Raw genomic sequence first — 229,338 nt, 5'->3', positions numbered from 1 at the left:
ATCAAGGCTCCAAGAGGCGCAGTCTGAGAGGGTGTGGCAGTCAGCTACTATTCAGTCCCAAAGTGTGGGGCTGAAAGGACTCTCCTTCTTAAAATATAATAATATTTTTCATTTTTTAAATTAAAATAGCTACTTTAACTTTTACCCATTCAACAGACATTATTGGAATATTGGTTCTAATTTCAGAAAAATGAGTGATTGCATTTAAAAGCATGCATTCACAAGACCAAATGTGAGAGCAACATGGCATAAAGTATAGAGCCCTGCTCCTAAAGGAGAATCCATTGTCTTGTCTTTGCTCCAGCTTTCTCAGCTGTAAAACAGGAATAATTCAAAGGACTGTTGGGGATTAAATAAGGTAATTGGTATAATATGCCCCTGATGACTAGGGTGGGAGAGAAGAGGGTTCTCAAGTCTTCTAACAAACATTTAACTTTTATAGAATTGAGTCATTTGGAAGCATAACATACAAAGCAGAAGCTTTCTAGCAGGGTGTTGTTCATGAATTTTGCAGAGTATCTGGTAAGTTGTGTCAGTTGGAGGCAAGGGGAGGAAATATATGGGCACCTACTATGTGTCTGGTACCATACAAGTCACGGCTAATCCTCACAGCCCTTCAAGGTGTCGTCACCCTCATTTTGCAGCTGAGGAAGCAGTTCAACTTGCCCAAGATCCTGTCACTAGTAAGCGATAGAGCAGAGTTTTCAACATAAATTCGTCTCCAAAAGCTTTGCTTTTTCTACTGTATACACCATGTTACCCAGTGTTCTCAGAGAAAGCTCAGTATCTAATAGGAAAGACAAACTTACAGTTTTGATACTGTGATAAATGGAGTTTATTTGTTCACACACTATTTTTTTTGGAGCACCCACTATCTGCCAGACACAAGGCGTAATCAGATGTTGCTTTGACATAGGCAGTGAAGACCTAGGAGCTGGGAGTGGGAGGTGGCAAGATCAGAGATGGTTTTATTCAGAAGAGCCTTGAATGGGGACTTCTGGCAGGATGGGTGAGGTACAAGCTGTCCAGGCAGGGGCTTAGAAGCTGGGGACAACAGTGCTCATTCAGGACCTGCGAGGGACCCTTTGGTTCAAGTAATGATCCCCCCAGCCTACTCACGAGAGGCTTTGGATGCCCAGGTGAAGACACTGAGTGTCTGGACAGCAGGGAGCCATTGAAGAGGGTTATAAGAGGAGAGATGTGTTTGGAGTTCGAGAGAAATAATGGGAACAGTGCAGGTAGGGGTGGGGAGGGAGCAGCAAGAGAGATGAAGATTTGAACTAAGGATGTGGCAGCAGATGCAAAAGCTATATAGGAAGCAGAATAGCAGGATTGTCTCACAGACGTACGCACACACACACACCGTTGTCACCTCCAAAGCTAAAAACTGGAGAAATAGGCAATTTTGCCATACTTGGCAATAATCTTGAGAGAACTAGAGAGTTCATTACTGCTTTATATTATGAATTAAAATATACTCTGCATGAATACTTTGAAAATTGGCACAATGGCTTCAACTACTCTAGTCTCCAGCAGTGTTTCTCAACCCTGGCTGCACATTAGAATGACCTAGAGAAAAATGCCTGGGGCCCAGACCAGAGCTGCTGATCTATTTTGTCTGCAGTGGCCATGGTGCCAGTAAAAGTTCTGCAAGTGATGCTTACGTGCATCAGGGTTATAACCTAGTGGTCTATAGGTGAGCCCAAGCAATATGGACCATATCTGCTCCTGAGCTAGAGTGATCCACACATGGGATGGGTTGGGTCTCCAGAGTGTCTAGGTGCATTGCTTTGTGAGAGTGGCATTGTTTTCTTTTCGCCAACATAGCTGTCAGAGAGTGAGGCACTGAACTCACTGTTTCAGAAAGTCTGAATGCACCCACATACTAGAGACCTGGGTGTTACATAAATATGACCAAGCCTGGCTAAGTATGAGGGTGGAGGTTATGTGAGTACCAGTAAAATATTTTAAAATCTCCTCCCTGTCACTGTTTGATTTGCCTCAGCCTCATCATTTCTCTGATGCTTCATACAAGTTGATCCCTACACAGAGGTGTAATGAAAATAGTAAGCTAAATTCCACCCAACCCTTTGATTCTTAAGACACATTTTGACTTAATGGAGGAGCCTGAGCTCTGAAAAGTCCTGCTTAGATGGTATGAGCCATTGTAGGTGATGGAGTCATATACTCTCAAGAGATTAATTGAAGATCTAGGGCTTCCCTGGTGGCGCAGTGGTTGAGAGTCCTGCCGATGCAGGGGACACGGGTTCGTGCCCCAGTCCAGGAGGATCCCACATGCCGCGGAGCGGCTGAGCCCGTGAGCCATGGCCGCTGGGCCTGCGTGTCCGGAGCTTGTGCTCCGCAACGGGAGAGGCCACAACAGTGAGAGGCCTGCGTACCGAAAAAAAAATAATAATAATAATTGAAGGTCTATAAACATGGCACTGGTATAATTAACCAACTCATTACTTAGGATGGGTGTTTACCCATCTGGTGTCAATTGTAGTCAGTTAAGGTCTCTTCAATTTATTACTGTCATTATGGCAAGAGGTGGAATTCTGCCAGCTTAGGAAGGAATTATGTTCCAAGTTTGCTCCTAAATTGGTTGTTTAATATTTAAAATACACATCCCAAACTTCCCTAACTAGCCCACAAATGCCTGTTTATCCCATAGAGATTATTAGAGATGATTTTTTTCTGTGCATTAGTAATTATCTATCAAGGAAGAGGCCCAGTGTATAAATAAGGTAGATGGAGTGACCCCACAAACACATGGAGATGATAGCGCCCCCCAGTAGACCAATAGTTCAGTCTTCAGGTTCTTCTCAGAGTACATTCATGCCCAGCTATACATAAACGTGGAAACAAAGCTTCAGGCAAACCATGCCAAAATGAAGCAGCTCTAAGCCAGTTTCTACCTTGAGGTTCCACGAAGGGTGCTTTTAGTGTTTTCTCAGGCACACCCCAGGCCCTAGTTCAGAGCTGCTCAACCCGCTCTGCCATCATGAAAGAGTCAGCTGGAATGAAGCCAACACCTAAGATCAAGTCAGAGGCCCTCTCCTGATCTACAGGGATGGGAGGAAGTGGATCGGTGTAAGAGCTTCCCGGCAAACAGAAGCCCCAGGGTCTTAGATTCTATCCCTGATTTGCTACAGGGTATAAATAAGGTGCTATAAGAGAGAATATAAGGAACCTATACTGGGGCCTTTAAATGCAACATCAATATAAATGTGGAAGACCATAAAATCCACTGGAGAAATTAAATAGCCTAAATAAATATACCATGTTCCTAAAAGGAAAGACTCAATAATGTGTCAATTTTTCCCATTAGTTCCAATCAAAATCCCAAATGAAACATTTTAACCATGAGGGGGTAATCAGAACCAGTTTTACCCTCTCACCTTAAACAGCTAAAAACCCAAAAATATGCATGAAAATGTTTCTTATACATTCAACAACAGGTAATGCAGTAGTGTAAGCCCCAAAAGGAGAGAAATAGATGAGACTTATCACTGCCCCAGCTTACTGCCTGGAGAGTGTTTCCAGGCCCAAAGGAGGGGGGAATGGTCTCCCTGAGAAGGCAGAGTGGAGAATTTGGGGATGCCAAGGTAACTAGAGTTCAAGGGACAGAGTACCAGAGAAGAGAGAGCTGCACAGAGCAGGGGGCGGGGAGGAGAGAGCGTTCTCTGGAGATCTGCAGAAGGTTCCCCACAGGTTTTCAGCTGAGCACTTAATCAGCATGTACATCTGAGGAAAGCCCCTGGGGTTGGGAAGAGAACCACGAGAAAGGGGCAAAACCATCCCCGGAGCTTATGTAGGGCCAGAAATAGTTTGTGTTCCCACCAGTGAGAGTGAAAAAACCTTGTGATACATGGGGCATCTCGTAAAGTACTCAGAAGGGTATTTTCCAAGACTAAAGTTTGTTCTAGTCCTGCCTAACAAAGTGTAAAAAGTAAGCCTTTTTCAATTTTGAAAGAAAAGTGTGGTCAAGTTAGAATTCTGTACCCAGCAAAAGTCTCTTTCAAAAACAAAGATGAAATTAAAATTTTTTCAGGCTTACAGAAGCTGAAAGAATTCAACACCAGCAGATCTGCATAAGAAATGTTATCAGAAGTCTTTCAGGCACTGAAGAGCCCCAGAAAAGTATATGGGTAAATATTAAACACAATTTTTTTTCATATTTTAGACCTAAAAAGATAATTGAAAATAATTGCTAATTGAAAATTTTGAAAATAATTGACCATTTGAGGCAAAGTTAAAAACAATGTGTTATGGGGTTTATAACATATGTAAAAGGTAAATTGTATGACCATAATAGCAAAAAGACCAGGAAAGAAGAATGAAAGTATACTGTTGTAAGTTTCTTATACTATATTTGAAGTGGTATAATATTATTTAAAGATGGATTATGGTAGCCTAAAGGCATATCCTATAAACTCTAAAGCAACCACTAAAATAAAAGCATGAGAGGTAAAATAGAATAATAAAAATTACTAAACCCAAAAGAAGGCAGATAAATAGGAAAAAAGAGACAAAGAAGTACTAGGACAAGTAAAAAACAAATAGAAAGCTGGTACATTTCAACCCAACCATATCAACAATCAATTAAATGTAAAATTCACCCAAAGACATTTACAAGGAATAGTGAAGAATTTTTTGAAATATAGACCCAGCAAGAACATATTTACTTTTCCAGCTGCAAAACACACTATTGATAATGCTGATGCAAGGATTGGCAACTTTTTTCTGTAAGGAGCCAAATAAATACTTTAGGCTTTGTGGGCCATATGGTCTGTGTTGCAACTTCTCAACTCTGCCATTGTAGTGTGAAAGCAGCCACGGACAATATGTAACAAATGAACATGGCTGAGTTCCAGTAAAACTTCATTTACAAAACAGGCAGCAGGCTGGATTTAGCCCACAGGCTGTGGTTTGCCAGTCCTGATCTAGAACAGTGTAATAGACAAAGAGGCTAGAAGTGGACCAACATGTAAAAAGGAACATAGTATATGAAATAGGTGGCATTTCAAATCATAGGGGGAAGAGTGGATTATTCAGCAGTTAGTGCAAGAAAAATTAGCTTGTTTCTTTTGAAAAATAAAATTAGAATCAACTTTGTATCATTCACAAAAATAAGTTAAAGAGCTAAACATTAAAAAATGTAACTATAAAAGTAGAGGGCAGTGGAGAAAAATGTATTTATAAACTTGGGGTGGGGGGAAGCATTTCCTAAAGTAAACACTATAGTCGCAAGTCACAAAAAAAAAGTTGATAAATTTGAGTACAAAAAATTTTTTTAAACTTTCCTGTATACTGTCTAAAAGTAGATGTCACCTAAAGGTAGGAGACACACAGGGAGAAAATATCTGAAACTTCTAAAACAAACAAATAATTGGTATCTATAGTATATAAGAGCTTCTATAAATCAATAAGAAAACAACAACACAGTAGAAATATGGGGGAAAATATTATTGGGCAATTCACAGAAGGAGAAATTTTAAAAAATAGCTAATAAATACATGAAAAGCTGTTCAACTTCACCAGTAACAAAGTAAACCAACATTAATATACCATTAAAATTTTTTTTTGCCTATTGGCAAATTGGCCAACCAAATCAAAAAATAAAACAATTGATAATATCCAGTGTTTGTACAACTGTGAAGAAATAGATTTTCATAATTTTTTACAGGAGTATAAACTAGCATTATAGGACAATTTTGAATAAACTGACTTACAACCCAGCCATTTATTTCTAGATGCTTATCCTACAGAAATAAAAACATATTTTAAAATAAGACTTAAGTATTGATTTGAAAAGAGAAGTATGTAATATGATCTAAATGTCAAGTAAATACTGGCACAGTCTTATTTTGGCATAGTATGCAGCAGGTTAAAATAATAAGTAGTTTAGATGTACTGACATTAAAAGATCTTCAGCATATGCTGTTAAGTATGAAAACAAAGGCACAATGCAGCACATTAGTGTAGCACCAAAAAAACAAGGTATGTAATTATATGTGTACGTTTAAATGTAAGTAAGTGCATGAAAAATGACCTTGAAGGACATCCAACAAACTAAACTATGGGTAACTCTGAAGAGGAGAGTGATTAAAGGCAAGGTAGGAAAGGGGACTTACCTTCTTTTGTTTGTTTTAAGTCCATATTCTTCTTAGAAAAAACAAACAGACATATCGCAGGGAGTAAAAAAAAAACTTTGGAAAAAACAACCTATTGTTAATATTCTCAGAGAGATAGAAAATAGTGCACTCAGACAATTGGAGAAGACTGCTATATGGATAGAGATGTAGAGAATTACAAGAGCTCTTCAAAATATGATAGCCAAAATAAATGTTCCAGTGGGGAAGTTGGAAGATAAAGTAAATTTCTCAGAATGCAGAACGAAAACAGCAATGGTAGATGTTAACATACATGCATACATACCAATAGATAGCTTATGTACATACATGAAATGAAGGGAAAATCTTACAAGAAAAATTTTCAGAACTGAAAGATATGCATTTCCAAACTGGAAAAAATGCAAAGAATGCCCATAAAATAAGTAATAAAGACCAATCCAGGAACATATCATCATAACATTTTAAAAACTAGGGATAAAGAAAAGATCCTAAAAGCGTCCATATATTCCCTCCCTAACCCCTGGTTGAATTTTTTTTAAGACTTTATTTGGGGAGTGGGGAGGGGCAGTTTTAGGTTAACAGAAAAATTACGGGGAAGGTACAGAGATTTCCCATATACCCTCTGCCCCCACACATTATAGATTTTTTTAGAAAAAGGATGGAAAGAAAGATGGATGGAAGGAAGGAAGGGAGGGAGGGAGAAAGGGGGAAGGAGAGAACAAGAGAGAGAAAAAGAAAATAGTCATATATAAGAAGCAGGGCACAGAATGGAATTAGTGTTTTCAACAGTAACACAGGAAACTGGAAGACAATGAACAATACTTTAAAAATTGAGGGAAATGTTTTTCAACCTAGGATTGTAGAATAAATTAATCAAGTATGAAAGTACAATAAAGACATTAAAGTCTTTTAAAGATTATCTCCCATATCTTCATACTCGGAAAGCTACTGAAGGATGTGCTCCCACAGGATGGGGTAGTGAGTCAATTAAGAGGAAGATAGATGTGAGATCCAGGAAACATGGGACCCATCACAGGAGAGAAGCAAAGGGAAGGCATAGGTTGTCAGCCATACAGCAGACTCAGGGAGCAGCCAGTCCATGTAGAAACAGGAAAATGGAGGGTTCTAGGAGAGGCGTCTCCAGAGGGAAAATAAAACTGACAGCTCACTCAATGTATTTGACCAAGTAGAACAGGATATTGAGAGGGGCTTCATAGTTCTGTGAGGAATGTGGGAAAATTTGATACACATATAGAATAACTGAGCAAACAAAAAGAGGAAATTAACTCTGAGAAAAAAATATTGAAGAAAAATATATCATCATAATATTCTACAACTGGCTTAACAATGAACCCTTGCATAAGCATAAAGTAAACATTGTATAATACTGATTTAACCAAAAATGTGACATAACTATTGGGAGGAGAGGGAGATTCTAGGTGGGGTGGTGGGACAGAGTGAATGTGTATAAAAGTGCTTTCTCCTATCTTCCATGATAGGAAGTTGACAGATAATATTCCAAATTGGAAAAGCAGCATACATGTATTATAAGAATGTTACTTAGAAATATGAAGGTAAATATTTTTCTTCTAAAACCACCTCAAGAGTTGGAAGTATTAGCATTTAGGGAGCGAAGGAGGGGCTATTTATTTATTTATTTATTTTTTTTTTTAGGGAGGCTGCAAATTTTAATTTATTATTTATTTATGGCTGTGTTGGGTCTTCGTTTCTGTGCGAGGGTTTTCTCTAGTTGTGGCAAGCAGGAGCCACTCTTCATCGCGGTGCGCGGGCCTCTCACTATTGCAGCCTCTCTTGTTGCGGAGCACAGGCTCTAGATGCGCAGGCTCAGTAGTTGTGGCTCATGTGCCTAGTTGCTCTGAGACATGTGGGATCCTCCCAGACCAGGGCTCGAACCCATGTCCCCTGCATTGGCAGGTGGATTCTCAACCACTGCGCCACCAGGGAAGCCCAGGGGCTATTTTTTGTTAGAGGCTTTATAGTACATTAGACTGTCAAATTATGTAAATGTATTATTTTAAAATTCCTTTTTAATTCTTTTTAAGGAGATAAAACTAATTTCAGTCACTAGCATAGAACCCTGGGTTCCCAGAGACCCTAAAGAGTACAGGACTGGCAAATGGACTCCAGTGGCGTGGAGGTCAATCTTTGTTTTGAGGACTGGGCTATGAGTTTGTCTCGAATGAACAGAGACCTGAGTGCCAAGCCCAGGAGGTGGAATGGGAGAGGGGACCGTTGTTCTCAGACACGGGCTCTTCCTGATAATGCATGCAGGCTATTCTGGGAGGTGTTGAGATGTAAATGAAAATGGTTTGGGGGAGTCACATGGGAGCTGAGCCGTTTGTAGTGAAGACACCAGAAGGCGGGTGGGTCTCCCTTCCTCCCTGCAGACTGGGAGGCGTGGGGTTGATGCCCAGTGAAAGTGATCTGGCTCCCATTTCCTTAGTGAGAACAGCCAGCAGATGGGTGTCTGGTAACCCAAAGCCTCTACTGAACAGGCCCAAGTCAATTGCTCCCCCTGGCCGGGGGCTGGGGCTGACTCAGGTTTCAGCCACAGGCCCCTGGGGGCTAATGTCCGAAAGCGGGGCAGAAGATTGAACCCGAGGCCTGGTTTTGAGGGAGGGGGGGAGACACAGAGTATATGAGGATGGGAGGAGAGCTAACGAGGAGACTGTTGATCCATCTGTTCCCTAGTTCAAGGGTTCACGAACCTCAGTGATACTCAGAAAGACTCAAAGAGACATTTTTGAAAGATAGATATATTTCCAGGCCTCACATCACACCTGCTCATCAGAACCTCCAGGGGTAAGGCCCAGGATTTTTATGCACACGTGCATTCTTCTCACCACCCCTGGGAGCCCACGTGCAAGCTGGTTCCAGACCACTCCTGCCCATGACTCCAAGGCAGTCCTCGCTCTATTTGAGCTGTTTCTCTTCTTTCTTCTTTACTAGCTGTTCAGATGCAAAAGAAACTCTCCGAAACCCAGGGGGGCAGTGGGGGGGAATCTGCTTTTTGCAGGGGTTTGACAGCATCTGTCAGTTATGAATTTGTGCTCTAGGAGAAGCAGGTGCTTCCTGGGAGACACAGGAGCAAAGCTCTCCTTTAGACTGTTGCCATTTTTATTCCCATCCTTCATCTTCAGTGAGAACCTCTGAAAGGCAACTGAGAGGTTCAAAGACAAGTATTTCTTTCCCCTTTGACAGCCTCCAAGGTCTGAGTAGTGCTCGGCACCAAGTAGTGCTCGGGAAACAAAGATGGTACAGGAATGGGCTAACTTCAGTTCTGGAAGATGTGAGCTCTGCTTTTGGAACCCGTGTCTTCTCACCCAGATCACACAGTCCTGGGATAATATGAGGAGAACACTGAGAGCAAAGCGCCAAAACTGGGAATGGTGGCTGGATTTATTTTTTTATCTGAGCCACCAGATGCTGTGTTCAGGCTCTTGATGGTTTCCCCATTGGATTTTAGTGTTTGTGGTCACAAAGCCCTCCCCATCAAGGCCATCCTAATCCCAAATCTAAAACAGATTTTCTATGATGAAGAAGATAAATGGTAAATGTAGAAATTCAGGGTCAGCTGAACCTTATCTTTATAAACTGCACCAAGTTATAAACTTCTTGAGAGTGGAAACCACGTCTTTCTTGCTCACAACTGCAGCCTGAAGGACCAGCATCACCTGGCCTAGAAAAGGTGCTTGATAAATGCCAAGTTCAGCAATGAGTGGAAGGTCTGCAGCCACAGGCCAGAGTGCCAGGTGGGCTTGGCAGAACCACATGAAATTCTGGTCTTTCCTCTCCACCTGGAAAGGTCTTCCTCTGGTCTTTCTCTTCATTCCAACCTCAGCTCCATGACCCCTCCTCAGAAATGGTCCCTGAACACCCTGTCTGAAGTTGGCCTTTCCATCACATCTCTACCCCGTGACCCTATTTAGTTCTCTAATAACAAACGTCACGATCTCCAACTCTCTGATTCCCTAACTCGTTTATTATTCTTATTTGATTACCTGCTTCCTACACCATAATATCAGCACGGCTGAACTCTCCACCCACAGCACCTGGAACAGGTTCTTGGCCCAGTAGGCAGGCACTCCATGAATTCGAGTCGAATGAACAAAGCAGTATTACATTATGAGAACAAGAGAGACACTTTTCTCCGTTCTACGACACACGTTTTATTGATTCTGGACCTGTGCTGCATCTTACAACCGATGTACGTATGTGATGTTTCCGTTTACTCCCATCCTTCCTGAAAAGCTGTTAGCACATCAGGGTGCTCATGTTATAAACCATGTCTTAGCATCAGTGAAGGACACCAAGCATTATCCTGAGCTCTCTAGCTTAGCTGCCTCTAAATCTAGCATGCTTTTGCTGAGCAATGAGGAGGAGGGAGGCACATCAAAGGGCATAAAATAAGGAAACCAGTGCTGAGAAATAGCTGGAAGGAATGAAGAGCACAAAGGGCATCAGGAGAGGGCAGGGTGGGCTGGCAGTGGTCTTCCTCAGGTGCTGGGCAGTATGAACTGTCCTTCCTCTCCTGCCGCCTTCATCCCACCTTAGGTGTTTATTAATGTGCCAGGAGTAGCTGTGTCGCCTCAGGTGTGCCAGAGACCATACATGTGATGGCCTACAGCACTGGGGTGGCAGGGCACGTGGGCAGTCCTCTGCCTGCTGGAGTCCTGGGCATGGCACAAAGGTGAAGGCTCCGCTTAGGGACTTCTTGGCTTGGAACAACGGCTTCAAGCATCCTGCCAAAGTGTGGTTCTGCAGCGTCTGTGTCAGAACCAATCAAAGAGTTTGCATAATAGGCAGATGCTCGGGAGGCAACCCCTCCACCCCAGAATGGGCCTCCAGAAGCAGGCCCCAGAATCCGCTTTTTCATAAGCTCCCCCCGACCCTCCGACTGTCCCCCACCCCCCAACATGATTCTTTAGGTGAGTGGCTCTCAAACTTAACAAATGCAAATGAGGGAATGATCTGATTCACCTGGGGACCTATCCCAACTCCAGGCAGCTTCGATTACAAATGGGAACGGAATCCCACAGGCCACTGTTGGATGCGTCTGGTGAGCTCCTAGGCGGGCAGGCAGGGCAGGGCCTGGGGGGAACTGAATGGAGCTCGGCTCTGGGGTGTTCGCTGTGTGTTCCTGGCTGCAGCCTGACCCCTGGTGGTCAGAGCTAGAGGTTTGGTAGGAGGGACCCGGAGCATTTGGCTATTTGCAATGCCAGGAAAAGTTATAACAAACTCCACCTCTGCTTGCAAGAGGTGGGATTGCCAAGACTGGGATGATTTGAGGAGGGGTGATGCGCAAGTTATGGATTTTCTAAATTCCTTGTTTTGCCTCCATCGTTGACTCATCTTGTCGGCGTCCCTCCCCAGACATCTCTAGGCGGCATTTTAGCTGCATTTCTGCATCTCCTTGGAGGGAGGAGAGGGGGAGAGAAAAGGACAAGAAGTTGGGTGTTTTCACAATACATTCTTCTTTTTAAGGTTGGGGGCGTGGCCAAGGTTAGCAAACTGACAACCAGACACAGGTGTGCCTGTGGCTGCGGTTATGCGTGCCGCTGCCTTTTCCTCATTAGCCCAGGCCCCACTCTGCCTCTCACCTGGCAGGCGCACCTGAACCCACTGAGGACGGAGCAAGACGGCAAAATGGCTGCACCGCTGCGGCAGCCCTTCCTCTGTCCCTCGGGGTCTAGGAGTGGCTCGCTCAGCGTCCGGACACTGATCCCGTCAACTTGCTGAAGCTCAGGCCCAGGATGCAAGTGGTCATAAAAAGAGGTAATTTAAAGAAGTCTCTCCAGTGATATATTGCCCTCTCCTTTTCCTTTTTAATTCTTGGGCATTTATAACCAACAGAAAGAGATCACCTGACTTTAGTGATAAATAATAACGTGCTTTGCGTTACCAGAACGGAAATATAGAGCCCAAATCAGGGAGCTATGATTCTTTCGGCCAGTGACCTCAAAGCAAGATGAGTGAGTGTAACAAGGGGAGCAAACGCAGAGAGGAGAAATTTCAACCGAGAGAGTCAGTGGAAGGAAAGTGGCCTGAGAGGCAGCACCCTGAGCTGCTGCGGGGTTGACCGCGTGCCGTCGGGTTATTCAGGGGTTTAATACACATGACTGAGAGCCCCTATGAGGAAAGCACTGAGCTGGATGCTAGGAAGACAGAAAAAAGTAAGGCATCTGGCTCCTACCCTCAAGTTATTTTCAGTCTTGCAGAAGGCAGTGGAAAGACGCATAAGCCAAAACTGATCAAACTATTTGGACTATGAATGTATCTGGCATGTTTAGCTCTTTGATTCGCTACGTGATCATCATTGCTGTCACTCATTCACCGAGCGCATAGAATTTTATTTAATTCTCACCATAATCCTACCCGTATTTATTATTATCCCCATTTTATAAATGAGGAAACTGAGTCCTTAGATTAGATAACGTGCCCAAGGTCAAATAGCTGGAAACTGTGGGAGCTGGCATCAGCCTGACTCCAGAACCCGTTGTCACCCAGCAGGTGACAGTGTCCTCCCGGGCCTCCTCCTCTAATCGTGTTTCTGCCGCTCTCTTGCTAGAGTCCACTTCTCACATCTCACTTACACTTCTCTCTCCGCACTCACCCACCCTAACATCCTTTCCTCCCGTCTCCAAGGATAAGGCACGCAGCCGTGGAAGCCCATTCACCACTCTACTCCTTCTCCTCCAGCCCTTCGGACTCTGTCCACTCACCTCCTTTCTCCTGCACCCTCAATTCATCATCTCCGCTCGTTCCTTCCCCTCAGCCCATGAACGTGTCAAAGGCTCTCCTTCACTAAACAAACCCACAAACAAATAAAACACACCACAACAAAAGCTTCCTATATCATACACCTATTAGAACAGCTCAAATAAAAAATAGTGACAGGGCCTCCCTGGTGGCGCAGTGGTTGAGAGTCCGCCTGCCGATGCAGGGGACGCGGGTTCGTGCCCCGATCCCGGAGGATCCCACATGCCGCGGAGCGGCTGGGCCCGCGAGCCATGGCCGCGGGGCCTGTGTGTCCGGAGCCTGTGCTCCGCAACGGGAGAGGCCACAGCAGTGAGAGGCCCGCGTACAGCAAAAAAAAAAAAAAAATAGTGACAATACCAAATGCTGGTGAGAATATGGAAAAACTGGATCTCTTGTAAATTGCTGTTGGAAAAGCAAAATGGTACAGTCTTCTGGAAGATAGTTTGGTAGTTTCTTATAAAATGAAACATATGCTTACCAGGTGATATAGCAGTTGCATTCCTAGGCATATATGCCAGAGAAATGTGAACTCATGTCACAAAAATGTCTACATGATGTTCATTGAAGCTTTATTTCTAATACCTCCAAACTGGGAATAACCCTAGTGTGTTTCAGGGAGTGAATGGCTAAACTAACTGTGGTATATTCATATGATGAAATATTCCTCAGTAATAAAGAGAAACAAGCTCTTGATACTTCTAGCGATGCTGATGTCGTGGGGAAAAAATGGAATGAAAAAAAGCCAGGCTTAAATGTTACACACTATATGGTACCATTTGTATAATGTTTTCAAAATAACAGAATTACAGGGATGGTGAACAGACGCATGTCGCCAAGGGTTGGGGCATGAGGGAGCTCTTTCTGGTGTTGGAACAGTTCTGTATTTAACTGTGATGGTGGTTACACAAATCCATGCAGATGATAAAGTTGTGTAGAACTATTCATACACACGTATAAGTGCATGCAAAAACTGTTGAAATTTGAATAAGGTCTGTAGCTTGTAGCAATGTCAATGTCCTGGCTTTGAAAATATATACTACAGAAATCTAAGACATTACTACTGGGGGAAGCTGAGTGATGGATACATGGGACCTCTCTGTACTTGAAAGTTTTTGCAACTTTCTTTAAATCTACAAAAACTTTTTTAAAATACATGTACTTAAAACACAAACAAACAAAATCCCAAAGCTTCCTTTACCCTATATCCAGTTCAGCCCTGCTGGGTCCCCAGCCCATGGGCCATCACCCCATCCCTCTCCTCCTCTTCTCACCCAGGACCATCCAGAAGGTAACCTGCCCTCACTGTCTCCACATCCTCACCTTCCATTCACTCTCCAGTCCTCTGCCATGTGACTTCTGCAACCTCCCCATTGCCAGATACTGTGGAGAGTTTGCAGTCTTTATGCTTGGGCCTTTCTTCTGCTTCTGAAACCATTGTATCTTCCCTCCTTGGGGGCGGGGGGTGGCCTCTAATCATTTGGTGTCTATGGCAATGCACTTTTCTGCTCGTCCTTACGCCTCTCTGACCAATATTCCTTCTCCGTCTCCTTTGTGGACTTCTCTTTCCAGTAGCTTGTCTTCTGCCCCTTATCCCTTAAATATCAATGTTAAGGGATTGACACTGACCCACTCCTTGACCCGCTGCTTTTCTTCCTCTTCACTCTATTCCAAAACAATCTCATCCACTCTCTTGGTTTTTACTGCACTTACCCGTTGCTGTCTCCCAAATCAGTATCGCTAGCCTAGGCCCTTCCTCAAGCTTTGGCTACGTCTATCCACCAGCCTGCGGTCATCTCACCCAAATGTCCTCTGAGCACTTCAGAATCAATGTGCACGAAACCTTTATCACCTTCCTTCTAGATCAACTCTTCCTCCTATAAGCTAGAAACTTAGGAATCCCCCTTGATCACACAAATTCAGTTGGTTGATGGGGTCCTCTTGAGTGGGCCTAAATGCTCATGTCTATACCTTTCACCACTGTCCTGGTTCAGGGCACCATAATCTCCACCTAAATTACTGCCATAGCATCTGAACTGGTTTCCCTCCACACAGGGAAATCCTTCCTAAATCTGTCCTCCACCTTAAGGGTGGAGCAATCTATTTAAAATATGAACTTCCTTCATCAAACTCTGTAGTGGTTCAGTCCATCACTTAGAGGCAGAACCCCAGCCTTTTAACATGGCACACAGGCCCCTCTATCTAGCAACTGCCTATTTCAGGGGCTGTTTTTCAATGCATTTCACTCTCCAGCATGACAGGACTGCCTGTGGGTGTTGCTTGTGCTTTGCTGTTCCTCCCTCCCGCCTGTCAGACAGTGCTGTCCAAGGAGAGTGTCTTTCCTCATCCCAGCCCCACTCCCCCACCCATCTAGACTTAGCTACTCCTGCTTGGTCTTTGGGAACCATCTTTCACCTACCCTCTCCACCCCTCCTGTTTACACTGCAATTATTTGTCTATGTGCCTATAGCACGTTTCCTCAAAATGTAATAGAAGGGATGATGATACCAGATTTAAGTTCAGGTCTTTGAATTACTTTAAGCAATCAAAATACTCTCTTGCTTGCTAAGTGAGATTTATGAGCTACTGAGGAGGTAGGGCAACGCTTTAGGCTCCATACATGCCTTTCACAAGCCGTGAGAGCTGGAAGGACGTGGAAAGAAGATGATCGCCCTACCAGCAGAGGGCGACATAGAGCCGTGGCTTGGAGGATAGGAGGGACCGCTGCAGCCCAGGCCAGGTGTATCCAAGGTGAGCTGGAGATTAAAATCGGCTCCCATAACCCTGTATCGGTATAACAACGACAATGCACAATGTCTGAAGTGAAAGGTATGCAGTAGCAGAGAACATGGGGGCAACTGTGAAAAACATGCCCTTGTCATTATGGGAAAAGAAATAAGAAACACACTTGCATCTTCGTATGAGTAGAAGAGGAATCCAGGATTTTTAAAGTCTAGTCAAGGCTCAAATAGACCCTCGATCAAGGATGGAGACCCCAAGTATAGCCCATTTTGGAGTTATGAGCTCGACGAGAATATGGACAAAAAGGGAGGTGACAAGACCAAGTACAGACTCCAAGAAGGCAAGTCCTTCAGCTTCTAAGCACTCCCACTGCAGTCTCCCCTTCTCCCATCATCTTTAATGCCTTATCAGAACTCCTTTCATGCTCTTTGGTTTGTCCTTACCATTTTAAGGGTGAGGGAGGCAACTTTTTTAAATGAATGCATTTTCGTCTGATTTGAAATATGCCTGGTTTCAGACTTCCACTGCTTTGCTAGCCTTTCTCTTCTGAAAGAAGAGAGTTGTGTGCCATCTTGTGGTGGAGGGCTGCCACAGCAACAACAATGCACCCACAGCATCCTGCCCAGTCCGGCACCGGGGTTACCAGATGTACAGCTCTGGAAAGGGTTCTGGGTCAGGGCCCATAGCAGTCAGAGAATGTACCCGTGGAGAGACGCTGGGGGCTGAGCTGGTCATGAATAGCATTGGAGTAGGGTCCAAAGAGATTTTTCCTGATCTGCCAACCAATATGATTTTATCTTTTGGTGCCATTTTCCCTAATTGATAAATGAATTATGATCCATGATGGTGTTCTTGCACAGTGGCAAGAACCCAGGCTGAGCTAAGCCCTCTGGTGTCTAATCGCCTCCCATCACAGACCAGCCAGGCGAGCTAGCAACAGAGAACAGTGAAAAGGGAATGGAATGAGGGCCAGGAGCTTCCTACTCAAGCGCTACCACAATCCAATGTGTTACCCTGGGGAAACTGTTGTACTGAGCACCTCCCCTGTGTCAAGTGCTGCCAAGGTGCTTTTCCTATTTCTTCCTCATGGTCATCCTGTGGGATAGTGGGTCTACACGTGAGGAAAGTGAGGCTCAGCAAGAGGGAGTCACAGACCCAGGGAGCGATGAGTCAGGTGTGAGTCCAAAGCATATGGTCTTTACATTTTAAATGTATTTTCTTTTTATAATTTTTGTTACGTGAATGTGAGGCGGGGTTGGAGGGTCACACGTAGGCCCGATAGCTTGAATATATTGTGTCCCTTGATAACAGGGCAAGCCCAGTTTCCACCTGAGTGTTCGACAAAGCTACAGATGCTGGGCTGTTACTTTTTAATCCCCCATGTATTCTCACTTCTCCCCATCTGACTTTGTTTCTAAAGGCGTTTTAAGAGATTGAGCCACCTTAGCTTCAAAAAGCATATCCTTTGATTACTGAAGATAAAAGATACAACCTCAAGAGAGAACACTGTCTGCGGGATTAATAGGAAAATGAAGTCTTCTATGGAGAGGACAAGATGCTCTCCCTGCCTGATGTACTTACTGCTTCTCTAAGGGCTGTCACTACAGGGTCTCACCTGATACAACAACTCCCTGTGCTTGCGAGGGGCTTGTCGTCAGAGTCTCCATTTGACCCCTGAGGGAATTTGGGTTCAGAGAGATTAAGAAATGTGTTTGATACTATATATAAAATAGATAAATAACAAGGACCTACTGTATAGCACAGGGAACTATAATCAATATCCTATAATCTATAATGGAAAAAAATCTGAAAAAGAGTATATATACGTATAACCGAATCACTTTGCTGTACGTCTGAAACTAACTAGTTCATTCTTTTTTTATTGTTGAAGAATAGTCCCTTATATGGATATACCACAATCTATTTATTCCCTTGGTGATGGAAATTTGGATTATTTCTATTTGGGGGCTATTATGAATAAAGCCGCTGAGAACATTGACGTGCCAGTCCTTGTAGTGGACATAGCCTTTCATTTCTTTTAGGTAAATACCCAGAAATGGAATATCTGGGTTCTGTGATAGGTGTATGTTTAAGTTTTTAAGAAGCAGGGAAACTGCTTCCCACAGTGGTTGTACATTTTACAGATCAACATCATATGAGAGTTCCAGTTTCTCCACATCCTTGACAACACTTGGTATGGTCGGTCTCTCCCATTTTATACATTCTGATAAGTATGTAGTAATATCTCATTGTGGTTTTAACTTGCATTTCCTTGATGACTAATGATGATAAATATCTTTTCATGTGCTTACTAGCCATTCATATATCTTCTTTAGTGAGGTGTCTATTCAAATCTTTTGCCCATTTTAAAAATTGGGTTGTTTGTCTCTCAAGTGTCACAGCCCTAATGCTCATATTTTGAAAACCACTGTTGTTTTTCTTTTTTTCTAGTTTTTTGGTTGCTTTAGGCAGGAATTGTAAATCTAGTCTCTGTTATTTCATCTTGACTGGAAATGGCAGATTAACTAACCAAGGTCTTTGACCCCCAAAGCTGTGCTGTTTCCTTAAGAAGCCTGATGTAAGAGAGAGTAGGTAAAATCTCCCATTAAAAAAAAAAGATTTCATGAAAAATTGTTTCAATAAATGCTTAAAACCCCGTCCCTCACTCCTTGTTGAGTGGTTCCTATACATCAAATTTTAAATTCCCAAGTTTTGATTCTCATACATCAAATCTATTACTTCGGTTCAGTTCTTTATTATGGAAAGTCACAAAAATTAATCTCATGCCAAGTTTACTCATTTGGAGGTGATGGAAAAGGTACTGTTTCCTCTGTAGTTCTGATATTTCATTGATTTCCTAATCAATGACATTAGCCATTTAGTGTGAAAAGTACAAATTTTTCTGATAAATCTTATCTTGTCCCCAAACAGAAAGTAGAATCCAGGACTGTGGGATATTGGTGGCTCTAAACAGAAATACTAATGATTTACCATATATACTTAGCTTCACTTCATTAACTTTTTGGAAATGAATGTGCTGGGAAAGCTAATCTAATGTCATCCATTAAATAAGAAAAATGGAAATTAGATCATTAAAGTGAATGTGGCTGGTGCCAAGGCGAACACAATGAAAAATGCTTTATTACTCTTCCTTATTTCAAAACAGCCCTTTAATTAAGATTTCTTACACCAGCAAAACTAATTTCACAAGTTTATACAACCAACATATTTCCATTTACACTTCTCGAAAGTGGTGCTTTTGCATTATAGGGATATTTTTTCTTTTTAAAAAATAAATGTATTTATTTGGCTGCATTGGGTCTTTGTTGCTGCGTGCTGGCAGCAACTCTCCGTTGCAGTGCACGGGCTTCTCATTGCGGTGGCTTCTCTTGTTGCAGAGCATGGGCTCTAGGTGCACGGGCTTCAGTAGTTGTGGCATGTGGGCTCAGTAGTTGTGGCTCATGGGCTTTAGAGCACAGGCTCTGTAGTTGTGGCGCACGGGCTTAGTTGCTCTGCAGCATGTGGGATCTTCCCGGACCAGGGCTCGAACCTGTGTCCCCTGCATTGGCAGGCAGATTCTTAACCACTGTACCACCAGGGAAGTCCCCATTATAGGGATTTTTTAAAAAAAAAACTTTATTGGAGTATAATTGCTTTGCAATGGTGTGTTAGTTTCTGCTTTATAACAAAGTGAATCAGCTATACATATACATATATCCCCATATCTCCTCCCTCTTGTGTCTCTCTCCCACCCTCCCTATCCCACCCCTCTAGGTGGTCACAAAGTACTGAGCTGATCTCCCTGTGCTATGTGGCTGCTTCCCACTAGCTACCTATTTTACATTTGGTAGTGTATATATGTCCATGCCACTCTCACTTCATCCCAGCTTACCCTTCCCCCTCCCCATGTCCTCAGGTCCATTCTCTGTGTCTGTGTCTTTATTCCTGCCCTGCCCCCAGGTTCTTCATAACCTTTTTTTTTTAGATTCCATATATATGTGTCAGCATACAGTATTTGTTTTTCTCTTTCTGACTTACTTCACTCTGTATGACAGACTCTAGGTCCCTTATGTGCCACATCTTCTTTATCCATTCATCTGTCGATGGACACTTAGGTTGCTTCCATGTCTTGGCTATTGTAAATAGAGCTGCAATGAACATTGTGGTACATGACTCTTTTTGAAGTATGGTTTTCTCAGGGTATATGCCCAGTAGTGGGCTTGCTGGGTCATATGGTAGTTCTATTTTTAGTTTTATTTTAATTAATTAATTATTTATTTTTGGCTGTGTTGGGTCTTCGTTTCTGTGCGAGGGCTTTCTCCAGTTGTGGCAAGCAGGGGCCACCCTTCATCGTGGTGCGCAGGCCTCTCACTATCATGGCCTCTCTTGTCGTGGAGCACAGGCTCCAGATGTGCAGGCTCAGTAGTTGTGGCTCATGGGCCTAGTTGCTCCACAGCATGTGGGATCTTCCCAGACCAGGGCTCGAACCCATGTCCCCTGCATCGGCAGGCAGATTCTCAACCAGTGTGCCACCAGGGAAGACCCTATTTTTAGCTTTTTAAGGAACCTCCATACTGTTCTCCATAGTGGCTGTATCAATTTACATTCCCACCAACAGTGCAAGAGGGTTCACTTTTCTCCACACCCTCTCCAGCATTTACTGTTTGTAGATTTTTTGATGATGGCCCTTCTGACCGGTGTGAGGTGATACCTCATTGTAGTTTGGATTTGGATTTCTCTAATGATTAGTGATGTTGAGCATTCTTTCATGCGTTTGTTGGCAATCTGTATATCTTCTTTGGAGAAATGTCTATTTAGGTCTCATTATAGGGATTTTATGTTTATTATCCAGGAAGGAAATGAGACCTAAAGGCAAGGGAGACAGCTCAGCATGGTGGGATGACAGTCGTCCTGCTCAGCTCAGGCAGACATAGTGAATGGTAAATTTTCAGTTCCTTGGACCCAATTTAGTATTATCTATTTTTCACATCAACAGCAACTCTAAGAAATATTATTGGCGGTATCAGGCTGGCTCTGGATTTTATCCCTCCTTGAATGTGTTGATGAAAGTAGAAACCTGAGTACCAGTAACATTTCCAGTTGCTGGCTTCTGTGAAGATGGGGCAGCCGAAATTCGATAACTGTTCAGAATATTAATTTAAGCTTCAACCTGACAGCCAATGATCACTAGAACATATAGTACTGACCCAGCTGCTCAGCTTTCCTAGAAATGACTTGATTACACAGAACAGCTGCTGGAGCTAGCCAAAGACACAGCGGGGGAAAAAAAAAAACAGTTAAAGGAAAAATAAGGCAGGATTAATTTGTGGTCTAACTCATTAAGACCTCCTGCTGTCATCCTTTGCCAAGCCGCTGAGGCTTCACTTTTTAGAAAATGATCACATGCCTCCAGCTACTGTTATTAGTTTCCATGATTTTGCAGAAATCATAACGCCCACCCCTAGGAATCATTAAAAGCTCTGGAGCATGTCATTTGTTCAAAGTGGGAAAAGCTTTCCCAAGCAGCCCAGGGATAGTCCACAGGGCTTTGGCCCTTCTCGCTGGTGGTGGTAAACCACTTGTACAAGTGGCTACACATGCCCAGCATACTGGTCACATTTCTGCCATCCTCCCCTCCCCCTTCTTCTTTTCTCATCTTCTTTCTTCTCTCCTCTTTCCATCTTTCCTTCTCCTTTTCCTTGTCACCCTATGGATGCTGGAGTGAGGTTGAAGATGAGGTGTCAGGGACATAGCCAGATCTGAAGCTACTGGCAATGCACTTGAGTCATCTGTATCCATCACTCATTTAATCCTTACAAGAACCTTAAGAGGAGGCATATCTCCCCATTACATAGGTAGAGGAATTGTGGCTTAAAGAGGTTATGTCATTTCTTTAAAACCATTAAACTCGTGATTATGCAATTTCTTTCTGTTTCAAAACCTCTCTTCTCTGCTCTGTTCTGTGATGCTGAGGCTAGGGCTCTGCAAATCACATTTCTGCTTTGCCTGTGGCTCTTTCTTGGCATGTGAGAAGGACAGTCTAAGGCTAGATGAGGAAGAAGGGACTTTCTTCTCCCTGCTTGCTTCCTGGTACTGTCAGCATCAGCCCAGTAATGGTTTTTCACCTCAGCAGCAGTAATTTTCCACATTCCTAGAACCAGCCCCTCAGAAATACCAACATCGGGGCTTCTCCAGTGGCACAGTGGTTGAGCGTCCGCCTGCCGATGCAGGGGACACGGGTTTGTGCCCCGGTCCGGGAGGATCCCACATGCTGTGGAGCGTCTGGGCCCATGAGCCATGGCCGCTGAGCCTGCACGTCTGGAGCCTGTGCTCCACAACGGGAGAGGCCACAACAGTGAGAGGCCTGCGTACTGCAAAAAAAAAAAAAAAAAAAAAGAAATACCAACATCAGTTAACTGGCACGCCCTTCCCAGAGGTCTGGGTTGCAGTTATAAAGGCCTCTACTCCGAGCTTCGGGGTTCTAATAACCTTATCCTCTTCTCTTTCTGCCACTAGCCTTGGGGGCAGGAACTGCTTCCTAAAGTTACTATCTTTCTGGTGCCCCAATATCTCCTTTTACCTTTTCAGGTCCCTGATACCCTTTTAACCCATTCCCACTATTAAATTCTTTTCTGTTAAAATTATTGGTTTGGTTTCTGACTACGACACATAGGAGTAATAAGATTCAGAAACAAGTATGTCTGAGTCCAAATGCAGGCCCTTGATTTTTGTTCTGTGCTATTCCCCTCCATGTCCACCCCCATTTGCAAGCTGGTGACAAATATTCTTTGCTTGATCAAACTTTATTCAAGCTCCTGAAACTTCTCCTAGGCCATCAGTGCGCTGCCTGGTTTTACCAAGAACCCTGCTGAGTTAGTTTAACCAGATTCCTCCACTCCCCTTGATATCTGATCACCCTGGATATCTGATCAGTGATGTCCCGCCAAGCGATGTCTGATCACCCTGGCTTGCTTTCAGCAAGAATCCTTTTAGGTCAGTTTAGCCAGAACCCCCTTTATCCCTAATACTTCCTCTTAGAGATAATTTTCCATCCACTGACCCCCTGCTTCCTGCTCCTTGGCTACAAATCCCGTTTGCCTTGAGCCCAGTCTCTCTCTCCCACTGTAAAATCCCATTGCCGTGGTCCCTGTACCCTCACGATGGTCCTGAATAAAGTCAACCTTACCATCTTTAACAAGTGTCATTAAATATTATTCTCATTAACATGGACACTTGAAAATCAGTTTGAATCAAGTGTCACTAGGAACTCAAGTTACAGTCTTTCGGTACATTTTTTGGGGAAAGTCCTAAACATTACTGAATTGATTATTGAAGATTCCACTCACTGTTAAGTGGTTTGGAAAGCACCTGCCCTACCATAAGTGAATATGATAGCCTCAGCTAAGTAAGATGGAGCACTGATTAATATATTCCTAAAAAGATCACAGAATTGACACATTGCAAGTCATAGCAAAATGGGAATTTACCAGCTCTGAGGGTTTTTTTTTTTTCTTTCCTTTTTTCTGCGGTACACGGGCCCCTCACTGTTGTGGCCTCTCCTGTTGCGGAGCACAGGCTCCGGACGCACAGGCTCAGCGGCCATGGCTCATGGGCCCAGCCACTCCGTGGCATGTGGGATCCTCCAGGACCAGGGCACGAACCCATGTCCCCTGCATCGGCAGGTGGACGCTCAACCACTGTGCCACCAGGGAAGCCCCCAGCTCTGAGTTTTGACTGGAAATCTCATTTCTATAAAAGCAGAACATATGATGTATTTTTGACCTTGTCTTGGTGATAATTGCATTTTGCAGAGGAAGAGGAAGAAACAAAAAGAACTTTCCTCCTAGATTTAATTCTGACCTCCCAGGAAGAACTGGTTATTGAAGCAGGAATACAGGAACCTCTAGGGCTGGGAATCAGGGAGTGTCTTTCACATGGGAGATTAAAATGCCCAAGAAAAGCGATTCTGGAGAGGCTCTGACATGAATCCTAAATGTCAGTATACAGCTCTCAGAAGCTCAGAGGAAAGTGTAGTCTAGTCCCATAACCAGACAATCAGAAAGAGAAAACTGTATAAGAGGATGACAGGATCTCAAAAATAAAATTCTAAGGATGTAAGAGTGTGGCTCTTGATGAGGAGTGAAAGGGATTGGCCTCCAAAAACACCAGTGTGCCTGCACAGAGAGCAGTTTGACGAGCTTAACATATCAAAGGGCAAAAGATGGAAGAAGTGTACAGCTGATGATCTGCGAACGCCTCTTTGTTCCAGGTACTGTCTAGAGAGGAGCAACCCAAGTCACTGCCTTCTGTATACTTACACTTCTGGGGAGGAAGTGTAATAAATAAACAAGCCAATAAATAAACAATAAACCTGTAAATATACAAAGGATGACAGGTAAGTCCAATAATGTTATATGTATGCACTAAAGCTATTGAAATTGACAATATTCTACCATTTTTGACCTACAAGAAAGGCAGTTTCATATAGTGCCATCTGCAGTACTGTTGGGAGGGTGAGATTCTATGTAAGGTTGTGAGAAAAGGCCTCTCAGAGAAGCTGACATATGAGTAGAAACCTGGACACAGTGAGGGAACAAGCCATGTAAAAACCGTGGGAAGAGTGTTCCAGAAAGTTATAAGGGGAAAGCAAGTTACAAGATTTTGAGGTTATAAGGGAAGTTATAAGGGAAAAGCAAGTTATAAGATTTTGAGGGATGCTGGGTCTGTGTCAGGAACATCCAGAGGCCCAGTGTGGATCCAATAGAGGTGTGGAGGCAAAGAACAGTAAGAGGTAAGATGTCAGAGACAGCCAGAGACAGAGACAATTCACATAGGGTCTTACATGACCTACACGTTGTGACAAAGACTTTGAGTTGTATTCTGGGAATAAAATGAGAAGCCCTTAGAAGTATGAGAGCAGAGGTGGTATGATCTGAATACTATTTTTTAAAGATCCATCTTGGGAACCCTATGGAGATTAGCCTATAGAAGGGCAAGCATGGAAGCAAAGTGACCAGTTAGAAGGCCATTGCAGGAATCCAGGAAGGAGCCGATGGCCACAGGGGAAGGTTGTGAGCAGTGAAGGTGGCGAGAAGGGGAAGTGGTAGGCTTTAGGATGTATTTTGAAAGTAAAAGTGGCAGGATTTGCAGATTGAATTCGACCTAACAGTTGAGAGTGAAAGATTACAACGAGACTTTTGGCCTGAGCGACTGGATAAAAGATGGAACCATTTACTGAACTAGAAAAGAAAGAAGGTGAACATTTACTCGAGTGGAAAAAATAAAGAGTTTGGTTTTAGGTATGTTCAGTGCAACATTCTTCTCAGACAACCAATCTGAGATGCTATATAGGCAGTTGGATAAACAAATATAGAGTTTTGGGGAAAGGGCAAGACTGGAGATATATATCTGGACGTTATTAGCCTACAGATTTATTTAATGCATGGGCCTGGTAGAAATCACCTAGGGAATGAATGTAAATGGACCGGAGAAGATGTCTAAGAGTGCCAGGGGACCCCAACCATGTAGAGGCTGTGAAGAAGGGGATCCCTCACAGAAGCCACAGTCCTATTTGGAAGAAGGTCTTATCAGAAGGTATAGGGAAGCTACAGAAACATCCACAGGAGAATCCTCAGGCTGTAACCGTTCAAAGAAATACGAGGGCTCCACTCCAAAGAACCACTCCCTCCAGTGAGATAAACCCCTGTGCTACCTGCACCTCTCCCCAACCCCAAGTGACAAAAGTCAGTTCTACACACCAAACATAAGCAAGTCTGTCAGCCCAGATATTTCAGGTATAAAAAACCCTCTTGCCGTTCCCATGGGCAAAACAATTGTAACTAACAAATACTCATCAAAATGCAGGTCACCTTCTGGAAGTTTTTCAGAAAGCAGCTTCCTGCCTAGGGTGTAAAAGGTCTGGGTACAAGGAAACCCAGTGGGCAAATTCCCAGACTAGTATTGGCAAAAATACTAAAAGACAAATGATTGAATTAATTAGAAGGCTAAACGGGGAAAAACAGGAGAATTCAACTAGATTGTCAAAGATGAAGTAAATTGCAAATAAAGAGCCATTCCCGGCAGTGCTGTTTGGAGACCACCTCTAGAATACTGTTATAAACCCATAAAAAAGCCCTCTGGGAGAGACCAGATCTCTGTCACCCAGGGCAATTAAGTGTGTCACCAGGACTTGCCCCTCTGGCTACAGAGCTGGGTAGGGGGATCTATCTGCCCATCCCAACCTCCCTCAGATACCCAGAAGAATAAGAGACCCCCAGCAAGAGAGGGCCCAGTTAGGTACACCAATCAAAACTGCTTCTTGACTCAGGGTGCTTCTACCAGTTGCAAATTAATTTTTCCATTCTAAATATCTATGTAGATAGATCTACAGACAGACAGACAACTGCTGGTCTTCGGGTCATAGGATGTGTACAAAAGCTATTCAGAGTTCATAGATTTAAAATACAAATAAAATACAGTGTTTACCTTGTGCATTACTAGTGGGAATGTAAAGTGTTTAGCCCCTGTGGAAAACACCACAGCAGTTCCTCAAAAAAATTAAACATAGTATTACTATAGGATTCAGCAATTCCACTTCTGGGATTCTTTTCACTTCTTTCAAAAGAAATGAAAGCGGGGATTCAAACATATATTTGTACATCCATGTGCATAGCAACAATATTCACAATAGCCAAAAGGTAGAGGCAATCTAAATGTCCATCAACAGATGAATGGATTAAAAAATGTGGTATAGGGCCTCCCTGGTGGCGCAGTGGTTAAGAGTCTGCCTGCCGATGCAGGGGATACGGGTTCGTGCCCCGGTCTGGGAGGATCCCATATGCCGCGGAGCGGCTGGGCCCGTGAGCCATGGCCGCTGAGCCTGCGCGTCCGGAGCCTGTGCTCCGCAACGGGAGAGGCCACAACAGTGAGAGGCCCGCATACCGCAAAAAGAAAAAAAAAAAAAAAATGTGGTATATACATCCAATGGAATATTAGCTAAAAAAGGGAAGGAAATTCTGACACACACTACAACAGGGGTGAAACTTGAAGACATTATGCTCAGTGAATTTAGCCAGCTACAAAAGGACAAATACTGTATGATTCCACTTATATGAGGTACCTAGAGTAGTCAAACACACAGAAACAGAAGTAGAATAGAATGGTGGGAGAAGGAGGTATTGGGAGGTCACTGTTTAATGGGAACAGAGTTTTAGTTTAGGAAGATGAAAGAATTCTGGAGATGGATGGTGGTAATGGTCACACAGCAGTGTGAATGTACTTAATGTCACTGAGTCGTACACTTAAAAATGGTTAAAATGGTAAAAACAAAATTACAGTATTCAAAGAGTATAAAGTTAAAAAAATGATTAGTAAAGGTTTCTCAAAAGAATTACTAAAATTGCTTAGTTGGAAACAAAAATCCCATTGTTAATATTAAAGAAGACATCTTTTAAAAATATGTAGGGGTGTGTGTGTGTAAAAGTTGGCGTGTATGTGTTGACACAATAATTTTTGTGTGCATTGCCTTTAAGATTCTATTTCTTCTCTTTGTGTATGTGAAAGCTATAAATTCATCAATGAAAAATTACAGATCTCAGTATGGTTCTGAAAGCTAGGGGACAGGTGTGCTGGAGGAATAAAACTGGACTTTAAATAATTAAGCCAAAATGATTGTGTTAATTAACTTACATCCTTATCATTAATTGTTCCCCTGACTTTTGGGGAAGGAATAGTTTTTGTCTCAAAAGCAGGCTTTAGTGACCTAACGGTGTGAAAAGCAATCAGAGATAATGAGGCAAGGAAATTTAAACGGAAACATGCCAGCAATTATTAGTTTAATTGAAAGTTTTTATGATTTTGGCCTGAACTCAGTGCTTTTTCCTGTTGGGCTATAATGTGGGCAGGGGAAGAGTAACAGTTTGTTTCTCTTTTTTTTATTTTTATTTTTTTTGTGTGTGGTTTTTTTTTTTGTTGTTTCTCTTTTTTAATGAACGTATTCACTAATTTTGAAGCTTTTATTGACTTAAAAATTAAAAGTCAGTAAAACAAGTATTCTAACAATTTAAAAATATGTCATATTTCAGTTGAGAGATTTTTCTTTTCTTTCTTTTTAAGCCGCAATGTAATTGACATGTAACATTGTGTTAGTTTATGACAGACAAGTTTAATTAACATCCATTGCTACACACAGTTACAACTTGTTTTTTTCTTGTGATGAGGACTTTTAAGATCTACTTCCTTAGCAACTTTCAAATACTGTATACAGTTCAGTGTTTTTAACTATAGTCACCATGTTTGTACTTTATTTCCCAGAAGTTATTTGGTTTTTTTTTTTTTTTTTTGCGGTACACGGCCTCTCACTGTTGTGGCCTCTCCCGTATGCGGAGCACAGGCTCCGGACGCGCAGGCTTAGCGGCCATGGCTCACGGGCCTAGCCGCTCCGCGGCACGTGGGATCTTCCTGGACCCGGGCACGAACCCGTGTCCCCTGCATAGGCAGGCAGACTTTCAACCACTGCGCCACCAGGGAAGCCCAAGTTATTTGTCTTTTAACTGGAGGTTTGTACCTTTTAACCCCTTTCATCTATTTCTCCTCCCTACCCCACACCTCTAGCACTACTAATCTGTTCTATGAGTCTATCATTCTATGTAAGCTTTCTGAGTAAGAAAGTAGCCTTGTATTCCATAATCTTGTATGCACTCACTAAAAAATCTTTATATGCATTTTATCACATTTCAAATTAATCTATCTGCCAAAAAGAAAACCTTGTGAGCAGGATTTGCTTTGCCTAGTAGGTCATACTTCTACATTTTAAGTTTCTGAAGAAAAAAAGAAGTCCTTTATCTTATATCTTTAGTGCCCTAGCAACTGATCATTAAAATAAAATACTCCTCATTAAAAAAAAAAAAGGAACCAAGGGTGAATTAGTACAGGCTCAAAAATAAAATGAAAGAATGTTACCCTAAAAATTCAGATGTTATAAAGACTCCCTAGGGGTCAGAGCAGGAAGAAAGAGGAAGTCTTTATACAGCAAGGAAAATATAAAAGAATGAAGGAGAAAACACCGTAAGATTTTTAAAATAAAAGATAGGGAATTGACGTCTTACAAAAGATGATATCTAAGTGGCCAAGCACTATATGAAAAAATGTTCAGTTGCATTCATCATAAGGAAAATACAAATCGAAACCATGGGGCAATACCATGATAACCCCACCATGATGGCTAAAAAGAAAAAGATGGAAAATATCAAGTGTTGGTGATAATAGAGAGCAAATGGAACTCTTTGACATTAATGAGGGGTGTGTAAGTTGGCACAACTGCTTTGGAAACCTGTTTGGCATTATATACTGAAGTGAAGCATATGCTTATTTATGACGCAGAAATTCCACTCCTAGGAGCCAACAGCAATGCATACATGTGTTACACATGTTCACCAAAAGACATTTACAAAAATATTTATAACAACAACCAAAAAAATGTTTATAACAGCACTATTTGAAGTAGCCCCCAAGTGGAAACTGCACAGATGTTCATTAATGGGACAGATAGTGTGGTATATTCGTACAGCACCAAGAGTGAGGGATCTATCAGCTAACAAGCAGCAATGTGAATGAATTCACAAATATAATGTTGGGTGCCAGAAACCAGACACAAAGGAGTACATCCTGTATGATTGCATTTATTGAAACTATAAAAATTGGTAAAACTTATCTATGCTGTTAGAAGTTACTAGACTCTTGCTTGGGGGTGTGGGGTAGAGACTGAAAGGGAATGCAAGGGGATTTCTGGTTGTTAGTCATGGTCTCAGTCTAGACGCTAGCTGCATAGATGTAATCAGGTTTTTAAAGTTCATCGAGTTACACACTTATGTGTACTCTCCTGTATGTATAGTATATTTCAAAAATGTTTGAAAAATAAGGAGGGAATGAAAAAATAGCACTATTAACAGGAAAGTATAAAAATGGGTTCCATAACAGGGGCTCTTCTTGTCATTCTAGGGCTGCCAGCCCTAAAGATTACCGTGGTGCCCCGGGAGGGTGGACCGTAGAGGTTGGGTTTTGTTTTCCTTTTCTGATAGCTGGTGCTACTCTTGGATAATACCAACCAGTAGGTCATAGACTCTGCACTGTTTGGATTTAATTTCTGGACATCTGAACTGAGGGTCAAGAAGGAAGGGCGAAAGAAGGAAAAAGAAAAACATGACCACCACACTTTCCCATGAAGTTTCCACTATGTATTCTGTTTGTAAATCATATTAGTCACCCTAAAACCTAAAATGAAGCCATCAGCACTGTAATTCAAATATAGGATTTGGTGTGATACCATGTAACATAAAATGTCAAATTTGATAGGAATATATACAAATCATGTATATGTACATATAAGTATATACAAAAGGGTTGGAAAGTTACCTATGTATGTAACAAAATATTATAAAAACAAAGGGAAGGAACAAGAGCAGGTACATTGAAAGCATCAACATGAGCTAATGCTCTAGGCAAAGTTTCCCAGCCTCAACGCTATTGACATTTGGAGCCAGATAATTCTCTGTGGAGGTGGCTGTTCTCTGTATTGGAGGATATTTGGTAGCAACCCTGGCCTCTATGCATTAGATGCCAGTAGTAAACACCCCCAGCGCCAGTCAAGTCATGACAAGTAAAAATGTCCCTGGATAAAAGCCTCCTGCGGGACAAATTCACCCACGTTGAGAACCATGCTCTATGGTATGTTGCTGCTTTGGTGCTGTCACTCCTGCAGCCAAAGTCAAAGTCACATCCAGAGTGCAGCACTGACTCTACCTTCTGACCCATCTCATTTTTTTCCACTAAAAGGAGCCAGAGTTCCTTGGAGGATGTTGGAACCTGTCTAAAAAGGAAAGCAAGAGAGGCTGAAAACATTTTGAAACTATCAGAAAGCAAGAATACTTTTGGAAAGCTCTAGATTAGTGTTTGAAAAGAAAAAGAAGAGGATTCCCACTGTTAAGGTAGAAAAAAACTAAACAACTTTATAATAATAGTAATAATTGTAGTGGTAGAGTCAGCTGGAATAAGTTATGTCTGTCAAAAGCATTATGATACAAAAATGGTCAGGTAATATAAAGTGTATATAAGGAAAATGGGGTATACACGAGTTTCCAATATTGTTACCACCCTCCAAAAACTGTTACTAATCCATTTAAACTAGTAAAACTTCTGCTCTAGTTTTAGACAATATCTATTTTACCAGCCACAAATGGTAAACAGAAATAGGAAGGAAACCATTTTTAGGATTGCTTATACAAATCTTCCAATTTTAGAGTTGTTCGTGAGTCTTAAGTGGGGGATTACTAGTATGTATGTTGACCATTCAGAATAGAAGTGAAGTTCTGAGGTCAAAAACTGCTGTAGCCATTTTGCTGCCATGAAGGGAATGGGCATGATGATAAAGAAAAAGCCAAAACGTGTGAAAAACCAAGACTGTGAGTTTGAGTCTCTGGATCTCACTGTACCTGAAGCCAGGGCTAAATTTGGACGATTCAGTTATACACGGCAATTCTCTCCAAGTTTTCCTTTTAAAATTTAAGCCAGTACGCAAAGAGTTTTTGACCACTTGCAACATAAATGGTCCTAAGAAATACAATATGTTCAGAAAATTTTTAGAATGATATGCACAAAACATGAAACTCAACAATACAGTTGCCTCTATGGAGAATCACTGGGAGTCTAAGTTAGGAAAGAAAGACCTACTTTCCATTGCTATATAAATGAACTGTTTTTATTTTTTGTTTGCTTTTTACTTTTTGAATTGGAAAAAATGGTTGCTAAAATTTTTACTAAACATGTCTTAAATCTTTGGTTTCCTAACTTAAGGCTAGTTGCATCCAAATCACCTCCAGGAACTAGTTAAAATCATAGGTTCTCCTCTGGAAAATCTGATTCAGTAGGTCTGGGGTAAGACCCAAGAACCTACACCTTTCCAATTTCTCTAGCTGATTCTGAAATCCAGACACCTTAGGACATCATTCTAGTGCGTGGTTCTCAGCCCTGGCTGAACATTGGAATAAGCTGGGAGAACTTCCAAAAGTACCAATGCATGAGTCCTGCCCCAGAAAAATCACACAAGGCTCTCTGGGGATGGTACCTTATAGTGCTCCCTAAGCTATAATTTTTTAAATTGGATAATACCAACTGCTGGAGAAGACATAGAGCAACTGGAACTCTCATACACTGCTGGTAGGAATATAAATTAATATAGCCATCTTGGAAAATGTTGGACAGTATCTACTAAAGCTAAATATATACTTTCCTTATGATCCAGCAATTCCACGCTTAGGTATGTGCCCAAGAGAATTTGGCACCAAAAGACATGTACGAGGTTATTCACAGAAGCTTTTTTCATAATAGGCAAAAACTGGAAGCAATCCAAGTGTTCGTCAATAGATGAATGAATTTCCAGAGTCAAGACACAAGAAACACTTAAATTTTTTTAGTTTTTTTTTTTAAAGTATACTTGACTTACAATGTGTGTTAGCTTCTCATGTACAGCAAAGTGATTCAGGTATAGACATAGATATTCTTTTTCATATTCTTTTCCATTATGGTTTATTACAGGATATTTAGTATAGTTCCCTGTGCTATACCATAGGACCTTGTTGTTTATCCATTCTATATACAATAATTTGCATCTGCTAGTCCCAAACTCCCGATCCAACCCTCCCCCACCCCCCTTCCCCCTTGGCAACCACAAATCTGTTCTCTCTGTGAGTCTGTTTCTGTTTCATAGATAAATCCATTTGTGTCATATTTTAGATTCTACATATAAGCGATATCATGTGGTGTTTGTCTTTCTCTTTCTAACTTACTTCGTTTAGTATGATAATCTCTGGGTCCTTCCATGTGGTGGCAAATGGCATTCTTTAATTCTTTTTTATGGCTGAGTAATATTCCATTGTATATATATACCACATCTTCTTTATCCATTCATCTGTCTATGGACATTTAGGTTGTTTCCATGTCTTGGCTATTGTAAGTAGTGTTGCTGTGAACATAGGGGTACGTGTATCTTTTTGAATTATAGTTTTCTCTAGATATATGCCCAGGAGTGGGATTGCTGGATCATCTGGCAACTCTATTTTTAGTTTTTTTTTTTTTTTTTCTTTTTGCGGTATGTGGGCCTCTCACTGTTGTGGCCTCTCCCGTTGCGGAGCACAGGCTCCGGATGCGCAGGCCCAGCGGCCATGGCTCACGGGCCCAGCCGCTCCGCGGCATATGGGATCCTCCCAGACCGGGGCACGAACCCGTATCCCCTGCATCGGCAGGCGGACTCTTAACCACTGCGCCACCAGGGAGGCCCTATTTTTAGTTTTTTGAGGAACCTCCATACTGTTCTTCATAGTGGCTACACCAATTTACATTCTCACCAATAGTGTAGAACACCAATAGTGTTCCTTTTTCTCCACACCTTCTCCAGCATTTGTTATTTGTAGACTTTTTAATGATGTCCATTCTGACCTGTGTGAGGTGGTACCTCATTGTAGTTTTGATTTGCATTTCTCTAATAATTTGTGACGTTGAGCATCTTTTCATTTGCCTATTGGCCATCTGTATGTCTTCTTTGGATAAATGTCTATCTAGGTCTTATGCCCAATTTTTGATTGGGTTGTTTGTTTTTTTGGGGTTTTTTGTTGTTGTTGTTATTGAGTTGTATGAGCTGTCTGTATATTTTGGAAATTAAACCCTTGTTGGTCTCATCATTTCCAAATATCTTCTCCCAGTCCATAGGTTGTCTTTTTGTCTTGTTTATGGTTTCCTTTGCTGTGCAAAAGCTTTGTAAGTTTGATTAGGTCCCATTTGTTTATTTTTGCTTTTATTTCTATTGCCTTGGTAGACTGACCTAAGAAAACATTGGTATGATTTATGTCAGAGAATGTTTTGCCTATGTTCTCTTCTAGGAGTTTTATAGTATCATGTTTTATATTTAAGTAAGAAAGACTTAATTTTATTTTACTTTTTATTGTTATTTTTAAAAAATATTTATTTAGTTAGTTATTCATTTATTTATTTATTTATTTATTTATTTTTGGCTGTGTTGGGTCTTCGTTACTACATGCAGGCTTTCTCTAGTTGGGGCGAGCGGGGGCTACTCTTCGTTGTGGTGTGCAGGCTTCTCATTATGGTGGCTTCTCTTGCTGTGGAGCATGGGTTCTAGGTGCGTGGGCTTCAGTAGTTGTGGCATGTGGGCTCAGTAGTTGTGACTCACAGCTCTAGTGCGCAGGCTCAGTAGTTGTGGCACATGGGCTTAGTTGCTCTTCAGCATGTAGGATCTTTCTGGACCAGGGCTCAAACCTGTATCCACTACATTGGCAGGTGGATTCTTAACCACTGTGCCACCAAGGAAGTCCTGAAGGGCTTAATTTTAAATAAATGTTTAATTTAGATGTATTATATATAGCAAATACATTGTACAAAATCAAGAGCTACAAGAGTTGTATGTAGACAGTGAATTTCTGTCTCATTCTTGCCCTGTAGTCACTCAGTTTCCCTTCCCAGAGGAACTGTCAAATTTTTCCAGAGATATTCCATTCATGTATAAACAGATCCATTCGCTTTACCCTGAAAAGAAGTCAAACAGTAGAATAAATAAACTGTGATATATTCATATATTAGAACACTAAAGAGCATATATAATATACATACAACATATAAGTACACATACCATTGATGAATCACATAGACATTATATTCAGTAAAAAAAAGTGCATAAGAATGTATATTGTATGATCTTATTTATATGAAGTTTGAGAATGGGCAAAATTTGTCCATGGTGATAGAAGTCAGGAGAGCGATTACTCCTAGGGAGGCTTCTAGGGTGTTAGAAATGTTCTATATCCTACCTGACAGTGTACACAGGTAGGTGCCCTTGTAAAAATTCATTAAGCTTTCCACTTAAGATTAGTACACTTCACAGAACATATTTCAATAAAAAGTAAAAATAAAAACAAACAGGAAAAAAATAATGACTCTAATGTACAGCCAGGATTGAAAACCTCCAGCCTCAAAACAGCATTTAACAAATAGGTCACACTCTGCTTTGTTGATGGTATTTACCTTGTACCTCTTATTTCTCTGAAATCCTTTCAAATGACCCCACTGAAACTTGCCTTCTCATGTATTAATCCCCACTGGCCTGGGGCTAGTGGGAAGGAGTGAATTAAATGCTGTAAATATCCAACTACTTCTCTAAACTTCTATTTTGAATTATAAGAATTTCTTATACAGTGATACCACTGGAAGAGATAGCTGAAAACCAAAATTTATCTGGATATTTTCCTCTCCTGTGATTATTTTCTAAACTACAATATGGATGATGAGTTTCCTTTTAAATATTATACAGTGAAGAGGTTTCTTAGCATCATTGGCTGAAAGTGCAATTGATCTTAAAATATCTGTTTCTGCCTTCAAATTATGCTCACAGCTATCTGACTAGGATGCAAATTTCATTCATAGCATTACAGCCCCAGCCCTGGCACATTATTGATAAAGTGCTGTACTTCAGGAGGGAACCAGCATGGTGCTGTTGTTCCATGCCCAAGGCTGGCCAAGGCTTTTCTCTCTGATGACAGTATCTGACATGAAAACAAGTGGTCACATTTTACCTTCAAATTGAAGATGCCCTCCCAGTTCCTGGAATGAACAGAAATCTTGTTCAAGATCGGGATTATGAAATTCTTAAAACCTCCACTATTTAAGGTTGGAATCTTTTTTTCAAGTAGTGGGCTTATCACACACCCTAGAAAATACCCTTTCCTTATTTCAGCAATACTTATAGCAGCTATTCTGTTTAAAGCACTGTGGTCAGAATACAAAGCAAGTAAGGCCCAGCCTGAACCCTCATGGGGTTCATCAGGGTCGTGTGACATGTGCAAAAGTAAACACACTATGGTACAGACTAGGCACGGGTTAAAACACAAAAATAGTAGTTCAGACAAAGTGCCCCAAGGGTTCAGATATGGCTGGATCACTTCAGATTAGGAGGAAATGACCAGAATCCCCTCTTGCCAGTCTCTGTCTCATGGTACATCTAAACAAAGAGCAGTCAGAGGGCAAGAGTAGCTGAAAAGCCATGCAAGCCCTATGCAACCTCTTGAAAAATGTCAAAGAGAATACACGAGATTGACTAGAGTAAATCCCGTGTCCCCTCCATTTCTATTTCCCACACTCTCTGACTCTAAGAGCCAAGCAAGCGAAAGGATGGAGAGTGAAAGAGGCCGTGCCAACACTGTGCTAACTACTCTTGTCCTATAGCAGATGGCTTATGTCATCCTCTACCATGAGACTGACATTATTGCACCTCCTTCTCCTCTGCCCATCAAAACAATTTTAAAAAATTACTAATAACCAGCACTTGGATGATACTAATGATATGGTTAGTCTCAGTATTTTATCTTCATTTAATTTTCACAACCACTTTGTGAGGTAGATGTAATTCATGTCATTTTATGGATGAAGAAACCAAAACACAGAGGAGCCAAGTAGCTTGGACTGATTCACACTGCTGGTATATGGGAAAGGCAGACCCTGAATCAGGACTCTGAGTTCATGCTCTTCAACCTCTAGATTAATAATCTAGAAATTGAAGGACATGGTGCTGCTCCTTGAGAAAGTCTCCCATTACCACAGGAGCTCACACTTACAATCCATATTCAGTTAGTCTCAAAGTATTTCTTTATGTTAATCTCTTGCCTTAAACCAAAGCAATCCTGAGCAGGAAGAACAAAGCTGGAGGCATCCTATGCCCTCGTTTCAAAACATACTACAAATCTATAGTAATCAAAAGAGTATGGTACAGGCATAACAGCAGATATTTAGACCCCTGAAACAGAATAGGGAGCACAGAAATAAAGCCATGAATATACCATTGACTGATTTTTGACAAAGGTGCCAAGAATACACAATTGGGAAAGGATGATCTCTTCAACAAATGGTGTTGGGAAAACTGGGTATCCACATAGAGAAGAATGAAACTGTACCCTTATCTTACACCATATGCAAAAGTCAACTCAAAATGGATTAAAGACCTAAACACAAGACCTAAGACTACTAGGAGAAAGCATAGGGAAAAAGCTTCTTGACATTGGTCTGACCAATTATTTTTTTGGATATTATCCCAAAAGCAAAGGCAACAAAAACAAAAATAGACAAATAGGAGTGCATCAAACTAAAAAGCTACACAACAAAGGAAATAATCAACAGAGTGAAGAGAAAACCTATGAAATGGGAGAAAATATTTGAAAACTGTACCTACTGTACCTAAGGAGTTAATATCCAAAATATATAAGGAATTCAGCTCAAAGCAAGAAAATAGATAACCTGATTTTAAAATGGTTAAACGACCTGGATAGACATTTCTCAAAAGAAGACATGCAAATGGACAACAGGTACATGAAAACTACTCAACATAGCTAATCAACAGGGATATGCAAATTAAAATTATGAGACGTCACCACACACATTAGGATAGCTATTATCAACAAGGCAAAAGATAAGTATTGAGGATGTTGTGAAAAGGGAACGTTTGTGCACTGTTGGTAGGAATATACATTGGTACAGCCATTATGGAAAACAGTGTGGAGGTTCCTCAAAAAGTTAAAAATAGGGCTTACCCTGGTGGCGCACTGGTTGAGAGTCCACCTGCCGATGCAGGGGACACGGGTTCGTGCCCCGGTCTGGGAGGATCCCACATGCCGTGGAGCAGCTGGGCCCGTGAGCCATGGCCGCTGAGCCTGCGCGTCCGGAGCCTGTGCTCCGCAATGGGAGAGGCCACAATGGTGAGAGGCCCGCGTACTGCAAAAAAAAAAAAAAAGTTAAAAATAGAACTGCCATAGATTCAGCAATTTCACTTCTGGGTATATATCCAAAGGAAATGAAATCAGTATTTTGAAGAGATATCTGCACTTCCATTTCATTGCAGCATTATTCAGTATGCCAAGATATGGGAACAACCTATGTAACTATCAACGGAAGAATGGATAAAGAAAATGTTGTGTGTGTATATATATATGCTCTACTATTATTCAGCCTTTAAAAAGAAGGAAAATGTGTCATTTGTGACAACATGGATGAACCTGGTGGACATGATGCTAAGTGAAATAGGCCAGACACAGAAAGACAAATACTGTATGATGTCACTTATATGTAGAATCTAAAGAAGTCAAACTCTTAGAAGCAGAGTAGAATGGTGGTTTCCAGGGACTGAGGGATGGAGAATATGGGAAAATGTTGGTCAAAGGATAGAAAGTTTCAGATATGCAGGATGAAAGAGTTATAGAAAGCTAATGTACAGCATCATGACTATAGTTAACAATAGTGTATTGTATACTGGAAATTTGCTGAGAGTAGATTTTAATCATTCTTACCAAAAAAAAAAAAAAACAAAACAGTAACTATGAAGTGATGGATATGTCAATTAGCTTGATTGTAGTAAACATTTTGAAATGTATACATATGTCAAAACATCATGTTGTAGACCTTAAATACATACAATTTTTCATTTCTTAATTATGTTTCTATAAAGCTGGAAAGAAATACGAGTAACATGAATATGTTACCATTCATGTGTGTGCATGCCATCTCCACTTCTACATTATAAGCTATTGAGGACAGCCTATGATTTCCAGGGCCCATTAGAAATCCAATATTGTCAGGGTGCCTGACCAGAGTTATGGACTCAATAAACATCTAATTCTCTTTTCCTGTGTCCCACCCCTCCCAGTGCCTAGCACGGTGCTATGTCCATACTTGACGCTTCAAAAATATAGCTTAAAGACAATAAGCATGCAAAATAAATTTATTTCAGAATTTTAGGCCTAAGCTCTATATATGATTTTCATCTCTCAGACTACACTTTGCATATTTTGTGCTGTAAAACAAATAATGGCAGGAAGGCTTATTACAGAACTTTCAGATGAATTACGGCAGACTAATAGCAATCTTGTCCTGAAATAACATCTGAACTAATGCATTAGTATGATTACCCTCAGCCTCTGAGTGAATTTAAATCATTTTTTCCCCTCCTCTCTCTCTTAGTAAGAGCAATGATTAACCCGTTTGCGAAAGAATGGGAATGGAAAATTAAGACTCACAGGCACAGAATACGACTGATGGTCAGAGAGAGGGGCTAGCAATGCCCACAGAGATCTGCCCTGGGCTCCCAGTTCCTTCCCCTAGCTCTGCCCCACTCCCCTCGCCACATGGTCTGTGTGCTTTGGGCTCTGTTTTCTGTCATGTTTAGTGGGAGCTGCTGGATTTCCTGCCCAGACTCTGCTGCTATAAATCATGGCTACTCAGGGCCGAGTGTGCTGTGTGCCAAGATCGGAATTGCCAGTATCCCAAATCCTGCAGACAAGCTTCTGCTGTAGGCTTCTCCTTTGGATCTGAAAAGTGCCCTTGTGAAAAACAAGTTATTTAAGTACTGGGGGTTTCCAAAGTTTGCTAGGATGAAGTTGAAGCACTATTAAACCAGGAAAGCTGAACTTTAGATGATTTTGAGGTTACTTTTTAGGGCATTAGATGTGTGATTCAGCTTTACAGACATAGGGGTTCTATCTTAGGGGAACACTTTCAGAAGCTGAGAAAGAAGCACATAGACGCCCTCCTCTGCCTAAAATACTCCTCACATAATCAACTAAGTCAAGGCATTTTGGTGCAAGGATGGTGTCTCAGGGATTGTATATATCCCTTCCTCTAGCACCCTCTGCCCTGGAGCCTAAACCCCAGGCCCAGCCTGACCCCTTTGTGTCCTGCACCAACTAAGAAAAACTACATCAACGAATTACTAGCAATAGATAACATTTATGAAGCACTTACCAAAGCCAGGCACTGTTCTAGCACTTTGCATTCACTCATTTAATTCTCACAACTGCCCTAAATGTAGGATTTATATCCACACCCAACCCTACCTCCCAAATTTATGGTTGAACAAATTGAGGCACAGAGAGGTGTGGTAACTTGCTCAAGTTCACAGAGTAGGTAGGTCGTAGAGTTGGGATTCAAACATAGGCAAGTCCAGCCCTGGGGCCCACTCCTGAAACACTGTAATGTGGCTTTGCTGAGAAGGAATATTGGGTAGAGGAGGGGAGGAGGTATGTAGAAGGAATGAGGCTGCACAGTGAATTAAAGATAGCCGCAGATTCTTTGCCACTCTTCCCTTCAGGAGATGGAGTCCATCTGGGCTGCCCCATGACTTGTTTTGACCAATAGAATGTAGCAGAAGTGACATTGTGTAGGATACAGGCCTAAGTTTGGAAAAGTCCAGTAGTTTCTGCCTTTCTCCAGTTGGAAGCCAGATATAAGGAAGTCCAGAGTATCCTGTTGTAGAGGCCACATGGAGGAGCCTGGAGGTGCCCTAGCTGACAGCACACAGCCCCTAGTCATGTGAGAGAGGCCTTAAGGAACTTCCAGTCCAACTTCCCTGCCAGCCAAATGGAATCATGTGAGTGAACACAAGTGAGACCAACAGAAAAACCACACGGTCAACTCACCGAATGGTGAGAAATAAGAAATCATTGTTTTAAGGCAGTAAGTTTTAGATTTGTTACACAGCAATAGTTAGCTGATGCAGATGGTTGTTGAATTACCTGATCTTAAAGTTCCTTCTTCCCATGAAAGTTTGTGAATTGGTAAAGTGAGATAGGCAAATGTGGCTGGAGCAGAGTGCCTATGTAGGAGGAGTATGGTTAGGACTGGATGAGGAATTTGAACTTTGGCTGGTAGTTTCTGAAGATGGAAGTAAAAGGAGGTGACATGAGAAGGTCATTTTTTAGGGAGACTAACATAGTGGCAGCATATAGAACAGACATGTGAACATATAGAACACATGTGAAAAAGAAGCAGCCAGGGGGACGGGATAGCTGAGCCAAAAATACGCAGTTAAAAATTACTGAACAAGTCACCAAATGTAGAATCAATCATTCAGTTTTTAAAGCACAGATGTTTTTTTCTTTAACTACAGACTCTATTGACTACATTTTTTCCAACTCTAAAAGTTCTTGCTTTTAGAAATCCATGGGAAAATATATGATATGGGATTGAGAGCCTGGGTTTTGTTTAACAAAAACTTGGTTTGAAGACTATTTTCTGCCACCTTCTAGCTATGTGACTATGTCTTAGCTTTCTCATATGTAAAATGGGCATAGTTATACTTGCCTCACTTGGGTATTACAAAGATAAGAAAAGATGATGTCTGATTTTGGTAAATAGCTAAAATGCCTACATAATGCAAAGACTCTGATGATTGTGCCTCTTTCACAGAACAGTCCCTGTTGGGAGTGTCAGGTGGGTGGGTGGCTCTTCCTATCTCCATGTAGGAACTCTTGGTAAGAGCCATTTTCAACACATGCCTTCCAAGGTTATTCTGGGCATGACCTTTCCAACCAGGAGTGAGGGGGATGAGTATGGAGGGGCACATATAGGAAGTTGTATGGTGCCAGCCCAGAAGTGACACATGCTTCTACTCACATTCCGTTGGCAAGAACACAGGCATGTGGCTACCCAGGCTACAAAGAGGGCTGGCAAGTCCCATCTACAATTCTATTCAATGGAAGAGAGAGGGGAGAGAGAGCTGGGTAACTAGTTAACCTGACCGAGCTACCCAACCATCCTGACAATATCTACCACCAGACTGCACCCAGGACAATTAAGTCAGCATCTTTTGGGGTGCAGCCTGGGCATCAGGACTTTTATATCTCCTCAAGTGACTCTAATGTGCAACAAAGTCTGAGAACCACTGGCTTAAGCCACCACTGCTCAGGCTTGCTATTACTTGCAGCCAAAAGCTTTTCTAAATTACAGGTTCTCTGGGGCTATGCTTCTCAACTTTGTGTGCATGCTAGACTCACCTGGGGAGCTTTAAAAATTTCAATGTCCAGGGCTTCCCTGGTGGCGCGGTGGTTGGGAGTCCACCTGCTGATGCAGGGGACACGGGTTCGTGCCCTGGTCCGGGAAGATCCCACGTGCCACAGAGCGGCTGGGCCCGTGAGCCATGGCCGCTGAGCCTGTGCGTCCGGAGCCTGTGCTCCGCAACGGGAGAGGTCTGCGTACCACAAAAAAAAAAAAAAAATGTCAATGTCCAGACTCTACTCCAGACCAATCACATCAGAATTTCTGGGAGTGGGACTCAGGCACCAGTAGTGTTTAAAGCTCTCCAGGTGATTTCAACATGCAGGAAAGTTTGAGAACCACCACACTCAGAAGAGGAAAATTATTGGGGATATATCTTCGCACACTTCTATGTCTCATGGTTTAAGACTACACTTCTCAAGCTTCCACGAGCATAGGAGTCACTTGGAGTCCTTGTTAAAATGTAGACTCTGGGACTTCTCTGGTGGTGCAGTGATTAAGAATCCGCCTGACAATGCAGAGGACATGGGTTCGAGCCCTGGTCTGGGAAGATCCCACATGCCGTGGAGCAACCAAGCCTGTGTGCCACAACTACTGAGCCTGTGCTCTAGAGCCCGCGAGCCACAACTACTGAGCCCATGTGCCACAACTACTGAAGCCCATGCACCTAGAGCCCATGCTCTGCAACAAGAGAAGCCACCAGCCCCCACTCACCGCAACTAGAGAAAGCCTGTGTGCAGCAATGAAGACCCAACGCAGCCAAAAATAAAAAGATAAATACATTTATTAAAAAAAATGCAGACTCTAATTCAGCAGGTTGGAGGTGGGGCCTGAGATTCTGTGTTTCTAACAAATTCCCAGGCAAGGCTGACCTACTGGTTCATGGACCACAATTCAAGTAGCAAGGGGTAAAGCAACCATACTAAGTTCTGCAACACTACGTTACAATTCAGTAGTTCCATGGGTAAAGATTTTTGATAATCTATACTGATATACTTTCTTGGTTTTTCCTTCAAGGGGACCATCTCCCCATAAAAACACAACCAACACTTCCATATCTTAAACTTGCTAGAGGGCTGTTTCAAATTATGCCATGAGACATCCCCCAAAGAGGAACATTTAGTTGCTATCCTCTTTTTGAGGAAAAATGATTTGACCTTTTGTCCAAGGAAGTTAGAAAACTGTGGGAAAAGAAAGTTCGTGTCATCATTTTTTATTTTAAAATAAAGTTTCTCACTTTAATAAATTTATGTCTTTAAAGTAATAGGAAAGCACAGACAATAACTTTTGGAAGAAAATGTAGGAATGCTTTCTTTAAAAGGACACAAAATAAGTACAAACCACAAAGGAAATGGGTAAGTTTGACTGAACTGGAATGAAAACTTCTGTGCATCAAAGCCCATTAAAACTGTAAAAGCACAAGCCATGTCCATTTCCTCTTCTCCCATTCTTTCTTGAACTTTATTCAGGCTTCCCCTCCTCCTATTCTTCCAAACCAACGCTTACCAATGTCTGATAACCTGCCCTTTGAGGAACCCACTGTTCAATGCTTGGGCCTCAGCTAACTTGATTTTACTATTCTCAAGAAATTTGGGGGGCTTCCCTGGTGACGCAGTGGTTAAGAGTCTGCCTGCCGATGCAGGGGACACGGGTTCGTGCCCCGGTCTGGGAAGATCCCACATGCCGCAGAGCAACTGGGCCCGTGAGCCAAAATTACTGAGCTTGCGTGTCTGGAGCCTGTGCTCCGCAACAAGAGAGGCCGCGATAGTGAGAGGCCCACGCACCGCGATGAAGAGTGGCCCCCGCTCTCCACAACTAGAGAAAGCCCTCGCACAGAAACGAAGACCCAACACAGCCAAAAATAAATAAATAAATAAATAAATAAATAAATAAATAAATAAAGCAAACTGTCAACAAGTAAAAATAAACACTATTAAAAAAAAATTTTTGTTCACTTGATCTACAGAATATTTATCTCGTTCTTTTTTAAATTAGCTTTTTAAAAGAGATAAATTAGGAGTTTGGGATTAACATATACACACTACTATATATAAAATAGATAAACAACTAGGACCTACTGTATAGCACAGGGAACCATATTCAATATCTTGTAATAACCTCTAATGGAAAAGAATCTGAAAAGGAATATAGATCTACTAATATATATATAATGTATATATATAAGCGCTTAAAGGCTTATAAATAAAACACTAAGGCCCATTGTCCCATTCTTCACCTCTCCTGATTCCTGTTTCTCAGTGGCAACCACTTTTAACTCTTTAGCTCTTTCTTCCAATATTTAAGTGAATAATATTCTTAAATTGCTATTGTTTGACTTATCAATTTTAAATTGATATTAAATTAATATTATCTCCTGACTTCTCAGCAGAATAGAGAGGATGAAAACTTGGCTCATGCCCCCGTCTCCCCTACACCAAATGCTCACGCACAAACACATACACACACGCTTTTTCACTTCCCTAATTAAATCTGATCGAGTGTATCTGATAACTGTCAATTCCATTTTCCCCTATGGAAAACAGCTTTCTCCCAGAGATTTCCATCTTCTCCCTTCACTGTTATCTTAGGAACTTCCTCTGCTTCTCTCCTGTGATGAATCTCCTTTTCCTGGGTTTCCTATTGTCCTCTTTCATGGTTAACTCCCTTGCAGATTTTCCAATAGCTTCCTGAGAAAGGGTGGAAGATAGGCAAATCTTTGAGGATTTATCTATCCTCAAATTTGATGCATCAATTAGCTAGAGGGAGAATTCCAGTTTGAAAATCATTTTCCTGAGACGTATTCAGGCACTGGTCCCTTGTCTTTTACTTCAGAATACTTCTCTTCCTTCTCTTCCTGCTTCACTGGCTTTTCTTTTCTTTTTTTTTTTTTTTTTGCCAGTTCCTCTTCTTCTTAATGACCTCTAGTGTTGGCATATCTCAGGGCTGAGTTTCTAGACATCTTTTCCTCTTTACCTTCACCCACTGCTTAGCTGATCTCAATCAGTTCCAAGGTGTTCAATACTATCACTATGTTGATAACTTGCATTCACCTCATTCTAATATTCACAAAAGTCTCAACCCATTAAATCATCAGTTCAAGACCAAAATTTCATCTAAATTGTATCAGCTCAGAAGTCCTATATCTCATCATCTAAATCATCTAAAGGGATGGGAGAGACTCTGGGACGATCATTCCTGGCCCAAAATTCCTCTCCATGTAGACTGGTGAAACAAGAATAGTTAACTGCTTCCAAAATCCAGTGGTGGGACAGGCATAGGGTAGTGGTTATAGACATTTACTACAAAACAGAGAAAACAGAAGGTAGAAAGGAATCACATGTCCTAAGCAATAATAAATCCAGGAAAGCACATTCCATTAGCTTTCAAGGCCTGGGAATAATCATCTGTGGCTCAACTTGGGCCTGTGGCTCTGGCCCTGGGGCCAAGATTATTACACCAGCCTACCTAAACTAGCACTCCTAGTCCCTTTCTGTCTTACGCTGCCTTCTCTTCCTTGGTAATACTTGTAACCACCTGACATACATATTTATTTGTTTATTGTCTGTCTTCCTCCTCCCTTAACTACCGCTATTTTTTTTTAACATTCTTATTGGAGTATAATTGCTTTACAATGGTGTGTTTCTGCTGTATAACAAAGTGAATTTTTATAAATTTCACAAAATGATTCAGCTCTATGAATACATATATCCCCATATCTCTTCCCTCTTGCGCCTCCCTCCCACCCTCCCTATCCCACCCCTCTAGGTGGTCACAAAGCACTGAGTTGATCTCCCTGTGCTATGCAGCTGCTTCCCACTAGCTATCTATTTTACATTTGGTAGTGTATATATGTCCATGTCACTCTCTCACTTCGTCACAGCTTACTGTTCCCCATCCCTGTGTCCTCAAGTCCATTCTCTATGTCTGTGTCTTTATTCCTGTCCTGCCCCTAGCTTCTTCAGAACCATTTTTTTTAAGATTCCATATATATGTGTTAGCATATGGTATTTGTTTTTCTCTTTCTGACTTAGTTCACTCTGTATGACAGACTCTAGGTCCATCCACCTCATTACAAATAACTCAATTTCGTTTCTTTTTATGGTTGAGTAATATTCCATTGTATATGTGCCACATCTTCTTTATCCATTCATCTGTCGATAGACACTTAGGCTGCTTCCCTGTCCTGGCTATTGTAAATAGTGCTGCAGTGAACATTATGGTACATGACTCCTTTTGAATTATGGTTTTCTCAGGGTATATGCCCAGTAGTGGGATTGCTGGGTCATATGGTAGTTCTATTTTTAGTTTTTTAAGGAACCTCCATACTGTCCTTCATAGTGGCTGTACCAGTTCACATTCCCACCAACAGTGCAAGAGGGTTCCCTTTTCTCCACACCCTCTCCAGCATTTATTGCTTCTAGATTTTTTGATGATGGCCATTCTGACCGGTGTGAGGTGATACCTCATTGTAGTTTTGATTTTCATTTCTCTAATGATTAGTGATGTTGAGCATCCCTTCATGTGTTTGTTGTCAATCTGTATATCTTCTTTGGAGAAATGTCTATCAGAATGGGAGAAAATATTTGCAAACAAAGCAACTGACAAAGGATTAATCTCCAAAATATACAAGCAGCTCATGCAGCTCAATATCAAAAAAACAAACAACCCAATCCAAAAATGGGCAGAAGACCTAAATGGACATTTCTCCAAAGAAGATGAACTACCACTCTTAAAACATAAGCTCATTGAAGGCTGTGTTTTGTTTGCTACTCTATCTTCAGTACCTGTGATAGTATCTGGTATATAGTAGGTACCCAATAAAAGCTTGTTGAATGAATAAATGCATGAAAGAATGAATGATGGAAAAGAAATAGGAGATGAAAATTAGCTTTCTCTAGAGAACTCTTTGGCAATATCCAGTAAGTTTGAAGATGTACATAACTTTCATCCAGCAATGCAACTCTTAGGAATATATGTTAGAGAAACTCTTACACAAATGCCTAAGAACATATGTACAAGAATTATTATTACTACCTTATTTTATAATAGTGAGAAATTGGAAACAACTGAATATCCACGAATATACTTATTGAATGCTATTTATGTACTAGGTACCATCCCAAATATTGGTAATATAGTGGTTGATATATCAAAAGTGGTTGCTGAAAAGTTAAATGTAGGAATTAAGATTATTGACCCCTCAGGAAGCTTACACTCTAATGGGAAGAGAGAGACAGTAAGCAAATAAGTATATAATATGGCAGGTGAGGTTAATGCTGTGAAGAAAAACAAAGGGTCAGATTGTGACTTGGGGCATTTATGTGATGCTTTTTAAATCTAACTGGTTAGCAATTGTACAGGTAGGAGATTTTATTGGGGAACTTAATTTAAGTACAAAGAAATTCTCAGTTTCATTCAACATTTTCATTGATTGATTTATATAGTATACTAAAATGTAACATCTGTGAAATCCCTGGGGCTACTATCAGTGTGTTTCTTCTAATTGTCCTATCTGAGCATCGAACCCTTACTAAGTGAGGAGCTCTCCTTAACTTAGAGTCACATTGAGGAACACAGTTAATGATTCTGGTAGAACTGACCCAAAAGGGACTTTACCAAAGACAAGCAGTCTTTAGTATAATATTTAAGGGGTAAATTTCAAACAAATACAAAAGTCAAAGTAATATTACATTGAGTACCTGCATATCCTTCTAGTTTCAGTAATTGTAATATTTTGCCATATTTTCTCTCTCAGCCTCCCCCGCCCTGCCCCACATACAAACACACATATATTTGTTGTAGCACTTGAAGGTAAGTGCAGACATCATGATACTTAATGTTAAATACTTCAGCAGCCTCTCCTAAGACTAAGGACATTTTTCTACCTAACCAAAACACCATGATCATGTCTGAGAAATTATTACTAATTCTCTTATATTTTCTAATATCCTGTTCATATTCAAATTCCCCAAGTTGTCCCCAGAATGTCTTTTATATCCATTTAAAAAATCATGATCAAATCTAAGTTCATGCATTACTATATTTGGTCACTTTTAAGAGTAATCCACCTTAAGTGCATATTGCTAAGTAAAATAATCAATCTGAAAAGGCTACATACTGTATGATTCCAACTCTATGACATTCTGGAAAAGGCAAAACAATGGAGACAGTAAAAAGATCAGTGGTTGCCATGGGTTTAGGGAGTGGATTGAAGGATGAATAGGTGGAACACAGAGGATTTTGGGGGGGCAGTGAAACTATTCAGTATGATTCTGTAATGGTGGATACATGATATTATACACTTGTCAAAACCCATAGAATGTACAATGCAAATATGAAAATAGTAAACCCTAATGTAAACTATAGCCTTTAGTTAATAATAATGTATGAGTATGGGTTCATCAATTGTAACAAATATAAAATTAATGCAAGATGTTAATAATAGGAGAAATTACAGGGATTGGAAGATGGTATGTGGGAATTCTGTGCTTTCTGTTCAAATTTTCTGCAAACCTAAAACTTCTCTATAAAATAAAGTATACTAAATTAAAAAAAGAATACTTCTGCTCTTTTTATTACTTTGACTTTTTAAAATTTTTATTTATTTTTTATTTTTTCTTGCGGTACACAGGCCTCTCACTGTTGTGGCCTCTCCCGTTGCGGAACACAGGCTCTGGACGCGTAGGCTCAGCGGCCATGGCTCACGGGCCCAGCCGCTCCGCAGCATGTGGGATCTTCCCAGACTGGGGCACGAACCCGTGTCCCCTGCATAGGCAGGCAGACTCTCAACCACTGCGCCACCAGGGAAGCCCTACTTTGACTTTTTGAAGAATCTGAGAAAATTAATTACCTTATAGAGTATATTGCATTCTGAATTTGTCTTATTGTTTGCTCATGATGTTATTAACTTCCCTTTCTCCTCAATTCCCTGTGATCTAGACAAAGCTAGGTCTCAAGGCTTGATTGGATTCAGGTTAAATATTTTTGACAAGAATACTTCAGAGATGTTGTGAACTTTGTGTTGCATCATATCAGGAGAACATGCTGTCAGACTGCCACACTCTTACTGATGTTAAGTTTGATTACTTGGCTAAGGTAAGGTCTGCCAAATGTCTCATTAAAGGAGCATCTTTTTTCTTTGCAATAAATACTCTGTCTGTACAATGATATTATCTAGTCTCTCAGCAACCTTTCACCTGATAGTTTTATCATCCATTGATTGTTCTTGCTTTAATCAAATATTACATTAGGAGTTGCAAAATGGTTAGTTTTCTAACTATCATTATATCAACATTTCTTATCCAGCATGTTTTCTTTCCTTTTTTCCTCTATCATAGTAATTTAGTGTGTTGCCATTAGTTACACCCATCATTATTTTTGATACTCTCATTGTTCTAAATTTAGCCAGTGGGAGCCCTCTGAGCCAGTTTCTAGAACCTTCTGACACAATCCCATTAGTCTTTGAGCGTTTCCTTACTTTCTGAAACAACAATGTGTCAAGGCTCACCTTGTACTTTTCCTGCCTTAGACATGGGCTCAGCCATTTCCCCCAAAGAACCTTAGTTCTTTTTACTGGGGAGCGATTTTTTGTTGTTTTCTGGTTATAAAAGCACTACATGCTCATTGTAGAAAAATTAGAAAATAAAAGAAAGTATAAAAAAAGAAAATGAAAACCACATATTACTCTACTATTTAGAACTAACCACTCTTAACATTTATTGTACTTATTTCCATGGTTTTTAAAATATATATCTAAAGTGGATATTTTAAATTTAAATTATGGCTTGCTACTGTATATTTTGTACTGTACTTTTTTTTAATCAACTATATCCATGTCATTAGATAGTCTTCAAAATCATGATTTTAATCTTTTTGTACCAGAAACTATGTCTTAAAGTGTTTGAATCTTTCCCAGGCATCACACCTACCTATTGTGATAAAACTAAAACCATTCCATGGCTGCTAAGCTGCATCGTAAAGCTTCACTGAGGAATTAGGGCATTAGCTGAGTATGAAAAAAGTAATAATGCCATGAAATGAAGACATCCCTTGAAAACAGAAATTTCCAAAAGACAATATATTCATGTGAGTTTTTCTGTACTAGTTACTGTGAGTGGATAAATTTCCTTGAATCTAGGTACTTTTCATGTCTTTAAGACGACCACCTGATAAATGAAACACCAAGGGATCTATTTTAAGTGCCCCCAAATTTGAATCAATTTTTTAAAAATATGATTGACCAACAAATAAAAAGAGATGACTCTTCTTCTACTTATTCCTTGTTATATGCTGGTGGGAATGTTATTTAATTGCTTTGTGACTTAGTTTTCTTGTCTATAGATTAGTAGTAGTTCCTCCTACACAGCACTATTGTGGCAATTCAGTTATAATTAAAGTGTTTAGCACAGGATCTGGAATATAGTAAGGGCTCAATAAATGCCAACTCTTAGAATTATCACTGCAAGCTAGAATGGTGAATTGGATTTGAGCTAACATTAATGGAAGAGCAGGATTTAGGCCGATGGTGGTGGGATTAAGGGACATTCTGGGAGCAAGACAAAATGCTAGCACAAAAGTTGGAACGCACAAGTTCTATTGAGCGAAGCTGCTGAGCTGTTGAGTATTTCTGTGTGAAGATTAAACAAGCTTGCTCTCATGATAGCACTGTAGTGCAGGGGAAGCAGTTACCTTCCGTCCTTCTTCTTTGTCATACACAGATCTATCATTTATGTTGACTTGGCTCAAAGCATTAGAGGTATTTTTAATAGGGAAAGAGTTGAAAACTTCTCGTTGGAAAGTGGACAAAATGTTAGCCAAACCCATGCTCATGTGGATTTCATAGTGCCTAAAGAGATTTTTACAGCTTTGAAGTCTTCTCAGCGTCTACCTGATTCCAAGTTTCCTCTACTCTTATTTCCTCTTTCAGATCTGATAAGGGTCTTAGAGTTACCCTAACAGGTGACCCCTGCTCACCCTAACAGGGTTATAAAGAAGTCAAACGCATGCATAGACCACTTCTAGCTGCATGACCAGAGGAAAATTACTTAATCCTCTGGGTCCTAAATTTCCTCATCTTTAGAACAGGAATTACAACAATAATATTTACTATATAAGGTCATTGTAAGAATGAAATGCAATGCCATATATATAGCACCTAATACCATGCCAGCAATTCAAGTACGTAGAATAAACAACAAATAGCAGTATTTATATTTATGATCATATATTGAAGATTAAACACCATCCCAGTTTCAGCTTTCAGATCCTCCCTCGCATTGCAGTTTTTTAATCAAATTTGTAAGTTAGAATCTCTGTCAGATACATTGCATTAAGTGTGAGGTAATTATATATTAGGAGTCTCCTATGTCTACTCCCACTCTAGTTATCCATGCAATTTATTCATTAATTTCACAAACATGTATTGAGCACTTTATTATGCTTCACTGTGCTGGATCCTGGGCATCCATCGAAGGTGAACATATCTGAGAAAAGGAGAAAGTATTCAAGTGATGATGTTCAGGGTTGAAAGTGGGAATACATGTCTGGAAATGCTGCTTATTAAGCAAGTGTCAAATTAGAATAAGTGAAAGATTTAAGCCCTTTAAGAGGACACATCTTGCAGAGAGCCTCAAAGGCAAGGTGGGCATTTGATAGCTTTATCTGGGACCACACTCTCCAGACTATCTCACCACGAGTAGGAGGGACATGGCTATGTCCCTGAAATGTTTCCAGGTCCTTTTGGAAGGATTTGTCAGGGCAAAGGTGAGAGACTCATGCAGTTGTCTCTGAGAGCATGACAGAATTAGAGGCTAGAGGCTAAACATTGTGTGTTTAAATTCTGGGTCCCGAAGCAATAGCTCTAGCTCACAGCTTCTAAAAATGTCCTTGGCTTCAAGTTTTGGCTCAGGGGTTGAGGCGTTATGCTGCAGAATGTTTCTGGAATAATTCAGTGACCTCAGACAGGCCACGTCAAGTCTCCCTAAACCACCTGCATTGTTCGACTATATTTAGCAATGAACATTTAAACAAAGAGAAGACAATTTATTGGATTAACAGGTGGGGGAGAGGAGGATATAGAAGTGGTACCACTTGCCTGGCCTCCCTCACTCATCCAATAAACACACAGTTTTGAGTGCCTTTTCTGTGCCAGGCACTGTGTGAAGTATATTAACCTGGCAGGTTTCAAGGCATTCCTCTCCTTGGGATGAAATGACTCTGAGATCCAGAATTAATTATTAGTATTAATTGATTAGTATTAATTGTACCAACCACAGATCATTCGCAGGGGTCCCCATGTTTATGGTCCCAGAGGGGACTGGGAGAGGATTGGGGATCAGGGAAATACCAACTGCAGCAGTTCCAGCTCCTATGAGGAACGAATCACTGTTCTGTCTTCCTCAAGTCTCAACAGAAGTGAGTATGTTATTTCTCACTGGCTCATTGTTCCCTAAGGCCCCACCAGTGAGAAGATAATCTATTATTATTGGCTCAATTTCTCTATCTTCGTTAGGGACACAAGTTTAATAAATCTGAGCATACTTCTGGCTGGGTCAGGTTGACCAGGATAAAATTAACATTTGCTTCAGGATACGTTTTGATCTAAACCATTCTCTGTATCTAAACCTTTAAGATGGAAGAAATATCATCATATTCAACATTGGAAAAATGCTCAATAAACAGGCTGATGCTTCATCTACCTTTTCTTATAAAAAGCTTGAGTTAGATAATCACAAACAAAACTTTAAAAAATACCCTCATTATCTGTAAAGATGCTTTCAGGAGAAAGTAACAAAACCCCTAATTCAAACTGCATTAAAGAATAAAGAATTACACTGTGGCAGCACAGGAAGTGCAAGGGCCAGGCAGCCTTCAAGGCCGGTTGATTCAGCAGAGCTACAATGTCTATGAGGATCCAGGTTATTTTTGTCTCTTCACTCACCATATTCTGTGTTGGCATCATCCTCAGGGGAGAGGCAAGCTGATTACAACAGTTCAGGTACAAAACCTGGACATAGCAATAGCAATATTCACAAGAAGGAGAGAGAGACAGATCTTCTTGCTGCTGTATCATGGGAACGTTTCCCCAGAAGTCCCAACAGATTTCAGCCCCTATGTCTCATTGGCTCCTTAACTCAACACTGGCAAGGGAAATGGAATTACACTTGGCCAATGAATGCCATCCTTGGAACTGGAGATGGAATCAGCATCACCTGGGGCACCTAGCTGTGTGGAGGAAGGATGGATATCTGAACAAAGTTGGGAGTCTCTGAGTGAGAAAGTGGGGGAATGGATACTGGGTAAATTACATTTAGTTTCAGAAAACCTAACTTACAAGGGACTTAGGCCAAAAAATTATTTTTCTTTCATAACTTAAAGGACTGCATTAATTGGCTGCTGGCATTGATTCAGCAGCTTGGTGATGTCATGGATAGAAACTGGGTGATGCTCTTGACCTTTTCCTCCCCCATGTTTATAACTTTTTGACCCCAAGATGGCCACTCAAGTTCCATACATCAAGTCTGGACGCAATACAGGGAGAAAGGGGGAAAGGGTATGGGCTGTAAGAAGTACTGTGTCCTGGAATTTATGAAAAAGTAGATTTAATCGCCCTGTCTTATAAGGGACTACAATTTACACATGGAGACAAAACACACCTTAGGAACCACAACACAATGTCAGTACCAAGAGAAGGTTGCAAACAACTCTTCAGGAGTAACTGAGTGGGCATCAGGGCTGCCAGCCCCACCCCCAACATCTGGTTGCCCCCACCCACCGTGTCACAGTCCTGCTGTATTACGGGCCTTGCTTCAGCTCCAGGCAAGCTTCCAGAAATCATGGCCTGCACACCTGAAGTGAGCAGATCTCTGTCTACTTGTCCTTTAAATAGACACTGCTTTTTCTGTTGGGAAGGCAGATAAATGTATCAGAGGCTCTTGGATGATAATATTGTCCTGGCAGGGGTCCAGGGTGGCTGGGAAGAGAGAGCATTTAATGGGTCTGGCAGCAGAGCAGTCGAGGTGTGGCTGAATGTAACAGGGGACGAGGACTTCTTTGGCGATGACATTATCTGAGCTTGGGTGGGCTCTCAGCTCAAGTTTCAGATGGCCAGGCACCTCTGGCTGGCAGCCAGCCAGTTGACAGATTACATTCTGTAACCATGAGGTAAGTTTGGAAGAAGGTTAAGAAAAGCAGTTATACTTTAGTCAGTCACTTGGGTGTTGCCTGTGTCCCCATAACATCTTAAATTGGGGAAGCCCAGGGAATCTATGTCTTGCTTGTCTTTATGCCATTACCCTAACAGAGGTTAGGGTAATGTGGCTTCCTCTTGCCTTTAGGAACACACTCCAGGATCTTACAATACCCTAATGTAACCACTACCCCCTCACCCTCCCCGAACTTCATCTTCTTCCCCATCTCCAGCTTCTCTTCCTGCCTTGCTTCCCCTCCATACACAGATTGGATAGAAGTTCTGACTCCTGAAGTGGCCCTTCAGATCTTATTCTCCAGCCCTTTCCACAGCACTCAGCACCATGAACTGCAGCTCTCTCTCCCTTGGCTTCTGGAACTCACTCTCTCCTGGGCTTGGTTCCTTGAGAGATTCTTCTCAGATGACTCTTTAAATGTCTGTTTCCCTCCGAGCCCTGTCCAGGGCTCTCTGCTTTATTTCTTACTCTCCATGTCCTGCCTGGATCCTTCATCCAAATTTACAACTACAACCTCTGCTTCTGTCTCCAGCCCAGCTCTCTCTCCCAAACTCCACATATTATATAACTCCACCAGCCCAGCCCACAGGTACACTGAACTCAACGGGGCCAAGACTGGGGACAAGCTCCAAATGGGATTCCTCTCTTTCTAAAGAACACCAGCATCTATAAGCCAGAAACCTGCAAGTCATCCTAGAATCCTCTGGGTATACATCTTATGTGACAGTCACCATTACTAAGATGTTGCCATCTGAATATGTGACATACTTAACCCTTTCTTCAAACCTTCCATCACAGTGTGTCATTGTTCGGTACCCCTCATGCCTCTTCCCCTCCAAGCCAGCCTGAGTGAGTTGCCCTGCCTCTGGGACCCAATAGCACCAATAGCCCTCAGCCCCTTCTTCTACTGTAGAACTTATGAATAAATATTTTAATCATGTGTTTCCTTCTTCCTCTCCTATACTAGGCTGTGATTTCCTCCAGGACGACTCTATCATAACAGTTTTGAAATCTCCAACAAACAGCATACATAGGGCCTGGCACACAGTAGTTACAAAATCAGTGTTTGTTGCATGAATTATTCAACAAAAGACTGACAAAACTATAGTATAGTTTTATACTATAAAAGTTCCCTGATACATTTTGGTCCACATAGAAAAGAAGAGAAAAAAGCCACTGACAGTCCCATCACCCAACTGAACTATAGTCACACTTGGGTGTATTTTCTTATCTTTACTTCTATGGGTAAGATTTATTTTTACCTAAGTATAATCATACTGCACTTGTAATTTTGAATCCTGCTTTTCTACTACAAATAAATATTTTTCATATTGTTAAATATTTTTTCCAGCTTTATTGAGATATAATTGACATATGACATTGTGTAAATTTAAGGTATACAACATGATGATTTAATATACATATGTATTGTGAAACGATTACCACAATAATAGTTAACACCTCTGTCATCTTATAATTATCTTTTTGTGTGTGTGGTGAGAATATTTAAGAAGCTCTTAGCAACTTCCAAGTGTACAATACAGTATTATTAACTAAAGTCTTTGTACATTAGATCTCCAGAACTTACTCATCTTCTAACTGTAAGTTTGTACCCTTTGACCAACATCTCACCACTTCCCCTACTCCCCCAGCCCCTGGTAATCACCATTCTGCTTTGTTTTTATGAGTTTGGCTCTTTCAGATTCTACATATAGATGAGATCATAATGGTATTTGTCTTTCTCTGTCTGACTTATTTCACTAAGTATAATGCCCTCAAGATCCATCTATGTTGTTGCAAATGGCAGGATTTTTCTTTTTTATGACTGAATAATATTCCATTATATATATATATATATATTGTTTACTCTTTAATTTTATTAATAATTTTACTTATATAGAGATTTTGCTGTCTATGTAGTCAATCCACTATTTTCCTTTGTGATTTCTTCAACTGATTACAACCTTAGAAAGGGCTTTCCTATCCATAATTCAGACAAATATTTAGCCATCTTTCCTCCTAGGATTTTTATGTTTTGATGGACTGTTATGTCTAATGCTTTTATCCACTTGAATTTATTTTTGCATGTCATATAAAATAAAGGTCTAACTTGTTCTTTTTCTCCTCAGAGTTAAGCAGTTGGGTAAGCATAATTTTTAATAAGATTATATTTTACATTGTATTGTATTTCAGGACAAGATTGCTAAAAGGAAGTCTGGATAATGTTTCAGATGAAATAAACCTCATCATGTAATTTGGAACATGAGTTAAGTGTATGACATTCCAGGAGGTAGAGGCAGGATAGGGCCAAGTATGAGTTAGGTCTTGGAAACAAGGAAGACTCCCATTTCTGGGGGTATCTTTTAGACTGGTGCATGTGCAAATAGAAAAAGCAAGAATATGCTTAAGGACCCCTTAACACCAGGAGCATTCACATGCACAAAGGATTGGTTTAGTAATGCCTAGGTATGATGTTGCCACTTCCATTTCTATAGAGGTCTATGAATACAATAAGATGGGAGGAAGAGAGAGCAGATGGAGAAGATATTCTTTTTAATTTGCATCACTTCATACAAACCTCAGTCCTGACCCCGTGTTAAACAATGACTCATATCTCCACACGTTGCCAAATATTTTAAAGACCATAGGAACACTATATAAGCTGAATGCAAACTGGTCTGCAGAAACCTAGGCTGCCGTCATTAATGTGTACAATTCATATATTTATTCAAAAGTCAGGGTGACTTTCCAATAAGAAACGAATCACTCATGAAGCCATTCCTTCCACCACAGTGTGGATCAAGAGGGTCAGTACACATGATGGTGGTCTGCCTTCAGTTTATAGATCCGGGTTTTGGTTAGAAACTCAAGTTCAGCACCTAGCACCAAGGGCCTCTGGTTGGTTTAGTAGGGCAAGGTAAGCTAATGTGCCCATGCACAGTACTGGGAAATTTGGCTTGTGCCCCTTTTTGTCATCATAACAGAAAGACTTTATAATATCAGCATTGTCATTTTGCAGAACTGAGTGCATCAGCAAAAAAGAGAGAGAAAGAAAATTTTGCAGCTGCACACACACACACACACACACACACATCTGGTTCAGCTTTACTGATGAGATCTTGGCTTGGAAATGAAACAATTTTGTCATTCACACAATTTAAAAACAGACCCCAAACCATCATTAAATAAGTAGTTGTCACAGAAGCACAGCAACTCCTTAAGTCACCCAGCCACAGCCTATATACCAGCTATCCAGCTTTTTCTCTAAAAAAGTGGTCGAATGTTCAAGTTGCAACAAGGAAGGAGTGCAACTTCCTTGTCTTACATTTTGAGGTTTTCAACTTGGTTTTAAAATATTCTCTTTATCATTTACTAATTGTTAACTAATAACTATTTCTTAGCTCTCTTTCCCAGCCAGCTTCCAGATTTTTTGAGTGCAGAGGCTGCACTTTGTTGTGTGGCTCGCCAGTGTCTTGTGCATGAAGGATGCTCAGGGAGCGTGGAAGATGATCCTGGTGCTTCACCTACACCTTTCGGTACAATCCCAGACAAGAAAATACCTCTGGTACATCTAGCTCATGTTGTTTGATGGCCTTTAAGGATGAACAAGACAAGCTTTAACCATAGTTAATATATGATGATGGCAAAAATAACTGGCATCTGGCAAAAAATGAGTTAGCTACCTTATTATTCAAGAATGATGATCCAAGTTGTGGATTGTCTGGGCCTCTGGCTCTCCTCTCCTTTCTAAGGATAAATGAGGATAGAGGGATGAAGACTTTTCAGTCTGGGTGTAGATGCCAGTTGCTCGTATCATTCTGGTCCAACGCAGCTCTTGGAAGCCTTTTCTCTGTGCGTAGTAAATGACAATCAAGGGTTGGGGGAAGGGGTGATTGTTTCTTATACCATCTTTGAAAGTCTTTACTCATGTTTTATTTCTAGGAATTAAAAATAAAAATTTGGTTCACTGGTAATTTAAAGAATTATATATTGTTAGCTTTTTTGAAAGTTAGCTTTATCAATGTATAATTAAAATAATCTAGTTTTTGAGCATTTCTATCACCTCAAAAAGTTTCCTCATGACCATTTACAGGCATCACAGCTCCCAACTCTAGCCCTAGGCAACCACAGAGCTGTTTCTGTTTCTATAAATTTGCCTTTTCTAAACACTTCATATAAATGGAATCAGACATATAATACACAGTCTTCTGTGCTGGTATAATATACAGTCTTCTGTGTCTGGCCTCTATCACTTAGAATAATGTTTTAGAAGTTCATCCATGTTGTAGCATGAATCAGTAGTTCTTTCATTTTAATTGTTGAATATTATTCCATTTTATGGATTTACCATATTTTGTTCGTGAATATTTACCATAGTCACCAGTTGATGGATATTTTAAGTTTCCAGTTTGGGTGGTTATGAATAATGCACCTATGAACATTCACATCTGTGTCTTTATGTGGACACATGTTTTCATTTCTCTTGTAAAGATTCCCAGGAGTGGATTGCTAGATTGTATGGCAAGTTTATGTTTAACTTTTTAAGGAACTGCCAAACTGTTTTCCAAAGTGGCTGTATCATTTTACATTCCAACCAGCAATGCATAAAAGTTTCAATTTCTCCACATCCATACTAACACATGGTATTATCTGTCTTTTTGATTCTAGTCATTCTAGTGGGTTTGTAATTGTATCTCTTTCTGGCTTAAATTTGCATTACCCTTGTGATCAATGATGGTGAACATCTTTTCATGTTCTGATTACCATTCATTCATCTTCTTTGATAAAATGTCTATTTAAATCTTTTGCCCATTAAAGAAATTGGATTTTGTTCTTTACATTGAATTATAAGAGTTCTTTACATATTCTGGTTACAAGTCCTTTACATATCTATGATTTGGTGGGGGGGTACACGGGCCTCTCACTGTTGTGGCCTCTCCTGTTGTGGAGCACAGGCTCCGGACGCGCAGGCTCAGCGGCCATGGCTCATGGGCCCAGCCGCTCCGCAGCATGTGGGATCTTCCTGGACCGGGGCACGAACCTGTGTCCCCTGCATCGGCAGGCAGACTCTCAGCCACTGTGCCACCAGGGAAGCCCTGTAAATATTTTTTCCCAGTCCATGGCCTATCTTTTCATTTTCTAAATGGTGTCTTTTGAAGTACAAAAGTATTTAATTTTGATAAGGTCTAATTTAGCAATTTTTTTCTTTAAGTATCATACTTTTGATGTCAACCATTTTTATATTATGTTAAAATTAAAATTTTTGTATAAATATATTTAACATTATATGCAAAATATGTAATTTTATGTAAATATAATGTTTAACATTATTTCAAATATATGTTAAGAGGGAAATTAGTACCAAAGATTTCTCTGTTATCCCTCCTGACCTGCTTTGTATTTAGAATAGAAGCAACAATAGTACTCTGTTATAAATTAGTGTTAAGGTTTTTCAAAGCCACAGTGAGAGATATCCACTGTGTATCACCCAGACCTGGATACCCAATCTGTCACCTGGGCCACAGTGCCAATGCAAGAACACTTCCTAAACCCAGCTTGACTTAACTGTAATAGTCGAGCAAACAAAACATACAGACACTCTTCTGTTGCCTTGTTGATTTCCTGGACTGTGCTTCCTTTGTGTGTTTTTGTCATTTTCCTTCATTTTCTGCCCCCTGCCTCTGCTGGAGTTGTCACCATGTGAATTGGATTCCCAAAGGGTTGCTGGGTTTGTTTCTTCCTTGTGCTAACAGGAGCTATGTGCCTGCCTTTTGTTGAACATTAAATACATACTGGAAGCAAAAATATCATTAATATAATGCTTTATGCTTCCGAGGCAGCCTTCTCATTAGTGTCTAGAATACTTAGCAAAGAAGTTAAGTTACAGAAATAAAGAGAAGTGTGGTCTTGACTGTGCAAGCAGATCCCCCTTTTCACATGGCAAGGCAGGAGGAAAAAAAGAAAAATAAAGAATTCTGAATACGAAATTCAAAACCCTTTACAGGAGGCATCTGGAAGAATTTACTCCTCTTCCTGAGTCAGCCATTACTGGGAAGCAAAGAGCTGATGAATGGGAGCTGGGATTGTGTATGAGAGAGCAGCAAAGAAAAGAGGGAGAGTCGGAGCCTGGGGAGAGTCAGAGTTGAAGCAGAGGGTCCAGAGCCAGCAGAGAAGGGGATGGTTGAATGTGTATGGAAAGAGCACCTTGTTAATCATGCTACATGCCAGCAAAATGTGGCGATTTGTGTGGGAGGGTGGAGGCATTGACCTTGAACTGGAGTAGGAATGCATCCTCCTCTGAGATGAAGGGATAAAAAGAAAATGGCTACAGATAAATGTGTCATTTGGGTGGAGTATACAATGGAAAGAGAGTGTGCCTGATGAAAGCAATTTTACTTGATGAAGTAGGAGATGAAGTCATCTGAAGTGTTCAAGTAGGGGCATTAGCATGTGAAATTTTGGGATTATCAGGTGAGGGAGATGGAGACTAGAGAGAACCAAGGTTAAGTTAAAAGATCAGTGAATGAGGACAGTTAGGATAAGCCAGAGAACGAGAGGGCTATGTGGTTTTCGCCAGCCACACATGATGGCTGGTATTTAGGAGGAGCGGGAAAATGGACTGACACACGTTTGAGGTTCCTTGGGGGAGAAGGCTGACACAAGGATACAGAGGGAATATCCAGGTGGGAAGTATAGTTTAGATGATTAACCATATCTTCCAGGATGGGTAGGAGTGGTAGGGAGGCTAGAAGATGTTGATACCAGTAATTTCCAAATTATCTGTACCTAGAATCACCTGAGGATCTCTTAGAAACTCCAAAGCCCAAGCCACATTCCAGGTGAATTACATCACAATCCTGGTGCGTGGGATGCAAGCACAGGCATCCATACTTTTTGAAGCTCCTCGAGGTAATTCTAACATGAAGATAATTTGGGAACCACTGGGCATATACGTTAGGACAGTGGTTCTCAAAGCGTGGTCCCCAAACCAGCAACATCGGCATCACCCTGGTACTTGTTAGAGAGGCAGATTCCTGAGCCCTCCCCCATACCCACCGAATCAGAAAATCTGGGGTTGGAGTTCAGCAGGCGGTGGCTTAACAAGCCTTCCAGGTGATTCTGATGCTTGTTAAAACTTAACAAGCACTGAATTAGCAGAAAAGAGAGGAATCTTGGTCTTGGTTTTCTCTTGAAGAGCAGGCATAGTGAGGGAGCTTGAAGGTCTGGTCTCCTTTGATGTTAAACATTTCCAGACCATAACTAGCTCAGCTTTGAGACTTGAAACGTTCAAGGAACTAAACACTACTCTGTTGGATGGTCATCCACAGATAGGTTTAAACAGCTCAGAATTATATCAGGACTTGGCATGGTGAGAAAACTTATGATCTACAACCCACGTCTGGATCTTCAGTGTTTATAGAGGAGAGAAAATGGTACCCTCAAGTGGCGTAAGCTTTGATGGGGTTTACACAGCATGGAAAAGCGGCACCAGGAAGACGGGTGAATCCTGACCCCAAGCCCTGCCTCCTGTCTCAGGGTGTGTGGGAGAAACGGCAGCCTCCACTGGAGATGGAAGCAAGGAAACGCGCACCTTTGGGAGAAGGTAGGCTTCAATTGATGATGGTGGAAAAACACTGTAGAGAAGAAAATATTGAAACACTTATTGTCTGAAATGGTGGCTTCAGAGGGCGTGATGGAAATGGGTGAAGGGTTTGGAGTGAGGGACTGAGAGTGGGAGGGGCAGAAGGGAGCATAAAGCTGCCAAAGGTAAATACAAGCTTGATGTTTGGGCATAAAACGCTGGGGAGAGGGGGCTTCCCTGGTGGCGCAGTGGTTGAGAGTCCGCCTGCAGATGCAGGGAACGCGGGTTCCTGCCCCGGTCCGGGAGGATCCTACTTGCCGCGGAGCGGCTGGGCCCGTGAGCCATGGCTGCTGAGCCTGCGCGTCCGGAGCCTGTGCTCCGCAACGGGAGAGGCCACAACAGTGAGAGGCCCGCGTACCGCAAAACAACAACAACAACAACAACAAAAAACCGCTGGGGAGGAGGGCAGGTACCACTTGCCTTTGGGGCAGTGGCCATGGATCATTGGTATGAAAGTACTTGGGAGAAATGACTGGCTTTCTCAACGTGAATTATTTGGTGCCTTTGTGGTTGATGGCCCCAGGCAGTCCTATCCCCATCTCTCAGGGAGCTCAGTCACCTTGTGAAAGCCGCAGTCTTTCACAAGGCTGCTTTGTGTCAGGCGGAGCAGCCATAGGCCTCGGGAAGCCGCCTCCAGGTGGATGGGGGTAGAGGGGCCTGGTATGGGATGAGCTCTTTCACCTGGGCAACTTTCCCCCTCCCCAGAGCTCTGGATGTTCACCCCAGCAGGATGTGCCTGCCTGAAAATGGCTCCAGGGCCCAATTGTTATCATAAAGGAAAGCAGGACGAGGAGAACCTTGAAAACTTTTAGATAGTACTTATCCTGGCTCTGACTGATAAGTGAGGCAGGAGGAGAAAGGAGGAAGGAATCAATCAAGGAGATGTTAACAAAAGCGGAAGAGAACAGGTCCTTTTTGCTGGGCTAAGTAGTTTGGCTTATGATTTCTGTCTGACTCACAGCCACACTGGGGATTCTGGAATGAATTATATCCAGGTATGAATCAGGCATTGTAATGGCCACAAGATGTAGCTTAGTTTACAGATCAATACAATTGCTTGGGCTGGTCCAAGGCTAAATTGTGAAGCTGGTGTAATTTGTTTCTGATTGTACTCCGTTTTGGGGCCTGTTTTCCTTCTCTGGAAATCCTTCTCCTCAGATTTTTCTCTCCCTGTACTCCTGTGCTCACCCTTCGGGAACATCCCCAGGGGCTCAGGGCAAGGGACAGCGTGGAGCTTCAGCCTCCTTTTTCTGCCTAATGTTTTGATGAGCAGTCATTACAGACCCTCCCTCCCCGGAGACTCATAGCCCACTGCTGCGCTCCCCAAATACCCCTGTCCGGTTCTTGGGAATATCACAGTCCCCAGGCAATTCCTTGGACACAGAACTAATACTCAAAATATGTAATGACTCACAGGGCAAAGGCACTGATTGATGAGTCGGAATAGACACCAGCTGTAAATACCTCAGTAAAGCAGCAAGGTACGTGCTGGCCCCGGAGCTGCATCCTGCCCGCCCAGCCTCTCAGCCCTGCAGTGGCCTTGGCCTCTCCCGCCTCAGCTGTCCATCCCGTGTGTATATCCTGGGCTGGTCATTACCATCAACAATGACCCCTTCTCCTCTCTGACTCAATCATTCTCTGCTAACCTTTCAGCTTAACTCCCCTAATCCAAAAACAATTTAATTCCAACAGCTCTTTGACACACCAACATGCTGTTGATCCAACCATTTTTTCTCTATCCCTCCAACCCTCTAGTCCTCCCTCCTTCTTATCTAGCTCAGATTCCATAACTCATCATTATTATTACTCCCTCACACTCTCATACCCCTTGCCTCTCTCTTATTCCAGTGTACTCATGGGGCATCCTAGTTAAATCCAGCTCGTTGCATAGTGCACACTCATGTTTGCATAGCCGCTGTTTCCTACCATCTTAAAAACAAAACCCTACCTTGATCCCACACAACCTTCTAACCGCTGACCCATTCCTCTCCTTCCCTTTATAGTAAAATCCCTTGAAAGAGCTATCTTCACTGTCTCCAATCTCTCCTCCCATTCTCTGTTAAACTCACACCTATCAGGATTTCCCCTCCACCATTCCAATAACTCTGCTCTCATCAGGACCACCAGAGACATCCACTGTAAAATCCAGTGGTCATTTCTCAACGTTCATCTTACTGGATGGATAGGTAGCATTTCATAGCTGATCACTCCCTTCTTCTTGAAGCATTTTCTTCTTTTGACTTTCAGGATTTCACACTTTCCTGGTTTCCCTCCTCTGTCATGAGCCATTCCTTCTCAGATTCCTTTGCTGGTTCTTTTTCATCTTACTGACTTCTAAGTAGTGAGATACTTCAGGGCTCAGGGGTTGGACCTCTTCTCTTCTCCATCTACGCTCACTCCCTGACTGAGCTCATCTCTTCTCATGGCTTTAAATACCACCTTTGCCTCGATGATTCCCAATTTTATATTTCTAGCAAAGACATCTCACCTGTATTCCACTCTCATATGCCAACTGCCTATTGGAAATCTCCACTTGATAGATAATAGGCATCTCATATTTAAGATGCTCATAATGGAACTCCTGTTTTTACCTTCTAGTGGTTCCTCCTACAGTTCTTCCAGCTCAGTAAATAGCAACTCTATCCTTCCATTTACTCAAGACAGAAATCATAGAGCCATCTCTATGTCTTCCTTTCACTCTCAGACCCTACGTCTAATCCATCAGCAAACTTCAATTTATATCTAGAAGCTAACCACTTCTCATCACTCCAGTTACTTCTACTATGGTACAAGCTGACAATGTTTCTTACCTGAATTATTGCAATAGCTTCTTAATTGGTTTCCCTGCTTTCATTTTTGCCCCTCCTCCAGTCGTTTCAATATAGCAGTGATTTTTTTCAAACATTAGATGGCAAAGCTCCCTTCTAAAAAACTTCCCCAAAGTATCCATTTCATTAAAAGCAAAAACTAAAAATTTTAATGCTGGCAAGGCTCCACAACACCTTCTGTTTCTCTGCCCCTTTTCTCCTCTGACCCATGTCTTACTACTCTCCCCTGTGTTCATGCCACACGGTGGCCTCCTTGCTCGTCCTCAAATGTGCCAGGCATGTTCCAGCCCCAAGGCCTTTGCACTTGCTATTTCCTCTGCCTGGAATGCTCTTCCTCTGCTTTGCTAGTTCCCCAACTCCAAAAATTGTTTCACTCCAACAGTTTTAATGTCACATTCCCAGGAACCACTGTACTTAATATCTCAACTTACCCCCTCATCCTCTTTTCTGGCACTTCCCATCCCTCTTTGCTTTAAAATTTTTTCCCCCCAGCACCTAATCACCATCCAACATACTGTATTTATTTGTTTATTTATTGCATGTGTTCCCCAGTATAATCTCCATGAGGACTAGATAGGAATTGTTACCTGTTTAGATTACTATGTTGTCCTTAGAACAGTCTCTAACACATATTATGTGCCTAATAAATATTCTCTGAGTGAATGGATGAATATGGATGATAAGGACAGCAAGGGCAGCCTTGATCCATAAAACATAGATTATCAGTATCAGAAACCACAGTCCACAGGGAGAAGTATTGCAGTAAAAATGGTCACAAAAGAGTAATATGTTGCATGAACAAATAATCCTAAGAGAAGGAAAGGAGAAACTAATTTCCTGCTAGCAGTCAGATATTACCTGGTGCTTTTTCCTTCTCATCTCATGGTCTGTAGGGAGGTGGACTTCAAACATTACCCTAAACTCAGATTTAACAAAATCTGGAGAAGCCTTAATATGATTGAATTACTTCATGGCCAAAGCCAACATAGTGCTACATACATAAGAAATCACAATCTAACATCCAAAAAGTAATTAATTTTTTCTTCCAGTTTTGTTGAGATATAATTGACATACAACACTGTGTAAGGTGTACAGCACAATGGTTTGACATATGTGTACATTGCAAAAGGATCATCACAATAAGATCAGTTAACATCCATCACCTCATATAGTTCCAAAAAATTTTTTTTCTTTGTGATGAGAACTTTTAGGATCTACTTTCTTAGTAACTTTCTAATATACCATACAGTGGTGTTAACTAGTCAGCATGTTGTACATTACATCCCCAGTATTTATTTATCTTATTACTGGAAGTGTGTCCCTTTTGACCACCTTCATACAATTCACCCTCCCCCAACCCCACTTCTGGTAACCACAAATCTGTTCTCCATGTCTATGAGTTTGTTTTTTCTTAAGATTCCACATATAAGTGAGATTATACAGTATTTGTCTTTCTCTGACATTTTACTTAGCATAATGTCCTCAAGATCTATTCATGTTGTACAAATGGCAAGATTTCCTTTTTCTCTCTCTCTCTCTGTGTGTGTGTGTGTACATACTGCATTTTCCTTATCCGTTGATGGACACTTTGGTTGTTTCCATGTCTTGGTTATTATAAATAACGCTGCTATGAACTCAGCGGTGCAGATATCTCTTTGACATAGTGATTTAGTTTCCTTCCTTGCCATCACATCAGTACTGCCACTACTTCCCCACCATTGTTTCCCTTTTTAATAATGATATTGGTGGCTGTGTGGGTAGTATGGGATACACTGTTTCAGTGGCTTACAGTAGCTGGCTTGAGTCCCACTCAACGTGAGTGTCAGAATGCCTTTAAGACCCCCTCATCATGCAATACCAACTGAGAAACATGGCCTTGCTTTCTGGACAATTATGGGAAGAGACAAAAAAAAATTGTCAGATACAAAGATCTGTAGAATGCTGACTTCATCCAGAAAGTGTATTAAATAAATAACACACTGAGGCTTTTGGAGAAGGTAGAAGAAAGGTGTTTTAAGGGCTGACAGGAGAAAGGAAAGCAGGAATTAGCTCAGAGGATTCTTGTCTTTCTATTAGCTGGAAGGATGCAAATATGTATTTTTCTATATATAGAAAATCCTCCAGAGCCTGCCCGGAATCAGCATATAGATTTTGCACAACAGTGCAGGACTGCCAGCAATGTAATGGTCTCCATCCCAGGGCTTGCCTGGCTTCTGCCTGCCCTGGGCTCCCTGCTGAGGTCACAGCCATGTGGAAGCCAGGCCTTCCCTGGTGACTGACAACAGAGCTTGTCAACCAGCTGGGAGACAAAAGTCAATTGCTGAGGAAAGGTGGCAGATGAAAGGCTGGCTTGGTGCTAATGTGACTCCCTCCAGAGGGTAGCAAGTCAGAAGAAAGCTTTCCCTGCCTTGTGCAGAAGGCTTTGTGCTCATGTGCTGTGTAGATGCCAGTGCCGCTGGGTGGTGCGTAAGGAAAAACACATGCTGCTCAACACTGATGTTGCTAAAGCCACTTTAATTTTCTGGGAGCATCCTTTTCATGGGAAAGAAGAAAAGCATAAGGGATGTCACCTAAGTGGGTTCTGGGAACACAACTAGGGCTGTAATGAATGCAGTTATTGGGTACATGGCCTGAAGTGATCATTAATAGAATGCAAATGTTCTAGAAATAGATTTTCTTTTTCATTCCCTTTAGGGCATTCCATTTTTTTCTGCTATGTCCAAAGAGAACCATTTCCCTGTATGCTCTGAGTATACAACCCTTTTATACAACTCTTTATTATATGCCTGGTTTAAAGATACCCTAAATGCCCACCCTGCTACTGTATATAAGCAGGGAAGGATACATTCCATGCTAAAAAGAGCTGGGAACTCTGATGGTCGGCAAGGTCTTCACCAAAGTAGTGGAATACAAATTAACAGAAGGTCAACTCTGTAGATTTAGGCTTTCGCTCCTGGAATTATTAGCAAGACTCAGGAGCAAAAGAGACAAGAGAAAGCTTCTAGGCTAACCTGATGTTTATTAATGGCCCTGGGGCTCAGCTGAGGGGAAGAGTTGAGGCCGAGATTCAGTAATTACTTATGGGAAGCAGGAAGGAACACTGAACTAATATATCAGATAAGAGTTGTAAAGCCCCAGAAAATATGAAGTAAAGACTAGGCATTCAGGTTTTTTATTCTCTCCAAACCTAACTTTTGACCTCATTTCTTTTATCTTGAGAAGGAGGAAAATTACTTTTATATTCAGACCTCCGTATCTCCTGGTTCTCTTTATGTGTAATATTTCAGAGGTCCAAGGCTATATAGGTAAATGAGAGGGGTTTTTATGCTGTACTCTTCACTGCCCACAGCTCTGGAGCATCACCCACCACTGGTTTGAGATAGGATGATTCAGGCATATCAACCCGGTCATCTTCCCCAGGCTCCATGCTTCTCTGCAAACACTTAAGCAGAGGTACCTAAACACAAAAACATTTTGGAGAATGGGCTGGGGTGGGGGGACTATTTTCAGGCAAACAAATAGGATTATCCACCCCTGCTCCTTACCTGCAACTTCCCAATAAGGGAAAGACCCCAATTTATGATGGTTCCAAAGTGTCTTCCTTTCAGAATTGGAAATAAATGTAAACGCTTACCAAAGTAGAAAATCTTAGCTAGAATACTGTATTTTTCTTTTTCCTACCACTTTGTAATAATTAGTCTTGCTGCTGATGGGTGCTTAAAGGAAGAATTAACGTCCAGCCTTGAAATTTTCAGGATGAGATGCTGGACCGGGAAAATCATGTTAAAATAAATTTGATAGGTAAGTCACCCAGGAACTTGGAAGGCGGTGCTGAGTCTGAGAGCATGCCACGTTGTTTTCAGCCTAACCTGACTCCAGACTTTCTTTATCTTTTATTATTTTATCATTAAGAAACTTCAAGTTCCTGCACTGTGTGTTGGCATCTTTCCACCTGTCATGTCCCCTATGACACCTATAAATGTGCCACACAAAATCTGCCTTCAACACGAAGTCCGCCTTTAACAATAAGTCTACCTTCAATGCTAAACCTACCTTCATTAGTAGCTCCTTGAGCCTGTTCAGTGGCCCCTCCTTACTGGACACAGTCTCGGTTCCCCACTCTGGATGCAGCCCCTGGAGCTGCCCAGTTCCCAATCTCTTGAGGGACTTTTCCCCTCCGTGGATGTCCCTCTTCTGTCCTCCCCCTTCCACTTGTGTCCCAATCTCTTGAAACACTCTGCATCTTTCGTTTTTCTCCTCAGCCTTGTTCCTGGGTTGTCCCATATTCCAGGAGTTTTCCTGGATCCAGTGAGTAGATGCAGAGAGAAGAAAGCCGTGTTAGCCCTTCTGCCCCAGGTCAAGCATCCAGGAGAACAGTCTGATTTTCCACACACTATAAATGACTGCCTTTTAGCACAACTCCTATGCTTATAGCTAGAAGTGAGACCTCCCTTTCTTCTATAGAAGTTACATCATATAAACAAGTCGCTGAGGATTTTCCCATGTTGCAGTATTTGGAGCCCCGAGACCAGGTTCAGTCACACACGTGTATAACTCCTAGAACATATCACCTCCCACCGCAGCAAATGTAGATTAATTGGAGCCCTCATGTATCATTTTTTTTTCCCCTAGAGGTCACAGACAGACTGGGAGGAGGGATCGCAAATGTATAATATGAAACCAGTTTAAGAAGTAGAAGATGGGTGGTTCTCTAGAGCAGCGGTCCCCAACCTTTTTGGCACCAGGGACCGGTTTTGTGGAAGACAATTTTTCCACAGACTGGGGATGGTTTCGGGATGATTCAAGCACATTACCTTTATTGTGTACTTTATTTCTATTATTCTTACATTGTAATATATAATGAACTAATTATACAACTCACCATAATGCAGAATCACTGGGAGCCCTGAGCTTGTTTTCACTTGCCACTCACTGATAGGGCTTTGATATGAGTCTGCAAACAGTTGAGTTATTGTGGTCGCTGTGCAGTCAAACCTCTCTGCTAATGATCATCTGTATTTGCAGCCGCTCCCCAGCACTAGCATCGCCACCTCAGCTCTACCTCCGATCATCAGGCATTAGATTCTCATAACGAGCGCACAACCTAGATCCCTCACATGCGCAGTTCACAGTAGGGTTCCCACTCCTATGAGAATCTAACGCCTCTGCTGATCTGACAGGACATGGAGCTCAGGCGGTAATGCCAGCGATGGGAGTGGCTGTAAATATGGATGAAGCTTCGCTCACTCACCCGCTGCTCACCTCCTGCTGTGCGGCCCGGTTCCTAACAGGCCATAGACCGGTACCGGTCCGTGGCCCAGGGGTTGGGGACCCCTGCTCTAGAGGGTCACCACTGGTGGGCAAATCAACCAAACTCTACAAACTCGGAGATTTGCTACGGGAGACAGTGTGAGATGGGGGAAGCTCAAGAGAAAAGGAGGGAAGGACCAGAACAGCACCACAGTAGCCAAAAGTGTGATTAAGTAGGTGGTTCTGAAAGGCCGGCATATGAATCAGCTGCGGCAGGACCCTCTCCAGACAGACTAAACTGGAGTCAGTGGCGGTGGGCCCAGAAATCTATACTTTAAACTATTTCCCCAGGGAAATCTGACATTTGCCCAGGTCTGGGAACCCCATGTTAAGAGACTCCACCAGGAAAGAGCCCCTCAAAGTTCCCTACGAATTCATATAAGTCTCACAAGGTTCCTATAAGGAAGGCACTATTATTATCCCTATTTTACAGATGAGAACACTGAGGCACAGCTCATAAGCAGTGGAGCCTGGATTTGAACCTGGGTAATCTGGCTTCAGAGACCATGATAATATTTCAACAGAGCTATTCAAAGGAAATACAAGGAGCAAGCAAAACATTAAGGCCCATGGAAGAAAAAGAATAGGAAGAAGTGAGAGGCAAATGAGAAAATCTTTCTATAGGAATTAGGAAATGATTGTGAAAAACAGACACACCTTCCAGCATGCAGAGCTAGGGACAAATTTGGTGAAATGCTTTTCTTCAGGGCAGTACAAGGACAACAGTGGTCTCAATGACAGCCCCCAGATCATTCAAATTCTGTCACGAAAAAAAAGAGTAGACTATTTCTAGTAGACTATACATGAAATAGTGACAAATATATTTAAGAATGATGTTGAACATGAATTAAGTCTTCACACATAGCACCCAGAAGGTCCCATCAAGGGAAACATGCTGATTTCTGAACATTCTACTTAAGGAAATTTTTATTCCACTGTATGTTATTTTCCCATTGCCTAAAAGCCCTCCTTTTTTGTCTAATCTATGATGTCATGCTTATTTGCCCTCTTCTGACCTAAACAGTAATGAAATTGAGGTCCTTGTAAAAAAAAAAAAAAAAAAAAAAAAAAAAAAAACTCTCCAGAGCCACGACACTAAAAGCTTATTCAGATATGAGACAGTTGAATTGATAATATCTAGTCTAGACATAGGGGCTCACAAAAGAAGGTACAATTACAGTTTTTAGTCTGGAGATGAAGTCTTCAGGTTTTCTAAAAATCTGATTTTAATATGCGTTAATTTTGTAGAGATGGTAAGAGAGCAAACATCTTGCTCAGTCTTCACCAGAGCAGTTAATTGTGTTTCTTCTCTCTACATCCTCTAGCGCTGTCAAAGTCAGTAACTGACCCTGTGATTGGCGGGCAGGTTTTTTTTTCTGGCAGCAACCCCTGGGGCACTGTGCACCTAAACGAAATGCTGAGAAGCCAGCCCCTCACCATCCCAGCACAGGATTGGCATTTCCTGAGTTCCCACCTGAAGAGTCATGGACCTTTTCAGGGTCCAAAATTAATTTAACAAGATGGCAGTTTGGCCTGTGCTGCCAGAGGGATGGCCCACGTGTGACCCTTTTTCACAGAGCACAGGTATTTGCCAGAATTGAAGACAGAAAAAAAAATTCCTCTTCCTCTGGAGATCTCTGCTGCTAATCTTGGTGCCACTCAAGTAGCAAACTGAGATGTTACAGTAAAAGGCCCACCCATGTTGTTATAAAGCAGAAGAGGCCAACAACCCAAGTAAGTTATAATTAGCTGAACTATATCAGGTGCTGCAATCAACACAATTCTTACCGCAAATCATAGGGAAGGTCTTCAGGGCAAAGAGAGAGGAGATGCTGCTTTTATATTCATGCAAACAAATAATTGTTGAATGGATAGACGAAGGCACATCCATCTACTCTGGTTGTTTACCCCTGAGAGTACTTGAGAGTTCTCCCCACCTCCTCTTTCTTGCCTTTCTCTCCCTCTTATCTCCTCCCAGGCTTACTAGACAGTTGACCATTTAGTGCTATGGAAACCACTCAAACGTGTTGTGTGTCTACTCTAGCCTTCCACGCTACCCCTTTTCTTTTCTTTTCTTTTCTTTTTTTTTTTTGTGGTACTTGGGCCTCTCACTGTTGTGGCCTCTCCCGTTGTGGAGCACAGGCTCCGGATGCGCAGGCTCAGTGGCCATGGCTCACGGGCCCAGCCACTCCACAGCATGTGGGATCTTCTCGGACTGGGGCACGAACCCGTGTCCCCTGCATCGGCAGGCGGACTCTCAACCACTGTGTCACCAGGGAAGCCCCTCACGCTACCCCTTTTCAAAGCCTGCCCCGCACTGTCACAGGATGGTTTTACCAAAATTCTAACCTGATCATATCAGTCCTCTGACCAGACTCTTCTATGCTTCCTCCTTTTCCCAGAGTGGTTGAAATGTCACGGGTGTACTTCCCAAACCGACCCCAGCCCACTGCTGCAATCCACAGTGGGCTTCACCAGCACACCTTGGCCATCTGCTCCCAGATACCAAACCCTCAGGGCTCGGTCCCACCCTCACGCCTCTGAACAGGCAGGTACCTCAGCCTGAAAAGTTCCCTTTCTCTTACTCAGCCCTCAGCACCGTCTCCATTGCTACATCTGTTCTAAAGACTCTCCTGGAAACCCAGACAAAATAAATCCAACTCCTCCCTACGCTTCCTCTTCTCGGGTTCCCCCATCAGTGTTCTAACAGTGTTTACAAGGCTGTCCCAGCTACTCAACCAGTCTGAAGACACTCAAATTGGTGAGGTACAAACATGGATCTGTTTTATCTTTCAGACGGCTTCTACCTACTTTGTTGCAGCCGGCTCTCCTTTCCTCTGGGCAGCAAGCTCCCTTAATGATACTTCATTCTATCCTATAATCCTTCAGTCACTTCTCCATCTCCCCTGGACAGGCTGGACCAGGGAAGGGAGCGCATCTACTCTCTGACACAGTCCCCCTTTTACATAGGGTATCAGAGTGAGGGGAAGCAGGAAAAGGTTCCCTTTGTCACTTAGCTTCAGTGGTGAGGTTGCGGGCAACTCCGTTGTTTCTCACAGCTGGTGGGTGGGAATCATTGTATAGTCAGTGTGGTCAGATGGAAGCCCAAAAATCCCACTGAAGAGGACTGAGTTCCCAAAAGTTACCCTAAACATTGGCAGTTCCTTCCCAGGTGAATCAACAGCAACTTCCAGCTGACCCTGCTCTACCCCCATCCCCCCTCCACTCCCCACCCCTAGAGGTATCACTCACGTCCCCCTGAGGTCCATTCCTCTTTGTCTTTTGACACAAATTTGCTGAAACAATTGGGAGCTCTTGTGGGGTTTATTGTTAGAGAATTTCACCTGTTAGACCTATGGAAGCTACAATAAAATCTTGAGAAGGAAAATATGTGCTCTTGTGCTCAAGTTTAAAGTAAATATTCTAAAGGTCACCTAATTTATTGTAGATCCTTTTTCAATTCTTTTTTTTTTTTCTTTTTCTTTCTCTTTGCTCTCTTAGGAATCTGGCTACAGGCTACATTAGAATCATATGGAGCCAATCACTTTTTTAAATCTTGTAATTTTAAATCCTAAAAATCCATATATCCTTAAAGTACAATTAGAGAAGGTAGGCCCAGCATTTCTCAAAGTATGCTCTGAAGAACTCAGAGATGTTCTGTGAAGACATGGCTCAGTGGTCAAATACATTTGGGAAACATCATATTCTCTAGAGCCCCCTCCTATTCTATTCTATATTCTATATTCTATTTATTTTCTCCAGAGTCACCGTCAATATTGGCATATCAAAAGCTCTGAGAAATTCTGCAATAAATGAACCTGTTTAACATTACTGAACCTAAGATTTTGCAAAATTATTTGTGCTCTGAATTTCCTGCCTCAACTTTTTAACCTGTGTGACACCTATTGACCCAGTTTGGAACATACAGGCTTTTGTGATGAGGCAGAGTTGAATGCCAGAAAGAGTATTAAGAAATGGCAGTTACTGGGCCTGGATCCATCTGCTTTGTACCCCGGAACCCCCTCGGTGTTACTTCTCTGGCATCCGTAAAACATGGCATGCTTCAGCTCATTGCAGCTCTAACCTTCGGAAAGATAGGCATTCAGAAATGATTTCATGCTTTTTTATGGCTAAAAATAGAAAAAAAAAAATGATTTCAATGGCTCAGCTGCCGAAAACTAATAGTAAAGCACCAGTAGCTCTCTGTGTGTGTTCAGCAAACCCATGAAAATTCTGCCTGATTAGGTTTTTAAAACCTTTATATGAAGCATTTATCAAAAGCAGAAAAAAAATTTTTTTAAAAAGAACAATAGATTAATTTTTAAACCATTTGAATCTAAGATGCGATAAAAGTCAAGGAAATAAGTTATCAACAATTTTAGTTTTGTAAACAATTTTAATTTTTGTATAAAATATATTTTATGTGTTTTTTAATATGCTAGTGCTCTTTTTAGATATTACTAAACACAGATAACACCCAGGCTATGAAAACCATAGAAATCTGGATTAATCAGTTTTTGGAATGTGGTTTTATCAGGGTGTTACAAATTAAAAAAGAGAGAGAAAAAATAACTGTATTTTTTATTTCTCCAAAGTTATTAGATAGAAAAAAAATTAATCCAACAAATATTATAAATTAGAGCATTTAGAATCTTAATTTTAAAATTATGAAACTATGCAAATAAGAGTGGTTCTAAAAAATGTCCATGAAACCTGTTTTTTTCTGTTTTGTTTTCAATCTAAGTTAATTCTTCCACCCCAGTTAAATATTTCAGATTTCCTCGCAGTGGGATTCAGGCTGATTACTGAGGGGTTCTAGCACCTGAGAATGGCATCTGTCTTCCTGTCACCGTGCCAACTCCTTGGGCGACAAATGAGGGATTTCCCCTTTTTTTTTCCGGTCTTCCCTCCAATGAGGGAGAGACACACTCCTACCTCAGGAAGAGCACCATTTCTCATTACAATTGGTTCCTTTCCTCTACTTTGTGTGAGAGAAAGGCTTGAGATGAAATCCTTTGTCTTTTTAGATATGATTTTTGTTTTCTCACTATTCTTACTGACGTTTTTGTGTGGTGCAGTGGCTGGGATCCCATTGCATTTACATGGCAACCAGGAAATCAGTCATTCACAGTTGCCATGGTAACCAGAGGGGGGCAGGGAGGAGAAGTGCATTTGATCACAGTCGGCTGTGTCCCTTCCTGGAAGCCTACAGAATTTTTAGACAGAGGTCATTATGAACACAACAACAACAAAAAAATACTTTTTGGCATCAAGACAGCTGTGTCCTGGCATCACAAAACATCCTGTATAGGAGGGTGTGGGTGAGCATGAGGCAGACATCACAAGGAGGCCAAGGACATTGCCTTCTCCCCTCAGAGCTCAGGGTGCTGCCCTGGTCGCCTAGTAAATCTGTAGAGGGAGGTCTGTGAGCACCAGCTCCACACTGAATTGCCCAAGCTTCTCTTTAAAGCTTCAGGTCTGCAAAGTAAACGCAGGTAACCAATGTTGTGCAGGACAGTGAGTATCTCGGTGTGGGTGGGAAACACAGCTCTGCTTTTATGGTAAAAGAAGCCCCAAACTGAGGAAGTGGGGCAGGAGGTGCTGTCCCAAGAAAAACGGAAGTGTCTGTTAAGTCGTTTCCTGCCACATCTGCTTCTGGAGCTGAAGGTCGTCATATTTCAAATTTTTAAAAAATGTCACGTGATGCTAACCAATAAGATTATCTTTTACAAGCGTGATAACTAGATCCTTAATCGATAGGCAGATTATGTTTTATAATAGACAACAGGGTCCCTGGAGTCCAGGAACAGACTTGGTTCCTATATTTATCTAGTCTGATCTTTGGGAGCCAGAAATGACCTATAACCAATCACATTTATAACTAAAGTTGAGAATGCACTACTTGATCTTAAAAGTCTTCTAAGGGCAATAACCTAATAGGCCAGGAGATAAGAAGGTTACTCTATGAATGTAGATCCTTTTCTTTGCAAAGTGAGGAAAAAAATCTCTCATCTTCCTTTTTTTTTTTTTAACAGCAGAATGTTACTATTTTCCTCTTTTGAAGATGAAATGAGCAGACTCTTGATTTCCACCCCTCCTTCCTCCAAATTGCCCCTCCCCCACTACACACACACACACACACACACACACACACACACACACACACACACTCACACTCTCACTCTCCCTTGTGTTCATCTCAATAAATAGCTCCAGCCTTCATCATTCACTTTAGAGTCTTCCTTACTCTTCCTTCTCCCACATTCAATTTAGAAGCAAATTCTTACAGGTCTGGTTTCAAAATATATCCTGAATTCAATCTCTTCTCACAACCTTTATTCATCCTACCCAAGCCTCCTTATCTTTGTAAATTCTAAAAGAGTCTCCTGACTGGTCTCTGAGTTTCTATTATATCTACTTACATCCTGGTCTCATAATGAAAGTCAGATCATGCCACGCCCCTGTTCAGACCACTCTCCATCCACCCACAGCTGTACCTAACACTCAGAACACAACCATGACCCACAGAATGCTGCCTGACATGGCCCCTGACTGCCTCTCCCCTTCACTTGTCTGTTCATGCATTCTACTCTACCCATGCTGAACTCTTTGCTGTTCTTTGAATACATCAAGCATTCCCTCATCCCAGGGTCTTTGCACTTGTGGGAATGTTCTTCCTGACATCACTTCCTTCAAGCCTCCAAATGTTGGCTCTTACAAGGAGGTCTTTGTATCAGCCAGAGTCTTGGTAGAAAATAGAAGACACACATTTCTTACAAGAATGAAGGGACTTGTTAGAGGTGTGTGCACGGTTAAGGAAACCAACAGCAAGATTTGATGCCACGTCTAGGCTTGAAGGGGCAAAAGGAAGAAATAGCGTTGCAGGAGCGCTAAGAAAGCTGCAGTCCTGGAGACCCATGGGGCTGCCCAGAGGGAACTGTGGTAGCTGCGGGGAGGAGACCAGGGCCAGAGCAGAATGTGTAGGAATAAACACACTGACTTCACTTTTGGTGTGTTGGCCAAACACAGCTGGAAACCTGAGTCCGAGGCAGTTGAGTACTGTACATGTTCTCTATTGTTGCATCACAAATTACCCCAAAACACAGCGGCTTGAAACAATAAACATTTATTATCTCTTACAGTTTCTGTGGGTCAGGAATTTGGAAGCAGCTTATCTTGAGGTTTCCGGCCCCAGGTCTCACATGAGATAGTAGTCAATATGTCATGTTTTGAAGGGGTGGAAAATTCATTTCCAAGGTGGCTCACTTAACATGGTTGGCAAGCTGTTGCTGGTTTTTGGTAGGAGGCCTAAAATCCTGCTCCCAGGTGGGCCTCCACAGGGCTACGTGAGTGTCCATACAACATGGTACCCAGCCTCCCCCCAGAGTGAGTGATCCAAGAGCCCAAGTGGAAGCTATAGGGTCTTTTATGAACCAGCCTTGGAAATCACACACTGTCACCTCGGCTGCATTCTACTAGTCATATAGATCCATCTAGGAGATGAGACCACACAAGCTGTGAATAGCAGGAGCCAAGAATAATTGGAGGCCATCTTGGAGATACCATCAGGCCCAGAGCAAACCAAAGAGGGTGGAGAATTAATTGAAAAGAGTGGGCAAAAGGTGGAAATCAGGGAGTAACCAGTAGCCTTCCTGACCATCCTACTTAAAATATTGTATGCCACTCTGTTCCACTTTATTTTTCTTCTCAAGACAATGCTACTTGACATAACAAGTATCTATTTGTTAACTATTTTATTTTTGATTCCCCTACCATCATATAAACTCCTTCAGATAAGAGACTTCAACTATTTTGTTTTCTGCTGGCACCTAATAAGCTTCCAATAAATAAGTGTGTAGCTGAATGTATAAATTATACCCAATTTTAGATGAAAAGTAAATGCTTTTAAATGACCAATCCAGTGACCATCCAGTGAAAATTTATTTTGCCCCCAAAAGAATACTACTACTCAGTGAATTAGAATTTGCCTCTGGGAGTTTTACAAGCAACACAGTTTTCTCTTGGTCTTTTCTTCCTCTTCATCTGGTGGTGGTGGTATTTTTCCCTTCATTTTAAGGTCAAGTTCTCATTTTTATCCTCTTAAAATAAAGTAAGTTACATTGCCTCTTGTTTATTTGACTCTCAGTTGAGTTCTGTTTTCAGAGGTCTTATTTATTTTTTATAAATTTATTTATTTAATTTATTTATTTTTGGCTGTGTTGGGTCTTTGTCGCTGTGCGCGGGCTTTCTCTAGTTGTGGTGAGCGGGGGCTACTCTTTGCTGCCGTGCGCAGGCTTCTCACTATGGTGGCCTCTCTTGTTGCGGAGCACAGGCTCTAGGCATGTGGGCTTCAGTAGTTGTGGCACGTGGGCTCAGTAGTTGTGGCTCACGGGTTGTAGAGCGCAGGCTCAGTAGTTCTGGCTCACGGGCTTAGTTGCTCCGCGGCATGTGGTATCTCCCCCGACCAGGGCTCGAACCTGCATTGGCAGGCAGATTCTTAACCACTGCACCACCAGGGAAGTCCCCAGAGGTCTTATTTAACAAAATGGCTCTCCTGAGAAAAATGAACCCTTCCCTCTTAATCTTCCCTCTTATTTCCCCTCTTCTATTTTTTCCTAAAACCTGCCAAGGGCAACTGTGGGGACTTCTGTGGCACCTGTGAGACTAAAGAGATTGCTGACCTCTGGTTACTGAGGGTCAGAAGAGAACAGATTGCAAGCAGAGAACATTGCTTGTGGAGCCCACGTTCACGATGTTCTCCCTATTGACTGACCATGAGAAGAAGAAGGCAGCCCCAGGAACATCTGTACCCAAATCTAGAGTGGGTGGAGGATGCTTTTTCTCCTCCAGCAGCCCTAGAGGGTGCATCATTAACACCTTTGCAGATATGAAGTGGGAGAAACTGATCCCTTATGTTATGAAGCAGCTTCCCTCGGAGTGGAGGAGACAAGCTGGTTGTCAAAGTAGTGAGACGACATGACTTGATGCCCCGTGTGCATACTTATCATTCCACACAACATCTGCACAGTAGCGTTCATTGTAACTGCTTTTTGTAATGTGGTACACCTAGTTTCACCATCTGTACCAGAGCCAGCAGCTTTTATCTTTTGTTAATACTAACCTAATCCTGGCCATCAGCTCAGTTGGTTAGAGTGTGGTGCTACTTCATAACCCTCATCATTTACATGTATTATAAATGTGAATAATGAGTAATTCTTGTAAAGTTCATTCATTTAACAAAGAGTTAGTGAGTGCTTACTATGTATCAGGAACCATCAAGACCCTGGCTAATCAAGGTGAGCACACAGTTATCTTCCTAGAAATTTAGGGGTAGAAAGGTGTTTTTATTTTCCCATCTGATGATTGTTGTAAGTGGCGGGTCTTTGAAGAATTTCCCTAGACTATTGTTCCAGAATAAAATGGGAGTCTGTCTCGCTAACGATTAAGCAAATCCAGTCATTCTGAACACTTTAGTTTCTTCCTTGAAATCTTATTTTTTCTCTAGTGGAGTCCTCTCAGTTATGGGCAAGCACAACATTTTTCCCTCTTGACTGCATTATTTGAGGTTATTGTTGCCACCTTCTTCAGGTATAAAACCATTGATGTATGTAATCCTTAAGTAAGGATTCAGGTCATGTAGTTTCCCATGCTTATATCAGAGCACCACGTGTGTTTAAAGGGATTTTTTAAAGTCATATTTATGCTGTCAGTTTTCAGCTAGTATAACTCTACTTTCTAGATGCAAAAATTTGGTGGTGGGGAGTTAGGGGGAATGTCTGTTAATATTTAATAGCAAACAAATGGCTTGGCTGTGGTCTGGGTGAATTTCAGTATTTTGAGCTGGGAAAGAATCAGTGACAATCACTGGTCTTGAGCAAGTAACCCACTCTTTTCATTTGAAAACAAAGCCATTAATGACAATGTATAAACTAATGACAGATTTGCTTCCTAACGTGATACTGTAGGATGTAATTTTTTTTAATTATAAATAAATCTACAGATGTTTGGCTTATAATCTTCCTCCTAAAATTAATCTCTGTACCTCACTTGAAATGCTTTTGCCTTCATTCATATATGCAACAAATATTTATTGCACACCTACTATGTGCTGTGCACTGCACACTGTACCAGAGATACAGCATTGAGTAGGACATGACCTATGTGTTCTAGAATTCCACAGGTGGTAGAGGATGGAGAAAGGGAAACACACAAGGACAATACAATGTGATAAGAGCTGTAATCAGGATAAGCAATAGGTGATTTGTGGAGGAGCGGGGGTAACAACTAACCCAGCCATTTCCTTTGAGAAAACTGTACAAGTAAAAGTAGTAATTTGCTAAGAAATCTTATTTATTGATGACGTTTGCCAAATCAGTCATTTGAGATTTTCACATTTACTATACACCAGCAAATCTTCTCTGCTGAAATTACCCTGTGTAATCATGCAAGTAATACTTAAAGAATGTTGAATAACTTCTTACAAAAGTAACCTGAATCATTTTTGTAACACTTCATGGGAAGTTATAGCAAATATTTCACATTACTGAAAATGCACTTTCCAAGTTTACAGATTGTGAGGAGAGCCATCAACTGACAAACCTTCACAAGAGCTTTCTACATATACTGGTCCTTCCTTACCATCTAAGTAAATAATAGATTTTGCCTCTTGGTTTAATATTCTTACTTGGTTGGCATTTCAAGGTTTTTCCTGTTTCAGCATCAATAGCACATTTTCCTTCTCTTCTCATTTTCTGATTCCTAAAACATTTTGGGTCATATTTTAAGCAGCCTTGGTGGTTTGTTTGCTCCTTCTCTTAAAATTCTGTAAAATGTATGCTCTTGTATCTTCAAAGGGTCAGTAGTACTCATAACTTTCTTCCACAGGACCTAATGGTCCAGATTCCCCTAAAGTTAACAAACATGTACTGAGCACGCACAGCATATAGAGACCAGAGATACAGCCCTGCCCTCAGACAGCACTCAGTCTAGTTAGACTCCAGCGGACTTGGGAGTAGAGACAGATTCACCACCCAACACTCAACATCACAATTCCCTCCCCAGCTCCTATGGTTCTGTTTCTGAAATTCTATCACAGGAAAATCCAAAGTGAGAAACTTAAGACTTATGAGAAAAGTAGAGCTGGGGAGATCAAGGTCATAAGCAAACCTACGAATATTCTTTACAGTAGGGAAATCACCAAAGACATGAAGACAGAAGGTCCCCAAACATCTTTTATTGCCCAGCCTTTTGCCACCCTATTTACCATCAAAATAGGTCATCCTTTCTGGCAATGTATTTGGCAGAGAAAATCAAATCTTGCCTTTCTGCCTTGCCTGCAAATTACCGGAGTTATTACCGTATAGCTTTTCTTTCAAGACACTTCAGAATGATTTACTCCTGTGATGTTAATCTCACTGATTCGTATCCTTTAATTCTGACATTCTTTTCAAAGGATTGTTTTTCCCAGGCTTTGCTTGTGTACAGTGTTCTCTAACCTCTGCCAAACTTCATTGCTGACTCCCTCTTCTTGATCTTGTTTCTTGTTTCCTGTTGTCCCTGCTTTTCTGTATGCATCTTCGGAGACTTTTTAGAGGGGACATGTTGTATTTTGCAGAATTGCTCTTTGTTTTTATGGTAAGAATGCACTTGGTTTAAACTCTTTCATTACCCAGTCCAGCCCTACCTTCCACTGGTGGAGGGTTTGAAACATTTTCTGGGAAGACCAGAACTTCAGACATGAAGCAGGCAGTGTCCACTCGGAGTGTCTGGCCTTTGTTCCTACTTAAGCTGGCCAAACCCTCCCTGTGCACAGCTGTTTGGATCCACAGCCAGGCCTCTATGGCTCTTTCTCGCCTGTCTCCAGCTCTGATTCGATTGCCTTCCCCAGCTCCTGTGTGCGTCCTTTCTGTGTCCCTCCATACCCGGTGTGTCTTCACCAAGACCTCCTGCTTCATGATTAGCCCTCCTCCAGCACCCCTCGGCTTCCATCTACCCTTTGTCTCTGAGCCCACACCCTCCCTCCTTCCCTTCCCATCAACTCTTGTATTTGTTAGGAAAGCAAATTTCTTGAACTCATTGATCATTGGCAACCTCCCCAGGGCTTTACGTATGTAGTACAAATATATATACACTTGGGTTAACAACACAAATGAGTTCAATCGTGGTGATATTTCAGGCAATGTGAGGGAAGAATCTGGGGTACTTCACACTATCCAGTTAGCCCCCTAGTTAGCCCTGCCCAGGGCAAAGGGAAAGGAAAACTCATGCTTCTCTGGAAGAAGAGGTGGCCATGGCTTGGCAAACCCCTTGTCCTATTAACTTTTGTGCTGGGCTATGCAGCAGAGACTGACATTTCCCATTTGTGAGGGTCAGCGGCTCGCTCTCTCTCTCTCTCTCTCTCTCTCTCTCTCTCTCTCTCAAGAAAGATTAGTTCTACCCACCCTGACCCCTGACTCTCTTTAAACCAAATATGATTCAGTCTCTTTGGCTCCCTAACAGCTGGGGGTAGGCTCAGATGTCTCAGGGGAGGGAATGATTGTGCTGACACAGAGATCAGATCATGACTATGCCTCTTTTTCAAAAGAAGTCTTTAGAGAGACTTCTATTCCTTTTAGTTGATCCAAGAAATGCCTGGAATTCTGGATTTTCTGTGATAAGATAACAGCTCAATGATTCATTTATTTATTCCTTTTTAAAAAAATTTATTAAATTTTATTTTTGGCTGTGTTGGGTCTTTGTTACTGCACGGGCTTTCTCTAGTTGCGGTGAGCGGGGGCTTCTCTTCGTTGCGGTGCATGGGCTTTTCATTGAGGTGGCTTCTCTTGTTGCAGAGCACGGGCCCTAGGCACATGGGCTTCAGTAGTTGTGTCACGTGGGCTTCAGTAGTCGTGGCACACGAGCTCTAGAGCGCAGGCTCGGTAGTTGTGGAGCACAGGCTTAGTTGCTCCATGGCATGTGGGATGTTCCCGGACCAGGGCTCGAACCCATGTCCCTTGCATTGGCAGGTGGATTCTTAACCACTGTGCCACCAGGAAAGCCTCCATTTATTTATTCTCAATGACTATTTGGCACAACAATTAAGCAAGCCATTAAATGTATCATTCATGCATATGAGTGGACAGGATTTATTAATATACGAATTTACCTTCTTATTCTCATTTCATCATTCCGTCTCCAGCGCAGCCCACACATGCCCTCAAGGAGCCGCAGTGCTGGTTGGTGGCTGGCTCCTTCCGGAGACAATAGAATAAGGAAGGGGAGAGGGAGACCCATACTCCATACTGAGACGTGGGCAGAAAAGCAGGGAGGGCTTAGCCAGAGAAGGCAAGTCAATCAAAACAGTAAAGAAATAGCTGAGCAAGGCAAGGGGGGAGGACAGAGGGAGGAACAGTATTTAACAAGATTAGAGGAAGAGTCTGGGGATTTGGCATGAGAGGCTCTGGGACAGCTGTGAGGTGGCAAAAACCAGAGAATTCAGGAGGGAATGTGAAAAGGGTTTCTGGCTTATTAATTAGTCTCTGGCTTATAAATTAGTTTCTGGCTTATAAATTAGTCTCTGGCTTATAAATTAGTGTACTTTAAGTCTCCTTGCATCTGGAAATGCAAGTAAAGAATAGCTTTCTTTCCTTTTTTTTTCTGTTTCGTTTAAAAATTTATTTTCTAAATAACTTTTTGTTGCCAGACTGTGCTTCTTTATAAGCAATTCACTGCAGAAATGAAACCAGGAGTTGCCCCAGGATTGTTTAGGGTTACCTAGAGAACAAATATTCAGAATTTGGTATGTATGTACCATGGCTTTCTGCAGATGATTTGAAAAAAAAAAAAAAAATAGAGGGATCATTGTTCCTTACCCCATGACCAACTTCTCATATCAGAAATTTCCTTTTTTCCCCTTCCCCAGGCACCCAAAGGAAAACAACAGCAGTTTTGGAATTTCTGCCAATGATGCTTTTTCATTACACAAACTTCTGTTAAGCGCCTGCTATGTGACAAGTAAAGATGAATGGAACCTGGCCCTAGCCTTAAGGGCTGACACTGATGAGTGAGGTGGACATATTAACAACTTGTTAAAACACTGCAGTTAGTGCCTCTATGGAGACAGAGGCAAGGCACTGTGCACTCATGGGGCAAGGAAGACTCGCCTCTGTTTCCGTGGTCAGGGGAGGTTTTTGAGAGAAGCTGGGTCTGAAGGGATAAGTGGGGGTCACCAGCAGAAAAATGGAGGAAAGAATAAGGGTGTTTCTGGCAAAAGGAAGAGCATATGCCAAGATGCAGAGGAGAAAAGAGCATGGCCCCAGGAGAAACCATGAAGGTGGGTGTAGAACGGGTGGATGTAGGGTTGCAACAGGTTAGCTAAGAAGTTTAGGATGTAGGTGGGTGGTGTTACAGAAGGCCTTGCATGCCATGCAGAGGAATTAAGACTTGTATCCTGCAAGCAATGAGGAAGGGAGATTCTGAAAAATTATAGCAGAGCAGTGACTTGCTCACCTCTTCATTTTAGAGATGGACTTCTAGTGGGCATAGCTTAGAAGAGAGACTGAGGTAGGAGGACAAAGTAGAAAGTATTGCAGTCATCTAGGGAAAACCAAAATATTGTTGGAATAAGACCATGGCCACGGTAATGGAGAGGAAGAGTTTGGTGGAAGAGCTAATTTCATGGCGGGTATGAAGGATGAGGAACTTTAAATCAGACATGGGGTAACAAAGGCAGATGATTCTGATATTATTCTTATATTCCTGCTCTAGGCAACTGGTTTGTTGTATTCCTCACTCAATAAAATTCAGAATACAGAAAGGAGAGCAAGCTTTGGATATGTCAATATGTATAATTTGGGGACTGTTGATATCAAAGAACTCCAAGGAACATCCAGCTAGAATGCTCAATAACGCAGGAGAGATAACAGACCCAAATGATGGCTTCCCTATTACCATCGACCTCCTCTGCCAGGTACATGTAAGAAGTACAGGTATCAATGCCTACAAACAGCACCACTGATGACTGTTGAAGCATTTTACAGGCTTCTGTTTTATGTATAGACTCATGTTTAGTTACTGATGGCATGAATGGTTCATGGTGAGATGTAATTATATCTCCTAAGAAATGGACACTTTAAAATCTAGCTTTTAGCTTTGAAGAGAGGTTGGTTGATACTTCCCAGCAATGGGCAGGTTAACCTACTGAGAGTTTTATAAGGGCCAGAGATGGAAGAACAGATCAGAAGGCAGCAGGCCAAATTCCTAGAGATTTTAGTGTCTGAAAGAGATTTCCCTATGTAGACATAAAGATAAGTACCAGCCACTCTCTGATGGTTGAGGGAGAGAGAAGGGAGGGAGAGAGGATTTAAACAACAGAAAGGACCTGTTTGAATCCAGAGTTCATGCCAGAATCTGCCACTAGTTTAAAATTAACCAAAGATTTGTTTCCAAAATCTTTCCAACCATTCATAATTGTGCTTCTCATTTTTCTTAGACTTGATATCATATATATTTAAATTTTCATTTAAAAACTTCCAGTAACCTTTGGCACCAAGATTCCTGATTTGGAGGTAATCCATGTCTGATCTTCATTGGGTTGTAGGAGGTTGTGGGAATGTTATCCAATCCTCTTTCACGACTACAATTCTATTTACTGGTGGTTCAAAAGTAGTTCCTCATTTTAAATCTTGAATCAATCCACTTTGTAATTTTTTGATGTTAGTGAGTTAACATCAGGGTCCTTTTTTTAAAAAATTTATTTTATTTATTTATTTTTGTCTGCGTTGGGTCTTTGCTGTGCGCGGGCTTTCTCTAGTTGTGGTGAGCGGGGGCTACTCTTGGTTACGGTGCACAGGCTTCTCATTGCGGTGGCTTCTCTCGTTGCGGAGCACGGGCTCTAGGCGTGCAGGCTTCAGTAGTTGTGGCATGCGGGCTCAGTAGTTGTGGCTCATGGGCTCTAGAGTGCAGACTCAGTAGTTGTGGCGCACTGGCTTAGTTGCTCCACGGCATGTGGGATCTTCCCAGGCCAGGGCTCGAACCCATGTCCCCTGCATTGGCAGGCAGATTCCTAACCACTGCGCCACCAGGGAAGCCCCCAGGGTCCTTTTTGACAAAAGATTTCTAGGAAGAAATAAGCAAACTCTGTTTATGGAACATCAAATCGAAACAAGGAGTATCCTAGGGACTGTCTCAGAACATTCCATAGAAATTAAATTCTGTACCTTCCAGGTTAATGTGATGTAGTCCTCAAGGTGGGTTAGGAAGGCTCACCTGATGACTTCCCTGATTATAGAGTTATCCTGCATCCGCCTTAGATTTCCAACATTTCTTGTTAGTTTACTTGCTGGAGGGGTAAGGCAAGCCTGGATTAAAAAACAGAGCTGGGAATTAACCGTTGCCCAGGAAGATTAGCTTTCCAGGCACTGATTCTTGAGGAGAGGTTTCTTAATGGTGTTGCCTGGTCACTAGAAGGATTCCCCCGAGACCCACCCTCAGCCTGGGTTTAATCTGTAGCTTCCCCAAAGCACCTTGTGTTCATAGTGGGGAAGAATGACTCAGGCTGAATAAATTCAGAGTCCCGAGAGCATTGAGGTTTAGTGGTGAATATCCTACTGTGGGGAATCGGGAAACCAAGTATTGGTCCTGGTTTGGCTGCTGACTGCCAAAGTCACTCACCATCTCTGAGCATCCATGTCCTCTAAAAATAATAGGAGCTAATATGTATTGAACGAATCCTATGTTTCAGGAATGATTATTATCATTTTGTGCACCATTTCATTTAATCCTCAGATTTCTGCTATGGGGTATGACTATAATCACCTCCATTTTGCAGATGAGGAAATAGAGGCATGTAGAAGTTATTTTGCCCAAGTTCATAAATCAGTAAAGACCGCTTGGACTCAAATACTGGTGGGCAGATTGGCCTGCAGTCTCTACCCTTATTCCTAACACTGCACCACCCCCTAAAGTGAAGGGAAAGGACAAGAGGATGACGAGGGTTCTTTTAGCCCTGCTAGTGTGGGGTGGAGAGGAAGAGGGCTCTGTTTCTGGGGTGAGAAGATCCAGCGTTCAGCTCTACCTTGCTACTCCCCACCACTGAGAATCTTTCAGGGAATATGTCTTCATTATTAGGCCACGGGTAGCATTGCAGGACTTGGTTTAGCTCCTATGCCCCACAAGAATACTTATCAGGGCCATTCTTTTCTGAGCACGTGGATTAAGCGAGATCTCAGTGGTAGTGGAACCTTGGAGAAATGAAGCATCGGGAATGCTGGCCACAGAGAAAAATGCTGCAGCAAGAAGCTGCAAGCGCCCAGCTCGCTGCCTTGATAGGGACCACAGTAAATCAGGAGGTGCCATGGAGGCTGGTGCTGGATCTCAGGGGCAGAACCTGGCCAGGGGCTGTGGACCCCCCAAAACAACAGCAGCAGCAACAACAACAGACCAAGTTCAGGCTGAGAAGGCAGACTCTGTGGGGAAGGGGGCCGAGAGAATGAGGGAATAAGGGGAAGGAAGGAACACACGGCCCCAGAGGGTCTTGGAACAAAGGGGAAAAGGGGATTGTAGTCACATTGGTGTCAGTAGCCCAAGAGAAGAGGAAAGGGCTCCCGTGAGCCCTGAAATGGAAGGAGAGGGAAAGCAGTAAGCAGCTCACAGCTAGCAAGAGGAGGAAGTGGGAGATGCACTGCTTCCTGTAGAAAGACCGATGACTGAAGACAAAGCTGGGTGGGGACTAGTCCCTGGGCTGCAGGAGCTGCTGCTACACATACACACAGCGGCTGCCGCGCCGTGGGCAGCTCCTACTACTGCGGGGCTGGGCTGGGCTGGGCGGGCTGCGCCGGAGCTCGCCTGCACACAGCGGCTCGGAGGGAGGAGGAAAGCCACTCGTCTCGGACCAGCCTCGGGAGCCAAGGTAAAGGAAACACTTTTCGTGTTGCTCCTCGCTAAGTGAGAAAAATGCCCCTCGCCTGCGGTTGTAAGGGCAGATTTCGAGGGGGAAGAAAGACACATTGTTCCGGGGATGGGGGGAAATGGTCAGGATGGGTTGTGTTAGCATGGATTTTGAGAAGGACCAAATTCGTGACACCTTGATTTGAAAAAAATAATCCTCATTAGTGCTTAGCTTCGGTGACTCATCAGGAAAACACGCTAAATGTTAAGAAGCTGTTTGCATAGTTCTCTTGGAAGGAAAGCAGAGCCCAGTTGAAATCAATTGGGGCTGTGAAGCTGTGGGCTGATCATCTGAACGTTGCAGTCTTGTTTGAGGGGTGTAAAATGTTAATTGCATTATCTTTCTTACACATTGCACTAGGGTAGCTTCTATCTTGCAGCATAAGGACTGTGATTTGGCTTTTTGTTTGTTTGTTTGTTTGGGGGGTTAAATCCTTTTGTACTCAGAATTTGCCAACAAAGGCTGGAATTGCGTATGTGAGGGGCAGTATTTACCATTTAAAAAAAAAAAGGTGTCTTCCTGCCTCTGCCCTGTGCAGCTGCTTTCAGGATAACCTCAGAAACAGCTATCATTTACCAGTGGGTCTTATCCTAAAGTTGCATTCTTTCTCAAAAGAGTGTGGCGGGTTTAACTTGTCTAGACTCGGATACCAGTGTATATATGGGTTTTATGTTTATATAGATTTTATTCATCTATAGGTCAAGGTGCATATTAGCCTCAGTGACGGACAACATGTAAAAGTGTTGCCAGGTTGTTTCCTTACCTGCCTATGCTGTGGATGGGCGAAACAGTGAAATCAGAACTTGATTTTTATTCTTTGATTTCCTTGAGCAATGGGTCCTCTTATTAGAGTCTGTGGCCATGGCTTGTTCATATTTGTGAATGACACATACAAGTGCAGTAAATAGGTCCAACGGATTAGAAATGAGATTGTGAGATTTCTTTGGCAGGATATGTAGGAGGGTTTAATATCCTAGCATAGCCTGATTTAAAAATTAAGCTGTGTCTCCAACAGAAAATGCTGTTAAGCAATAAGTGATCGTTGATAAAAGGTTTTGTCTTGCATTTTTACAATGAAAGGAGGTAATTTTCAAAAGAAAGAACTGCTTATAGAGGAGTAAAAATAATTAAAAGGTCATATTTAGACACTCATTCTTAAAGTGTAGGTTTTAAACACTAAATATGCCATGGAAAGTGTATATGCTTCCTCATTTATCATTATTCTCAACTGTGAAGAGCTCTAGTTTTTGTTTTTTTTTTAATGTCACCTTATGAAATTGATTTGTCTTCTCAAAATTTGTGGGGTAGCAGCACATGTTCAGAGATAAGAATCTTTAGGTTAAAGAAAAAAAGGTCAAATTTCCTGAGCATACTTATGAAACTAAACCTGTGTGATGACTAAGAGGCGAAATAGTGCTGGTGTTGAAACCATGGAGCTCCCCTGACAAATCCATTGAATTTAATCAAACCTGTGGGCAAAACAAGTCACACCACATATTCCATGGTTCCAGTTCCCTTATGTCTATGAGACATAAGGGAACTGGAACCTTATGTAAAGATCATCTTCCCAGAGAGGAGATCTCGGGTGCATCTTGGATCCTGAATGCCCCTAACTGGAGCTCTGTGATCAAGGTGCCTGTCATTAAATGAAATGGAAAGTTGGGAGTCTGGGCTGTATGAACGAGGATGGAGCTCACGCTCTGGTACTTACTCAGCTACGGGCTGGATTCACTAGATGATGCCAACACCCTGCTTTGTGTGAGGATGTGTAGACAATCTGTTTTACTCCTCACTGTGTGTTTCACAAAAGAGTCAGAAAATGAAACCGTGGCTCATAGGCAGAGGGGAGTCCAGAGGCCCCCTGCTCTCTTTCAGAAAACATCAAACAAGAGATGCCTATTTTCTGCACAGCCCCAAACATTCCCTTAATTATTAAATTCCAGCTTGAAGCACAACATGAATGAGTAACAGCAGATCAGTAACTACGATGGCAGGAGGTTTAGGAAAAAGATGAAAAAGCTCCTGTCCTGTAAAATGGGACTATTTCCTCTTCTTCTGGCCATATGGAATATTAAAAGACATACTGCTTTTGTCCAGAGTGTTCGGAGGCTTTTGAGGGAGTCAACCAACGCTGAAATTTTAATTGTGTGTGTGTGTGTGTGTGTGTTTTCTGCCATATGGCCGACGGCAGAGTGGAAACACGACTCCTGGTTGGTCCCGGGCCTCATGGAGGGCTTGTAGTGAATGCATTTGGTTGACTGACTTTTTTAGCCTACTTCAGAAGGCAGGCTCAACTTTTAAGTATAAAAGCTCTATAGTCAAAGCACAAAGCCTCTTCAGAGACAACTGTGGGTAGCAGAAAACAGCATGGTGGAGTGAAAAGAATGCAGGCTTCGAGAGTCAGGCAGATCTGCCTTTGAATCCTACCACTGGTTTTCTTACTCCTTCAGCTGGTACGTTGTTAGGAATCTTGCTTTCTTCACTGTAAAGAAGGGTTAATAGTACATAATCAGGGTATTTATTTTGTTGTTTGTTGTGTTTTATTTGGTTTTTGCTTTTGTGTGTGATTTGTGAGTGCCTGCCTGGTACATAGTAGGTACTCAGATGTCGTTTTTTCTTCTGCATCGGGAAAAGTTAGCGTATTCTTGATCTTTGCCACTGTCTCAAAGATTCAGGAGACATTTTTTTTTAAGTGTAGTGAAATATATATAACATAAAATTTCCCATTTTAGCTATTTGTAAATGTGCCATTCTGTGGCATTAAGTTTACTGACATTGTTGTGCAACTGCCACTACCATCCGTCTCCAGAGCTTTTTCATCTTCTCAAACTGAAAATCTGTTCCCATTAAACAGTAACTCCCCACTCCCTCCTCCCCCCAGCCCCTGGCACCACCATTCTACCTTCTGTCTATGACTACTCTAGGTACCGTGTGTAAGTGGAATCATACAGTATTTGTCCTTTTCTTTTCTTTTCTTTTTTTTTTTTCTTTTTTTTTTTTTTTTTGCGGTACGTAGGCCTCTCACTGTTGTGGCCTCTCACATTGTGGAGCACAGGCTCCGGACCCGCAGGCTCAGCGGCCATGGCTCACGGGCCCAGCTGCTTTGCAGCATGTGGGATCTTCCTGGACCAGGGCACGAACCCGTGTCCCCTGCATCGGCAGGCGGACTCTCAACCACTGCGCCACCAGGGAAGCCCAGTATTTGTCCTTCTGTGACTGGCTTATTTCACTTACCAAAATGTCTTCAAGGTTCATCCATGTTACGGCATATGTTGGAATTTCCTTCCTTTTTTAGGCTGAATAATATTCCATTGTACGTATATACTATAGTTTTTTATCCATTAATCTGTTGATGGACACTTGGGTCGCTTCCACGTTTTAGCTATTGTGAATAGATCATGGGTGTACAAATATCCCTGCTTTCACTTCTTTTGGGGTACCCAGAAGTGTAATAGCTGTATTATATGGTAACTGTGTTTAATTTTTTGAAGAATGGCCATACTGTTTTCCATAGCCGCTACACCATTTTCTATTCCCACAGCAGTACACGAGGGTCCCAATTTCTCCACATCCTCACCAACATTTGTTATTTCCTGGGGTTTTTTGTTTGTTTGTTTTTGACAGTAACTATCCCAGTGGGTGTGAATTGGTATCTCTTTGTGGTTTCAATTTGCATTTCCCTGAGGATTAGTGATGTTGAATGTCTTTTCACATGCCTGTTGGCGATTTGTAGGTCTCCTTTAGAGAAATGTCTATTCAAGTCCTTTACCCATTTTTTAATTGGATTGTTTTCGAGGAGATGTTTTGAAATGGCAGCATCTCTTAACATAGTGTGTCAGAAAGATCATGATTATAATATTTGTATTCAGTCTCTTGCATACACCAGTATTATCCCTGCCCAAGTGAAATACATCTCTCAAAAGTAACTTTTAAACACAAGAGGAGAAAGAAAATCTGCATAGATCCTGATAATTAGTGATATCAAGAACCTGATAGTGAAATTCAAACCCTAATTGTAGACCAGTGATCCTGCTGGTCAGGTGCAGGCCAGGCCCCCAGGAGGGGGCCATCACTTCAGTGTCTTTCTAGTTTCTACTCATTAGCTGCAGTAGAAAAAGTGCCCAATAGGTAGCAAGTTCAGAAAAAGGGAGGAGAAACTACCTACTAAATTGTTCTCAAACTCTTTATAATGGAGAGGATTAACCTTGGAAAGGGGCTATAGTAGTTAAACAACAATAGACTCTGAGAGAATTTTCTACTAACGCAATGTGATTCTAATCTAAATTTCACTTTTGAAAGTAAGAATCCTGTGTTTCATTTTCCACCACAGATTTCACTCTCCATTCCAAAACCAGTGAGGCAGGGTATGGATGGGGCTGAGGTGATCTGGGCAGAAAGGTTAGGGAAGACTCTGTTGAACAGCAGTGATACCTGAGGTTTATGGTGTGGGTGCAGATGTTGACCCTGAATGGTTTGAAGAGCTCCTAAAAGACTGTATTTTAATTTTTTGTAATGCACTCTGTGTGTGTACTAGGAGATTGGATAATGACCTCCAACTTTTTAAATTTTGCAAATCTGTTGATTCTGTGGTTACTGGGAGGACCCATGACTGGCTTTACTAGACCCAGGTGGGAGAGGGGAATTACAGAGCTGGGTTAAGACTTTGTCCCAGCCTATGACATCATAGAATTGCAGAGCTAAAAATGACCTGGGAACGAACCTAGCCTGTATCAACCCCTCCATGACGGATAATAAAATAGGCCCAGAATTTGTTACCTTTCTAGAGCTGCACAGTTGATTAATACCTTACCTCCCAATTCAATTTCCATTTTACTTCTCTCCACAGTAGGGCAAATGGATAGAGAAAGTCATTATACTTTGTCACTTTAAAAATTGTTTGGAAGACCATATTCTTTTGTTTAAAAAAAGAAGAGGGTAATGTTTAAAGTTAATATGCTATGTTACTGTGTTCAAATTTGTTCAAATGTAAAGATGCCAGTGTGGAATTGAGATTCAGATTTTCAGGTAAGAGCGTTAGAGATATATGTGGTTCCTTAAAACTCTTACATTAAAGAAAATCAATTATATTTAATGGGAGTCAATGTTCAGACAATGTTCAGAATCTCTAGAGGACTTCCTTAAACATTAGAAAAGAGAGAGCTCAATTCTCAAACTCTAGAGATAACCTGTTTCTTAGAAGTGAAGATATAAGACAGGGTCAGCCCTTTTATCTCTTGTTATACAGTCAAGCTCTTAATGGAAAGACTTAGTAAAACCAGTCACTTGACCCTTCCTCCCTATTTCTTTGGCCTTCCCTTGTCCCCCTGCCAGTCTGGTTGTCAGGGTCAGACCTTCCCATGATCCTCTGCCCCAGGCACCTGGCAATAGAGCTGAAGGAGTGGGTCTGGAAACTGGAGTGATGGGCCCTACTCCAGATTCCTTGCAACATCAGCAGGGCCATTGCTGTTCTTAGGAAATACTTTTTTTTTTTTTTTTTTTAATTTCACTTTTTACTATCCCCTCTGCATTTTCAATGAAAACCATTAAACCCAAGCCCCCACTCCCTTTATTCATTACAGGTGACCTCACCTCCTGTTATTTGGAGAAGGTATATATTATGGAATTCCTCGACCTCATTCTTTACCACTTCGCAATTTCTCATGTCTTCATTCATTTTCTTCTCCTCCCTTCCTGGGTCAAATTAGCACAGCTTTTCTTTCAAGCCTGGATTTGGACTCGTATTTCCTTTTACTTTCTAGGGGACTATGTTCTGACAATAATTCTATCTCCTTCTTACACATTTGGTTTCTTCTTTTTATTGGCCCTTTCCTCTTTGCCTGCAAACATACTTAGTTTACACATATAAATTTAAAGAAACCGGCTGCCAACAAAGCTTCCCCTTGACTTTGGTAACCTCTACTAACTTTGTTTTCTTCCTACCTGTAGCAGAGGAAAAATAGTTTTACCTCCACCTTTCTCAGTTCTGAGAAGCCTGTAACAAAAGACAGATTGATAAGAGAAAAACAAATGGACATTTATTAACTTGTATATCTCACGTGTACATGGGAGATACCAGGGAAAAATGAGGAGCTCTCAGAAGTGGTTTAGAACTCAGGCTTAAATACCATCTTGAGCTAAAGACAAAAGTGAGAAGGAGGAGTGGAGGAGAGCAGTTATGGGGAGGCGGCCGGGAAAAGTGTGGTAAATAAGAATAAGATTTGATATACATATTTAAGTTGGTCCCACTCCTTCTTTTCCTGGAACAGAGAGGGAGGTACTCTTACAAATCGAGATTTCCTTTATAATGTAAATTTCCCTTATAAAAATGTAACTTCTAGTATGTTTTCATAATTTCTCCAGTGTCTCCTGTTTCCCACGATAATTTGCCTGAAATAATCCTTATGCCAAAGAGGCATATTTTGGAGTGGCATATTCTGCCACCCTTCATGTCTCTCTGAAGGCTCCCAACTTCTCCATTAACTCCAAGTTCTGCTCCCCAAATGAGTGTTCTCAAGATTTGATTCTTCTGCCACTAACTTTCTCCCTCTTCCTTTATCAAACCCTTTTGTATGATTTCTGTCATTGTCACTGGGGTGGGGGGCAGTTCCAAATCTGATTCTCCATCCTGATCTCTCACCTACTCTAAACTTGCACATCGAGCACCCTGCAGACTTGCCAGAACATCCAGCCCACTGAAACTGAGACTCCAAATCAGTGCTTGCCATTGCCTTTCCCCACTCAAAACCAGCTCCTCACCTGATTCCACGACTATTAATGACACCCCATTCTCTCAGTCCCTCAATTAGGAAAACTCAATTTCATTATTTTCCTCACCAAACAACCAAGTTGGAGTCAGTTGCTCAGACCTTTGCATTGTCACTGGAAACATTTCTTGACACCGTCTAATCTTTCCCATGTTGATAGCCAGTGTCTTCGTTCTAGCCCTCCTGACCTCCAGCTGGGCTGATATGTTGTTTGTGTTCTTGCCTCTCCCTGGAAGAACTTTCCCGCTTCTCCTTCCACACTTCACCCCTGTAGTCTTGCTTCTCTGCGTAGCCAAATTCCATTCATCCTGTAAGGCTCAGTTCAAATGCTGTCTCTTCCATGAAGTCTTCCTTGGTTTCTTCCTTTCCCAATAAAAAGCAATCTTTACTTCCCCTGAAGTTTTTTGTTCTTTCATCACAGCAAATAGTGCATTCTCATGTGTATAACGGCAATCTGCTTTTTTTTTTTTTTTTTTCTTTTGCAAGCTCTTTGAGGACAGCAGCCACACCCGGTTTCATCTTTGTCTTCCTTACAGCACACAAATACAGCTTGGGTTTTTGTTTGTTTCTAATTTCAGTTTTATTGAAGTGTAATTGGCAAATAAAATTATAAGATATTTAAAGCATTCATCATGGTGATTGGATATACATATATACTGTGAAAGGATTCCTCCCATCTAGTTAATTAACACATACATCACCTCACATATATTTGTGGGATTTTTGTTTTTGTTTTGTTTGTTTGTTTGTTTTTGGTGAGAACATTTGGGTTCACAAATGCACTTTGTTTATCATTCGTTTAATGAACTTTCTTGAGTGACTTATTTTTTTATGCAGAGTGGACTAGATATTCTAGGAGCTTATAAACTACTGGGAAAACAGACAAATACTGACAGAATTACAATACAGTCAGTCTGTCCACAAGTCTTAATGGAATGTCTGCAATGTGCCGTGTCCTTCGAGGGGCCAGGGACACTTGGATGAACAAAACAGGCCAGTTCTTTGTTTTCTTGGAAATTACATTCTATTGAGAGAGACCTGGTAAACACATAAACCAATGGTTTACAGATCTAGCTGCACATTAGAAATCACTGAGGGGTACTTTGAAAAAACACCTATGGCCCAACCTCAACCCAGACTAATTAGATCAGAATCAGCCAGGATTGGACCCCATTGACGGAAACAAATTACAATACAAGAAAATATCAGGTAATGATAAGTGCTGAGGTGGATTAAAATAGAAACAGATTGAATGATAGAGATTGTGTGTATGATGGTGTGGTCATTGGGATTTTACCTTTGTTGGGTAATCCCTGAAGGCCTCTCTGAGATGACATTCACAACTCATGTGCCTTCCCTATTAGTAGTGAGGCAGACAGAGCTGCTGTGATTGGCTAGTTCAAGTGTCCTGTGAGGCCATGGCACAGCCCTGCCTCTGTGAAGAACATGGTCACCAGACTCCAGAAAAAAGGTCTAGCTCTATTAGCAAGGAAGAAGGGGTGAATGGTTATTGGTTGTTCAACAGAGTCTGCCACTATTATTGTTTCCATTCCGATATATGAAGATATCAAGGCCCAAAAGGTTAAACTTATCAAGATCATACAACTTTGAGTTGAACAGTGTTTCCATGCATTCTCCTTTCAGAAAAACAAACATACACAAATACACACAAATGAAAAGCTTGCTTTAGTTGATGGTGATGATCTACGTAGACTAGAGAAAGAGTCCTGGAAGAAAATACAAAATGGCTCCTGTGAGATGAAGCAAAGAATCACCTTCTAAACAAATGATTCCAGAAGAAATTACATCAGGTCCTAGTAAGTGATAAGAATGGCATTTAATTTAGACAACTAGCCCTGCATTTCTGCATTGTAAAATATATATATATACATAATTAAATTGAGTCTTCCTGACTCGTCATTTAAATCAATTTGATCTAAATAAAATCCACCTGGGGCCAAGAAATGAGCAAGAGAGGCCAAGAGTTCTGTGTATGATGTCTATCAGAGTTAAAGGAAAACACCGTTTTCTCTAGAGAGGTATGCATTTTGTTGATTACAGCATACGTAAGAGAAGCAAGAATATTCTCTGAAATTTCTGATTATGAGTTATTTTGAAAATAGTTTTCCACTTTCCAACTGCAGAGGCAACATGCAGTTCTATTATTGTTGCATTGTCTTCGTGGTTCCTACTTTTCATTCTGAGGTTTCCTTTCAGAGGCTGGGCTTGTGAGGCAGCAGTACTGAAAGAGGGAAATTGCAGGGAAGCTGCCGTCATTAGTGTTTTGACTGCTTGCCTCTAGGTGTATTTCTGTGCGTTCTCATCGTAACAGATTAAGTGCTAATGGTAGGGGTACCTTCTCTGTAATAAATGATCGAATGCTTCCTACTCTTATACTTGCATTTTTAAACAGGAAAGTAAAAGTTCATTTCTAAGCTTTGCCAACAGAGCTGTGTTTAAGAAGGGTATTTATCTGGTCTGCACAGAACCATATGAGAAAAGTTTTGAAAAAATTTACACAGAAAAAAAAAATTAACAGTCATTTTAGTCTTTCTTTGGAGAATTGAATGGATCCTTTGCCCTTATTTTTTAAACTTCATGAATGATGGTTGTGTTTAGAGAACATTACTGTATATAGGCATTAAAGTAATTTCGCTGACAGTTTTATTATTTTTTTTCCATTGGGGGAAAAGAAAACTTGATATCAAACAGTCCCAAAATTTTTTTTAAAATTAAACTAATAAAAAACTTAAGTTAAAAAAAGTGAGAATTTCTAAGCAAAAAAAAAAAAAAATGATTTTTTATTATGTTTTAAAATAATCTGAAAATACTACAGTATAGAAAAATAATATTCTAAGGCTTAATACACAGGAGAGCATAGTAGTTAACGAACATTGGTTTGGAATCAGAATGTCCTGGACAAGTTGCTTAAACTATCTGTGCCTCTGTTTCCTTAGCTATAGATTGGGATATAATGACAATCCTACTTCACAAAATTGTCAGGGGAAAATTATATAATGTATGTAAAATGTTTATTTAACATAGTGCCTGACATATAGTAACTAACTATTCAGAATTGTAGCTCTTATTAGTATAATTATTATTGTTACCACAAAGATGGTGTAGAGGATCTTTAGTTCTAGCCATGGGGTTCTTAGCCAGTTTTAGCAGAAATGATTATGGCCCAACATGAACCACAGGTGCTCAGAACTTGGAGTAAGGAATCACCTGAGGAAGGCTGCTTCCTCGGCATAGTCAGACATCAGTGTTCTGACTTGGTTAAGTGACAGTCTCAGGCTTGCACTATTTGTTCACCAATGCATGTGATCAGGCAAAAATATTTCTGGTTTTCCTTCCCAACTCATGATAGGCTTACAGGTCTTCATCTGCTTTAGTTAGGTGTAGCCATGTGTCTTGCATTGACCAGTGAAGTGAAAGCAGAAGTGATGTTTGTCGCCTCTAAGAGGAAGCTTATAATGACCAGAATATGAGCACATTCCTTGGCAATTGACAGTGGTGGAAACACAGGAACAGTGGCTGAGCTCTTAAGCCTGGGTCTTAGAATAAAGACAACACAGAGATGGTCTCTCCACTGACCTGCAATGGATACATAGTGAGAGTGAAAAATGAGTTTTTCTGTCTTAAAAGATTTGGAGGTTGTTTCCACAGTATAACCTTAGCCTATCCTGACTGATAGACTCTGGTTATCCCTTCAAACTCTAGAGAAAAAATTGTTATTGGTAACAATACATAAAAAATGTAGCAATTTAGAGATAGTCATTTAAAAAAATTTTTTTTAATTTAATTTTATTTTTTTATGCAGCAGATTCTTATTAGTCATCAATTTTATACACATCAGTGTATACATGTCAATCCCAATCACCCAATTCATCACACCACCACCACCACCCCCCCGCCGCTTTCCCTCCCTTGGTGTCCATACGTTTGTTCTCTACATCTGTGTCTCAATTTCTGCCCTGCAAACTGGTTCATCTGTACCATTTTTCTAGGTTCCATATATATGTGTTAATATACAATATTTGTTTTTCTCTTTCTGACTTACTGCACTCTGTATGACAGTCTCTAGATCCATCCACGTCTCAACAAATGACCCAATATCGTTCCTTTTTATGGCTGAGTAATATTCCATTGTATATATGTACCACATCTTCTTTATCCATTCGTCTGTCGATGGGCATTTAGCTTGCTTCCATGACCTGGCTATTGTAAATAGTGTTGCAATGAACATTATGGTGTATGTGTCTTTTTGAATTATGGTTTTCTCTGGGTATATGCCCAGTAGTGGGATTGCTGGATCATATGGTAATTCTATTTTTCATTTTTTAAGGAACCTCCATACTGTTCTCCACAGTGGCTGTATCAATTTAGATTCCCACCAACAGTGAAAGAGGGTTCCCTTTTCTCCACACCCTCTCCAGCATTTGTTGTTTGTAGATATCCTGATGATGCCCATTCTAACTGGTGTGAGGTGATACCTCATAGTAGTTTTGATGTGCATTTCTCTAATAATTAGTGATGTTGAGCAACTTTTCGTGTGCTTCTTGGCCATCTGTAAGTCTTCTTGGGAGAAAGGTTTATTTAGGTCTTCTGCCCATTTTTGGACTGGGTTGTTTGTTTTTTTAATGTTGAGCTTCATGAGCTGTTTATATATTTTGGAGATTCAACCTCTGTCCATTGATTCATTTGCAAATATTTTCTCCCATTTTGAGGGTTGTCTTTTCATCTTGTTTATGATTTCCTTTGCTGTGTAAAAGCTTTGAAGTTTCATTAGGTCCCATTTGTTTATTTTTGTTTTTATTTCCATTACTCTAGGAGATCTAGAGCAGGTCTCTAATCCATTTTGAGTTTATTTTTGTGTATGGTGTTAGGGAGTGTTCTAATTTCATTCTTTTACATATAGCTGTCCAGTTTTCCCAGCACCACTTGTTGAAGAGACTGTCTTTTCTCCATTGTATATCCTTACCACCTTTGTTATAAATTAGTTGACCATAGGTGCATGGGTTTATCTCTGGGCTTTCTATCTTGTTCCATTGATCTATGTTTCTGTTTTTGTGCCAGCACCATATTGTCTTGATTACTGTAGCTTTGTAGTATAGTCTGAAGTCAGGGAGTCTGATTCCTCCAGCTCCATTTTTTTCCCTCAAGACTGCTTTGGCTATTCGGGGTCTTTTGTGTCTCCATACAAATTTTAAGATTTTTTGTTCTAGTTCCATAAAAAATGCCATTGGTAATTTGGTAGGGATTGCATTGACTCTGTAGATTGCTTTGGGTAGCATAGTCATTTTCGCAATATTGATTCTTCCAATCCAAGATCATGGTATATCTCTCCATCTGTTGGTATCATCTTTAATTTCTTTCATCAGTGTCTTATAGTTTTCTGCATACAGGTCTTTTGTCTCCCTAGGTAGGTTTATTCCTAGGTATTTTATTCTTATTCTTGCAATGGTAAATGGGAGTGTTTCCTTAATTTCTCTTTCAGATTTTTCATCATTAGTGTATAGGAATGCAAGAGATTTCTGTGCATTAATTTTGTATCCTGCTACTTTACCAAATTCATTGATTAGCTCTAGTAGTTTTCTGGTGACATCTTTAGGATTCTCTATGTATAGTATCATGTCATCTGCAAACAGTGACAGTTTTACATCTTCTTTTTCAATTTGTATTCCTTTTATTTCTTTTTCTTCTCTGATTGCTGTTGCTAGGACTTCCAAAACTATGTTGAATAATAGTGGTGAGAGTGCACATCCTTGTCTTGTTCCTGATCTTAGAGGAAATGCTTTCAGTTTTTCACCATTGAGAATGAGGTTTGCTGTGGGTTTGTCATATATGGCCTTTATTATGTTGAGGTAGTTTCCCTCTATGCCCACTTTCTGGAGAGTTTTTATCATAAACTGGTGTTGAATTTTGTCAAAAGCTTTTTCTGCATCTATTGAAATGATCATGTGGTTTTTATTCTTCAATTGGTTAATATGATGTATCACATTTATTGATTTTCATATATTGAAGAATCCTTGCATCCCTGGGATAAATCCCACTTGATCATCGTGTATGATCCTTTTAATGTGTTGTCGGATTCTGTTTGCTAGTATTTTGTTGAGGATTTTTGCTGATATTGGTCTGTAATTTTCTTTTCGTGTAGTATCTTTGGTTTTGGTATCAGAGTGATGGTGGCCTCATAAAATGAGTTTGGGAGTGTTTCTTCCTCTGCAATTTTTTGGAAGAGTTTGAGAAGGATTGGTGTTAGCTCTTCTCTAAATGTTTGGTAGAATTCACCTGTGAAGCCATCTGGTCCTGGACTTTTGCTTGTTGGAAGATTTTTAATCGCAGTCTCAATTTCATTAGTTGTGATTGGTCTGTTCATATTTTCTATGTCTTCCTGGTTCAGTCTTGGAAGGTTATACCTTTCTAAGAATTTGTCCATTTCTTCTAGGTTGTCCATTTTATTGGCATAGAGTTGCTTGTAGTGGTCTCTTAGGATGCTTTGTATTTCTGCGGTGTCCGTTGTAACTTCTCCTTTTTCATCTCTAATTTTATTGATTTGAGTCCTCTCCCTCTTTTTTTTTGATAAGTCTGGCTAATGGTTTATCAATTTTGTTTATCTTCTCAAAGAACCACCTTTTAGTTTTATTGATCTTTGCTATTGTTTTCTTTGTTTCTATTTCATTTATTTCTTCTCTTATCTTTATGATTTCTTTCCTTCTGCTAACTTTGTGTTTTGTTTGTTCTTCTTTCTCTAGTTCTTTTAGGTGTAAGGTTAGATGGTTTATTTGAGATTTTTCTTGTTTCTTGAGGTAGGCTTCTATATCTATAAACTTCCCTCTTAGAACTGCTTTTGCTGCATCCCATAGGTTTTTGGATCATCCTGTTTTCATTGGCATTTGTCTCTAGGTATTTTTTGATTTCCTCTTTGATTTCTTCAGTGATCTCTTGGTTGTTTAGTAACATATTGTTTAGCCTCCATGTGTTTGTGTTTTTTACAGTTTTTTCCATGTAATTGATTTCTAATCTCATAATGTTGTGGTCAGAAAAGATGCTTGATATGATTTCAATTTTCTTAAATTTACTGAGGCTGGATTTGTGACCCAAGATGTGATCTATCCTGGAGAATGTTCCGTGTGCACTTGAGAAGAAAGCGTAATCTGCTGTTTTGGGATGGAATGTCCTATAAATATGAATTAAATCTGTCTGGTCTATAGTGTCATTTAAAGCTTCTGTTTTCTTATTTATTTTCATTTTGGATGATCTGTCCATTGGTGTAAGTGGGTGTTAAAGTCCCCCACTATTATTGTGTTACTGGCGATTTCCTCTTTTATAGCTGTTAGCAGTTGCCTTATGTATTGAGGCGCTCCTATGTTGGGTGCATATATATTTATAATTGTCATATCTTCTTCTTGGATTGATCCCTTGATCATTATGTAGTGCCCTTCCTTGTCTCTTGTAACATTTTTTATTTTAAAGTCTACTTTATCTGATATGAGTATTGCTACTCCAGCTTTCTTTTGATTTCCATTTGCATGGGATATCTTTTTCCATCCCCTCACTTTCAGTCTGTATGTGTCCCTAGGTCTGAAGTGGGTCTCTTGTAGATAGCATATACATGGGTCTTGTTTTGTATCCATTCAGGAAGCCTGGTTCTTTTGGTTGGAGCATCTAATCCATTCACGTTTAAGGCATTTATATATATGTATGTTCCTATGACCATTTTGTTAATTGTTTTGGGTTTGTTTTTGTAGGTCCTTTTCTTTTCTTGTGTTTCCCACTTTGAGAAGTTCCTTTAGCATTTGTTATAGTGCTGGTTGGTAGTGCTGAATTCTCTTAGCTTTTGCTTGTCTGTAAAGCTTTTGATTTCTCTATCAAATCTGAATGAGATCCTTGTGGGTAGAGTAATCTTGGTTGTACGTTCTTTGCTTTCATCACTTTAAATATATCATGCCACTCCCTTCTGGCTTGTAGAGTTTCTGCTGAGAAATCAGCTGTTAACCTTATGGGAGTTCCCTTGTATATTATTTGTCATTTTTCCCTTGCTGCTTTCAATAATTTTTCTTTGTCTTTAATTTTTGCCAGTTTGATTACTATGTGTCTCAATGTGTTTCTCCTTGGGTTTCTCCTGTATGGGACTCGCTGTGCTTCCTGGACTTGGGTGGCTACTTCCCATGTTAGGGAAGTTTTCAACTATAATCTCTTCAAATATTTTCTCTGGTCCTTTCTGTCTCTCTTCTCCTTCTGGGACCCCTATAATGCGAATATTGTTGCATTTAATGTTGTCCCAGAGGTCTCTTAGGTTGTCTTCATTTCTTTTCATTCTTTTTTCTTTGTTCTGTTCTGCAGCAGTGAATTCCACCATTCTGTCTTCCAGGTTACTTATCCTTTCTTCTGCCTCAGTAATTCTGCTATTGATTCCTTCTAGCGTAGTTTTCATTTCAGTTATTGTACTGTTCATCTCTGTTTGTTTGTTCTTTAATTCTTCTAGGTGTTTGTTCTTTAATTCTTCTAGGTATTTGTTAAACATTTTTTGCATCTCCTCTATCTTTGCCTCCATTCTTTTTCTGAGGTCCTGGCTCATCTTCACTATCATTATTCTGAATTCTTTTTCTGGAAGGTTGCCTATCTCCACTTCATTTAGTTGTTTTTCTGGGGTTTTGTCTTGTTCCTTCATCTGGTAAATAGCCCTCTGCCTTTTCATCTTGTCTATCTTTCTGTGAATGTGGTTTTTGTTCCACAGGCTGCAGGATTGTAGTTCTTCTTGCTTCTGCTGTCTGCCCTCAGCCCTGCTAGTGTTGGAGGGTCTCCTGCAGAGGCAGGGTGTGGCTGTGTCTCACCGTGAGGACAAGGACACTGGCAGCAGAAGTTCTGGGAAGTACTCCTTGTCATGAGCCCTCCCAGAGTCCTGGAGATAGTCATTTTTAATGAATTTTGTATGTGTGTGTGTCTGCTTATCATATGTTGTACCATAAGTAACCATCAGGGTACTTCGCTTTTTAATTTATATAGATTTATATAAAATTTTTCATTTAAATTTCTTTTAAAATAGGGTTTATTTCCATTTCATACAGAGGAAAATCAATATACCAAAATTACCAACATCTGTTTTTTTTAGAGAGAGCCACCCATGATGCCCAAGTCAGGACTCTGAATTCTAGGCCTGATGTGATCACTGGGTCATGGTCCCTCTCACTAAAAGCTCATCCAGAATGGTGCCTTGTGACACAAAGGGTCTTCTGAGAGAAGATGAGGGACTAAGCCATGCCCATGACCTTTGTCTCCAGTAAGAAAATAGTCTTCCCTAAGTCCTATTACAATTTTCAGTTATAAACAGTGGTGCTTAGTACATAGAGGGTCTTAAATAATACGTATTGATAAATAGATGGAAATAGTCCACAGTTCTTCCAAATATCTGGTCCCTTTCATGTTTGCTTTTTAAAAATAAATCTCTTTATTATAGACCTTAGTTTAAAAACATCTCAGAGTTAAGACTTACATTTACCCTAGAATCAAGTAATATTGTTACAATCAGTGTTAAGGAAAAGAAAATGCATTTTTAATTTAAAAACAGGACTTACATTTTTTCTTTTAAAACACTTTACATATGATCGCCCATGTATGCACCAATGTAGGCTATTTTATTTGATAATTTTTACTGCTGATTTTATTTCACCTGATAATTTTATTTGGGTCCCTAAAACTGCATTATGAACTATCTTAATTATTTAAATTAGAAACAGATTAATTTTCTCCAGTGTACAAACTCAAATTAATTTCATTATTAACCCGAGTTTTAAATTGATTAATGTTGGAGTGTTTAAGGAACCAAGTGGGGTTTTTTCATCCTTAAGGAGATGGCCATATTGATTTGATGACTCTCTCGCCATCACACTGGTTGTGCTATGAAGAGCAAAACATTTGCAAGAGAACTTTGGATAGATTGTATAAACCAGCCAGAAACCTGTGTGTCTGGGGCCTCTGGGAGAACAATCTGTGAGTCATTTTAAAAAAACAAACACACTCATAATCACGGTGCATGGTGTTACCATGGTAATTAGGCCTGTGGAGTTGGGTTGCTTATGTTCCTGTAAAGGAAAGAGGGGGAGAGAAACTGAGAATTCAGAGCGTTGACTATGAGCTTTAATTTGACTATCACAAGAGAGAGTGTAGGGTTTCTTGAGAACGTACTGGCACAGTTGTCCTGAGAGGGAAGTGAAGAAACTCTGGCATCCTCCCTTTGTTACTGAATATAAGTTAGCCATTTTAGTGTTGGGTATTGTGATTCACAGGAGAGGAAAGGGCCATTTGGCATTCTCTCAGGAAGAAGGGGGGAAAATTGGTCCTTTATCTGCTATATAATTACATATAAGTCTCTCAGATCTACCCAGTAAGTGTCTGGTGTGCAGGTGCACAGGGCTTTAGTGAGCCTCTAAAAGGTGGCAAAATGCCACTGGCATAATATTATTACAGATTTAAATGCTCCCCAGTGCATTATTCTAATACAGTTAGAGACGGGTTTTAGTGAGGCCATTGTTTCAGATCTGATCCCCAAGTAGACCAGGTCTCTTTTCTCTGTCTTACGGAGTAGATATGACTCCTTTATCTTGGACAGTCATCTTATAATATAGGCCCCCGGATCACAGAGGAGACCAAGGAGGTTAATGTGAGCTCTGCCAAATCTGTCATCACTCCAGGGGAAAGTAAAGTCAACATACGTGCTTTTTTTTTCCCCCCATTTACTTATTTATTTTTTGGCTGCGTTGGGTCTTCGTTGCTGCACGTGGGCTTTCTCTAGTTGTGGTGAACAGGGGCTACTCTTCATTGCTGTGTGCAGGCCTCTCATTGCGGTGGCTTCTCTTGTGGTGGAGCACGGGCTCCAGGTGTGTGGGCTTCAGTAGTTGTGGTGCGTGGGCTCAGCAGTTGTGGCTCGTGGGCTCTAGAGCACAGGCTCAGTAGCCTATGGGCTACTGTGGCATAGTGACATAGTGGCGTACGGGCTTAGTTGCTCCGCAGCATGTGGGATCTTCCTGGACCAGGGCTCAAACCTGCGTCCCCTGCATTGGCAGACAGATTCTTAACCACTGCACCACCAGGGAAATCCCAACATACATGCTTTTTTGATGGACAGTCAACAAACTGGGATTACTGAGGAGTGATTCATTATGATTCTGTATGGAGAACAAACAACACCCTTAAATTAAAGGTATGAGTTAGTGCACCTACAAAACTGGTTTTTAAGAATGATTTAAGATTTACTTTAAGAAGCCTAGGTATCCTTTTAAATGGATAATACATTGACTAGAGGTTTTTTTTAGAGTATTCCTCATGCAGATTTTATTTCTACAACTTTTCCTTATTAAAACTATTTTTCAAAAGGCTTGAAATAAAGTGCCGTGGAGTTTGATTAAAGGATCATGCAAATGCAGGGAGTTTGTGTGCGATTTTGCCCTGGCATATGGTGTAAAAGCTATTTCTCAAAACTGTGGATTTCATTTTTCCTCTCATATGTGGGAAGAAGGCACATGTTACCCAAACTTCATTCTATGCTGTCTTAATCTTTTTAAGATTAGTAAACAATGCTTAACTTAAACGTTTTTCTGATGGTGAAAGTAATTTATGGTGATCATTGAAAATTTGGAAAATACTTAAAGTGTAAAAAAAAAAATTAAGACTGACCCCTTCCATTAATTAGATTTTTGGTTGAGCCACATATAACAGAGACCTGATTTCACAGTGGCTTACAGAAGTTAGAAGTTATTTCTCTCCCACATAACAATCCAGAGGTGTGTGGTCCAGGGCTGGTAAGGTAACCCTCCTCCACAAGATCATCCAGGTATCCAGCCTCCTTCTATCATACTGTTACATCATTCCAAGCATATTTTCCTTGCTTTATGGTCTTAAGTGGCTTCCTACCATAAGGACCTCACTATAATCAGTAGGAAGGGAGAAAGTTGGAAAGGGGATGGCATGACCCAGAAGTTGCACCCATCACTGCTGCAGCAATCCCCTTGAACTTTGTCACATGGCCATACACCTAGCAACAAGGGAGGCTGGGAAAAGCGGTTATTCTTGATATGTATGTGCCTAGCTTAGATTCTATCACAAGCATGGAAGAAGAGGAAAGCAGATACTGGGGCATATCTAGCAATTTCTGGTACTTCCATTTTCTATACAAAAGAGATAATACACTGCTAACATTTTGACATACCTTCTTCCAATCTTTTTTCTAGAAAAATATGTATCAGAAAGATATGTATAATATTTACTAGAAAATATTGCATGTGATATATTAGAATATTAAGTATGAAAAATATGAAAATGTATTCAAAAAATGCATATATATAATATATAGATATTAGAAAATTAGCTGAGGTCATACTCTATATATAATTTTGTATTCTCTTTTTGCATAACTTTATTCCATGTGTATTTTTCCTCATCATTTAAATTTTTTGTATTTATTGTTTCCAAGTTCCATCGTGTGAAATTTTTCTGTTTTACTTAATGGGTTATGTTATTAATATTTAGGCTATTTCTAACACCTTGGTAATACTTCTTTGTCTATACTTTGCATTTTTTGCATCACCAAGACAATGGGTGAGAACATATTTGGGATCTTGATAAATATTGCCCAACTGCTTTCCAGAGAGATTGTGTTGATTTATGCTCTCCCAAGAATGTATGAGAGTGCTGGACTCAGAGCTCCCTTCAAGGCTTATTTTGCAAGTCCCACTAATCATTGTTATCCCTAGGGTTTATTCTCTGAAAATAGGTTGTTTTCTGCCCTTGGCTTGTTTTTGTTTCCTTTGCTGTCATTAATCATGAGATAATAGTTTTCTAATAATGTTGGCTCATTTAAAAACATATGGTCCCGTATAGTCATCTGGGAATATAATCAGTTGGGCTGAGATTTTAGCACACGTGCCAGTCTTAAGCAATGGGAGATCTCTAGAGACACTGATGTTCGTTTGGTCTCAGGACCCAATGTGAATTTGATTTCCACTGTCAGTCATAATGCTCTAGATGCTAAGTAACTCTTAGTTCTGAGACACAGCAAAATATGAATAGTAAAGCGTTCCCTGAGGCTTAGGCAGCTCCCTTTGAACTGGCTGCTGGATATCTTTTCAGAAGTAAAGACAGGAACTTTCTTAGATATGAACCACACTCACACTAGGCGGAATTAGGCCAACTCTGCCCAGCATCCTAAAGGTCATTAGTGGCTAAGGGTATAGGTGTTTCTACTTCTAAACAGCCTTCAGCTTTGGATGCTAACGATGTTTTTTAACCATTAACTTGTCCAATCTACCCTCTTAAAGGGTTAGATATACACGAATGGAGCCCCACCTCTGTCCTAACACCTGGAGAAAGAGTGTATCTGGCACTTTGGTCCTGCTGGGAGCTAATCAAGTTAGGTCAGGAGGAAAGTTTGTTCTTATTCATCTCACCGGTACACAGCCTCTGTCACCAAGAACTGTGCTTGCCCTAGGTTCCCAAGCCAACTTGGTATTTTCATGTTTTCTTTCAGGTTAGGGAAGTTCACAAAGAAAGGGACTCCTATTTTCACAAATCTGTTTCTTCAAAGAAAAAGAGTTAACAAACTGTTTGTTTCTTGACTCAGAAAGGTAAACCTGTGAGCGCCTCTGCCCCTTGAGCTATTCAGCCATCACCACCAAACCCTATTTACAGAAACATTTATTTGCTTGTTCAGCTTTTATGTATCATGTTATTTCTCTTTTTAAAAACAAAAACAAAAACAATACATTCTCCTCTCTGCTTTCTCAACAGCCAGATCTGCCAGTGAGCCTCAGGCTTTGGGAACTGAAGAGGTAAGAATTCTGAAATATTTTCTTCTAGGATCTTAAATCTAATCAGAACTTCAAGAGTTAGAGAAAAATCTTAAGCCTAGAGATGAAATCATTTAACATGTGATGTTGATTAAAAAGAAACATTCATAGTCTTTAGCAATATTGACATGACTTTAGGTTTTAAAGGAAAAAACAATGGCTCTCCTTAATGATAGTTAAAAATCAGATTTCTCACTCAGATTTCACCCATTTTCTTCTAAAAACCTGAGTTTGGAAGCCTTTGAGGTCACTGCCTTAACAAAATGTGTCTCTGTGGCACCGAACATGATTAATTGGTGGCAGCCATTGAGGATAGTGAAAGACAGATGTCAGAGTAGATTAGACCAGAGAAGTGTAAACCCTGTTCTTAACAGATTGGTTGTAGACATTATAAGGGCTTTTTCAGCAGCAACAACAGTCACAATAAAAGGTCAATTTAATACTGGTGGGGTTTCTTCTTGAAGAAACTGACTTGGCTTTTGAAACTGAGTAAAGCCATTTAAATCTAGCTGTAGACTTGAAAGGTCACCATATTGCTGAGACAGGTGATAATGTGTTTTCTCTCCCCAGCCGAGATGCAGTATCCTTTAGTCCTGATGTGGACTTCCCCCCATTTTATTTTATTTATTTATTTATTTATAAATTTATTTATGTATTTTTTGGCTGCGTTGGGTCTTCGTTGCTGCGCATGAGCTTTCTCTAGTCCTCCTCCTCCATTTTAAAATTAACTTCATTCTGATAAATTTCAATCATGTACCAAATAGAGAGGATAATATAATGAACTTCTATATCCCTATCACTCAGTTTTAACAATTATAACTCATGACCAGTTTTGTTTCATCTATACCTCCACCCCTTCTCTTCTTTTCCCATTGGAGCATTGGATTATATGATGATGGCTTGAATTTGGCTGTTGGATTTTTAATTGTTTATACAACTATTTAGTGGCTACAGCAAAATGCAAATTAAAAAAACCCTGCTTTTAACCTAAGTTACTTTGCTGAAGCTAGCCATTTATCCATGTACTCATTCAGCCAATATTTAGTATTTACTAGTATCAAAACCTTCTTAGGAGAAAAAATAGAGAAAAACTAATGGAAGGGAGACCAGTAGACGTCTTGGATTTGCAAATGGTGGGCTGGATATGGGAGAACTGATGAAATTGCTGACTGAAGATGAAGGAGAGGAGGATATTTAGAAAAACTCCCCAATTTCTCTTTTGGGAAATTCAGTGGGTGATGATAACTGGGCTACAGATACAGGAAGAGAGGAACAGATTCAAATCTGTGGAGTGGCCACGTCCAGATGGATATGTCCAATAGACTGCTCATGGATGGTACAGAGCAGTGATTCTTGGTCCTGGGTGCACATCAGAATCTCCAGGGAAGTGTTTGAAAGCACTGATATGTAAACCCTACCCAGACCACTTGAGTCAGAATCCCTTGGCGAGGGGTCTGAATATCTGTAGTTTATAAGAGCTCCCCAGGTGATTACAATGTGTAGTCACGATTGAGAATCTCTGGTCTAGAGCTTATTAGAAGGAAGGCCTCTGTGTATGTGTGCTTTTAATGCCATGTATAGCTTTTGCGACCCCATGTGAGGTTCTTTTGGAGTTAAGTACTTAATATCTTTCAGGTGAGGGCTAAGCCATCCCTACACTCTACCAAATATTATTAATAGTGAAAGCTTTTAAAATAAGTTTTTCATGTTCTCTGTCTGATGTTGGTGTTGATTTCTTTCATACTAATCACTGTATTTAAATGTTTCAAATCAATCCAAGCAGAGTTTCTGGGTGCGGGTTGCTGACATGTTGAATGGGGCAATTCTTCCTTGTATTCTTTGGTATCCCTGTCCTTGGCTTGCAAAAGGCCAATGGCATCTTCCAGCCATTGTGGTATCCAGAGTGCCCTAAGGAGACATTGAGAGCTACTGTGTCGTTACACACCTTTAAAGAGGTTGTTTGTCATTTTACTCTTACCTACAAGCATTTTTGCTTCATGCAAAATTACTGGTTTCAGTTATGCAAAGTAGTTCCTTATGTAAGTGGTCCCTGTGCTAACAAACTAAAGAAAGAAACTAAACAAAATAGACATGTAAAAGAAAATATTGTTTTGCACTGTTGGAAGGATTTTGAGCATATTTGTTCTAGTACCAAATCTATTTTTTATGTCTGTACAGAGAAGCAAATTAAACACTAGGCAAGAAATGGTCAAATGTTGAGATTTAAAGCAAAATACTACTAAGGCATTATGCAAATTGAACAGCAGTGATGAAGGATGTATTCCTTTCTTGTTTTCTGCTGTAACAAATTGTAACAGACTTGGTGGATTAAAACAAATCCACCAAATACAAATATGTTATCTTACAGTTCTGCAAGTTAGGTTCTGTAGAGATCTCACTGGTCTAAAGGCAAAGTATTGACAGAGCTGTGTTCCTTTCTGGAGGCTCTAGGGAAGAATTCTAGAGTCCCCTTTCCTCCATTTTCAAAGCCAACAGCCTTCCATCTCCGTGTGTCTTTCCACCATATTCATTCCTCTGAACTGAACCAGGAAATGTTCATTGACTTTAAGGATCCATGTGATAAGATTTGGCACACCTAGATAATACAAGATACTCTCCCCATCCCAAGGTCCTTAATTTAATCATATCTTCAAAGTCCCTTTTTCCACATAAGTTTATATATTCACAGGTTCCAAGGATTAGGGCATGGACCTATTTGGGGGCTATTATTCTGCCTACTACAAAGTAAAAGAGATTAATTGTTCAGAAAGGTAGAAGTGCCTCAGGTAGCAGAGATAGGATTATCTTACATTTCATTGTATAGGGTTGAGAAGGTTTAGGGTTCCCGAGTTGATGAAGCAAGTTCTTGTCTTGACTCTGCAAAACCTGTTTGTAAATACAGGCACTGAAGGCTTTTAGTTTTCTTGGAGTATTTGGCATTGGATCAGGTGGACAGGTTGAAGTCCAATGGTTCCTTCCGTGGCCAGACTTTCTGGTACTATGGGTGTGGCCTCTGGAGAGCATGCTGCTTTTGGCATTTCTCCAACTCTAGAGAGTTTGCTTACAGTGTGCAGGTTCCAAGGTCTTTCAATGGCACCAAAGAAATGTGAGATTTTTATTTTATGCTGTTATGTCTGCCTGTCACATTGTGCTTTATTTATTAGGCTCTAACATGTGGAAGTTGGAGAGAAAAATAACATAATATTTTAGAACCTTACTGTAGTGGTATTTATTATAGCTAATTTCTAAATATGGTTTAATTTCCACTATACATTAGGTAAGTCATCCCCACAAAGTAAGAAACCATTGCGCATCTAGTGAATGAAATGGATCACTGGGTTATTTTTTAAAAACCATCTCCAGGGTAGAATATAGCCAGAATTTTTTAAAATTTTATTTATATTTCATTTATTTATTTTTGGCTGTGTTGGGTCTTCATTGCTGCCCGCGGGCTTTCTCTAGTTGCGGCGAGCAGGGGCTACTCTTTGTTGCGGTGCACGGGCTTCTCATTGTGGTGGCTTCTCTTGTGGTGGAGCACAGGCTTTAGGCGCACAGGCTTCAGTAGTTGTGGCACATGGGCTCAGTAGTTGTGGCTCATGGGGTCTAGAACGCAGGCTCAGTAGTTGTGGCGCACGGGCTTAGTTGCTCTGCAGCATGTGGGATCTTCCCGGACCAGGGCTCGAACCCGTGTCCCCTGCATTGTCAGGCGGATTCTCAACCACTGTGCCACCAGGGAGGTCCCTAGCCAGAAATTTTTGATGAAGATTTTAAATGTTGCAGCTATTTTGTAGCGAGTCCCCTTTTTATCCACTTCAAGACAGGTCAGCAATACAGATCTGAAGGCCAAACTTAGGGCTAGCTGTAGAGTAACGAACCATCCTGATTTGTCCAAGACTGGGGGGTTACCTGGGACTTGGGAGCTTCAGTGCTAAAACTCCTGGAGTTCTGGGTAATTTGGGACAGTTGGGCGCCTAGATGTCTAAAAACAGCTCTAGTGGAGAGTGACTGTCATGCTGATGAATTGTGAAAATAGAAAATCTGATTGAATGAAATAATGACAGTAACCTCCAGGGTTTGGGCTGAGGATAAGGGTGAATCTAACTCTGGAAAAATCTGTATCCACGTATACATGTTTGCCCGAAACCAACTCAGAAGAACCAGCAACATTTATAAAGTGTTATTAGATTTCATGGCCCATTCTTTTAATTCCCCAGTGTTACTGACAACTCTGATGATCACAGCTTTAATAGCTTTCTTACTGAGGTGACCACAGAACCTCACTGAATCTTTTTCAGCATGTCAGCATGTATGGAAGTTACAAGTTTGCCAAAGCAGCATGGTGCTCTCTTAGTTTGAATCCTGCCTTTTGTATAACAGAATTGAACTTTTCCCCCCTAAGAGACAGCACAGAATGTTCAAGAATAGATAAGTATTAGGAAGACTATCTTGATGCCCAAGGGGAGGGGATTGGAGAGGATCATGTCTTGGAGTCTTATCCAGCTCTAAGAGGTTGGTGCTCTCTGACTCCCAGTGGTAGAGCATGAGCTACTTACCCTGATGTAAGTAAGTGGCTGCATCTGGGTGAAGATTCTTACTCAGCCCTTCCTCCATGCTTCCATAACGCTCTGCCCTGCCCTCACCCACAGCAAAGCCAGACTAGGAAAACAGGAATACAGAAGGAGCCTCATTTCTTACATTTCTGTGACCTTCATTTGGAGATTTTTATTCTCTAAGCCACTGGGACAAAGAGATTGTAAGTGTACTTGGAAGGGCAGTACATTAGCTTCCCTAAAATAGGCTTTGACTTTTAGGAGCTGGCAATATATATATATATATATATTTTTTTTTTTAATGTTTATTTACTATCTTCTAAACAGTTCTAGTTGGTAGGTACAAGGAATTCTCTTTCAATTCTTTTTTTTTTTTTCTTCCAAAAAAAAGATTGAGCATTATCAGTCTTGGAGGTAAGGTCTGGGTTTCTGATGAGGATAGGGCTTGGATAGATTGTGAGTTATTCTGATATTCTTGTCAATCCCTTTTTGGGGTTCCTTCCTTCTAAGACTCTCAATCCTGCCTGGTTTCATTTTGTTAAGACTAGCCTCCTTTCAGCTTTGAACCTCAGCTGTTTTTTTTTGTGAATCAAACAAGCTCCAGAAGAAATGAAAGGAGATGAAATCCTTATGCTGTTGTTTAAACTCAGATTCTTTTATTCCTTTCCAAAGAGAAATTACAGAGTAAATGTAAATAGGAGATCCAAATGATCCAAGCTACTCTGGTGCAGGGTTTCTTTGGGGGTAATAGAAATGTCTTGGAACTAAATAGGGATGATGGCTACATGACATCGTAAATGTACTAAATGCTGTTGAATTGTACACTTTAAAGTGGTTAATGATTAATTTCATGTTTTGTGAATTTTACCTCAAAAAAAAAATGTTGAACTTCAAGAGGAAGAAAAAAAAGACTGTTTCTCCCTATCTTCAAATTCTGGAGGAAGTCTCATCCATTTTAATACACTCATGTTTTTAAATTTCTAGACCAAAATTGTTGTTCATCCTGTCCCATTACTGGGAGAAGATATTTGGACTTAGAAGTGTCTGCCAGGCAGAACCAATCAGGAAATTCATAGAGTTAAGACACTAGCTGTTAGTATTAAGATGCATAGTTTTTGTTACTGGATTATAAACTGGCCTATAATTTGCAAAGCTGATTGCAATAAAAAAATTTTTTTTGAGTTTAGCAATTTAAAACACTGGACTTTTTTCCACCTCTCATGGCATAGAAGTTATATCAACTAGGTTAGAACATTTTTTAATATCCTATAGTAGCGAACTGCAATTGGGTATGACAAAACAGGAAGAGTCCAGATGTGGTAACTTTAATGAAATGTGAGCATGGTAAAAAATTTCATATATAGAAATGTCTTTTATTAAAATATCTCCTTGGACATTCCCAAGGACTACCACCTGATCAAAGTCTGACGGGCACTTATTTTAAGGGATGACTGCATAGGGTTCCACACATAATCATTGGTTTAATGGTGAAACTTAAAGGTTTTTTAATTACTTCTAGATTTAGAGACAACTTTTTTGGCCTTTTGCAGAGATGTAACTAGGCAACCAGTATAGCACTTAACTGGTGCACAGCATCCAAACTTCATAGCCATTGCATCATTTTTTAAATGCTGTTTAAATCTGTCTTTTAGCTTTGGCATATGCTGCCTTGTAACCTTTAATTTCTTAGAAAATATCGTGCAAAGCCCCAGCTGTAAGAGAGAATGGTTCCTAGAACCCCAGCATACTCTGTCTGATGTTAATCAATGTGCTTACAAGAACAGCGATAATAGAGTCGAGAGGTAGCCAAATGTACCATGTTTTATAATTGGGCGTTAAGAAGGTAGGTTTCAGTTTTGGTGTGTGAAGGTGTAAGAGTTTAAAACCATATCCTCAGCAGGTGGTAATGAGCATTTCTCACAATGTGATTAATGGAAAATGTACATTCACAGAGATGAGAGGTGACCTTTATTCTAGTGAAGTTGATTTTACTTTGCTGGATAGGTGGTAACTAGAAATACCTAGTTTGATTAATAAGCCAGAATATATTGAAAGCTTTTTAAGTGTCAGACACTATTCTAGGTATATACTATATTCCTTTTCTGTGATAACTAAGCTTTTAATTTTTTAATTAGTTTTTTTAATTATGAAAGGAATGTATATGTGAGATTTTTAAAAATTCAAGTAGTAGACACAGGAAGAAATGAAAAAGAGAAGTTTCTTTCCAAACATCAACTCCTAGCCCACTCCCTAGAGATAACCACTGTTAATAGTATCTTGTGTGCCCTCTAGAAATTTTCCATCTCCTGGTTAATCTGTATTGAAATGTGAGTATGATAAGTGCCATTAAACCGTCTGTTCATAAATTTCTCTTCTGGACCAAATCTCTTCATTTTGAGACACCATTTGATGCTTTTTTTGGGAATGTGCTTTTTTAAAACTGAAAGAGTAAAAATGTCAGAACCAAAGTGATGCCAACAGAGGGCTGGTGGTAGGGAGGGTGACAACTGAAGACTGTTACTGTGAATTCTAGCCTCTGTAAGATTTACATACAGAATGTAAGTAATAAACCTTAAGGTAGTTCTTCATCATTTTCAGAGTCATCTGGAGTACATTATCTCCCTTCATCCTTTTGATGACCCTGTGACACAGAAATTGTTTACTTTCTTTTACAAAGGAGGAAGCTGTGGTTCCCAGAGGTTAGGTAACTTGCCCATAAACACAGCTAACGAGTGACAGAATTGGGAGGAGAATCAAGTCTTTTCCAAGTTTTAGCCTTGAACCAGACCACACTGGCAACCATGAGGAAGAGAAGAGCTCGGTGACACCATTGTGGTCCCTGTAGTGGGAGGCTGGAAGTGAAGGGGAGGCTTGCAGTCTGAAGATCCAGTTAGAAGTTGTTCTGACTCTGCTCCTTGGGCAAGTTGTTTAATGCAGTCCGTATGCCCTCCTCACAGTTTCCTCACTGGCTACGTCTATTCCTGTTCTGTTTGTTTGGGTGGTACTGGCCAGAGGGATGGGGACTTGACTCAAGCTGGGGATGCCATAGTATTTCATCACCATGCTACAGGAGTTGGTTTGAAGGGTGGGCATGCAACCCAGCAAGGGCCAATAGATTCTTTCTCTGGAGTTTTCCAACTCAAGTTGAGGGAGGAGAGGTCCCATCCTTTCTAGTCTCAAGGTAGTAAGAATCATGTAAGGCCATGTTTCAGTCTGTTGAGAGAGTAAAGTCTGACGCACAAAGGGGGAGCAAAAGAGAGAGAGAGAGAGAGCGATAAAGGGAAGGAAAGAGATAGCACGGTGAGAATTGGAGTCAATCAATCCAGTTGATGTGAGCCAATATATTCCCATTTTTTACCTAACCTAAGTCAAGTTGCTACTAAAGGAATCTTGTGTGATATCTTCGGGCCTTAGTTTCCTCATCTGTAAAATGGGGGTTTTAATATTTTCCCTGAAGTACTGTATATCTGAACTACTGTAAAGATGAGTTGAGATAATGAATAGGAAAGTACTTTGTACATTGTAAAATGCTGTACAAATGCAAGATGGTATTATTCATTAATATGTTGCATTGAACTAGGAAAAGTTGAAAGAATGAAATTACCACTCATTTGGAAAATAGGAAGTGAGAGCTTTATAAGTGCCATCAGCTATTGTGCTGAAGTAAATGAAAGGTGCCAGAGTTCCCAGATTTTCTTTGGGTATCCCCTTTCATATACTCTTAAGTTCTAATAGATACGCATCATAAATACAGGGATAGATCTTACCTCACTGGCTCAGGTTAATTCAAAGAGTTTCTTTTTTCTATCTCCTGTCCTAATCTGTGGTAAACATATGCACAATAACACAAACCAAACAAAAATAAACACATCATATTAATATTTCAACATTTATCTTTTTCACTTAAAAGAATTTTACAGATTTATAAATGACATTTTGACATCATCAAAGAAAATCAACCTTAAAGTGGCTATTCTATTTTTAGTACTTCATTTGGGAATGATATAGTTGAGGTGATTCTTGGGATGGGAGGTTAGCTATTTTGGGCTTAGATAGGATCAAAATCCATCTTTTACCTTAAGGGACTTACATCTTTGATATATAAACTCTAAGTAATCAAAATCTACTTGAAATTACATCTTACGCATGACACAGGAAGCATCACTTCACTTCTACAGCATTTTTCACTATATATGATAATATCTCTCAGTGAGAGAAAACAGATGGCACAGAACAGAAATTTGTTCTTTTTCTTAGATTTGCCATTTAGGCAGTTTTTATTGTAGCAAACATATCTTTCTTTAAATTTGATCATTAAAACTAAAAAAAAAAGTGGTTTGAAGTCTCAATCTAAGTAGAATAGCATGTGCAAAAAGGTCAAAGTCACCATGGAAACATGATCTGTAAGCATAAAGAAGCATGATGTAGCAACCTGAACATCTTACATCTCTCACATTTTAAAATCTGAGAAATATATCCACCACTTTCACTGTTCTTGCAAATCTAAACCTTTGCCTTACAAAATCACCGAGACAGGAAGGTTGAATCAGTGCTGTTTGACCACCCCACTCCACACCTCACCTAGCCATTGTTTATCTTTGTCTGGGCTTGATATCAACTCCATGAATGTCAGTGTTTTCATATAAATTGAGGACTTGGAATAAGTTCATTTTCTGAAGAAGCATGCTCTTAACCCTTAGAAAATGTCAACTGTACTGAAAACAGTTGGCATTCTCAAATCAATTAATTTTAGGAGAGCTTAATAAAGAGAATATTTACAAGGACATGAGCAGAGTATAGGGAAACTGAAAGGGAGAGTGTACTTTTTCAGGGCTCCTTTACCACCTGTAGACTGGAAGGGATGAGGGCTGGGAGTAGAGAACCCTCCTGAGTGGAGGTGTGACCTCCAGGAAAGGGCTGTAGCCAGCTTATAATGACCCTGAAGGCAGGGATGCCAGGAAACAAGTACCCTGAAATGCTTCTCCTCTTTCCTTCTATCTGCTTATGCTCCCCATTGACCAAACCTAACTGGAAGGCCACAAGGAAGCCTGCCTCTGAGTCTGTAGTTCAGTCTCCTAGGGTGTAGAGCTGGGTAGAACAAGATGGAGAATGGGTTTGGAGGTACAAATGAAAGGTATCCGGTACAGTTAACCTTCATTGTGAAAGTCTTGCATGAAAGAAATAGTACCCCTTTCTCTCCCAAATCTAGTTGTCTTATAAAAAAAAAAATTGTTTTAACCAACTTTCACTTTTTCATTAATTGTATTTAATCAAGTTCATGGTCCATATTCAAGTGGACCCAAATGCGATTGGTAGCATTTGGAGAACATTCCCTTGTTTGTGTGATGAAGCACGATCTGGAGGAGGTACAGAGGTGACGAAACCACCTTAGTGCTTGTCCTGCTCAGACTTGTATGGCAACCTCGACTTGAAGTTCAAGTTTAGGGGAAGGGGTGGTAAAAAGTAATTAGATACCTCAGGGCAACTCTGAATAGTCCACATTTGTGGGCCTCCCATAATCAGAGGAGTGACTATTGTCCCAGAGAAGTACAATGTCCACTTCTGGTGGGTTGAGTAACAAGTTTTTAGTTTTGTCCAGCTTGCTTTTAATCTCAGACGAATTATTTTCACTCCTTTGACCTAGGGACCAGGATTACTTGCCTTGATCTAATCCAGATTAACTACTGTGATCCACTGAGAATGAATCAATGAACTGAATCGGATAAATCCCCCTAATTAGAGAGGTATTTGTGGCAACATAAAATGATAGGCAAAAGAAAACAAACTTGGAATACCACCCTAAAGCATAAACTTCTGTGGACCAGAAAATTCCCTGACTTGGGAAATGCTGGGACCCAAGGATTCTAGAACAAAGAGTTGGGTCTATAACAGAAACACTGAGAGGCAGTGTGGTGTAGTGAAAAGGGCATGGACTTTGAGATCTCAGCCTGGTACTGACTGTGACCATCTTGGCAAATTTCTGTGCTTTCTCAATCTCAAATTTCCTTGTGTGTAAAATAAGAGTAATTTAACTTGTTACAAAATTAATTGAAACCATATATGCAAAATAAAGGCAGTGTTTTCCACATATTCAAACACTTTTTTGGGGGAGGTATACTTACTTTTTAAAAAACAGTGTTTCTTTACAGCTCTATTGAGATATAATTGACATAAAATATAATGGACATACAATAAATGATACGTGTATGAAGTTGATGAATATTGGCTGCATACATCCATGAAAGCATAGCCACAATCAAAATAATGAACAAACCCATCCAAAAGTTTCCTCATGCCCAATAACAATCTCTTCTTCCCCTTTCCCATCTTCAGGCAACCACTGATCTGCTTTCTGTCACTCTAGAAGAGTTTGCATTTTCTAGGGTTTTATGTAAATGCAGTTATACATTATGTATTCACTTTTGTCTGGCCTCTTTTGCTCAGCAGAATTACATGGAGATGCATCCATGTTGTATGTATCAATATGTTATTCCTTTTATTACTGAGTAGTATTCTAGAATATTGGTATGCCACAATTTCTTTATCTGCTCACCTATTGAAGGATATTACTCAATTATGTTTTAGTTCTGTTTCCCTTCTTCTTCCCTCACTAGTAGTATAAGAAAAAAAATTTCTTATCTGTGTTACCACAGCTGATATTTCTAGTAACAATCTCTAGGAATAGCGTGGTTTACAAGAATGGGGTATAAGTGCAGGTATCACAGTAATTGTCTCTTAGTCCGGGGCTTAGGTTGAGTTTCTGAGCTGAAGACCATTTCCTTCTGCTTTCTAGACTTTCTTTTATTCTTTATCATTAATTATCAAGCCAAATGCCCATCGACTGATGAATGGATAAAATTATGGTATATCTATACAATGGAATATTATTTGCCATAAAAAGGAAGTACTGATTCAATACTATAATATGGATGAACCTTGAAAACATTATGCTAAGTGAAAGAAACCAGGCACAACAGGCTATGTGACATATGGTTCCATTTATTGAAATGTCCAGAACAGGAAAATCCATAGAAACAGGGAGTAGATTTATAGTTGCAGGAACTGGGCAGAGTGGGGAGGGGAAAATGGGGAGTGACTGCTAAAAACTATGGATTTTCTTTTTGGGGTGATGAAAATGCTCTGGAATTCAATAATGGTGATGGATGCACAATTTTGAATTTTCTAAAAATCACTGAGTTGTGTATACTTTAAAAGGGTAAAATTTTATGTGCATTATATTTCAATAAAGCTCATATTAAAAAAGCAATCTGTGCAACTTTGCTTAGGGAAAAGCATTCAAGAACAGCAATTAATTTAATTTCCCATTTTTCATTTGCTAAAGAGAAAACTTAGCGCTGTTTACCTCGTTGATTATGCTGCACCTGAATTTCCAGGTCATGAGCACAAAATGGAACTTTCTAGCATGAGGAAGTAAAAATGTTGCATCTGTAAATAAGTCATATTTGGGGAGGTAGTTTGACATCATATTGTTTTGGTTTACTTGAGACGATGAAGGGCCTGTAGCCACTTTGACTTTTTTGTCTTTTCCTTTCCTTTTAAAAATAATGTGCATTCACATTGTCTAATCACTCTTTCCTCTAGCCTTAGTTAACCAGATACAGGATATCCTGTCAGTAAAGCATCTTAGCTAAATCAGATTATTTACCAAACTCCTAACAGCAGTAGACAGAACAGAGTGAGTTAAGTAGACGTCCAAATATTCAAAATAATCCTTGGGAAAGGAAAGAAGCCCGTAGCTTAGAATTCGTAGTGATTCAATTAGAGGAACACTTTGGTTTCCAACAGCTGTGGAGGATGAGAGTAAGGACAGACTTCCTCCCTTTCTAACTGTCTTCCTTCACCTGGTGAAACACCGCCTTATATAGAAGGCTTTTAGCTGCTCCACTGCAGTGAATCAGGACCGACATTGTAATATCTGGAAACAGAGCTCCATCTGGTCTACTCCCAATAAATCAGTATTTCCTAGGTACTCACAATTTGTAGCCGAGAAAAAGCATTTTTTCCCCCTGCTTTTGAAAATCTTACCAGCCAAGGTTTGAGTTTTGGTGTTATTTAGTTTAAATCATAAAGTGGATGAAAAGGATAACCCAGGGTGAAAGTAAAACCCATGTAACTCTACCCAGAAATGTTACCTTTGTTTTGTGCTGCAACTTAACAAATACAGTTTTCCCAAGGTGACTTGAAAAATTTTATGTCAGTGTGTGTTCATCTTGGATTTTTCTGTTATACTCTCTCCGGCTTCTGGTACACTACAAAAAAATTGCATGGGAGAAATTTCCACTTTACTCTGGCCCTGGAAGAACATGGCTTCCAGGGTTGTTCCTTTGAGTATTACTCTAAAATATATCCATTCATTTATATATTAAGCACTTACAATGCAAAGCATACCTGTAAGATGGTTAAGTGACTTCTCCAGTACTAGGATAGGCTTTGTAGGCACGAGCAGGCATCGCCCTAGATTCTTTCTGTGTGTGCACACGTGTACGTGAGTGAAACATATCATACATCCGTAGAATATATGCATGTATACACACTAAAGACTGTTAGTAAAACAAACATACATACGTTCCCTGTCTTTTTTCCCTCTAGCTTTATTGATGAGTACCACTTTTAAAAAATATTTATTTTATTTATTTATTAATTAAAAATTTTTTTTTTAATTTTTGGCCGTGATGGGCCTTAGTTCCGGCACTTGGGATCTTCGTTGCAGCGCATGGACTTCTCTCTAGTTGTGGCATGCTGGCTTTCTCTCTCTAGTTGAGGTGCACGGGCTTAGGTGCCCAGCAGCATGTGAAATCTTAGTTCCCCGACCAGGGATCGAAACTGCATCCCCTGCACTGGAAGGCAGGCAGATTCCTTACCACTGGACCACCGGGGAAGCCCCTTGATGAGTACCACTTTTAAAGACTCCTGTTTGCTTCTCCCAGACCCCTTCCTCCTTTCTGCTTCTTCCTAGAAAGCTGTAATCTGGACTTTTTATTTGTCATTTCCCTGCTTTTTCTTAAATTGTTTAGTGTCACCTCTTTTGGAAATGGAATCATACTTTATCTCTGGCTTAGATTTTTACCCAATATTTTATTTTGAGATTATCTAGGTGGATGTGTGCAGCTAAAGTTCACTCATTTTCACTGCTGTCTAGTATTAACTAGTACATCAGTATTCTTCTTCCTCTGTGTGAAATATACCATACTTTATTTATCCATTCTACCCATTTGGGGCATTTGGGTTGCTTCGAGCTTTTTGCTCTCATGAAAATGCTGCACAGTACACACTGTACATGTGTCCTCGTCCTCATCCAGGAGTTTTTCTAGGACATATACTTTGGCATTCAGTTGCTAGGTCATAGAATATGCAATGCTCAACTTCATTAGGCAATGCCAAGTTGTTTGAAAGTGATTACATCAATTTACTCTTCATTAGCTGTGTAAAAGTGGTCCTCTTGCTGCACCTGTCAATAATTAATGTTCTCTGAATTTTTGTTTTTCCTAGTCTTACTGCAAATTCTGAAATTTGTTTTAGGTAACAAGTAATTGGTTGGGTTTGTATTTTGAACCATCTTGTTGAAAGAGACAAGGAAATAAATTGGGTTTTGTTCACTACATTCGATAAAGTTAAATGGACCATTACTATAGATGCTGACCCTAGATATATTTTCAGGTAATAGCCAGCCTGAGAGTCTTGTTTCTTTTCTATTTTTTCTTTACATTTTTATTTATTAGATATGTTTAATTCACAAAATTTTTAACAAGTAAAACAGCGCAAAGATGTATGAAGAAGTTGTTCATTTCTCCTTTCCTCCCTTACCCACCCCCCTAGCAGGTTACCAGTGTTAATGCTGGGGGTGTATCATTCTACATTTTTTTCATGCTCATAAATATGTAAAAGTTTATGTTATATTGTGATTTATGAGACTGCCATTTTATTAGATCAAAAAGAGTTGAATATCAGCAATTTTGTACAGTTCAATCACACATATCCTATCTTTGAGGATTTTTCAAATGTAAGCGTTCCCATGCAGCTGTGTTTTCATGATAAATTTTACAGACATTCACCCAGCTCATAGGTGTGGCTCTAACTGGCTCATGTTAATGATTGCATTGTGTTCACTCCACTGACCCCTGTGGAGAGAAATTAACATTGTCTCCCTTGGTTGTGCTTGCATTTCCCACTAACCTCTCCTTATATACCAGTGCTTCACTCTGGTTGAATCCCAAAAGTGGGGAAGGGGAGGGGACAAGGGGTTGAGTCAAAGGACACATGCATCTCAAATTTTAAAGTATGTTGTCAGATTCCTTTCCAAAAATGTACCAGTTCAGGCTTCCATTAGCAAATGTGAGACTGCTTGTTTTCTATGTTGTAGTCATCATTGAGTATTGTTACTCTACTAGGTGAAAAATGATATATTCTATTTTCATTTATATTCCCTTGAATTTTGGTGAGGTTGAGCATATTTTCACGTTTTATTGTTCTTTTGCATTTCTTCTGTGAATTGTTTTCATATCCTTTTCTCATGCCTCTTGAAGGTGATTTGACGCCTCAATTTGTAGGGAGCTCTTAGTTTATTAGTGATAGTAATATTTTGTTTGTCCTACATGATGCAGTTATATATTTCCCAGTCTACTATTTGTCTTTGATTTTGTTTATATTCTCTTTTGCCATACAAACTATTTTTTATATTGGGCTGGCCAAAAATTTCATTCGGGTTTTTCCGTAAGGTATGAACTTTTGGGCCAACCCAATATTTAGTCACATATATCTATCTTTTCCTTTATGGTTTCTATCTTAGGAAGGCTTCATCTATCCAAGCCAGTATCCTTTTAACTCTTCTTCTAATACTTTGATTGATTTATTTTAAAAATATATATATTAAATTCATCTAGAATATATTTTGTATATGATATGAGATATGAATGTAAATTTATGTTCTTTCAAATGTATAACCAGTTTGATGACACCATTTACTTTATCTGTGAATTGAGATGCTGCCTTAGTCATATATTGTTCCACATATACTTCTATCAATTTCTATACCTTGTATTATATTTCCTGAGTCTATTTTCTATTCCTGTATCAGTATGATACTATCTTGGTTTAGGTTTTAGTATATAGAAAAGCAACTGAATCCTATTTTACTCTTCTTTTAAAATATTTCTTGGTGTTATTTGGCATTTTTTCCCAATAAATTTTAGACTCATTTTGTTACAATCTAAAATCTCAGTGGAGATTCTGATTAAAACTGCATTAAAATTACATATTAATTTGGAAAGGATCAACTTTTTTTACATTCAGTTTTTTCCATCCAGGAAGGCTCCCTGTTCAAGTCTTGTTTTATATCTTTTAAAAACACTTTATAATGGTTTTCAAATAAATACTGAGCTTTCTTTTAAAATGTATTCTTCAGTATATAAGAGTTTTTGTTTTCTTTCAGAATTGGACATTTGGTTAAATGGCTAGATAAAAGATAAATATAAATAGCTTTCCTTCTCTTAAGGGTAAAAGTTGTTCTCAGGCTAAAATACAGAAGAGTCCCTAGGTCCCATCCCCCGGGGAACAGATGTGATAAGCTGACTTAAAGACTGTTAAAAAGAGCTTTGTGGGGCTTCCCTGGTGACGCAGTGGTTAAGAGTCCACCTACCAATGCATGAGACATGAGTTCAATCCCTGGCCCAGGAAGATCCCATATGCTGCGGAACAACTAAGCCTGTGTGCCACAACTACTGAGCCTGTGCTCTAGAGCCCATGAGCCACAACTACTGAGCACATGTGCCACAACTACTGAAGCCCACGCGCCTAGAGCCCATGCTCTGCAACAAGAGAACCCACGACAATGGGAAGCCCGCACACAGCAACGAAGAGTAGTCACCACAGCTAGAGAAAGACTGCACATAGCCACGAAGACCCAGCATGGCCAAAACAAAAAAAAAAGCTCTGTGCTACATGACCTCATTCCAACTTTGCTAACGTGGGGCAGGCGAAGGCTGCACTCTGAGCTTTGTGTCGTTAGGCATGTCATTTCTTCTCTTAGTTCTGGATTAGACATGACGTATTTAAAGGTGGGATCTTAGAAGAAACTAATTACTATATTTACATTTCAGTTTTCTTTGAAGCATAATTTTATCTGTATAGAGGCTTATTTGAAGATAAAACTTCAAGATATGAAATAGATGAGGAATATTACTTATTGGATAATGATTTATCATCCGTTTAAAAAATATCTACGGTGCTCCGGTATTTACTTTTAAAGACTAGAATTTACAAGTAGAAATATTTTTACCTCTTGGAAACCAATAGCCTAAGTAGCAGTGTAGACAGCCTTCTTCATATTAAACCCGTTCAAATGCCAATGAAAATGTCTCAGACAAACATCTTCAATAGCATAACCTCAATATTCAAAAAGCAAATCAAAGAAGAATTTTCAAAATAACCCAACTAAATTTTAAATGTTGCAATTCCAAAGAACAAAATTACAAAAGAACAATAAACTTTAAAATTGTCTGATACAGAACAACCAAAAAGTCTCAGTCAGAGTTCAAAAAATGTCTCAAATAGGGACTTCCCTGGTGGTGCAGTGGTTAAGAATCCACCTGCCAATGCAGGGGACACGGGTTCGAGCCCTGGTCCAGGAAGATCCCACATGCCGCAGAGCAACTGAGCCCGTGCACCACAACTACTGAGCCTGCGCTCTAGAGCCCGTGAGCCACAACTACTGAAGCTCGCGCGCCTAGAGCCCGTGCTCCACCACAAGAGAAGCCACCGCAATGAGAAGCCCGTGCACTGCAATGAAGAGTAGCCCCTGCTCACCAGAACTAGAGAAAGCCCATGTGCAGCAACAAAGACCCAACGCAGCCAAAAGCAAATAAATAAATAAATAAATAAATTTAAAAAAAATTGTAAAAGAAAAAAAGATAACTCAAATATACTCTAAATGATAAGAAAGAAGATATAAGGCCATGAAGCAAAAGCCACGTAGTGAAATTGCAATACCATAAATAAGGACATTTCTAGAAGTAGTGAAGAGTTTACATTGATAACTGCTAAATAGTTAATTAGAGTAATATGCTTATTAACTACTGAACGAAATTCAAAATTAGATGGCTTAAGTATATGTGTATAGACAGTGGTGGATCAAAATGACTCATTTCTAGAAAATTGAGCATAGTATTTTAACTTAAAAATAATAGAGTAAGTACTTGAGCCAATAAAATAAATACATTTTGAAGAATCAACAATTTAAGGTAAAAGTGTTTTCAGAATTGATTAAAGACTTGGCCTATAAATGGAAATGAACACCAAGAGAAAGATATCAAGATATTTACTACTTATAACATCTTCAGTCTTTAGTGAGGAAGAAATTTTAAAACATCTGGAAAGAAAGTCCAGATAATATTCAAATAATGATTTCAGATGCAGCCACAAATGAGACCATGAACTCCCCAAGGAAATGAAACAACATCTGTAGCTCTTTTTTTCAAAAAACAAAAATGATCCAGGCAAGATGTCATTCATTTGGGAAAGTGTAAAGAAAGATTTTCACATATCCCACCAACCCCAAATTGTCACTGACAGTTTGGATCCAAAACAAGAACTTCTTCATATTGTGGCTGCCTTAACTCAAGATGGGAGACTAAAAACATCAACTAGGAGGGATCAATGCTTCTGACCATATCATCCCATTTCAGAATGGGATTGTGATCTAAAGCATAAAAGGAAGAGAGGAAGGGAACTAATATTTAGAGAGCAACTGCTGTGTATCAAGTTCTTTACTATACATTGTTTCATTTAATCTTCAAAAAACCCTAGTGGTGTGATCCCCTGGTTTCAGATGAAAAAACAGTCTCAGAGAAGTTAAGGAACTCCCTTTGGTAAGTAGTAGAGTTAGAATTTGAATTCATGTCTTTCTGAACCCCCAAGAAAAGTAGAAGTTTCAGAATAACAGTCCAAAAACTAAGAATGAGATAAGATAGGGAAGAGCTGAAGCCAATAACCCACATTTTTTTTTACTCATATAAAAAAAGAAAAAGCCTAAGGATATGATGTTTATTATCATGGCTATAACTAGAAAAAAAACAGAAAAATGAATTTGATGATTGTCATCATGGTTGTGTGTGTGTTGGTGTACAGATTTAAGTGAAAATAATTTTATTCAATGTTTTCTTCCAAACATATTTCAAAAGAAAGGAGAAAGGAGTATATATACAGTGTTTAATTAATACCAATGGCATGTATTAAGTGTAAATAAGAAAGAGCAAAAATAAGATGAAATAAAGAATGATAGCTGATGGTCCAAATATAACAGATATAAATTTAATTATGCCACATAAAACAGATATAGTTAAAACAAAAAGTCATATATTAAAATACAAGTCAGGACTATGATATATTAATTAAACAAATTATAAAGAAAGGGAGAATAATAATATCTGAGAATATCACAACAAAATGGATAAAGGGGGAAACCATTAGAAACAGAAGGAACAAGTGAATAATGATAAAATGTACAAGTGGTGATATTAGAGTGAGGTTTCTCCTTGGGGGGGCATCATTCCAAGAGTGAAGGTTGACATCATAGGGTATATTCCAGGAGCCCTCAGGGCCAGGGAAAAGCTTTGGCCTTTTGAAATTTGGGAGTAAGTGTTGTATACCTCCTGGTTTACTAACACTGAGTAGAGTTGGACCATCCAGCCTTATCTGGAGTGGATATAGTTGAGTCAAACCATTCATTCACTTATAGTTAGGAAATGTGTAAGTTTCCTTGGCTTGATCGTCTTGGGGAGGAAAGAGACTTCCTGAGGCCCTGCAGCTGATGGCTCTTATAGCTAACAAGAATGAGGATAGATGTGGCAGGGTTATGTCACTCACAACTCCAGGGAGATTTGTGAGCATGAAGCTGTGATGTAAAAAGGATAATGTTAGAATTGAGAGGTATCAGTTGAGCAGGTTATACAGATGGAACCAAGTTTGCAATTGAATCAGAACTCTAGTGGTCACTTCAAGAAGGAGAGATGGATTGAGAAATTTGATGAAAAATTTATTGGGTGGGGGAATCAGTGATCAAATTTGCTTTCCAGGGACATAAGCCTGTCTGTAATATGGTCTGTATTTCCCTGAGGAGATTACCAAATAGTCTGGGGCCCTGCTCATCTTATCTGTTTTTGGGAGGGCAGGGAACTCCTTTGGTGAAAGGCTAGATGGAGCTGACTGGGGCCAGGTAGACAGAACATGTCCTTGGCCCTGCCATGTTTGAGGCCAGGGTCCCATAGGGTTATAACAGCCACATGTCCTACAATGTATTGAAAGAAAAATGTTTTAAAGGAAGACCATGGGAAATATCTGCATAATAGTAGTAGTCTTTCCAGGTCCTGCCTTGAAATGAGGTTGTTGGGAGACAGGTCAGTATGAAAGGGGCTCAATCCTTTGACTGTGGATTTAACACTCTGAGTGTTCTCTAGAAGGTTCTTGCTCTCAGGGTATTGTTTTCCATTTATTTTATTTTCCCTCCAAGGCCCTGGTTTCTCAAGTGAATTGTCTCTGAACTGTGGTTACCTATGTTAGAGACCACAGATTCTCGTTTATACAGCTCATATTCTGAAAAATTTGGAGTGGTATTATTCCAGCCTTTGAGGCTAATATTATTGCTTACAAATGATAGTGAAATACATAAATTATACAGGAAAGGACAGAGAGTTTCTTTCTTTCTTAGTGGTTCTTTTGAATGACTTGCATGAACAATTTTAAGGGTAGAAAGAGCCCCTGCATTTAGGTTTTTCTGGGTCTCATGTAGATGTGTGTTGGGGTAAGTATAGCAAGGAATACCACAGACCTGGCCAGGAATAAGGATTGTCCTCAGAGTTCTTTCCTTGCTTCCTCATTCCTGTTTAATAAAAGTGAAAAATACAAGAAAGTAACATGAAACAAAGCTGAAAAGATCACTCATTAAAAAAAGAAAGAGGGGACTACCCTGGCGGTCCAGTGGTTAGGACTCCATGCTTCCACTGCAGGGGACATGGGTTCAATCCCTGGTCAGGGAACTAAGATCCCATATGCTGCGTGGCATGGCCAAAAAACAAAGAAAGAAAGAAAGAAAAAAACTGTGAAAATAATAGCTCTAACAAAAGCCCAATGGAACAAACAAAATAGCCACAAAGGACCAGGGAAATTTCTTTGTATGAATTAAAAATAACAACAACCAAAAAATGGTAGGAGGTGCATTGAATACAAATGTTCGTTTCATTGCAGAGTCCTTCAGCTCTGTAACTTTGCAGTCCCTGCCACTATAGGGAAGCACTTCCCAGACAAGTGTTGCTAGGCCCAAGTCACTGTCCCTTGCTTTCTTTTCTTTTTATTTAAATTGAGATATAATTAATATATAACACACTAGTTTTGCGGGTACAGCATACAACATAATGATTCAATATGTGTATATATTGCAAAATTGTCACCATGATAAGTCTAGTTTACATCTATCACCACACAGTTACAAATTTATTTTTCTTGGGATGAGAACTTTTAAGATCTACTCTTTTTTTTTTTTGTGGTACGCGGGCCTCTCACTGTTGTGGCCTCTCCCGTTGCGGAGCACAGGCTCCAGACGCGCGCAGGCTCAGCGGCCATGGCTCATGGGCCCAGCCGCTCCGCGGAATGTGGGATCTTCCTAGACCGGGGCACGAACCCGTGTCCGCTGCATGGGCAGGCTGACTCTCAACCACTGCGCCACCAGGGAAGCCCAAGATCTACTCTTTAGCAATATCAAATAGGGACTTCCCTGGTGGCGCAAGAATCTGCCTGCCAATGCAGGGGACACGGTTTCAAGCCCTGGTCCAGGAGGATCCCACATGCTGCAGAGCAACTAAGCCCATGCACCACAACGACTGAGCCTGCGCTCTAGAGCCCATGAGCCACAACTACTGTGCCCCCCTGCCACAACTACTGAAGCCCGCGTGCCTAGAGCCCATGCTCCACAGCAAGAGAAGCCACCACAATAAGAAGCCCGCGCACTGCAACGAAGAGTAGCCCCCACTCGCTGCAACTAGAGAAAGCCCGCGTGCAGCAGCAAAGACTCAACACAGCCAAAAATGAATAAATAAATAAGTTAATCAATTTAATTATAAAAGAAAGAAACTGTCAAATACACAATGCAGTATTGTTAAGTGTAGTCACCATGCTATACATTACATCCCCAGGACTTATTTATCCTATAATTGGAAGTTTGTACCTTTTGACCATTTTCACCCATTTCACACAGTGTCCCCCGACCCCACCGCCTCTGGCAATCACCAGTCTGTTCCATCTATGAATTTGGTGGTGGTGGTGGGGTTGTTTTGGGTTTTTTTGTCTTAAGATTCCACATATAAGCCAGAGCATATGGTATTTGTCTTCTCTGTCTGACTTGTTTCACTTATGCCCTTGGGGTCCATTCATGATGGCGTAAATAGCAAGATTTCCTTCTTCTTTATGGCTGAGTAATATTCCATTTTATACACGTGCTTTTGTGTGTGTGTGTGTATGTGTATCACATTTTCTTTATCTCTTCACTGATGGTCATTTAGGTTGTTTGCACGTCTTTGCTATTGTAAGTAATGCTGCTATGACCATGGGGGTGCAGATATCTTTTATTTTATTTTATTTTTTTGTGCTGTATGCGGGCCTCTCACTGTTGTGGCCTCTCCCATTGTGAAGCACAGGCTCTGGATGTGCAGGTTCAGCAGCCATGGCTCACGGGCCCAGCCGCTCCGCGGCATATGGGATCTTCCCAGACCGGGGCATGAACCCGTGTCCCCTGCATCGGCAGGCAGACTCTCAACCACTGCGCCACCAGGGAAGCCCGGGTTCAGATATCTTTTCAAGTTGATATTTTGTTTCCTTCAGGTAAATATCCACAAGTGGAATTGCTGGATAATATGGTACTTCTATTTTTAATTTTTTGAGGACCCTCCTCCTACCTTCTTTGGTAGTCCACTACAGCACTTAGACATTGTCAACTCTGCCTTCTAGGTTCTAGCTGCGATATCATGAGGATTTGGTGAAAATAAAATAGGTAGGGTGATCCAGACTACTAATTAAGAAAGACCTTAAGATTCTTCAGCAGCTGTGAGGAAAGATGGAAATGAAAGAGGAGGAAGGGTAGCTGTGATAAAATCTCCATCTCTGTCAGTGCCTTGTCAGCTTTTTGGAAACCTGTCTCTACTCTAGAACTGATCTTCAAGGACTAGGTTGTTTATGAAACTTTCCTCTGTCTTGTAGCATACTTCTGACCCTGACACCTTGCTGACAAATAAGAGTTTGCTTCTAGGCTCTTTGCGGGGGAACTCACTGTCTTTCTCTCTCCCAGCACGTTTCTGCCCATCAGCTCTTGCTTGGTCTTGCCTCAGCCAAGGTCCAGCCATTCTCTGGCTGAACCCACAGACTCTGAACCAGCCCCTTCCCTGGGGCTTGGGCCATGCTCAGCCCAGGCCTCAGCTGGAACTAAAGCAAGAATGGTACCAACAGTAAGGCAGAATTATTATGATTTATGACAAAATTAATGGTAGAGAAAGGAAAATACACATCTTGGGGTTTTTTTGAGGTTTCTCATTTTGAAATTGTGGTAAAATACACATAACATAAAACTTACCATCTTAACCATTTTTAAGTGTACAGTTCAGTGATATTAAGCACATTCTCATTGTGTAATCATCACCACCATCCACCTCCAGAACTCTTTTCATCTTGCAAAACTGAAGCTCTGTACCCATTAAACAGTAATGTTCCATGCCTCCCTGCCCCCAGCCCCTGGCAACCACCATTCTACTTTCTTTCTCTATGAACTTGACTATCCTAGGTACCTCATATAAGAATTTATATACAGTGTATTTATATACAGTATTTGTCTTTTTGTGACTGTCTTATTTCACTTAGCATAATGTCCTCAAAGTTTATCCATGTTGTGGCATGTCAGAATTTCTTTTTAAGTCTGAATAATATTCCACTGTGTGTGTGTGTGTGTGTGTGTGTGTGTGTTTGTGTATCACAATTTGTTTATCCATTCATATACTGACGGGCACTTGGTTTGCTTCTACCTCTTGGCTATTGTAAATAAGGCTGATATGAGCATGGGTGTACAAATATCTCTTCAAGACTCTACTTTCAATTCTTTTGGATATATACTTAGAAGTGGAATTGCCAGATCATATGGTATATCTATTTTAAATTTTTTGTGAAACAGCCATACTGTTTTCCACAGCGGCTGTACCATTTTATATTCTCTGTAAAAGTACACAAGCAAAAGCAAATATTAGTGACACTGAGCATCCTTTCATGTACTTGTTGACAATTTCTATATCTTCTTTGGAGAAAGGTATATTAAGTCATTTGCCCATTTCTTAGTTGGGTTGTTAGTTATTATTGAGTTATAGGAGTTCTTTATGTATTCTGGATATTAACCCCTTATATGATTTGCAAATGTCTTCTTCCATTTTAGGTGTTGCCTGTTTGCTCTGTTGATTGTGTCTTTTGCTGCACAGAAGTTTTAAATTTTGATGTAATCCAATTTATCTATTTTTATTTTTGTTGGCCATGGAAAATACATATTTTTTCTCTCAGATATATGGGGAGTTATAAAAATGTATTATTTACTTGAACACATAGAAACTTTCAATAAGAACAAAAAAATTAGAACTTATATGTCATATTTTATGACCATAGTACAACTCACCCAAATATACTTGTAGTAAAAATACTATGTATAAAATAATTAGGTCATAGACAGGCAATACAAAGGGAGAAATCTGTCACTTTCAGGATTGTTTATTCTTTGTTTCTTCTGTGGAATAAAGAAAACTGTTAATCGGATAGGAAAGAGAAGGGGGCTACCATATTTGAGAATAGGATGAAGGGAAAAGGCAGTGACATTCTGGAGCATCTGCAAATTGGCAGGTGATTTGCATATGTTGTTTTATTGATTTCTTATAGCAGACTTTGAGGGAGGCATTGCTGTTGCCATTTCATAGGCTAAGGCTCAGTATCTTGCCTAAAGCCACAGAGTTACAGAGCAGCAGAGCTGGGATGGGAACCCAAAGCCTGTTTTTTTTCTAACTCATCACCAAGTGAACTAATAATTAACTAATAGTTAACCAAGTTAACACTTCCAGTTGAAATGTTGACAGGACACTTTATGGACTATAACAAAATTATTTTAAAACCAATTGGTGAGAATTAATTTTCAAACTATCAAAGAAAAATAGTCAAGGATGATTTAAAACATATTATAATGTCTCACAATTCAAAATAGTGTGATATAGAATTAAAAATGGAAACGTAGTTTATTGTGACAGAAAAGACCTCAAGAACAAGGCTTCATATATGTAGGATTTACTATCGAATACTCTGAGTGTAAACAGTTATTGGGAAGAAGTGACTCATCATTTTATCAAGACTGAGATTACTATAAATCCACATGTAGAAAAGGTAATAGACAGGGGTCTGACACTTACCGGTAGAAGTTTTGTTTGACCAGGGCGGGGTGTGTGTGTGTGTGTGTGTGTGTGTATGTATCTGTGTGTGTCTGTGTGTCTGAATTTGAATGCTTCTATGTGGGACATCGGGGCTACAGTTTGCCAGAGACTCTACATTTCCTTATAATCCTCATCTTGTCAAAATTTCATTTTTGTCCCTGCCTGGCCGCTTTGCCATTTAGGCTTGTGGTTTCTGATGTGTGTTCATTCTAGGTGAGAGAGTCTCGTAAAAATGAGCAGGCATCACAGTCACCTCAGGTCTTGTTAAAACACAGATGGCTGGGCACCACCCCAGAGTTTTTGCTTCAGCAAATCTGGGATGAGGCCCAAGAATTTGCATTTCTAACAAATTCCCAAATGAAGTAAAATCCCTGGACCTGAGATAAATACACACATTGAGAAACTTTTCTACTTTTAAAAGGAACTTTTATATTGAAGAGTAATTTGGATTTTATTGAATCTAGTGATTAAAAAAATTGGGCCTTCATTTTCTATGGCTTTTTAAAAATTGCATCTTCCTGGTAATGTATTTTTATTAAATTTTATAAAAGTATTGGTCCGCAGGGACTGGAAATCAAAAACAAACAAATGAACGAAAAACGTCTCCAGAACCACAGATAGTTTGTGAAGCACTGTCACAAGAGTTCTGACCAACTGGCATTTCCCTTGGTGGAATCACGTGGTCTGGGGTAGGCCACAGCTTGCAGGCCTAGAAACTCGATCTAGTTGACAAACCAGAGTTGACTGAAGTCACAACACAGATACACGCTGTCAGGTTCCACAAAGAACTGGAATCTAAAACCACATGCCAATGACAATTTATTAATTTACAGTGAAAAATGAAACTACAGTCTGTCTGGGTTACTCATGCTGGCCTGACCAGTGAGTCATTTCCCTGCCTGAGGAACCATCCTATAATAGGTTACTCAGTGAGCATGAAAATGGAAAGAAGGGAGCTCGATATATGGTTTGTATGTTAGTGGCATCAGGCTGGTTACCTACTGAAGACATAGGGATGTACCTGCCAAGTGGCCCACATTCCCTTGGGCAGTGCTTAGATGGGTGGACATTTACTTAGAAAGCTTCCACTGCTGGTCCACCCATTTCCCCTTCCTAACTGACAGGTGATGAAATTAATTCAGTCGAGTCACTGCCGTCAATCTAGTCAGATCTGTCTGGAAGTATATAATTCTGTCTCTTTGATGATGTCTTTGCAAATCTCCATTGCAACCCATTATGTTATGATTGTCAAAGTCAATTTTGAAAAAGTTAAAAACATGAGTCTCATCCAAATATATAGTGATCACATGTCAAAGATTTAATTAACTCATTAAAGGAAATAACAAATGAAAAAACTGATTAAAGAAGTATATATAGTCAATGAGAGAAAGAATGCTGAAATAATGTTACCAAGTTATATATGAAACTGGTTAATGTCCTATAGGGCAATAAAGAAATAACCTTTGGGGTTATTTTTTCAATCAACTAATTTACATGTCTACCAGAAAAAAATCATTTGTAATTTATCAAGCTTCTACACGTGAATGTCTAGCTTTACAGAGTCAGGCCCTAATCAATAGTGAGTCAAAAAACTGTCCTTCTCCTGCAGTGTCAGATGAAGCTGGATGAGCTTGTTAGACAGTGCTCTTGTGTGACATTGAAGGGTACACAGTAATCATTCTGCCTTATTTCTGAGTTTTAGAAGATTTTTCTTAACAGACTTAATAGTTTTAGTCTCAGAGAGCAATCCTGTTTCCTTCTTTCCAGGTTCTCTGGAAGAGGGTGGAGATGGTCTAGGGGAGAACAGAGAGAAACTTCTTAGTCACTTAACTTTCACTGTTGTAAGTTCTTCCCAGCCAGAGGGACTTGGCCTTAAAGAGATTTGGACCTATTGGTTGTCTGAATGCCAGAAAGAGGAACTCATTACTCACAGTTGAATAAAAGTGATGGTGTAAATGTACCTCCTGGCATTTAAATGCTCTTGTCAGCTGACTTTGGGTTTGGTTCATTTGGGTTAGATAGTCAGCCAGTGCATGCAGAGTTCAAATGTGGAGCGTTTAAGGACGATTCCAATGTGTTCCTACATCCTGCCAAGTTGACCGTCTAGAGTATTTGGGAACGTTTAGGATCTGTTATCTAAGCAGGTGTCAAATCTGCAGGAATTATATTTCTGAATAATAATTTCATGTAAAACATTTCTTATGGGGTAGTCAGGGCTAACCAGCAGCTGGTACATTGTGGTAGAGCTGCATTGAGAGTTAATATACTACAATGTTTTCATATCAGTACAGAGAAATTATCTCTTGATTGAGATTATAAGGTATGTAATGATGTCACCCACCAGTGGCCATGGAGGGAGGTGGTAATGGACCTGGGAGGAGTGCCAGCTAGAGACTTGTGGCTCCAGAAGCCACGGAGTGGTCTGGAAGGCAATAGTGGAGGTGGGCACGGTGTCCTCCCTCTGGGCCAGGGCTGCCTAGAGTTGCAGAGGTGTCAGAGCTGGCACAGGCCCTCTGGGAGACATTGGCATCCTGGTCTATGCCTGTTGTGAAGGGCCTGCAGTATGTTCAGCTGCAACAAAGATACCAGAGGTTGTGTGACTGTCAATATCATGGTGAAGTCATCGATGTGGTTCTTCTATGGTTTGAACAGGGGCATCACTTATCTAGGTGACAGCTACATCAACTTAAGATCACCACAACAATTTGTAAAAATCAACAATTGATTTGGAAATTTCTAGAATATTTTGGTGAATCATTTTCTCTACAGCATATCATTTATGAATATTTTAGGATGTAGTTAATTCAGCAACTAAAAGGAATGTTAAATATGTTTTGGTTAAATATTTTTGAGTTATTTTATGTATTAATATTTTATCTTGCCAGTTGTTAAATATTTTGAATATGACTCATTTCTGGCTATTTAAAAATCAAAATTATTCAACTCAACCATCAAAACTAAGGAAAAAATTAATTGAGAGGATATTGGCATTATAATAGGTAAAGATTTATTGTCTGAATTTAAATAAGTAAAGTGTTTATTCAAAGCTTAAAAGATGACACAGCCTCCAATAGTCAGATGGCTGAATTTTAGTAGGAACTTTGTATAAAAGTAAAGACAGGTAGAGGGGAGGTTCCCCAAGGACAGGGATAGTATCTGACATAAGCCTTGTGTCTGGTAGGGACTTGATAAATGTTAATTGACTAAGTGAATAACTGAATCAGTATATGAAAAAGCTCTTCATCCTCACCAGTGATTAAGTAAATACAAACTAAAACAATCATGAGATACAATTTCACAGCAATTAATTTAGCAAATTAAAGGAATAAAACCAATACGGAAGAACCGTTGGGGAAACAGGAAAGCTTGTCACCACTTTCTGAAAGGACTTAGTTCATTTATAGTTACTAGTAATCAGAGATGCTCACTTTCTTCACCCATTTTAGGGAGCTATCCTCAGAAAACAGTGTTTTTTAAAAAAATGAAAACTTTTCTTTAAAAATGTTTATTGTAGAGCTGTTTAAAATAACAAAACTTGGAAGCAATCAAAACATCCAACAGCTTGGTGGAATACTGTGCACTCATTTGAAATGATACACGTGAATATTACATATAGAAGTTTAGAAGAAAAGTTAACTAATATGCATATTCTGTTTGCAGCCATGTTTAAAAACAAAACAACATCTATTGAATGAAAATTTGAGGGGCAGTGGAGAGCATCTAGATGGAAAGCTGTTGGGATGTAATTTTTATTAAGCTGCTTTGCTAATGAATGAACAAGAAATTTTAAAGAACCGGTTACCTCCCTTATAGATTGCTAATATAGAAATCACTACAGATCGTTCTTAGCACATTAAAGTTTAGCCCCAAATTAATTTTCTCAAAACTGAAGATTGTTTTCTCTTTGCAATTTATATTGCTCCTCACAGATTCATGACAGATAAATTTGAAAGGATGGTGTGTAATAGCAGTGTTCAAAAGCACTTTCATGGTACACAGGAATATTTCTGTGAACAAAGTATACAGTTGTTCCTCTATTTGCAAATTCCGTATTTGTGAATTGGCCTACTTACTAAAATTTATTTGTAACCCCCCAATCGAAACTGAATGGCACTTTCACAGTCATCCACAGACATAAGCAGAGGAGGGAAAAATTTGAGTTGCTCAGCGTGTATAATATGTTCCCAGCTTAGGCCAAACCAAAGCGACACTCTGCCTTTTTGTTTCAGCTCTCATACTTTAAACAAAGTGTTCTTTTCATGGTCTATTTAGTGCCATGTTTTTCACATTATTGTGCCCTTTTTTTTGTTGGTGGTGATCATGCTATTTAAAATGTTCCCCAAAGCATAGTGCTGACGTGCTGTCTGGCATTCCTAAGCGGAAGACGTCTGTGATGTGACTTATGGAGAAAATACATGTGTTAGATAAGCTTCCTTCAGTCATTAATTGCAGTTTTGTTGCCCCTGAGTTCAATGTTAATGAATCAACAATATATATTAGATAAGGCATCTTAATAAACAGAAACACACATAAAACAAGGTTACGTGTTGATCGATTGACCACTAGTTGTAACCGGAGGCTCCCAGGAACCTAACCCTATATTTCCCCTGGATGCAATGCTTCAGTGTTTGCTCATTTATTGTTTGTGGCAACTTAGAGAACACACTGCCATGAATAATAAGAATTGACTGTATGTGGTTCTAGTGGGAGCATAGACTTACATGTTCACATCTGGTCAGATATCATCAGTGATATTCAAAATCTTGGGCAAGATGGAAAAAGACATCTGTTTTTAGGTTATTGTAATCTTTACTGCCCCGTGGCAGTGGGCACACACCTTTCCAGACCTCCATGGCTTTTAGTCGTTTGTAGAGTTTTTCTTTTTTCTTTTCTTTTTTTTAAAAGGAGCTTAACACCACCAATGTTTATGGGGGTTTTTTTGTTTTGTTTTTTGTTTTGAATTTATTTATTTTATGTATTTATTTTTGGCTGTGTTGGGTCTTCGCTTCTGCGCACGGACTTTCTCTAGTTGTGGAGAGCGTGGGCTACTCTTTGTTGTGGTGTGTGGGCTTCTCATTGCGATGGCCTCTCTTGCCGTGGACCACAGACTCTAGGGTGAGCGGGCTCCAGTAGTTGCAGCACACGGGCTCAGTAGTTGTGGCTCACGGGCTCTAGAGCGCAGGCTCAGTAGTTGTGGTGCACGGGCTTAGTTGCTCCATGGCATGTGGGATCTTCCCGGACCAGGGCCTGAACCCGTGTCCCCTGAATTGGCAGGTGGATTCTCAACCACTGCGCCACCAGGGAAGCCCTGTAGAGCTTTTCTTATTCCCTTTTTTTCCCTCTAAGACCAACAAGAATAGTCTTATTTGAGTAGCATAGACCTGCACAATAAATCCTAAGGAGATGGCAAGAACCTTAGAAGATGTATCCAATATTTCTCTTTATGTCCCCATGAGATCAGAACCTGACAACTACAACCAATTCTATGGTTGGGAAGAACCCAGATAGTGACAGGGTATCTGTGACCTGACTCCTAATCAGATGGCCCATGCTGGATGTAATGAAGACTCAGAGCTCAGAGAACTGTGTTCTGTTCCACCTCTATCCACTGTCTGGTCCACAGCTCTATTCCAGCATGATCCATGTGGATGCCTGGGCTGCTGGACTGCTGAAACTGCTCTGTGTACACCCCCCTTTCACTCTACTGTTAGGAGAGAGAGGAGGATTAAAAAAAATCGCTTTTAAAGAACAACCAAACAAATCTCAAGCCTTTTGACTCATGCCTGTTCCCAAATGATGCCCAAAATCCAGGCTCTAAAAGGCTCTACCTCTGCATCCATTGTGAGATTCAAATACGATTTTCAGGGCCATATTTGTGTCTTGGCAAGTTTTTGATCATCTCTATTTCTTTAAAAAGTTATTCTTCAGAAGGCAGTTTGTGCCCATTGATAATAGAAGACATCTTCAAACAGTTTCTACATCTGCTTGATTGCCCAGATAGCTGGGGACATACAGAACACCATGGTTTGGATAGACCTTGCCAGCAAATACATCTGCATCTATATGTTTTTCTTTTGCCATCCTATTTACTATCTTTCACTATAAATTCCTTGTTACATGAGTGTGAAGGGGTGCGGGGGTAGGCAGGCTGTGCTCTCTGTGATTTCTGGCACTCCATCATCCAGGAACTGGAAGTAGTTGGTCCAAAATAATTATTTACTTTTTGCTGTGGCCCCATCTTTAGGAAACTCTGGTATTGTTTTCTAGAGATTTGAGATTCAATAATATTTCATTTTAAAGAGTCTTCTTGGCAGAACAATTTTTAACTATTTTGAATTTTTACTAACACAGCTGTGGTTGTCATTTCTGGGTATTTATCATATAATTGAAAACAATAGTAGGTAGGTAGCTTGAAAATAAAAATGTTAGTTATCTGGGTTAAAATTGCAATCAAATTTTCACCCTAAATTCCTCGTCTACATGGTATAGCTGAGTTTTTCTGAACACACCTTTAGATTAAAAGTATAAAATAAAAATAAATTTAGAGAAATTAGATTCACTTAAATTACTTTGAACTATAGACAAGCTCAGAAAGAATGGAAGCTGAACTTGCCATGGAAATGGGTCACCCATAACTACAGAGGGGGTGCCATCAAATACGACAGAGACCTGATACAGACACATTTTCCTTCACCTTCTAAGCCAGTACACGCAAAGGGATTATTGCTGTCACTGGTCCACTGAAGTTTCTAGAATCTTCCATATGAGGCAGAAGTTTCTACTCCCTGCCTTTCCTACACGTGGCCCTCAAAGGCCTTGCTCTGTTTCTTCTTTCCTCCTCTTTCCTTCTTTATTTTACGATTTCATACAAAATTTTTTACCCAGTAGGAATCATGACATTATGATGGTACATTTTATATACCATCCTTTATAATGAAACTGCTCTTCTTCTTTTCTAAAATGTGCATTCTGTAAATGTAAATTTATGCATGGAGCATGATTTGCTTCAATCAGTGTACCAGATTTTCACATTCAGGTAGTGGGTGAAACGATGAGAATGCAGTTACATTTCAGTGGAGAACAATAATTTTTTTATCTCTCTGTAGCATTTCTAGAACAATGATTCTCAACATGTCAATTGGAAAAGTCTTCTTTTAAATAAAATTTTACAAATCTCAGTATATTATATAATAGAAGGTATACTTTTAATGTCCATTAAGAAAGCTCTTAATTGAAGAGTGCTTTTAAATGAATTTGCATTTGATGTATCACACTGTCATCTACGTATATTTGTGAAAACGGAAGAGCACATGCGTGTAGAATCTATTTTATGTGCAGCCTGTCGGAGAACCCCTTGCAGGACTCCATGACTTTGTTACTAAGCCACACTAGAGGCACAGGCATGACAGTTCCTGGATTGTACTCAGGCTGGTGTCCACTGCCAAGTCTCCTTGGCCCAAGCTGGCAGCAAATTGATGGTGCCTTGGGAGAGATTGGTTCCCCCTGAACATGCTGGCCATGCTTCCCAACCTCTCATTGATTTTTGAGGTGGTGGTTCATACAGATGCTTTTTTTCAGTTATGCAGAAATACACAAGTGCAAACCATTTAAAAACAGAAAATAAAAGCCATTCCTAGAACAACTTAAACAGATGCTTATGACTGGATTAAAAACCATTGAAAATAAGAGTCTTGAGTGGAAACACACCAACAATAAAAGCAGAAAAGACTAGAGCAGTGAAAGCTCATTTCCCTCACTGCACTGGACATTGAGCAGAATTAAACTCACGTATGAAAGGAGTTCATTTCTTTCATCAGAGACCCTCACTTACAAGGAAATAATGGACAGCTCTTTCAGCTGTTCTGTCCTTTTCTCTTTGTTGGGAGTGTCCCCTTGTGACATTTCATTTGAATTACTGCCTGAGTCAATAAAGTAATGGTTTGAAAAGGCAGAAATCTTTTTAAAAGCACAGGATTTTAACTTGAAGTTTTGAGACCAAGTCAGTTCCAGGCTCCGGTGACCTCTCTTGGATTCAGTCCCCCTCCCCTCATCATTGTGGAGACCTCCCAAGGACAGAGCAAAATGCCTGATACTGACTTCAGTTGTCAGTTGTTACCAATCTGAGGTTGGTGCAAAGTGGGAACCAATGTGAGACTAAGTTTAGAGCATAAAGATGGTAATTTGAAAGGCTGTATGTGTAGATTGAGAAACAGGCACTAAAAATTACATAGTTGGTCAGGTCCTGTATTAGTTATCTATGACTACGTAACAAATTAACCCAAACACAGTGTCTTCAAAAAACAAACGTTTATTGTCTAACAGTTTCTGTGAGTCAAGAATCTGGGAGTGGCTTAGCTGGATGTGTGTGGCTCAGGTGCTCTCAGGAAGCTGCAATTAAGGTGTCAGCTGGGGCTGCAGTCATCTGAGTCTTGACTGGACGGGAGCATCTGGTTCCAGGATCATTCATGTAGCTGTTGGCAGGATGCCTCAGTTCCTCACCCCAGGGACCTCTCTGTACAATTGCTCGTGACATGGTTTCCCCTGGAGCAAGAGGTCTGGGAGGAAGAAAGCCCAAGACTTAAGCTATAGTCTTTTAGAACCTGACTTTAGAAGTAACATATCATAATTTCTGCCACACTCTGTTGGTCTCACAAGGGTGTGAATACCAGGAGGCAGGAATTATTGCAGGCAGGTCCTCATGGAGGCTGGCTACCACAGGTCCAAATGACCAGCTTTTCTAGAAACCGTGATTGGATAGCTGCATTCTTTGTAAGTCTAAGGAAAGCTGCTTGATCAAGTTAATAATAATGATCTATCATATTTTGAAAACAAATTTTATATCTAGGCTTAAAATGTAAACTTGATTTTTATTATAGTTAAGTAAAATATGGTTATAAAGCCTGTAAATAATAGATAATAGTGTATAATATAGAAGTTTAAAGTTTCATTTAAACTCTTTATAACCACAGTGAATAATATATATATTTATATATCACTATAAAAACATATTTATTCTATGGGCTTCCCTGGTGGCACAGTGGTTGAGAGTCCGCCTGCTGATGCAGAGGACACGGGTTCGTGTCCCGGTCCAGGAAGATCCCACATGCCACGGAGCGGCTGGGCCCGTGAGCCACGGCCACTGAGCCTGCGCGTCTGGAGCCTGTGCTCCGCAACGGGAGAGGCCACAACAGTGAGAGGCCCACATACTGCAAAACAAAAACAAAAACAAAACAAAAACATATTTATTCTAAAAACTACTACAGTTAACAATATATATTTATACAACACTCTAAACCACAGTTAATAAAATATATTTAAATATCACTATAAAAATTATTTAAACTTTTTTCGCTAAATAGTATATTGTAGATCTCTTTCAATGTCAGGATATAAATGCATTCTTTTTACTAGCTGCATAATATTCTATTGAATGATTGTACCAAATAGGATAACTGTATCAGGATTATCTAACCAGTTTCTACTGTCAGACAGTTGAGTTTTTCCCCATTTTTTGACAAAATAAGGGTCGTGTTTGTACACATATCTTTGCATCCTGTTTGAGAATTCTTCAGGGTAAATTTTCAAAGTGAATTCTTGAGTAAAAAAGGTGTGCGCATTAAAAATTTACTAGATATCACCGAGTTGTCTGCTAAAAATAGTGTACTTACACTCTTTCCAGTGATGACAAAAGCACTGAAAACACCTGCTTTCTAATGTCAGCATTATTTCCCTTTGCTACAGCTTGCTGTGATTTTGAGGAAGACATATGGTGTTGCACTTGGCAGAGAAACCTGACAAAAAGAAGGGGAGAAAAGGTCTGCAGTGAGATCAGGGCAACCATCAGGGAGAGTGAAAAGGAGCCCGTTGAGTGGCTGGTCCCCAGGTAGCAGAAGCCCTTCTGCACATAGATCCAGAGCCCAAATTTGGCTTCTCCGCTTTGAGTATGAACACTGGGGATGTGTATCCCTTAACGAGATAACTCTGATGTCTTCAGGTGTCTGTCCGTGCATCGGTGAAGGCAGTAATAGAATAGACGAGAAGATAAGGGGGTTGTAGAAAGCAGCTTCGCCAGTTCTCCCTGACGGCCTGGCACCATTCCTGCTGAAAACCTCAGTGTTGCTTTGCCTGACACCTTGGACTCAAGATCCTTTAAACAGCACACAAACTGTCTGAGAAAAGTAATGTATTGATATCAGCCACTAATGTGTAAGCTGAGGTTAATATTTCACATTAGTTGAAGAGGCCATTCATTCACTTGTTCATGGGTTCATTCAACAAATACCGATTGGGTACCCACTGAGGGCCAGATGCTATCATAGGCCTTGGGTATATAATCGTCACCCAAAACAGGCATCAACATGGAGTCGTCAGTCTAGTGGAGGAGATGGACAGTGATCAAATAATTCCCAAAATAATTACAAACTAATTCTGTCTAGGAATGAGCCAGGACACTGGAAATCTAAAGGATGAGTTGAGATCAGTAGGGGAGACTCTGCTAGGCAGAAAACAAAGCAACAAACAGCATGCTTGCAAAGGCTTTGAGGTGGGAAGGCATTGGGCTGTTCTGAGAAACTGTAGAAAGCCAGTGTGGCCAGCAGAAGGCATAGTCAGGGGGATGCTGGAGAAGGGGCCTGGGGCCAGGTCATACAGGGCCTACATATCTGGAAATGTTCAAAGGGGCAGATAGGGAGGGGAGGGGGAAGTGATGGACATTGGGCTGGAAGGGAGAGATGTCGGCTGGGTAAGAAGGCCCCAGCAGCTCCCTTAGCCACATCTGTCCTTCCCCTCATTGTCTACCTGGGTTTCGTGGGCAGAGCGGTGTCGGGTTGGGACCTGTTCTACATTTGGCACTCACTCTAGGGATGGAGCAGCCTTGCCAGGGCCCACCTTCCTACCCTCATGGACTTAAAAGTCCGTGCCCCACTTTGCCTTTCAGCAGCCTGGGGGGATTCCAACAAAAGTCCATCTCTGATTCTATTAATTGAATTACAGAGGAAAGGCCCTAGTGCATTCAGCAAACCTTAATCCAACTCCACATTACCTTAGAACATTCCATGTTTTAAAAAGCCCAGCGCAGCGTGCCTCTAAAGCGGCACTTAATTGACATAATATGGGTCACCTGTCTGCATGGAATTAGCTGGCAGAGCTTCCAGAACAACCTACTTTCCCTCCCTTTGGCCTCTAGTTTTTGAACTTCTGAAATGCGTTGCTGCCGCTGAAGTCAGTTCTGAGTCATTATCTAACAAAGAGACGTAGAGTTGAGAGCTCCTAGCTTCAGGGTTGGTCCAGCGGTGCGGTTGAGGGGTGAGAAGGGAATGTGGTCAGGCGCTTGGGAACTGGGCCAGGGGCCTGTCCGTGCTGCTTACCAAGCTGCTTAGCTTCAGCTTTTGCAAGCATGCAAAACAAAAAGTATCCTATGGCTTGGTGTGCTGCTTTCATGGTGTCATGCCTTTAATGTCAGGCTTTATAAAAACTGTGCGTGTGTGTGTATTTGGGATGGGGACAGTGAATGAGCAAATTCTGTTATGGGGCAGGGAAGGGAATGCTCCCCAGCCCTGGAGAATGGAATAGTCCCTGAGCATTACCTTGGTGTCCCTGTGTCCTGACCTGGGAAGCCACAGAGCTGAAAGGCTAAGAAAGTGGCCTGGGAGATCCACCATCTGAGCTCAGAGCCTGGCACCACTGCTCAGGGTCCAAGCTCTTAACCGCTTTCCTACACTGCGTCTCAGCCATGTATTAATGTTAGCTTTCGTTATTATTGGGAGAGAGGGAAGAACTGGTGGGGGAAATATGGTAGAAATGGCCAGGAGAGGAAGATGAGAGTGCTGAATTCCCTGTACCTTGGGCAGAACTGTGAGCCTCTCTGCCCTCCACCCCCTCACCACCTCTTGCCCTTTTCACCCTCTACCCCCCAATCCCTTAATTCCAGTGAGTCAGACTAAATACAGAGTGTGACCTGAGAGTGTTACACCCTCACTGAAACCTCCTGAGCCCGCTTAGGTGAGGGAGAGACTGTCACTTCCTGCTGTTGCTACAGCTGCCCAGGTTAGTGAAGGCTGCCAAGGGTCTGTCCAGGGATACCTGCAACCATGGCCAGGGCAGAGCCCCTCTTGTGGATTGAGTCCTGTCCACTTTCATTACTGATGGGCTTCTTCAGACCAGAAGAAGTTCCCCAGGGGTGAAATTCTCAGGACAGAATTGTATGATTGACCAAATCTGACATTCTAGAGAAGAGTTATTCCCTGCAGGGTTACCAGCCTAGATTCTTTCTTCGAATATGTCAATAATTCTAATATAAGACCAAAGTCACCACACAGGGGAACATCATATGAGCAGTCCTTTCTAAAATCCTTACTCCAGATATTATGCTGCAATCCGTATCTCAGTTGCCTGGCTTGGTTTTGTTTCATTTCCTTGAGGTGGGAGATTGACTAGGAAAGGCTAAAATATTGAGGTAAAACTGCTAAAGTTCATTAACTCTGCTGGGAGTTAGCTTAACCTGTAATCTTATAGTTTTGCTTTCAAAGGGATGCTACTGCTGAAATGTTCAGACATGGAGCCTACTGATGTCTGCTATCTAGTTTTGAACGGTGGGTGGGGACACAGAGAAAGCAGAAGTGACAGCTGTTAAATCCAGGTGGATGGTATATGGTTTTATTCTTTCAACTTTTCTGTATGTTTCCAATTTTTAAAAATAAGTTGGGGATATCATATGATATTGCTTATATGTGGAATCTTAAAAAAAATGATACAAATGAACTTACACACAAAACAGAAATAGACTCACAGACATAGAAAACAAACTTATGCTTACCAAAGGGGAAAGGCGGGGAGGGATAAATAGGATTTTGGGATTAACATATGGTATGCACACTACCATATATAAAATAGATAATGAACAAGGACCTGCTGTATAGCAAAGGGAACTATACTCAATATTTTTTAATAATCTATAAGGGAAAAGAATCTGGAAAAAAAAGATATAACTGAATCACTCTGCTGTATACCTGAAACTAATACAAAATTGTAAAGCAACTATACTTCAATCTAAAAACAATAAGTTGGGGAAAAATAAACATATTTTAAAAATAAGGTTTATGGGGAAGAGTTAAAAAACACAGTTACTATTGGTGGGGTCTGTACAGTGGAAGGGTTGGTGGCCTTTTCTCCCATGTCATCATCCACAGGGCCAGCAGAGACCTGGAGAGGTTGTGTGTGGCAGGGGCAACAGAGGAAAAGGGGTGCTCCAAATAAAGAAATAAATCCCATGGCTGTTAATACTGCTTCAGAACTCTAAGTTACTGTGGGAGTGAAGTTTACAAACTTTAAGTTATATTTTTAACTCTAATGTTAAGATCAAGGTCCTCCCTATTTTCCCTTGAAACTGATCCAGCAACATCAACAAAAATGTTGCACATATATATGAAATATTTTTTTCTTGATGTGTTTCATTTCATATATATGAAAAATAATGAAAAGAACCTCATTAAAAATTTATCTCTACCTGGTGGGATTACAGAGGCTTTTTATATTTTTCATATTACCTCTCTGAATTTTCCAGATTTTTTTCAAGTGACACATATTATTTTATAATCAGGAAAAAGTCAGTATTATACGAAAAATAAATGTCATATAGGTAGTATCTCTATGTAACTTGTTTTCTATACTTATCACTATTAACTACCACATTGAATGGGATGTATTTCTTTTATTTAGAAATTAAAGTGAGAAATTTCCAGAGAGTCTGCCCTATATCTTAACAGGAGTTAATAAATAAACGTTTGATGGCTTTCTTCATACTTTTAATATTATGAGTCTTGACCACCTTAGTAATTTGCCCAATTTTGAGGAGTTTTTCACATTTACTGATTTTTAACAGTGCTTTGGCCAGTACCTCCACAATTTCAACCTTACTTTCTTTAAAACTCTTGAGCAAAAACATCTTGGCCTGGTAACTTCTCTAGATGGCAGTTAGTCTGGTTGAGAATGTTATGTGCATTGACCACTGTTTGACTTAATTGCTCACACATTTCTCTTTCCCAAGATTATTTTCAGATCAGAATCTCCCCAGTGGTTTCCTCAATAAAGACCAATGCCAATAATTCATTTAGTTTCTTGACAAACATATTTTCATCCCTAGGCCCATATTATGTCTACAAATAACCAAATGATTTTTTTTAATTTGCATGAATGAATTTTATAAAGGACTCACAAAATTCTTTCTGGCCTTATTTCAAATTTTTACCCAATTTGCCATATTTAGTAGGTCTATTTGAACCATGTTTAGGTAGGAATTTCCAAATACGTGCTTAATACTGGGAGTCACTGTATCGAGTATAAAGTTCAAGGTTTTTTGTTTGCTTGCTTGTTTGCTTTTTTATATACTTTTGCAGAAGGTACTTAAGTTGTGATCATCTTCTGTTTCTTGAGGATGTAGCGGTTCCATTTTCTCTCTTCTTTGTGTCTGTCTCCACTTTTATTCCAGCTAGAGGCTGCCAGACATGGCAGCATCATTGCATAGGGGTCACTGGGCAACAAGAAATAGATATCAGACCAGGGTAAAATGGAAGAGGACTGCCATCTTGGGCAGCTTTGGTAGACCCAAAGAAACACTGACCACAGTGACCATAACTCCTGCTTAATCCTTTCTCCCTGAATCTTCTTGAAAAATCCTTCCTGCTAAGGGTGCAGAGTGAAGAAGAAATTAGAATAAATGGAAACTGTTTTGACAGGAAGTTTGGTAAATCATCTTGGGTGCTAAGCCCCATGTAACACTATCTGAGAGTAATGAGATGGCCTCAGTTTTTATCTAGTTAAAGCTTTAAAGAGACCATGTGCGTAATGTACTTTGGATGCTTATCACTAATTCATTCATTCATTTGTAAGTGAAATACCTCACTGAAGGAGTTTAAGGGAGCTCCTTTGCAGCCATGATCTGGTGGGTCCAGTAACAGAGAGAGATGTTACTCTTGGCAGATGAAACTTGTTGGACAGATTCCCATGGGCTGGTTAGCTTGATCACACTTTATTTGAACAATGTGTGTGTGTGTTTTTTTAAAAATGTAATACAGGTTCGAATTGGTCTTTAATATTGACCTGAGTCACTCACATATTCATAGTCTTGGAAGAAACCGGAAGATAATATGATTAGGAGCTCTTTCAATAAGACAGGGGAAATGGAGAAAAGATACACATGGCTTCTTGTTGTGGCTTACTGCCTTGCCCTCTGCCATCAAGAAGGGCCAAAGAGCCTGTCACTTCATGATTTCCCCCTTGGGTTTAACTTCAGGGGCATTTCTTTCTACTTGTGAGTTTGCTTTGCTTTTAGCTTGTCAGAAAATTATGTAACCCAAAGTACTCAACCGTTGTGCCTCTGCTATTCAGAAACTTTGGCCATGTTTAGAAATTGAGTATATTAATCAGTTCAATTATCTGTTCCCTATGCTTCCTTTCACCTTTGTTCTTTTCTTAGAATAAAGGCATCATCCTTACAGGAAAAGAGCCCTATCAAGGCCATTAACTAGCTTATGGATAAGAATGGCAAATTTTGGTTGAGAAATGTATGTTTTATCTTAATGTGCCTTTGTTCCATTAATGAGAGAAAAGGAAGCGTTTGAGTGTGATAATTATGACTGATTTATAATATAATGTGTTTTGTTCCTTGTAAACTGTTACTGCCTCAAATAAAATGAAAAGAACAAAGAGCATACATTAATTCATAAAAGACACCTAAGCTGCTCTCAGGATATGGGAAGATTTAGAGAAGCAGCAGGAAAATGAATTAAACTTGGGATAAATGGAAAATTAGGGGGAAATGGGTAAATATGATATATTAACAGCTGCCTGTTCTCTTCTGTAGTAGACTTGTCAGTATGCTGTAGGGCTCACACCACCCTTCAAGCAAACCCCAATCCTTGCCAACACCTTCCCCCAGTCAGATTAAAGTGACCTTCTATTGAAAAAAAAAAACTTCTTCTATGAATGTTAGGCCCTTAAAATAACTTCTCCTGAACAACAAAAAAAATGTTTTTCTAAAATGTTTTGTGACAGAATGCTATTTTTTTAAAAAAAGTAGCATTGCTCTGAATTAGTTCTTTGAAAGGTGCATGTACTTAGCATGGAATAATCATTTTTGCCTACATATGTAAATTAAAGGTCATGTGCTTAGAACTTTGGAAATAAATAGTATACTCTTTTCTCAGGTAGAAACACCTTTGGGCTTTTTCATTCTCCTGGGAGTGTGACAGTAGGTGACAAGTGACAACAATATTTATTGTAAGAATAACCTATAATTACTGTCATTTTTCATAGAGGGAGGCATTAGAAATACAAAAGATACAGTGGGACTGTTACAAAAGTCAACCTCAAAGATAAATTCCTTGAGAACAGGACCTCTTCTTGTTTCTTTGTTCCCTACTTTACAACATACTACATAGAGTAGGCACCAAATGAGTAAAGGATGATTGATTCAATTAACAAAATCAGGCATCGTTCTATCTACATAATCATTTTATTTCTGTATTCAAGTTCCTTGTGTTGAGTGGTAGCTGATAGTGTCTAACCACGGGCTAATTTTAGATAGAAAGCCATGTTTTAGATCTAGTGTTATTTTAGCCAGAAGAAAATACAGAGATTGAGTGGGTGCTGGAACATCTCCATTAATTGCCCCCTGAAGATGTATGGAGTAGTTGAGAATAGTGCACCGATGGCAGAACATGGTGGGAAAATTTGCACATTGGCTTCCCACAAGGACCTATTCTGTGCTGTTATTTCATATTTCAGTCTCTAGGATACCAATGTTATAACATCTTAAAGTACTTAAAGTTCACCACCAAAATAATTCTGAAAAAAAAAAGAAATGGAAATTAATGAAATTAAACACATTCTCCTGGGAGAACAGAATTTGTAGCTGGTGCAGCATCAGCGGTGGTCGATAAGAGGGGGAGGCAGCCAGGAGGAGAAGAGTGCGACCCAGGGAGACCCAGCTGCCTGCAGTGCAGTGGGGACAACGCAGGGTGCCTGGGATCACACTCGGGTTGGTGTAGGTATCCCAGGTGCCGTATGATGGACAGAGGATATCAGGTAGTGAATAGAGTCAGGGTTTCATCTGCCAGCTTCGATGCTGCCTTCTAATAGCATTTATTAAGATTCAGGAAGGAAGGTCTGGCCATCGGGGGTTGAGGCCTGGCAGAATGCCCAACTAAATGGGCAGGATGCAGGGAACATTACCTGGGTGCCCAGGTGTTCCCCAGTTCCCTGGCCATAAGGCTTAAGAAGCAAAATCTATTTCAGACCTTACCCATTGCTGGAGATCTGATTTTATATACACTGCTAGGTTTGTCCAGGGTTGCTTGGGTACCAGGTGGGCAGAGTCTGCCAAAAGTAAGGCAGATTTTTAAAATATCTATCCATCCCAACTTATACAAAGGTATTTTCTAAAAATCAAAAAGCAGCTGGTAGCTGGAAAGGAGGAGGGACGGGTTAGGGAAGACTTGGCCTAACGGACTTTCCCTAAACCTTTGGTAGTGCTTAGGCATGTGAGTGCAACTTCAGCAGATCCCTCTCCCTTTCAAAATGATATCGCCTTTCTGAAATTTCTTCCATCCAAAGTGAAAACAGTCCTGGGACTTTCCTGGCGGTCCAGTGGTTAAGACTGCAGGGGGCACGGGTTTGATCCCTGGTAGGGGGACTAAGATCCCACATGCCGTGAGGCACGGTGAAAAGGAAAAAAAAAAAAAAAAAAAAGTGAAAACAGTCCCCAAATGCTCTGGAGTCAAAATACCAGCAGTAACAACACTCCCCAGCAAAACCCAGCCACTGCCAGGAAGAGTGACGGAGAAGGGGTGATTTTTCCATAGATGTACTTGCTAAGCCCCAGGAGGAAAACACAAGAAAATTGCATCCCATTTGTCAGACGGCAATGATGTGATTGGTTTCCTTCGTACTGCAATCTCCTCTGGAATCTTCTTGCAGGATTCAACATCCTCTAGGGGGTTAGAGCCAGAAACTTAACCTGGTGCTGAGTTTATTAGAGCCATGTCTTTTTATTACTTAATATCCGGCAAATGGTATAAATCCTGCACATACTGATGTCCTCTAATTAAAGGTAGCTAGGATTAATCAAGGGTGTTTTCTTGTTCCCTGAAAGTAAAAATCAGGCTTTAAAACAAAAGTAAAAACCATACCATTGAGCTATTTAGCCATGTTTATTTCAATCACAAAAGTAAATCTGACTCTTTGATTATTTATTTATTTTTTAACATCTTTATTGGAGTATAATTGCAGATTTTTCAGTTTCACCTGGATGAGATGAGGCTATGGGTTGAATCTAAATTTTTAAAACATCTATCCATCCCAACTTACTGAAAGGTATTTTTTCTTAATTAAAAAATTTTTTAAATTAATTTTTATTGGAGTATAGTTGCTTTACAATGTTGTGTTAGTTTCTGCTGTATAACAAAGTGAATGGCTGTATGTATACACATATCCCTATATCCCCTCCCTCTTCCATCTCCCTCCCACCCTCCCTATCCCACCCCTCTAGGTGGTCACAAAGCACAGAGCTGATCTCCCTGTGTTATTCAGCTGCTTCCCACTGGCTATTTTACATTTGGTAGTGTATATATGTCAATGCTACTCTCTCACTTCATCCCAGCTTCCCCTTCCCCTTCCTCGTGTCCTCAAGTCCATTCTCTATGTCTGCATCTTTATTCCTGTCCTGCCCCTAGGTTCATCAGAATCTTTTTTTTTTTTAGATTCCACATATGTGTGTTAGCATAAGGTATATCTGTTTTTCTCTTTCTGACTTACTTCATTCTGTATGACAGACTCTAGGTCCATCCACCTCACTACAAATAACTCAATTTTGTTTCTTTTTATGGCTGAGTAATATTCCATTGTATATATGTGCAACATCTTCTTTATCCATTCATCTGTCGATGGACACTTAGGTTGCTTCTATGTCCTGGCTGTTGTAAATAGTGCTGCAATTAACATTGTGGTACAAATGCTGGAGAGAGAAAAGGGAACCCTCTTTGATCATTTATTAATCATCAGACACACTATATTATATTAAAAATGAACAAACAAGCCCCACTTTTCTCTCCAGAAAAGGGAAAAAGACTGAAGCTACAGGGTAATGAACCAGAAGTGATGGGGGAAAACAGCAGGAGACAGTGGGATAGGAACGATCCCCAAAGCTTATTTATTTGACAGCGTCAAAGGCAGCTGCCAAGGTTGAGACCTAATAAGATTTAGCCACGTCATCGAGATGTAGTCATGCACGTTGGTAAAGAGCTGCACTATCTCTGCACTGCACAGAGCAGTTTTTGGCCAGTTCTACTGCTTAATGGTTCCTATGTAGACATTAGTCCCAAGAGAGAGCACTTTTAAAAATACAAAGTTGACTTTTATCTTCATTTTAAAAAGAGAGCAGATTTTTCAGTTTCACCTGGATGAGATAAGGCTAAGGGTTCAATCTAAATTTTTAAAATAACTAATCCCAACTTACTGAAAGGTATTTTTTTTAATTTTTAAAAATTTTTTAAATTAATTTTTATTGGAGTATAGTTGCTTTACAATGTTGTGTTAGTTTCTGCTGTACAGCAAATCAGAGGTATTTTCTAAAAATAAAAGAGCAACTCTTCATCTTTGGCAGGGTCACCATGAGACAGCACTTCACCTTGCAGTTTGTAGGCTCTCTTTCCCATAATTTATGCTTTTCAAAATAAGTAAGTAAATAAATAAATGCACTAACATATATAGCACAAAAATAAGACAGCTTTTACTTGTATTCAGCTATAGAATAGAAACTAAAGCAGATTAGTTACTTAGGCACAAAATTAATGCTACTGGTTTGAATCTGTTTTCTTCATTTTGAAAGTGTTAAAAGACAAGATGTTATTTTTTGGAGTCATTTTAATATACCATCATTAAGAAAATAGAAAACTTTTTATAATTCAGCTAGAGTAAAAGCTTTGTTAATTTAAATTCTATTAATTCCCAGTTTGTTTTGTTTCAGGTAGTGACTGGATTGACATTTAATTTTACTTAGCAAACCTCTTCTTTGTGGATAATAATGCAAGTGATTATAATGCAGTAATGTGTAAACAAGCTTGTAAGAGTAATGTTTAAAATATTAAAAGCATAATTTGTTTTTGAAGATCCTTAAGGTCTTTTGAAAAGCTCTTTACATATAAAGGATGAACATACCAAACACAAATTATTTTATGTGGTCTTTTAAGCAGGTCTTCAGAGAAGCATCTAGCAGAAAACTCTGCTCACGTACTTTAAGTTACCCTGGAACTTAAAAGTAATACAGTTGACCCTTGAACAATGCGGGTTGAAACTGCATGGGTCCACTTATAAGCAGATTTTTTTTCGATAGTAAATAATACGGTACTACACAATCCGTAGTTGGTTGAATCCTCGGATTCGGAGCAGTGGATACCATGTATATGGAGGGGTGACCATAAGTTATACTTGGATTTTTCAACTGCGAGGAGGGGTGGTGCCCCCCACCCCCGAGTTGTTCAAGGGTCAGCTGTACATTTCCTCCCAATATATCCCATAATTTAGATGTTTTAGACTGTTTTTTCCTTCTACTTAGTTTGATAATTGAGGTTTAACAGTATAGCCAGCCCCACTCAGTGGGTTCCTGGACCCTGAATGAAAGGTAGATTTGTAAGCCAACTAGGCTTCTGCTGCTTGAGACTTTGGCTGTTAGAACATGTTCCGCCCTGGTAATGGATATGGTCCATTGACTGTGTAAAGGTAATGGGCACTGAAGCGTAGATATCCATTAGGCAAAATATGGAACAGCCTAAGATTATCTTTTAACACTGTGTTGTTGAGTTTTTGATGTGAGTTCATTTAACAAATATTAATTGAGCACCTATTATGTACCAGGTTCTAGATTTTTATAGGCAAACAAAAAAGAAATGGAGCTTACAGTCTAGCTGGGGAGACAGGAAGTAAACACACAACTATATATATATTTACAAATTATGATACAGGAGTATTCGGAAGGGTAGGAACAGGCTGCCATGAGATACAATAGGAAGACTTACTTTGGATAGAACTTATAAATGGAAGGGTCCAGGTGAACATTAGGGACTTTGAGCTCTTAGAATAGACTCCATTGAATGGTTCTTAGTCTCTTCTTCCCTTTCATCCTTTTTAGACAGTGGAAGATAACAAGAATGCCCCAACCATGAATTTTTCCTGTGTTACTGCCAATATTGATCTTTCTTAACCAAGATATAATGAATTTACAGAGGCTTGATAAATTGCAATCGTTGGGGTCATGGAAACATGGAAGGCAATGTGGAATCTTGAAAAGGGTACCGATCTCCTCAGGAAGACCTGAATTCTTCTAAGGGTCATGGAGGTGGGTGGGGAGAGAAGAGGACAATATTTACATATTTCATTAGGATTAGAGTGATGTTGGTTCTACTCTGGACTTTGCCAAGAACTTGCTGTATGTCCCAAGTCTTCTAACTTCATTGAATCTCATTCTTTCTTCTATAAAATGAGAGAATTGAAATGAGATAATTTCTGAGGTTCTTTTAGATCCAAAGTCCTGAAGTACAGACTCTGAAACCAGATTGTAAGCTCCATCACCTACTGGCTGCATGACCTAGAGTAAGCTTCTTAACTTCTCTGTGCATTCATTTCCAAAAATGTAAAATGGAGGATAATATTAGTACCCACCTCATAGTGTTGTGAGAATTCAATGAATTAAAGAACTTAAAACACTGCCTCATAGTAAGTACTTAAGTGTTGCTATTATTAATATCCTCTGAAAGGAAGTTACCTCCTTAAATGATGGGACTCCCACAGAGGCAGAATGCTCAAGACACTAGAGCGAACATATAAACAGAACAGTGTGTAGGAACCAAGTTTTACATTTCCACAATTCCTATCACACTTCCCTTTGTTTCAGCATGGTTTAAAGGGGCAACTTCTTATTGCTGGAAGAGGAGCTATAACCATAGAGTGCTCTGTTGGATACCCACAGGGACTCTCCTCTTCCTTAGGACACAGGCAAGTAATTAAGCCTCTGGGTATGAGGTATGTACAGGATATGAAACTAGTGCTTACTTCATAATGCTTTCACATCTGCAGCCAGGACCACAAAGCCCGAGTTTTTGTTCTTTTTAAGCAACATAATGAGACCTCATAAATTAAACTTGGGAAGCAGTTCTGAAATCATGAAAAAATTTATTAAAATATTATAAGCATTGGGCTTCCCTGGTGGTGCAGTTGTTGAGAGTCTGCCAGCCGATGCAGGGGACACGGGTTTGTGCCCCGGTCCGGGAGGATCCCACATGCGGCGGAGCGGCTGGGCCCGTGAGCAATGGCTGATGAGCCTGCATGTCCGGAGCCTGTGCTCCGCAACGGGAGAGGCCACAACAGTGAGAGGCCCGTATACTGCAAAAAAATAAATAAATAATAAATTAAAAAAATATATATATATATATATATTATAAGCATTAACTTCTGTCTATTGCAGGGACTCTGTTTTAATGAAGCTAATGAAGAATTGTAATAAGCAGCATCATTTTCTCTTCATTTCTTCATGCATCCAAATCTCTAAAACCCTGTCATTTTTTCTTTGTATTAGTTTCCTTAGCACTTTCTTTTTTTTTTTTTTTTGCGGTACGTGGGCCTCTCTGTTGTGGTCTCTCCCGTTGTGGAGCACAGGCTCCGGACGCACAGGCTCAGCGGCCATGGCTCACAGGCCGAGCCGCTCCGCGGCATGTGGGATCCTCCCAGACCAGGGCACGATCCCGTGTCCCCTGCATCGGCTGGCAGACTCTCAACCACTGCGCCACCAGGGAAGCCCAGCACTTTCTTCATAAATAGTACTCCCTGGATTCGGTTGGTACCTGAATTTTTATTAAATGTTTAATTAATAAAGAATAAATTGAGACTTTACTATATATCTTCTTCTTTTTTTTTTTCCTGTGTGCTTGTGTGTATAATCATGTGACAGCCAAATAAGTCAAACTGTAAAACTCTAGCCTCTTCCTACATACTCCTTAGATTGGGGAATATCTGAAATAGTTTAGAAGATTATGCTTCTTTAGTAAAAGAGAGACAAACTAGGATAGTATGATGGGAAGAAAATTGTTTGTGAATCTTGCAAAATATAAAATGTAGCTTTTTAGAGACTTCCGAGGAGGTCCAGTGGTTAAGATTGCACGCTTCCACTGTAGGGGGCACAGGTTCCATCCCTGGTTGGGAACTAAGATCGTGCATGCCGCGTGGCGTGGCAAGAAAAATATATATATAGCTTTTTAGATAAAAAGAAAAGGAGAAAAAAGAGAAAAGAAATTAAGTCTACTTAGAGAAAACATAGTTCCCTGACATTTTTCTGGAGACCAGGGCACTAGGATTCCTTCTAAATGGTCCTTGCGTAGATCGATCCCTTTCTGGGGGAGAAGACCCCAAGTGGTTGTGAGAGCCAACACCTCTTAGCCCTGACCACACAGCCAGACCCCACTCCCAATCATCCACCAAACCCGGGACCCTTTACTCAGAAAAGTCTTTGCTGCTTCCCACTGCCCCTCTGTTGTCCCCAGTCGTGTAGCATCTCTGTTGAGCCTCCTCCCCATCTTTGGTTTCTCCTCCCTCTCCAAAGACTGTTCAGAAGGAGCTCAGTTTTTCCTAAAGAGTAAGAAACAAAAATGTCTTTATGTGGGAGTCTGCTTAAGAAATAACCAACTCCTGTTTATAAAGGCCCCTTTCATTCTGTTTGCTGGTCTGTGCTTCCTGAGCAGCCGCGGGTGGGACGGCTCAATGGAGCCCAGTCACAGGCTGCAACTGCTGATTTCCATCCAAGGCTGTGCGGGGGAGGAGAGGGGGAGGGGGAGGAAAGGGTGCTCGTGGCCCTGCAGACGCTCTCCCAGGTCACCCAGAGCCACCAGCTCTGCCTTTAAACAGACCAAAGCACATTTCCTGAGCAGAGCGGTCCTTTCTACCAAGTAACTTTCTTTATGGTTTGCCATGTACAGGGTGGTTTTATTTTTCACAAATGCCCTTACTTAAAAATAACAACTGAGCAGAGAAAATAATAGGCATTAAGTAGAAGATGGTTGGAACCTAAGGTTTCTTTCTGTGGCAGGCCTGCAAAGTGGTACCCTGGTAAGCCAGCCTGCGGCGTTTCCTGTTGCAACCATCAGGGTGGTGCCCACGGAGAGGTGGAGCTATTCTGAGAGTTCCCTCTCGGTCTCCGGTCTTAGTTTAGAATTACATAGAGGTCATCACACAGTCCGCACCTTGAATTGGAACTGTGGAGGTAAAGGGAGGGTCGGTTTAGTGATGCACAACTTTTTTTTGAAGCTGTGAAATCAAATGGTTAGTTTCACTTTTCCCCATGCATATATAATACATATGTATACACATTTTCATTTTTCCATTCTGCATTGGTAAATATATATATTTTGTATACATATTTAAACTATATAAATATATTTTATATTTTTATATAAATTTTATAATATATAAATATGTAAATATTTAAAATATATATTTATATATTATATATATGATTTAGATTTAAATGAAAAGACATTTGTATGTGGGACTCTAAATGAATTTCATAGCATCTTTATAAATGGAGAATGCACCATGTACCAGGATTAATATGGTAAAAGTTTCACTCTTTCTTATTTTTAAAAATTTTACGTTAAACATGGAATAGAATGCAAAATGGATATGGATTTAAGACAAAAATGGAATGTAACCGTTGCTTGTGGAAAGAAAGGCTCAGATTCCCTAGGGGCACAGACTTCCTCTCCTCTCTCAGCCTCAGCAGATACCCTGAGACACTGGGCAGCAAAAATCAGAAAGATTCTCCGATCAAAGATAGTTAAATCCCCCACCCCCACCTTTATTCTGTAATTGTAAATTCAGTAGCCTTTTCAGGTCTCTCTTTTTAAAAGCATGTCTCTTGATTTACGCTGTTGGTCCTTCACATCTTAGTTTTACTAAGTTGAATTACTTTAAACAGCTGGCTTTCTGTTCTGATTAGCTTCACAGACCAAATCAGAAGCTGTGAGTTCCTAATGTACGGTCACTTAACAATTTTGTGGACTAGAGCAAATCAGTTCATTCACTTGAGCCCCAGTTTCCTAAATGAAAATAGGCATGATAGCACCTGCTTTGCCATCAGAAAATAGCTATGGAGTCAAAAATGACATAATGTACATGGAAGACCTCTAGTAAATGATAAAGTAAATATGTCATCCCTCTGAATAATTTTAGTTGAGATTAGTGGCACATTATCATGCTTAGTAATGCATTTTACTAATGTATTAGTCAACAGATGAAGAAGAATGGTGTCGGGAGAGGTAATTTTGAAATATTGGGTTGGCCAAAAAGTTCGTTCGGGATTTTTCTGTAACAGGAAAAACCGGAACGAATTTTTTGGCCCTCCCAATAGATATCTAGGAAGGTCAGACCAACAGCGTTACTTCAGTGAAGGATTTCAGTATTTGAAAGTGTCACAGGTCAGGGGAGAGAAGGAAGAAGAAAGAGGTGAGTAAATGCCAGAACAAAGTTCTGCTGTGTGGTTCAGCACAGGGAACTTGAGGTCAAAACAGCCCCTGATGACCCAAGTTGCTATAAAGGAAAAAATCCATAGATGACATTTATCTTTAGTTGTTAGGCAACCCCCAAGACACAGACTGTGGAGTTCTAAGTATAGTATTTCTCAAAGCGAGGATCTGCCCAAAGTGCAAATATTTGAAGGTCAACACTGGTCCCACTTAGCTTTCAAAATAAGCAATGCTCTTGTCTGGTGTAGCCTGTGTCTCCTCCCTGGTGGCCATCCTCCTCATAACAGCCAGGGGTTTCTAAGCATGTACTATGTATGGGACACTATTCCAGCACTGTGCATACATGACCCATCTTATTTTAACCTCACAGCAACCCGAAGAACTAGATACTTTAATATTACCATTTTACAGTTGACAAAACTGAGGCCAAGTTAAGAAACTTGACCAGTTCGTATAGGGCAGAAGGTCCCACTGAATGGTGGTAGTGTGTCTATAGAACTGGATAGATTCTGTGTCTCCCTGTACTTCCTCCCAACTGATGGCATAGCCATTGCAGACCAAGTGCAGAAGACAGGAAGCTCTCGCAGTCTGCTCCTCTGAAAACCAGAGGACGTGCCCTTATTGAGGGCCTGGTGCTCAAGTTCTCTTCTGCAAGACTTGACATTGAAGCCTTAAATATACTTAGAGAGGTGAGGACAGAGTAGAGCCAGAAAGGGAAAGTCTCCAAGGAAGTGACCAGTTGTGCTTCTGTTTTCAAAGTTGAATAAGGATTTGAGAAGAACAGAGATTTAGGGAATGAAAATGTCCATTTTTAAAAAAGTGATCTGTTAGTATTTAGTGAGCTCTCAAATCTGCTCTTGGCACTGGCTTGTTTTGCTGTCTTCCAAATCTTCTGAAATCCTCAATTTGACATTATGTTTGCTTCTAACTCCCTGCTTCACCGAGACGCATTTAAGTTTATTTAGAGAAAAGTCATGAAGAGCAAAGCAAAATAGTGGATTTTAGATCTTAACTTTTAACAATATCCCATCTCTTCCCTTCTAAACAAATCATGGAAATTATAGGCAAGAGTAGATCCTTATGTTAGGAAAACAACAGAGGGTTTATATCTGACTCTAGAGTGAGCTTTGGACTAATTTGGGGGAGGGGGGTGCAGTGGGCAGAAATGTAGGCCAAAGTTTCATGTTCTAGCACATGACTGACCCAAAATGACCACTGGCACAGGAGCATGGTGGCTCCAATGCTGCTCCCTGTCAGAGATTTCTAATTTTTTGAAAGATTACTTTTGTTATCCTTCACCAACTATTATTTTTTTAAGTCAATAAGAAATAGACTAACATTTATAATAGTCTAGGTATTAAAGTCACCAAAAGACAGTAATCCGTTTGAGAAAACACTTGGATATAGGTGCCAGATGTTTATATTTCTTTATTTTCAGGCTCATTCATTTCACTCATGGCCCAATCAGTAACTCAGTGTGTGGCCACCTTTCATAAGCTCTTCTCCAATCAGAAAGAGGCAGCCAGTTGGGGCAGATAACGGCTGTCTGAATTGGGGCAGGTTGCCAAACGTACTTCAATGATTCCTTTTCTTGAGCTTTTAATGAAGAGAAGAGGCTTCCCTCCTGCCTGGGCTGTGCTGACCTTCTCATTTTTTGTCCCCCCTGACCATTAGCGGTTCCATTTGGTAAGATAATTCTATCTGAGTGAATAGTCAGTTCAGCAACATGGGAAATAATTTTGTCTGGGATCAAATGTCTATTGCTTATCTGGAGCTGAGGTCATGTTGAATTATAATCACCACTCTTCTTTCCTCTGATCCCTTTTCCCAATTTAATAGCATTAAAATTCCTCATATTCAGATTTTCTTTTGTAAGTCAGGGTCTCTAGTTCAATTAAGACCCAGCTGCCATGGGATAAATAACAGTGAACGGTATCAGGCCTCTGAAGTCAGGCGGGTTGGATTCTTTGTGTCATTGGCTCAAATTGCAATTCCACTGGTTCAGTTTGTCTTGATCATGTATGTGGCCAAGGATCAAATATCAATTTTTGTCCAAAGCTGGAGAAGACTGTTGGCATCTTTCTTTTCTGCTTCTGTTGTCAGCTTCTGTCACATACTTAAATTAAGTTCCTTGCCTTTCTCACTGTCACTTGGACTGTTCCGTTTACCTTTAAGTATATGACTTGGACCAATTATATACTTCTATACTGAGCATGCCCTCAAGTGCTTTGCATTTATTAGCTAGAGAAAAATTATTATTTTTTGTACTTCAATGTTTTATTATTCAAGATTGAATCATAATGTTCCTTACACAGGTATTACAAAACAAGTTTATATTAGCACTTATTTTGTTTCCACGGGGACCCTTTATGTATCAGAGTCTCTTTTTTTTTCCAGCTTGATTGAGATATAATTAGCATGTAACATTGTATAAGTTCAAGATGTGCGATGCAATATATTTAGAAGGTATTACCACAATAATGTTAGTTAACATATCCATTGCCTCACATACTTACTTTTTGTGTGTATGTATGCACTAAGGACGCGTAAGTTCTGCTCTCTTAGCAACTTTCAAGTATATAATACAGCATTGTTAACTATAGAACTATATTCACCATGCTGTACATTAGATTCCCAGAACTTATTCATCTTGTAGCTGGACGTTTGTACCCTTTGACTGGCATCTCCCCATATCCCTCACTCCCAACCCCTGGCAAACACCATCTTACTGCTTAGAGAGAAATTCTTACTTAACACATCACTATATTTCACAATAGTACTGTAAACTCTAATTTTTTTCTTTCTCTCTCTGGAAAAGAAATGGGTTAGGTACCCTTCCTAGGTGCTTCTGTTATACCCTGGGCTTCCTCCTAGCTTAGCACACAAGACACCATGTTGAAACTACCTACTTATGGGTCTGTTTTACCTATAGAGTGTGGGCTTCTTGGAAACTGGGGTTGCGTCTGGTTCTCTGTTCTACCCCTGGCTCCCAGCACTGCCTGACACGTTAAGTAGGCAAGCTCGAAATCTCTTGATTATACTGAGATTTGAAAGGAAAGTAGTGCCAGAAGGCTGGCAAGATTTCTGTTTAGTTGCCCAGTTACGTTAAATAAGGCCACCCAGATGTTGAGAAAGAATGATCTGTTACTTAAAGGAAGACATTTTGAAACTACACCTTCCGGCGTTCTTAGCAAATAATGAACCGATCCCCTTGTGTAACTGGATTCATAAGGTTTTGTCATGACACCAAAACACTTCATGGAAATACCAAGTCTCCTCTGAAGTCCCTGCTGGGTGTTTGGCTTTTGCCAGCCATTGTACCATCACAGTTAACGGTAGGAACTGAACCACAGTCTCATATAATTTATGTACTCTCTTTGTTCTTACCAGACCATAACTTTAGTCACGTTTACAGACTTTTATTTACAATAAGAAGCATTTTACAAGCAAGTGGGATTACTGATATTAGGGTTTTCTGGACCAAATCCCAGGAATTTCAAATGAATCTGTAATGCCAGAGTATTAATTAGACCTCTGTAAAATGAATTGGGTTCATTTGCCTAATCAGGGTTCACCTGAATGACGGCCCAGCAAGCAAACTGGCGTAGATACAGGGCTAGTTGTTTCTTTTCCAGCTATTTGAAATAGCTGCTCTAATGGGGCCATTGACCACTTCTGTTCATCCCATTCCTGTCTACACCCCAATGGTGGATGCAGCACACATCCGCAGGACCCATTTAACATTTGCCGAAGACATGAAAAGGTGTGAGGATGCTAAGAATCCAGAGTCACTCACTAAGCAGCCTTTCAGGACACACAGGCTTTCTGAAAATGAGTATCCATAAACCACAGAATTCTCTAGGAGCTCTGGCAGAATTTGTTTCTCCAAGCAAGACAAAAGGTAAAGAAAGAATACACAGGCATTAGTCATAAATATAAGCCTTGTGTGCTACAGCCCAAAGTAATTGAGTGTGGGTGAGGTTAATGAACATCCACATGTTGCAACTAAAAGTACGTCTACCTCTCTTTTCTCTCAGTTTTGGTGTGATTTTCATGGAAATATTCTTTAGGATGAGAGAAGACCAAACCCCTTGATCTTTCTATGCTTGGTAGGGTGGAAAACACAAGGAGGAGGTGAGGCTGGGTTTTTTTGTTTTTTTTTTTAACATCTTTATTGGAGAATAATTGCTTTACAATGGTGTGTTAGTTTCTGCTTTATAACAAAGTGAATCAGTTATACATATACATATGTCCCCATATCTCTTCCCTCTTGCATCTCCCTCCCTCCCACCCTCCCTATCCCACCCCTCCTGCTGGTCACAGAGCACAGAGCTGATCTCCCTGTGCTATGCGGCTGCTTCCCACTAGCTATCTACCTTACGTTTGGTAGTGTATATATGTCCATACCACTCTCTCACTTTGTCCCAGCTTACCCTTCCCCCTCCCCATATCCTCAAGTCCATTCTCTAGTAGGTCTGTGCCTTTATTCCCATCTTACCCCTAGGTTCTTCATGACCTTTTTTTTTTTCTTAGATTCCATGTATATGAGGCTGGTTTTGAGAGATGAGGCTGGCAGTAGTAAGTGAAGTAGGTTGCTCTGATGCCAGTTTGACAGATAAATGAAAGTGTTCATAGCAGATTTTCAGTGCCTCTGGAAAACTATTTGCTAGGATGATATTATCTGTTCTCTCCAGCCAGAAGTAAATGTGTCATCCTAGTTTTAAACTCGCCGGTAATGAAAGCATTTATCTCTAGAAATTCCAGAATATGTTTCTATACAGATGACTAATCACCACCCCTGTCTGTGAAGTGGCCCATTTATCTTAGCCTCAACCTGCATGACAGTGTAAATAACCCTCAGCCAAGAGAATAATGCTCTACTGGGTGTGCATTGCTCTTCTGACTCTTCTGTGTGTACTTCCTTTGATGTGTTTGGTTAGCACACTGTACAAATACAGTCTGAACACTTTCATTCCTCTGCAGCAGAATCAGCTTTGCTTTATTTCAGGACCACAAACTGCTTGATCAGCCCTGTCCTGTCTGTTCCTTGGTGATGGGGGGACACAGTAGCCATGAGCCTGACTCATCCATCACCACCATAAACAAAATGTTCTGGACATGAGCTCCATCCTTGGCCCTGCTTCATGGAAGAAACTAGTCATTTTCATAGGAAAGACCTAGTAAGAAAAGGGATTCTATTTTCTGGGGTTTTCTAGTGAAAGTACTAGTTCTCAGAGACAAAAGAATTGGCTTGTAGTCACCATCTGTGACCTTCATCTGGTCACCTGATCTCTTTATTTCTTCATCTGCAAATCTGGTTCTGGTTTGCCTCAGAGGTGTTTCCCCAAAACAGTGGAAAATACAATATGAGTTCTTGAAGGTAAGCTTCCACTATTGTATTTATCATTCTATATTGATGTCCTAAAATTAAATGGAACAAATAAGACTCAGGAATATCACCTAGAAGTTAGTATAAAATACCCTAACCTTCAGGTAAGGGCAACGTTTAGAGTGTCCATCAGGAAACCTGCTTTAAAGCTAACTTCCTGTAATTTTTTTTAATTCCAAAATACCAAAGCTCTCAAAGCCCATCTATAAATGATCAGTAAAAGCAAACCCCTTTCTGGGAAATGACTTTTTGGACAAAGGTATTATAGTTGCCTCATTCATTCCTTCATTCTACAAATAGCTATTTAAAGCCTCCTGTGAGCCAGGCACTGTTCTAGGCACCAGTGATTCAGCAATGATCAAAACAGATGAATTCCCTGTGCTCAAGGAGCTTATATTTTAGTAGGCAATACAAGCCATAGAAATAAATAAAGATAAAATATGTCAGATGGTGATAAGTGCTAAGAAAGAACATAAAACTGGGTAAGGGGGATGAGAGGTGTAAGAAGGAGGGGTGATTTTTTAGACAGGAAGGCCAGGGAAGGCCTCTGATAAGTTGGTATTTGAGCAGACACCTGAATAAAGTGAGGAGGTGAACTATAAGAAGAGAATTCCAGAGGGGTCAGGAGGTGCAAAGGCCCTGGGACAGGAGTAGGCTCGCCATATTCAAGAAACAGCAAGGAGACACTGTAGCTGTATTAGAGTGAAAAGATGAAAGATGAAATCAGAGAGATGCCCATGGAGCTTATTATTCAGCTCTTGTAGACCAGGTAAAGGACTGAGCTTTTTTACTCTGAGCGAGGTGGGAAGCCATTGGAGAGTTACAGGCAGAGGACTGACATCATTCTGACATACCTTTTATTAAAAAACACTCTGGTTGCTACATGAAGAGAAGACTGAAAGGAGTAAGGGCAAAATCAGGATGATATTGAAATGTTCAAGCAGGAAATAAAGGTGGCTAAGCCAGTATGGCAGAAGTGGAAGGGAGGAGAGAGGGGTGATTCTGAATATATTTTGAAGGAACAGTTCAGGGATTTGCTGGGAGATTGGAGGTCAGATGTGAAACAAAGAAGCAACAAGAATGTCCTCGAAGTTTTTAATCTGAGCAACCAGAAGAATGGAACTACCATTGACTGCATGAGGAACACTGTGGGAGGAGCAGGTCTTGGGGGAGAAAAATTAAGAATTTGGTTTGGGACATATCAAGTCTGAGATGCCCATTCAAGTAGAGAGACTGAGTAGGTAGTTGGATATATTAGTCTATAGTTCAGGAGCAAAACTAGTAATTGAGATACAGATTTGAGAGGTGTAAGCAAAACAATGATACTTACGGCCATGGGTCTGAATGAGATTAGCAGGGCAGGGTGGCGATGGCTATTGAATGTAAACATAGAAAGTGCAAACATACTGAGACCTGGGGATTGAGGAGATGAATAAAACCAAGAAGGGAGACTGAGATGGAACTGACAGTAAAGTAAAATAAGAATCAAGAAAGACAGAAAATGGGACTTGCCTGGAAGTCCAGTGGTTAAGATTTCACCTTCCAATGCAGGGGATGTGGGTCCGATCCCTGGTCTGGGAGCTAAGATCCCACATGCCTCACAGCCAAAAAACCAAAAAGAACATAAAACAGAAGCAATATTGTAACAAGTTCAAAAAAGACTTTAAAATTAAAAAAATAATAATAACAAGTGTTGGCAAGGACGTGGAGAAATTGAAACCCTTGTGCACTGCACTGGTGGTGGGAATGTAAAATAGTACATCTGCTATGGAAAACAGTATGGAGAAGCAGCCTCATAGCACAGGGAGATCAGCTCAGTGCTCTGTGACCACCTAGAGGGGTGGGATAGGGAGGGTGGGAGGGAGGGAGATGCAAGAGGGAAGAGATATGGGGACATATGTATATGTATAACTGATTCACTTTGTTATAAAGCAGAAACTAACACACCATTGTAAAGCAATTATACTCCAATAAAGATGTTTAAAAACAAATAGATAAATAAAAATTAAAAAATAAAGTATTGTCCCTTAAAAAATTTTTAAAAATAGGATGAACATATGATCCAGCAGTCCCACTTCTGGGCATATTGAAAGCAGGATCTTGAAGAGATATTTGTACTTCCATGTTCATAACGGCATTATTCACAATAGCCAAGAGTTGGAAGCAACCCCAGTGTTCATCAGTGGATGAATGGATAAACAAAATGTGATATAAACATACAGTGATATATTACTTAGCCTTAAAACAGGTAGAAATTCCACCACATGCTGCAATATAGATGAACCTTGAGGACATTATGCTAAATGAAATAAGCTGGTTACAAAAAGACAAATACTGTATGATTTCACTTACATGGGGTGTCTAAAGTAGTCAAACTCATAGAAACAGAAAGTAAAATTTTGGTTGCCAAGGGATAGTGGGCGGGGGAAATGAGTTGTTCAGTGGGCATAGAGTTGCAGTTTTGCAAGATGAAAAAGTTCTAAGGATCTGTTGTACAACAACGTGAATATAGCTAACACTACTAAACTGTACACTTAAAGATGGTTACAATGGTAGATTTTGTTATGTGCCCTTTACCACCATTCTGAATGAATCAATCAAGAAAGAAAGGGCAGCATCCCTGAAGTCAAATGAAGAAAGTGTTTAAGGAAAAGGAAACAAAGCACTGTGTTAAACGCTGCTAGAATGTTATAGTTGCTGAATAATGGCCCCCAAAGATATCAAGTCCTAATCCCTGGAATCTGCAAATATTACCTTATAAGGGTAAAGAGTCTTTGCAGATGTGATTAAGTTAAGGTTCTTGACATGAAGTCATCATCCTAGATTATCCTGGTGGGTCCTAAATTCAATGATAAGTATCTTTACAAGAGAGAGGCAGAGGGAGGTGACTCACAGAAGAGGAAGAGGCATTGCAACCACAGAGGCAGACATTGGGGTGATTTGGCCACAAGTCAAGGAATGCCAGCAGCCACCAGAAGCTGCAAGAGGCAAGAAATGGATTCTTTCCTGGAAAGTCCAGGGTAAATCATGGCCCTGATTTCCACTGAGTGGCACTGATTTTGAACTTCTAGCTTCCAGAACTGGGAGAGAGTAAATTTCTGCTGTTTTAAGCCATGAATTTGGTAGTAATTTGTTACAGCAACCATAGCAAACTAATTTGTTACAGTAACCATAGCAAACTAAGACCAAGGTCAAGTAAGATGAGGACTGAGAAATGACCATGGGACTCAGCAAGCTGGGAGCTGGACCTGCTGGTGACCAAGACAAATGTAGTTTCTATAGGGTGGTGGGGGAAAGGCAATTTGGAGTGAGCACAGGAAGGAAATGCAGGAAGAGAAATGGATACAGCAAGGCCAGACAAGCTTTCCAGGCCATCTGTTGGCCTGAAAGCCAAGAAATGGGTTTCTTGCTGGGGAGGGTGTGTGGAGTCAAGGGACAGGTTTTGTTGTTGTTGTTTTTCTTAAGATGGAAGATATTTTAGCATGTTTGTATGCTGATGGGATTGTTCCAATAAAGAGGAGAGGAAAATTGGTGATGCAGGAGAAAATGAGAAAAAAAGGGCAAGGATCAAGTCCTTTAATAGATAAGAAAATATGGGATCCCAGGCTGAAGTGAAGGGACTCCTCACCAGGACAGAGAAAACAACAGGGCACAAGCAGTTCATCATAACAAGAGAAGAGAAGGCAGAGTTTATGAGCATAGAAGTGCACATGCACATAAGTTGATGGGATTGGTCATGGTAGAATATGGGCGTTCTCTTCTGGATGCTGCTAACTTTTCAGTGAAATAAGAAGTAAGGTCACCAGCTAAGAATGATGATGGAGAGAAGAGGTATTAGAGGCTCAAGGAGAAAGGAGAAGATGTGAGAAAAGTCAGTGGAAGTTGACTAAGGAAATGTGGAAGAAAAGCTGGACAGCACTAAGGACCCACTTGAAGTTAATATCTGTGAATTTGTGCTTATATGTTTACTCAACACTCTTAGCTGCTCAAGGGTAGCTTGCGAGTTGGATTCAACCAAGGTTGGGGATTTTAGCAGCTGGTGTGATGGAGGGAGAAAGAGGCAGAGTTGCCGTTTGTTTAAAGGGAGTGGCCACATGATGGACTGTGGGAGATAAGCCAGGTAAGGTGGCACATGAGGACATGAGGGTCTTGAGAGACAGTGAAAAGGCAGCAGACTCAATGGATTGGTGTCCTGAATTCTTAGCATCAGGGTGCAGTGGGAGTAATCTGGAAAGACAGGAAATGAACATGAGAGAATGGGAAGCTTGAAAGCCTTCTCTCAACCAGCTGGTGTCCACTTGGTCACAGGGCTTTTCTTCATATTTATCTGCTTCCCTTGGACATTTAATTTTGGAATTTGGGCTGAAACTTAACTACATTGAGAGAGTCCCAGAGCTGTGGGATTTAATGGTAGAGTTTCACAAGGGTGAAACTACATTATTATCTCTTGAGCAACAAGCAAAAAGAACTAGAAAGGAATCAAACAGTCATCCACCTCAATCCTCTCATTTTACGGAAAAGGAGACTGAGGCCCAGAGGGGTGAAAGGACTTGTTTATGATTACTCAGCCAAGTTGAAACTCGAATCCAGACCTCCAGCCTCAGAACTGACAGCTCTCTTTAATACCCTCCACTGATTCTCACATTTTCTTCATGCACATCAGTTCAGTACCTTGGAGAGCTATGACTGGCAGCTCATTAAGCATCCTGTTGGCTCTGCTACCTCCATGCCGCTTTGTCTTTCCCTTCACATTTTCATCAAAAGACACCACACATTTACTAAAACAAGATAGCTTCTAAAAAATTCCTTGGAAATCGACACAATTATCTCTTTCTCCTTCCACGTAACATTAAATCTATTTTATTAAAATGTAGAGATCTGCTTAGCAAATACTATTCACTCACTAATCAAGGAACCCTTGTATCACATTTGCTGGCTATTTACATTCTTTGCAAAAATAGTACAAAAAATAACTAAGGTGGAAAAATCAAGCCGAGTTCCTCTAGTCTAAATAAATTAAAATGTCTCACTGCTGGGTAGTGATCACCATAGGTTATTGAGGGGTCAGGAGAGAGAGTAGGATATTATTTTTATTTCATTGACCCCTCCCACATTCTCCTAATAGGGTTTCTCTAATGGTGACCACACCTGGGAGGGTAGGTGGGCTAGGTGTGGAATTTAGTAAGAAATCTGAACCTTAATAATGCTTCCAATTTAGGGGGTAACAGAATGTTAGAAATACTCAAGAAACAGTGAAAAGTGCATCTAACCAGGTATCTTAAACCCAGATTTTAAGTCCTTGATTCTGACACTGGATTATAGCTACCTTTTCTAAGGCAATTCATTTCATCACTCTAGCCCTTAAGTTTTGTTTTGTTTCTATCTGTGAAGTTAGGGTCTTGGTTTAGAGGGTTTCAAATGTCTCATATTTAGCTTGTCTTTAAGGGTTAGTGGAACAAATTTGCAGAGGGGCCATTTTCTAACTTGCTCATTCCTAGAAAAATCCTCAACCCTAATTCTGAAGAGGCCTTCCTTTTTATGAGCCCCCAGGGGCTGCCAAAGCTGGACCAAACTTGTTAAATAAAACATAGGGCCACTCGGGTTCCACATGTTTATAGATATTTTCTTAACATGTGTCACCAGTGATTAAAGTGTATTAATTCAGTGGTTATAAAACAGATTTCTGTTTTGGGTAGAGGGTTCTGCAAGGTAGCTTCTGGGTCCTGCTAAACTCTGAGATTTAATAACACCATGAACTCCATGGTATATTAAGTAAGGCCAGTTAAGTTCACAACCTTTCCTTTCTCAGAACTGCTCTTAGTACCTGGGGACTGGTCTCAAAAGTGTTCATTCTGAGGGCAGGCTAGAAAAGGAATAAAGTGAGCGGCCAAGGTAGTTAAATAGCTCCTAAAAATGGTATCTACAGTTGAAGTGGTTTCAGGACTATATATACACAATTGTCAAACCCTTTTGTCAGCACATGAAAAAAGGGTGAATTTTTTTTTTTTTTTTTTTTTCTTTTTTCTTTTTTTTTTTTTTTTTTTTTTGCGGTATGCGGGCCTCTCACTGTTGTGGCCTCTCCCGTTGCAGAGCACAGGCTCCGGACGCGCAGGCCCAGTGGCCATGGCTCACGGGCCCAGCCGCTCCGCGGCATATGGGATCCTCCCAGACCGGGGCACGAACCCGTATCCCCTGCATTGGCAGGCGGACTCTCAACCACTGCGCCACCAGGGAGGCCCAAAAGGGTGAATTTTAATGTGTATGAATTATACCTTGATAAATCTGACTTAAAAAAATAGTATCTATAAGATGACTAGTTCCCAAGTCAACATTTCAGACAGTTCCTTTCACCCTTTGGAGATGGCAAATAAATAGCTGTCCTGGGCAGAAGAGTCCCTTTCTTGATTCTACCCCCCACCAGCCCAGGGTATTTCTGAACCAGTGTGGGCAATAGTTACCCTTACTTCATGACAAAGTAAAGGAAAACTTGTCCCTTTCTCTTTAATTTCTTATATTTTTCTTCTATTCACTCCATATAATCAAAGGGATATTGGTATGGCAATTTATTTTATGCATGTAGGGCAGTAGTTCTAAAAACAATATTGTTTAAAAGAAGAAAAAATGACTCTGTACTATGTATCAGAGCTGTGTAATAGCCTTAAAAGATGTGATATAAAATTTGACACTTGAGTAATGGGGAAACATTAAAATAACTTCATTTTCTTAAGAATGTGGGGGGCAGAGGGAAAGGATACATCTTGCAGAATGGATAATGAGAAAACATCTCAGAAGGTCAGCATTTATGCAGGACCCAGCAAATGATTATGTATATTAGTTAATATCTTCCCAGCATGATATTACACACCAAAAAATAAACATTTCAAGTGGGAGAAAGGCACTTGAAAATTACTGTGAAGGTGAACTTGGTTGTCTTTTGGTGGTAGGATTATAGTAAATTTTTGTTTTCTGAATCTCTGTTTTTTTCAGCTTTCCAATAATGGCTATGTATTTCTTTTATAAGAAAAAAATACATTTTAAAAAGTGGATTGCTCCCTGCCGTCCCTGAAACTCAACTAATAAAAAGGAGATGAGCCCTTCTGGTTTATGTTCTCAGGACTGTGGGATTCTGTCTGAGATGAGTGGTCACAGATTGGTCAAGGGGCCAGTGCTACAAAGGAGTGCTCAGTATCAGACTGATGTTTACGCTTTCAAACTGCGTTTGTGTGTAACTTTGCACCTGGAAAAATTTACTGATGATTTAGATGTTGCCCAAAACAACCAAAAAATGGTGAGAGAGAAGGACGTGCACCGGTCTCAAGCTTCTTTTTTGGCCCAAGAATGTGGGGATGCTTGAAGAACAGATGAGATATAGCTAAGAGTCTGGGAGGCGCCCTTTCAGGGAACATGCTTTGTAAGCCCATTCGCTACCAAACGAAAGCCAGTGTAAGCAATCTGTATCCAGGAGCATCTGTTTGGTGGGGCTGTGGTGAGGGGCATGGATGATGCTGTGTGCCAGGTACTCATCCTTAGAAGCAGAAAATGTTTACTGAGGATCTAGGGGGTGCTGGGGGTGCTATGGAGGACTTTCATTCTTTTAACAGTTATTTGTTGAGCACCTACTATGAACACGACAGACAAGATCTTTGCTCTGAGCTTACGTATAGAGGAGGAGAGAGGCTGATCATCAATACATTAATTCGATAATTCCAGATTATTATAATACATTGAAGAAAATAAGCAGGGTGATGTGCAGGAGAATGACAGGGCTGGACAGGGGTCCTTTAGATAGTGTGATCAAGAGGAGACTTGGTGTTTGAATATAGGCCAGAAGGAGAAAGTAACAGCTATGGGTCGTACCACCCGGGGGCCTTGCAGCATTGCAAACAGGGGAGACAGCAAGTACAATGAAACTTGTACTTGATGAAACCTAGCTGAGTCTGTTTAGCCAGTAAAGACAGACAGATTTAGAGCAATTTTGGAGCTAGAATAGCAGGTTTAATAAATATTTATGAGAACAACGGCTGGATAATATAAAGATAATTAATAACACCAGTCAGAATGCTGTACTTTCTAAAGCTAGAGAAATGGCTTGCATTATTATTATTATTATTATTTTGCTGTACGTGGGCCTCTCACTGCTGTGGCCTCTCCCGTTGCGGAGCACAGGCTCCATGGCTCATGGGCCCAGCCGCTCCACGGCATGTGGGATCTTACTGGACCGGGGCATGAACCCGTGTCCCCTGCATCGGCAGGCGGACTCTCAACCACTGCTCCACCAGGGAAGCCCTGGCTTGCATTATTATAGCACAGGCTCGTAGGCTGGTGTGCCCTTGAGGGGCTGAGGAGGGTACTGTAGTCGCCGAGGAACATTCCTTGGCAGAAAAGAGGCTTGGGCTGGGCTATACAATATAGATGTGTGTGAGGGACGAGAGAGATGGCAAAGCCACGGCTGCTGAGGGATGAGCTGTGTTTGGAGAACAGAGAACAGGCTGATTTGGCTGAAGATTAGGGCTGCTGATGTGGAGCAGCAGCAGGAAGTGGAGATTTTGATGGAAATTGTTGCTATGTGTGCACGGACACCTGCTGGCTTTGCCTACAGGAAATTAAATCAGACTGAGGCGGAGGCAGAAGCCCGTCGGCCTCAGATACTAGGCTTGCAAGTTTAATTCTGTGACCACAGAGAACCTTTCAAACACTGTATGTGGATGTGAGCCTTTCCTTCCAGAAGATCCCAATGAAACAAAGTGCCATCCTAGAATTATTGAGGTGGTCCACAGCATGCTCACATCTGCCCAGTGGCCGGTTTCCTTAGAAACTTACTATGTGTAACAAGTGCACTTGCTTCTGGGCCACACACACTAAACGTTCAATAAATCCTTGTTAACTAATTTTGTATCACAGTTGATTTTCAAAAAATCAAATCTCTTTAAGCTTGTCAACACAAATTGGAAATTTCAAAATTGGATGTAAAGATGGGTAAATATTACCCATCCTCCCTCCTCCCAAAAAAAAGGTTCCCCCGCTCTTTGGATTGTTTATTGAGTTCTTGCTTATTATTAAGGTCTTAATTAATAGTCACAGTTAGTCATGATCGTAGATTTTCCCCTTTGCCTTTCTTAGTCCTGATTCCCTTTCCATGTTCCTTCCAGGTTGCAGTGCTTAGTAGTTGCTCAATGAATGGTGGTGGTCATTCTCTCTATTCATGCCTGCTCCTTGTATAGCGCTCCAGAATTTACAAAACACTGTCACAAATGTTAGACACACATGTGCAGTCTGGGAGTTGTCATCCCCACTCGACAGCTGAGCCACTGAGTCCCAGAACGATTAAATGATTTCCCTGCTGTAAACAGCTGGGAGTATCAGCCCAGACTAGAATCCAGGTCTTCTCCTAGTACCTGTTTTTCCACTTTTGTACTATCTCTCAGTCGCATCACTGGGAATATCCCCAGACAATACAGTGATTAAAAACTAACCTGAATGGAGGAGGTCCGATTCTTACTGAGGGGACTGTATTGGGAAACTCAGCCAAGGGACTTCTGGTGTTACCATTTGGTAAACCTAAGGAGCCATCTGAGCAGTGGCGAGGCAGCTCGGGCAGGTGAGTCTTCCTGGACTCCAGGGGCTGCCTAAGGCTTGAGATCCACCAAGGATTTAGGATTAAAGCTGTGGGGTTTTTTTAAATAAATTAATTAACTGATAGGTAATTTCCTACAGAGAGGCAGAGGGCTGCTGCCTGTCAGATCTGCCTTGCCTCTTGTTGTGGAGTATTAGACATCAGTAGGTTCACAGAGCCATTTCTGTGGAAACAGGCTCATTATTTTTCTTTTGTTGGAACCCTACTGATTTGTGGTCTGGGCTTCCATATTGAAAAAAAGAAAACCCAACATATGCCATATAAAATAATAACCTTGTTTCCTTGGAGTGAACAAAGCCCATCTAACATCTAAAAATGCCAGCTCCCATTTGTGGACACAAGCCATTTCCTTGTCCAAGGCTCAGATAAGAACTAAAAGCTTACATGTCATTTCTTAAGCTGCAACACGGCCTATTCACTCCTGTGGCATTTTACAAAATCCGTGAAATCCATGACTTTGAGTCAACATTCTTCCAGGGTTATGTGTTTGTCAAGGTCTTTAAAAGCGGCTAACTGATGATCCCCCTTCCAAGAGGAAGCTGTATCTGTGGAGACGTGTTGTTTTGAAAACAACGGTTTGCTGGAAAGCGGAGAGCTGTCATTTCAATGAATGGTTTCTGGCAGCAAGTGAGACAGGGAAGCTTGTTGTGTCTTACTCTCCACCTACACAGCCTAGACGGCTCCCATGCTGATTTGAGGAAGTCAGACATCATCTTGTCTTTCTCCCATTTGGTAAGTGGCACCATCCCAGCAAACCACATGGAAATAGTACAGAATGGATTGATTGCTCCCTTGGTTCATTCTGTTCCCCCTTGGCCCCAGAGCACTTTTGGTTGGTACAGCTTCCACGTCAGCCCTCGTTCGCCTTAGCTCTCCCTGTAGCTACACAGACAGTAAAAATTGCTTTTATGTTTGTGAAAATGGCCAACCTATACCATAGTCTCCAGGTTAGGTCAGTCTGCTGCCTCTAAAAACATGCACTGAGATGGGCTAAAGGAAAAAATCTTTCCCTGGGGACCTTGCTTCAGAAACAGCCTTTTTGCTCACATTCTGACTTAATCTAAGTCTCTTCCAACCAGGGATGCGGTGCTTACTTCCCTAGAATTGTTGTGAGGATTAAATAGGATAATTCTTTAAAGTGCTTGGCCCAGTTCCTGACACATGGCAAGCCCTTGATTTATAAGCTGATATTGAGTTTTAGTCTGAGTTCCTGGTCCTCTGCTGAAAGAACAGAGCTTTAGGCCTGGAAAATCGAGTTCTGGGAAATGGGAAACACTCAAAAGATGTGGAGGGGAGACAGGAGGAGGGGAAAGTCACTTGGAAGGCTCCTGTTTGGTTTTGTTTACAAATTCATCAGCTTAGCCAGCATGGTGGTGGTGTCTGGCTGTCTGCAATCTCTCGACCCCCATGAGCTCCCTGAGGCTCCCTGGGGAGGATACCTTCCCGTGCTTCCTTCCTTGCTCCCCTCCCTCTTGCTATGCTCACCAGTGCTTCCTGGACTCCGGGATCATTTCACAGCCTCCATCCTATGCAAGCCCTTCCATTCCTAAGCCTATGTGCACATACCCTAGCCTACACCCTGCCTATTCCCCCAACTTGCTCTCCATGTCTCCATTTTATTCCCATCTCTCCATTTTATTCTCCATCTCTAACCTCTACACTGCTCCTCAAAAATGAGCAAAGGCAAGTGAGGAAACCACGACATTGTGACACCCAAAAGAAATCTTTGTGACGTCTCCAGGTGTTGAAACACATGATTGGGAAAAAAATGAGCAAACAATATGAATTCCACCCCTGATGTCCTGGGCCTTGAAAGTGTTGAGGGGAAAGCAACGAGCTTCACAAATAAATCCCTTATGGATTTTAAACGTCCCTAGTGGCTGGAGAACCAAAAGGAAATTCATGTTTGCTGAGGAGTAGAGATTGCAATGTGCTATTTTGGTATTTTCAAGTCAAAATGGCCAACTGGTATGAGAGGATAATGCCTGACAAAAAACAACCCTGAAAGCTGGCAGGCTATTTTACAATTCCTATCTGATTCACAGTGTAGCCACTGTTCATACATTTACTAGTGTTCTGACTCTGAAAGCCCTTCACAGGAGAGGATATTAAATGTCCTCCCTATATAGAATCCAATCCATTTGATGATGATGTACTTACTTGTTGCAGAATAAATTAGAGTGGGGATCAAAAAATGAGTGGCAGAATGACCAAGCTCAAACTTGGGTTGTGTGTCTGAACAGTTAACAAAGACATTTTTCCAGGTGACTAATTGTAGAAACTCTGAAGAATTCTAAATTGGAATAGTTTGGAATGAGTCCTCTAATTTAAAAGCAACTACTGACCAATCACCTATGCTAGGGCTAACTGACAAATGAGAATAATAAAGATATCAAGTGACTGGGAGACTAAACCTCTAATTTGTTTTCTAGACCTAGAAATTGTTTGTTGTATTGCCAATGTAATCCTAACCTGGAAACATACAAAACAAATAAATCAAACCCCCTCAGCACCTACTGCAAATATCAAAATGTAGTTCAGAGAAACACATGGTTGTAATTAAAATGAAAGGCCATAGGGAAACCTGCCTGGATCCACACTTTAAAAACACCATTAAAGTATGAAAAGAATGGAATCCTCCACAATTAACCTACAGTCTCTGAGGCAAAGGTCCCTCAATCAAAACATTTCTTTATCTTTGTGCCACAGAAATAAGGGGTTGTGTGTTGATTCCCAACACTAAATGACAAGAAAATGTATGGTTTCTTAACAGAAAAGTTCCTCCTGAAAGAAATTAAAATACCAGATGTGTTTTTAGAAAAAGAAAACTCATCTGATGGTTATAACAGGCCTGTCCCTCATTTTTGGGGATGGGGAACAAGTGTCATCAGTTGAAAAGAATAAAATGTCTTCTGTTATTATTCATGGGCTGGAATTGGTGGGATAATTAGGACATTCTTCCATCAATCTCTAACACAAAAGCTCTGTAATTATTCTAGGGGTTTTTGTTGTTTGTAATTTTTTAATTCCCTCACTGGCAGATATAACTCAGCATAATCTTATTCCACCAGCACATTGCAAGAAAGAGACTATGCTCTTTTTTTAAATGAACATGGACTAAACATCCATAAAGCGTAATAATGCTAATGAGAATTATGAGCACTTACACTTATTCATCACTGGGAAGGTAATAGGGATCATAAGACATAAGTATAAAAGCCCAGTGAGTTGAACCTTTTCTTATGGAGTACTTTCTTTGAGCAGATTTTTCATTCACGGCTCTATGGCTATTTTTTTCAGTGTCCTTTCTCATTGAGGGTACTGTGGACCTTTTGAACAGCGTGATTCATTGTTGCCTGGCATTCTGCAGGGCATTAGAGTTCCTGCCTCTGCTCGCTAAATGTCAGTAGCCCCCCAGTTATTGTCATAACCCAGTCCACCCCCGCACATTTCCAAATGGCTCCTATTGGGTGATATCTCCCCTGGCTGAGAACTACTGCCAGTGGTTCTAGTGTGGGGCTTGGAGAATAAATTGAACCCCATTTGGAATTTCCAGAGAGTAGACTTTAGAATTTTAAGATGAGATATTGGCTGTAGGATTCTGAAAGAATTAATCTGCAGCATTATAGCTCCTGATTCAAATTCAGAGATGTATAACCACTCATAGTCTGTGCCATAACTTGGTTGCCAGTCTGGGCCACTGCAAAGGTAAACTTCAGTGCATCACAAAGCAGGCTAAAGACTAGGCTGATGGGGTGAGGGGGAGTGGTGTCCAGAAATTAATCACCCTTTCTTATTAACTAAAAAGGGTTTTTTTGTTTGTTTATTTTTAAGAGGGTTGTATCTGTATGTGTGTGTATTTTAAAGTTTTGTCTACATGATCTTTTCAGGAGAATTTTACTTTTTCTTGTAGCTATTTCAGTTGTCAGTGTATTTAAACCATTTCCTTCCCTCTTAGAAAAATAATTTCAGCCCAATTTGGGTTACATGTAAAATGAAACAGAAACATTAGCAAAGAGTATCTGTGCTTGCCTGTTGAAACAGCCTGTGCATCTAACAGGATTCTGTCAACACTTTATCTTGGCCCCATTATGTTCACAAGGTACAATGCCCTCTCTCCTCAACAACACTTCTCATTGCATGCAATTACTCTCAACTCAGGCAACTCAGGTAGGGGTGGAAGGCAAAAGGTTTCCTCTTCCCCATTAATAATCAGTGGTGTAGCATTTCTATGCACTAATGATAAACTAGCTGGAAAGGAAATTAAGAACACAGTTCCATTTCTGATATCATGAAAAAGAATAAAATACTTAGGAATTAACTAAGGAGGTAAAAGAATTGTACAATAAAAACTTCAAAACATTGCTGAAAGAAATTTAAGAAGACATAAGTAAATAGAAAGACATCCCATGTTCATAGATTGGAAGAATTAATATTGTTAAAATATCAGTATTACTCAAAGCAATCTACAGATTCAATGTAATCTGTATTAAAATTCCAGCAACAATTTTTGCAGAAATAGAAAAATCGATCCTAAAATTTGTGTGGAAGGTCAAGGGCCCTGAATAGCCAAAAAGAATCTTGAAAAAGAACAAGTTGGAGGACTCACTCTTCATAATTTCAAAACTCACTACAGGGCTTCCCTGGTGGCGCAGTGGTTGAGAGTCCGCCTGCCAATGCAGGACACACGGGTTCAAGCCCTGGTCTGGGAAGATCCCACATGCCACGGAGCAGCTGGCCCCGTGAGCCACAATTACTGAGCCTGCGCATCTGGAGCCTGTGCTCCGCAACAGGAGAGGCCACGATAGTGAGAGGCCCGCGCACCGCGATGGGGAGTGGCCCCCACTTGCCACAACTAGAGAAAGCCCTCGCACAGAAACGAAGACCCAACACATCCATAAAAAAAAAAAAAAAAAAACCTCACTACAAAGCTACAGTAATAAAAAATTATGATACAGGCATAAAGATAGACGTAGACCAATGGAATAGAGAGCCCAGAAATAAAGCCTCGCATATATAGTCAAATGATTTTCAACAACAGTGATAAGACCATTCAATAGAGAATGAACAATCTTTTCAACAAATGGTGCTGGGAAAACTAGATATCCACATGCAATAATAATAATAATAATATTAGAGTTGGACCCTTACCTCGCACCATAAACAAAAATTAACTCAAAATGGATCAAAGACATAAACATAAGAGCTAAAACTATAAAACTCTTAGAAGAAAATGTAGGGGAGGAAAACTTTTTGCTATAATTACCTCCATTTCTAACAAAGATAACCACAATAAGACTAACTTGTTCACAAATTAAGTCTAATTTCAATAAACTTGGCCTGATTATTTAGTGATTAACCATAGAGACTCTTTCAAAGTTTGCTTTGCTGGAACTTTTTATAAGAAGTCTCAGATTAAACTCTTAAAAGCCTCTCTAGGCTAGGAAGGGAAGTAGAGAATTTGCTGTCAGACTTTGCTTGCACTACCTATAGATTTGGATGCATTTTTCTCTTTTTGAAATCAGCAAAATATCCTAAGGTTCCCAGACCTGCCAGGAGGTGATGTTCCTTACTCACCTGGTAAGGCTGCCAGGAACCCTGTAAACAGGGTTGGCTGATTTTTCCAAGGTGCTTTATTGGCTCCTTAAAGTCAGCTTTAGTTCCTTAAAGCTTTCTGGTCATATTTGAGTCTATGTATGTCTCTCTCAAATACGACATTCCAGTCAAAGCCCTGGACCAATGTTTCCAATTGTGTCCTGTTACAAGGAAAACAGATTCTTATTGAACTTACGCAAATAATTATATTGCCATGAAAATAAGAATACTCACTGAGAGTTTCTTAATTCCTGAGGGACAAAGTAGGGAGAAAAAGTAAATGTTTCATATTTGTCCACAGAGGTATAATTTACCAAATTGCTCTAAGTCATGAGTAGCTTAAGAGAAAAGGGAAAATTTTTCCCTTAAATCTGGAAAAACAAAACATTAAAGAACCAGCAGAGTTTCAAATGAAAAGTCATAAAAATTATAATCATCCTCTTCAGTTCATTCAGTTCCATGTATAATAATTAATTCTTGTTGATCTTGGTCTTTTGTTAGCAGTTTTGTGAATCCAGTTTTCCTTAGAGTTCTATAAATCCTTACCCAGTTCAGTGGTATGATCTAAAAGTTATCAGAAGTTTGTATTCCACAGTACTTCTCAGAGTCCTTTCCATGAATTTCTCCAAAGATGAAACACATTTGCAAAAGTCATCAAAGTAAAACAATAAGTATAAATGACAAAAGACTTTAAAATGTCCAGGGTTAAAGATCTAATGAAAGCTCATTACAATGCTATTAACAAGGAAAGTTGGTTATTTCTGTGACATACATTCTAAGATAATAACTAGTGATAACATTATACCTGGACATATCAGATTTCTAAGAATTTCATATAATTTCTGGAACACTTAAATACCTATACAAATATAACATAAAGCATGCTTGTATTAACTTATAATTTGACAATGCTTCCCATGTAATTTAACATGTCAAATAAGCCTAATTAGTTAAACATCTCCCTTTTTTTTAATAAATAGAGAGAACAAATCTTTTGAGATATTCCAGGGAACCTCTGGAAAATCTCAAGTTACTTCCAGATCAAAAGATTTCATTTAGAATTTGATTTGGGGAAATTTGTCAAAAATATCAAAGGGTTTGGGCACTTGACTACATAAGATCACAGATAATTATGAAACAATATATAATTATTTAATTAAAATGATAAAAGATTTTAAAGGCAAATACAGAAGGTTACATAGTTTTAAGCAAAAGTTAGCTCCTATTATTAAGACTCACTTAGGTAATCAAAGACCTGATAAAGACAACATGAAGTACAGAAAATTATTTTAGTAAAACATAAAATCTTTGCTTCCTAGGCATATTACTTACAAGGTAAAGAAAAACCTTTCACAATCTCTTATCAGGAGCAGACCAAGAGTTCAATAAAACTTGCTCTTTTAAGCAGAAAATTAAACTTTAGTTTTACATAAGCACACTGTTGATATTAAAGCTTATTTTTAAACCCTTATATTAACAATTCATTTTAGCCAGCTCCATTACCCAAGGTAAAATTCTGTCTTTCTCTCTCACATCCCAACTTTCTATTTTCACTTAGTTTGTCCTTTGTTTCTCTTTTTCCCATTGTGAAATAACCAGGCTTACTGTAAGATAAAGTTACCTTCATTTCCCTTAAGAAAAATGCATCTTCATACCTCATACTTTTTTTTTAACATCTTTATTGGAATATAATTGCTTTAAAATGGCATGTTAGTTTCTGCTTTATAACAAAGTGAATCAGTTACACATATACATATGTTCCCATATCTCTTCCCTCTTGCGTCTCCCTCCCTCCCACCCTCCCTATCCCACCCCTCTAGGTGGTCACAAACCACTTAGCTGATCTCCCTGTGCTCTGCAGCTACTTCCCACTAGCTATCTATTTCTCGTTTGGTAGTGTATATATGTCTATGCCACTCTCTCACTTTGTCACAACTTACCCTTCCCCCTCCCCATATCCTCAACTCCATGCTCTAGTAGGTCTGTGTCTTTATTCCCATCTTAACCCTAGGCTCTTCATGACATTTTTTTTTCTCTTAGATTCCATATATATGTGTTAGCATACGGTATTTGTTTTTCTCTTTCTGACTTACTTCACTCTGTATAACAGACTCTAGGTCCATCCACCTCACTACAGATAACTCAATTTCATTTCTTTATATGGCTGAGTAATATTCCATTGTATATATGTGCCACATCTTTATCCATTCATCTGTTAATGGACACTTAGGTTGCTTCCATGTCCTGGCTATTGTAAATAGAGCTGCAATGAACATTTTGGCACATGACTCTTTTTGAATTATGGTTTTCTCAGGGTATATGCCCAGTAGTGGGATTGCTGTGTTGTATGGTAGTTCTATTTGTAGTTTTTTAAGGAACCTCCGTACGGTTCTCCATAGTGACTGTATCAATTTACATTCCCACCAACAGTGCAGGAGTGTTCCCTTTTCTCCACACCCTCTCCAGCATTTATTGTTTCTAGATTTTTTGATGATGGCCATTCTGACCGGTGTGAGACAATATCTCATTGTAGTTTTGATTTGCATTTCTCTAACGATTAATGATGTTGAGCATTCTTTCGTGTGTTTGTTGGCAATCTGTATATCTTCTTTGGAGGAATGTCTGTTTAGGTCTTCTGCCCATTTATGGATTGGGTTGTTTGTTTTTTTTGTTATTGAGCTGCATGAGCTGCTTGTAAGTTTTGGAGATTAATCCTTTGTCAGTTGCTTCATTTGCAAATATTTTCTCCCATTCTGAGGGTTATCTTTTGGTCTTGTTTATGGTTTCCTTTGCTGTGCAAAAGCTTTGAAGTTTCATTAGGTCCCATTTGTTTATTTTTGTTTTTATTTCAATTTCTCTAGGAGGTGGGTCAAAAAGGATCTTGCTGTGGGGCTTCCCTGGTGGCGCAGTGGTTGAGAGTCCGCCTGCCAATGCAGGGGACACGGGTTCGTGCCCCGGTCTGGGAAGATCCCACATGCCGCGGAGCATCTGGGCCCGTGAGCCATGGCCGCTGAGCCTGTGCGTCCGGAGCCTGTGCCCCGCAACGGGAGAGGCCACAACAGTGAGAGGCCCGTGTACTGCAAAAAAATAAAAATTAAAAAATTAAAAAAAAAAAAAAGTATCTTGCTGTGATTTATGTCATAGAGTGTTCTGCCTATGTTTTCCTCTAAGAGTTTGATAGTGTCTGGCCTTACATTTAGGTCTTTAATCCATTTTGAGCTTATTTTTGTGTATGGTGTTAGGGAGTGATCTAATCTCATACTTTTACATGTCCCTATCCAGTTTTCCCAGCACCACTTATTGAAGAGACTGTCCTTTCTCCACTGTACATTCCTGCCTCCTTTATCAAAGATAAGGTGACCATATGTCCGTGGGTTTATCTCTGGGCTTTCTATCCTGTTCCATTGATCTATATTTCTGTTTTTGTGCCAGTACCATACTGTCTTAATTACTGTAGCTTTGTAGTATAGTCTGAAGTCAGGGAGCCTGATTCCTCCAGCTCCGTTTTTCATTCTCAGGATTTCTTTGGCTATTCGGGGTCTTTTGTGTTTCCATACAAATTGTGAAAATTTTTGTTCTAGTTCTGTGAAAAATGCCAGTGGTAGTTTGATAGGGATTGCATTGAATCTGTAAATTGCTTTGGGTAGTAGAGTCATTTTCACAATGTTGATTCTTCCAATCCAAGAACATGATATATCTCTCCATCTATTTGTGTTATCTTTAATTTCTTTCATCAGTGTCTTATAGTTTTCTGCATACAGGTCTTTTGTCTCCTTAGGTAGGTTTATTCCTAGATATTTTATTCTTTTTGTTGCAGTGGTAAATGGGAGTGTTTTCTTAATTTCACTTTCAGATTTTTCATCACTGGTGTATAAGAATGCCAGAGATTTCTGTGTATTAATTTTGTATCCTGCTACTTTACCAAATTCATTGATTAGCTCTAGTAGTTTTCTGGTAGCATCTTTAGGATTCTCTATGTAGGGTATCATGTCATCTGCAGTGACAGCTTTACTTCTTCTTTTCTGATTTGGATTCCTTTTATTTCCTTTTCTTCTCTGATTGCTGTGGCTAAAACTTCCAAAACTATGTTGAATAAGAGTGGTGAGAGTGGGCAACCTTGTCTTGTTCCTGATCTTAGTGGAAATGGTTTCAGTTTTTCACCATTGAGGACGATGTTGGCTGTAGTTTGACATATATGGCCTTTATTATGTTGAGGAAAGTTCCCTCTATGCCTACCTTCTGCAGGGTTTTTTTTTTTTTTTTCTTTTTTTCCATTTTTTTTATTAGTTTCTGCTTTATAACAAAGTGAATCAGTCATACATATACATCTGTTCCCACATCCCCTCCCTCATGCATCTCCCTCCCTCCCACCCTCCCCATCCCTCCCCTCCAGGCAGTCACAAAGCACCGAGCTGATCTCCCTGTGCTCTGCGGCTGCTTCCCACTATCTATCTAGCCTACGTTTGGTAGTGTATATATGTCCATGCCTCTCTTTCGCTTTGTCACAGCTTACCCTTCCCCCTCCCCATATCCTCAAGTCCATTCTCAAGTAGGTCTGTGTCTTTATTCCCGTTTTACCCCTAGGTTCTTCATGACATTTTTTTTTCTTATATTCCATATATATGTGTTAGCATACGGTATTTGTCTTTCTCTTTCTGACTTACTTCACTCTGTATGACAGACTCTAGGTCTATCCACCTCATTACAAATAGCTCAGTTTCGTTTCTTTTTATGGCTGAGTAATATTCCATTGTATATATGTGCCACATCTTCTTTATCCATTCATCCGATGATGGACACTTAGGTTGTTTCCAGCTCCGGGCTATTGTGAATAGAGCTGCAATGAACATTTTGGTACATGTCTCTTTTTGAATTATGGTTTTCTCAGGGTATATGCCTAGTAGTGGGATTGCTGGATCATATGGTAGTTCTATTTTTAGTTTTTTAAGGAACCTCCATACTGTTCTCCATAGTGGCTGTACCAATTCACATTCCCACCAGCAGTGCAAGAGTGTTCCCTTTTCTCCACACCCTCTCCAGCATTTATTGTTTCTAGATTTCTTGATGATGGCCATTCTGACTGGTGTGAGATGATATCTCATTGTAGTTTTGATTTGCATTTCTCTAATGATTAATGATGTTGAGCATTCTTTCATGTGTTTGTTGGCAGTCTGTATATCTTCTGTGGAGAAATGCCTATTTAAGTCTTCTGCCCATTTTTGGATTGGGTTGTTTGTTTTTTTGCTATTGAGCTGCATGAGCTGTTTATAAATTTTGGAGATTAATCCTTTGTCAGTTGCTTCATTTGCAAATATTTTCTCCCATTCTGAGGGTTGTCTTTTGGTCTTGTTTATGGTTTCCTTTGCTGTGCAAAAGCTTTGAAGTTTCATTAGGTCCCATTTGTTTATCTTTGTTTTTATTTCCATTTCTCTAGGAGGTGGGTCCAAAAGGATCTTGCTGTGATTTATGTCATAGAGTGTTCTACCTATGTTTTCCTCTAAGAGTTTGATAGTTTCTGGCCTTACATTTAAGTCTTTAATCCATTTTGAGCTTATTTTTGTGTATGGTGTTAGGGAATGATCTAATCTCATACTTTTACATGTCCCTGTCCAGTTTTCCCAGCACCACTTATTGAAGAGGCTGTCCTTTCTCCACTGTACATTCCTGCCTCCTTTATCAAAGATAAGTTGGCCATATGTGTGTGGGTTTATCTCTGGGCTTTCTATCCTGATCCACTGATCTATCTTTCTGTTTTTATGCCAGTACCACACTGTCTTAATTACTGTAGCTTTGTAGTATAGTCTGAAGTCAGGGAGCCTGATTCCTCCAGCTCCTTTTTTCGTTCTCAAGGTTGCTTTGGCTATTCGGGGTCTTTTGTTTTTCCAAACAAATTGTGAAATTTTTTGTTCTAGTTCTGTGAAAAATGCCAGTGGTAGTTTGATAGGGATTGCATTGAATCTGTAGATTGCTTTGGGTAGTAGAGTCATTTTCACAATATTGATTCTTCCAATCCAGGAGCATGGTATATCTCTCCATCTGTTTGTATCATCTTTAATTTCTTTCATCAGTGTCTTATAATTTTCTGCATACAGGTCTTTTGTCTCCTTAGGTAGGTTTATTCCTAGATATTTTATTCTTTTTGTTGCAATGGTAAATGGGAGTGTTTTCTTGATTTCATTTTCAGATTTTTCATCATTAGTGTACAGGAATGCCAGAGATTTCTGTACATTAATTTTGTAACCTGCTACTTTACCAAATTCGTTGATTAGCTCTAGTAGTTTTTCGGTAGCATCTTTAGGATTCTCTATGTATAGTATCATGTCATCTGCAAACAATGACAGCTTTACTTCTTCTTTTCCGATTTGGATTCCTTTTATTTCCTTTTCTTCTCTGATTGCTGTGGCTAAAACTTCCAAAACTAGGTTGAATAAGAGTGGTGAGAGTGGGCAACCTTGTCTTGTTCCTGATCTTAGTGGAAATGGTTTCAGTTTTTCACCATTGAGGACAATGTTGGCTGTGGGTTTGTCATATATGGCCTTTATTATGTTGAGGAAAGTTCCCTCTATGCCTACTTTCTGCAGGGTTTTTATCATAAATGGGTGTTGAATTTTGTCGAAAGTCTTCTCTGCATCTATTGACATGATCATATGGTTTTTCTCCTTCAATTTGTTAATATAGTGTATCACATTGATTGATTTGCGTATATTGAAGAATCCTTGCATTCCTGGAATAAACCCCACTTGATTATGGTGTATGATCCTTTTAATGTGCTATTGGATTCTGTTTGCTAGTATTTTGTTGAGGATTTTTGCATCTATGTTCATCAGTGATATTGGCCTGTAGTTTTCTTTCTTTGTGACATCTTTGTCTGGTTTTGGTATCAGAGTGATGGTAGAATGAGTTTGGGAGTGTTCCTCTGTCTGCTATATTTTGGAAGAGCTTGAGAAGGGGAGGTGTTAGCTCTTCTCTAAATGTTTGATAGAATTCGCCTGTGAAGCCATCTCCTCCTGGGCTTTTGTTTGTTGGAAGATTTTTAATCACAGTTTCAATTTCAGTGGTTGTGATTGGTCTGCTCATATTTTCCATTTCTTACTGGTTCACTCTCAGCAGGTTGTGCATTTCTAAGAATTTGTCCATTTCTTCCAGGTTGTCCATTTTATTGGCATAGAGTTGCTTGTAGTAATCTCTCATGATCCTTTGTATTTCTGCAGTGTCAGTTGTTACTTCTCCTTTTTCATTTCTAATTCTATTGATTTGAGTCTTCTCCCTTTTTTTCTTGATGAGTCTGGCTAATGGTTTATCAATTTTGTTTATCTTCTGAAAGAACCAACTTTTAGTTTAATTGATCTTTGCTATCATTTCCTTCATTTCTTTTTCATTTATTTCTGATCTGATCTTTATGATTTCTTTCTGTCTGCTAACCTTAGGGTTTTTTTGTTCTTCTTTCTCTAATTGCTTTAGGTGCAAGGTTAGGTTCTTTATTTGAGATGTTTCCTGTTTCTTAAGGTGGGATTGTATTGCTATAAACTTCCCTCTTAGAACTGCTTTTGCTGCATCCCATAGGTTTTGGGTCATCGTGTCTCCATTGTCATTTGTTTCTAGGTATTTTTTGATTTCCTCTTTGATTTCTTCAGTGATCACTTCATTATTAAGTAGTGTATTGTTTAGCCTCCATGTGTTTGTATTTTTTACAGATCTTTTCGTGTAATTGATATATAGTCTCATAGCATTGTGGTTGGAAAAGATACTTGATATGATTTCAGTTTTCTTAAATTTATCAAGGCTTGATTTGTGACCCACGATATGATCTATCCTGGAGAATGTTCCATGAGCACTTGAGAAAAATACGTATTCTGTTGTTTTTGGATGGAATGCTCTATAAATATCAATTAAGTCCATCTTGTTTAATGTATCATTTAAAGCTTGTGTTTCCTTATTTATTTTCATTTTGGATGATCTGTCCATTGGTGAAAGTGGGGTGTTAAAGTCCCCTACTATGAGTGTGTTACTGTCGATTTCCCCTTTTCTGGCTGTTAGTATTTGCCTTATGTATTGAGGTGCTCCTATGTTGTGTGCATAAATATTTACAATTGTTATATCTTCTTCTTGGATCGACTTCTTCATCATTATGTAGTGTTCTTCTTTGTCTTTTGTAATAGTCTTTATTTTAAAATCTATTTTGTCTGATATGTGAATTGCTACTCCAGCTTTCTTTTGATTTCCATTTGCATGGAATATCTTTATCCATCCCCTCACTTTCAGTCTGTATGTGTCCCTAGGTCTGAAGTGGGACTCTTGTAGACAGCATATACATGAGTCTTGTTTTGTATCCATTCAGGAAGCCTGGTTCTTTTGGTTGGAGCATTTAATCCATTCATGTTTAAGGCAATTATCGATATGTATGTTCCTATGACCATTTTCTTAGTTGTTTTGGGTTTGTTATTGTAGGTCTTTTCCTCCTCCTGTGTTTCTTGCCAAGAGAAGTTCCTTTAGCATTTGTTGTAAAGCTGGTTTGGTGGTGCTGAACTCTCTAAGCTTTTCCTTGACTGTAAAGGTTTTAAATTCTCCATCAAATCTGAATGAGATCCTTGCTGGGTAGAGTAACCTTGTTTGTAGGTTTTTCTCCTTCATCACTTTAAATATGTTCTTCCACTCCCTCTGGCTTGCAGGGTTTCTGCTGAAAGATCAACTGTTAACCTTATGCAGATTCCCTTGTGTGTTGTTTGTTGTTTTTCCCTTGCTGCTTTTAATATGTTTTCTTTGTATTTAATTTTTGATAGTTTGATTAATATGTGTCTTGGCATGTTTCTCCTTGGATTTATCCTGTTTGGGACTCTCTGTGCTTCCTGGACTTGATTAACTATTTCCTTCCCATATTAGGGAAGTTTTCAACTATAGTCTCTTCAAATATTTTCTCAGTCCCTTTCTTTTTCTCTTCCTCTTCTGGGACCCCTAAAATTTGAATGTTGGTGCATTTAATGTTGTCCCAGAGGTCTCTGAGACTGTCCTCAGTTCTTTTCATTCTTTTTTCTTTCTTCTGCTCTGCAGTAGTTATTTCCACTATTTTATCTTCCAGGTCACTTATCCGTTCTTCTGCCTCAGTTACTCTGCTATTGATCCCTTCTAGAGTATTTTTAATTTCATTTATTGTGTTGTTCATCATTGCTTGTTTCATCTTTAGTTCTTCTAGGTCCTTGTTCAATGTTTCTTGCATTTTGTCTATTCTATTTCCAAGATTTTGGATCATCTTTACTATCATTATTCTGAATTCTTTTTCAGGTAGACTGCCTATTTCCTCTTCATTTGTTAGGTCTGGTGGGTTTAACTTGCTCCTTCAGCTGCTGTGTGTTTTTCTGTCTTTTCATTTTGCTTATCTTACTGTGTTTGGGGTCTCCTTTTTGCAGGCTGCAGGTTCGTAGCTCCCGTTGTTTTTGGTGTCTGTCCCCAGTGGCTAAGGTTCATTCAGTGGGTTGTGTAGGTTTCCTGGTGGAGGGGACTAGTGCCTGTGTTCTGGTGGATGAGGCTGGATCTTGTCTTTCTGGTGGGCAGGTCCACGTCTGGTGGTGTGTTTCGGGGTGTCTGTGCCTTATTATGATTTTAGGCAGCCTCTCTGCTAATGGATGGGGCTGTGTTCCTGTTTTGCTAGTTGTTTGGCATAGGGTGTCCAGCACTGTAGCTTGCTGGTCGTTGAGTGAAGCTCGGTGTTGGTGTTGAGATGGAGATCTCTGGGAGATTTTCGCCGTTTCATATTACGTGGAGCTGGGAGGTCTCTTGTGGACCAGTGTCCTGAAGTTGGCTCTCCTACCTCAGTGACACAGCCCTGACGCCTGGCTGGAGCACCAAAAGACTGTCCTCCACACAGCTCACAATAAAAGGGAGAAAAAATAGAAAGAAAGAAAGAAAGAAAGAAAGAAAAGATAAAATAAAGTAAAGATAAAATAAAATAAAGTTATTAAAATATAGGGCTTCCCTGGTGGCGCAGTGGTTGAGAGTCCGCCTGCCGATGCAGGGGACACGGGTTCGTGCCCCGGTCTGGGAGGATCCCACATGCCGCGGAGCAGCTGGGCCCGTGAGCCATGGCCGTTGAGCCTGTGTGTCCGGAGCCTGTGCTCTGCAACGGGAGAGGCCACAACAGTGAGAGGCCCATGTAACGCAAAAATAAATAAATAAATAAATAAATAAATAAATAAATAATAATTATTAAGAAAAAATTTTTAAAAAGTAAAAACAAACAAAAAATGGACGGACAGAACCCTAGGGCAAATGGTGACAGCAAAGCTATACAGACAAAATCTCACACAGAAGCATACACATACACACTCACAAAAAGAGGAAAAGGGGAAAAAATAATCTATCTTGCTCCCAAAGTCCACCTCCTCAATTTGGGATGATTCGTTATCTATTCAGGTATTCCACAGATGCAGGGTACATCAAGTTGATTGTGGAGCTTTAATCCGCTGCTGCTGACACTGCTGGGAGAAATTTCCCTTTCTCTTCTTCGTTCGCACAGCTCCTGGGGTTCAGCTTTGGATTTGGACCCGCCTCTGCGTGTAGGTCACCTGAGGGCGTCTGTTCTTTGCTCAGACAGTACAGGGTTAAAGGAACTGCTGATTCGTGGGCTCTGGCTCACTCAGGCCGGGGGGGAGGGAGGGGTACGGAGTGCGGGGCGAGCCTGCGGAGGCAGAGGCCGGCGTGACATTGCACCAGCCTGAGGCGCACCATGTGTTCTCCCGGGGAAGTTGTCCCTGGATCCCGGGACCCTGGCAGTGGCGGGCTGCCCAGGCTCCCGGGAGGGGAGGTGTGGAGCGTGACCTGTGCTCGCACACAGGCTTCTTGGTAGCAGCAGCAGCAGCCTTAACCTCTCATGCCCGTCTCTGGGGTCCGCGCTGATAGCCGCGGCTCATGCAGTCTCTGGAGCTCCTTTAAGCAGCGCTCTTAATCCCCTCTCCTCGCGCACCAGGAAACAGAGAGGGTAGAAAAAGTCTCTTGCCTCTTCGGCAGCTCCAGACTTTTCCCCAGACTCACTCCCGGCCAGCTGTGGCGCACTAGCCACCTGCAGGCTGTGTTCACGCCACCAACCCCAGTCCTCTCCCTGCGCTCCGACCAAAGCCCGGGCCTCAGCTCCCAGCCCCGCCCGCCCCGGCGGGTGAGCAGACAAGCCTCTCTGGCTGGTGAGTGCCGGTCGGCACTGATCCTCTGTGCGGGAATCTCTCCGCTTTGCCCTCCCCACCCCTGTTGCTGCGATCTCCTCCGAGACTCCAAAGCTTCCCCCCTCCACCACCCACAGTCTCTGCCCACGAAGGGGCTTCCTAGTGTGTGGAAACCTTTCCTCCTTCACGGCTCCCTCCCACTGGTGCAGGTCCCGTCCCTATCCTTTTGTCTCTGTTTATTCTTTTTTCTTTTGCCCTACCCAGGTACGTGGGGGAGTTTCTTGCCTTTGGGGAGGTCTGAGGTCTTCTGCCAGCGTTCAGTAGCTGTTCTGTAGGAGTTGTTACACGTGTAGATGTATTTCTGATGTATCTGTGGGGAGAAAGGTGATATCCGCGTCTTTCTCCGCATCTTACTCTTCTGCCATCTTCTCCTGAATCCCCCTCATACCTTTTTTAACCCTAAACACAACCTACTTTTCTTGCACAGAAATGTTTTTCTTATTATTTTTAGTAGTTCCAATTGCATTTATTAATTAGAATTTTTAATTTGTAGAAACCTTAATTTCTAGTAAAAAACAAGAAGTAAGCAGTTGTGAATTGTACATTATACCAGCATTCTTGAATTGGCAAATTTATGAATACATTTTATAACTTCTAAAAACATATGTTTCTTTGTATTATAACCTTTCAATGTGGTACATAATATTTACTAATAGACCCAAATATCTTTAGTTTCTCTGTAACCAGAAACCAAAAGTGGATAAATCCATGTTCAATAATTAATGTTTCTGTGTCTTATCTTATTTGGAAATTATCTAGATATTCCATAAATTTCTATCATTTAATTTAACTTAGCAAAACTCTAAGGGTATAAGTTACCAAAGGGAGTTGGGAAATTATTTAAGTATACATCATAAAACATAATTATTATTAAATAGTTCACTTAAATATTTTTATCCCACTTACATTTATTTAATTCACTTGTCCCCAACAGTCATATCTAGATCACTCATGAAAATTTCCTAAGACATCAAAGTGGCCAGCCATCATTTTATTTTTCTTGTTTACAAATTTTGCAACAGTGATAACATGAGCTTACTTGACTAGTAAACCCAGGTAGAGTAAAAGTTGCATGTCTGCATTATATTTAATGCCGATAATTCTGAAGACATGTCTATTTTAATTAAACCAACGAACTTAAACTAGCATTTATTTAGCAAAGGGTATCCCACATCACATGATCTTGAAAAACATTTGAGTTAGTTTCTATGTTTCTGAGTTTTAGGAATGCTTAATTCATAAGAGCTTCAGTTTAAGCCAGTTAAATAGAGCTCATTTACAAAATGATTTTGGCAATACCATACAGAGGTAGAAAAATATCACATATATATAACATAGATTTATAGACATATGTAAACATACAGACACAGAGACTTTATAGCTTTTGTTCTAAAACTTTAGCCATGAATCAGGTACAGTAAAATAACACTCACTAGTTTATAAATAACAGTTGAATTCAAATTATATCTCTGTAGGACAGAAGAAGTTAAGCTTACTCTCTTAAATGGCTAAAGCTTTTTACTAATGTTTGTGCAGGAGACTTAAGATTTGTGTTTGTCCTTGACAAGTAATCTTATGAACGCTGTGGTCTAGATTTAGGCAAGTGAGTTTATAGTAGTGTGTATTTTTAAAAGCCTCCCCCCTCCTTTTTTTTATCTTGTGTCTCAGGCAATTTTGAGCAGTGTTCTATTTACCTCTTGAGCTGTTTGCTTTATAAATACATGATAAGATTTGCATCTTCAAGGGACAGGGAAATAATGTAGGAATTTGGGAGTATATCTATTATCAGAAGTCTAAGGTAATTACTATTTAATTTTTTCCTTCTTTTTCTTAAGTCAGGACAATTGTACTTCCAATGTCTTGATTTTTTAATTATATCTGCAAATGCCTGAAGGCAAATGGGAAAGAGTCTGAGTGGACTTTGAGCTGCTCTCAGAGCTATGCTTTTGTTTTTCTGAAGATTCAAGTTGCAAATCAAGTATTGTTGATTATAATTCCTTTTTTTCTCCTGCAATCTATCTTCAAAGAATTGGGTAGCTGCTTCCATCATAATGCTTAGAGGTTGACTAGTCCACCCAAGCACACTATTTTGAATTTGCCTTTTTAAATTTAGGGGAAATTTTCATATTAAGGAGGAAATTAAAAGATTTCTATATTCTGGAGCTTCAGGGCTTAATGCAGTATGCCTTTGAAAAGTCTGTACAAAGCATTTTATAAAGGCCTTTGGACGTTCTCCTTTTTCTGAGTGTACAATTTAACCTTAGACCAATTCACCTTGGGTGGGAAATCCTCTACCTTTGCATATAATATATAATATAATGTAATATTTGCTAAACATCAGCCTCCAGCTGATCCATTTCCTGACCATTTTATAGGAGGGCCTGGTAGAAATTCTGGTCATCTGTTTCCTCTGGGAGAAGGGTTGTAAATGGCCAATAATCTTTTAAATACATCTTTAAATTTGGTAGGATCTTCTGAAAGTGGAGGTAAAGGGCTTTGTAATTTAAAAGGTTTGTTGCTTTCCAGGGGATATGAATTCTTTGTGGTGTTGGGTGGAGGGGTCCAGGATACATCTACAAAGGACATTGTATAGAAAGACCTGAAGCTGGCAGAGCCTGATTATGGAGCCCTGGTAAGTAGGAGGAGTTGTAAGGAATAGCAAAGAAAGCCTTACTCTCCATCCTGGATATGTCTGTTAAATTTACTTCCTGGCTTTCAGCATTTGCATGAGTAACCTGTATACTTGAGGCCTAGAGATCAGAGTGCTGTCTATAAATCTTTTAGGGAAAGGGAAGTTAAAACAGGCAGCTGGGTGTTTAAGGGGAAGGTGGAGGGGTTTGGGGAGCTAAGGGAATTTACTGAGGAGATGGGGCCAGATTTTTTAAAGGGGGAATTTATGTTGGATGTGGTTTTTAATTTTTTTTCGAAGTCTAATGTCTGTTCTTTCATCTTGTTAAGAGGGTCCCTAAGGCTAGGCATTATATTCCTTTGTGTTCTCTTTTTAATTTGGTCTTTCCATAGGTACCAGTAAGACAGTCATTTAGAATGAGCGCGCCCTTAAAAAATCTCTTTCTTTCAAATATTGCCAGTTCAAATGATCCTTTGGCCATTGATGAGTAGGAACTTACATTAATCTCAATAGAGACTGAAACCAGTAAGTCTTTTTACAGTTTAACCATGGGTGCAAGAGGCATCCCAAAGGACAATACAAAAGACATAGTCCTCAGAAGATCCAGAAACTTCATTCCAGATTTAGCCTAAGAAAGCAAAGACCGTTTTGTCATAGGTAGTAAGAATGGTATCGTGTGAACAGTGTCTCTGGTCTCTCACAAGAGCATGAGGCCACTCTAGTCACAGACCTACTAATCTATGACACCAGGCAGGCATTAATAGAATGAGACTTTTCCAGCACTAGCAAGACAACGAAGGCTGAGATGATAAAGACCCCTTATGACAAACTTCCCTGAAAGCTGGCACAGTTGGACAAAGAGAACATTGCTTGTGACTTCATGTCTTGGAATCCAGTCTATTCAACTGGCCACCAAGTGCAAGCTATTACTTGCATGCTCCGGCTAGCAGAAACCAGAGAATATTCTTACTGGTCATAGAATTATGCTTTCAGGACATAGAACAAGATGAAAGGAAAACTTCACCCAGTTTTTACATTAAAGGACCCAGAGCAAAGTTTGTCTAAATAGATGCCAGGCTGTTGAGAACCGTGAACTCACCAGTGTGTGAAGCCGATCAGAGAACAGGCTTCTAGAACCTATGCCTGTGTTCTGCCCTATGGTTTTTCTCCTTATGAGAAATGACATAAAAGTCAGAGAAAAAGGAAAACAATGACCATCTCTGGGAGAAAAGGAATAAATAGGTAACAAGAGTACTCACAACATATCTTTACAAGTCACCATATCCAAGGAACTAATTCATAAAAATATTTTCTCCTACTAATCTGAATTTAGAAAAAGAAAAGGATTCTTACCTTTCTCACTTCTAAGAGAACTTGCAGGCAGAGATCTGGGAGACTGATTTGGTACGAATTCTTTCCTCCTGCCAGCACCCACCAGAGGTCCCAGGGTCTCTCAGGTGCTGCAGCCCGAGAGTAAACAGTGTACAGGCAGGGCAGAGCCCTACTTTTGGCACCAAAACTGGAGAGGAGGAAAACTTTCCTCTTCTTCCATTTTTGATTCTTTGGCTGGTTTAATAATTAAATTGACATAAGATTAACAGATGGCTGGACTAATAATTAAATTGACATAAGATTAACAGGAGAAAAACAAATTTAATTTTGTACATATACATGAGCCCATAAAGAAATGAGACTCAAAGAAGTGACCAAAGCAGGCAGCTTTTATACCTTTTAGACAGGAAACAATGTGTTTGTGAAGAATCAACAAGATGAATGGACCTGGGCTTGGGATAGCAAATTACTGAAGAAGTAACAAGGTTTGTTGATACAGCCTTCTCAGCCCTGAATTTCCTGTCTCTGGCAGTAAGGATGCCTTCTACCTTCCTGGTAGAGGGAAGATGCCTTCACACAGGAGATTTATTTCCTGCTTTCAGGGGGACAAAGAGAGTGAGAGTATTTTTCTTGCACTGACTATTTTCTTAACTAACTTCAATTCAAAATAACCAGTATGACATAGTGACATATCTTGGAGTGGCATATTCTTTTCTCCTTCAAAATAATGGAGCATAACATTCACAACTTTAGATTTGGCAGTGATTTCCTGGCTCTAACACCAAAGGCATAGGCAACAAAAGAAAAAAAATAGAAAAAATTGGACTTCATGAAAATTAAAAACTTTTGTGCATCAAAGTACACTATCAACAGAGTGAAAAGGCAATCCATGGAATGGGAGAAAATATTTTCAAACCATATATCTGATTAGAGGTTTGTGTCCAGAATATATAGAAAATTCCTAAAACTCAACAACAACAAACCTGATTTTATTTTATTATTTTTTATTTTTTTTTAAAAATAAATTTATTTATTTATTTAATTAATTTTTTTGGCTGTGTTGGGTCTTCGTTTCTGTGTGAGGGCTTTCTCTAGTTGTGGCGGGGGGGCCACTCTTCATCGCGGTGCGCTGGCCTCTCACTGTCGCGGCCTCTCTTGTTGCGGAGCACAGGCTCCAGACGTGCAGGCTCAGTAGTTGTGGCTCACGGGACCAGTTGCTCCGTGGCATGTGGGATCTTCCCAGACCAGGGCTCGAAACCATGTCTCCTGCACTGGCAGGCAGAGTCTCAACCACTGCACCACCAGGGAAGCCCCAAACCTGATTTTAAAATGGGCAAAAGGCTTGAATAAACATTTCTCCAAAAAAAGATATCCTAATGGCCAATGAATACATGAAAAGGTGCTCAACATCACTACTCATTTGGGAAATGCAAATCAAACTGCAGTGAGGTACCACCTCACACCCATTAGGATGGCTACTATTTTAAATAAAGAAAAAAATAATAATGTGTTCATGAGGATGAGGAGAAACTGGAACCCTTGTGCACTTTTAGTGATAATGTAAAATGGTACAGCTACTACGGGAAACAGTATTGCTGTCCCTCAAAAAATTAAAAATAGACTTACCCTATATGATCCAACAACTCCATTTCTGGGTATATACTCAAAAGAGCTGAAAGCAGAGCCTTGAAGAGATATGTGTACTCCCATATTCACAGCAGCATTACTCACAGTAGGTAAAACGTGGAAGCATCTCAAGTGTCCATCAACAAATGAATTGATAAAATATGGTGTATACATAGAATGTAATATTATTCAGCCTTAAAAAGGAAGGAAATTCTGACACATGGTACAACATGAATGAACCTTGAGGACATTATGCTAAGTGAAACAGGACAGTCATGTAAAGACAAATACTGTATGACTCCACTTCTGTGAGGTACCTAGAGTAATTAAAATCATAGAGACGGAAAGTAGAATGGTGGTTTCCCAGGCTGGGGGAGAAAGGAATGGGTGTTATTGTTTAATGGGTACAGAGTTTCAGATTTGTAAGATGAAAAGAGGTGTGTGTGTGTGTGTGTGTGTGTGTGTGTGTGTGAGTGTGTGTGATGCATTGTCCAAATGCTTCAAGCTTAGAAGATAAGCTAACTTTTTCTTATTTACCATAGTCACTTTTTAGGAAAATACATACTTCCGTAGGGCTCCAGAACCCAATCCCAGTGTGTGGAGGGGGGCAGTTCCCTTCATACCAATAAACAATCCTCTGACACCAGTTGAGTGCCCTACAATTTAACTTAATTCTTTAATTCTGACACTGCCTACCCAGGGATAGCATCAGGTTCCACAGGTTAAGGGTTGATCTTACAAGACTGCCTTCTCCTCCCCCTACCCACAAACACAATTCAGGCCCCCCATTGCAAGCCCAGGTTGTTACCTGTACTTCTGACTGACTGGCTATAAATCAGAGATTCCCATGACCTCTTCCTTGGTTTTGATTAATTTACTATTACAGAACTCAGAGAAACATTTTACATATTAGGTTACCAGTTTATTATAAAGGAGTGTAACTCAGGAACAGCCAGATGGAAGAGATGCAAAGGGCAAGGTATGGAGAAAGGGTGCAGAGTTCCCATACCCTCTCTAGGTGGGCCACTCTTCCAGCATCTCCACGTGTTCCACCAACCTGGAAGCTCTCCAAACCCTGTCCTTTTGGGTTTTTATGGAGCCTTCTTTACATAGTCGTGATTAATTAAATCATTGACCACTGGCAATTGATTCAAACTTCAGCCCTTTTTTCCTTCCAGGAGGTTGGAGTTGGGGGTGAGTTCTGAAAGTTTCAAACCTCTAATCACATGGTTGGTTCTCCTGGCAAACAGCTCCCCCATCCTCAGGTTGCCTAAGGGCTTTCCAAAAGTCGCCTCATTGACATAACAAAAGACCTTTATTGGTCTTACCACAGGAGATTCTAAGGGTTTTAGGAGCTCTGTGCCAAGAATAGGTCAAAGACCAAATATATATTTCTTTTAAATCTCAATATCACATACTTCTTTGGAACACTGGTCTAGGACTCTACAGTTCTTTCAGTTTTCAGGAGGGGGATTTCTTCATTGCTTTTACGAGAAAGCAGCCGGATGTGAAAAAGAGGAAAATGCACTAAGTGATTCTGAAAGTGGCCCTAGGTTTTGTTGGGTCATATGGTAAAAGAAAAACATACAGGATCTTCCTAAAGCTAGAAGCACAAACCAAAGCCTTTGTCTACTTTTTTTTCTTAAGTCCATTTAGGTTTTATTTCTTCTCTCCCCAGCATTTCTAAACTTACGTCCTGCCCCATCCCTCTTCTTTCCCACCTCAACATCCCACGTTTCCACTTTCCTTCTCTACCTGCACAGAGGTCTCCTTCCATCGTAGGTAGAATAAAGGCCCCCAAAGATGTCCATGTCCCCATACCTGGAACCTGCAGATTGTTATGTTACATGGCAAAGGGAATTAAGGTGGCAAAGGGAATTAAGGTTGCTAATCAGTTGACCCAAAGATACAGAGATTATCCTGTATTATCAGAGTGGACCCAGTGTGGTTACAATGGTTCCTAAAAGTGGAAGAAGGAGGCAGAGGAGAGTCAGAGAGAGAGGTGGCTACTGAAGAGGTTAGAGTGATGTAGAGTGAGAAGGAGTCAACTCACATTTGTTGGTTTTGAAAATGAAGAAAAAAGCCAAGAGCCAAGGAATGCTGGCAACCTTTAGAAGCTATGTAAGGAAAGGAGACATTTTCCTTTAGACCTCCAGAAGGAATGAAGCCCTGCCAATATCTTGACTTTAGCCCAGTGGGATCTATTTCAGACTTCTAACCTCCAGAACTATTAAGATACATTTATATTCTTTAAGCTACTAAATTTGTAGTAAGGTGTTACAGCAGCAATAGAAAACTCATACACTTTCCATCTCAGCCTCCTCAGGACAGCTACAGCTTTTTCCAGGGAACATTAACAGGCATTAGGACATAGACTTTCCTGGATACTCAAATAAAAATAATGGGTTATTTAATCAGTTAATGGCAGATCTGTGAGCCAACAGTAGAGAAACCCTTAATAATAGTGGTGTAAACAAGATAGGTGCTTATTTCTCTTTACATAGATGGCAGCCAGTTCACAGCTGGCATGGTGGCTCTACAGTATCAGTAAGGACCCAGATCCTTCCTGCTCCTCCTGGAGTGTCGCCCAGATGTTCAAGATGGAGCTCTGTGGTCAATATGACTACCTTCTAGGCCAGTAACTGGAAGAAGGGGAGGCAAAGGGCACATCCCTTCCCTTCAGGACACTTCTGCTTATGTCTCATTGGCCAAACTTAGTCATATCACCACACCAAGCTGCAAAGGAGCCTGAGAATACATCTTTCAGCAAAATGTCCCCAACTAAAATTCAAGGTTCTTGTGGTCTCTGTTAAAAAGAAAAAAAAATTATTATCACTAATGAAGAAGAGGAAAAGGGGTATTGGAAGCAAGCAGTGGTTTCTTCCACAGGTTACTATGTTATCTGGTTTAGATTAAAGGGCAGAAAAATAGCTGACCAGACTCTCAGAGCTCCCTCAGGCCCAATGAGGATTTGGAAATTCTGTGATAGTCTGTATTCTAGTGTGATAAATTCTAGTGTGATAAATTCTAGTTTGGAGGAAACATGAACTTTACAGAACAGTGTCCAGGGGCCTGTAGACCAGGGCTCCTTCCATGTTGGATCACTGGAAGAATTAGGCTACTCTACTGGATAAGTCAATACTCCATCTTGGCCCTGTGAAGTTTTGCAAGGCTGGTAGATGTCCATTTGATTTGGGGCACATAATTTCCCTGTGGGGCTAAGATGATTAGGTCCCTAACCATGCTGATGAAATCACAGTTGTTAAAGCCTCCTTTTTTTTGTTTGTTTTTGCATGCAGGATCCCTCCCTTGATCTTCAAGCATTTGAAAGTAGAGTTCAGAGATCTTTGTGGCTTCAAAATTCTTTCAGTCTTCCTTCCCATTTTATTGTCTCCAAACCCTTTGAAAATAAATTGAGGGAACAGTTTACTATCCTCCAATTTATACTATAAATGTTGTTGGGCTGGCTTTTGCAGTATTCTTTATAAAATAACACTATCCATGAAGGGACCTCTTTGTTTACAGAGAGTTAAATGTCAAGAAATAAGAACCAAAGAAGATAATTTATAGACTTTTGCTTTTCTGGTAATTAAAATAAAAATTGTTTCTTGATTTTCATGGATATGTAAAAACCTATGTACTGAACTTATTATGGGTTATTTTTTTTTCTGTAGGTTTTCTATGTGTCCTCTTTCCTTTTTGAGATAGTAGCCTGATCCTACTTTATCCCTAGATAAAAATATTCCCCAAAGCTAGTAGAATTCACGGTTTTTGATATAATATCTTCAGAACAAGGTATGACTGGTGGTGACTGAAGCAGTGTTTAATGTTTCTCATTTCTTGGGTCATACACTCTAGTTAAATTGCAGCTCTCAGACATTCCTTCACTATTGGGTGTCAGTGACCTCAAGGGGCAAATTTACATTGACGGTCCTGAAATAGTATATGGCACCTTGACATGGAGCAAGACCTGATGAGAATGTGGGGGAAGTGGGCACTGAAAATAAATAGGATACTTTCTGAGATGAACAACAAGAATAAAGTGAGATGGTGGGTCAAGAAATAATTAGAAGAGAAATGAAATTGGGATAGGACTTGAAGGGATTGGGGGACAAGGATGGGAGTGGGTCTGGTAGAGCCAGAGACAAAGAAACCATCTCACCATCTACATAGGGACAGAACTCCACTCTCTAAACATTTATGTTCTATTCCATATTCATAAAAGTATTAAGTCTGTTGTACTTAATTTAGAATACCACTGGTCTACTCATCGATGCAAGTAACAATTTAGACATAGCAACGCCTACCCCTTGACATTATAGATTTTTCCTGAAGAATTATGAGTAAAGTAATTGGTTGTGAATCAAGCCATATTTCAAATAGACTGTGCTGGATAAACAACACAAAAAAGCCACAAGTCCTATTGCAGTGTCTCTGCAGTATAATAGACTGAGGTGCTTACAGTTAACCAGAGAGTCAGCATTTGAGCCCATCAAGGGAACGTTGTAAACATAGTGTTTTTAGTCCTTAGGGATTATGTAATTTACCATTCCTGCCTCTGCTCACCTTTCATTCCTCATCCTCTGAGGGCACTTAACACAGTATCTAACAATAGCAGTACCCAATAAATAACAACAGTAATTATACATACTGTCACCCTTACCATTTTGAACTTATTTCATAAATTGACATAAATTTAATAATTTGCTTTCTTAATGTGGCAGCATACCTTATCTGATTTGATGAACATTCTTCTTTTTTTTTTTTTTTTTTCCCCAAAGAAGGATGGAAGGGCAGAGGTAGGGAGTTGGAAAAGCAAACCTCATCTTCTGGCCTGCCTGCCACTCAGACTCAGTGCTGGATTGGGGATGTAGATGGCTGGAGGAGCCTGGCCTGACTATAGCCATTTTTGGGGGGTCCCCCAGCTATGATGAATCTGCACATTTGGCAGCTGGAAAATTCTCTGATGCATTTTTCCTCCTTGTTTTCTTTCCCAGTGTGTCTGAAAAACCTACCCAGCATTCCAATGGCCAGCAACAACACCGCCAGCATAGCTCAAGCCAGGAAACTGGTAGAACAGCTGAAGATGGAAGCCAACATCGATAGGATAAAGGTAAGGATGGCGTAACCCACACAGCTCAGCTAGCCTTGATTGTCAGGAGCATGACTTGCAGCCATGTGTCATTTGGCTACTTTTCTATGGAGAGTGATGAAACCAGTGATGGTGGAAGAGAAACTTAATGGTTAGGCAGAAGTTCATTTTTCTAATGTGTCTTTGCCTCCTCTGGATTTCTCCAGAATAAAATGGTAGTATAAATTAAAACTGGTTCTCTATGTGGACGTCAAAACAAAACTTAGGCTCATGGCTGATCCCTTCTAGTCAAGGGATTTGGAAAACCCATAAAACGTAGAAATCTACCAGTTCATTTCTCTGACCTTGTAAAGACCCCCTTCTCACTTGGGTTTAATATTTTCTGTCCTTATGTCGGTTCTAATTTTTAGTGCCTATCTTCATGTCTAATCCTTCTATCCACCACTGCATGTTATTTTTTTTCTTCTTTATACCTTACTGGAGTTTTTTTCTTCAGAACGCAAAAACCACATGTGGTCTCCCTGAGAAGTCAAACAGCATAAAGGTTTCATGGAACTTAATACTCCACTTCTTTCTTTCTCTCACTCCCCAGATCTAACGTGACAGCTTTGCCTTAAGTTGGACCTAACATATTAAGCCAGGACTTTAAATCCAAACCTTTTGTTGGCAGATTTTCAATGTAAATTAACCCACACAGATAGCTACTGCAGGGTAGTAAAGTAAATTTATGTCAACTATCAAAGCTTCACTTTCCCAGAAGACCTGAGCATTTTATGAAATGGAACTCAGCAACATATCTCATTTTACTAAACTTAGAACATTCTTTCAGATGCCTTTTTTTGAACTGGAAGATTTGTCCATACCTGACTTAGCATTCTGAACAATCCAGCCATCCTTTGGAATGCGCTTCTAAAACAAGAGTCAATAAATTATGGCTCATGAGCCAAGTCCAGCCCACTGACTGTTTTTCTCAATAAAGCTTTATTAGAACACAGCCCCACCCATTCATTTACATACTGTCTGTGGCTACTTTCACACTACAACAGCAGGGTAGAATAGTTGCAGCAGAGACCCTGTGGCCCACAAAGCCTAAAATTTTTACTCTCTGGCCTTTTAGAGAAAAACTTTGCTGAACACTGATGTATAGCAGTGGTTCTCAGCCCAACTGTATATTCATATCACCCAGGGAATTTTATAAAAGGACCAATTCTAAGACCACACTGTAGACCAATTAAATTAGAGTCTATTAGGGTATGATTCAGGCAGCAGTATTTCTTTTAATTATCAGTTAATTTCAATATATAGTTAAGGTTGGGAACCATGGTCCTATAGGAAGGGGTTTGCTCCTTATAACTCCCATCAGGTCTGGGCTAGAGCATGAAGGGAGAGCTGGCCTTCCTCCATAAGTAAACTGAGCAAATTTCCATCTATCCTGAATCTCCTTTGTAAAATGCAAGTCCTGGTAATGGACCACAAAATGTAAACAGCTTCTTCTTTCTTGCAATAACTTTAATTCTTTATTTATGAATAAGATAAAGGGTCTTCACCATCTGTCTTGTGCTTTTTTTACCTTCCTCTTCTCCTTTTTTGCCTCTTCTTTTTTGTATTTCCTTTCTTAAAAAAAAGTATAATATGGCAAGTGTGCACAGTACCTGCTGAGAGAAGTGAGGTGGCCCAAAGATTGTGGCACCAAAAAGAGTCATTCGGTTCTTTTTTTTTTTTTTTTTTTTTTTTAGTTCTGCCCATGGACCTTCTGGAAAATGCCACCTTGCTTTTTGGCATGGCCCAACGAAGAAAAAAGTGTTTGAAAAGCACTACTGTGGTTGGCATTTTCTGTTACTACTCAGCATCTCCAGGCCCACATCCTGAAGGAGGGTGTGATGGTGTTGGTGGTGATGAAAAGCTGACAGTGTGAAGAACAGGACAGAAACAAACCTTTTCAGCCATAGGTCAGACCTTCATCACCTCTCACCTGAATTACTGATTGAAAGGTGCTCTTAGCTGATCTTTGCAATCCCATCTCAACCCCATCTCCATCCCTGCCATCGCTTACTGTCCATGTGGCCACAGACAACTTTTTACAGGAAAACCTCATTAGGTTCCTCTCTTACTGAAGATCTTTTCATGATTCGCATCACCTGGAAAATGAAATTCAAACTCTATAGCAAAGCATACAAGGTCCTTCTGGCCCCTGCCCCACTTTTCAGCTTCATCCCCTTCCTCTCACCCACATGCTATATTGAACCATTTTTAATTCCCTTGATGGCAATTTCAAATGCCTTTAACATTCACTCTCCTCCTCTCTACATTTCTGCTTTACCAACTCCAGTGACTCCTTGAAGACTCAATCATTATATCCTTTAAGACACTTTCCCAAACCTTCATCATTAGGTTGGATTTTTGCTATTTTTCGGTTATTCATTTATTCCTTTAACCAATAAATATTTTATTGAGAGCTTTCTAAATTGCCAGGCCTTGTTAGATCTCTATATCTCTATAGAGATATAGAGCTACATGAAAAAGAAGACATGATTCTTGCTCTCAAGGATCTCCTAGTCTGGTAAGAAGTTACCAAAAAAAATGAACAAGACCTATTATTAACACAAATAAGATATCCAAAAAGCATAATTACCAAATACCATGAGAAAGAAGTCAACACCACACCCTGATTCCCTTTGAATACTGCTTCTGAAGACACCAAATAAATCACTATCTGTTTTAGAGCGACGAAGCATTAGCCTAATGAGCTGAACAATGAGTGACTGCCTTCCTACATGATCGTCACTTTCATATCTCTGAATTCCTCTTGAGGTCATTAGACCTGAAATTGTTGGAAATGCAGTGGCAGCCTGTATCTCAGCATTTGTTCTGCACATCAGAGCCAGGCAGGCATGCTGTGGTGAAGTGTCAGATTATTTTTAGTTTAGCTCTTGGGTAAAACTGCGACTGTGTTGACACTGTTAGCAGCTAGCTGGTTTAGGGCTTGGTTATCTGCCTTTTGGAGTCCCTCTCGGCCTTCTGAGTGGTCAGGCTTCTCCACCTACTTTTGGTATATGATCCCGTCAGCAAGAAGGGGCTTCTCTCTGAAGATCTCAGGTTTCTGATTTTCCAATTAGAGTAGTGACCTCTTCAAGCTATAAAGGTGGCAGTGGCTTTACGTCCATCTGGCAGAGCCTAGTACAGCTGAGGCAACAAGGAACAAGGAAAAGGAGGGCCTTCCCTGGTAGTCCAGTGGGTAAGACTCTGTGCTCCCAATGCAGGGGGCCCAGGGTCTATCCCTGGTTGGGGAGCTAGATCCTGCATGCATGCCGCAACCAAGAAGTCCGCAGCTAAAAATCCCATGTGCCACAAGTAAGACTCGGTGCAGCCAAAATAAATAAATTAAAAAAAAAAAAAAAAAGGAACAAGGTAAAGGGGACACAGCTGACACTGGAGCTGTCAAGGGTCCCTTAAGCAGGGGGTGGCTTTATCCCCCCTGTGGCCTCCAGAATAACCTGGAGAGGCGTACCTTGAGAGGGTCTGAATAGCATATTCATTTTTAAACCTTCTTGTTTCCTATCCCATTGCATCACAGATCCTAAGAGATTTGGGCTAATGAACCCATTATCTGTTCATAAGCCTCAGGCATATATAAATGATACTCCCAGCCTCTCTGTGTTTCTTTGTTAGCATTTCATTCAAGGAGAGAAAGGAAAGAGAAACCAAAGAAAGCTGGGAAGGGCTCTGGGGAAAGGGGCACAGAGAGGTTGTGGAAACTGACACTCAGATGTACAAAACAACAAGATACGCTGCTGTTGAGCAAAGGCCAGTGAAAGAAAGTTTGTCCTGAGAGCGCAAGTCGAGAGAGCATGTGTAAAAGCAAAGGACAGTAGGACTTCAGTAAAATCTATTTATTCATCACTATGTTAGGACTCTGGGTTTCTAATAATAGAAACCTAACCCAAGCTGACTTAAGCAGAAAGAAGGGATCGATTATGAAAGATACAGGGAGTCTCAGAATCTAAGAGCAGAAATGTAGTTGATTAAGCAGGGGGAGTGAGAGCTAGAAGGCCGGCGGGAACTGCAAGTGCTCTGTGATATGCCTCTGTTTCTTCCTGTATATCTGCCTCTTTCTTTTCCTGGGAGGAATAGATTTCTCAGCTGCCTGTTCCATATGGCAGACACAAGGTGGCTGCCCATGGCTCTGAGGATCACATGTCATACTTTCAGCTCCATGAAGAAAGAGATAGATTCATATCATCCCTTTTAGTCTCACTCCCATATTCCTAGAGTGGTATGTTTGTTCTACCAAGGACAAGCCATGCAGCTTCAATCAACTGACACTAGAATTGAAACACGTTACACAAACATGGCTCCTAGGAACTAACCCACCCATATGGTTGGGAAGGGGACAGATAGTTAAGGAGGGGTGAGAATCATTGTAAGCTAGAAGGATGCCCTTTAACAGAGGGTGTTGTTGACATCATGAATAATGTACATGTAAGTGCAAAAGAAAACCAAGGCCAGGAGCCTGGTGAAATGATTGCTTCTTATCTAGTTGGATGCTCTTTAAATTGCACATAAAAATGTCAAGCTTATTTCTCATTTCTCCCAAATGGTTCCAATAGACCTTTCCAACTGGCTCTTCTCACTATCTCAAGAATATGCTATGCAGATTCCCATCTCTCTGGTTATTCTGGATCCCTCACTGAGAACACCCTTCCTCTTATTCTTTTCCTATGTCCTATAGACCTAATGTTCGTGTCCCTCCCAAAATTCATATGTTAAAATCCTAACACCCAATGTAATAGTATTTGGAGGTGGGGCCTTTGGGAAGTGATTAGGTCATGAAGGCAGAGCCCTCCGGAATGGAATCAGTGCACTTATAAAGACTCAGAGAACTTCCTTGCCCCTTCTACCATGTGAGGTTATAGCAAGAACACGGGCATCTATGAACCAGGAAGCAAGACCCTCAACAGACACTAAATCTGCCGGCACCTTGATCTTAGACTGTACATCCTCCAGAACTCTGAGAAATCAGTTTCTGTTGTTTACAATCCACCCATTTTTGGTATTTTATTACAGCAGCCCAACTAGACTAGGGCATTATCCAAATCTTACTCCTTTCTTACAGGTCAGCTTACATCCCCACTTGTTCATGAATCTCCTTTTCCATTCTTACTAGTCAATTTACTAAATAATTTTACCTTCATCAGATAATTTTTCAAACTAGACTACACAGTCCTCAGTGTGAAAGACCTTGTTGTCTACTTCTTGGTCATGAGATATGCAGGCAGTCAGAAAACATTTTTGTTAGTGGATAGCTTTAAGTTCATGGACTAAGAGTGTCATATAACAAGACATTAGGAACTATATTTTGCATGACATTTCCAATTACATTTATAGTTTGGGAAATTCCAAGCATGATGTCACTGGCCAAATAAAACTCATTGTAACAGGATAAAATTCAGTGAAATACCAAAAAGAAGGGCATAATTGATCATTTTAAAACAGGTAAATTGTTTCATGTCAAATGTATGATTATAAGTAGCCAGCATTTATAGTATACCTTCTTTTGAAAACAGTTCAACATGAAAAGAACAGACTGATTTTCATAACTGACAAATATGTGTAATTATGGAACCAAATATAAACATTTCTAATAAGTAATCCATCTTTCTGACAATTGACTCATAATACATTGGAACTGAACTTCAGGGAAAGCTGTAGTGAGAAACAAGCCAGGTAGACATCATGCTTCCTTCTAGAGAGTGGACAGACATCTTAGGTTTGGGTCTTTTCAAATACTTTTCCAGCATCTGAATTGAAAGTTTTAACATCTCTTCCCTAAAATGCTTGCATTCAACTTATTAGGAACAGTAAGATTCAACCTTCCTTATAGGCCAATTGAGAGTATTTTCAGAGTTAATAAAATAGGTATAGTATGTCTAGGACTTATAGAGGAAAAGGCTGTGTTCAAAGATATCCAGTCCTAATTCATTTGATTTGCTGAAAGTGGAGCAAAAAATTTAATTTGAACCCAGGCATACATTGATAATTGAGCATAAAACTTCATTTTTATGAGGGTTGATACAATTTTTAAAATTCAGTAGATATTTGTTAAGCACCAAGTATATTCTTACCTTGTGCATTATACCTAGGAGCTAGAGAAGCAGTACTATTAAACCTTGATAATTCAAAATCCCTAGGAAATGTCGTTTTCTGAATAGCCTAGTTTTCAGGCCAGATGAAGTTCTCCCTTCTTAAAAAATATAACTATTTTGGATGATAATTTTGAATGTCTTTTCTTTGTTTATTGAGATATATCAATTAAATATCACGTACTTTTCTTGATGCTTGTTTTGAAAATTAATTCTTCTATTTCCTTTTTTAAAAAAATCCTATTGATGTGTATCATCAGTTTAATATCTCCTTGGAGGAACAGGGAGGGCAAGATAATTTAAAATATTCACTTTATTTTACAAATTTAAAATAGTAGATATTTATCCATACAATTATACTTTCTCTATATCACAGCCAAAGTTTGATCCTGGGTGCTTTTCACAATCATAGTGGAGAGATCCTTTAGGCTCACCTTTGGCCACCAGCAGTGATACGGGCACCTGGTGACATGGGACATCATGGTGATATGGTGCTTTCCATTTCTGGCATTCCTAATCTTGCTGACCATTCCAACTGTTGTATTTTCAGTATAATTCCAAGGCATAGCATAGAATACAGATGTTTCTTCTGCATTTACTAAGGATCAAACTAGATTTTTTAATTTTCCCTTACTTGAATTACATATTAATGATTCAAAGAACAATAAAGACTTTAAAGTAGCCAGCAGCTTTTGACCTGAGTAAAAAGATCTTTCTAGACAAATATCAGGTCAATCTCTCCTAGTGTGAAAATCTTATGATCTCTTCCCAGAGGTGTGGCAGTTTCTTTTGCCTTCAGCTATCTTGCCAGGCTTGTGACAGGCAATGTTCGATGTTCACAATAACTTCTCATCCCAGCGTGATCTTTCAAGTCCTTTTAAGCATCGATTTAAAGTTGTCAATCCTTGATGGCTCTATCAGTGCAGGCAATTCAACTGAAGGAGTGATTGAATGACTGATACCCTTAACACACAGGCAACTTCCCACGTACATAGGCAGTGACGACCTATCAGTGCTTGTTGGCCTGGTGGCTTGCAAGCATTATGCAACATTAATTTTAAAATGTGTTTCCATTTCAGGATGTAATGAAGACAGAGCTATAGACTTACTCACCATTTAAATTCTTGGGTCTGGTTTTTATCCTTACTGGCAACTGCTTCTTCTTAAAGCTGTCAGGGCATTTGCCTAGAATGGGTTCCTATTTTTTCAGAGCCTAAAATCACAATCTGATGGCTTTTATTGGGACTGTCTAGAGTCCCCCAGCCCTTACTCCCTGGTTCTCAGCCCCAGTCTAGTTTGGTGAGGTTGCTGGGTAGCTGGGTTTCAGCAGTTGTCAATCCAGGGAGATCCTTGCTCTTATCAAAAGTAAATTCCTTCACTGCACATCAGATCTCATCTCCCTCATCAGGAACGTGCTCCAGCAGTTCACTGCCCATTCTGAATCACCAGTTTTGGTTCTCTATTTCACCCTTTCCAACAACTATTCAAACATAGTGTTACTTCTCCATCTTAAATAAAATTTAAATTTCTTCTCTTGAACCCCCCATTTCCTCCTCCAGCAACTGCCTCATTTGTTTGCTCTGCTTTGCAACATAACTTCTTGAGAAAGTTGTCCATATTCACTGTGTCTAATATCTCTTTTCCCTTTCTTTAGAAAAAAATACTTTTACTCCAGAAATAACCTCAGAGGTACAGAAGAGTTTCAAATACAAGGCAAAGAATTTTGTTTTTCCCTGAACCATTTGAGAAAAGTTGTCAACAGGTGCCCTATCACCTCTGGATACTTTAATATTTCCTACAAGTAAAAACATTCTTCTACATAATCATAATATAATCATCATGCATAATTAACATTGATACATCACTACCTTCTACTCCTCAGACCCCATTTAAGTATTGCAAATCATCCCAATAATGTCCCTTTGAGCAAAAGAACCCAGTTCAGAATCATGGGTTGCATTTAACTGTCCTGTCAGGCACAGTTCCGTAGAAGACTTCCTTGACTCTTATGACCTTGACATTTTTTAAGATTATAGGCCATTATTTTATAGAATGTCACTCAATTTAGGTTTGTCTGCTGTTTCTTTATGATTTAATTAAAGTAACAAAACATTAATAGCAGAGAGCTGATGGGGTGTCCATCTCACTGCATTCTATCAGTGGCACATGATTTCAACTTGTCACTGGTGATATTAACCTTAATTACTTGACTAAGGTGGTGTCTTTCAGGTTTCTCCATGTAAAGGTATTCTTTGTTCCTTTGTAATTAAGAAATATTTGGAATTTGAGGGAAGGATCTTGAGGCTATATAACTATCCCATTCCTCATCAAACATTCTATTTTTTAAAATTTATTATGCACTTGTGGTTTCCTCTTTTATTGAATGATTTATAATCTGATACTGTCATCATTAATTTTTTTATGTTTAAATTGGCACAGGCTAAATCATTGGCTACTGTGTCCTTTGAAATGTCTCCCTCATTCTTTGAGTACTTCTTTAGTGTTCGGCACAAAAAGATTCTCTAGGGTCCTCTTGTTATTTCCCTGGCCCAGCCCTGGAACCATTCTTTTCTCCAAGAGCACTAGTTCCCTTGAGAATGGTATTTAGAAATCTAGATCTCTTATGCTAAGTGTGCTCATTGCTGAAGAGTTGCTGCTCCTGGGTCCTCTCAGTGGACAGAGCTAGAGAATTCACACACGCATGCACACAAGGGCATGTGTGCACGCACACACACACTTTTCCATCTATATTTCTTTATCTGTACATATGTGTATATGTAACCATGAGTTCACATCAACACCACCGGGTCCTATCCTACACCACAGGGTTCATTCCAGCTTTCTACTTTCCATATTTGTAACTCCCCTCACTGTTGGTGAGAAACCTGGCTCCTCTTATCCTTATTTGATCAACTCCCATGTATGGAACCAAGCTCCCACTCCATAACCTCTCTGCCTGATGCAGATACCTTCACATCCCGCTTGGGCTGCCATAAGCCTCACCAGGCTGCCCCCTGCACAGATGCTCTCCTCACATTGCTCCAGCTCTGACATCCCACCACGGGCCCCTGACCTACTGTGGAAACTATAATACCTTGCTTGGTCCTACCCTAAGCCTTTAAGATTGAATTGTTCATAAAGAAGAAGGAGGAGGAGGCCCCATTTGCTCTACACCCATTTCACTCCACCATTCCACTGAAGCTTGTCTCATCAAGGTCACCAATGACTTCAAATTACTAAATCTAGTAGTCAATTCTCAGTTTTCATCTTACTTGACCTATTGACATGGTTGATGATTCCTTATGTCTTGAAGCACTTTCTTCATTTGGCTCTCAGTACTCCCCACTGTCACAAGCTACTCCTTTTAAATTTCCTTTGCTGTTCCTCTCAGGCTCCCCAACTTCTTACATTGAAGTTGTTCCAGGGTTCAACCCTTGTTCCTCTCTTTTCTATCTAAATGTACTCCTTTGGTGATCTTACTCATTCCCAAGGCTTTATGTACCATCTATATGGCCTCAAGTCCCAAATTTATGTCTCTAATCTCAATCTTGCTTCTAACTCCAGCATTGTATATCTCATTAACAAATGTTTCAATGTCAACCTTTCTAAAACTGAATTCCCAGTCTTCCTCCCCAAATCTTCTCTCCCTGCAGCTGAAATGATGGCAACTCCATCTTTCCATTAGATCAGTCCAAAAACTTAGAGTTATCCTTAGTTCTTATTTTTTATTCACACACTATCTCTAATCCATCATAAAATCCTGTGATTCTAGATTGAAATCCTGTGATTCTAGATTGAAATGCTGTTTTTCCAGAATTATACTTCTCATCACCACCTCTGCTGCTATTTCTCTGTTCTGAACCACTGTCACCTCTCACTTAGATTACAGCAGTAGTCTCCAGGAACCTCCACTTCTACCCTTACTCCCATAGAGTCCTATTCTCAACACAGCATCCAGAATGCTTCTTTAAAATACATCAGTGGCTCCCCATTTCTCTTACCATAAATTTTATTGTATAAGTTTTTACTCAAAGATTGATTACCTTCTCAATTAAGCCTAACTATTGCAACCTGTCTTCCATGCCCCCCACCCATATATACACTCTTAACCCCTTTTACCCTTCTCTACTTTTCATTTTCTTATAAAACTTACTACCATCTCACATTCTCTATAGCTATTTATTATGTTTCATTTTCTTCTCTCCATCCTCCTACTCAAATACTATATAAGCAATTTGATTATGCTGTGCATTGGTGTAGTTTGATTCATATTTTTTCATTTGGATTTTGTTGAGTTACTTAAACCTGTGGGTTTGTAGTTTTTATCAAATTCGGAAATTTTCAGTTATTATGTCTTCAAATATTTTTTCTTTCCTCTCTTCCACACACCATCTTTCTCCTCTCCTCAGAGACTCCAATTATATGTATATTAGGCCACTTGAAGTTGTCTCCTAGCTCAGTGTGTTCTGGGATTTTTTTGCAGGGGGTTGTTTTCTGTATTTGGGGGGTTTTTTTGTTTGTTTGTTTTTTCAGTCTGTTTTCTCTCTGTGCTTCACTTTGGAGAGTTCCCATTATTGTCTTCAAGTTCACCAATCTTTTCTTCTGCAATGTCTAATCAGGTGCTAATTCCATTCAGTGTGTTTTGTATCTCTAGAAATTTGATTTGGGTCTTTTTAATATCTTCCATGTCTCTTTTATTCCTGTTTTGCTTTCCTTTATTTTCTTGATTATATAGAAAATATTTACAATAGCTGTTTTAACAGCATCCTTATCTATTAATTTTATCATCTATGTCAGTTCTGGGTCTTTTTCTCCTCATTATGAGATTAATCAATTTGGATTAATTTTTCTCCTCATTATGGGATAGATTTATTCCCCCTACTTACTTGTATGTCTGGATTTTTTTTTTTTTTTTGGATTCCAGACATTGTGAATTTTATTTTGTGGCATAATGAAATTTCTTGTTTCTTTAAATATTTGGGGGGTTTGTTCTGAGGTCCAATTAAGTTACTTGGAAACATTTTGATCTGTTCAAGGCTTACTTTTAAACTTTGATAGGTGGGTCCACAATACCCTTTAACCAAGGCCTACTTGGCACCACTACTGAACATACCCTTTTTAAGACTCTGCTTAATCCCCTATGTGTTAAGAGATCTATGTACTCTAGCCAGTAGAAACACAAACTATTCCAGCCCTGTGTGATCACCAGGGATTGTTTTACTTGATCCTTTCTGAAATTCTTTGCACAGCCTCAAGCAGTTTTCTCCCACATATGTGCTGATCAGTAATTAGCTAAAGACTCAAAAGGAATCCTCTGGAGGCCTCCAGATTGCTCTCTCATGCTGTCTCACTCTCTCTCTCACTCTCTCTCTCTCTCTCTCTCTCTCTCTCTCTCTCTCTCTCTCTTTGTTTGTATATGTGTGTAGCTCTTTCTTCTCTGTCACTCTCTCCTCAACTCAAGGAGGTTCATGAAATCTGTTTGGGTAGCCCCTCCCTGTGCTGTGGCCTAGAAACCATTTTCAAGCAGTACTGCTGAAACATTCTTGGGGCTTTTCTTGCCTCCCTTCTCTCAGGGATCACTGTCCTCTGCTGCCTGTTCTCTACTACTTAAAAAACATTTGTTCACTTTTTTTTTTTTTCAGTTTTTAAGTTAAAGCAGGAGGGTTTAATTGTTTGCTGTTCCTCCATCATCATCAGAATTGGAAGTCTAGAATACTGCATACGTTCCACAAGGACAGGAAGCTTTGTTTATTTTGTTCCCTGATTATGCCAATCCCCCAGAACTGTGACTGGCAATTAGGTACTCAGTAAATATTAGGTGAATGGAGTATTTGTTGATTAAGATTGTATCTGAGAACTTCTTCAGCAATTATTTGAGTGTTTCCTATGTGCCGGCACTGATGACACAGTCGTGAATAAAATAGATATGATTGCTGCCTTCATAGAGCAGAATGCCAAAAGGGAAACATCAAACATCAAACAAACAAACAATGCTTGTAATTATAAATTGTAATAAATGTTTTTCTGTGAAGGAAAAGGATGGGTTGCTCTGAAAGAGGCTAATGAGGAAAGTCATTATTGGATGAGGTAGTCAATAAAGACTCTGCAAAGAATGGTATTTCACCCCTGAAGGAAGAGAAGGAGCCAGCCTGGTGAGGAGATGGGGAGAAGACCGTTCCAGGGAACTGTATATGTGAAGCTCTGAGGCAGAAAAGAACTTGGAGCTTTCACGAACTTAGAGAGGGGAGACCTGTGTGGGAGGAAAAAATGCTACAACATGAAATTGGAGAGATGACAGGCCCAAAGTAAGCAGGACCCACAGGCTGTTTTTATGATGTCTTGGTTTTCCACAAAGTACAATGGGAAGCTCTTGAAAGTTTTAATTAGGGGAGTGATATGAGTCCATTTATATTTTAAAAATATCTTTCTAGCTGTAGTATGGAGAGTACTACTCCTGGCACACTTGTAAAAGTAGAGAAGTTATTTACAATTGAGATTCTTAAAATCTTTTGTGCCCCTAGACCTGTTTGGCTGTCTGCCGAAGCATATGGTCTCCTTCTCAGAATAATGTTTTTAAATTACAAAGGAAGCCAATTATATTAAAATATAGTTTATCAGAAAACATTTGTGGTACAGCTAAATATATATACTTCTTTATTAACTGATTATATAGGATGTAATAGTGGGTCTATACTTATAAAGCAAAAGAACGTAAATAAATGTTGAGATATCTGCAGTAGCTGTAATGTGATGGAAAATATCTGATTTTTATTGGTGACTAAGTCACAGAAACTGTTAATGCTAATTGTGTTGTCTACATCTATAATGGAAAGAAATGTTAGATTTCCATTTCAGATTAGTGAAAATAAAGATGTAATTTTTTTAAATCATTGAACTTAACAGAGCACACCCTGCATTCTATTCATGGATCCTGTCTTAGTCCATTTGAGCTACTATAACAGAATGCCATACACTAGGTGGCTTATGAACAACAGATATTTATTTCTCACAGTTCTGAGACTATAAGTCCAAGATCAAGGTGTCAGTAGATATGGTGTCTAGTAAGGGCCTGCTTCCTGATTTGTAGAAGGCTACCTTCTCTCTGTGACCTCACATGGTTAAAGGGGCAAGGGACCTCTCCGGGGTCTCTTTTATAAGAGTACTAATTCCATTCATGAGGGCTCTACTCTTATGACCTAGTCACCCCACAAAGGCCCCAACTCCAAACACCATCACACTGGGGATTAGATTTCAACATATGAATTGGGGGTGGGGTGGGGACACAAACATTCAGGCTATAAAATATCCCTTGGAATTTTTTATTTAAGAGGTTATTTCAGTAATTGTGGGAAAAGAAGGTGGAGGCTTGGACCAGGGTAGTTGCAAGAGAGGTGACAATAAGGGGACAAGTTTGAGATATTTTTCTGGGAGCATCCCTATACAGTCAGCGTGTACTCAACGGCTTTGGTAGGAGAGCTGGATTTGACGTGAACACAAGTCATGTCTTTCCTCAGGGTGTGCTGGCAGCTATCACCTTGGTAGGAGGTGGGGCTGGAGGTGGAGAGGCTAGGGCCAGAGCCAGGTGTGAGCCAGGGCTTCCTGTTTGCTCAGTGGCTGTTACTGCCCTAATTGGGATTCGGGCAGGTCCCAAGTTGCTGGAGCAGAAGCTCTGAGGGTCAGGTTTGATCTGGCTCTGTTCCCTTTAAGTGTGAACTCTCCCCTCTCCCAGCACCAGCACCCTTGGGAGCAGTGCTGGAGCAAGAGGGGCCCACTTGGGCTCTCAGCGTCTGACAGGGTACAAGCTGCAGTGGTCCAGCCACAGAGTTCCAGGCTGCTTCTGATGCACTGCCTGTGTGAGTGCCAGTAATGGCTGCCCCCACCCTGCTCACACAGTGCTTCAGATCTGAGCCACCTCTGTGTCTCTTAGCTGAGTTCTTTCTGTCATGGCAGCGTTCACTCCAGTGTGGAGCTATGACATGATGTAAACAGGGCTGGAGTATTCACTCCTCAAGCTGGAGAGCACCAGGCGGTCATGGGAAACCAGTCAGCCACCCATGCAGTTTCAGTCAGCCCTCTCCACTCTGCCTCAGGAGAAATCAAGCACGTATGTGCATTCCTCACAAGTAGACAGAGTCCGGGCTTCCCACAGCCCTTGTGTTAGTCCCCCCAGCCCTCCAATCAGCCAAGGGAGCTTGTCTACCTTGTGCCAGACCCCAGGACTGGAGCCTACAATATGTAGCTCGAACCATTCACTCCCCAGGGAGGATCTCTACCCCTATAATCTCCCTTTTCTTCTGAGTCCCCTCCCTGGGCCACAGGTCCTGACCTGATTTCTTCTCTTCCCTTCCAACCCAATTCTGTGTAGATCTTTCTTTCAGCCTTGGTTGTTCAGGAGTTTTCTGCCAGTTTCCGGTTAGTTTTCAGTGAGAAGTGTTCCACATTTAGGTGTTTTTTTTGTTGTATTTGTGGGGGTAGGTAAGTTCCAGGTCCTCCTACTCTGCCATCTTGATCACCTCCCAAATTTGAGATATTTTTGTCGGAAGAATCAACAGGATGGAAAAGGGAGAGATTACCTAAAGTTACTGGTGAAGTCTTCATGGAAGAACTAGGCCTAGGAATGTGAAACGTAAAAGAATCTGTATGCACATTGTTAGCAAGGATAGTTAGAAAGCAAGAAGATTTGCCAGGCAGACTGTTGCTGTGACTCACTGAAAAGTAAGGAACAAGGATGAAGCTATGGGTTCGAAAGAAAGAGCATTCATAAAGATTAAGTCAAGAACACTGAGATTCATGACTCAGGTACTCACGAGCTGTGAGAACTAGGGCAAATGTTTACCTAATGAAGCCCCAGCTTCACATATTAAAAATGAGGATAATAATAATAGCTTGTGACCCATAATGTTGTTGTAAGGATTAAATAAAATACTGTATGTAAAGTGGTTAGCACAGTTCTGACATGTAGCAAGGGCAGACAAATATTAGCAATTGTTCTAATCACTGCTAGGATTCTGACATTGTATTGGACCATCACCCACAGGAGATTGCAATCTAGTTGAGGAAACATGATAAAACACATGATATATTTTTAGAAGGAAATTGTTCAGAGTCAAGTGTTCAAATACAAGATATGAGCAAGTCTAAGCTATTAAATTTTGCCCAGTATAGTACTTCCTGTACCATAAAAAGATTTTGACAGTTCCTGCCACATATTTGTATGTGAGCATTGCAGATGAGTAGGGATACTGTTGGATCTCTTGTTAACAAGTAAGTTTTACATATTACTATTTTCCAGTCTCTGCTGCTTGCAGCTAAGCTCCCATTTGGCATAATAATGACTACAGCTCAAACAATTAAAAAAGCAAAACCAAAAAGAGGTCATTAAGATTCTGAAAGTCTGTTCTTTGCTTTCATTTACAGGAGCTAAGACAAGAACAGGCTGTTTCCTTTTGTTCTGTCATAATAGCATTTCATAAAGATGCACAAAGAATTTCAATCAACCTTTGGAACTACCCCTGCATTTGAGTAGTTTGTATGTAGATGGCTGTGGCTTAATGGCAAAACATTAACGTTCAAGTTCTTCTGCTGTGTGCTTTGCTATATGACATTGAACGACTCATGCAATGTACTGAGCCTAAATTATTCATCTATAAAAGGAGGATAATAGTTCCTACCTCAGGATTATTTTGTAGATCAATAGAGAAAACTTAATGTCTGGAACAAAATAGAAACACAATAAAAATATTTTTATAAGCAATGTAATACCTATTAAAGAGTGAGAATTTAAGTCAAAACTTGTAACAAGAGACAAAGAAAGTCATTATATAATGATAACTAGGTTAATTTATTAAAAGGATACAGTAATCATAAATCTATACACACCCAAAATCAGAGTACCTATTTAGCAAATATTAACCATTAGTACCATTAAGCAAATATTAACAGACCTAAAGGGAGAAATAGACAATACAATCATAGCTGGGAACTTTAATACCTCACTTTCAACAATGGATAGATCATCCAGACAGAAAATCAATAAGGAAATGTTGAACTTGAACTATACTTTAGACCAAGTTAACCTAACAAACATATACAGAACGTCACATCCAACAGCCACAGAATATACGTTCTTCTTAAGTGCACACGGAACATTCTCTAGGATAGGTCAAATAATAGGTCATAAAACAAGTCTTGGCAAATTTAAGAAGCTTGAAATCATACCAAGAATCTTTTCCAATCACAACTGTATGAAACTAGAAATCAATAACAGGAGTAAAACTGAGAAGTTCACCAATGTGCAGAAATTAAACAACACACTTGTGAATAACCAGCAATGAATCAAAGAAGAAATACAAAAAAAAAATTTTTTTAATCTTGAAACAAACAAAAAGAGGAAACAAAACATACCAAAATATATGGGATGCTGCAAAAGCAGTTCTAAGAGGGAAGTTTATAGTGATTAACACCTACATTAAGAAAAAGCTAAAAATGATTTCAAATAAACAACCTAACTGTATACTTCAAGGAACAAGAAAAAAATAGCTTAAGCACAAAATTACCAGAAGGAAGCAAACACAAAGAGCAGAAATAAATGAAATAGAGACCAGAAAAACAACAGAAAAAATCAGCAAACATAAGGGCTGTGTTTTTAGAAAAGATGGAACAAAATTGAAAAACCTTTAGCTAGACTAAGAAAAAAAGAAAAGACTCAAATAAGTAAAACTGGAAATGAAAGAAGAGACATTACAACTGATATCACAGAAATACAAAAGATTCTGAGACTACTTATGAACAATCATATGCAACAAATTGGATAACCTAAAAGACATGGATAAGTTTTTAGAAACACAAAACCTACCAAGACTGAATCATTAAGAAATAGAAAATCTGGGAACTTCCCTGGTGGCACAGTGGTTAAGAATCCGCCTGCTAATGCAGGAGACATGGGTTCAAGCCCTGATCCAGGAAGATCCCACATGCCACGGAACAACTAATCCTGTGCGCCACAACTGCTGAGCCTGCACTCTAGAGCCCATGAGCCACAACTATTGAAGCCCGCGTGCCTAGAGCCCATGCTCTGCAACAAAGAGAAGCCACCACAGTGAGAAGTCCGTGCACCGCAATGAAGAGTAGCTCCCACTCTCCGCAACTTGAGGAAGCCCACACACAGCAATGAAGACCCAACGCAGCCAAAATTAAAAAATAAATAACTAAAATTATTATTATTATTATTATTATTTATTTTTTTTTTTATTTTTTTGCGGTATGCGGGCCTCTCACCGCTGTGGCCTCCCCCGTTGCGGAGCACAGGCTCCGGACGCGCAGGCTCCGGACGCGCAGGCTCAGCGGCCATGGCCCACGGGCCCAGCCGCTCCGCGGCATATGGGATCCTCCCAGACCGGGGCACGAACCCGTATCCCCTGCATCGGCAGGCGGACTCTCAACCACTTGCGCCACCAGGGAGGCCCTAAAATTATTTTTTAAAAAAAGAAAGAAATAGAAAATCTGAACAGACTAGTTACTAGTAAGGAGATTGAATCAGTAATCAAAAATTTCCCAATAAAGAAAATCTCAGGACCAGATGGCTTTCCTGGTGAATTCTACCAAACATTTAAAAAATTAATGCCAGTTCTTCTCAAATTCTTCCAAAAAATTGAAGAGTAGGGAATACTTCCAAACTATTTTACAGGCCAGCATTACCCTGATACCAAAGCCAGATAAGGACATTACAAGAAAAGAAAACTGTAAACCAATATCCCTGATGAATATGAATGCTAAAATTCTCAACAAAATATTAGCAAACCGAATTCAACAGCACATTAAAAGGATCATATACCACAAACGAGTGGGATTTATTCCTGTGATACAAGGATAGTGCAATGTATGCATGTCAATAAATGTGATACATCACATTAATAGAATGAAAGATAAAAATCATATGATCATCTCATTTAGATGCAGAAAGAAAATTTAACAAAATACAACACCCTTTCTTGATAAAAACTCTCAACAAATTGGGTATAGAAGGAATGTATCTCAACATAATAAAATCCATATATATATCAAGCCCACAGCTGACATCATACTCAATGGTAAAAGATTAAAAGCTTTTCCTGTAAGATCAGAAATAGGACAAGGTTACCCACTCTCATGACTCTATTTAACATAGTACTGGAAGTCCTAGCCAGAACAGTCAGGGAAGAAAAAATAAAAGATATTTAAATAGAAACAAAAAAAGTATAATTGTCTCTGTAGATGATGATCTTATATAGAGAAAACCCTAAAAATTTCACCAAAAAATAAAACAAAAAAACCTGTTAGAGCTAATCAATGAACTCAGTAAAGTAGCCAGATAAAAAATCAACATACAAAAATCAATTGTGTTTCTGTACACTAACAATGAAATAACTGAAAAAGAAATAAAGAAAATCCCATTCACAATAGCTTCAAAAATAAAATACTTAGGAATAAATTTACTCAAGGAGTTGAAAGATCTGTACACTAAAAATTATGACTCTGATGAAAGAAATTAAGACATAAATAAATGGAAAGATATCCTGTGTTCATGGATCAGAAGAATTAATTTAAAAAAATTTTTAATTTAATTTAATTTATTTTTTTATACAGCAGGTTCTTATTAGTCATCAGTTTTATACACATCATTGTATACATGTCAATCCCAATTGCCCAACTCATCACACCACCACCACCACCACCCGTGGCTTTACCCCCTTGGTGTCCATACGTTTCTTCTGTACATCTGTAAAATGTCCATACTACCCAAAGCCATCTATAGATTCAATGCAATCTCTATCAAAATTCCAATGGATGTTTTCACAGAAATAAAAAAATAAATCATAAAATTCATATGGAACCACAAAAGACTCCAAATAGCCAAAGCAATTCTGAGAAAGAGGAACAAAGCTGGAGGCATTACACTCCCTGATTTCAAACTATATTACAAAGCTATAGTAATAAAAAAGAGTATGGCATAAAAAATAGACAAATGAAACAATGAAACAGAATCAAGAACCCAGAAATAAACCCTAGCATATACCATCAACTAATATTTGACAAAGGAACCAGAGTGCTTGATGGGAAAATGATAGTCTCTTCAATAAGTGGTGTTGGGAAAAATCGATAATCACAGGCAGCAAAGTGAAACTGGACCCCTGCCTTATCCTACTCACAAAAGTTAACTCAAAATGGATCAAAGACTTCAATATAAGATCTAAAACTGTAAAACTCCTAGAAGAAAACATACAGGGTAAGCTCCTTGACATTGATCTTGGCAATGATTTCTTGGATATGACACCAAAAGTACATGCAAGAAAAACAAAAATAAATAAGTGCAACTACATGAAACTAAAAAGCTTCCACACATTAAAAGAAAGAGTCAACAAAATGAAAAAGCAAACTATGGAATGGGAGAAAAATGTCAAACCTTGTATCTGATAAAGGGTTAATGTAAAGAATTCATACAACTTAATAGCAAACAAACAATCTGATTTAAAAATGGGCAGAGGAACTGAATAGACTTTATTCCAAAGAAGATATAAATGTCCAACGAGTGTGTGAAATGATGTTCAATACCACTAATCAGGGAAACGCAAATTAAAACCACAATGAGATATCACTTTACACTTGTTAGAATGGCTATTACCAAAAAAGACGAGCAATAAAAAGTGTTGGCAAGGATGTGGAGAAAAGGGAACCCTTGTGTACTATTGATGGGAACATAAATTGGTACAGCCACTATGGAAAATAGTACAGAGGTTCCTCAAAAAATTAAAAATAGAACTATCATAGGATCTAGCAATCCTACTTCTGATATATATATATATGGCCAATCAAGATCTCAAAGAGGTATCTGCACTTGCATATTCATGGCAGCCCTATTCACAATAGCCAAGACATGGAAACAACTTAAGTCCATCTGCGGATGAATGAAGAAAGAAGATGTATTATGTATTATATATTTACAGTGGAGTATTATTCAGCCATGAGAAAGAAGGATATTCTGCCATTTGGGTGGACTCGGAGGGCATTATGTTAGTGAGACACGTCAGACAGAGAAAGATGAATACCGTCACTTATATGTAGAATCTAAAAAACCTGAACTCAGAGAAACAGAGTAGAATGGTGGTTGTCAGGGGCTGGGGGTGGTGAGGGATATGGGGAGATGTCAGTCAAAGGATACAAACTTCCAGTTATAAGAAGAATAACTTCTGGGGAGCTAATGTACAATGTGGTGACTGTAGTTAACAATACTGAATTACATACTTGAAGTTGCTAAGAAAGTAACTCTTAAATGTTCTCACCACAATTAAAGAAAAAGGTAATTATGTGAGGTGTTGGGGTGTTAACTAACCATACTGTGGTAATCATTTCACAATATAGAAGTGTATTGAATGATTACACTGTATACCTTAAACTCACACAACATTATATGTGAATTATATCTCAGTGGAGCTAGAATAAAGATAAATAAAAAAATGATTTACAATTTAAAAATAGTGAGACTGACTTTTACACAAATATGCTATACTGGGTTGAAGAGCATCCCCTAAAATTGATGCCCACCTAGAACCTTAGAATGTGATTTTATTTGGAAGTAGGGTGTTTATAGATGTAATCAAGTTAAGTTGAGGTCATACTGGATTAGGGTGAGCCTAATCTGATGACTGGTGTGTAGGATATTTGGACATAGGCAAAGAGGAGAATGCCATGCAAGGACAGAGACCCACAGGAGAGAATACCATGTGAAGGTGGAGGCAGAAAGTGGAATGATGCATCTACAAGCCAAGGTACACCAAGTGCCAGCGACCACCAGACACTGATTGAGAAGCATGGAACAGATGCTTCTCCATCAGAGCCTCCAGTAAGGACCAACCCTGCTGACACTTTGACCTCAACCTTCTAGCCTCTAGCACTGACTGAGGGAATAAATTACTGTTATTTTAAGCCACCTAGATTGTGTTTTGTTTAGCCAGAAAGAGGAAACTAACACACATATCAGTACCTATACCTCTTTATATCAGTCAGCATAGACTTGGTTTTGTTGCAGTAACAAAAGGCTCTCTCCTCTGATTCTTAGAGGCTACAATAGCAAAGATATACTTTTCATTCTTCTTCTCACCCACATGTCATCACAGATAGCTGCCACTCCACACCATGTTACCTTCAAGCAACCTCTACCTGGAATATTGCCTCTATCTGGTATGAGAAAAACGGAAGATAGAGTCCAAACATTCAAAGATTTATGGGATCAGAAGATGAAATTGATTCTCATTTCCAACCTGTACACTATAACATTGAAAAGCCTTTAAGTGACAAAGTTCTAATCAACTCAATCCTGGGACAAGGAACAAATCAAGAGTATGGCCACCATGTTTTACTAAAACCTCTGAATCAATTAAGGTGGTTTACAGTAAATTATTTCAGTTAGACAAAATGGCAGAGGCAAACTATGCATTGGTTCTTGAAGCTTCTGCCCCAAAGTGACTCACATCACTACTACTCATGTCTCATTGGCCAGAGCAAGTCTGATGCCATTGTATGGGTATGTATAACCCACATATAGGAGGGGCAGTGAATCTTTTCAGAAATACTATAATCTCTCCACTCTTACAGAGGATTATCCTTTCAGTAGTCACTTTGAGAGGCTATTTTAGTAGTACAGTGATGTGGAAAATGTTTGGAGTGATTTCCAGAGCAAACGTATGAGGTCACGTAAGAAATTGACTCTTGACTTTATGATTTTTGACCCCCAGTGGCATTCCCCAGATGGATCATCATCCACCTAGTCCCCAGATGTGGTTACAAATAACTTTTAGTTTACTACCCCAAATTAAATCCCCTCTCAAGTAGTGAAAATTTGCCACTGTCAAAGCTGATCAAAGGAAGGTACTCCAGAAGACTACCAACAAGGAGCTACAGAAGTGTTGTGAGAAGTGTTATGAAACAACAGCATCACTGAGATCACTGACCAGCCTCCCAGTGGGACTCCCTAAAGGGTGCAATGCTTGACTGAAGGAATATATATAATGTGTAATAAGTTATAACATACTAATATCTTATCATACATAATATATATAAAATATAAAAATGCATAACATATAAGGTTATGTGTGTATGTATAAGTATATAATATCTCTGATGTGTTTGTTAAAAAAGGAAATCAACATGGCTTTAGGCATCCCTAGCACAATTTCTGAAGCAGAGAGACACAACTACAGAATGATAATGATGGCCAGCCTATGTGGAAATCTTCCTATGTTCCAGGCACTAAATGATTTATGTGAATTACCTCACTTAATCCTTGCAGCCAGGGCTGGGACTAGGACAAGGAAAGCAACCTACCTGGGGCACAGAATTTGAGGAGACACCCACTCTCAGGGCTGGACAAATACAAGGTTGATATTTGCATGACCCTGAACGCCTCCTTCAGTGTTGTACCCTCAGAGCCTCACCTCACCCTAATCCCGGACCTGCTTGTAACAATCCTGTAAGGTCAAGATCATCAGCTCCTTTCTTCGCAGATGAGGAAACAGAGGTTTATGGGTCACGAGTATCTTGCTTCACTTGAACCCAGGCAGTTTGGACACCCAGGCCTGAGCCTTGACTCGTTGCGCCTGCATCAATGCCTTCGTCGACGCCCCATCTCAAGTTCTGGTTGTTTTTGTCATCTTTTCCAGGTGTCCAAGGCAGCTGCAGACTTGATGGCCTACTGTGAAGCGCATGCCAAGGAAGATCCCCTCCTGACGCCTGTTCCGGCTTCAGAGAACCCATTTAGGGAGAAGAAGTTTTTCTGTGCTATCCTTTAAGTCTTCAAGAGGAACCTGAGGAGCCTCGGGGCTCCAGGGACACTGATGTAGAGTTTTTAGCAAAGTGGGCACCTTTCTAGTCCACAGCATTTAAAGAGAGGGAGGAGAACCATCCTGGAGACTCCAGGCTATGCATGTTTAAAGAACTGGTCCCCTTTATGAGAATGAGAGCTGATCCACACCCCGAGTTAAGAGATCTGATGTCCGCAGAATTGCCTGGAGGAGGGGAGTATGTAAAGATAAAATCGGTGTCATTTCTTTCCTGCTATCCCTCCCAAACCTTATGTTTCTGCTTCATATTTAAAAAATAAAACAGACAGCTGTACTGAGCTCAGATATGTATGACCTTCTTGGAATGAATATTGCCTTTAGAATACCCTTTGACGAGCTGAGTCGTCCAGTGTAGGTGCGGTTCGGTTTAATGGCGTTGATGTTTCGTCTTTGTGCCTTTCTTTTTCCCTTCTCCCCTACCCCTCCTTCCACCCCTCCCCATTAGAGTAATAAAGAGATAAGGCTTGATTTGTCTGTAAGATTGAACTCGAAGGATGAGCACCCAAAAGGTTTAAGGAGATGTTCCCCGTGGTTTATCCTCATGGTAACAACAACAACAACAAATGCCGGTTGTCTGTATTCTTTTATCACTGTTCCTAACATTTGTACATGGTAGCTTTGATTCTGCAAGTAAAAGTAAATCATGTGTTGTGATTGGTGCTTTCATATATTTGTGACAATTTTTGAGTAATACTGCATGAAAATGTCCCCATGTTACATCCATTCAGTTTTACTATAAAGTAAAGAAAAAGTTTTACTATAAAGTTTAGAAAAAGAATGAAAGAGAAAGGAAGCTGGGGAGGAAAAAACTCAGTATCTTGAAAATTGAGATTACTTCAGAGCCTTAGCCATGCCTAAAATACCTCCTAGTTAACAGTGGCGTCAACACATCTTCAACATATTTTCCAGAATCCAAAGCATTTTGGTTTGATCCAGGACCCAGGGCAGCACAGGGAGTGCCAAGCGACAGAGGCAAGGATTCACCCTGAGTTGGAAAGTGCTTTTATCGAAGAGTCTGAGCAAATTCCCTTTTCCCCTGAATCACAGAAATTCTAGATTGAAAGAAGCCTTTCTGTGCTGTTCTTAACAAGAAAAAAGGTGGCCCTTGTTTGTTTAAGTATCAGGAGAAATAAACCCACAACTCCAGACCAGACCCACTCTCAGAACCTGGCTGCTCACGGGCTAGGGAGAAGGGGGCAGCTGCTGCCCCCAGCAGCTCCACCAGAAAGGGTTCTGTCTCTTTTTGCCTCTGAAATGACCTTTGTTTTTTACCCACCAAAATTTTCAATAGCATCTTTTATTTGTTTTTGTTCTCTGCTTTGTTTGTTAGAGTCTTATTTACAAACTTCCTTGCAGCTTGAGCTCTCTCTTCCCAAGAAATTACATTGAAAGTGATTTTTCTTTGTGGTTCCACCAGTAATGGGAGGTCTGGAAGTCTGTCTCATTTTTTTCTGTGTGACTCCCAGGCAGGTGTGGGCTCTCTTACAATTCCTTGTTTGCTTTGAAATCTCGAAAGACCATTTCTGAATTAATTTTATTCTCTTTCCATTCTCTTCCTCCCACTAAAAAAAAAAAAGATGGAAAGGAAGGAAAAAAAGAAGATAAAAAGATGTAGTATGCCAAGGACAGATCTTGAAACAGACTTGATAAACATTCTCCTTAGCTCCTTGTATGGGCATGATGGTAAAAAAATAAATACATCCAATTAAAACTCATGCCTGGGGAGGGGGAAGAGAATATTAAGACATGTTGAAATGTATGAATGCACTCCTATAACCAGATACTTCTGTTCAAACCTTGGGATTTTGCTACAGTCAGTGGGACACTGAAGAAGATTTAGAGGGGAAAAAACCTGGCAGAGTATTTATTAAACTACAGTATTGTACCATTGGCTTAGTAATACTGTGGAATCAGCTAAAACCCAACCACATTTTAAAAATGAGCAGAAATATGAATTGAATATGTGGTCACATAAAAACAACTGTGAATAAGCACTCTTTGGTGGTGATTAAGGCGTCATTATAAGACCCTGATGCTTTTCATAATCCACACCATTTACTTTTCTCAGAAGGACTCTATATTTTCATGTAAAGCTAGGTCTTTGGAGCAATTAAAATGGAATTAAAACTTTTAGGAATATAGCTCTGGTAATTAAAAGTTAAGGAAGTTCCAAACTTCATGTGACCTTGTTTATCAAAGGAGAAAGAAAGCGGAAAATACACAGCCCATCTGAAATTAAATTTAAGAAAAATCTTTGACTTTTTCATAATTTCATGTGCTACAGAAGGGAATTATAGTCCCAGAGTTTTTCTATGAGTTTTGATTCATTGGTATTTTTACTTGTTAAGGGGGAAATAATCTTTTGATTACTTATGCCTCTAAAGAGTTTTAATTCTTTTAGAAATTTAACAATAATTTTCACCAGCATAATTTTATCTTAAGGGGTAACTAATAGGAAAACTTAGCTTAATTATTCAAGGCCCTAATTTACATATATAATATATTGGGTAGTAATGAAAATCTGCCATGGAATTCTTTAAACAGTAATAATAAAGCTCATATTTAGAGTGCAAACTCTATTAAGAAAAAACCAATCTTGCCTCATCCTCAATATTAAATCTGTTTTCTTTTTTTTTCTTTCCATTTTAAACCAAGTGCTATTTAAGTCAGAGTGTGTGAATTAGTACTTTGAACTGAGGCTAATTTTGCTAATAATATTTGAAAGAGATTGCTCACCAAGGAAAAGTTTTAAACCATTTCTCCATATACTCATATTTACAAAAGGAATTTTGAGAAGCATGCTGTCTTAAGGGATTGTTGTACTTTTTTTTTTTTTTTTAATATTTGCTTCTAGCTGCTCTTGGCAATGGTGAATTGTTACATATACATTAATGTTTTCCCAGCCCTAGAATTGTTCACATTTTTCCTATATAAGATCTATGGAGTGTATCTTTCAAAGAGAGGGAAATACAGAAATGTTAAAGCAGAAAAACCTGAATGTGATGTGTACATTTTCATCCCCCCATGGACAATGTATTTGTTTTAATAAATGGAATTTTCAGATTCATTTCATATGCAGTCGATTTTATTGTGAAAGCCCATGGACCACCTCGCCCATCGATTCTATGGTTAATTTGAGAAGGCTGATGACACATAACAAGATGGATGAGGAAATAGGAATTCATGAATTTTCTTTAGGGGTTTGTTAATAGAGGCACCTAAAGAGGGAAAAACTCACATGAGGCTCTTGAAAAGCCTTTCTCCCTGGGTACAGTGCCTGGGGACAGAGAAAGGTGATACGGAAGAGTCCAGGCTCTGGCAGGCTGGACCGTGAAGATACATGAGATGCATTTACACTTGAACATGTTATGGGTATGCCACATGGGGATTCCTCCTCTACAAAAAGAAAAAATTGAACAGAAAACATGCTGTTCTCCATAAGCTGCTCATGATTTAAAAGGAGTACTAGAGAAGATAAACGCTTAGAACTCTAGATTCACAGCTTCTTGGAGATTTCTCAGTCAAGATACCCTTCTGTATGTCCTTCAAATTATGCCAGTAACAGAGCCTGTTAGTAAGGAGATGCTGGATCTCCCAGGATTCGTGCCTGCGACAAAAGCATCTTTAAACTTCCAGTGAAGGGGCCACTTGGAGTTTGTGCATTTGTCCACTTACATCATTTTTTCTTAGACTGTGATCCCTGGAGCACCTGTTTCAGAATCACCTGGAATGCCGATGAAAAAGGCAGACATTGGGCCCCCCACTAACTCAGAATTGCTAGCAATGGTACTTAAGACCGTGCACTCCGTTGCATGCTATTGAGGACCACTAATTTAAGTACTTACGACAGCTGGCTTTTCATAACGCCTCACGAAAGGCACAAACTAATTGTCAACATGCTGGCTCTTATTCCCACAGCTGCAGGAAGTGGCTGCCCTGGAGTGAACACGTGACCCGCGACTGAGAATCTCGGCAGCTCCCAGACGTGAGACGCAGAGAGGAGGAAGCTGGTGGGTTTTAACTCTGCTCCTGTTCTGTTGAGCCCCCGGGGGAGGATTGCTTCCAGCTCTGGTTCTTTAATAAGCTGCTCACATTTTACACAGCACAATGACGTGGGAATTGGAGCTGGGTCAGCTCCAATCCACAAATTGCAAATAATTTGCCAAGGGAAATCCCTTTCCCTTTGGTTCTGCCCCAAATCTACATTCTCTTCTATTTAGAACCAGGAGACTCAGGCAGAATTTATTTTTAATGAAGGGGGTCACGGGCTCCCGGGCCTTCCTCAGTAAGAACTCCTACTGCTTCTCCATGTCCATAATAAAAGAAGCCCAGAGGCGGGGTGTACCTCCACACCAAGGTGACAGAAAGATGGTGCCCGGTGACCTCAGTTCATACTGTAGGCAAGCAAGAGCCCAGCCAGCATGAGCTGGAGAACAGGAACAAGGCCCCAGGGTTCCATGTGACCTTGGCCAAGTCCTTTAACTTCTCCATGCTATAAAATGGGGACAGTGTACCTGATTCACTTGCCTCACACAGTTGTCTAAGCCAAATGAAAGAGAGTAGGTAAAGTGCATCGTGAAGGAAGAGGTGATAAAGAATCACTAGACCCTGCTCACAAAACTTTCGAAGAGAGGAAGAATCTAGATCATTCCTTCTTGCCTTTTGACTCACTGCCTTTTCTCTCTACCCCAGGGCTCTGTGGTTCAGACCCTTAATGCCTCATGTCCACCCACTGGTGTAGCCACTCTCTCATCTCCTCCCACTCTGTCATGCCACTTACCCCTAAGCATTCATTAATCAGGAGTCCTCTGGGTGTAAGTGGCAGAAATCTAGCTGAAACTGGCTAATAACCGAAGAGCTCAGAAACAGATCCCAAATTCAGCCTCAGCTGGATCCAGGTGCTCAGATGATGTCATCAGATGTCTCTCTCATTTCCTTGGCTCTACTTTCTTTTGTGCTGGTTTAATTCTCAGACAGACTCTTCCCCTGCAGCATCAGGATGGTATCTGTAGCTCCAGGCTTACATCCCACCAGTTTAGTCATCACAGAAGAAAGATATGGCAGCTCCAGCAAAAGTCCCTGGCTGTATCCCCGAAACACTTCCTAAGACTCTTATTGGCTAGATCTGGTTCATGTGCCCACCC

General features: G+C 40.3%; 1 protein-coding gene across 2 annotated transcripts; it reads left to right on the top strand.

Annotated features, from left to right (window-relative positions):
• Positions 1 to 87,216: 87,216 nt before the first annotated feature.
• GNG2 (G protein subunit gamma 2) lies at positions 87,217 to 227,261 on the top strand. Of its 2 annotated transcripts, XM_060096217.1 has the most exons (4): positions 87,312 to 87,401; positions 107,993 to 108,033; positions 201,086 to 201,201; positions 224,015 to 227,261. In XM_060096217.1, exons 3-4 carry the CDS (start codon positions 201,115 to 201,117, stop codon positions 224,141 to 224,143), a joined length of 216 nt encoding a protein of 71 aa, XP_059952200.1. In that variant the 5' UTR covers positions 87,312 to 87,401; positions 107,993 to 108,033; positions 201,086 to 201,114; the 3' UTR covers positions 224,144 to 227,261. The 2 variants fall into 2 exon arrangements, with proteins under 2 accessions (XP_059952201.1, XP_059952200.1); XM_060096218.1 differs by lacking the exon at positions 107,993 to 108,033 and having other exon boundaries at positions 87,217 to 87,401.
• The last annotated feature ends 2,077 nt before the right edge of the window (positions 227,262 to 229,338 follow it).

The sequence above is a fragment of the Mesoplodon densirostris genome, chromosome 4 (assembly GCF_025265405.1).
Source record: "Mesoplodon densirostris isolate mMesDen1 chromosome 4, mMesDen1 primary haplotype, whole genome shotgun sequence".
NCBI lineage: Eukaryota > Metazoa > Chordata > Mammalia > Artiodactyla > Ziphiidae > Mesoplodon > Mesoplodon densirostris.
Note: the sequence above shows the minus strand (reverse complement) of the source record. Positions and strands in the feature narration are given on the sequence as shown.

Excerpts from the sequence above, each read along its gene's own strand:
- GNG2 (XM_060096218.1), top strand. The coding sequence starts at position 201,115 with ATGGCCAGCAACAACACCGCCAGCATAGCTCAAGCCAGGAAACTGGTA. Across the intron at positions 201,202-224,014 it reads CCAACATCGATAGGATAAAG|GTGTCCAAGGCAGCTGCAGA; the intron begins GTAAGGATGGCG and ends CATCTTTTCCAG.